Consider the following 259,863-nt stretch of genomic DNA (forward strand, 5'->3'; position numbering starts at 1 on the left):
TACCCAGTGTATTCCTTCCTTGTTTTCTATGTGTCGTTCTGCCTTTGTTCACGATGTATTGTATGAGTCTGCTCAACCCCTCAAAACCCCCCTAGGACCGTTTTGTGATGATCCGATGGAAAATAAGCCCTTTCACGTCTCCTGTGATGAAAAAATAAGAACAGAGTACTGACATAGGTACTTGCGTTCAATAACAAATAAAAAAGGAGGAGATGATGCAGTATAGCATAAATGTTAGAATAGGATTTATAAATCTGGACCTCTAGCATAAAAATACTCTTACCCTGATTCTATAACCCAGGACAGGAAGGGCACTAACCTGCCTAATCTGCATTCCTGGCAATTACAACAGGGAAACAAAAGGGCTCAAATAAACAATAAACAAAGTTTTCACCACTCCGGGACAGGATCAAAGGGGGAATTTACATTGCCTGAAGCATACAACAGGACGACAGGGTGATTAAGGAAGATTAGTGAGATACTGCAGAAGACTTCAGAGAAATTAGGTGTGAGGAACATCTGCTCTAAGGAAGAGTTTTCTAGGAAATTGTTTCTTGATGTCTATGGGAAAAGGAAGAACTCAAAAGATATGTTTGAAGTAATATTATTGGATGTATCATTTGACATGTATATGTAATTATCCCCATTGCCTTACGTTCCCAAATAAAAAGGAGTACATGGCTCTACACCATGTCACTTCACCCAGAGAGAGACAATGTGTCCAAGCTTTCTTTTTAGGATTTCTGTTCGTGAGTGACCCCACACGGCTGGGTTGCTCTTAGCCCCTTTTTGAGGACATGGTCTTCACTAGGGACTTTGACAGCATCCATAGACATTAATCCTACCTACACTGAAATTTGGCAACTTTATTGAACGCTGGGCACGTTCTCTCTTTCCTTTTGAAAGAATAGAAAAGCTTTTTAGTTTTATAAACACAGAGTAATATAGAAGTGCATATAAGAAAAATATCACCACACACAACCATTTCCCACTACCTGAAGGAGCATTTAAAATCTCACTTTTTTCTACTGATACTTACCATTCAAACAGCCTTCATTTATTTCAACCACCTACCCAAATTGTCTCTTAAAGAAGCTCTTTCAGTACTGAGAGAAAAATCTGTATCTGAGAAAAAGGTGAACGGTCATAGGATATACAATAACATGCCCTTGTTTGCAGGTTGGATACTTCTGCTGTGCAGTTCCATGCGTATTCGTCCTGCAAGAATCTGCAGTTGGATCCTGGATCAGAGGAGCAGGAGTTGGAGCTCGGACTGTCCAACAGGGAAGAAATAGTCCTCTATAAATGAGTGGAAAGTCAAGGGGATGAGGATGAGGAAGTTCCAAGGTCGTCTGGCAGTGAGAGTAGGGGGGGGCAACCAGATGGGGATCCTCCTGCAAAAGCAGAGCAGCTGCACAGGACCAACAGAGATGGTAGCCTCTCAGTGGTGGGCTGCTACCTGTATGCCTCAGAGCTCCATTCCGCTAGATTGCGTAATTTGCGTGCAACCACTCTGATGCCATCTTCAATATTCTGGTGACTGGCGCCATCTTTTTTTTTTAAAAAAAAATGTATTTTTTGCTTCCTGCACATTCGCAGAAGCAAAATCCTGCGAGGGGATGCTCAGGTGCGCGAAATGTCATTGATTTTTTGCTTCTCTACATGTGTGGAAACAAAAAATCACCGAAATTGCATGCGAGTGAGTGTCCCCTCAGGAGATTTCAGCAAGTTTTTGTTTCCTGCGCATGCGCAAAAGCAAAATCACATGTGAGAACGCACGCACAGGCGCACATCCATGACCACCCAAATGAGTAGGATGCCCATGCAGCGCACCGGTATGCAGGTAAGTGGAACTCGCCGCTGCTCTAGACTGCCTCTGACAAGGAACGGATGAGGAGAGCAGAGTAGAGAGGGGCACAGAGGAGATCAGTGAGGTTGATTACAAGGAAGCAGCCCCGTCCTTCCTCAGAAGGAAAGCTGGGGAAGGTTGATTGAATCAGATGCTTGAGAAGGTGTGTCTGTCGGGAACACTTTCTTGTTTTGATGTGCTTCTTCCCAGCTTTGCTGGATCCTGTTCCTTGAATTTTGTGCTTGGTCTCAGCTCTCAGACTTTACACTCTTGGACTATTACAGTAATACCTCATGATACGAACTTAATAGGTGCAAGGAGGAGGTTCGTAAGTCGAAAGGTTCGTAAGACGAAACATTGTTTCCCATAGGAAACAATGTAAAGTCAATTAATCCATGCAACCCCCCCCCCCCCGCAAAAAAACGGTGTTCGGCGACTACTGGGAAGCCGCACGGCTGTTTTAAAAGGTGACAGCCGGCCTGGGGGGCTTCCCAGCAACCTCCCGAACCCCGAACCCGGAAGTTCAGCAAAAGTTTGGGGTTCGGGGGGGTGCTGGGAAGCCCCCCAGGCCGGCTGTGACCTTTTAAAACAGCCGCGCAGCTTCCCAGCTATCTCCCAAAGCCGAACGCCAAAGCCGAACTTCCGCGTTCGGCTTCGGGAGACAGCTGGGAAGCCGTGCGGCTGTTTTAAAAGGTCACAGCCGGCCTGGGGGGCTTCCCAGCAACCTCCCGAACCGAACCCGGGGTTCAGAAAAATTTTGCCTCTTCTTACGAACGTTTTTTAAGTTACGAACCGGCGTTCGGGAGGCTTCTGGGAAGCCCCGCCGCCCGGCTGTCACCTTTTTAAATAGCCGCGCGGCTTCCCAGCAGTCTCCGAACGCTGGTTCGTAACTCGAACAAAATTCGTAAGAAGAGGCAAAAATTTTCTGCACCCCGGGTTCGTATCACGAGTTGTTCGTAAGACGAGGGGTTCGTATCTTCAGGTACCACTGTATTTGGTTGCTGGAACTCTGGACTTATCTCCAGTGAAGGGCTACCAAAATTTTACTACCACACTGTGGGCGTGGCTTATGCAGGACGCCCTGCATTTTCTTTCAACATTTTTCTATGCAAATTGGGTGCTTTGGGGCGGAGCTCCACTTTTGCTACCCCACTGCGTCACCCCCACCATCCAGGCAGTAGCTCCACCCCTGCTTATCACCATCTTTCCTCGTGGGACTTTGTTTGTAAACTCAGAGTGACGGAAAAGCATTAGTGGGTTGTGATAATGAGCAATAAGGAAACCTTCCTTAACCACTGCCTTGCCCACCTGACGTGAGTTAAAACATGAACTTTTATGGATAAAATCTGGCACATTGGGACTTCTGACACTCAGGTCATCGACACAAGCACCTTTTTTGTTCAATCCATTAGAACCTCCTGCTATTCAGATGTGTTTTTTTTCAAATCTCAACTGGAAGTACTTACCATAAATGACTGAGGCAGCTATGGTGAGCAACATCAAGCATTTCACACAGTTTTCCACAGGGTTTTGGCTTCTGTGGAGGAAGGTAGGATCATTAAGGAAAAGTCAATAGACGGGAAAATTCTTAGGATAAAAATGCTAAAGATAAGAATGGGAATTTTGATAGTGGCGAAGGCCACTCAAGGGCATTGCTCGTTCTTTTCCCAACCAGAGAGGTTTATTAACAAGTCATTCTGAGGGTTGCTGCTGCTTCATGTTTTTTCTCTCTCCTCTCTTTTCCTTGCTTGATATCTGCCATGAAACAATGCATGGTGTGATGTCATCAAACAGGTTGTTTCCTTAACCCCTAGTGCCAATGGTATCACACTATACATTATGGCTATGCCAGCTGTTGCATGAGAAAGGGAGGAAAAACCTAGGACGGGGTAGACAAAGTTGGCTCTTCAATGACTTGTGAACTTCAGCTCCCAGAATTCCTGAGCAAGTCATGCTAGCTCAGGAATTCTGGGAGTTGAAGTCCACATGTCATAGAAGAGCCAACTTTGCCTAGCGCTGACCTAGGAAGATGCATCTATTGAGTTCAACCAGTTCAGTGCTGTTTAAGGTGTTAGCGACATTGTTAGGTATCAGATAGGGGCCTTTCCCAAACTGGATATGCAGATATGGAATTGGAAATTGCCTGCATGTAAAACATGTCAAGCATTAAATTCTAGGCAATGCTCAGGTTATTACATTGCTTGAGATATGGAAAAGCAGAAGTGAGAGTAAAATAAATAGTAGAGTTGATGAAAACCAGCAAGAGGATCAGCAGAAAGACTACTTGTGAAGTAGAGGAAGACATAACATAAGCTTTTTTCCTGCAAGTAATGGAGGAGAGAGGCTGCTTGAGTCTATGCAAAGGATTCAAGAGGTCCATGGGTGTTTCAGCTGGGTTTATTTCAACATGGCCAACTCTCCATAGGATGATTCACTGCGGGACATGAATTACAGTAATATCAAAGAAATTATGGAATAGAATCACTGAAGAATGGAAAATTTAATATTTTAAAATTTATTTTAAATAATAAAATTGAATTGTTAAATTGTCCCATGGCGAGTTGTCCTGAGGTGCGTTAGCCATGGTGAGTTGGCAGTGGCAGGTTTGGTTGCAGCAACTTGGCTGGGCTGGATTGATTGATTGATTGATTGACTGACTGACTGACTGACTCAATCATTCATTCATTCATTCATTCATTCATTCATTCATTCATTCATTCATTCATTCATTTGTGTTTCTGAATGGTTGTCCCATTTCCATTCCCAACTCAGCCAGTGTGGACAACTTTCACCATCAAAGAAATTGCTGAATACGTTGCCTGGAGAAGATACGTGGTTTGGAGAATCTGAGAGAAGTAGACTTGAATTTAGAGGGAAGGACTTGGGACTAGGAAGAGAGAGAGAGAGAGAGAGAGGAACTGCAAATGGGACCATGCAGAATCTGTCAATGCACAACCCCATTATTATTATTATTATTATTATTATTATTATTATTATTATTATTATTATTATTATTTTATTATTAATTGGATTTTTATGCCAATTAATTATAATATTATTATTAGCATGCACACACACACACCCGCCTCCCCCACACATGCGCACAGGCCTCACTTAAACCTCCAGACTTCTGTTTGGCCCATTGGGCTGGGATTTTTTTGCCGTCCTCAGGCTTCAGGAAAACCTCCTGAAGCCTGGGGATGGTGAAAAATGGCCGAATGGGACAACCGGAAGTTGGTTTCCGAATTTCAGGTTGGTCCATTGGGCTATTTTCCCAGCAAAAGGAAGCTTTCCTAAAGCCAAGGAAGAGCAAAAATGGCTGAAAAGAAGGCCAACAATCAGCTTGCCAGCACACACATGTATGCTGGAGCTACATAGGGCAATGCCTTGCATGCCTTCAGATATGGCTCCGTGTGCCACCTATGGTACACGTGCCATAGGTTTGCCATCATTGAAATATAATATGGTAATGCTCCACATAATAAAATATGTAAATATCCCTAGCAAATAAGATCTTCCTGGGTTTTGATTATTGAGCTTTCTTGACTGGATTGGATTTAGATACTACCCCTATTTCAGATTGAGTCTGAGTCGGTCATGATGTAAAAAGGTAAAAGCATAGTAGAAAATAAGATAAAAAAATAGAGATTGTAGTATAAAGGAGAATCACAGCCATTCGCTGCATGCAGCGAATTTTGACTTATGACCACAACGGAGCCCACAATTGTGGTGGTTAAGTGAGACAGTTGTTAGTGAGCTTTGGCCCATTTTACAACTTTTCTTGCCACAGCTGTTAAGTGAATCACTGCAGATGATGAATTAAAAACAGTTGGTTTAGTGAATCTGGCTACCCCATTGACTTTGCTTGTCAGAAGGTCGTAAAAGGTGATCATAGGATTTTGGGACGCAGCAATGGTCATAAATATGAACTGGTTGCCAAACATCTGAATTTTGATCACATGATCATGAGGATGCTGCAAAGGATGTAATTGTGAAAAATGGTCATAAGTTACTTTATCTAGTACTGTTACAACTTTGAACCATCACTAAATGAACTATTGTAAGTTGAAGACTACTTGTATATAAGGACAAAGGTGATTAATCTTAATCAGGGCCCCAGTATGGCCAAAATAACAACAAAACATCTTTGATATATACGTATGTTTGAAGTAGCTCCATTGAAACCCAGGAATATTTTCTAACAGTTTTTCAGCCTTCTGTTTTTGAAAATCTCTGCAAAACTAAATCACAGCTGGTGCAATTAAAAGACACAGGGTTCTACAAAGGAAGTGAGGCCTGGGCGATGTATTTCTGTAATATATCTGGGATTTGCTGTATTTGGATAACAAAGCAGGCTGTTTTCCTAAAGGAATTTGGCAATATGTGAAAGTTCTTAATTTGGGGGGGTAAAGAAAATTTGTATAAGGTCTCTGAGATAACTACATGCTGCAAGGCACCTTTTATCTTTCAGAATGGAGGGAAGAGCTGAAGATCTTGTCTCATTTTGTGTGAACGTTCCTATCTGTACCCAACAAACTGATTTTTGAAAACTTATTTGGAATGAATTAGCTTTATGGCTAATTCAGCTATGCATAAAAATTATAGTTTAGTGTGGGATAACATGATAAGTATGTACAGATAAATTTCTCTTACCTCATGGCTATTCCAAAAGGCAAAGGAGATTTGTTCCTACAGGATTGCACTGTAGTTTGCTATTACATAAAAATAACATTAAACATCATTTTTGAATTTCAACAAATCCAATGAAATCATATTGATGCAATCAAGCAGGAAAGAACTAATTTTTAAAATTATTTTTAGGTATTCAAGATGTACAATACTGGAAAACTTGCTATAACTATTATTATTATTCCTCTATGGATTTCCTATTATATTGTCAAGTATCATGTCCAGGTATGTATCTATGCGGAGTGTATCCTTTTGCTGATTAATTCCAATAACATATTTTATTTCTGATATTAGAAAGCTAGGCTTAGGATATGTTAAAGCCCCACCACCACCACCATCAGAGTGCTGAAATCAGTGCTGAAATGTGCCTTCTATTTTAGCTTCTGAGACACAACAGATTTATTTCTGATGAAGCAGAAATGATGTTTCCTGATTGGAATAGTGCCTGTCCTTTAAGAAGTATTACTGTGCTATGCACTCATGATTCGGTGTGGAATGGTAGAACAGGAGAAAAGAAGTGTACCATATTTTTGGAGTATAAGACGCACTGGAGTATAAAACGCACCTTAGCTTTTGGGGAGGAAAATAGGAGGGAAAGCCTGCCTGCCAGATATTCATCTGGCTAGTGTCCTTAGTCTGGTCAGCTTCAGCACATTATTTTATCCCCTGGTTTGGACTTTAAAAAAACCTTATTCGGAGCAAATAGCAATGAAAAAAAGCCTGCAAAGACTTAGGGCTGGAAAAACCTTTCTTAAGAGAAAGTAACAATAAAAAGCCTGCAAGCCAGTAAGATCTGGGAAGATTGTTAGCACTTTGTTAGGGCTGGAAAAAAACTTATTTGAGCGAGTAGTAATGGGAAAAAAGCTTGCAAAGACTTAAACAGCTATATGTGACTTAACAATATTCCATATTGACATTTTATTCCAGATGGAATGTTGATAAACATTTTAAAGCACTGTAGAATTGGTAGGTCATTGTCTTCTAGTACCCTCTGGCTAAGTCTGGGGTTTTTTGGGAACTCAGAAATAATTTTTGGTCACTAAATATAGTTCCCCTGATAAACAATAGAGAAAAGGTTTTCAAACTTGTCAACTTGTGGACTTCAACTCCCAGAATTCATAGCTGGCTGGAGAATTCTGGGAGTTGAAGTCCACAAGTCTTAAAATTGCCAACTTTGGGGACCCTGAAATAGAATTTGTGCATTTTGTGGTGAGAGAGAGAGGCAATGCCATAACGAAAGGTTTTCCTTGCCTCCCCATCTGGGATGGCAAAATGCTTATAATACTGTTCCTACATGTGTAACTATGTCAAGGAACAAACCTGGAAGCACAATCCAATTGCTACTCCAACCTCAATATATGAGCACAATTTGCGCCCAACATTGTTGTGCAAAGGGAGAGAGTTCTTAAGTGAGTTTTGCCTCTCAATGCAGGTTCATTGACTGTTCCTATCGAACATTTTAAAATAGCTGGATTCGACCCCAAATAAGTAACCTTTCCATTCAGGAGGACTTTACAGATTGTCCTCGACTTAACAATTCACTTTAGTGACCATTCGAAGCTACACCAACATTGAAAAAAGCGACTTATTAATGTTTTTCACACTTATCCCCATTGCTGCATCCCCGTGTTGATGCGATCAAAATTCAGACACTTAACAACCGACTCATATTTATGAGTGTGTCGAGGTCATGTGATCTCCTTTTGTGACTTTCTGACAAGCAAAGTCAGTGGGGAAGCCGGATTAACTTAACAGCTGCAGTGATTCACTCAACAACTGTGGTGAAAGAGGTCGTAAAATAGGGCAAAATGAGCTGTTCTGAGTCCACGGAGAGGGGCAGCATACAAGTCCAATCAATAGATGGATGGACGGATGGATGGAAGGGTGGGTGGATGGAAGGAAAAAAAGAAAGAAGGAAGGAAGGAAATGAATGAATGAATGAATGAATGAATAAATAAATAAATTTGGGGCTCAGTTCTGTTTATAAGTTGAGGACTACCTATATTCATATTCAAACTGGGTTGCAAAAGCCTGAACAGTCACTAGCTGCCTTCAAAAAGTTAGAGTTTTCTGTTTTGCGTTGCTGCTAACTAATACTTCTCTGGACTTTGAGCCCAGATACAAGAGGCCTATAGTCGTGATGGCAAACCTATGGCACATGTGCCGGAAGCTGTTGCCCATTGTTCTTCTGGGTTCCTGCATGTCAGCCAACAGGTTTTGATGTGCACGGGCACACTGGAAAACAAAAGAGCAGTCGCCCATTGTGCATGTGCGATCCACAAAGATGACCTTGTTTCCAGTGCACGCATGTGCAGCGGCCAGCTGGTCTTCTGGTTTCCAGTGTGCATGCGAAAACAAAGACCAGCAACGGCAAGAGCAACAAGTGCGCGTGCCCAAAGACATGGAGAGGGGATCCTGGTAGTCACTCCTAGGGGAGCAGAACTGTTGGACAGGTTGGGTGGGATGGAGTTTCCCTTTATCTCTGTCTGAGGGGCTTCTTGCCTGGCCCAAGGCGATCCGGAGCACATGGCGAGGGGCGGCATAAAAGTCCAATATATATATATATATATAAATCAAACTCAAACATTTTAGCTTTCTTGAGACAATGACGTGACCCAATGACCTACTGATTCAATACCTCTACTTTAGAAAGACACCAGGTAAATACTAGAGAGGAATCTTTAAGCAAGAAAGTCAATTAGAGCAGTGTTTCCCAACCTTGGCAATTTGAAGATATTTGGACTTCAACTCCCAGAATTCCCCAGCCAGCAAAATAACTATTGCAATAATTCGACATTGCCACCCTGAGTCCTCCGGGATTGGGTGGCATAGAAGTCAAATAAAATAAATAAATAAGTTGTTACACATTTCCCTTTTTTTGTTTACGCATTACACTTATTATCATCATTTCATTTGTCGTTATTGCAAAAGTGAATTTCTACCTTTAATCCCAATAAAATGTAAAGTTGCAATCTTAAATCGATCAAAAACCTTTCTTTGCTTTAGATAGAGGCACCTTCCCTGAAACTGGTGCCCGGGCCAGATGCTGTACTACAACCCCCATCGTCCTCAGCCGCCGTGGCCAGAAAGCACGGGAATCCGACCGGAATCCCCTATCCCCTCACCACCACCACTTGTGCTGGGCTTCACCTGTCTCTTCAAGAACTTCTAGGGCTGGAGGAAGTGCTGCCAGAAACCTTCCTCCCAGCCGACCTTCCGCGGGGGAAGGACCGGTTCCTGGGGGCTCAGCTCCTGGTCTTTCAGCCAGCGGCGGTGCAGTTCTCGCAGTTGCTGCCGCAAGAGCTTCTCATCCGGGATGTACCCGATCACCTCCTCGGGTACTCTTCGGGCCCCGCGCCCCTCTGCACCTGCACGACCTTTCTGCGGCGACAGGACAGTCTTGGGTGGGTGGAAAGGGGAACTTCACTTCCCGTGGTCGGCCATAGAGAGAGGAGTAAAGACAAGCTATATCAGGGGCTATACAGAGGGGCATCTGTTTACGGTTATAATAAATCTATTGCCCATAGATTTTCCCTATTCATTATTTTTCTTATGATTATGGGGAATTAGGCCGGGCGATTCTACAAGCGTCTTGAAATATCTTCGTTTGGTATTTTAAAACGAATGAGAAAGGATTACCTTGAATGCCTTTTCTATATGCAAGAGTTATTAATTAATTTATTTTTTATTTCATCAAGAATGCATTAGATCAGGGGTCTCCAAACTTTGTAACTTTAAGCCTGGCGGACTTCAACTCCCAGAATTTCCCAGCCCAGGTTGCTTTGCTGGCTGGGCAATTCTGGGAGTTGAAGTCTTCCAGGCTTAAAGTTACAAAGTTTGGAGACCCCTGATCTAATGCATTCTTGATGAAATGCCCCTTAATGATTAGTATTCTTAATCTTAATATTAGTGATTCCTAGTAAAGTAATTGTATATATTATATAGGGACAAAACATATAAAAGTATGTGTTGCACTTATTGGGCTGTATTAATTATGATATCAGGATACCTGAGCTGTCCCCATCCGAAGCGTGGTCAGCTCTGAGGGGCCCTTGGATCCTCTGAACTTTCTGCTTTCTTGCAGATGTTTCATTACCCTTTTCTTTGTACCAGTGAGAGTGTGAAAGATTCTTTTAAAGGGCTAAGTAAAGGAGGTTGAGCTAAAATGATTCTCTCAGGCAATTTAGCAGGCCAGAAGTGCAAGCCTGTCAAAATTGGAAACTTAAAATGAAAGGCCTAATGGATGTGGATGATGGGAGAGCTTCTAGCGCTGTAGAATAATTTTGCGGAAGACAGCAAGAAGACAAGAAAAGCACCTGGGAAGATGAGTTAATTCTGGAACTAATCCATTGTTACAATGTCTTCCCTTCTCTCTCCCCCATCCCTCCCCCATTTTAAGTTTTTTTCACTTTGTTCCTTGGGAGCCAATGGCAAATTTTGGGTTGATTTCCAGAGAGTGGGAGAAAATGCAAAGAGCCAATGATAATCAGCATGCGATTGGGGACGTCCCATCATCTGCCAACATATTCTCCATTGTCTTGAGCCCAAATTGAGGAGCCCATATAATTCATTTGCTGATAATTTGCTCATCTTCCCGGGCACTTTTCATGTCTTATTGCTGTCTTCACTCTTCACTAATCCATTCATATAAGAAATATGTATGTATCTATGACTTTTGAAAGATCTCATTTTATCTAGGGAGTTATGCACGGGAAGGTATTATAATACATGCGCAGCCTGGAATTAATAGGAATGAACTGGACAGTTTTAAGTCTTGGACTATTGGCTTCACCTTTATCCTATCACATTATGGAACCCAGCCATCTGGTTGGGCAATGCCCACCACATGAATATGACACATATAGCTACAATGCTAACCTTTTCTGATTTATTTTCCCTAAAGGAAAAAGATATGTGGAATTAAGGTGAAAGCAGACAAATTCTTCTGGTTCTGGTAAGCTAACTTTCTTTAACAACTAATTTGCCTGTTGGAATCATTGGTCTTATATTTATCTTTTCAAATAATTTTCTTCCTAAAAAGGATTTATTGACCCATAGAAGGATTGCATGGCTTGGAACATGTTAAACAAGATAGCCAACACAACACCAGACTCATCAACTGAGTGGAAAGTATATTTTTGTTATTGAAATGTTTTTCGACTTACCTGTAAATTTAAAGCTGAAAGGTTGTTCAGTGTGTACAAATCTATGGAGGGTGAGCCTTAGTTGAAAGCTCCTTAACATTTCATGACACTGCTTTTCTTGATACATATTATTTTTCAGTCAACAGAGTGATTCATTAAGACATAATTTTATAACTACATGGATATCTACCCCATTTCTTGATACAGTGATACTTATTGTATGTATTATTAGTCTTCCACATTAAGGTAATTTTTGTTGGAAATATGACTCATTTATTTGAACTTTTAATATCTCTGTACATTTGCCTCTATGCTATAATCTGAACTGAAATATTTTATTGGGAGATCACCTCCAGTCACCTCATCTTTTTGAGAGATTAGACAGAATCTACTCATGCTACTCACATTAGTTTAACAACTACACATTACTTTAACAACTACATTAGTTTAACAACTACATTAGTTTAACAACAATTCTAACTGAATTTTCTACTGAAATCAACATTAGTTTAACAACTACATTAGTTAAACTAATGTAGTTGTTAAACTATTGTAGTTGTTAAACTAATGTTGATTTCAGTAGAAAATTCAGTTAGAATTGTTAAACTAATGTAGTTGTTAAACTAATGTAGTTGTTAAACTAATGTGTACTTGTTAAACTAATGTGAGTAGCATGAGTAGATTCTGTCCAATCTCTCAAAAAGATGAGGTAACTGGAGGTGATCTCCCAATAAAATATTTCAGTTCAGATTATAGCATAGAGGCAAATGTACAGAGATATTAAAAGTTCAAATAAATGAGTCATATTTCCAACAAAAATTACCTTAATGTGGATTCTAACTGAATTTTCTACTGAAATCAACATTAGTTTAACAACTACAGTAGTTTCACTTCCGGGTGGAGCCCGATCACACCGGAGGAGCGGAGGCTCAGCCCTGGCTCCGCAGTCTTCCTTTCCACCCTGCAGGACGCTGTTTCGCGTTGTGCCGACTCCGAAGGGGTCAGCCCAGGACAGGGGGGCTCCTGGATCCCCCGGGATGGATCGCCGCGGCCCCGGGGATTAGGGATAGCCCCGCAGCTGCAGGAATGGAGAGCTGTGCCCAGGCGGCTGCCTGGACACAGCCATAGCGGTCGCCGATAGTGGAAGTTAAAAATAGAACAGAAGTCTATGAGGAACAGATCGGCAGATAAAGGAGATTAACAGCACCACACGGAACTCTTTTGGTATTCCTACAAGTTTGTTAAAGAAGATTTTAGCCTGAAGGTGAACACAAACAAAAGAAAAAAAAACTGTAAGTGATATCCATACGCGGAAAAAAAGATTAGCCGGAACTACTTGACTTTGTTAAAACTAAGTACAACTTTCTCTTTTTTTTCAATTTTAAGATTATAGTGTGGTGTTTCTACTCTTTCCTGTTTGTTATTCATTTTTTTAAAATATATTTTTCCTTTTTTCAATTAAAAAAATTAAAGACTCATTTGGTAATTAATTGAGTGGATGAAGTAAGATATATTAATGAATTGAATACATGAACTTAAGAGCTGAATTGAAATCACGTTATCTGAATGAAATTACAGTGATCCCTCGATTTTCGCGGGGGTTACATTCCAAGACCTCCCGCGAAAATCGATTTTCCGCGATATAGCGGTGCGGAAGTAAAAACACCATTTTTGGGTGCCCACCACTCGCCCGCCAGCCTGATTTCCCTCTGCCTGGCTGGGGAGGTGGATTAGCCACCCTCGCCAGCCTGATCTCCCTCCGCCCGGCTGGGGAGGTGGATTCGCTGCCCCCACCAGCCCGATCTCCCTCCGGTGGCTGGGGAGGTGGATTCGCCACCCCCACCAGCCTGATCTCCCTCCGGTGGCTGGGGAGGTGGATTTACCGCCCCCACCAGCCCTTCCTGCTCTGGGTCAGAGCCGCGGAAACCTTCGGCTCGCCAAGGCTGCGTCTGACCCCTTCGTTTTTATTGCAGCGAAGGAGGCGAAGCAAGGCTCCAAGCTCGCCTGCTGCTGCCGCCGCCGCTACGCCTCTGCTGCCTCAGCCATCCCCTCTGCTCTGCAGGGACCTCGCATGCCACGATCTCCCTCTCTCGCCCTCCCCGCGCTTCTCCTCGGCGGCGGCCAAGCAGCAGACCCGAACTCTCCCAGGTCCCTCTCTATCCTATCCCCACCACCACACACACACACGCCGCCGCCGCCATCCACCCCGCTGGGTTCCTCACTTGCTCTTCGCCTTCTCCCGCCTCCGAGGCCGACCAGCCCAAGCCGCAACCTTTAGCCGGAGGCGGACCTCGCAACCGATTCCGCACAAGGCACCAGAAACACTTCCACTCGCGACTCCCCACCCCAATAAATTCACCAAAAAAAGAGAGACCCCCTTCAGAGAAACCCGTCCATACACGCACACAAATGCACAATCCGAAGAAAGGGGAGGGGAAAGAGCTAGAAGAGCGAAGAAAGAGAGGAGGGAAAGACACACAGACACACACACACATACACGCACTCCCTCTCTCACGCACACACAGACACACTCAGTCAGAGAGAGACAGAGACACACAGCGAAGGAGAGAGAGGAGGAAAAAAAATTAAAAGGGCACAAGGCTGTTCATCACCAACATGGCTGCCCTAGCTCAGACCTAAAAGAGGCATAACCCGGGTGCTGTCTTTGTCAGTTTCACCTCTGTAACCCTAAACTAATGCACAAAACAATGGAGGAGGCTTGCAGGAAGGACGGAGAACAGGGCAGGGGAGAAGGAAAACGGGGGGCAAAACAGAGAAGGGGGCGATTTTTTTTAAAAAAGAAAAGGAGCACTTACGTAAAGAGAGGCGCTTGGGTTGCTCCTGCTTCCTCCTGGGCATTCCTCCCCCCCCTTTTCACATTCTCCTTGGTTTAATGGGAGACCAAAGGCGAAAAAAGAAAAGAAAAGAAAAATCCCCAAAAGAGAGGGACAAGAGGCAGGCACAAAGCGGGGGCACAAAGGGAGCTGCCCGGCAGAGGTTGCTTTTTTTCTTCTCGTGGGCAAGTGGAGGGGGGGGAGAGAGAAGGAAAGAGAGAGAAGGAAAGAAAGAGATGAGAGAGGGAGGAAGAGAGTGTGAGAGAGGAAGAAAGAGAGAGAGAAATGATAGAAAAAAGGGGAGAAAAAAAGAGAAATGAGAAAATGATTGAAGCAGAGAATGACAGGAAAGAAAGAGAAAGAGACAGAGAAGTGACTCTTGGTGATGATGTATGACGTCATCGGGTGGGAAAAACCGTGGTATAGCAAAAAAACCGTGGAGTATTTTTTAATCAATATTTTTTGAAAAACCGTGGTATAGCGTTTCGTGAAAATCGAGACCGCGAAAATCGAGGGAACACTGTACATGGAAGGTATAATTATCTGGAATAAATTTTGGATTGCTTATTTCAATTTCCTATTTTTAAAATTTAGCCTTTCTTCTTTTTTCAATTTTTCTCATTTTCTCCTTTTTGGATTTGCTGGGACTTTTTTTTTTTTTTGCATGATATTAGAGGCGTGAGGATATTTTTCGTATTTTTCTTTTTCTCTTTCTTTTTACAAAATAAGGAGACCTGGAATTTTTGTTTATAATTATTTGAACTTGGAAATCATATTGGACATTGGATTTGGATTTATATTCTTTGGATATTCTTATTAAAGCATAATTCAAATTTGGTTTACTTGGACTTATTAGAACTTTTTGGATCTTTTTTTTAGATTTTTGATATTTTTTCCTTTTTTTCTCTTCTTTTTAACTCAAAATGTGATTATTATTATTTTTTGACTATTTTCTTTTTTGTTACCTTTTTATATTTTTTGAATATTAGAAACAATTTTTAAATAAATATTTTCCTTTTCTCTTAAACAAATCTGTAATAGGTTTTTCCTTCTTTTTCTCTTCTCTTTTCTTCTTTCTCCTTTACCTATTACTTCTTTTAAAATTTTTATAAATTTCTTTATTAGAATTATATTATATATTATATTCCTATTTTTCTTAATAATTAACTATGTGCTAGAAACTTTGTTTTCTTCCCTTCCCCACCTGATCCCTCTCTCCAGGAGTACAACAAAGGACCATCACTACAATGCTGGCCAAAGAGAAAGAAAAAGAAAAGCCACCTATGGACTCTAATTTCCAGACTATTCAAGAAGCACTAGCAGGCATTCAAGAGGTCGTACAAACAACACAAACTCAGACAAAAACTCAACTTGGCACGAATAAAGAAGAAATGAAAATGTATCTACAAGAAATGAAGCAAGAAATGAGACAAGAAATGACAGAGATGAAAGATGAGATTAAAAAAGAAATTGCTGAACTTAAAACTGAACTAAATGTAGTCAAAGGAAATGTTGCCGAAATGGATGGAAATATAAAAGTCATGCAACAAAACTTACAAGACAGCGAAAAAAGAATACAAATGACAGAGGGAAAAATTCAAATCATGGGACAGAGTGTGGAAGAATATGAAGATCACAACTATGCAACCCGCAGAGATTTTGACATAGCAATAACCAACCTAGAACTCCAATCTGCTTCACATGGTCTGAGGTTCCAAAATATTGATGAAGAAAGAGATTAAGATTTGTCCGCAAAAATGGCAGAAGTCATAGGAGGCATCATGCAGGCGGATCCAGCAGAATTGATAAGAGAAATCGATGAAGTTTACTGAGTCCAGACTGGCTATGCAAGATGCCATAACTTACCTAGAGAAGTTCATATTAAGTTTTCAAGAAGAATTATCAAAGACGAGATACTGAGACTGACAAAAAGTGAGACCGCTCAACGTAATGGGAAAGAAATCACAATCCTCAAACAAGTCCCGAAGAGAGTTCGAGAGAGTAGAAGAGAATACTACTTTTTTACAAGCATCTTGATCAGAAAGAACATTGTTTTCAGATGGCTGGTACCAGAGGGTTTGACTTGGCAATCAACGAGAGTGAAAATAGAAAACGTGGAATAAGCAAGATCTTTCCTAGCACGCAGCGGATTGGATAGAATTGAACAAATTCGGATAGAACCAAAGAGTAGTGATGTTACGATGGGGGCTACATGTGGTGGAGGGGAGGAACCAATGGCAGTGGAGCAAAAACAAACACAGGCTTCACAGAAGCTAATTTTGGAAACCCGACATCGAGAACCAAAAGAAGTTAAAAGGTACTAAAAATAAAGATGATACAAGATCTGAAAATATTTTCAGTCAAGGTAAATAGATTGAACAACCCGAGGAAAAGAAATCAAGTATTAACTAAACTTATGAAACAAAAAGCTCAGATAAATATTTTACAAGAAGTTCATATTAAAAAATCAAAACGAAGTCTCCTTAAAAACTCAAAATTGGGGAAATTATATACTAGCTTGGCAAATCAAAAGAAAAGAGGTGTAGCGATGTATGTTGATGAATTAATTGAATGCAAAGAAATATATAATGACAGTGATGGATGGATGTTAATAGTGCAATTAGATTTAGAAACAAAACCTCTTGTAATTGTCTCAATTTATGCAACAAATGATAATCAAAAACAATTCTATAAAGGTCTGCACGAAAAAATTAATGAATTATCAATTGAAAATATGATAATAATAGGGGACTTCAATGCAATTGCAGATGACCAAATGGATTATACTGGGAAGAGAAAAGAAAAGAAAAAAAAGGTAATTTTACCTGGGACATTCTGGAAAATGAGTACGGAACTATCATTAAAAGATGTAAGGTGAGAACAACACCTAAAAGACAACCAATATACAGTAATACCTCATCTTACGAACTTAATTGGTTCTAGGACGAGGTTCGTAAGGTGAAAAGTTCGTAAGATGAAACAATGTTTCCCATAGGAATCAATGGAAAAGCCAATAATGCGTGCGAGCCGATTAGGAAAATCCAAAACATTAAGGCTTAAAAAAAAAAAGCTGCCGGCAGACGAAGCTGAGGCGAACGGAGTGGGGGGCGGGAAACCCATGGATTTCCAGAGGGGAGAATGGGGCAGGACAGGGTGGGGAAAAACGGGGGAAACCCATGGAGATGCAGAGGAGAGAATGGTGCAAGACAGGGTGGAGAAAAACGGACGAAACCCATGGAGATCCAGAGGAGAGAATGGGGCAGGACAGAGTGGAGAAAAACGGGAGGAACTCATGGAGATCTAGAGGGGAGAATGGGGCAGGACAGGGTGGAGAAAAATGGGGGAAACCCATGGAGATCCAGAGGGGAGAATGGGGCAGGACAGAGTGGAGAAAAATGGGGGAAACCCATGGAGATCCAGAGGGGAGAATGGGGCAGGACAGAGTGGAGAAAAACGGAGGAAACCCATGGAGATCCAGAGGGGAGAATGGGGCAGGACAGGGTGGAGAAAAACGGGGGAAACCCATGGAGATCCAGAGGGGAGAATGGGGCAGGACAGAGTGGAGAAAAACGGGAGGAACCCATGGAGATCCAGAGGGGAGAATGGGGCAGGACAGGGTGGAGAAAAACGGGAGGAAACCCATGGAGATCCAGAGGGGAGAATGGGGCAGGGCAGGGTGGAGAAAAACGGGGGAAACCCATGGAGATCCAGATGGGAGAATGGGGCAGGACAGGGTGGAGAAAAACGGGAGGAACCCATGGAGATCCAGAGGGGAGAATGGGGCAGGACAGAGTGGAGAAAAACGGGAGGAACCCATCGAGATCCAGAGGGGAGAATGAGGCAGGACAGGGTGGAGAAAAACGGAGGAAACCCATCGAGATCCAGAGGGGAGAATGGGGCAGGACAGGGTGGGGAAAAACGGGGGAAACCCATGGAGATCCAGAGGGGAGAATGGGGCAGGACAGGGTGGGAAAAAATGGGACGAACTCAAGTCTGGAGGTGGGGCATCCCAGCGGCTGGCAGCAGGTTCGTAAGGTGAAAAGTGTTCGTAAGAAGAGGCAAAAAAATTCCGAACCCTGGGTTCGTATCTTGAAAAGTTTGTATGACGAGGGGTTCGTATCATGAGGTACCACTGTACTTTTTACTCTAACCCACACAAGACTTGGTCTAGAATTGATATGGCCTGGGCCCCTGCCCATATAACGGAACAAATTAATAAAATAGAAATAGAGACAAATACTTGGGCAGATCACAACCCCTTATCCATATATTGGAAAGGTAAAAGGAAAATAAAAAATTGGACAATGAATAGAACTATAATAAAAGACCCAGAGTACAAAAAATGGATAGAAAATTTTATTAACAATGATACAAAAGAAGAAATAAGTGAGGATTTATTTTCAAATATTTGGAAAAAATAGAGTTACCAGCATTAACTGAAACACAACAGCAAAGACTAAACAAACCTATTACAGACATAGAATTAAAACAATCTATAAAGAAACAAAATAATAATAAAGTGACTGGCCCAGATTCAATACCAGCCGAATTTTATAAATTGGACACAGAAATATTTTTCTCAAATATGCTTGAGACATATAATCAAATATTGATAGAAGGTAAATTACCAAAAACATCGTCAGAAACTTTAATAACTTTAATACATAAAGCTGACACGGAAAAAGCAAAAATTTAAAATTATAGACCTATCTCACTATTAAACGTAGATTATAAAATTTTTATATCAATATTTGCTAATAGACTTAAAAGTATTATAAATAATATGATACATAGTGATCAAAATGGATTTTTACCAGGAAGACAAATCAAAAATAATTTAAGAATAATAGTAAATACATTAGAATATTATGAGCAACATCCAGAAAAGCAAATGGTGCTTATATTTTTGGATGTGAAAAAGGCATTGGATAATGTAGATTGGAACTTTATGAAAGTACAACTAAAGAAGATAGAGGTAGGAACAAAGTTTTTTAATATAATAGACACTATATATACAGAACAAACAGCTAAAATTATAATAAATGGTGAACAGACCAAAAAAGTAGATATACAACGAAGAGTAAGACAAAGTTGTCCAATATCGCCACTATTATTTATTTTAACATTAGAGGCATTGTTGATTAAAATAAGAGCAGATAAGGAAATAAAAGGATTGAAGATTAAAAAAGAAATTTATAAAACACAAGCATTCGCAGATGATGTGGTGTTTGTCTTGGAAGAACCAACAAAATATTTTAAATTTAATAAATTTAATTTAAATTTAATATGGGAAAGTCGCAGGATTTATTTATCTTGTTAGATTTCATCCACTTTCTTGCCCAAATGGTTTATGTTGGCCATCCTTCCATGCACCCTGGTTCGATATATGCACGTGTACTCTGGATTTCCCCAGTTGCTCTCCACTTTGATTTTTACATACTGGAACGCCTTCTCTTGTTCATTCTGAAATGTAGATGAGGGAAAAGAACAATCATAATAAAAAGCAATCGAGATGAAGTCATCCTCTTGAATGGCTCTATCGGTTTAATAGAAGAGTGCAAAGACTATACTGTATATCTATATACAAGAGCCGGGGTGGCGCAGCAGGTAGAATGCTGTACTGCAGGCCACTGAAGCTGACTGTAGATCTGTAGGTCAGTGGTTCAAATTTCATCACCGACTCAAGGTTGACTCAGGCTTCCATCCTTCCAAGGTGGGTAAAAGGAGGACCTGGATTATGGGGGCAATATGCTGGCTCTGTTAAAAAGTGCTATTGCTAACATGTTGTAAGCTGCCCTGAGTCTAAGGAGAAGGACGGCATAAAAATCAAATAAATACCGTATATACTCGAGTATAAGCCGAGTTTTTCAGCCCAAAAAATGGGCTGAAAAACACAACCTCGGCTTATACTCGGGTCATTGACAAAGTCACCACACGAGGGCGCCATTGCTTGAGCCAGAGCGAGGAGGCACCAGCTTTTGTCCCCTCTCACACGCCGTAGTTCCTCTCCCTGCCTCAAGCAAATGAGGCAGCCATTTGCTCCAACCGAGAGGGGGAAAAAGCAATGGTGAGTAAACTATTCCTTGCTCTCTCTGCAATGCCCTTAGTCGGATTAAAAAGGCCCCCTGCTGTCAGATTCTCCTCCCCCTCCTTTGAAAGGATTTAAACTGTTTAAAAAATAGTATTTTGTGGTAGTTGCTGTCCTTGCTTGAATAGGATCTAATAATGTGTTATGAGGCAGAGCTAGACAGGAATTCTTTTTCTATCTGTCTATCTTTCTATCTATCTATTTTTCTATCTATCTATTTTTCTATCTATCTATCTATCTATCTATCTATCCATCTATCTATCTATCTATCTATATCTATCTGTATCTATTTCTATCTATCTATCTATTTTTCTATCTGTCTGTCTGTCTATCTATCTTTCTATTTATATCTATCTATCTATCTATCTATCTATCTATCTATCTATCTATCTATCTATCTGTATCTATTTCTATCTATCTATTTTTCTATCTATCTATTTATCTATCTATCTATCTATCTATCTATCTGTATCTATTTCTATCTATCTATCTATCTATCTATCTATCTATCTATCTATCTATCTATCTATCTATCTATCTATCTATTTTTCTATCTGCCTGTCTGTCTGTCTATCTATCTATCTTTCTATCTATCTCTATCTATCTATCTATCTATCTATCTCTATCTATCTATCTATCTATCTATCTATCTATCTATCTATCTATCTATCTGTATCTATTTCTATCTATCTATTTTTCTATCTATCTATCTATCTATCTATCTATCTATCTTTCTATCTATATCTATCTATCTATCTATCTATCTATCTATCTATCTATCTATCTATCTATCTATCTATCTATCTATCTGGTTTTCTATGCTGAAAACCTCACAGCAGCTAATGCAGAAGCTCTTCTTTGGATACACTTATTTATTTGTTTGTTTATTTATTTAATTGGATTTGTATGCAATCCCTCTCCAAGGACTCAGGGTGGCTCACAGCATATATAAAAACAGAACAATAATGTAAATCCAATTAATGATGAGAAGGAATCCAGTTTTGAAGGATTTTAACTCTTAGGTTTTAGCTTTGTTCCTGATCGAGCTACTTTTTTTACTTTTTAATTTATTGTTAATATTGTTAATTTGTTTACCCTCTTTTAAATTTACAGAGCTAGTTTACTGGTTTTCTTTAAAATAAATATTCTAAAACATGTCTCAATTAATGTAATTTTATTGTTTTCCATTTTTATAAGTTACCAGTAGCCACTGCATTTTCTAACCTCGGCTTATACTCGGGTCAATACGTTTTCCCAGTTTTTGTGGCAAAAATTGGTGCCTCGGCTTATACTCGGGTCGGCTTATACTCGAGTATATACGGTAAATAAAATAAATCTGTAGACCTGTTTCCCAAATGCTGATATAACAGCTTTGGGATTGTTATTCATCAGAAAGAAGATTTGTGGTGGGGGTTTTTTGTTTTTTGTTTTGCTATGTCCCATTAGCTCCCATCAATATATATAGTCCTCAACATATGACCCCAATTGAGCTCAAAATTTATGTTGCTGAGTGAGAACTTTGCTAAGTGAGTTTTGCCCCATTTTACGACTTTTCTTGCCACATTTGTTTAATTAGAAACACATTGTTACTTAACAAATTGTTACGTGAATCTGGTTTCCCCATTGACTTTGATTGTCAGAAGGTTGCAAAAGTTAATCACATGGACCCCGAGACACTGCAGCTGTCCAAATTGTGAGTCAGGTGTCAAGTGTACAAATAGGGGTGCTGCAATGGTTACACGTGTGAAAAAATGGTCATAAATCACTTTCTTCAATGCTACTGAAACTTTGAACAGCCATTAAGTCAACTGTTGTAAGTCGGGGACTATCTGTATAGTGCCACAGATTATAACTATATTTCCTCAGGAGGAGCTCTGGTTTTCCAGCTCTGGCCTAATCCACTCCTTAAAGTACTGAATTAAAAGTTGTCTGATTTTTAGTAGATGGGGCAGAAATTGGAGAGATTCTTTCAAAACAACTCCCTCTGACACAGCCCCTTCGGTTTTACTCTATCCTACTTTAGTTTTACCTCTACCCCACTTCTCCCATTTCTAGTTTACCTTCAGTTGGAATGTCTGAATTAATTCCTTCTCATTATCATACTTGAATGTTCCCAGCAGGATCTCCTCTTTTGTTTGATCATTTAGCCCCTAAAATTAAAAGGAGGGAATCAGTGTAGAAGAGTTGAATGCTGCAGCAGCCCTGAAGGACAACCTGGAAGCAGTTCTTGGCCAAGAAAGTCAGGTCAATGCAGAAAACAAAAAAACAAAACAAAATGGAATTTTGAGTCTTGACAAGCAGGCAATCTTTCAATGGTGAGCGGAATTATTTTATATGAAACGGGCAGAGAGCTATGGAGAGTGGTGTGATTTTTCACCCTGGTTATTGCCAGATTGTTTTTAACATGTTTATTTTATTGATTGATTGATTGATTGATTGATTGATTTTGTCCACTACACAATGAGGGTTTTAGTGGGTATACACATAATAAAATACATGATGTAGGTTATATAGAGGATATACTCATAGTAAAATATATCTAAGAAAGAGTAGAAGAGAAGATATAGGAATGTTAAGATGCCTATGTTAGGGCTTATGTCAGAAAGCTATGCTGCTAATTTTCAGCAACTCTGGTGTACTGATCTGGACTCTGACTTTCCCTGGAAGTAGCAGGCAAAGGTTTTGTCCATTTCATCCTCCTCCTCCCACATATTGTATTCCAAATCACTATCCTGTACAGGGGTTGTAGTGAAGGCAGGAAATGTCCCAGATTATGGGACCTTATGGAAGTATCCTATGGAGTAGGGAAAGGGACAGTCTTTAAACGAATTCATATGGGAAGCAGCAAAGAAATTGTTAGTCATTTTCTGAATTAAAGACACCAGGGAAGGTGAGGCCATGTCGTTGGATAAGAGAAATTAATAGACTACTTAGAGTGGAAGCTGATAGAGTTGGGGAGATATAATTGCTTGTCTTAGAATTCTACAAGGGGAATGGCCATTTAGCTCATTACTCCAAATATTGCTAGTTTATCCAGCCTCTACTGATAGGTTGCCAGTCCAGAGAACCTGGCAGTGTATTATGTACCAATCCCTTCAAAAGGAGCTTTTTGAAGGTAGCAATAGCTTGCATATCACAAATTAAGGTATTAATTAATATTTTTCTTAAATTTGTATCTTACTTTTATTTGTTACAATTTAAGATCTGTACACAATAATGGGCTGTGGCCCCCATAGGAGGGGGACACAGTGGGAGTTGTAAGTTCATGCACTATTTATAGAATACTTAATAATTTTTTTATTGTCCTTCCTTCTCTAGTACCTTAGTATGATCCTTAATTGCTTTTAAAATAGTAAATAATTAAATAGTATGTTTTACCCATAAACACTTTAATCATTTTAATCATTATCTAGATCTTAACTTTTATAGCAATTAAAGAAAATTGAGCTACTTGCTTAATCTGTTATCATACTGAACCTTATGGGTTTAGTACAAAACCTTAAAATGTTACTGTGCTCCTCAACAAATAATGCTGTCTATTATTTGTCCTTTTGGTGGCTATTCAAATAACGTGACTTAATCATAGAAACATAGAAGTCTGACGGCAGAAAAAGACCTCATGGTCCATCTAGTCTGCCCTTATACTATTTTCTGTATTTTATCTTAGGATGGATATATGTTTATCCCAGGCATGTTTAAATTCAGTTACTGTGGATTTATCTACCACGTCTGCTGGAAGTTTGTTCCAAGGATCTACTACTCTTTCAGTAAAATAATATTTTCTCATGTTGCTTTTGATCTTTCCCCCAACTAACTTCAGATTGTGTCCCCTTGTTCTTGTGTTCACTTTCCTATTAAAAACACTTCCCTCCTGAACCTTATTTAACCCTTTAATATATTTAAATGTTTCGATCATGTCCCCCCTTTTCCTTCTGTCCTCCAGACTATACAGATTGAGTTCATTAAGTCTTTCCTGATACGTTTTATGCTTAAGACCTTCCACCATTCTTGTAGCCCGTCTTTGGACCCGTTCAATTTTGTCAATATCTTTTTGTAGGTGAGGTCTCCAGAACTGAACACAGTATTCCAAATGTGGTCTCACCAGCATTCTATATAGCGGGATCATAATCTCCCTCTTCCTTCCCAAATCAACTGAAAAAGAGTTGTCAAGCCACTACCACCCAGTCACATGACCTTTAAGCCACCCCAGTCACATGATTGTCAAACCACTCCCACCTGGTCACATGGCAGGCAAGCCACACCCACAAAATAAACCATGCCCACAATGTGGCAGTAAACATTTTGGCAGCTCATTGCTATATGTTCATAATGCTCCCACCTCCCATTTTTCCCCAAGAACTTTGAGAGATGAATTGGTCTGAGGGAGAATGACTGGCCTGAACTCTGCTGGCTTTTATACTAAAGGGAGAAATAGAACTCGGAGCACTGATTTCTAATCGTTCATCTTAACCTCGATACCAGCATGGCTCCATATCCTATTTCAGCTCAATATCAAGGGCATAGTAGCCTTGGTGCTTCCTAAATTGGAGTTCTTTTAATGAACCTTAGAGGAAAGATATAAGATAAGTTAAAACAGTATTGTACTCACATAAACCAAGAAATCTTTTAAGGCGCTTGTGATTCCTTCCGAAAAAGCTATTGCTTTAGAGATGTGCTGAACTGTAACGGCTGTGAGTCGGACTTTTTCAGGCAGCTTAATTACGACTTGGCCTTCAGATCCTGAGAATGCCCAGCAGTTTCCAGGGTAAACATCCGGCTACAAACAGGAGACCATTCACATAAATAAAATGCTCAAAATTGGAATCACTCTATAATATGTAAATAGATACATTGCTCTGGGGTTAAAATGGTTTATACAAGAAACACACCCAATTTGGTGGTGGGGTATGTATGCTTGTTGGGTGGTGGGCACTTTTCACTATACACTTGTTTTATGTTGTGGGTATCTTAAAATTGTTAAAAATCAATTTAAAAAAATGAATTCAGGTCCTGCAGATTGATTTGATGTGTGAGTACAATAATTACTGGGGTTTCTCCAGGAGTAGGGTGAACTTTATTGTGAATGTGTGACAAAATTGCTTCTGACCTCTAATCTGTGTTTTCTCTGGCTTATTAAGAGGTCAGATACACCAGCAAAGTAAACTATTAGTGCGTAAATAGAGTTTTGTAATTAAACCAGAATAATATCCGAACTAGTGTAAATTTTCCAATCATTTGCAACCAGGAAAATGTCATTCTTCCCTCATTCCTCAGTTGTAAATGAGGCATTCCCTCTTTCTCATTCTCTTTCTGTCTATCTGCCTTTTAATCTCATTGAGGGGAGTAGTGAAGAGGATGGGCAAGAAAGGACCAGGATCTCCAACATTTTTATTTTTATCCCTCTAGAAATGAAGGGAATGGATGACGAACTGGGAAAAAGGATTACATAAAGTGAGGAGAGTACAAGGTGAAAAGAACAGAGAAAGGGGATGGATGAGATTAAAGAAATATTCCCAGAAGGTTGGCAGATTTATTTTATTTTTTAAATTTATGTGTTTGTTTATCAAAACGTGTAAATAATAGCAGGTATTGATATAAACACAAACATAAGTAATGTAGGTACAGGCAAATAGGACAATAAGGCAGGGATGGTAGGCACAATAGTTTGCTTATGCATACTCCTTACTAATAAACTTACTGTGTGTGTGTGTGTGTGTGTGTATTGCTCAAAAAAAATAAAGGGAACCCTCAAATAACACATCCTAGATCTGAATGAATGAAATATTTTCTTCCATTCTGAAACCCAATAATGAAGACTTCTATAGAAATGGGAGAGAATTATCCTTTTGCTTTCCAACGTCCAGAAAGCATAAATAAGGAGAAACAGTCTACACCAGAGGTCTTCAAACTTGGCAACTTTAAGACTGGCGGACTTCAATTTCCAGAATTCTCCAGCCAGCTATGCTGGCTGGAGAATTCTGGGAATTGAAGTCCACCAGTCTTAAAGTTGCCAAGTTTGGGGACCCCGGGTCTACACTATAGCAATAGCAATAGTACTTAGATTTATATACCATTCTTTACAGCACTCTCTGAGATGTTTATAACATTATCAGCCCCCAATTTTACTGACTTCAGAAAGAAGGAAAACTGAATCAACTTTAAACTGGTCAGGATTGAATTTCTGGCAGTGAGCAGTTACCCTGCAATCCTGCATTCTAACTAATGCGTCATCACAGCTTTTGCCATCATTTAAAATCTTCTTAAATACAGCAACTCAGAACTTCACAAACTATTCCAGATATACATTCAGAAACAACATACAAAGGAGAAGATTTTGTTCTTCTCTGGAATATTCTGTTTTTGAGCTGGAGAGTTTTGTGCATCCCTCCCCAGGGTTGGGCTACTGCCCGGATGGGAGGGGACGCAGTGGAGTAGTGAAATTGGAACTCCACCCTAGAGCACCCAATTTGCACTGAAAGATGTTGAAAGAAAATGTAGCAGGTCCTGCATAAACCACGCCCACAGTGTGGTAGTAAAAAATTTGGTAGTCCTTCACCCTCCCTCTCCCTGCTCTAAACCAACCGAAATCATATTATTGTAACTTCTGAACTCTGCCTTAGTTTAATGCAATTAAAAGCAACAGTTAGATTTTCAAGTCAGAACAAAATAGGACCTGAAGAACTGCAGAAAAAGTTTGCAGAGCCATTGACAAATATGTGCATCCTTTAATTTTAAGGAAAGCACTGAGCTTTCCTTAAAATTAAATGAAGTCAGATTTTACCAACATTTCGATCTGGAATACAAGATCTCTAGGAAATCCAAGGGCTATGGTGTAGGCTAGATTGAGAAGTTAAAGAAAACATCCAGAAGAAAATAATGACATGTATATAGTTATGAGATAGAAACTGGACTCGGGGCAGTACTATTTTTCTAGCTGAGAAATTGTACTATTCTTCTGAATTAACTAATAGCAATCATAGAAATACTGCACCTGTAAAATAGTTTCAGGAGGGTTGGCTGAAGCGATAAATGGAAACCAAGAGTTTTCCTGGTGCAAAAAATCGAAAGACTTAGATGTCCTGTCTTTATCAATCGTGGCTCCTAGATAGACAGACAGATGATTATGTAACCTCAAGTTGTTTTCTATTTCTAATGAACATTTAGATGTATTTTCTTGTGACAGATGTTTTTTAAAGTCTAGAATTAGTAGAGTAAAATATAAAGAGATTTCTTATCAGAAATTACATTCATTCACATGTAATTTCCCAATATTAGTTCCCGCGTAGTCTCCATGTAGATAGGTGATACTTTTATAAAGGCTAGAATAAGTACAGAATAAAATATAAAGAAACATTTCATCAGAAATTAAATTCACTCATATATACTGTAATTATTCAATAATAATTCATCTTTTGTAGAGTTTATTGTAGAAAGAGAAAAATCTGTCAGATATGATTTCAAATCACTTTTCAAGTCGCAGTTTATGCAAAGACACTCCTGGCTGTGAGTTGCAAACCCAAAGCCACTCCATCTTTCAGGACATTACCTACTGACTTTTGAGCCCAGTCAGCCTTCTGTATATCGTCTTCAAAAATCTTCTTAAAAGCCAAATTGACCATATCAATAATTTCCTGCCAAGGAGAAGAAAAATGCATCAGAGAAATGGTTTATACAAATATCAGTTACATACGTTAGATATCATAAGTTATGAATAGAACCATAGACTTAATTCCAACTGTTAGCAACAGATACACAAATATGGACAATAAAGCATCATGTCAAAAAAGTCAAAATTTGCCAATTTGGCAAATGGTTTGTTTCTCAAGTTTGCTGAGTAAAGACAGGAAATAAATGTGCCCAAATGAATAGCCCATAAAGGAATATTAACTGGTATCTAATAATATTTTTCTATCAGATTTTAGCTAAGGAGGAATGGTTGCTGGTGCTTAAAACAGTGTGTACCACGATTCTTTTAGATAGCATTAAGATGTTTTCATATGTCATTTAAGTACGTGAAAACATGATGCCTATGAAGCATACACTATAGCCAGCCCTGGGACACAGGCATTTGGGGGCTAATGTCAAAAGACAAAAATGTATATCAGTGCAGAAATCTATATGCAATGCTCATGCTTTTTAGACATAAAGGCTGGAACTTCTGTGGAGAAGAAAAGTATGTAGAAAGGAGAGGTGATTCAATAATTCTTAGAGTCATCAATCAATCCAGACAGACTATCTCATGTAGCAGGTTGGAGATGTACAAATATCCTTTAAACTTTTGGTAAAGGGTAATCCCATAATTTACTATTTTATTTAATTTCTATACCACTCAACTCTCCAAAAGGAGTAATTATTTTGTCTTCACCATAAAGACACCTGAGCTATGGTGGTGAATCTATAGCATCATGCGAGAGGTGGCATGCAGAGCCCTCTCTGTGGGCATGTGTGTCATCGCCCCAGCCTAGCTCCATCGCATTTGTTTGTCGGTTTCATTTTCAGGGAAACAAAAGTTTGTGGGACTAAAAAAAAAATTCACTCAATCAATTCCAACTTTGTGAGATCTTTTCCTTTCATGACAAGTTGGAATTGATTGAGTGAATTTTTTTTTTAGTCCCACAATTTCATTTCCTGAAAATGAAACTGATGAAGAAATGTGATGGAGCTAGGCTGGAGTGATGACGCATGTGCCCACAGAGAGGGCTCTTCATGCCACCTCTCGCATGATGCTATAGATTCACCACCATAGGTCTAGGATTGTCCAAACTATGCCACTGGTTAATTGTTCTCCCTGTTGGGAAATTTCTCCTTGGTTCTTGGTTGCTTTTTCCCTTGATTAGTTTCCATCCATTGTTTCTTGTCTTGCCTTCAGGTGCTTTGGAAAACAGGTTGATGCTCTCTGCTCTCTGCAGTCCTTCAAATATTGGAACACTGCTTTCGTGTCATCCCTAATCCTTCTTTTCATTAGAGTAGATATACCCAATTAGCATCATCCTTGTTTCTCAACATTTTGTTGATATTGTGGCGACCAAAACTGGATGCAACATGGAATACTAGTGCCCAGTATGAAATTATAATTTACCCTTTTGCAGCAGGAAAGAAACCCTCACTGTGGTTCAATGTTTTCCCTACTGTATTTTTTAAGCATATTTGGTACGAGTTAGGCTGGCCATGAGAACAACTAACAGACTTCAGTTTTGTAAAAGGGGGAAAATGACATTCTATGGTAGCTAATAGATGTGCAAAAGAAAATTATAATCTGGAAAGATCGAAACCAGAGAATTTCTGAGATTAGTTGCAGCTTCCTACTTTCTCCTCTCCTGATAAGTCACTTTCCTGAAGGATTTGCTTGGTGGACTGCAGGCGGCCTTTATGGAGGTTGCTGATCTCAGACTGTATTTGATCCATTTCGTTCTTAAGGTCCTGAATTTCATGGAATTGATCTTCCAGCAGACGTTGTGATTTCCTTGTAATAAAGGAGGGGAAATGGGTGTCAGGATTATATGCAAAACTCTGAAAAACTGTTAAATGGGAAAGCAAAAGGATACAAACCCGTTCTATTGTTGCTTCCGTCTAGTGTTGCCTTGATTTTTGCTGTAGACTAGTGTGATGCAGCTGGTCCTTGACTTACAACCATTCATTTAATAAGTCTGAAATTACAGTGGCACTGAAAAAAGTGATTTCCGACCACTTTTCACATTTAGGACTGTTGCTGCCTCCCCATGGTCACATGACAAAGATTCAGATGCTTGGCAACTGATTCATATTTATGATGGTTGCAGAGTCCCAGTGTTATGATCATCTTTTTGCAACCTTTTTACAGACAAAGTCAATTAGGGAATCCAGATTCATTTAATAACCATGCTATTAACTTAACAAAGGCAGAGTTTCACTTAACCAGTGTAGCAAGATAGTGGTAAACAGGTGCAAAATTCAGTTAACAAATGTCTCATTTAGCAACAAAAACATTTGGGCTCAATTGTGGTCGTAAGTTGAGGACTTACGACCACAAAGTTGGCCATAGTGGGCGTGGTCAGCTCAACATCACATGTACCAGTGGCACCTGTGGAGGCCCTGGAGGCTCCATTTTTTTGCTGTGACGGCCTCCTGCAAAACTCGGCCACCGCATGTGGCCCACCCAAGCACTGTTTTGGCCAGCAGAGGCACCAAGAAGCCAATCTTTACTGTTTACAGGGCAGTCCCACAGGTCACATCTAAGCCTCCCTCAGGCCGGATGCGGCCCATGGGCCTTGGGTTTGACAGTCCTGCCCTAAATATACATAGTCAGGAATGAATCTTTTTGCATTCAGGGGAACTTACTTCCACAGAAAGGTGGATAGAATTGCAGCTGAAATATTTTCTCCTTGGGTGTGAAAGAATGTTGCACTGTAGTCTCTAACCAAAAGCAAATGCATACTTATCCAGAGAAGACTTCCAATGTGTTTTCAGTCTTAGGATTGCCTCCAAAGGGATTGGTGTAGGCCAGGAATAGGCAAAGTTGGCTCTTCTATGACATGTGGACTTCAACTCCCAAGAATTCCTGAGCTAGCATGATTGGCTCAGGCATTCTGGGAGTTGAAGTCCACAAGTCATAGAAGAGCCAATTTTGCCTACCCCTGGTGTAGGCCAAGGATGGGATTGGACAACCTATTATTTTAACCCTAATGTACACGAGATAATGAAGCTTGAGGCTTACATTCCTAGACCAAGGCATGCCTGGCTGGGGAATTCTGGAAATTTGCCAAGGTTGGGCAGCCCTGTCTTAGTTCCTGTAGTTCTAAGCTTGGCTGCATTTCAACAAGCCACATTCCCCGAGATTAGTACAGTTCTTTTCCTTTAAACCATAACTTTTCTTCCATATCTTACGTTTGAAGAAGGAGAGGCCTCTTTCCAATGTTTTGGTTTATTGGGTGACGATTTCCAGATTTTTTTTTTTAAAAAAAGCTTGTGTGCATTCTTGTTTTTAACTATTGCATTTTGTAAATTTCCCAGTGTCATGAGATAGATTTAAGCAGTTTATACATTTAATTAATGAGTAAAGTCTTTTTCTTTAAGATATTTTGGAGGGATGTATAATAGCCTTACCAGAGATTGTTCAGCTCAGTTTCATACACTTTTGCTAGTTCCTGTTGGAAGGAAAAAAACATATATGATTCAACTTTTATATGAACAATTTGTACCGTGGACCTCAATCATAGTTAACTGTAGTTAATTTATGACCATTTTAATATATATATATTTTATATATATTTATGCTTCTTGACTTCAATTCCATACCTACCCAGCCAGAATTATGCAGTAAATTATAATCTTATCATTTAGTGATTGCCTCAGATAGTGAGAATTTACCATTACATAGATGATGAAAAACTAACTTTGGAATCAATAACCACATTTATCTTTACAACATCATTTGGTTACCTGTCCACATTGCCTTGTGCTTATCCCATACCCTCTGGTAGAGCCAATACATTTTAATTTATGTTTGCTTGTTTGTATCCTACGTTCCATTATATATATATATATATATTTACAAAATATCCCAACATACCTTCTTCCTCTTATTTTTCCCCAAAATAACAAGTGAGTTAAGGTGAGTGTGTGTGACTTGGCCAAGATCACCCAGCTAACTTTCAAGGTTAAGGCAGGACTAGTACTCAGTGTCTCCTGGTTTCTAAGCCAGCATTTTAATTGCTATATCAAACCCAAGCAAGCTGTCACTTCCTGAGCTGCTTGTTTGTGTAGCAGTGGTTACTCCAAAACTGCTGAGAACAACTTAACAGGCTCAGTTGTGTAACGTTAATTAGTTGATTACAGCCTGGTAGCAGCTGCTGCCTGGAATTGACAAAATCCTAGTCACTTTCACCCCTGAAGGCATTTGCCTCCCAAGAAGCTGCAGCTACACTCCTTTCAATGCATATTCCCCATCATGTACCTGTTCACTCTCTTTCCACTGAATGTAAATGCAAACACCATTCCCATTCTTTCTAATTATCCCAGTGCCAGGGTAAGCATTTCAAACGATGGGGAGTAGGGGAAAAGGGGCATATGATTTGGCCTTTTCTCCAGGTTCTTCATAAATTGAGTTCTCCCTACACCTTCCACACTGGTTGGAGCCCCTCCCTTATGATACCAGGTTGCAACGCCTTGGTCCCTTCAGCCTTGAAAGACGGCGTTTAAGGGGTGACTTGATCGAAGTGTATAAAATCATGCATGGGATAGAAAAGGTGGATAGAGAAAATTCTTTTCTCTATCACACAATACTAGGACGAGGGGGCACTCCTTAAAGCACATAGGTAAGAAAGCGAGGACAGATCAAGGGAAATATTTCTTCATCCAGAGGGTCGTTGGTTTATGGAATTCAGCTGTCAGCCTTGATAGCTTCAAGGCAGGATTAGACAGATTCATGGATGCCAAGTGTATCGGTGGTTATTGAAATGGATGTCCATGTGCCGCCTCTATGTTGGTTGAGGCAGGCAGGATTCCCTTGAGTACCATTTTTTAGGGGTCAAGGGAAAGGGAGGGGTTTGCCTTCTCCTTCTGCTCAAGATCCCCATGTACAATTAGGGGGCCAATGTGTAACACAGAATGCTGGACTCGATGGGCTTTGGCCTGATTCAGCATGGCTCTTCTTATGTTCTTATGCTTGGGCTCATTGTTTGTGGTTATATCCTAATGCTGTAAAGCAGGGATGTCAAACTCATGTTGTCATGTTGTTATTATGTGATGTATTGTGACTTTTTTCCCCCTTCGCTAAACCGGGGTGTGGGGGTGGCCAGTGTGTGATGCAGCTGTGCCATGATTGTGACACCCCTGCTTCAAAGCAAGGGAAAGCTGAAGTAAAATAATAAGCAGAATTGTGGCCATGTGATTTTTTGCTTAGTGACAGCTTTGCTGAGCAACGGACTTGTAGTTTGTCAATTGCAGTCACTAAATAAGGAGTACCTATTTTTGGAGAATGCAAAAGTAGTGGAGCCAAGTTTGCTACTTGAGCCATTCTTTTATATTTAAAAAATAAAATCCAGATTTTAACTGTCACTTCCATGATGACAGATTATACACAAATTCACTTGCTGTTTTCCAGATACAACATTTCTGGTAGCCTCAAAACCCAAGAAAACAAATGTGAACAGCATCTTTGATGGCCTCTTATTATCGAGCAAGGGCTTGTTTCCATTGAGAATTGTTACTGAAGAAAGGATGTTTGTGTGTCGCAGCCTTTTTGTCTTGAGGCCAAATTCTCAAATTCTCTATGAGTTCCCCAATCTGGCCCCAAACTATTTCGATGACTTCCTTTTCTGTCCCTTACATGTAATGGTGTTTACCTTGGATGACAGGCCATCGGATAATTGCAGGTATTCACAAACACTGTAAACGGTGCCTGTAAGAAACAAACAAAACCTGAAGGAGCATTTAAAATCTCACTTTTTTCTACCGATACTTACCATTCAAACAGCCTTCATTTACTTCAACCACCTACCCAAATTGTCTCTTACAGAAGCTCTTTCAGTAGTGAAAGAAAAATCTGTATCTGAGAAAAAGGTGAATAGGATATACAATAACATGCCCTTGTTTGCAGGTTGTATACTTCCGCTGTGCAGTTCCATGCGTATTCGTCCTGCAAGAATCTGCAGTTGGATCCTGGTTCAGAGGAGCAGGAGTTGGAGCTGGGACTGTCCAACAGGGAAGACATAGTCCTCTATAAATGAGTGGAAAGTCAAGGGGATGAGGAACTCCCAAGGCCGTCTGGCACTGAGAGTAGGGGGGGGGGCAACCGGATGGGGATCCTCCTGCAGGAGCAGAGCAGCTGCAGAGGACCAACAGAGATGGTAGCCTCTCAGTGGTGGGCTGCTACCTGTACGCCTCGGAGCTCCATTCCGCTAGATTGCGCAATTTGCGTGCAACCACTCTTATGCCATCTTCAATATTCTGGTGATTGGCGCCATCTTTTTAAAAAAAAAATTGTCTTTTTTGCTTCCTGCACATTCGCAGAAGCAAAATCCTGCGAGGGGATGCTCAGGTGAGTGAAATGTGATTGATTTTTTGCTTCTCCACATGCGTGGAAGCAAAAAATCACCGAAATTGCATGCGAGCGAGCGTCCCCTCAGGAGATTTCAGCAAGTTTTTGTTTCATGCGCAAAAGCAAAATCACATGTGAGAACGGATGCACAGGCGCACATCCATGACCACCCGAATGAGTAGGATGCCCGTGCAGCGCACCGGTATGCAGGTAAGTGGAACCCGCCACTGTTCTAGACTGCCTCTGACAAGGAACGGATGAGGAGAGCAGAGTGGAGAGGGGCACAGAGGAGATCAGCGAGGTTGCTTACAAGGAAGCAGCCCCGTCCTTCCTCAGAAGGAAAGCTGGGGAAGGTTGATTGAATCAGATGCTTGAGAAGGTGTGTCTGTCGGGAACACTTGCTTGTTCTGATGTGCTTCTTCCCAGCTTCGCTGGATCCTGTTCCTTGAATTTTGGGCTTGGTCTCAGCTCTCAGACTTCAGACTCTTGGACTATTATTTGGTTGCTGGAACTCTGGACTTATCTCCAGTGAAGGGCTACCAAACTTTTACTACCACATTGTGGGTGTGGCTTATGCAGGACGCCCTGCATTTTCTTTCAACATCTTTCAATGCAAATTGGGTGCTTTGGGGGTGCATTTTCACTACCCCACTGCATTCCCCCTCCCACATCCAGGCAGTAGCCCTACCCCTGCTTATCTCCTGCTTATCACCCTCGTGGGACTTTGTTTGTAAACTCAGAGTGACGGAAAAACATTAGTGGGTTGTGATAATGAGCAATAAGGAAACCTTCCTTAACCACTGCTTTGCCCACCTGACGTGAGTTAAAACATGAACTTTTCTGGATAAAATCTGGCACATTGGGACTTCTGACACTCAGGTCATCGACACAAGCACCTTTTTTGTTCAATCCATGAGAACCTCCTGCTATTCAGATGTGTTTTTTTTCAAATCTCAAGTGGAAGTACTTACCATAAATGGCTAAGGCAGCTATGATGAGCAACATCAAGCATTTCACACAGTTATCCATTTGGCTTCTGTGGAGGAAGGTAGGATCATTAAGGAAAAGTCAATAGACGGGAAAATTCTTAGGATAAAAATGCTAAGGATAAGAATGGGAATTTTGATAATGGCGAAGGCCACTCAAGGGCATTGCTCGTTCTTTTCCCAACCAGAGAGGTTTATTAACAAGTCATTCTGAGGGTTGCTGCTGCTTCATGTTTTTTCTCTCTCCTCTCTTTTCCTTGCTTGATATCTGCCATAAAACAATGCATGGTGTGATGTCATCAAACAGGGTGTTTCCTTAACCCCTAGTGCCAATGTTATCACACCATACATTATGGCTATGCTAGATGTTGCATGAGAAAGGGAAGAAACACCTAGGACAAGGGTAGACAAATTTGGCTCTTCTATGACTTGTGAACTTCAGCTCCCAGAATTCCTGAGCCAGTCATGCTAGCTCAGGAATTCTGGGAGTTGAAGTACACATGTCATGGAAGAGCCAACTTTGCCTAGGAAGATGCATCTATTGAGTTCAACCAGTTCAGTTTAAGGTGTTAGCAACATTGTTAGGTATCAGATAGGGGCCTTTCCCAAACTGGATATGCAGATATGGAATTGGAAATTGCCTGCATGTAAAACAGGTCAAGCATCAAATTCTAGGCAATGCTCAGGTTATTACATTGCTTGAGATATGGAAAAGCAGAAGTGAGAGTAAAAAACATAGTAGAGTTGATGAAAACCAGCAAGAGGATCAGCAGAAAGACTACTTGTGAAGTAAAGGAAGACAAAACATAAGCTTTCTTCCTGCAAGTAATGGAGGAAAGAGGCAGCTTGAGTCTATGCAAAGGATTCAAGAGGTCCATGGGTGTTTTAACTGGGTTTATTTCAACATGGCCAACTCTTCATAGGATGATTCACTGCGGGACAAGAATTACACTAATATCAAAGAAGTGGTGGAATGGAATGACTGAAGAATGGAAAATTTAATATTTTAAAATTTATTTTACACTTGCGGAAGGCGCTGAAGACCTGGTTCTGCCAACGGGCCTGGGGAACCCAGAATGGGATGGAGCCCATTAAATGGCTCGTGTGATCTGCTACTGCCAGGGTAGGGAATGGGGTAGGGGGTGATTTTATTATATTATACTATATTAATTTATTTGATTCTTTTTATTATCTTTATTGTTTCAAATGTGGTTTTATATTCTGTAAGCTGCCTTGAGTCACTATGGGTGAGTAATATAAAACAATATAAAACAAACAAACAAATAAATTGATCCCAGATTCAGTTCTTGGACCTGCAGTGGAGATAATGATTTACTAAATACATCAAAAAACCTTCCTTTGTTTCTAACTAACCCTCTTCTAAAAAGTTGCTTGTTATAATCATCTTCTTTGGCACAATCCAGAGAACGTATGTGTTGTGAAAAGATCTAACATTTTGCTATATTTTTTTTCCTGTTAACAGATGATTGTACTTTCTGCACCATCTGAAATAGAAGTTGATCCAGAAAATCTGATATCTGAGAATGCCTTTTTCCTTCATTGGGAGGAATTCTCAGTATGAAATATGAGGATTGAAAGCTAAAGGACTTTTTAAATTTTATTCTATTTTTTCCAAATCACACAAATTTACTGCCAGGTGAAGAAGAAGAAAAATAAATGAGTTGAAGTGCTGGATACTTTCACTAGAGGTCAGTCTTACTTTATATAATAAACAGCTGGTGATCCCTTGTGGATGATTCTTCCAGAGATCCCTATTTCCTTAATTAAATGGAGAAACAGAATGAAAAAAACAAAAAGGGATTGGGAACCAAACTTTCTGCTTGGTTCCCCATTGAGGTTGCTTGTGGGAATCTGGGAGGGAGTTCAGAAATGAACCCTCTTCAGCTGACCGAGGAAATTGCCTGCTTGTGGAAGGGAAGAAAGGAAGCTGTAGACCAGTAATGGTGAACCTATGGCATGGGTGCCACAGGTGGCACGCGGAGCCATGTCTGCTGGTATGTGAGCCATTGCCTTAACTCAGCTCCAATGTGCATGTGTGTGCTGGCCAGCTGATTTTTGGCTCACACAGAGGCCCTGGGAGTTTTTGGTTTCTAGAGAGCCTCAGGAGGGGTGAGGGGGGCAAAACATGAGCCTATTGGGCCCACCAGAAGTTGGGGAACAGGCCATTTTTGGCCTCCAGAGGGTCTCCAGGGGACAGGGGAAGCTATTTTAGCTTCCTCAGGCATTGAATTATGGGTGTGGGCACTCACGCATGAACAATAGCGCGCACCCATGCTCTCTTGGCACCAGAGGAAAGAAAGGTTTGCCATCACTGCTGTAGACCATAAGGAAAATTGTACCCCAGCATACCTGTAAGGGTCCCCTTACTTCAAAGAGAAAGGCCTCGCCCAACAATATCTGACACTCCACAATAACCTCTGAGTCTTTCTCTGGCTCTTATTTCACCACCTTCCTTCAGCCGTTATATGTCAATTGTCAGCCTGAGTTCTAAGACAGCCAACTGCCATTTGCCCATCCACCAGCTGATTGGATGCAGAGGGAGAGAGGGAGGTGTGAAAAAAATAAAAGATACAATAGCAATAGCATTTAGACTTATATACCGCTTCACAGTGCTTTACAGCTCTCTCTAAGCAGTTTACAGAGAATAAGCCTATTGCCCCCAACAATCTGGGTCCTCATTTTACTCAACCTTGAGCCTACTGAGATTCGATCTGCGAAACTCCTGGCAGCCAGTGATCAGCAGAAATAGCCTGCAATACTGTACTCTAACCACTGGACCACGGAGGCTCTTCAGTCCTCTCTTGTGTCATACAACATATGATTAGTGTTGGATGTCACCAAAATGACAACTTTCCCAAACTTCCTAAGTGAGTCAACGTGTGCTAGATTTCTGTAAATAAACTCATTCTGGCTTCTTTCATTCAACAGCTCTTGTTTTAAACCTTCCCATTGAAAGTTGTATTTTATCTTAGGATGGATATATGTTTATCCCAGGCATGTTTAAATTCAGTTACTGTGGATTTACCAACCCCGTCTGCTGGGAGTTTGTTCCAAGTATCTACTACTCTTTCAGTAAAAAAATATTTTCTCATGTTGCTTTTGATCTTTCCCCAACTAACTTCAGATTGTGTCCCCTTGTTCTTGTGTTCACTTTCCTATTAAAAACACTTCCCTCCTGAACCTTATTTAACCCTTTGACATATTTAAATGTTCCAATCATGTTCATTAAGTCTTTCCTGATACGTTTTATGCTTATCAGGAAAGACTTAATGAACTCGATCTGTATAGTCTGGAGGACAGAAGGAAAAGGGGGCACATGATTGAAACATTTATCTGTCTGGAATCCATACCACATCTCAGACATCAACACCCTTGAAAACATCCAAAGATATTTCACAAGAAGAGCCCTTCACTCCTCCACTCGAAACAGAATACCCTACGAAAATAGACTAACAATCCTGGGCCTAGAAAGCCTAGAACTACGGCGCCTAAAACACGATTTGAGTATTACCCACAAGATCATATGCTGCAACGTCCTACCGGTCAATGACTATGTCAGCTTCAACCGCAACAACACAAGAGCACACAACAGATTCAAACTTAATACAAACCGCTCCAAACTTGATTGTAAAAAATATGATTTCAACGATCGAGTTATCGAAGCGTGGAACTCATTACCGGACTCAATTGTGTCAACCCCTAACCCCCAACATTTCTCGCTTAGACTCTCCACGATTGACCTCTCCAGGTTCCTAAGAGGCCAGTAAGGGGCGTACATAAGTGCATTGGTGTGCCTTTCGTCCCCGTCCAATTGTCTTTCCTTTCTTTCACCTATCATATATATTCTCTTCCTTTCATATATCCTCTCCTCTTAGTTCACTTTTACCCTTATATATATTACCACATGTCTATTTATCTTCCTATGTATTTGTGTATTGGACAAATGAATAAAATAAAAAAATAAATAAAAAAATATGTCAAAGGGTTAAATAAGATTCAGGAGGGAAGTGTTTTTAATACGAAAGTGAACACAAGAACAAGGGGACACAATCTGAAGTTAGTTTTCTTTCCAGTTAGGTAAACACTCAAACCAAGAATGGTGCCACCCACACAAACACAAACACACCGTATTTAGCTTGCCAAGAGTGTCATATTGGGGATTGTCAAGCATTTGGTCAAGGAGTGTGGAACCAACTCTCACCTCCGTGTCAATGATGGCATGACATCCCTCCATAATGCAAATCAAACTGGGCCACAACTCTCATTGTCGGGCTGGTGAGCACATGGGGGGGACACACACAATGTGTATGTGTGTGTCTCAGAAAGCTTTTCTTGCTGTTGAACATAAACACATGCAGGCCTCCAGGGAAGTAGTCCTCGACTTATGACCGTTCATTTATTGATTGCTCAAAGCACCCAAAAAAAAAAAAAGTCACTTGGGTCCATTTTTTTTACCCTATGGGTTCTTCTACCCTTATTTCATTCATAGTCAGAAGGCTGGGAGGCTAATCTTACGAGTGCCCGTTGAAGACCTTTTGCATTTACTTGTGGAGTTTTAAAAACTTAAAAACTTAAGTTATGAAGGCAAGACAGCAGTGGAAGGGATGTGCTGGTGCCTGGAAGCTGTTGGGGTCTGGATGCGTGTCAACAAGCTCAAACTCAATCCAGACAAGATGGAGTGGCTGTGGGTTTTGCCTCCCAAGGACAATTCCATCTGTCCGTCCATTACCCTGGAGGGGGAATTATTGACCCCCTCAGAGAGGGTTCACAACTGGGGCGTCCTCCTCGATCCACAGCTAACATTGGAACACCATCTTTCGGCTGTGGCGAGGAGGGCGTTTGCCCAGGTCCCCCTAGTGCACCAGTTGCGGCCCTATTTGGACAGGGAGTCATTGCTCACAGTCGCTCATGCCATTATCACCTCGAGGTTCAACTACTGCAACGCTCTCTACATGGGGCTACCTTTGAAAAGTGTTTAGAAACTTCAGATCGTGCAGAATGCGGCTGCGAGAGCTATCATGGGGCTTCCTAGATTCGCCCACGTTTCTACAACACTCTGTGGCCTGCACTGGCTGCTGATCGGTTTCCGGTCACAATTCAAAGTGTTGGTAATGACCTTTAAAGTGTTGGTAATAAACCTGGCATTGGACCAGAATACCTCTGGAACCGCCTTCTACCACACGAATCCCAGTGGCTGATAAGGTCCCACAGAGTTGGCCTTCTCCGGGTCCTGTCGACCAAACAATGTCGTTTGGCCGGCCCCAGGGGAAGAGCCTTCTCTGTGGCGGCCCCGGCCCTCTGGAATCAACTCCTCCCGGAGATTAGAACGGCCCTCACCCTCCTTGTCTTTCGCAAGTTACTCAAGACCCACCTATATCGCCAGGCATGGGGGAATTAAGACATCTCCCCCAGGCTTTCTTATATTTTATGTTTGGTATGTATGTGCTGTATGGTTTTTTAAATTGTTTGGGGTATTTATATAATTTTATTATTAGATTTGTTCCATTGTTATACTGTTTTTTTATTACTGTTGTGAGCCGTCCCGAGTCTTCGGAGAGGGGCGGCATACAAATCTAATAAATTGAATTGAATTGAATTGAATTATCAAAAAGCTAGGATTGACTAGGACAGTGATGGCGAACCTATGGCACACGTGCCACAGGTGGCATGCAGAGCCATATCTGCTGGCACATGAGATGTTGCCCTAGCTCAGCTCCAGCACACATGTGCACGATTTTTAGCTTTTGCACAGGGTCTAGGAGGGTGTTTTTGGCTTTCAGAGGATCTCTAGGAGGTGGGGGAGGGTGGAAAATGGGCCTACCAGACTCACTAGAAGTTGGGAAACTGGGTGCTCATGGCCTCTGGGGGATGGGGGAAGCCATTTTCACCCTCCCCAGGCATTGGATAATGGGTGTGGACACTCGCAAATGCCCAATAGTGCACGCACACTGGTGCTTTTGGCACCCAAGGAAAAAAAGTTTCGCCATCACTGGGCTAGAGTGTTTGACTTGTCTTCTCTCAGGTTCAATCCTAACAATGTTAGTTGATAGCACATGGACTCAGAAAAATTCTTTACTACTTGTCCACTAGTGAGTTATAAGACCTTATGACAGTGATGGCAAAACTTTTTCCCCTCGGGTGCCAAAAGCGTGTGTGCGTGCCAACACCCACAATTCAATGCCCCTCATGCACCATGCACCCCTCTGCACATGCACACATGATGTCCGCATTGCCCCATGCATGCATGCATGCATGTCCCCCTCCCCCGTTTTCCAAATTTTTTGGGGGGGCTTAAGTCTTCTTTTTGCCCTCCCCAGACTCCAGTCTTTCTTGGAGCATGGGGAGGGCGAAAACAGCCTCCTCCACCCCCAAGGCCTTCTAGAGGCTGAAAATGGCCCATGTTCCAACTTCCGGTGGGCCCAGTAGGCCTGTTTTTCACCATCTCCAGGCTCCAGAGGCTTTCTGACACCCTTCAAGTGGGTGCAGAAGTTGGTGACAAATCAGTAGCTTGCCACACTTGCCTGATGTTTATGGGAACTTGGGAGGGGTGATTTTCATGAGGGAACAGATGCAACCACAAAGCATTCTTTCGAGTGGTTCAAGGCCATCCTATACCCACCCACCTGGGCGGAAGCGGAGGAAGGACTTGCCCCGCTGGCACAATCTGAGTGGGCAATGTGACAAGTTTGTGGGTGGGGGGAACAAGGGATGTGAACTTTCAACTGAGTGGGAAACTCAGATTCAGGTTTCCCAGTGTGGGTGCCAGGATGGCTTCGGAAATAAATTGAAACTTTGAGGAGTACTTTGACTCAGATTCTGATTTAGTTCAGATGTTACTTGGAACCTTGACACCTCCCCTGCCCCCACTAGAGGCTGAAAATGCCTTCCCAGAGCCTCCGCATGAACCAAAAATCAGCTGGCTGGCAGCGACACACATGCTGCAGGGAAACAGCTTGCGTGCTGGCAGATATTATTATTATTATTATTATTATTATTATCATCATCATCATCATCATCATCATTATTATTATTATTATGTCGATACAACACAGCAAATGAGATCACTATGCTGGATTTCGTATTTCATCACCAGTCAGGTGCTTCCCAAGCACCTAGGTGATGTAGTGGCAAATTATGTTTGCCGATCCCAGTAAAGCGGCCTTTTGCAATTGACAGATGGAGATTTTGTCAATTCTGATGGTTTTCAAATGTCCACTGAGATCCTTTGGCACTGCGCTCAGTGTGCCAAGTACCACTGGGACCACAGCAAAGGAAAGGCGGCGGCTACAAAGGGAACGAGTGACAGGAGGAGGGAGCCCTTCAGCATGGGAAGGAAGAGGCAGCAGATAGCAGCAGCCAGTGTATGGGAGGCAGTGTATGGGTGGCACCTCACGCCAGGTGTATTAGAGGCGTGTGCTCCTCCTCACCACCTCAGAGTCCTTTTTTATTTTTTAAGCCTTAAAGTTTTGTTTTTTTTTCATTCCCCTCATCTTATCTTCTTCCTTTGGCAGCAACTGTCCTCCTCTCACTCCTCCTCCTCCCACCCAAATTCTGAGCTTTTATTTCTTTCCTAATGGGTTTGCACACAGTATTTGCTTTTACATTGGTTCCTATGGGAAAAATTGCTTCTACTTAAGAATATTTCTACTTAAGAATCTGGTCACAGAATGAATTAAGTTCCTAAGTAGAGGTACCACTGTATAAGGAGAATTTGACTGTTCTAGTGGAGTAGAAGTTCAACATGTCACAGCAGTATAATGCCGCTGCAAAAAAGAAAAAAAAGCAATTGATATCTCAAGGAGCCTCAAGATAAACAGATATCAGATTACACAAAATTGCATTCAGCCTTAGGCCTATCATGTTCAGTCCTCCACCACTCAGTTTAAAAGATATTTTTTAAACTGGAGTGAATCCAGAGAAGGGCTACCAACATGGTGAAGAGATTGGAATCTGGTGAAAGCATTGAAGTCCTACAAGCGAAGGCATGATTAAAAGATCTAGATAAGGTTAGCAGAAGAGAGGTTTGAAAGGAGATGTGATAGCTAGCTGAAATATTTGAAGGGCTTCACACTGTAGAGCAGGGATCTCCAATCTTGGGAAGTTTTAAGACTTGTAGACTTCAACTCCCAGAATTCCTCAGCCAGGAATTCTGGGAGTTGAAGTCCACAAGTTTAAAAGTTGCCAAGGCTGGATGGAAGACCCCTGCTGTAGAGGGTCCTGACTCATTCTCACTTGTTTCAGGTAAGACTAGAATTAATGGGATGAAACTTCAAAGATATAAAGAAAAACATATTGGCAGGAGGAACTCTCAATCTTCCCTTTCTCTGGAAGTTTTCAAAGAAAAGCTAGATAGTTCTATATCGGGATGAAGCAGTGAATGTTACAGTGCTCAGAGAATTCAATCTCTTAGGTCACTTTCAACACCACGATTCAGGCCTGTACTACCAAATGTTTATGGAGATTCTCTGCAACCTGCAGGTTTTTTTCCTCCACATTCCTTCATACTCCTACACAATTTGAAGGGTGCTCATTCCAAAATGCATAGCTAATTGTCTATATCAGTGAACCTTTTTTTTTGCTCAAGTGAGGATGTGCATGTACAATAGCATGTGTGCGCGTGTCCACGCCCATATGCAACGCCCTCCATCTGCGCATACATGCACAACCCTCCTGTACTGCCTTCACTGGGAATGCACGCAGGCTTCACTAAAGCCTCTGGACTTTGGGAAGGCCTGTTGGGCTGTTTTTCGCCCTCCCCAGGCTTTAGCAAAGTCTCCACAGCCTAGGTATAGTAGTTGGTTCAGGGCCAGCTCCTGCAACAGGGATTTTGGACGTTGGTTTAGGGGAACCCTCAGGGTCACAGAGACTTGTATTATTGCCAGCAGCTTCTGATAGTGAGGATTCATTGCCAAGGTCAGATGGTGGGGAAGCAGAATCAGATGGAGAGATGGGTGCAGGCAGCACATTAGTTAATAACCCCATTAGTGAGTCATCAGACTCAGAGGAGGATCGGTGGATAGATGCCCGAATATGCAGGCTCATGGTTAGAAGGAACCAACTGCACAGGTATCATCGGAGATAAGGGGGAACACTTGTTGCTGAAGCAATTAGGTTAATGGGGTTGATGATAAATTACGGGCATTGGGGAGTGCGCATGTGGGCGTTTATTCGTTTGGAGAGAGATCATTGCCAAGGATTGGACTATTCCAGGATTTCTGTTGACTCTTTGAACAATTCACAGTTAACTCGTGTGGACTCAAAGAAGGGGGAGTTGTGAGGAATCACAGTTGACTTCATTGTTCTCTTTTGTTCCTGCTTTTGACCGTATTCCATGACTGTTATCTGGGTGAGAGAAATTTGACTGCTTAAACGTGTGTGCTTTTAACACTGTTTCAGATAAACTACTTTTCTTTCTTCTGTGTATTTGACTTTGCATTCCTCTCTCACTGGGGGCTATTAACGAGAAGCCTGGCATAACACTAGGGAGAGCGAAAAATGGCCCAACTGGCCTACTGCAAGTTCGTTTGGTCCGTTGGGCCCATTTTTTGCCATCCAAAGGCTCTAGAGGTTTTCCTGAAGCGTAGGGAGGGTGAAAACTGCCTTCCCCCCACCCTCTGGAAAGCTGAAAATAAACTGGCCAGCACGCATAGCGCAAAGCCTCATGTACCTTCAGATATGGCTCCATGTGCCACCTGTGGCACACGTGCTATAGGTTCGCCATCGCGAGTCTATATAGTCAGTTACCCAGATCATGGTTGTCCCAAAGATGCAAAAAACATGCCGCTGAAAAAGCTCCTTTTGATGAGAAGCGAAAAACTAGAAATTCCAGTTGCCTCTTGAAAAAGCACCTTTGCGGTGACTGTACTACCAGGTTCTGGAGAATAGAAACATAGGCAGAAAAAGATGGCAGAAAAAGACCTCATGGTCCATCTAGTCTGCCCTTATACCATTTCCTGTATTTTATCTTAGGATGGATATATGTTTATCTCAGGCATGTTTAAATTCAGTTACTGTGGATTTACCAACCATGTCTGCTTAATATTTAAATGTTTCGATCACGTCCCCCCCATTTCCTTCTGTCCTCCAGACTATACAGATTGAGTTCATTAAGTCTTTCCTGATGCGTTTTATGCTTAAGACCTTCCACCATTCTTTTAGCCTGTCTTTGGACCCGTTCAATTTTGTCAATATCTTTTTGTAGGTGAAGTCCCCAGAACTCAACACAATATTCCAAATGTGGTCTCACCAGCGCTCTATATAAGGGGATCACAATCTCCCTCTTCCTGCTTGTTATACCTCTAGCTATACAGCCAAGCATCCTACTTGCTTTTCCTACTGCCCGACCACACTGCTCACCCATTTTGAGACTGTCAAAAATCACCACCCCTAAATCCTTCTCTTCTGAAGTTTTTGCTAACACAGAACTGCCAATGCAATACTCAGATTGAGGATTCCTTTTCCCCAAGTGCATTATTTTACATTTGGAAACATTAAACTGCAGTTTCCATTGCTTTGACCATTTATCTAGTAAAGCTAAATCATTTACCATATTACAGACCCCACCAGGAATATCAACCCTATTGCACACTTTAGAGTCATCGGCAAATAGGCAAACCTTCCCTAACAAACATTCCCCTATGTTACTCACAAACATATTAAAAAGAATAGGACCCAGAACAGAACCTTGTGGCACACCGCTTGTAACCTGTCTCTGCTCAGAATACTCGCCATTAACAATAACTCTCTGATGTCTACGCTTCAGCCAGCTGCAAATCCATTGAACTATCCAGGGATTAAGTCCAATCTTCACTAATTTATTTATCAGCTCTTTATGTGGAAGTGTATCAAAGGCTTTGCTGAAGTCCAGGTAGATGCACACCGCCCATCTATAACTGCATCGGGTTGCATGTACTATGGGATGGTGCACACCGGCCATGCGCATACCACCCATCTGCACACTGCCTGAACACATTCGAAAACTCTGAGACTTGCAGACCAGGATACTGAGGGCTGCATCCACTATAGGATGGTGCACACCGCCCATCTGCAAACTCAGTCACACTCCATCGGGCTGCATCCACCATGGGATGGTGCACACCGCCCATCCGCACACCGCCCATCCACACACCACCCATCTACACACCAACCATCCACACACCAACCATTCACACACACCAACCATCCACACACCGCCCATCCGCACACCGCCCATCCACACACCACCCATCCACACACCAACCATTCACACACACCAACCATCCACACACCGCCCATCCGCACACCGCCCATCCACACACCACCCATCCACACACCACCCATCCACACACCAACCATCCACACACCAACCATCCACACACTGGCCATCCGCACACCAAGAATCCGCACACCACCCATCCACACACCAACCATCCGCACACCACCCATCCGCACACTGCCCAAACACATTCGAAAACTCTGATACTTACAGACCAGCCTACTGAGGGCTGCATCCACTAAGGGATGGTGCACACCGCCCATCTGCAAACTCAGTCACACTCCATCCATTCACAATAATGCACCAGCATCCACTCATGGATTATAAAACTGTGTCCCTCGGTCAGCTTTTCCTAGGTCTGTTTTCCCAACCTCAATCTGCTTTAGGCAATGGAGATAGAGGGCTACATGCTGGAAATGAGCTGTTCCACTCAGCAAGTCCTCTAGAGAACTAGCCTTTTCATCCTGTCTCTCCTGTTCCACCATTGGGTTCCTCTGGATTGACTTTAGTTGCAGAAGAAGTTGTCTTCTGAAGAAAATGGCAAAAAGCACGCTCTGCAAAGAAACACCATTAATGATGAAGACCTTACCCACGCTGGACTGGCTAGTGATATATGTAAAGTGGCCCTTTAGTTCCAAAAGCTATGAATGTCCAAGATTGTTGCCCGAACAAACACAATCAAGTCATGAAGGGGAGAAGATACCGCTGGAGAAGATATACATGGAGTTATAAGTCTAGGAAGCAGGTTCTGTTTATCCTTTGCAAAAATATTCCATTGCCTCCATCAGAGGTGTTGGGGAGAGGTATTGGAAAACGATTCCAAGGGCCTTCAGAATTGATTTTACCCTGCAGCCCTGAGAGGAGGACTGCCCTTAGAATGAGTAATGGGAGGCAAAGAAAAGAGCAAACAATGGCTAAGGGATATACTTGGGCTATAACCCCCTGGAGAGAATTTGCTAGGTTTGCTTTGCAAAAACTTAATCATGGACCTATGGAGCAGATTCAGAGTAGGGCTCACTTCCTCTGGGGAAGTGGCCAAATATCCCCATTTTAGGAGGAATACTGCTTTTCACTTCCCTTTTGAGGAATGCTCCTTTTAGAGGTCCAGTTTGACTTAGAAACTTTCTATGGAACTTGCCTTTCTATTAGCCATCGTAAGCTTGCACATTATTGTCCTCTGTTCATTGATGCTCTATTGTCAGCTTCTGTCCAGGAATAGACAGGAGTACCAAAGGGCATGCTGCAAGGAAAACAAAGTACACTGAGCAGGCCAGCTCGTTTGCAACATGTATCTTCCAAAGAATCCCCCAGCCAAAGCCTAAAACATTGTACCTCACTAACAGTTCCCCAACTCCAGAACATTGTACCTCACTAACAGTTCTCTAATTTCACTGGCTTCCACCGAAGAATATCCACCAGTTTGATTTCATTTTCACACCAAAACAGTATCTTCAGCCTTATCTACCATCTACCAAAAGAGATCTACCAGCCTCAGTCCTGAAAATTATACCTCAGGAATCTGTGCCAAATTCCACTGGCTTCCACTGAAGAATACACACCAGTTTGATTTCATTTTCATACCAAAAAAGAACCTTCAATCTTATCTACCCTCTACCAAAAGAGATCTATAAGCCTTATTCTTAAACATTGTACTCCACTAACAGTTCCCCAATTCCACGGGCTTCCTCTCAGGAATATACTCTGGTTTCCATTCGTTCTGCATCATAAGGACGCTAATCTGCATTCACAGCACCACAAGACCCGACAAAGCTGGGACTAGGGCTTATACTTCCACGCAGCCTACGCATTAGACTAAGCCGACACCATACATCTGTTCCATCACACACACATTCGAAAACTCAGATACTTGCACACCAGCGTCATGCGGGCTGCATCCACTATCGGATGGTGCACACCGCCCAACCGCACACTCAGTCACACTCCATCCATTCACAATCATGCAGCGGCTTTCATTCATGTATTTGAACAAAGTGTCCCTCGTCCATTTTCCTAGGTCTATCTAAATGACATCAGCCGGCATCTCTTCATGGGGTGAGAGGGTTCCAAACCAAAAAAGGACCATCAAACCTATCTAGCATCTACCGAAAGAGATCTACCAGTCGTGAACATTATACCTAAGGACCTGAACACTATACCTCAGGAATATGTGCCAATTGTCACTGGATTCAACCGAATGATAGCCACTGGTTTCATTTCATTTTCATACCAAAAAACTCCCTTCAATCTTACCTATCCTTTACCAAAAGAGATCTACAAGCCTTAGTCCTAAACATTGTACTTCGGTAACAGTTCCCCAATTCCACTGGCTTCATCTGAGGAATATACTCCGCTTTCCACTCGTTCCACATCATAAGGACGTTAATCTGCATTCACAGCACCAGAAGACCCGACAAAGTTGGGACTAGGGATTATACTACCACGCAGCCTCCGCTTTAGACAAAGCTGACACCATACATCTCTTCCATCACAAACACATTCAAAAACTCAGATACTTGCACACCACCGTAATGCGGGCTGCATCCACTATGGGATGGTGCACACCGCCCATCTCCAACCTCAGTCACACTGCGTCGGGTTGCATGCACTATGGGATGGTGCACACTGGCCATCCGCACACCACTCATCCGCACACTGCCCGAACACATTCGAAAACCCTGATATTTGCAGACCAGCATACTGAGGGCTGCATCCACTATGGGATGGTGCACACCTCCCATCTGCAAACTCAGTCACACTCCATCGGGATGCATCCATTATGGGATGGTGCACACCGCTCATCCGCACAACACCCATCCGCACACCACCCATCCACACACCGCCCATCAGCACACCAACCATCCACACACTCTGACACCATACCTCTCTCTTCCATCACAAACACATTCGAAAACTCAGATAATTGCACACCTGCATACTGTGGGCTGCATCCACTATGGGCTGGTGCACACCGCCCATCTGCACACCACCCATCCACACACCGCCCATCCATACACTCCAACACCAGACCTCTCTCTTGCACCACGAACACATTCCAAAACTCAGAGTATTGCACACCCGCATACTGCCGGCTGCATCTACCATGGGATGGTGCACACCCCCCATTTGCAAACTCAGTCACACTCCATCCATTCACAATCATGCACCAGCATCCACTATTGGATTATCAAACAGTGTCCCTTGGTCAGCTTTTTCTAGGTCTGTTTTCCCAACCTCAATCTGCTTTAGGCAATGGAGATAGAGGGCTACATGCTGGAAATGAGCTGTTCCACTCAGCAAGTCCTCTAGAGAACTTGCCTTTTCATCCCATCTCTCCTGTTCCACCATTGGGTTCCTCTGGATTGACTTTAGTTGCCGAAGAAGTTGTCTTCTGAAGAAATCGGCAAAAAGCACGCTCTGCAAAGAGAGAACATTAATGATGAAGACCTTACCCATGCTGGACTGGCTAGTGATATATGTAAAGTGGGCCTTTAGTTCCGTAAGCTATGAATATCCCTGATTGTTGCCCGAACAAACACAATCATGTCATGAAGGGGAGAAGATACCGCTGGAGAAGATATACATGGAGTTATAAGTTTAGGAAGCAGGTTCTGTTTATCCTTTGCAAAAATATTCCATTGCCTCCATCAGAGGTGTTGGGGAGAGGTATTGGAAAACGATTCCAGTGGCCTTCAGGATAGAATTTATCCTGCAGCCCTGAGAGGAGGACTGCCCTTAGAATGGGTAATGGGAGGCAAGGAAAAGAGCAAACAATGGATAAGGGATATACTTGGGCTATACCCCCCTGGAGAGAATTTGCTAGGTTTGCTTTCCAAAAACTTAATCATGGACCTATGGAGCAGATTCAGAGTAGGGCTCGCTTCCTCTGGGGGAGTGGCCAAATATCCCCATTTTAGGAGGAATACTGCTTTTCCCTTCCCTTTTGAGGAAACCTCCTTTTAAAGGTCCAGTTTGACTTAGAAACTTTATATGGAACTTGCCTTTCTATTAGCCATCGTAATCTTGAACATTATTGTCCTCTGTTCATTGATGCTCTATTTTCAGCTTCTGTCCAGGAATAGACAGGAGTACCAAAGGGCATGCTGCAAGGAAAACAAAGTACACTGAGCAGGCCAGCCATTTGCAACATGCATCTTCCAAAGAATCCACCAGCCTCAGCCCAGAACATTGTACCTCATTAATATTCACTGGTTTCCACATCATGAGGACGATTATATGTATTCAAAGCATCACAAGACCCAACAAAGCTGGGATTAGGGTTCATAGTTACATGCTGCCCCCAAATCGGATTAAGCAGACACCAGACTTCTCTCTTCCACCACAAACACATTCGAAAACTCAGATACTTGACACCAGCATACTGCGGTCTGCATCCATTATGGGATGGTGCACACAGCCCATCTGCACACTCAGTCACACTCCATCCATTCACAATCATGCACTGGCTTCCATTCATGAATGTGAACATAGTGTCCCTCGTCCATTTTTGCTAGGTCCATTTAAATGACATCAGCCGGCATCTGTCCTTGGGGTGTGAGATCTCCATAACAAAAAAGGACCTTAAATCTTATCTACCATCTACTGAAAGAGATCTACCAGCTCAGTCCTGGACATTAAAGCTCAGCAACCGCTGCCATATTCCACTGGCCCCCACCGAAGAATATCCACTGGTTTCATTTCATTTTCATACCAAAAAAGGACCTTCAACCTTATCTACCATCTATCAAAATAGATCTACAAGCTTTTGTCCTAAACATTCTACCTCACTAACAGTTGCCCAATTCCACTGGCTTCCTCTGAAGAATATCCACCGGTTTCATTTCATTTTCATACCAAGAACATAGAAACATAGAAACATAGAAGTCTGACGGCAGAAAAAGACCCCATGGTCCATCTAGTCTGCCCTTATACTATTTTCTGTATTTTATCTTAGGATGGATATATGTTTATCCCAGGCATGTTTAAATTCAGTTACTGTGGATTTATCTATCACGTCTGCTGGAAGTTTGTTCCAAGGATCTACTACTCTTTCAGTAAAATAATATTTTCTCATGTTGCTTTTGATCTTTCCCCCAACTAACCTCAGATTGTGTTCAATCTTATCTACCATCTACCGAACGAGATCTACAAGCCTTTGTCCTGAACATTGTACCTCACTAACAGTTCCCCAATTCCACTGGCTTCCTCCGAAGAATATCCACCAGTTTCCATTCTTTCCACTTCATAAGGACGCTTTTCTGCATTCACAGCACCACAAGACCTGACAAAACTGGGACTAGGGCTTACCGTATATACTCGAGTATAAGCCGAGTTTTTCAGCCCCAAAAATGGGCTGAAAAACCCGGCCTCGGCTTATACTCGGGTCACCACAAGAGGGCGCCGGGTGACCACAAGAGGGCGCACCGCGGGAGCCTGGCAGCTGCCCTACCCTTCCCGCGCTCCCGTCTAGTGCACATCACCCCCGGGGAGGGCGGGATTGACTCTCCGGCAAACGGTCCGAGCATCCCCCTCCACACCCGTGCATCTGGAGTAAGGCGGCGTCTTTTAACACCCCCCCCTTCAGCCATGCTCGCAAAGCCACCCATCCTCCTCCTCCTCCATCCCTCGCCGGGGGGAGACTCCCCTCCTCCGCCCCTTCTCTGACCTTGTAATCCTCGTGGCCGAGGTTTTGCAGGCGCTGTTTGCCTGAGGGGGGCGGGATTTCCACACCGCCGGCCGGGGGCTCCTTCGGGGTTGCCTCCGCCGGAGAGTGCTGTTGCTGGGGCTCCTGGTGGTCCCGAGATGGGACCACCTCTCTCCCAAGGGCCAAACCTCACACAACGGTAAAGCTTCTCTCTCTCTCAGTCATCAGTCACTCCGCGCCTGAGCCGAGCCAGCGGCACCCGGGAAGTCTCCCTCCCTCCCGCCCGCCCGCCCTTCTTTCTCTGCCTCGCAGACGGAGTCGCCGGCTTGACTTACCCCAGTGACTCCCGGCCATGTCTTCTCACAGCGGGCGGAGAGGCCGGGAGCGGCCGGATCCTGCGGCGGCGTGGGAGGAAGATCTGCCCGTCTACCTGGCGCGCCCGGGCACCGCCGACCAAGTGCCCCGCCAGAAGTATGGCGGGATGTTCTGCAACGTGGAGGGCGCCTTCGAGAGCAAGACGTTGGACTTCGCGGCGCTCAGCGTGGGGCAGCGCGGAGCCCGCCGCGCCCCATCTCGGGACCACCAGGAGCCCCAGCAACAGCACTCTCCGGCGGAGGCAACCCCGAAGGAGCCCCTGGCCGGCGGCGTGGAAATCCCGCCCCCCTCAGGCAAACAGCGCCTGCAAAACCTCGGCCACGAGGATTACAAGGTCAGAGAAGGGGCGGAGGAGGGGAGTCTCCCCCGGCGAGGGATGGAGGAGGAGGAGGATGGGTGGCTTTGCGAGCATGGCTGAAGGGGGGTGTGTTAAAAGACGCCGCCTTAATCCAGATGCACGGGTGTGGAGGGGGATGCTCGGACCGTTGGCAACTTTGGCAACTTTGGCAACTTTGCTGCGTCACTCGGAGCCCCCTTTTACTTCCCTCTTGGAGCTCCTGTCTTGCAGCTGCCTTCCCTGGGTCCAGCAAAGTTTCCAGCTTGTACAATTACTGCACTAATTCCCTGATTAGATTTTGAGGTAAGTTCTCTCTCTGCTTTTTTTCAAAGTCTCCTTTCTATAGAACTTTGATAAAGTTCCCCCCTCCCTCCCCCCTCTCTCTCAAGAGACACAGAGAGCGAGACAGAGAGAGAGAGAGAGAGAAGGAAGAAGGGTAGAAGAAAAAGAAAAAGGAATTGAGTACTTTTTAAGGGCTTTGTTGGATTCATTCTGTAGATTTGTTATGGTACAAGCAATATACAATCGTACTAATTTTAGCCTGCCAGTAGATTGTAAAAATAAGATACATTATGCTGCTTTCTTCTACTCCAGAGATTCATGAATACTTAAGATGTTTAGCATTTCTGTACTCACTTAGCATTAAGTTTTAGTGTTAAAATAATATTAATATTTACCTCTTGGATTTAAATCTATTGTTATTTCTGTGTGGATTTACCTCAGAATAAGTCTCAGTTTTTTGGGAACTTGCTGATAGATATGCTTAAAACTGCAGTCCATCTGTGCAGTTGCCTGTAAGTAAGTCCTATTGAAATCTGTAAGGCTTAACTCAGAATAAAGAGTTGATTTAATATGCAATCCTGTACATAAATTTACTCAGTAATTAACTTGGCTGCATGGCTTGGGGTAGTTTGGTAGAATGTTATGCAATTTTTATGTCTCTGAAAATCTTTTATTCTTAGATGGGAAAAAGAATTTTGTGAAATTATTGTGCAATTTGAATTTGAAAAAATATTGTTTTGTTCTTCTCTCTACTTTATCATTGGATTATAGAGAGAAAAATTAAGTCTCTAAAATACTGTTTTGAGGGATTTTGACTCATAGGTTTTAGCTTGGTTGCTGATTGAACTACTTTTTTTACTTTTTAATTTATTTAATTTTATTTAATTTATTGTAAATATCAGATTGCTTTTATTTACCCACTTTGAAATAAATATTGTTTACCCTCTTTAAAATAAATATTCTAAAACATTTAATCTACCGATGTCTCATTTAATGTAATTTTATAGGTTTCCATTTTTATAAGTTACCAGTAACCACTGCATTTTCTAACCTCGGCTTATACTCGGGTCAATAAGTTTTCCCAGTTTTTGTGCCAAAAAATGGTGCCTCGGCTTATACTCGGGTCGGCTTATACTCGAGTATATACGGTATATTTCCATGGTGCCCCCGCATCGGACTAAACCGAACACCAGACTTCTCTCTTCCACCACAAACATTTTCGACAACTCTGATACTTGCACACCAGCATACTGCGGGCTACATCCACTTTGGGATGGTGCACACTGCCCATCTAGACTCAAACACACTCCATCCATTCACAATCATCAACCGGCTTCCAATCATGGATTATCAAACAGCGTCCCTTGGTCAGTTTTTCCTAGTTCTGTTTTCTCGACCTCAGTGTGCTTTAGGCAATGGAGATAGAGGGCTACATGCTGGAAATGGGCCGTTCCACTCAGCAAGTCTTCTAGAGAACTTGCCGTTTCAAACTTTCAAGCCAATTTACAAAACAGCTTGTGGAGGTACGTAGTGGAAAGAAACTACATGAGGACAGTATATTAGTTACAATCTTCCCATCCCACTTAGGAACTTTCTATGGAACTTGCCTATTAGCCATCACAAGCTTAACTATTTCCCCCTATTCATTGTTTCTCCATTCACAGCTTCCCTCCTGGAATAGCCTAGTGTGTCAACAGACATGCTGTAAGGAAAGCAAAGATAGACTGAGTAGGTCACTTCATCTGAAATATGTATCTCCCAAAGATCTCCCCCAGCCTAAATTCATTTTCATTTTTATTTCACTATGTTTAGCTGCACTAATGCCACTAATAGACTGGAGTAAGACGTTTCCTTAGTTTATTCTTCCATACAGCGACCATACCAGACTAAGCTGTCATGACACTTTTCTCTTGCACCGCATTTGAGAGCTGACATTTACAAATAAGTACTCTGTGGCCTACCTCCTCTTTGCTCATAGGCATTTTGTTGCATTGGATCCATTCAGAATCCTTCCTGGGTTCAGCTCATGGATTTTTATCCAGGATCCGTCAACCAGCTTCAGGTAGGTTTGTTTTTCAGACATCAGCCAACTTCAGTCCTCGGGCTCTGAGAGTTTCGTACTTGAAATATGCTGACCTCCTCAACAAGTTATCCAGCAAACTTTTCTTTTCTTTCCAGCAGCCCTTCATTATTCCATCTTTGGTTTCTTCTGTATTGACCATTTGATGTCTGGGAGTTCCCCTATGAAGAAAGAGGTAGCATCCAAATTTAGTACCTTGAAAGGAGGCATATTAAATATGGAGGTTCAGCTGGTGGCAGATGTGATGCTGCAGTGGGCTTTTATGAAGTGAGCTGTGAGGTGCCATGTCACAAAGGGGAGCAGATACAATTGTGTACACAGGGGTTGGCTTAATAACCAGATAATTCTGTGTACTGGGCTCTGTTTTCCCTTTTCCAAAGATTTTCCATGGCCTTCCATGGACTTTTTATTTAATTTCAGCAATGAAAATTCTTTGGGACAGAGCAGGAGGGAATCACTTGACTATGGTCTATCAGCTGCAATCTTGCCAATCTTGCATTCTGAATGTTTCTGAAAAAAAAGTCTTTGTTCTAGCAGTCACCTTCTTGGCATTGCCTTTTACTCATTGATGCTCAGTTTCTCTATTCTTTCCTCCTGGAAAAGACTTGATTTTTGTGATGCATACCAAAATAAAAAAGAAGCAAATGCAGAATCCAATATTGTACTATCCCTAAAACCTAAGTCATAGATATGTTGGATTTGAAGTAGGAAAATATTTTTCAACCAATATGAAGATTGTAGTTGTAAAACCTGTTATACTTAGAATTCTAATTTGAATAACTAAATCCGGAAATCTATTCCCTGCAAATCTTTGTATGTCCTTTGTGAGTCCTTCTTTATAGTTCTTCCTTAGATATCCCTTAAAACTTTCAAAAATACATAAGGTAATATAAACATATCTTTCCTATAGATTATCCAGTACAATCTAAGGGAAATATAAATATTAGAAAAAGAGAATGGTAGGTTTTAGTAGTATCATCTGAAAAAATTCAAATTCAGATAGGATGGAATTTGAAATTGAGCAACTTTTTAAGAATGTTTTTACTGATTTTTTTCTCTTTTCTATATATTGATATGTACTTCTCCAATGTTATATACAATATATTAATATCTTGCTCAGATTTTTATAGTCTTTTTTTTTTTTTAAATCACAATTCAAAATGTTGGTTATCACTTATAAAGCCCTTCATGACACTGGACCAGGGTATCTATGAGACCGCCTTCTGCCGCATGAATCCCAGTGACTGGTTAGGTCCCACAGAGTGGGCCTTCTCCGGATCCCATCAACAAAACAATGTCATTTGGCAGGGCCCAGGGGAAAAGCCTTCTCTGTGGCAGCCCCGGCCCTCTGGAACCAACTCCCCCTGAAGATTAGAATTGCCCCCACCCTCCTTGCCTTTCGTAAGCTCCTTAAAACCCACCTCTGCCATCAGGCATGGGGGAACTGAGATATTCTTCCCCCCTAGGGCTTTACAATTTATGCATGCTATGTTTGTTTGTAGGGATGTTTGGTTTTACAATAAGGGTTTTTTAGTTGTTTTAGTATTGGATTTATATGATGATTTTTATTACTGTTGTTAGCCGCCCCGAGTCTACGGAGAGGGGCGGCATACAAATCCAATAAGTAAGTAAGTAAGTAAGTAAGTAAGTAAGTAAGTAAGTAAGTAAGTAAATAAATAATTGTGAGGCAATGCTTATTGGTTTATTTTGTTCATAAAAGTCCGCCAGCCCGCCCCCTTTTTTTGTGAATTTTTTTTCAATTTATAGATAGTTTAGCCTGCAAAATGTGTACAATTTTACTAAATTTGGTGTGGGATTACTAGTTTGAACATTCTCTTATCATAAGAAAAATATAAATGAACTGAAAAAAATGATGCTCATTGATTTTTTAAAATCAGAAATAAGGCCTCCCCCCCCCTCCGGCTGCTTGCAACCATTTTCACTTTAAATTTTTTTAAGGCACCAAATCCGAAATATTTTTAATATCTTAGGCATTCATTTATTCAATTTCACATTGCTGATCATCAAAAAAATATTTTTGGGGTGGAGGGGTGGAGGCTAATTTATCTGGGCAAAAAAACCTCACATTGAGTCTTTCTGGTCGTATAAAGTGACATGCTTGAAAAAACGGGGGGGGGGAGCATGGCCCTTTTATGAGCAAAATACGTAAACAAATAGGCTAAAACAAGCAGGCCAACCAGTGAAAGAACTGGTGTGGGAATTCAGAAGAGTTGCTGGTAAATTAAGAGACTGGCCCGAAAGATTATTACTCCATACTTTCAAAAATGCTCTTGACCCAGAATTAAGAAGGGCATGTGAAATCCGGGGAATCTCTTGGGCCATTCAGAATTGGAACACCACGGCGATTACATTGAATGAGGTGGTTCGCAATGAAAAGAGACCACCTCGGGTCTCTAACAAACCTTCAGGACGCCGCCCTTCCTTTCGCCATCTGGGCCCTTCTCGTTCAGAGTCCATGAGGGGAGTAAACAAGGGCACAGAGTGTCTGAGTGCCTGGCACCAGCCCCCCTCTCTCTCCCAAGGGCCAAACCTCACACAACGGTAAAGAAGAGACCTGGAAGATCCCCTGAACCAGGCCGTTGGGCTTTTCAGACAACAGAGCTGTTCCCTCCTGAGGATACCCCTGGGCCCGAAGAAGCCATCCCTTCAGGATCCAGCTCCAACTGGAATGAGGTAACGGCTGGAGGAGATGACCCAATGGTGAGTGAACCCATTCCCCCTTTCCTCCTCAAGGCAAAGATTAAAGTAATCACCACAGGGGTGGAGGGGGAAGTAAAGGCCCTGCTAGACACAGGATGCTCCAGATGTCTAATCAGCAAAGCAGTAGTGCAAAGATTAAAAATCCAAACCAAACCTTTAGCTAAACCCATCCGGTTCCAACAAGTGGATGGTTCCCTCGTAGGCGGGGTGCCGGCCACGTTCCTGACAGAACTAGTTGAGTTACAAATAGGTCGACACCGTGAGTTCCTGCGGTTCATAGTTGCCCCCCAAATGTCAGAAGCCATCATCCTGGGTTTGGTTTGGTTGGATAAATGGACCCCCACTATAAAGTGGAAGGATGGATATTGCAAGCTTTTCCTCCGCATAAGGCCTACTCCTCCCACAGAAAATGACAGGAAAAGCCCTTTGCCCCAAGAGAGAGCAGATGGGCCCTCAGTAGCTGCAACGATGAAGGAAAGGACACTGCCAGATCACCAAAAGGTACCCCTTGAATACAGAGACCTGGAGAGAGTTTTCAGTGAGGAAGATTGCAATGAATTGCCACCTCACAGACCCACAGACTGTGCAACAGAACTTGAGCCAGGGGCAGCTCTCCCAAGATCTAGAATGTATGCAATGTCACCAAGGAGATGGAAGAGCTGAGAAAGTACATAGACACCAACCTGAGAAGGGGATTCATTCAGCCTGCAAATTCCAAAATAGCAGCCCCAGTGCTCTTTAAGAAAAAAAAAGATGGCGGCATTCATTTAGTAGCAGATTTTTGCAATCTAAATGCAGTGTGCGTGCAGAACACTTATCCCCTCCCCCTTATGAAGGATCTACTCAATCATCTAGCAAAGGGGAACATATTCACCAAGCTGGATTTAAGAGAGGCTTATTATAACATCAGAATAAAGGAAGGGGATAAGTGGAAGACAGCTCTTAACTGCCCATTGGGGAGTTTCCAATTCCGTGTCTTGCCATTTGGCCTCCTAAAAGGAGCCCCCGCGGTATTCATGCAGTACATCAATGAAGTATTACACGCCCACCTTTACGAGGGCGTCAGCGTGTATCTAGATGATATACTTATCTATAGCCAGAACCTGCCTGACCACGTCAAATTGGTGAGGCAAGTCTTGAAAAAACATTTGGCTGCTAAGCTCTATGTGAAACTTTCCAAATGCAAATTTCACAAAACCTCAGTAGACTATGTGGGATATCGCATCTCAACCAAAGGCATAGAGATGGACCCAGCTAAGGTGAAGGCTGTGCTTGACTGGCAAGCTCCCCCCACGCGTAAACAACTGCAGAGTTTCTTAGGATTCACAAACTTCTATCGACAGATCATTCCAGCTTTTGCGGAAGTTGTTTTGCCTTTAACTGAACTCCTAGAAACCGGGTCCACTCTTACTAAGCCCAAACCTTCTCAGCCAATTAGGTGAACAGTGGAATGCCAAAAGGCTTTTGAAGGCCTAAAAAGACTTTTTGCAAAGGAACCAATCCTGCAACATCCGGACCCAAAAAGAAAGTTTGTGATTCAGTCAGATGCCAGTGATGTAGCAGTAGCGGCTGTGTTGCTACAAGAGAATGGTGAAGGACAGCTGTTGCCATGTGCATACCTTTTCAAAAAGCTGAACCCCACCGAAAGGAGATGGGCCATATGGGAGAAGGAAGCTTTTGCTATCCGAGTGGCATTGGAGTCGTGGAGACATTTCTTAGAGGGTGGAACAATTCCTTTCGAGGTGTGAACTGATCATAAAAACCTCGAGGTGTTAACCCCCCCCCCCCGAAAGCTTTCTCCCAGGCAAGTACGATGGGCTCAATACTTCAAATGATTCAACTTCACACTGAAACAAATCCCGGCTGGGAAGAATGTTCTTGCAGATGCCTTGTCGCGCAAATCCCAGTATAACAGCCAAAGAGAAGAAGAAATCCATCCAATCATCCCATGTTCCCCTTCATCTTCAGAACCTAACGAGAAAGTTGCTCCTGTCCACACTCGAGGCCAGATGAGGAGACAATCATCACCCAAAGACAAAGACTGGGAAACCAGATTGAAGTCTACCTTAATGACTGACCAGTGGTTCAACAACCACAAGGAAATCCTGACACCGAGGGAAGGTCTGGCCTGGAAGGGAGCCAAATTATATGTGCCTGTCAGCCTGCAAATAGAAGTTCTCCAACGGAGTCACGACTCCAGACTTGGGGGTCACTTCGGGTTCCTGAAAACATTGCACCTAGTGTGAAGACAATTCTGGTGGCCTAGGATGCGAGCAGAAGTTGAAGATTGTGTGAAAAGTTGTGCCACCTGCACCACCAGGAAACATAGGCCTGGTAAACCCTCAGGGTTGTTACAGCAAGTTGCCAACCCTAACAGGCCTTGGGAGGAGATAGTCATGGATTTTATTGTAGAACTCCCTGAGAGCAAGGGAAACACCGTTATTTGGACTGTTATTGATTTGTTCTCCAGCAAGCTCATTTCATCGCTTGTTCGGGACTGCCCACAGCCAGACATCTGGCTAAGTTATTCTTAAAACACATTTACAGATTGCATGGAGTTCCCCATAGGATTGTATCAGATTGAGGGGTCCAATTCACCGCCAGGTTCTGGAGAGAATTCGTCAGTACCATTGGTTCCACCCAAGGACTCAGTTCAGCATTCCACTCTGCCACAAATGGAGCAGCAGAAAGAGCTAATGCCCTAGTGGAGCAGTAACTTAGATGTTATGTGAGTTACCAACAAACCAATTGGGCTGAACTACTGCCTTTTGCAGAAGTAGCGTACAACAACTCTGTACACAGCAGTACGGGATTAACTCCTTTCCAGGTCGCCAGTGGACAAGATTTCATTCCCATGCTGGAACTACCTATTGAACCTCCTTCATCCATCACGTTGGCGGAGTGGATGGAGAAACTGAAGAGAGGATGGGAGGACACCAAGAAGGCGCTAACAGAGGCCGCAAAAGCTTACAAGAATCAAGCGGACAAACACCAATCTCCTCAACCCTGTTTTGAAGTGGGCGATAAAGTTTTCCTGTCAACAAAATACATCCGGCTAAGGCTGCCTAGCAAAAAACTAGGCCCAAAATTTTTAGGCCCTTTCCCAATTGTGAAAGTAGTCAACCCAGTCACGGTGCAGCTCATATTGCCTAGAATCCTAGGGAAGATTCACCCCATATTCCACTGCAGCCTGCTGAAGCCTGTGATCAGGTCCAACATTAGGCCATGTGCACAGCCGCCTCTTCCCCCGCTAGTGATTCAGGGGGAGACTCACTACGAGGTCAATTTTTTTTTATATTCCTGCATTTTCCGAGGAAAACTGCAGTACCTGATTCATTGGAAAGGGTATCCCCAGTTGGAAGCAACCTTGGTTAAGAGCCGGGATGTCAAAGCCGATAGATTAATTAAACGGTTTCATGAAACTTACCCAACTAAACCGAAAGGTCTTAACTGATACTAATCCCTATGTGTTTTATTCTAATTTTCCAGGACATGGTTCTTTCTGAAGGAGGGCCACCTGTCAGGCCTAAGTCTTCATGTGGAGTTTAGAGAGTTCAGCCTGACACAACACAAGGGGGGATGGGAGGGGTAGTGGGTAATTAGAGGGGAAAGATTCCAAATATTCCTTTCTCTATGCCAAGGCCACCGTTTGTTCTGCCTCAACTGAAGAGAAGAGGAAGTTTATAAGCTCCTGCACACAGACTGGCTCTCGTGATGAACTTGTGGGTGTGGGGGATATAAGATGAACCTTAACCTAGGTGGGATTCTGGGAAGTACTCAGAATCAGAATGACAATGGCGTAGTTAACATGGTTCTGTTAATAAATCAAGCTCTGATTGAGAGAAATGGACTAGGACTTGTTTTATTTCTCAGATGCTATTTAGAACGCTGACAGGAAGTCTCAAACTTTAGGCTCCGAGAAAGAGAGATGCTGCTAACTTCTTATAGCAGATTGCAACACCAGCTCTTAAATCAGTAGTGGGCTAATTCCTTTAACCATACATTGCTGACTTCAGTTATATATTGCAAAATCCAACTAGTTATACACACAGTACTAACACAAGTTTACTGTGGCAAAATAAGCCTTCATGTTTTTCACATTATACAAATATTGTCAGACTTGCCCCAATCTGATCCCTTATGAAAGAAAGAACCTTGACTCCATTTGGCTGAAGCAAAGGGTTATTTTTGTTTATTCTGTTGCTGTGAGCCACCCCAAGTCTTCAAAGAGGGGTGGCATACAAATCTAATAAATTATTATTATTATTATTATTATTATTATTATTATTATTATTGTTATTGTTGTTGTTGTTGTTGTTGTTATTGTTATTATTGTGTCAATAAAACACAGCAAACGAGCTCACTATGCTGGATTTCGTATTCCATCACCAGTCGGGCGCTTCCCAAGCACCTAGGACTGCGTGATGTAGCGGCGAATTATGTTTGCCGATCCCAGTAAAGCGGCTTTTTGCAATTGGCAGATGAAGATTTTGTCAATTCTGATGGTTTTCAAATGTCCACTGAGATCCTTTGGCACTGTGTCCAGCGTGCCAAGTACCACTGGGACCACTTTCACTGGCTTATGCCAGAGTCGTTGCAGCTCGATTTTTAGATCTTTGTATTTCACTAATTTCTCTAGCTGCTTCTCCTCAATTTTGCTGTCTCCCGGGATTGCGATGTCGATGATCCATACTTTCTTTTTCTCCACAATCAGGATGTCTGATGTGTTATGCTTCAAAATTCGGTCAGTCGGAAGTCAGAAGTCCCACAGTAGTTTTGCTTGCTCATTTTCGACCACTTTTTCGGGCTTATGATCCCACCAGTTCTTTGCCACTGGTAAATGGTAGTTCCGGCACAAGTTCCAGTGGATTATTATTGTTATTGTTGTTGTTGTTGTTGTTATTACTATTATTACTATTATTACTATTATTACTATTATTACTATTATTACTATTATTACTATTATTACTATTATTACTATTATTACTATTATTACTATTATTACTATTATTACTATTATTACTATTATTACTATTATTACTATTATTACTATTATTACTATTATTACTATTATTATTATTATTATTTTACTAAAAGATATTGGCTGCAGCAAAATCAGGGTAGATCTAGGTTTCCTATGCTCAAAAGTCCATCTTCAGCCAACTGGAACTCGCAAAGGTGTTTTGAGAATCTGATATATTTTTGGGTAATCCACATTCTTTCTTAGGATGCCTGGCCTTGGATGCTGGTACACACTGGTTCTGAGCAGATTTGTTCTTTATCACCTGTAATTCTTCCTCCCTATTCCCATCACATACACACGCAGCTTTATTGCCTATCTTACCACCATCCCATTTCTAGCCTTTGATGGCAGGATGCCTGTGAGGTGCCAAGCCGAACCTGGCAGATGCTATTAATTCCAATGAAATATCAAAAATGCCCATTGCTGTGATATGTAGAGAAGAAACATTTTAGAGGATTTTGTCTAATTTTGCATACAATTTGAGATTCAGAGACCTGGTAGTGTTCAGATTACCTTCTTAACTGGATCATCAGCAGAATTAGTGTGTTGTACCAATTCTGTAACTGATTCACTGGTGGAGTTAGAAGGATTTGGGTCTACAGTACTTCACCCATTTAGTCATAAATGAGTCATTTATCCTACAAACATAGAATATGGGCTAAGCTTCACCTTCCGCATCACTGGAAACATAATTTGAACTGTTCGAGTGGCCTCAGCAGTGTTGATCTAGTTTGCATTTAATTTAGTTTGCACTCAACACAGTCACAGTCAATCACTATAATCCAGATCAAGTCAAGGCCAACACTCAAATCAGTTAGCAAAAATAAAGTTTGACTATGTATTTATGTAATATCAGCAAATAAACTAAAACAGTTAACTAGTAAAAATGGGAAGAAAAGCTAGCAATAAGGGAGACAAAGAGACATGAATAACAGGGAAGAATTTATATTACCTATTAAATATAGTTATTTATCGCAAGCTTTAAGCATAAAACTTTCCAGGGACTGTTCTATATCAAGTTTTTGTTATTTCAGCTTTACTGCTTTTATGCGCATAACAACAGCAGAAAAGAAAATGGAGTAGGATACCACTAATTCTTTTATACTGCAACATTAAAAAACACCACATTGGTGGACAACAGTGGTTTCCTGGAAAGAGTTTTATATATATATATATATATATATATATATATATATATATATATATATATATATATATGTAGATTGTTCTGAAATTTCTAAAATTTACGAAAACAAATATATATATATATATATATATATATATATATATATATATATATATATATTACATATTCTATATTAATTAGAATTCTTTCTTTCTTTCCTTCTTTCTTTCTCTCTCTCTCTCTCTCTCTCTCTCTCTTTCTTTCTTTCTTCTTTATTGGCTAAGTGTGATTTAATACACAAGGAATTTGTCTTGGTGCATATTCTCTCATTGTACTGGGGCCCCTACAACCACTCACAGGAATAAAAAATTAAACATATATTTATTTTATTGGCCCTTGCAACAAAATCAATATTGGTATGGGGCTCCTATGCTCGTGGGGCCAATAGGCAAGTGCCCATCAGGCCCATATGTCAAGATAGCTCTGCTTAGGAGAGGTGAAGGAATTAATTTTCTTACTCTTCTCCTACCTCATACAGCAGTCTTCCTGAAACTACTGAATCAATGTAATAATTAAGTTTCATCAAATCAGTATCAACTCAGCAACCACATAGACTTTCCCTGGGATTATCTGTCCTTAACCTGGCCTTTCAGGTCTTCACTAATGTATCTATCAGCTCTTTATGTGACGGTTCCACATAAAGAGCTGATAGATAAATTAGTGAAGATTGGACTTAATCCCTGGATAGTTCAATGGATTTGCAGCTGGCTGAAGCATAGACATCAGAGAGTTATTGTTAATGGCGAGTATTCTGAGCAGAGACAGGCGGTGTGGCACAAGGGTCTGTTCTGGGTCCTATTCTTTTTAATATGTTTGTGAGTGACATAGGGGAAGGTTTGGTAGGGAAGGTTTGCCTATTTGCCGATAACTCTAAAGTGTGCAATAGGGCTGATATTCCTGGAGGCATCTGTAATATGGTAAATGATTTAGCTTTACTAGATAAATGGTCAAAGCAATGGAAACTTCAGTTTAGTGTTTCCAAATGTAAAATAATGCACTTGGGGAAAAGGAATCCTCAATCTGAGTATTGTATTGGCAGTTCTGTGTTAGCAAAAACTTCAGAAGAGAAGGATTTAGGGGTAGTGATTTCTGACAGTTTCAAAATGGGTGAACAGTGCAGTCAGTCGGTAGGGAAAGCAAGTAGGATGCTTGGCTGCATAGCTAGAAGTATAACAAGCAGGAAGAGGGAGATTATGATCCCGCTATATAGAGTGCTGGTGAGACCACATTTGGAATACTGTGTTCAGTTCTGGAGACCTCACCTACAAAAAGATATTGACAAAATTAAACGGATCCAAAGATGGGCTACAAGAATGGTGGAAGGTCTTAAGCATAAAACGTATCAGGAAGAACTTAATGATAGCAGTCTACAGGTATACGAGAGGTTGCCACAGAGAGGAGGGGATCACTTTATTCTCCAGGGCACCGGAGGGCCGGACGAGAAACAATAGCTGGAAGCTGACCAAGGAGATATTCAACCTGGAAATAAGGAAGAACTTCCTGACGGTCAGAACGATCAACCAGTGGAACAACCTACCAGCGGACGTTGTGAACTCCAATACTCTGGACATTTTAAGAGGAAATTGGACTGCCATTTGGCTGGGATGCTATAAGGTTCCTGCTTAGGCAGGGGTTTGGACTTGATGACCCGCATGGTCCCTTCCAACTCTAACAATCAATCAATCAATCAATCAATCAATCAATCACTAACTCAATCTGTATAGTCTGGAGGACAGAAGGAAAAGGGGGGACATGATCGAAACATTTAAATATGTTAAAGGGTTAAATAAGGTCCAGGAGGGAAGTGTTTTTAATAGGAAAGTGAACACAAGAACAAGGGGACACAATCGATTTAACGCCCAGCCTAAAGTTGCCAATGGCGAGAACCAACTCGGTACCGCCTATCAGCTGAGGGTGTTCCCCGCGGTAAAGCCCCTGACTACCCAGTGGCTGCTCGGGCATTCTGGGAGGCCAGGGGTGGGGAGTGCGCCCTTTATCAGGGCTGGCTCTCCCTCCCCTCCCCCCTGGCTTCCCTTGCCCCACGAGCTCACCACATAACGGACAGGTGGTTTGGAGGCTGTTGTAACTGGAAGTTCAGAGGAAACTCCCACGAGGTTGCAAGCTTAACCAGTGAGCCTTTCCCACCCACCCACCCCTTTTGGTGGAGGAGGCTGAGGACAGCGCCGATCATCAGGGGCAGCTCAGGTTTTCTGTAGGGTGGGGGGGGCAATGGCAATGGCACCCAGCACCCAGGAACATAATGTGTACTGGGCGCTCACTGTTGCAATTTCAGCTGATAGCATTGGTAGGCTGGCGGCAGTGGGTAATCACTTATTGTGTGTGGTGGGGGGTAGACCAAAAGGCTAGACTAACCGCAACCCCCACCTTTTCCAACATCTTCATTATTACTCTCTCAAGTGATAGAGATGGGATATTTCTTAACTGATGATTACTTTACTCTTGATAGTTGATGTGGTTAAATATGACTGGAAAACCAAATTTAGGAACAAAGGGTATTAGCAAATTTAAGAGTACGCACTCAAAGCAGAAGCTTGAGCAAATTTATGTAAGAATGCTTCCTTATATTTCACATCACATCATAACAACAAGCAAACTCAGATACTTAGAATAGTTTATAGTTGTAATAAGAAATAACGAGCCACAAGTCCAACAGGCACATCTAATGCTCTTTCAAAAGGCTGCTTGGTCCAAAGACAGAAACTGCCCATCTGAAAGATTATTGGCATATTAGGAGCTTACAAGGACATCCTGAAAATGCCTCCTTCCTTTTTATTTATTTATTTATTTATTAGATTTGTATGCCGCCCCTCTCCGTAGACTCGTTTATCCCTCATCCCTTTACTGGGCATATGAACTACCAGTCAAGGTAAAAAGTGCAGCAGAAGGAGAGAGTAATGGATAAATGCTGCAAGAAAATGGCAGTCAGTGGCTAGGATTAACATTGCATGTAGTCCTTGACTTACAGCCATTTGTACAGTGTCTGCTCTAAAATGCAGAAAAAAAGTGATTTGTTATTGTTTTTCACACTGATGACAGCTGCAGTATCTGCATGGTCATCTGATCAAAATTTGGATGTTTAGCAATTGCCATGTATTTATGATGGTTGCGGTGTCCTGGAATCACGTGATCCCCTTTTGTGACCTTCCAACAAACAAGCAAAATTAATGGGGAATCCAAATTCACTTAACAACCATGATTTAACAACTACACTGATTCACTTAAAAGCTATGCCAAAGAAGAGCATAAAATGGGGCAAAACTCACTTAACTTGATTAGCAATGGAAATTTTGGGCTCAATTATGGTTTTAAGTCGAGGACTACCTCTACCAAGAAAGCTGCAGAATTATTATTACTTCTTAGGAACTATTTGCTGATGAAAACTGCTTAAGGTCAAGACACGTTGATCATAACTAAATGACATTTTGTTTATTGATCTTTAAATTGTTATTTTATTATATAGAGGTCTGTTTCTATTTGCTTTTCGTCAACAACAAAAAAGATGCAACATGCAACTAATATTTATCCTAGCACTGAGGAAAAATTATTATTAGATAGAAACCATTATACAATGTTTTCAACTTTAAAGCCATTGCCCATTGGAAATAAAGCCTAGGGCAGGGGTGGGTTCACCTTACCTTAGCCACCAGTTCTCATTGCAATGTTTTCCGCGGGCGCATCCCCTTATGCAAGTTTGCTTCTGTGCATGCTCAGTAGCAGAATTCAGCCCGAAACTGAGGAGTTGATCAGCTGTGGTTCAGGCAAAGAAATAAAGGTAGGTATTAACCTGGGGTAAGATGGGAGGGCTCTTTTTCAAACAGTAGAAGAGGGAAAACTATCCAAACATGGAACAATTCCCCCAAAATTCGCCCCAAAAGATAGCAGCACCTATGGTCCGGCAGCAACTAGCATCATCACATCACCAATGGATCACTACCACTAACTTGGGCATCCTCCTATATCCACAGCTTACATTAGAGAACCATCTTTCAGCTGTGGTGAGGGGGGCGTTTGCCCAGGTTCGCCTGGTGCACCATTGCGGCCCTACCTGGACCGGGAGTCACTGCTTATAGTCATTCATGCACTCATCACCTCAAGATTCGACTACTGTAACGCTTTCTACATGGGCTACCTTTGAAAAGTGTTCGGAAACTTCAGATCGTGCAGAATGCAGCTGCGAGAGCAATCATGGGCTTCCCTAGGTATGCCCATGTTACACCAACACTCTGCAGTCTGCATTGGTTGCTGATCAGTTTCCGGTGACAATTCAAAGTGTTGATTATGACCTGTAGAGACCTTCATGGCATCGGACCAGAATATCTCTGGGACCGCCTTCTGCCGCACGAATCCCAGTGACCAGTTAGGTCCCACAGAGTTGGCTTTCTCCGGGTCCCGTCGACGAAACAATGTCGTCTGGTGGGACCCAGGTGAAGAGCCTTCTCTGTGGTGGCCCCAACCCTCTGGAATCAACTCCCCCAGAGATTAAGACTGCCCCCGTCCTCCTTGCCTTTTGCAAACTCCTCAAAACCCACCTCTGCCGTCAGGCATGGGGAAATTGATTCCCTTGGGCCTTTTCCACTTTATGTATGGTTTGCATGAGATGTATGATTGTTTTTATGTTAAGGGTTTTAAACTGTTTTTTAAATAATGGATTTGTACTGGGTTTTTTTTCTTGTTGTGAGCCGCTCCGAGTCCTCGGAGAGGGGTGGCATACAAATCTAATAAATAATAATAATAATCTAAAGAGTGCCCCATCCCTGATCTGCTGCAGGATTTCAAAGATCTTCTCACCACCAGCCCACCTTGGACAAAAGGGAAAGAAAATAAATTTCTACTGTTCCCTCTACCCACATTATTTTGGCATGTTGTGTGCATCTGTACCAGGATGAAAAAAGAGCAATTGGTATCAAGGGAAATTTCCTGACTGCTACAATGGCATTCCTATGTCACATTTAAAAACTGCTGTAGATTTTGAAGTGGAATGATAACCTGTTTGCATTTTCCAGGCAAGTGCACTTCACAATACTTCTGACTCTGATCATATATTGCCATTGCGCTGGAGCAGGGTGGGAATGAAGAAATAGTCCTTAAGTGATACACATAGGCAAGATCCAGAAACAGGATTCTGAATCTCCTGCATTTGGGGGGGGGGGGGAAGGGAAAGAAATGGTTGTTTTGAAACTGGGTGCCTAAAGATGGGATGAGTTTTGGCCAGTGAGAACTTTGACCACTCATTAGCTCTGCAGAGCCACAGAACATCAAATGGAACCACCAGCTTTCCTGAGAATCCTACCATAACAAAACAAATGAGTATCTTTTTTCTTCAAAACACTTGACTTTCCTGACATCACACACTTAGATATTTCAGAAACAGAATTTGAAGTGATATAAAGCTGTCATAGTGAGTATCACTTACAACTCTTCAAAATCTAACAGACTAGATCAGTGTTTTTCAACCTTGGCTGCTGGAAGATGTGTGGACTTCAACTCCCAGGAGTTGAAGTCCACACATCTTCCAGCGGCCAAGGTTGAGAAACACTGGACTAGATCAATGATGGCAAACCTATAGCATGCATGCCACGGGTGGCACGTGGAGACACATCTGAGGACACACGAGACGTTACCCTATGTCAGCTCCAGGCCACATGCATGCTCTGGCCATCTGGTTTTCAGCCTTCATTTTGGGCATTTTCCCTCTACCCATGGCAAGAACGTCCCAAAGGGGCAACTTTTAGACTGTCTTTTATACTGTTTTTACATATGTTGTACGGCTGCCCAGAGTCCGAAAGGAGTTGGGCGGTGAATGAATGAATGAATGAATGAATGAATGAATGAATGAATGAATGAATGAATTGGAAGTTTTCTTGTATGCTCACCCTCAGCCTCCTTTTCATTGTCAGAGGTCTTCAGGAATGTGGAATACATGGCTTGATAGGATTACTTGTGAAAAAAAGATCTCAGAATAGTAGTTGACTGCAAACTGAATATTAGTCAGCAGTATAATGCAGCTACAAAAGTGGCAAAGGCAATTTTAGAAGTATAATTTCTAAATAATGGCAAGTAATTGTTTTAACTTACTTTGCTTTGGTTAGGCTCTATCCTGAGTATTGTGATCACTTCTGGTGATCTACCTTAAGAAAGAACTAAACAAACTGATACAAGTTTAGAGATGGGAAACAAAGGTGGTCAGAAACCTAAAAACTAAGTTGTATGAAGAAAGACTGGTGGGATTGGAAATGTTTAGCCTTGAGAGAGAAAAGTCTAACAGGCTATCATATAAGAACATCAAGCTCTGTTCTATATCATTCTTATGTTCAGGACACTAAATTGGTCATTGGTCTGGAACCCACACCACATTTTGGACATAAACACTAGAAAATGTCCAGAATACTTTACTAGAAGAGCCCTCCACTCCTCTACTCGCAACAGAATACCCTATGCAACTAGACTTACAATCCTATGTTTAGAAAGCTTGGAACAATGTCGCATTAAACACAACCTAAGCATAGCCCATAAAATTATCTGCTACAATGTCCTCAATGACTACTTCAGCTTCAACCACAACAACACAAGAGTACACAACAGATACAAACTTAAAATAACATGCTCTAAACTCGACTGCAGGAAATATGACTTTAGCAACTGAGTAGTTGATGCATGGAACTCACTACCAGATTCTCTAATATCATCATCTAACCCCCCAAACTTTACCCTTAGACTATCCACTGTTGACCTCTCCCGATTCCTAAGAGGTCAGTAAAGAGCATGCATAAGTGCACCAGGGTGCCTTCTGTCCCCTGTCCTAATGTTTCTCTTTTACTAGTATGTATATAAATATTATTATAAATTATTATATCTTTGTATACCACCAATATCTACTTGACAAAACAAACAAACAAATAAATAAACAAACATTCTGACTGCATATAAGAAAAAAAAATTCCTAAGTGTAGCACCACTACAATGTTGGAACAAATTAATTGGAGAAGTGTTGGGCTTTCATTAATAGTTGTATTGAGCACTCACTAGAAAACCATTTGTAGGAGTAATTCAATAATATTTCCAGCTGTCAGCATGGTGTTTGTCATGGTTATCTAAATGGATTGTCCCAATTCTATAATTCTAGAATCATCTATAAAAAGGCCAGTGAACATCTGTGTCTGAAAGAATTTACTTCTGAGAGATCATAAAAAGGATCATGAGGTGAACTCAGACAGCCACTTCAAAACACGATTCAACTCAATTCAATATTTACCAGAGGTGGAGGCTGATGATGCACAAAGCTACCTCACAGCTAAGCTTTGCCTACCTCAAAGTTTAGCTGTGATTAGTTTCTTCAACATATATGCCACATTATTCTTCTGATCCAAAGCCATAAGCAGAATATAATTTTATACAAAATAGTAGTTTATCATAGTCACTCAGCATTCCTCCAACACTCAATGCATTTTTCCAAAGAGAACAAGACTTACAGTAACACAAGTGTAGGGATTGTGTAAGACAAATATTAGCTATGCTCTAGGATATACACAGAAAGAGTTATCTGAAATAGCATGGTGAAGATTTGCCCAGAGACAGTGAGTCATACAATAGCCATGAACTTTGGACACAGTAAGAAAAAACCCTCAACAGCGCTCCTGGCACGAGATAAGACACTGACAGTGTGATTGGCTGGCAACTCAGCTACCGATAGGTGCATAAAGTGAGAATTTAGTAGCCTATCATAAGCTGTAGATGATACCTTTTATAACCAATTAGAAGCTTAATAGAAATAGCCTATGAACAGTTAGGTATCTAGAAGCCTTATTTTTGCATATAGAAATAGCCTATGATAACTTGCGTATTCAAAAGTTTTATTATTAGCCTATAGATTTGAAAAACCTTATATTTGTAGCCTATAAGAAACGTATATTAGGAAAAATTAGACTTGTATTTAGCCAATAGAAAATTACTAGTTGAAACCCCTTCATTTGCATATGAAGGGTATAAAAGAAGCATACTTGTAACAATAAAGCTTTGTCACTTTACCCAGACCATTGACTCCGTGTTTCATTGGTAAGCACTAGTAATGGTTTCAGGATCGGGCCTCGTAAAGTGAACCATCACAGGGTTGTCGAGACCCCCGTCCAGCGGGGATCGCTTCTCGTCAAGTGGTGACCCCAGACGGTGACTGATTGGCCTTAAGGACATCGCTGAGGGGGCAACGCTTGGATCACGCATCTCAGCGCACTCAACCTCCCATCTCTTACCAAGTGCACAAATACATAAGTATGGGAGTAAGGCTGTCTTTGCAACAGGAACTTCATGTTCGGGAATTAGGACAGATAGTTGAAGCTAATAAAACTTATTTAAAAAAGAAAGGGCAATATCCCACAAAGAAGGGATTGGCTAAATTATTATTATATATCTGGCAAGAATGTCCAAGTTATCCTCATAAAGGAACATTACAAACTGAGGCATGGACAAAAATAGGTGAATATTTACATAAAGAACCAAGGGCTCCTCCACCTATTTTATTAACATGGAAAGTTGTTTTAACAGCCCTAAGGCTTCATTACGATGAGGAGACTATAACAACTGATAGCCATAAAGAAGCCTTTAAGGAACCTAGCGCACCTCCTGAATATGAGGAAGTAGAAGCTAAAAAGATGAATAGATCTAATGAGGTGGTAGAAACCATATACCCTGTAACCACACTTAAAACAGAGAAGGGAGCGTTAATGACGGGAATAGAATTTTCAAACCCAGCAGCAACAAATGGCTATTCCTCGAGCCACCCTAGATTACACTGCCCAAGCCGCCTTGACTGCATTTTCAAAAATAGGCAACTTTGGAGATCAAACCTCCTCCTCATTTTTAAAAATTGTGCAAAATAATGGGGAAAGTTTTGGGGATTTTGTTGAGAGATTGCAACAATCTATCAACAGGGAAATTAATAATGAGGAAGCAAGAAAACAACTCACGCTGAAACTAGCCTTTGAAAATGCCAATGCGGATTGTCAATGTGTATTGGGTCCTCTGCGTACAGACCCCTCTAAAAAATTGATTGATTATGTGAAGGCTGCTGCTACAGTTGGCTCAGTAATATATCAAGCAGAACAAATGGCACAGGCTATAGCAGTAGTACAATCAGGGGATAACCATCAGAATAACCGTGTAAGGGTCCCACGTATGGGCAACTGTTTTAATTGCGGCCGCTATGGTCATTACAAGGGCCAATGTAGGGCCCCGGGGGGAGGGGCAGGTCCCGCAAGAGGTGGGCAGCGTCCTACTAGCCCTTGTCCAGTTTGCAAAAGAAATGGTCACTGGGCTAGAGAATGTAGAAGCCACTATCGGATCAAGGATGCCCGAGACACCCCAGAAGCCAAATGGTCCGATCAGCCTCAGGGAAACTAGATGCGGGGCATGGCTCCAGCCCCGAACAAAAGGAAGCCACAACATTTGTAAAACATTTTTTGGACACTAAGGAGGAAAATGTGGTTAATATTCCCCCATATAAACCCCAAAGATATGAATCTAATATGCTTGTGCCCCCAGAAAAACCCCAACCCATGGCAGTTTTAAATTCTCATGATGAAAAAGAACTTTCTTATGTGCAGTCTATTATTGTGCAGGCTTCAGAGACTATAGACATGTTAACCCCGGGACGTGTATTTCCTCCCTGTAAATATAGAAGAACTTCACCTCCCCCCAGGCCAGCCCCTTATTATGTACCCTAATCGTAATCTTTTATCCAAAGGCATTTTGGCCTCACCCTATATTCTGCAAGAAGAAGACTTAGCTTCCCTAGCTTTAGGTTGCATACCTGATAGCCCCATGACAATTCAAAAGGGGGAGGATGTTGTTATAATAATATCAGTAGACCTGACATCCGATCCCTATGAACGCAATGGTGACCGCCACTGTTGTATTTCCCCCTTTAAGGACTTTATTGAGGAAGATGTAAGTGCCTGGTTTACCACTAACGTATCAAATTCTAAACCCTATTTGACCATAGTTATTAATAATGTACCCCTTTCAGGAATTCTAGACACAGGAGCAGATGTATCTGTAATAAGCCTTCAGCAATGGCCCCGTGACTGGCCGCTTCAATCGTCCCCAGCCATTAAAGGAGTAGGAGGAGTTCAATTGGCTCAGTCCAGTGCCCAGTGGTTGGACGCTTCTATCCCGGGCTCATCACAAATGGCACGTATTCGCCCTGTTGTTTTACCCTTGCATGTAAATTTGTGGGGAAGGGACTTATTATCCCAATTTCGAACCACCCTCATGCTGGACTGAGCGCAATGGACCCCTTAATGAAATTAACTTTAAAACACACCACCCCGGTCTGGATTGACCAATGGCCCCTCCCATACGATAAATATTTGGCACTCCAGGATATAATTTCTAATTTGATAGAAGAAGACAAAATTGAACCCTCTAATAGCCCTTATAACACCCCTGTATTCGTAATAAAAAAGAAATCAGGGAAATGGAGAATGTTACAAGATTTAAGAAAGATTAATAGTGTTTTAGAACCCATGGGTGCATTACAGTGTGGGCTACCGAACCCCAATATGATCCCCCAAAAATATAAATTAGTAGTAATAGACTTAAAAGATGCCTTTTTCTCAATCCCTCTTTATCCACAAGACAGAAAACTTTTTGCATTCACGGTGCCAGTAGAAAACCATGATAAGCCCACTAAACGGTATCAATGGAAAGTTTTACCCCAAGGGATGTTAAATAGTCCAACCATATGTCAATGTTATATTTCAAAAATTTTAGAACCCTTTCGTAACAAATATCCCTTTGTTATTCTCTATCATTATATGGATGATATCCTCTTGGCCGTAGAACAATCTAGATTTTATAAGACTATTTTTTAAGAACTAATACAGTTATTTAATAACCAAGGCTTTACGATAGCCCAAGAAAAAATTCAGCTCTCACCCCCCTATTCGTATCTCGGGAACAAAATGTTTTTTGATAGATCTGTTCCTGTGCTGCCACATATTGACCCTTTTGAGAATTGCACCCTAGTACAGTTACAACAATATTTAGGCATATTAAATTGGGCACGCCCCTATATGGGCTTAACAACAGAACAATTACAACCATTGTTTGCTTTATTGGGAGGCTCCAAAGAACCCTCCACAATTATTCACATGGGCCCTGCTCAGGAACAATGTCTCCGTACTATTCAACAGGCAGTTTCTAATAAATGGGTGGATAGAAAGATAGATAAGGTGCCTATAGCAGCAGCAGTCCTTAATACCTCACGCCTTCCTACTGGTTGTTTATTACAATGTCATGAGAGTAAAGTGTATATTATTGAATGGATCCATTTAGCAAATACCCCAAAGAAAACTATATCTACTCGCCCTTTTTTAGTGTCTCAACTAATCTTTAAATTGCGCTTACGCTGCCGCCAGCTGGCCGCTGCAGATCCCTCCACCCTATATGTTCCATTCCCCTTACCTGTTTGGGAGCAACATTTTAAAGTGTCAGATGATCTTCAATTGGCACTTGCAGATTTTGTTTCCCCTGTAAAATATCATTTGCCTGTTGATCCCCGATTTGCCCTTGTCACTACTTTACCTATAACTATACAGTCACAACGGCAAGCCATGCCCATAAAGGGAGCCTTGACTGTTTTTGCAGATGGATCAAAAACCATGGGAGCATGTGTATATAAGGAGAAAGATGACTGGATTGTACATCACACATACCCTCAGACTTCTGCTCAAAGAGCTGAGCTAGCTGCAGCGTCTCTAGCATTTCAGAAAAAGCCAGAAGAGCCTTTTAACTTAATAGTTGACTCTTTGTATGTCTATCACACCATTCAGAATATTTTTGGGAGTTATATATCTCCCTCGGTGGACAAAAATTTATCGGTTCTGTTTAACACACTACAAAATGAAATAGAAAAAAGAGCTTTCCCCTATTTTGTTGCTCATATAAGGAGCCATCAACCTTTTCCAGGCATGTTAACGGAAGGGAATAATAAAGCAGATGAGGCATCCCGAGCAATTTTTTCTCTTGAAACACCGTGGGAGAGCCATTCCTTTTTTCACCAGAATGCGTCTAGCCTTAGTAAACAGTTTAAGATTACAAAAACAGAGGCTTCCGCTATTATTCAACAATGTCCCACTTGTAGCAAACAAGCACACGCCCTCCCTATGGGGGTTAATCCTCGGGGACTTAGTCCTGCGCAAATTTGGCAGATGGATGTTACCCAATACCCCCCCTTTGCCCCATGGAAATATTTACATGTATCTATAGATACTTTTTCTAGCTTTTTTTTTGTAACCCCCCAGCGGGGAGAAACGGCAAAACATGTTATTAATCACTGTATACGCTCTTTTTCAGTATTACAGAAACCCGCTGAATTAAAAACAGATAACGGTCCAGCATATGTCAGTAAACAATTTTCGGAGTTTTGCAATAAATGGGGAATTGTTCATAAGTTTGGCCTCCCTTTTAATTCGACGGCTCAGGCTATAGTTGAAAGATCTCATTTAACATTAAAAAATATGCTGGATAAACAAAAGGAGCCGATGTTAACATCGCTGCCCGCTGTTCAAAATGCAATTGCAAAAGCTCTGTATACTTTAAATTTTTTAAATCTTACAGGCACCCATAACCCAACAACAGCCGCCCAACGGCTGTTTCAGCCTAGTGTAGTTTCTCCCCGCCGCCCTGTTTATTACAGAGAACTCCCCGACCCGGAGTGGAAAGGACCTGCCCAGCTAATTACGTGGGGACGTGGCTACGCTGCTGTACAACTCCCGGACACTGATCGAGTTCTGTGGGTGCCAGGCCGCTGTGTTCGCCCGTATCAGGTGACCAAGAAGACACCTGCCACACCTCCCGAAGAGGATATTCATTTTTTATTCCAGTAAATGTGTTACTTCTGCTTTTGTCCCTGCGCAGCTTGCTGCTGTTCCCACTGTCCGGCTTGTGTTTTATGTACTAATTGTCTAGTGCCTTGTGACGTCATCGTGATTGACCAATTCTTGGAAGAATATATTTCTCTGACACCACACGAACGCTGTACAACTTTGACTCTCACACCCACGGTATTGTACTCTTTGTTTCACCCCTTTTACAATCCTTACCACACAGAATGAAGACTTTTTCGACTCATACAAACGTTTGCCCTATGGGCTACCACATTTGTGAACCCCGTCTCACTTCTCCTCCTCGGTGTCCAATATTCAGGGGACCTGCACCAGGACATCACCTCACCTTTTGGGATCTTTTGATGCACCCGATGTCCCTTAAACACTTCATATATCACCTTTTGCCTTTCATTATATGTTTGTTGGTTGTAGGAGGGGGAGTGCACCTGGCTATGATATATACCCATGCCAATTCACGACACACTAGATCGGTGTCATTAGATGGGAAATCTGATACGCCCTTTCTTCAATGGATCGGCCCCCCCAAACAATTTAAAGAAGAAGGGCAATATACCACTATTAGATGTGGTCTATGGGAAGCAACTGAAATCCCTTACCAGACTTCGCTCCCCTGTCACGTTAACTGGATGTTTTATCCTATTAACAGCAGTCAACCCGTACAATTTTTAAAAGGTACCCAATTTGGTAAAGACGAAGGATGTCTCAATGTTATACAATTTATAATTAGCAATGAAACCACGGGAACTTATGTTTGTATTCAATCCCAAAAATGGCAAACCTATTATATCCTGGCTCAGGTGCATTCCCAATATAGTTTTAACTTCCCTATTAATGATCCTTGGTTAAAGGCTTTTAGACAACAGCAATTTACTCGCAAGAAAAGAGCCAATGACGCTATAGAACAGACTTGTGCTCAATGCATTGTAAAGACTGTATTGGGAACTTGCATCCAATACACTTTATTACATACCAACATCCCCCCGGTAGGAGGTAAAAAAGACGGTGTGTGTATTCATGAGGGAATTCAATACTATATATATCAAACAAAGGACAAGCTATGGTTCTCTAAACCGTCTGCACCAGTGGCCATTAACATCACTATTTACGCAGGGGATGTAGGTGTACGCAATTCACATTTTACATGGCTGTCGTTTCTAAATTCAACAAGTATCATTTTTATAAAACCCACTACCGTTTCCCTCATCATTGATGCATGTAATGCCATGTCCAGATCTGTATCTCCCGGAACTATTAAATGCGGATCGGACAGCTGGAAATCCTCATATCACTTTGATCATAAATATTTGTGTAAAGCAGATACCGGCCAACAAGCAGCCAACATCATGCGAAAAAAGCGAGAGGTCTCATCAGGAGACTGTTGGGATGATTTTTTCTCCCTCGCACCTAGCCCATGTCATGGACGGCACTGTCAAGGCTGGGGATGTGTATGTTATCATACAGGAGGGGGATACTCTGGTAAGGATTGCCCAGACATTTCAGAATTCACACGGCTTTCTGCTTCCAACCAGATTAACATCCAATGGAAAGTTTCTAGTAAGAACTCACTTACCCGCACCTATGGTTTGGGCATAGATGGAGCAGGCTCAGACCCCCTAACATATATCACCATTAAACAAACGATTTTACGAAATAATCCTGAAATAAAATGGTCAGTATATCAGACACTGGAAAAAGCAGGAAAGCAACAAATAGTTACCGATAAAGCCAGAAATTTGTTTGTAGAATTTGCCAGTGATGTAGCCACCACTCTAGGGATAAAAAATTGTTTTGTGTGTGGGGGAACAAATATGGGTAATCAATGGCCATGGGAAGCTACAGAAGCCCACGGCCATGTGTTTAACAGCATGAAAGAATCGGGAAATATCACTAAAGGTCAATTGTTAACAGATGAACAAATTGTGACATGGGCTCTTACCACTAACATAGTGGGGGTGGAATGTTACAAGAGAAATTTAACCAATGGGAATTATGTGGGAGATTTAATGTGTTTAGGATATTGGGAAAATGATAATTGGACTTCTCCTTCAAACTTGTCAAAACCAGAAAAACACAATTTTAACAACATAGCCAATGTAACATCAGGTAAACCATGGACTACCCCAAAGGGTATGTATTGGGTATGTGGGAACAGAGCTTATTCCCAACTAGATAGCGACTGGTCGGGGTCGTGTATTTTGGCATGGATAAGACCTTCCTTTTTCCTCATTCCTCTAACTAACGCCCAAACTCTGGGAGCCCCAGTTTATGACGCATGGAAACATAATAAAAATAAAAGAGACTTAAACACAGGGATAGGAGGTCTGCATGTAATGGGAAAAACTGATGATATTTGGACACCTGAGAGAATCATTGCTTACTACGATCCTGCTACATGGGCATAGGATGGGTCTTGGGGATATAGAACCCCAATATATATGCTTAACAGAATTATACGTTTACAAGCTATCTTAGAAATAGCAGGAAGGAATATTGACTCTGCGTTAAATAACATCGCAACGGAACAAGACAAACTTAGGACAGCAGTTTACCAGAATAGATTGGCTTTAGATTATCTTTTAGCCGCAGAGGGAGGCGTTTGTGGGAAATTTAACCTAAGCAATTGCTGTCTACAGATAAATCCCGTAGGCAAGGTTGTCGCTGATTTAACGGCAGAAATGCAAAGGATCATCCACGTACCTCCTCAGAAATGGACAGGAATCTTGGATGATGGAGGATTTTTAGGTGGAATATTCCGTAACTGGAAGCAAGCTATATTTTTTGCAGGAATGATTTTACTTGCTATTATTATGTTACCCTGCTTAATACCTATATTGAAAACTATTATGCAGTCGGTGGCTGAGTCTGTTGTTCAAAAACATTCTGTCATGAGTGTTATTAAGTGTCCAGAGGAAGACCTTTTCATCCCAGGATGTCCTATGAAGAACCAACTGCCAAAGTCACTGCCCACATTCCCAGTCCCCTCTATACTTAAAAAGAAAGGGGGAGATGTAGGGATTGTGTAAGACAAATATTAGCTATGCTCTAGGATATACACAGAAAGAGTTATCTGAAATAGCATGGTGAAGATTTGCCCAGAGACAGTGAGTCATACAATAGCCATGAACTTTGGACACAGTAAGAAAAAACCCTCAACAGCGCTCCTGGCACGAGATAAGACACTGACAGTGTGATTGGCTGGCAACTCAGCTACCGATAGGTGCATAAAGTGAGAATTTAGTAGCCTATCATAAGCTGTAGATGATACCTTTTATAACCAATTAGAAGCTTAATAGAAATAGCCTATGAACAGTTAGGTATCTAGAAGCCTTATTTTTGCATATAGAAATAGCCTATGATAACTTGCATATTCAAAAGTTTTATTATTAGCCTATAGATTTGAAAAACCTTATATTTGTAGCCTATAAGAAACGTATATTAGGAAAAATTAGACTTGTATTTAGCCAATAGAAAATTACTAGTTGAAACCCCTTCATTTGCATATGAAGGGTATAAAAGAAGCATACTTGTAACAATAAAGCTTTGTCACTTTACCCAGACCATTGACTCCGTGTTTCATTGGTAAGCACTAGTAATGGTTTCAGGATCGGGCCTCGTAAAGTGAACCATCACAGGGTTGTCGAGACCCCCGTCCAGCGGGGATCGCGTCTCGTCACACAAGGACTAATGCTCTAAGGTGACATAATTGTTATTCCAGCTGAGATGTGACAAAGAATTTTTTTAAAAGCTATGAAGGCCAGTTAGACATGGCTATAAGTCTATTTGTTTGATGGCCATAGTTAAATACAAAAATATTTGTCTCAAACTGTGAATTTTGTCAGAGGAAACATTCTCTGTGAAAAGAACTGTTGATGATTATAGCAATGCTTAGCAGACTAGGGAAGAGAGTTGGAGCTGTTATTTGTCAGCTTGGGAGGACATACATGCTTAGTTATGATAGTTTATATTTCTAGACATCCACAGATTACAAAGATCTAGTGACAATAATTGTTTTAAAAATGTAATAGCTCATCAGACATGTCCTGAGGACCTCATAACAGAAAATGTCCCATAATTCACAGAACAAAATTTTGCATTATTTGCAGAAAAGGATAACTTTGTACATTTACAACCAGGCCTGCCATCCCAAAGTCAAAAGGAAAACAGAAGCAATAGTTAAAACTCTAATATAAATTCCAGCACAAGAAAATGAAACTTCAGCTTTATTAAATTGTAGAGTGACTCGCATTCATCCATGAACTGGCTTGGAAATTCTGGAAGTTGAAATCCTCAAATTTTAAAGTTCTCAAGGTTTATAAACATTGATTTAAAGCAGGCAAAACCCTGACTTCTGTGCAGAATGTGAGACTTAATTAATCAGAGGCACCCAGGGTTTGCAGAATGTAAGAGTCTTAGCCAGAGACACTCAACTAACCATAGTAGGAAAGAGATACTGGATAGAAGGGATTCTTGCTCTGGTTCAGCTCTGCTAGTGCGAATGGTAGACTTTGGAGAAAGATATCTAGATGGTAAAACCAAAATTTTCTGTCCTCTTATTATTGCCCAGAAAGAAAGTAGCCATTTCCTTCTTTTAAGCATCATTAGAATCATAGAAATCAATGGCTCTGATGGTTTTTTTTAGATATTTACAACCTAGAAGTCATTTCTAGGACTAAATCTTATTTAGAGAGCTACTTCAGAAACACTTTAGTTTTCTCCAGCCTATATCCTACAACTGAGTTGAATGGAAGCCGTTATTATCCTCAGCCAGTGTGGCTACCCCTTTCCTGCCTTCCTTCCTGCCTTCTGGCCAAGAAATTGGGTGGGATGGTGAATCCAGGATCAAAGATGCTCAAAATAATTAACTCTGAAGACAGACATCTTCTGTATAGGACTTTGTTGATTTATTTATTTCTTTTTAACCCCATCGATTCAGAATAAATTATGCAAAAATGCACGCGGAATATGTTTTTAATCACAATTTTGCAAACATGTTCTTCTTATATTTCAATTATTTGGTTTGTTTTGATATGCAATAGTTGGTCCTTTTTCTAAAATTCTGTAATTGACATTTAGGGAATGTTTCCTTTATACCATTCTTTCATTGCAGATATGCAGTTGCTCAGGTTCTGATACCCTGTTAGTGCTGCAGCTGATTTTTTAATAACCAGTAACCAAACGGTGTTCCTTTATTTCTCTACTCTAAAGTATATCATCCTGAATTCTAACTAATAGGATATAGAAGACCATAGCAACTCTCAGATAAGCTTTTCCCTGTTGCAATGCCAGAAAATCAAACTTCATGAGTTATGTAAGTAACGTAGAAGTTAACTGAAGATTATGTCTTACATTTTTTAAGTTTATGAATAAATGCTGATCATTATGTAGCAATATAACATAATTTCTTAAAAAGAGGGTAATAATATCAGCAATCTTGGGTGGAATATCACATTTTTAGGAAATAATTATTTAGAAAATAGTGAAAGAATAATTCCTAAGGAAATGCCATTTACACCACCCCATTCCAAACCTATCAACCAATGCAATAAAGATGGAGAAATATTGACATTTCACCTCCATTTCCACTAAAAAATGTCAGATTTGCTTCAATATGCTCTCCATGCATATTTTCTAAAGCAAATTAGACTTTAAAGGTTGGACTACACAAGTTCCCTCTACATATTGCTTAAAAGTGTTGGAGCCCAAAATTTCCTTTTATCCAATCACTCTGCAGATAAAAATACTGTTTTTAGAAGGGCAGGTATAAGGCTCTTTATACTTTGCAGTAGAAAATGATGAAGAATATGTTGTTATTGAATGCATCCCATCTGCGAGTTGTCTCTGTTTTTATTCTCTCTCTGTATTTAGAAAATTTCTAAAAAAAACATCACTCTTTTCTTTGACTTGTAATTGATAGATGAATGTGGTATTTATGCTTTGCTTAATTTTTAGCTCTACGTTTAACTGATTATATTCTATTTTTGTTTAAAAAGCTACTTTGAGTGCTCACTAGGGCAGAAAATGAGAGTATTAATCAAACATAAGGACTGAATGCTAGAATGGGCCTGGTGACTTTTATTAAGCAGTTCAAAAAGGACTCAGTTTGTGCCATCAGCTGAGCAACTCTCCAGACTGTTTATATTCCTGGAATCAAAAATCTGTAGCCAGAAAGTTTGTGATTAAAGAGCCTGAGAGGACGCTTGGGACCATTATAAATCAATAGGAAATTACAAAAACCTAAATATAAGTCTGATATTGTAAAGTTTACCTTTTAGTGCTTTGAACTGAATTAGTGCGGTAGTGCCAGGTACTCAGATGTTCCCCCTGGGTCCTAAATATAGATTGTCCACTGCATAACTTATTTCAAAATGCAACTGTCCAGATTAACCCAACTAAGTTCTGTTTGTACCTACCAATAAAACCACATCATTATGACTTAGAACTTAGAATTTAGAGCTTAGAATATCTTTACTGTCACCTTGGATGTATACTGATAGGCATACATTAAAATGAAATTCCATTGCATACAGCATACATTATTTGAGTAATGGCACTTAATAAATTAGTGTAACTGTAGAAAAGGTACAAATAGCAACACAACTGCACTGTTGTTGGATTCCTTTCCAAGAGAGATACCTGGGAGGAAGATAGAATGAAAATTGCCTATAACTGATAAATATTCAGTCTCTCAAAGGTTGTATCTAGAAAATCAGTGCCTTGGATTCAACAAGCATGATCTGAAGTCATACAGAAATAAAACTTTGAAGATTGTATATCTCTACTGACAGTTTCTAAAACAAAGTGGAAGGAGAGGCATGAAAAATATGGAAAAGGCGGAATGAAGATATTTAAATCTGGACTGCTGGTGGGAGACTGGGCTTCTTACCCATTCCTCCTTTCCCCATACTTCCCAGCAACATAAATACAATCTCTTCTGTATTGTTTTACTTTTGCCATTTTATATTTTGCAGTGAAAGTTGAGTTAAAATGCTGAAGTAGCTGGTAATTAACAATGTGCTTGCACAAGAGGACAAGTTGGAATAAGAGTCAAAAAGAAGTAGGGTAAAAAACAATTTGTTTATTTAACTACTGATAATATTTAAATCCTGCCTTTTATAGAGAAGTTCAATTTTTTCCCATACCTGTTAGTACCGCCATCTCATCCCTAGTCCTTCTTTTCATTAAACTAGACATACCCAATCATCTTTCTAGAGTCTCAACATCTTTTTTACATTGTGGTGACTAGTGTTGGGCGAACCGAGCTTGCATAGTTCGGGTCCATGCTGAACTTGAGGTGAGAAAAGAGGGGGGGGGGATGACGCCTGATGCTCGCCAGCCTTCCTTCCCTGCATGGTCTCTCTCTCACTTTCTCTGTCTCTCTCTCTGTGAAGCACAAACGCTGGTCTTCACAAACACACTCGCTCACACCCAAAAACTGAGCCAGGCTGCAAAACTCTTCGGAGACTAAAAGGCAAACTCCTTCCAGGTGCTGCTGCTGCCGCCAGGCTCGGTTTTTGAGTGTGAGCAAGTGTGTCTGTTTGTGTGTGTGTTTGTGTTTGAGTGTGTGTTTTCACTTCGGGAGAGCCAGGACGACACGGAGGATTTAGGCAGCCAAGCAGGGGGAACCAAAATAGCTTTTCCCTGCCAAGGAACAAAAGCGGAGTCCTGGTGTGTTTGTATGAGATCGCTCTTCCCCCTCTTTGCCTTCCTCTCCCATTGGCATCCTTCCTCCCAGGGATCCTCCTCCAACTTTGTGCCCTGGACCTTCGTGGGGTGTGTGAGTGCACAGGGCATGGAGATACAACTCCCCCCCCTCAGTCTTCTCAGGGCGGCATTTCAAAGAGCCTTCCCTGCCTCCCCCTCCCACCCACCACCTGCTTGAAGCTGCCGTCCGGGATCCTGAATAGCTGGCCGGCAGAACCTGCCTCCCGAGTCCTCTTGCCTGGTGGGAGGCGAAGCGCTGGAGAGGGAGGTCAGGCTCTGGGTCCGGAGTCACCCCTCCTGCCCCCCCAAGCCAATTCGCCCACTTGATGGAGCCTGACACACACCTCCAGCGCTTCGCCTCCCACCGGGCAAGAGGTGTTGGGGTTGGGGTTCGGCGAACTTACCTGAACTCCACCTGCAAGTTTGGCCGAACCCGCCGAACCCGAACTTCAGCTAGTCTTAAGCATAAAACTTATCAGGAAAGACTTAATGAACTCAATCTGTATAGTCTGGAGGACAGAAGGAAAAGGGGGGACATGATCGAAACATTTAAATATGTTAAAGGGTTAAATAATGTTCAGGAGGGAAGTGTTTTTAATAGGAAAGTGAACACAAGAAAAAGGAGACACAATCTGAGGTTAGTTGGGGGAAAGATGAAAAGCAACATAAGAAAATATTATTTTACTGAAAGATTAGTAGATCCTTGGAACAAACGTCCGGCAGACATGGTTGGTAAACCCACAGTAACTGAATTTAAACATGCCTGGGATAAACATATATCCATCCTAAGATAAAATACAGGAAATAGTATAAGGGCAGACTAGATGGACCATGAGGTCTTTTTCTGCCATCAATGTTCTATGTTTCTATAATTCAATGCCTGGGGAGGGTGAAAACAGCTTCCCCCACCCCCCGGAGGCCCTTTGGAGGCCGGAAATGGCCTGTTTTGCAACTTCTGGTAGGCTTAGTAGGCTTGTGTTTTGCCCTCCCCAGGCTCCAAAGGCTTCCCTGGAGCCGGGAGAGGCTAAAAATGCCTTCCCACATCCCTTGGAGGCTCTCTGGAAGCCAAAAACACCCTCCCAGAGCCTTTGTGTGAGCCAAAAATCAGCTGTCTGGCACTCACATGTACGTTGGAGTTGAGCTAGGGCAAGGGCTCGTGTGCCAGCAGAGATGGCTCCGTGTGCCACCTGGGGCACCCGTGTCATAGGTTCACCATCACTGGTCTTAGATGTGATGGAAAGCACATCTGAAAAATAAATGGAAAGGATTTTTGACAAGGAACTTTCCCAGAGAGAGGCCAGATAAGAGACTGGGCAGTTTTGAGCTGCAAGGAGGAAGGGAAGTTCAGGGAAGCCTCACATGTGCCTGTCAGTATGCCCCTGTGTCATCATTGCTATGCAAGCTTCATTGGTTGCAGCTGGCTTCTGAGTGCAACTCAAAGTGCTGGTTTTTACCCTTTGTAGTAGGGCCTGGGAAATTGAGTGACTACTTATCTCCAATAGCTTCTGCCCAACGGGTATTTTCCAGCAGAGTGGTTGTGCTCCAGGTTCCCTCTATTGAACATTGTTATTTTGTGAGGAGGCAGGCCTTCTGTATCATGGCCCACGCCCTCTGGAGAGAGAAAAGCTCTTACAACGTAGTCTTGGGCCCAAATCTGGGTTAATGTATTATTGTGTTTGGAGGTGGTGCTGTTTTGTTTGCTTTGTGTTCCTTTTAAGAATGTTTTCATCTGGGCTGGGCTATCTGTATGGTTCTAGGTTGTATCTTTTTTAATGGGATTTTTCTGGTTTTGCATAGCACCCAGAATCCCTTCGAGTTTAATGACTATAACAAATTTGAATAAACAAATGAATTAACATTATACAATTTAATTTTCCTTCTCCCCTTTATTTTTCTGAGGTCAGCATATTATGCATTATTTATAATGCTAGTCAGAGAGTGTTAAAACTGACAACTTTTTCTTCCCTTCCCTTTCCGTGCTCTTGGCTCCCCCCCCCCCCCAATAGCTATTTGGGTCCTCAACCCTTTTTTAAACATGCAACACTTTCAGAGATTTCTCAGTCAGAACTTTTGCTCTGGAGGAATCTGAAATCAAACAGGACAAGCAGAGCCATGGATTGCACAGGATCTTCAAACCGGTAAGGATGTAGTGGTCAGAGGGAAGATAAGGAAGCAAGAGCCACTACTAAGGCAGATTAGATTTTTTTTTTAAAGGTTTGAGTTCAGGGCAACAATGCAATGTGCATAAATATCTCAGACAAGCCTCCTCCGTTCACACAAAGATAAAATGGGGGGTGGGGTGGGGTGTTAAGCACATTCAGACTTGTAGAAATATTCTGCTACAATAAAATTAGCATTGACCTACATGGCATTGATTTACCAGTTTGGTCTATCTTAAACGGCTGATAAAGACACAGCAATACTTTGTTAGTCCAAAGGCATATGATCCAAAAACATTGCTACTGTGAGATGCTAATCCTCTCTATGGGATGCCAAAGAGCAATATTATGCTACCCACTTCCTTTCTAAAATCCACATGAAGCGACTAGATGAGACTATCCATCAGCACAGGACAAAATATCATCAATATACAGATGATCCTCACTTGTATATCTATGTCCCAAGCTGACCAAACATTGCGAGTTTGATAGTTACTGGATGGGAAAGAACAGGTTGAAGCTTAATCCTGATGTGACTGAATAACTATGGAATTCCCCTCCCCTTGACACAGAGAGTTTCCATATTTATCTCTGAATGGAGTTGATGCTTGAAGAGCATGGAGCAGCTATGGTTGGCAAGCTTTTGTGCAAATCCATCATCTCACCAGTTGTGCCTGTTCTTGAATCAGGAGGCTCATGATCAACTCATGTCTTTTTTTAAAAAAATATATATTTATTAAATTTTTCCATTTTTTTAAAAAAGAGTACATAATCATATTTACAGGTGAATCTACATCATATATACATTCCTATCGACATTGTCTTCTAATTACTTTTAGATTTCTTGATATTTTATTTCAATGCTTCTTTTGAGTTTCTTTTTTTTTGTCCATTGGTACCATTTTGTCCAGGTTTCATAATAGTCCGATTCTTTTCGATTATTAAGTTCCATTGTCAATCTGTCCATCTCTGCACAGTCGTATATTTTCTTGATGATCTCATTGTCTTCAGGTATTTGCGTATTTTTCCAGTTCTGTGTAAATACAATCCTTGCAGCTGTTGTAATATGCAAGCTTAAATATTTTACATTTTTAGAATAGGTACCTCTCATAATACCCAGTAGAAAAAACTCTGGCGTATATTCTATTTTTGTATTTGTTATTTGACACAACCAATTATTTATTTTTTTCCAATATTTTCATGTCTCTGGACATAACCACCATAGATGAAAGAAGGTGCCTTGAGTGTTTTTACATTTCCAACACATTGGATTGTAATTTTTATGCATTTTAGCTAGTCTTTTGGGTGGAAGATGCCAACGGTATAGCATTTTATATTGGTTTTCTTTGTATATTGTGGATTTTGTTAATTTGATATTTCTCTTCCAAATCTGTTCCCATTCCTCTATATATATATTGTGGCCAACGTTTTTCGCCCAGGCAATCATTGTACCTTTAACTATCTCCTCTGGTCTTTCATATTCCATCAGATATTTATATATTTTAGATATTGCTTTTTCTTCCGGGCCTGTCAATAGTTTAGTGGTTGGGTAGTTCTTTCTATACCTATACCTCATGTCTTAATCACCTCCCAGTCATCTACCCGGGGCTGACTTTAAATTTGGAGAATTTGGAAGTTATAGCCAGCCTATTGCCAGCACAGGCAATCTTGAGTACATCATAACATGCCCATATAACCCTAGTGCTCCATGAAAAACAGTGGCTTCCAGTGGTCTTTGATGTGCAATTCAAGATGCTGGTTGTCACCAATATTGTCCATGGCATGGCTATTTGCAGAAGTACCTGCCTCTGACCATTCCTGTTCTTTCCATCAGATCTGGCAAGGTCAGAATGCTCTGAGTCACTTCTTTGAAGCAGTGTCACCTAGGATGCCCCTGGAGGAGTATCTTCTCTGCCACCACGCCTGCCTTGTGGTCTCACACGTGCTGGCAGGTTTTGAAACCTTGCTTATTCCCTCAGGAGTTGGGCCAAGATGTACAGTAGGTGAACCTGGTCAGATGTTTGTAAGGTGCAGGGTTTTTTGAGGATCTTAATGCAGCGCGTTGCATTGTTATAGTTATTTTATTTGGATTTAGGTAGTGCGTTGTTTTAATTACTGCTTAAAGAAGCCCAGGATTGAAGAAGCAATATGGAAATCCATACAATTCATTTAAATGGACAAATTTGGTCGTAATAATACAAATATAACACAATATGGATCAAGACAACACATTCACAGATCCTTGCAAATATAGCTGGTATTAACTAATAAATTGCAACGGAAAAGGCAATGTTTAAAATACTGTAGCCATAGATCCAGTCTCCATGAACTAGTATTAATACTGTGATGCTACAGTACAGAATGGTATCTCTGCTGAAGATGGCAGGAATTTGTATCTATATTTGGATCTCTGCTATTTTTAGAGCTTTAAAAGTAAACGATCCGGAGTTTAAAGCTAAGAAGCTTGTATTTAATTTGGAAATTACTAAAAAACTAGAACAACTGAGATAATTTCTTACCGCTACTTTCTAAGCCAATTAAAGCGTCCAGCTCATCAACCTTCACAACACATTGTAATGATTTAATAGGAAAGTTTCCAATCTGTGAATCACCAAAATTAAATTATTCCTTTCAAGGAAACCAAACCAAACCATAACAGTAGAAGTTTTAAAAAAACACTTACAGCCAGTTCAGGTCAGTTAGGTATAATTTGAATACAGGAATAATTGCCAAGGCACACACACCTGTTCTTTGTAGATGGGTATAAATTCATTCAGAATAGTTTTCTAGAGTCCGTGCTCTTGACAATATTACAGATAATGCAGACTGAATGAAATTTTTCCTTACTTATATCAGAGCAGAACCAGGAAAATCAGGTGGCCAACTAATTTTCAATATATAGAAATGCTGTAAATATATTTCTTATTTTACCCAATGGGTCTATTGCTGTGTAATTTTTTAACTTTAAAAAAGAACTTTAAAAAAGCAGTTAATTTTCTAACTGCTAAGAAAATTAAAATCAATAAGCTACCAAGTGAACCTAGTTAAAGAAGAACATTTTATCAAATGCTTCAGTTGGCTTTGGTGAAAGCAAGCTAGCATGCAAAAATACAGAAAGAAAGATATATTGTTAATCTTAGCCTACTTTGTGCTAGTGTTCTTAAGAAATTCTTAAGAAATAATATTTCAAAATTCATTTTACAAGCAGCAGAAAAGCACATATATTCTACTGTTACAAAAATTAGGTCTTTCATTCTTTGAATTTTGTATTAAAACTGCCAAGCTACTACATATTTTTCTTCAGTTAAGAATGACCTATGCCTTGTCTTGTAGTTTCTTTAAATGTTATCATTAGTTCTAGTGCAAAAACATTAAATGCACAATTAAAATATGAAAATTCACAGTGAGAGGGGTGACACATAAATTTAATGAATGAACAAATAAACACATTAATAAATAAAACACTCTTCTTCAGTCCAAGTCAATCATTTGAATAATGGATGTAAATGCATGCTTTTGGGAGGCTTCTCTACATATTTTTGAAATATTTATAAAGATGAAATATCTTTGCATTAAAGATATTTGTTTAAATGAAGTCCTTTTGACTTTTTTCCCCTTGCTAGTGTACCCAAAATTCATTATGCATAGAATATATAGTATAACAGTTGGAAGGGATCTTTGATGTCTTCTGTTTAAGCTCATGAGAAGGAGACCTTATACCATTCCAGGCAAATGATTGTCCAATCTCAAACACTTCCCGTGAAGGAGCAGCACCCACAACCTCTGGAGGCAAGCCATTCTAGTGATTCATTAAAATTTCTTCTTAGTGGTAGGTTGGACCTCTCTTTAATGATCTTCTACCTGTAATTTCTTGTTCTGCTCTTGGATGATTTGAAGAATAGATTGACCCACTCTTGTCTGTGACAGCCCCACAGAACTACTATTATGTCACCCTTAGTCCTTCACTTCTTTAGATTAGACATGCCCTTGCTCCCTCTGTTATTAATCATACAATTTAGCCTTTGTACCCCTTATCATCTTCATTGCTCCTCTCTCTTTCTAGGACCTCAACATTCTTTTTGTCTCATGATAACCAAGACTGGATGCAGCGTCCCAAGTGTAATGTCAATAGTGCAGTATAAAGCAACACTATAACTTCTGGTGTTCTTGATCTACTCTGTTGATGCAGCCTAGGACTGTGTTGACTTTTTTGGCAGCTGCAGCACACTGTTGGCTGATTTTAAGTGATGGCTCACTAGGACACCTAGATCCCTCTCCCAGTTACACTGTTGAGCTAGGTGCCATTCTGTGCATTTAATTTTTCTTGCCTAAGTGTAAGCCCTTACTTTTCTCACCACTGAATTGGATTGTATTGGATAGGGCTTAGTGTTCAAGTCTTGAATTTATTTTCCAAAGTGTTAGCTATTCTTCCTAGCTTGCTGTCATCGGCAAATTTTATGTGTTTCCCTTCTGTCCACTCATCTAGATCATTTATGAAAACGTTGAAGGGTTTTGGACCTAAGACAGAACCTTGAAGTACCCCACTGCACGTTTTCCTCCATGTAGATGTAGTTCCATTGAGGACTATCCATCAATGGTACTGCCTACCCACATTATAGGAAGTAGGCTGCGATCTAATTTGTCAAAAGCCTTACTGAAGTCTAGATAAACTACCACCCCTGTCCTAATGTTTCCCTCTTATTAGTACCTATATCATGTATATAAACAATTCTATATCTATGTATGCTACCAATACGTACTTGACAAATAAATAAAATAAAAATAAGTAAATAGTTGCTTTGTCAACAAAACCAATAAGGTTTGTCTTTTTTTGACAATTCATGATGTCTTCTAGTAATCGCCTTGCTTGTTTCTAGTTGCTCATAAATCTGCTACCTAAATAACTTTTCCAGGATTTTTCCAGGTGTTGATGTCAAGCTGATTGCTCGCGTTTCTTGGATCCACTTTTTTCCTGTTACTTTTTGAAAGGAAAATTTTATTTCCAATGTTCTATTTTATTTCCAAATCTGATTTCCCCAAAATTGGCAATGGAACTGACAATGGAAGCTGGAAGGGAAGAGACAGAAGTGGAAAAGTTGTATCTCCCAAAGTTCTCCCTGAGGCAGAAACTACCTCAATTTCCTCAGCTGAAAATATGTGGCATCTTATGCTCCATAGGCTCCTGTCTCCCAGACTTCTATCTAGGCAACAACTTTTTAATGTGCGGGCGCATGAAATGTCAGCAATTTTTGGCAATTTTTTGCTTCCGCGCATGCGCAAAAGCAAAAAAATCACCAAAATTTCACACAATAAATTTGCTTCCTACGCATGCACAGAAGCCAAATCTCGCTCTGACACCCATGCTCCAGACACATACAAGTGCACGGCAGTCACCCAGAGATTCACACGCATCTGCACTGGTAGAAGAGGTAAGGTGCAACCCCTGCCTGTTCACATCTGTTTTACACTATTTGAGTTTCACTATGAGATCTGGTGGGTCAAACTGGACCAGAATGCCCATTTTTTGCTCTCTCCACTGCTTCAGAGCCTTTCTAGGAGCCTGGGGAGGGCTAAAACAGCATTCCTACAAACCACCCATTTCTGGCCTCTGGAGGGCCTCCGGAGGGGGGGGAAGGCCATTTTCGCCTTCCCCAGGCTCCTAGAAAGGCTCTCGAGCTTATTTATGTATTTTATTTATTTTTATTTATTTATTTATTTTGTCCAATACAGAATAATATACAATGAAGCTTATAGAGATATAGTAGAGAATATATAGGAGATATAGGAGAGACTATAGAACAGGGGATGGAAAGCACTCTGTACACCCCTTATTGACCTCTTAGGAATCTGGAGAGGTCAACCATGGATAGTCTAAGTGTAAAATGTTGGGGGTTTGGGGATGACACTATGGAGTCCGGTAATGAGTTCCACGCTTCAACAACTCGATTACTAAAGTCATATTTTTTACAGTCAAGTTTGGAGTGGTTAATATTAAGCTTGAATCTGTTGTGTGCTCTTGTGTTGTTGTGGTTGAAGCTGAAGTAGTCTTTGATAGGCAGGACATTGCAGCATATGATCTTGTGGGCAATAGTTAGATCATGTTTAAGGCGTCGTAGTTCTAAGCTTTCAATACCCTGGATTGTAAGTCTAGTTTCGTAGAGAATTCTGTTTTGGGTAGAGGAGTGAAGGGCTCTTCTGGTGAAGTATCTTTGGACATTTTCGAGGGTGTTAATGTCAGAAATGTGGTATGGATTCCAAACAGATGAGCTGTATTCTATGATGGGTCTGGCGAATGTTTTGTAAGCTCTGGTAAATAGTGTGAGATTTCCAGAGCAGAAGCTACGTAGGATTAGATTAACAACTCTTGAGGCCTTCTTAGTGATGTTGTTGCAGTGGACTTTGGCACTTAGATCTTTAGTTATTAGTATCCCGAGGTCCTTGACCGAGTGGGGATTATCTGTGATAATTTGTTTATTCAGTTTGTATTTGAAGTTCTGATTCTTTTTGCCGATGTGTAGGACAGAGCATTTGCTGGTGGAGATTTGGAGCTTGGGGAGAGCAAAAAAACAGGCTTTCTCCACCCCCTCCAGCGGCCAGAAACAGTCTGTTTCCCAACTCTCAGTGGGCCTAGAAGGCCTAGAAATCAGCTAGCCAGTGTGCACATGCATGCCCACTGATATGACTCCATGTGCCACTTGTGGCACATGTGCCATAGATTCCTCATCACTGGATAAGGTCCTTCAGCAAATGTCCTGTGCTACTGAGAGATTTATTTATCTGACCTGCAGATCTGGGCTTTCTCCTGCATGGCTCCCAATCTATGGAATATAGTCCCTGAAAAATTGCTCCCACATTCTCTTATGTTTAGAAAATGTGTAAATATTAAGCTTTTTAATGGTTGATTGATGTCAGTCTTTGTCTTTTTCATTTCAGATGCCTTAGCTATATGGAATGGATGGATAGGTGGGTGGGTGGATGGATGGATGGATGGATGGATGGAGGATGAAATTGTCCAGCATACCTGTCAATTTGGAGAATATGTATGTGCTGATTGATTAGAGAGAGAATCATATGAGATAAAGATAATTACCACCCTTGTTTTCATCTTTTGGAGATGCTATTTTTTTTTAAATGTAATTTTTAGTATTTCTAGAAAAAAACCGATAAAACCTTACTTTTTCTATGCCTTGTTCCCCCACCCCAACCTCTCTCTCTCTCTCTCTCTCTCACACACTCTCTCTCTCTCTCCTAAGTAAGGCATAATTGTTTCATATTAAACAGATGCCAGAATATATTTTTATATGAACTGCCCATGTCAGGCAACCATATCTTTCTATAATTTCACATCCCCACCCCACACCCCACTATGCTTAGCTTTTAAATTAGCAGAGAAGCAATTAAGGCAGAATAAATGAACAAATTCTCCATGTACTTTAAAAGTACAAAGATGGTATATATTCAATCACAGGATGAAGCTGTCAAAAATATAATAATTGGGAAAGCACTATGTAATTATCTTTCCTGGTAGCCGTATTTGCTCATGGGTTCAGAGAACAGAAAATATGATTGATCTAGGAATGGATGGATCTGTTGCTTTCTCTCCCACATTCATTCAAATGTCTTCAGTCTCAAAATATTTTATGAGACATCTTTTTTTTTTTTTTAACAAGTTCCTAAGAAGACGAGCAGAATATAATTGGATATTGCCCCCTGGTCATCACCCAAATTCAGTAAGAACCAGAATTCCCAGCATGGAGAGGACCTCTACTGACTGTCACATAGCCAATAAAGATAAGAAGGCTGTTATGAAAAAAAAGAGCTGGAAACTCTAATTTGGCAGCATCTATATTGTTGAATACATAGAGATCAAACTAACGCTTTGAAGTTCTGAGAATTCAGAGCTCTCTTCTGGAATGAAACACTCCGTTTTATTTTTTTCTATACAGTAGTACATCTAGATACGAGCTGCTCCACATGCGAGTATTCCAAGTTACGAGTAGAGAGGCAAGCAAAATTTCTGTTCTACAAACGAGCTTAAATTCGGGATACGAGCCAAGTGTCCACTAGGTGGCGCAAGAATTCCATTTTTTCCAGTTATCTCCAGGCGAAAAGCCAAATCTAAATGCATTGGTTTGAGATACGAATTGATCGACATACGAGGTCGGCTCTGGCACGAATTAAACTCGTATGTCGAGGTACCACTGTATTTGTTTAGAATCTCAATATATCATCCACCATGTTTACGAAAAATACATGCAGTGTTCATCTACTCTTATTTTAAAAGTCATAACCTTTCTTCAGTCCCTTAAGGTAGAAAACCCACTCTTATGTAGTTGAGACAGACCCGGGGGAAGGGCCCTGTGGTGAGGGATAGTGTTGTGGCCCGCCCATATCCCATGCAGCTGGTCACAGATCACGAGGATCAATTTCATTTCATTTCATTTATTCGATTTGTATGCCGCCCCTCTCCAGAGACTCGGAATGGAGGATCAAGGGACGGTTGTGATGCAGTATCGTAGGCCTGTGTATCTGGCACCCGAGTCCGATAGCGAGGAGGTCGGAGAGGATGGGGTGTCAGAGGCTAAAAGCCAACCAGGGCCGTTTGCACCTCCCAAGGTGCACATGAGTGACTCAGGAGAAGAGGAGGAGCCTCTTCTTGATGCTAGGGCACACAGAGCTTCAATGTTATTGTTTCAATGATGAATTACAAACTGGCAATGTGGACTAATTATATCCAGGCTTCCTGCCAACTCAGAGTAAGTCCATGAATGAGATCTATGTGATCAAAGAAATGATCTGTTTGTTTTGGTTTCTGCTTGGACTCTAGCCCGTTATGGGAACCCTAACTGAAGTTTGCACATGATACAACAGTGATTGGTCTCACTCGAGACAACAATGAAACCACATAGAGATGGTAAGTTAAACAACTAACCTTGTGGTGTGACCGGAACAATCTAGAACTGAACACACTCAAAACCGTAAAAATGGTGGTCCTACCACCTCTCACAATACTAGACAACACAGTATCAATAGTAGAGACCTTCAAATTTCTAGGTTTTATCATATCTCAAGACTTAAAATGGTCACCTAACATCAAAAACATCATCAAAAAAGCACAACAAAGAATGTTCTTTCTGGAATGTTGTTCAGGAAGCTCAAACTTCCAAGGAGCTGCTGATACAGTTCTACAGAAGAATCATTGAGTCTGTCATCTGCACCTCTATAACTGTCTGGTTTGGTTCTGCAACGAGACAGACACAGACATCAGAGGATAATCAGAACTGCAGAAAAATCCAATTAAATAAATACATATATAAATTGCTGCCAACCTGCCTTCCATTGAGGACCTGTATACTGCATGAGTCGAAAATGGGGCTGTGAAAATATTTAATGACCCTTCGCATCCTGGACATAAACTGTTTCAACTCCTATCCTCAAAACGTCACTGCACAACTAGACATAAGAACAGTTTTTCCCCGAACACCATCACTCCGCTAAACAAATAATTCCCTCAACACTGTCAAACTATTTACTAAGTCTGCAGTACTATTACTACTAGTTTTTTCTCATCATTCCTATCACCCATTTCCTCCCACTTATGACTGTATGACTGTAACTTGTTGCTTGTATCCTTAAGATTTTTATTAATATTGTTTCCTCATTTCTTATTTGACCCCCATGACAATCATTAAATGTTGTATCTCATGACTCTTGACAAATGTATCTTTTTCTTTTATGTACACTGAGAGCATCTGCACCAAAGACAAATTACTTGTGTGTCCAATCACACTTGGCCAGTAAAAAATTCTATTCTATTCCATTCCATTCCATTCCATTCTATCAGCAGCTGGCACTTAACAGACTTATTTCCTGATTTTCTGAACTTTTAAAACCAAACCTCAATGTTCATAAAATGTTATAAGTAAAAGCTTAAATCTTGTAAAATCAGTGTGTGGGGGCCTATTTCCGGGGGGGGGGGGGGGTTATTGTTGGGACAGATTTCCACCCTATCCCCACACAAAAACTAGGATCATGGATCAGGTCCGTGATGACAATGTGCAGTTTCAGCAACAGCCATGGCTGCCCAGCTGGCTCAGCTTTAAAGCCAGATGGCCCCACCTGCTCCTGCTCCGATGAGGAATTGTCCTGTCACTGTGCCAGATAAATTTAATGGGGATGAAACTTTGTTTCCGGCTTGATAAGTTAGTAATACGGTTCTTAAGTGAATCTGGCTTCTGCATTGACTTGCTTGACAGAAAGTCACAAAAGGGGATCACATGACCTTGGGACAAAGCAGCAATCATAAGTATGAATCAACTGTCATGCCTCTGAATGTGGATGTTGTAAGTTGAGGTCTACCTGTACTCCCTTCACCAAATCTAAGTGGTAGAAGAATATCATCTTCAAGAGGCCTCCGAATTACGGTACTCCCATTGGCTTGAGCTCACAAATCTCAAGTCCTTTTACAGGAAAGACCTTCTACTAGATTAGCTGTGCCTGGAACAAAGAAAGAGGCCTTGAGATTGTTGTGGTTAGCTCTGGCCCAGCTCCTGCCCCTAGGACTGTGGATGTGGGGGAGACATCCACATGCTGCAGGCCTGTTTTGCTCCCGGTGGAATCTCATGATGAAGGCTCCTCTGACCAAGAAGACATGAGTGACAGGGAGGAGGAGAGAGTGGCAGACAGCTCAGAAGAAGATCAATTATCTAGCTCCTCCTTGGATTCGGAACAAGAGTTAATGATACATCCACGCATGCGGAGAGCGATGCATAGGCAGCAACATCTGAGAGATTATTATCAAAGAAAATGAGGCCAACTGTGGTTGGGTGGGACTGTGGTAATTAGTGAGGCTGCTATAAGTAGCAGCCTATTGGCCATTGTGGAGGATTATCTGATCATTGTATTTTGTGCCTGCTTTGCTGACTTTGACTTTTGTGTGCTGATTTTTCCCCGCTTTGAAACTAAACCAGAGCAAAGTGTGTTTCACTTTGTGAAAGAAGGACTGTGAATTGCCTCACAGCTGCAAGCTAAGTATCACAGAACTGATAAGGGACTTGTACAAATAACCAGTTTGTTTGGAGACGAGTGCTCTTTGCTATACAAAAAGAGTGCTTCGTTTATTTGCATTTTCGGTATAAAGAACATTGTTTTGAATTTTCAAACGTGTGTGTGTCTGAAATTGTATCTGTGCATTTTCGGGAGGATTCTACCAGAGAAATCGACAGAACAGAGATGAAGAGTGAGAATTAAAAGTAGTGCCAAGGTAAAGATTACGTTGAGGATGAATTACTTTGTCTAGAACTGTGTATGCAAGTAACAAGATTCAGACTCAGTCCAGCATATTTTGATGTTTTCCAGACACGGTTGTCTGTGCCAAAAAAAAGTCTTGTATACATTATTGATGGTATCTCCTTTTATTTTGCTTTACTTTCTGTTTGAAGAAACTCTTTGATTACATTACCAAAGAAGATTTTCATATTTTAAAATGTGCAATTAGAAGTAATTTCTGTTTTATCTCAGCATGACTAGTTTATCATAATGCTTGCAATTTGCTAAGCAATGTCTCTTCCGTATACTCCAGGGCTAGTTGAAACTGTTCAAAATATTTTAGAGGTTTTATGAACTGGCACCGCTGTGTTGGCAATAAACAAATCTGCTTACAAGGTGATCCAGCGTAATGGAATGCCTACTGTTGCTTTTTTTTTTTTAAAGAGAGAGTAATTTATGTCCAATGTTTAAAATCCTAAATTACCCTGATAAAAACAATACAGAAAAACAGCTATTTCAATCTTTTGGCAGCTCAAAATCATGAGTCTAGTTCCTCTTTTCAGACTAAAACTATTAAAAGCTGATAAGTGTAAATATGACTTGGTCATAGAGAAGTAGATAATACAGCGAAAAACACAATGACAAAAGAATTTCCCCCCTCTCATAATACTATATATAATAATATTAAAGTCTTGAAACCAAAAGATTGTTCAGCTCCCTCTTTCAATGGAAGCTCAGTGCACTATCCAGAAGTCCATGGAGATTTTAAAGCAATTTTCTAGAAGCCAGAAACTATTTACTGGAAGAAGAAAAAAGCTTTGCATGGAAACCAGTATCTCTTCTCAACAGAGAACATTGTGGATGAAACTACAATAATATAAAAAAGTGTGACAGATATTTCCTAGGTAAACAGTGCCCTCAAAAAGCATTCCTCTTAGCAGAAGTTTCCATCTTTGCATGGTAACTTGACTTCGCCTTGATAATGAGCTTTGCACACTGAATCTCAAGCAACATACAGACCACTTCATCTCTCCATCACAAGTGCTGCACATTAGCACAGACCTCGTCTACCTTTTAGGAAGGCTAGAAGAGGTTGAGGAACCAGAGAAAGTCAAGTAAAGTAACATCTTCACAATGTGGGGATACATTGCATCACGGTTGCCAGCAGTTAGAAAATCCAATATACTTGGGGGAGGGGAAGTTATATTAGTCCATTTTTCAACAAACCTACATAAAATAAAAATGAATAACACACCATACGTAAAGAAAAAAAAGGTGGGGCAATACAATAACTAAATGACCTATAAAGCCCTACATGGCATCAGACCAAAATATATCCGGGACCGTCTTCTGCCGCACAAATCCCAGTGGCCGATAAGATCCCACAGAGTTGGCCTTCTCCGGGTCCCATCGACTAAACAATGTCATCTGGCGGGCCCCAGAGGAAGAGCCTTCTCTGTGGCGGCCCCGACCCTCTGGAATCAACTCCCCCCAGAGATCAGAACTGCCCCCACCCTCCTTGCCTTTGCTAAATTGCTTAAGACTCACCTATATCGCCAGGCATGGGGGAATTGAGACATCTCCCCCAAGCTTATAGACTTTATGTATGGTATGCTTGTGTTGTATGTTTTTTAAATGATGGGTTTTTTAAAATACTTTCTTTTAATATTAGATTTGTTACATTGTATATTTTTATTATTATTGTTGTGAGCTGCCCCAAATCTGCGGAGAGGGGCGGCATACAAATTTAATAAATAATAATAATAATAATAATAATAATAATGATAATAATAATAATAATATAGAAAAAGACAAAAAGCTTGTCCTTATAAATATATTACATGCTCACCTGATTTTATAACTCTTTGAAAGGAGAAACTAAGCTTTCAATATTCACCAAGCCTGTCCAACAATTTTCTTCCAAAGGAAGAAATAATGTGACATTTTTGATTGACAGAGTATATATTTTCTCCAAAAATTTCTGGATCACACAGCTCTAAAAGCCAATCCACAACATACTAGTGGTGACATTCTGGGTTTTGGTCTCTACTTTCCACTCACAGTCAATACTCAAAGATGGTGAAGTCATCATTTAAACCCCATGTAGAAAGGAAATGACTTCATTATTTCAAAATCCATGAAGAAATTGGGGAAATTCCACTCCCCTTATGTGCATTCTGCTCCCTCAAGTATATAAATGTTGATTTGAGACATCATAGAACTGGTTGATGTAATAGGATGCAAACATTTTTCCCCTAAAGTCCCCTGTCACTCTTGATTATACTTCCAAGCATTGTCCTATCAATCCATACTGTTAGGATTTCAGTCATTTTTGCTGCCATTTTGCCCCCTTGGGTGAACCTGTAGTCACAGCATGAACAATTATTTAGCAGCGGGGGACTTGGCACGCTTTTTTTAACGCTTGTTGGCTAAAATTCCACTTAAGAACTAAAATACAGCAATCTTATTGAAGAGGACAGTATTTGCTGCCTTTCATCTTTGGAGAGCAAGGATGGCAAGACTTCAGAGAGGATGGTTAAAGCCTGTGGAACAATTAAGGAACATGTTAAGCCAATTATCTCCTGCTCTTCTGTGTTATTCCGGTGAGTTTTGTAGACTTTTGTTGTCTTCCAGCAATCAAATCTCCTGGAACAGTGAATGCTGCTGCCTAAAGCAGTAAGTTAAATTTAATTCGTGTGTGTGTGTGTGTGAGAGAGAGAGAGAGAGAGAGAGAGAGAGAGAGAGAAGATATGATTGCTTTCCCTAAAGTGCATGTTGGAGCCTATTAGAGAGGATCACCAATCTATACCAAACTCTTAGGTGTGCACACAGAAGTGTTTAGTTACACTACTCCATGAAATAGTCATTTTCTTACTTAGAGCACCTGTGATTGAAGAAAAAAGACATGACTTCCCAATTATATTCCAGCTGTATTTGCCATTCTGCATTGATATTCCAAAGGAATTGTAGGCATACACATCTATGTGTATGTACAAAACTTAAAGAGATACTTGTGGATAGATTTACTTCATTTATAATATATATCATCTCCGTCCAGGCAGAAGAATGGGGCCATTCTTCTCTCAGGACTGTATTTTACAAGTCACAATACAAAAGAAATGAAGACTGAAAAAAAGGTGGAAAGAATCAAACATGCCTCCAATTTCTTAAAATAATGACCACAGTGTAGAGATAGAGATCACATAGACGTTGTGTGCAGCAAACTACCTACCCTAAGCAGGCCTCACATACCTACGTGATCTCATCCAGTTCACATTGCCAGGATGATGTAGGACACTATCCCTGGCTGGTACATGATCTCATCTAGAATAGAATAGAGAATAGAATAGAATTTTTATTGGCCAAGTGTGATTGGACACACAAGGAATTTGTCTTGGTGCATATGCTCTCAGCGTACATAAAATAAAATATACATTTGTCAAGAATCATGTGGTACAACACTTAATGATTGTCATAGGGGTCAAATAAGCAATGAAGAAGCAATATTAATAAAAATCTTAAGATATAAGCAACAAGTTACAGTCATACAGTCAACATGGGAGGAAATGGGTGAAAGGAATTATGAGAAAAACTAGTAGAAGTGCAGATTTAGTAGAAAGTCTGACAGTGTTGAGGGAATTATTTGTTTAGTAGAGTGATGGCGTTCAGAAAAAACTGTTCTTGTGTCTAGTTGTCTTGGTGTGCAGTGCTCTGTAGCGACATTTTGAGGGTAGGAGTTGAAACAATTTGTGTCCAGGATGTGAAGGGTCAGTAAATGTTTTCCCCCGCCCTCTTTTTGACTCGTGCAGTATACAGGTCCTCAATGGAAGGCAGGTTGGCAGCAATTGTTTTTTCTGCAGTTCTGATTATCCTCTGAAGTCTGTGTCGATCCTGTTGGGTTGCAGAACCAAACCAGACAGTTATAGAGCTGCTGATGACAGACTCAAAAAATTATTTGTTTAGCGGAGTGATGGTGTTTGGGGAAAAACTGTTCTTATGTCTAGTTGTGCAGTGACGTTTTGAGGATAGGAGTTGAAACAGTTTATGTCCAGGATGCGAAGAGTCAATAAATATTTTCACAGCTCCCTTTTCGACTCATGCAGTATACAGGTCCTCAATGGAAGGCAGGTTGACAGCAATTTATATATGTATTTATTTAATTGGATTTTTCTGCAGTTCTGATTATCCTCTGATGTCTGTGTCTGTCTCGTTGGGTTGCAGTTATAGAGGTGCAGATGACAGACTCAATGATTCCTCTGTAGAACTGTATCAGCAGCTCCTTGGGCAGTTTGAGCTTCCTGAGCTGGCGCAGAAAGAACATTCTTTGTTGTGCTTTTTTGATGATGTTTTTGATGTTAGGTGACCAGTTTAGGTTGTATCAACAGGATGTTCTTAAGGATTGGCGAGGAAAATTCACCAATAGAAATGCTGTTGCTCTTTGTTACCTTTTGCTACTTGGAAAACGATATAAAAGCAATAAAAAGTGAGCCAGGGTGGCGCAGCAAGTAGAGTGCTGTACTGCAGGCCACTGAAGCTGACTGATAGACCTGTAGGTCAGTGGTTCAAATCTCATCATCGGCTCAAGGTTGACTCAGTCTTCCATCCTTCCGAGGTGGGTAAAATGAGGATCCGGATTGTGGGGGCAATATGCTGACTCTGTTAAAAAGTGCTATTGCTAACATGTTGTAAGCCGCCGTGAGTCTAAGGAGAAGGGCGGCATAAAAATTGAATGAATGAATGAACGAATGAACGAACGAACAAACAAACAAACAAACAAACACAGAGAAGATAGTCAAATGTCATAGCAGCCTGCAATGACTGGTCTCTAACTCCATCACTACAGAAGGTGGAACAAGGAAACTGGAATCTTTTCATTCATTTCTAGGTACAGTGGTACCTCAAGATACGAACCCCTCGTCTTACGAACAACTCGTGAAACGAACCCGGGGTTCAGAAAAAATTTGCCTCTTCGTACGAACTTTTTTCGTGTTACGAACGCCAAACCTGAACTTCCGGGTTCAGCGTTCAGAGGCTGCTGGAAAGCCGCCCGGCTGTTTTAAAAGGTGACAGCCGGCGGCGGGGCTTCTTTCCGGGTTCGGGAGGCCACTTTGGGGTTTTGTCTGGGAGAGAGGGCAGGAGGTCCGGCGCTGGGGGAGGGAGTCAGGAAGGTCCTCCTGCTCTCCCCCCCCCAGCAAAAAACACAAAGACGGTCTGACAGGCAGGGCAGAGCAGCCTGGAGCAAAGGGAGTCTGAAACCGCCGGCGGCTTCAGCTTCCCATTGCTCCGCGGGCGGCGGCTGACTGCCTTTGTATTTTTGGTTGGGGGGAAATCAGGAGGCGCAGGATCGGCGGGCGTGGGGCGAGGCAGCAGGTCTGCATCCTGGGTGGGCGGCGGGCGAGGAGGCGCGGCCGAGCGGGCCAGCGAGGGTGCATCCAACTTGAGGGGCTGGCAGGAGGAAAGCAAATGTCTCTCTTCGTTGCGCTGCCGCCAGCATGGCCTGGTTGGCAGCGGAAGATGTAACCGAGCCCACGGGGCCGGGCTCCGTGGCGGAGACCGCCGGCCGCTCAATCGGGCCGGCAGGGAACAGAATGGAGCCTTCCGCGGTGGGGCTGGTAAGGGGTGGAGCCGAGAGGGGAGCCGAGCCCAGCCCCGTGACATTCGCTTTTCTCCTGCCTGCAGCCGACTGATCGTGGGCTCCTTCGCAACCTCGGAGAGCTTCCTGGGCATGAAAGCTCGCGAATCCAACACGGACGAAAACCAGGAAGCTCTCCGAGGTCGGGAAGGAGCCCACGATCAGTCGGCTGCGGGCGGGAGGAAAGCGAATGCCACGGGGCTGGGCTCGGCTTTTCCCCTTACCAGCCCAGCAGGCAGCCGCCGCAGAAGGCTCCATTCTGTTCCCTGCCGGCCCGATTGAGGGGCCGGTGGGGGGAAAGCAAATGTCTCTCTTCGTTGCGCTGCCGCCAGCATGGCCTGGTTGGCAGCGGAAGATGTAACCGAGCCCACAGGGCCGGGCTCCGTGGCGGAGACCGCCGGCCGCTCAATCGGGCCGGCAGGGAACAGAATGAAACCGGAAGGGGCAAGGTGGGGGGGGGGGAGAACGGGAGGCTCAGCATTCCGTCAGTCGCAGCGCTGGCTGTCAACTTTTCTTTTTAGCACTGGGGAGGCAAGTCAGCTCCTGCCCAGTGCTAAAAAGAAAAGTTGACAGCCAGCGCTGCGGCTGACGGAATGCTGAGCTTCCCGTTCTCTCTCCGCCCCCTCGCCCCTTCGCCCCCCTGTGTTCCTAGGAGAAGTGCTGGTGAGGAGCAGAAGGTCTGTCTTGCCTCAATCCCCAGCACTTCTCCTAGGAACACAGGGAGGCAAAGGGGCGAAGGGGGGGGAGAGAGAACGGGAGGCTCAGGAAGGGAGCTCAGGAAGGAGCCCACGGTCAGTCGGCTGCGGGCGGGAGGAAGGCGATTGTTCCGCTGCCGCCAGCATGGCCTGGTTGGCAGCGGAAGATGTAACCAAGCCCACGGGGCCGGGCTCCATGGCGGAGACCGCCGGCCGCTCAATCGGGCCGGCAGGGAACAGAATGAAACTGGAAGGGGCAAGGTGGGGGTGGGAGAACGGGAGGCTCAGCATTCCGTCAGTCGCAGCGCTGGCTGTCAACTTTTCTTTTTAGCACTGGGGAGGCAAGTCAGCTCCTGCCCAGTGCTAAAAAGAAAAGTTGACAGCCAGCGCTGCGGCTGACGGAATGCTGAGCTTCCCGTTCTCTCTCCGCCCCCTCGCCCCTTCGCCCCCCTGTGTTCCTAGGAGAAGTGCTGGTGAGGAGCAGAAGGTCTGTCTTGCCTCAATCCCCAGCACTTCTCCTAGGAACACAGGGAGGCAAAGGGGCGAAGGGGGGGAGAGAGAACGGGAGGCTCAGGAAGGGAGCTCAGGAAGGAGCCCACGGTCAGTCGGCTGCGGGCGGGAGGAAGGCGATTGTTCCGCTGCCGCCAGCATGGCCTGGCTGGCAGCGGAAGATGTAACAGAGCCCACGGGGGATTCGCCTTCCTCCCACCCGCAGCCGACTGATCGTGGGCTCCTTCCCGACCTCGGAGAGCTTCCTGGTTTTCGTCCGGGTTGGATTCGCGAGCTTTCATGCCCAGGAAGCTCTGCGAGGTTGCGAAGGAGCCCACGATCAGTCGGCTGCGGGCGGGAGGAAAGCGAATGCCACGGGGCTGGGCTCGGCTCCCCCCCTTACCAGCCCCTCCGCGGAAGGCTCCATTCTGTTCCCTGCCGGCCCGATTGAGCGGCCGGCGGTCTCCGCCACGGAGCCTGGCCCCGTGGGCTCAGTTACATCTTTCGCTGCCAACCAGGCCATGTTGGCGGCAGCGCAACGAAGAGAGACATTTGCTTTCCTCCCGCCGGCCCCTCAATCGGGCCGGCAGGGAATAGAATGGAGCCTTCTGCGGCGGCTGCCTGCTGGGCTGGTAAGGAGGGGAGCCGAGCCCAGCCCCGTGGCATTCGCTTTCCTCCCGCCCGCAGCACTTCTCCTAGGAACACAGGGGGGCGAAGGGGCGAGGGGGCGGAGAGAGAACGGGAAGCTCAGCATTCCATCAGCCACAGCGCTGGCTGTCAACTTTTCTTTTTAGCACTGGGCAGGAGCTGACTTGCCTCCCCAGTGCTAAAAAGAAAAGTTGACAGCCAGCGCTGCGACTGACGGAATGCTGAGCCTCCCGTTCTTCCCCCCCCACCTTGCCCCTTCCGGTTTCATTCTGCTCCCTGCCGGCCCGATTGAGCGGCCGGCGGTCTCCGCCACGGAGCCCGGCCCCGTGGGCTCGGTTACATCTTCCGCTGCCAACCAGGCCATGCTGGCGGCAGCGGAACAATCGCCTTCCTCCCGCCCGCAGCCAACTGACCGTGGGCTCCTTCCCGAGCTCCCTTCCTGAGCCTCCCGTTCTCTCTCCCCCCCCCCTCGCCCCTTCGCCTCCCTGTGTTCCTAGGAGAAGTGCTGGGGATTGAGGCAAGACAGACCTTCTGCTCCTCACCAGCACTTCTCCTAGGAACACAGGGGGGCGAAGGGGCGAGGGGGCGGAGAGAGAACGGGAAGCTTAGCATTCCGTCAGCTGCAGCGCTGGCTGTCAACTTTTCTGTTTAGCACTGGGCAGGAGCTGACTTTCCTCCCCAGTGCTAAAAAGAAAAGTTGACAGCCAGCACTGCGACTGACGGAATGCAGAGCCTCCCATTCTCCCCCCCCCCCACTTTGCCCCTTCCGGTTTTGGCGTTCGGGAGACCGCTGGGTTCCCAACTGTCTCCGAACGCCAAACACCAAAGCCGAACTTCTGCGTTCGGCTTCAGGAGACAGCTGGGAAGCGGCGCAGCTCTTTTAAAAGGTGACAGCCGGCCTGGGGTGCTTCCCAGCACCCCCCCTGAATCCTGAACCTGGGTTCAGGGGGGTGCTGGGAAGCCCCCCAGGCCAGCTGTCACCTTTTAAAACAGCCGCGCGGCTTCCCAGCAGTCGCCGAAAGCCGTTTTTTGCGGGGGGGGGTTTGGTTGCACGGATTAATTGACTTTACATTGTTTCCTATGGGAAACAATGTTTCGTCTTACGAACCTTTCGTCTTACGAACCTCCCCCCGGCACCAATTAAGTTCGTATCTTAAGGTACCACTGTATAAGATGAACACACTATTCAGTAAATAGCTTAATATGTTAATGTTGAATCCATTAATTAATCAATTTTGGTTTCACCCCAAAAAATAACACTCTAATTTTCTTTTTCTTTTATCAACCGTCATTTATTCCTCTGCCTTCATGTTCACCAGCACAATCAGAAAAAAGGATGGGTTTAACTATGATTACATATACTGTAATATCCCTTTTGCTATGCTTCACTCCATCTAGTAGAAATGAATTAGGGATTACAAAAGCTTGTTCAATCAGGTGATTTTTCATGGGTCACAAAACTCCTAAATAGGGTCTCTTATATATCTTTAAAAGTAACAGGGCAATTTTAAGTGTGACCAGGGATTTCTTCCTATTTCCAAAGCTAGAAAGATGCACAAATATGTCTACCAGGTTTTCTAGCTAAGTGAGATGTATATCATACAAGACAAACAGGCAGGCAGATAGATAGACATGTATTTGGTATTCCCATGTTGGATTGCCCTTATATTATGAATATTTCTGTTCTGGCCAGTGATATCCAGTTACAACAGGGGAGAGAAAAGAAGCATCAAAGTTATGTCCAAGCCTTTTCAGGAGGCAATGCATGAAATTATCCTAGGTCCCACAAGCAGATAGAGCTTTACCCAAAATATGTTTCAATATTTGTTTTAGATAGAATGCACTTCACCAAGAGTTTTCCTCTAAGCTGGGATTCTCCACAATTTCCGTCAGGTGATGCATTTATTTTCATGGAGGGGGGGGGAGATGACACAGGTTGCAGTGAGAATAATGGGTGATGGAGGGGTGGAGTTCTAAGCACGTTTTTCTTCACTGCACTGAAAGAGGTTGAAACAAAATGCATAAGCCACACCCACAGTGTGGTAGTAAAAAAAATTGGTAGCCCATCATTGGGCATACCACTAGCAGGGGCCACTGGTTATTTGGAGGCACAAGGCTCCGCCCACCCACCCGGATGTTGCCATTTTCTTTTTTTTAACCCTCTGCGCATGTGTTCATGTAGAGAGTGAAAAAGCATGTGCAACAGTGATACGCACACAAAGTGAGCATGCGCAGACAAAACTCCCACTTCCAAACCAATAAGGAAGGTAAGTAGATTTCACCATGGTCAAAATTCAGACCCCTGGCAACTGGTTAATATTTATGAGGGTTTCAGTGTCCTGTGGTCATACTATCACCTTTTGAGATCTTCTGACAAGCAAACTCGATGGGAAGCCAGATTCCTTTAGAATAGAATAGAATTTTATTGGCCAAGTGTGATTTGACACACAAGGAATTTGTCTTGGTGTATATGCTCTCAGCGTACATAAAAGAAAAAGATACATTTGTCAATCATCGCTTAATGATTGTCATAGGGGTCAAATAAGCAATGAAGAAACAATCAATATTAATAAAAATCCTAGGATACAAGCAACAAGTTACAGTCGTACAGTCCTAAGTGGGAGGAAAAGGATGATAGGAATGATGAGAAAACTAGTAGAAATAGAAGTACAGATTCAGTAAAAAGTCTGACAGTGTTGAGGGAATTATTTGTTTAGTAGAGTGATGGCGTTCCGGAAAAACCTGTTCTTGTGTCTAGTTGTCTTGGTGTGCAGTGCTGTGTGCTAACTTAACAACTGTATTGATTCATTTAACCCTGCAATGGCGAACCTACAGCATGTGGGCCACAGGTGGCACATGGAGCCATATGGGAGGGCACGCAAGACTTTTCAATGTTTCAGCTACAGCGCGCATGTGCACGCTGGCCAGCTGATTTTCAACTTTGGGAAAGACTGTTTCGTCCTCCAGATGCTTCAGGGAAGGCTTCCCTGAAGCCCCAGAGGCAAAAAAAAATCCCTCACCAGGCAAACCAGAAGGTCAGAAAAATGTACTTCCGGTTTGCCAGTTTGGGCATTTTTTTTTCACCTACCAGCAGTGGTGAATTCCTACCAGTGTGGTCCAGAGAGCTGTACCAGTAGGAACCCACTGATTTTCAGCTATTTTTTTTTCTGGCATCTCCCTGTGGAAGAAGCCCTCAGCGGTGCTTCTGACGAAGAATAAAGGTCAGCATTTAGACGAGAGCACAACTTATATTCAATCACTTTACTTTCTAACATATACTCTTCTGGAAATGAGTTCCATAAACCAACGACCCTCTGGGTGAAGAAATATTTCCCTTGATTTGTCCGCGCTTTCTTACCTATGATCTTTAGGGAGTGCCCCCTTGTCCTAGTATTGTGAGATAGATTTTCTCTATCCACCTTTTCTATGCCATGCATGATTTTATATACTTCAATCAAGTCACCCCTTTAACGCCGTCTTTCAAGGATGAAGAGACCAAGGCTTTGCAACCTGGTTTCATAAGGCAGGTGCTCCATTTCCTTTATCATTCTTGTTGCCCTTTTTTGCACCTTTTCCAGTTCCATTATATGCCTTTGCTATGCCTTTACTAAGATCCCATAGATTGACATATTGTGTACCAGCCTGTTATTTCTGCTCAATAATATATCCCTGGCTTTATTTCCTGTTGCATTTAAAGTCTTCACAGATTTTACTATTTATTTATTTACATTCTTATGTTTGGGTATTAATTTAATTTACATATGGCTGTCCATCTTACATTTGTGACTCTTAGTGGTGTACGATTAAAACATAAATAATACCAATCAATCAATAGTAAGCAACAGCCATACAAATGTTAAAAGCAATTGAACAATTAGAAGCATTCAGTACAATCAATGGGAGTTTTCTTGCAGATGCATGTTGGAGCTGAGCTAGGGCAACGGCTCACGTGCCAGTAGTTATGGCTCCATGTGCCACCTGTGGCACCCATGCCATAGGTTTGCCATCACTACTGCAGGCTGTTCTGAAGAAAGGAAGCATGCAGAAAGGCAATTTTAAAAGTAATGTTTTTGGTTCAATTGAAAAAAACAGAATATTTTATAAAAAGCTGCCTTTTAATTTGGAGCATTGGACTAAATAGAACAGAACAGAGAAGAACAGAACAGAATTCTTTATTGGCCAAGTGTGATTGCACACACAAGGAATTTCTCTTTGGCGCATATGCTCTCAGTTTTGGGAATGGGGTCAACTTTCTAGGTACACCTGCTGGCACCTGTAGCCAGGTTTGGGCCACGCCAGCTCCAGCTGCGCTCGTTCAGCCCCCAATGATGGCCTTTCTGTCGGGGTCGGGGGTGTCAGGGGCTGGGGTCGCCACGGCATGGGACCCTCTAGCCAGTATTAGGGCGGGGGCTATCCCGTGGGGGCTGCCATCCACGCCCCTAGGGTTTCATTTACATCCCTCAGTCATGGAAACCATTTGGAAGGGGGAATATGTCGATCTTTTTTCCCTCCTTAACAGGGAGGTCCCCAAGAAAGACAAGGAGGGGGAGGCGCAGGTAGAGAAGCCTAGGAAGGCGAAAGTCAGTAGGTGCTTCAGCTCTTGGCTGTATGCTTATCTGACTTACGCCTCCATAGTGATTCAGAGGCAGCCCGCTAGGGCTGCCTCGATGCTCAAATATATTGATTTAATAGCCCGTGCTCATTTTGAGTACAAGGGCTCAATTTGGCGTCACTATGACAAGGCTTTCAGGATGCGGGTGGCATTCGATCCCACTCTCCCCTGGGACATGGTCGTTCCCGACTTGTGGTTTGCAGCAACACACATGTCTGGGAATGAGGGTTGTGATCGCACAGATAGCGGGCACTTTATGGTGGAGGAGCCTTCAGCGTCCACCCCGGCTAAGGCCACCACAGGGGGTGCGGCAAAAGCACCCCCTCCCCATGTCATGAATTCTCTGCGAAGGGGGCTTGTTTTCGTCCCTTCTGCAAGTTCAGGCATGCTTGTGGGAACTGTGGGGGTACCCATGCCGCTTCAGTGTGTCCCAGGCTAAAAAAGGGGAAGGATAAGAAGGGAGGAGGTCAGGCTAAACTGCCCCCACCCGCTGGGGGAAAAGGGGCCGAGCCCAATTAAGCTTCCAGTGCTCAGGGAATGGCTAGCGGATTATCACCCTCGCTGGAGAGCGGCTGCTCTCCTGCAGGGCTTCTCAGAGGGTTTTAGAATCCTGTATGTGGGGATACAGAAGGCTTTCATGTCCGACAACCTCAAGTCGGTTGTAGGACATGAAGACATCGTTAGGGCAAAAATACAGAAGGAGGTGGCTGAGGGCAGGGTTCTAGGGCCTTTCCCAGAGCCGCCCTCCCCAACTCTGCGGGTATCCCCTTTAGGTGTGGTCCCCAAAAAGGCGAGTGGTGAATTTAGGTTAATTCACCATCTGTCTTTTCCAAAAGGGGAATCGGTGAATGATTTCATTCCGGATGAACTTTGTTCGGTCCGCTACGCATCTTTTGATGCGGCAGTGACCATGGTTAGGAAGTGTGGGGTTGGAGCCTTTATGGGGAAATGCGAGATTAAGTCAGCATTCCGTCTCCTCCCCATACACCCAGATGACTTCGAGCTCTTGGGCTTCCACTTTGAGGGTGGTTTTTATGTGGACAGAGCATTGCCAATGGGATGCTCTGTCTCATGCTCTCTTTTTGAGAGCTTTCGCACCTTCTTGGAGTGGGCGCTCAGGAGGCGCAGTGGTCTGGGTTCGGTCGTTCACTGCCTCGATGATTTCTTGTTGGCGGGGCCTGCGCGTTCAGAGCAATGCTTTGCTCTAATGCAGGACTTCGAAGCCCTTTGCGCTCAATTGGGGGTGCCTTTAGCCCCTGAGAAGACCGAGGGCCCTGCTACCAAAATTACCTTTCTTGGTATTGAATTGGACTCAGAGGAGCAATCTTCTAGATTGCCCCTAGACCAATTGGTTAAGATACGGGGTAAGCTCAATTTATTGTTAGGTTGTCGGAAGGTCACCCTTCGACAGCTGCAAGAATTAGCGGGGCTTCTTAATTTTGCCTGCCGGGTCATTGTGCCCGGTCGGGCTTTTTCCCGGAGGTTGTATAACGCGATGAAGGGGCTGCGTTTGCCCCATCATCGTACCCGCCTATGCACCGGGGTCAGGGATGATCTACGTGTATTGCGGGAATTTTTAGATCATTTTAATGGGTTGACATTTAGGAGGCACGAGCTTCTCTTGGAGGCTGAGTTGCAGTTGTGCTCGGATGCTGCGGGGACCCGTGCGTTCGGGGTTATATTAGGAGACCAGTGGTGTCATTCTACTTGGCCTCTGGAATGGAAGGCCTCTCCCCTGGTCAAGGACTTGACCTTCTTAGAGCTCTTTCCCTTGGTAGTGGCCTTAGAGCTTTGGGGGGAGCAGTTTAGAGACAAAACCGTGCACTTTTGGTGTGACAACCTGGCTGTAGTCCATGTTGTGAATGCCCTGTCCTCCAAGAGCGACAGGGTCATGCGGCTTGTCCGCCATTTTGTGCACAGGTCTTTGTCCCTAAACACCTTATTTTTGGCTCGACACGTCCCCGGGTTAGATAACGGGATTGCTGATGCCTTGTCCCGTGGTCAGTTGTCCAGGTTTCGGACCCTGGCTCCGGGGCCCGTGTGTCACCAGAGGCTTTTCCCGGCCAGCTTTGGAGCCTGGGCAGGCTCCCGAGCAGTGGAGAGTAGAAGCCTGCAGGGCCATGGCCCTCTCAGTGGCACCAGGCACCCTGAGGGCTTATCAGCATGCAGGTAAGGAGTTTGGGGATTTCAGGCAGGACAGGGGTTGCACCCATAGTTGGCCTGCCCCAGTGGAACACCTGATAGAATTCTGTGTCCAGCTTAGGCAGCGTGGCCTTTTAGTTAGGACAATTAGGTCCAAGCTAGCAGGTCTCGCCTTTCTGTCCAAGGCGGGGGGGGGGGGGTTTCTGGACCTTTCTGGTGACTTCCGTATTCGGAAGATGCTGGAAGGCTGGGTGAGGGAGCAACAGGGGACCCCTACAGATAGTCGCCAGGCTCTGATGGTGCAACAGCTGTCGCTTATTAACCAAGCCTTGGACAGTCTGTGTGCCTCTGTGTGTAAGGCTCGTCTTTTTCGGGCAGCGACTTGTGTCATGTTTTTGGGGCCCTGCGGGTCAGCGAGGCTATGGCCTCCTCGCAGGCTGACAGGTTGCTCTGTGCCTTCCAGTTTGCTGACTTAGAGTTCAGGGACAGGGGTGTCTCTCTTTTGGTGAGACATTCCAAGACGGGTCAGTTGCATAGAGGGGTTAGGATAGAACTTAGGGTGGCCACCGATCAGTCTGTGTGTCCGGTGGCCGCTCTTTGTCACTTCTGTAGCATGAGAGGATCGGGGCAGGGGTACCTTTTTAGGCATCAGGACAGTACCCCTCTGACCCGCTATCAATTCTGGGTTCTAGTGTCCAGGGCTATGGTCAGGATAGGTATTGATCCCGCCGGCTATGGAACACATTCGTTCTGTATCGGCGCTGCCACTAGTGCAGCAATTATGGGTTTCCCGATACAGAGGATTCGGGAAATCGGCCGCTGGCGGTCAGTGGCCTATTTAGGGTACGTACGGCCGGCTGAGGGTCCAGGGCAAGGTCTTAGGCTAGGTAACCTCTCTTGGCCCTCTTCCAGATAGCCCCGCTAGTACGAGACCGACGGCGTTGCTTTGCGGTCACAGCATGATATTTTGGGCCGGCCGCTCAGCAGCAAGGACCGCCGTGGGGATCCAGCTGTCATTGGGCTGATGGGTCAACGTCGTCTGGATGGGGAGAAGAGGCATGCGGTGGGAAAGGCTTCTACCGCTATTACTGGGAGGGCGGCATCCCATTGCTGCGCCCAGGTGGTGCTGGGAGGGCGGCATCCCATTGCTGCGCCCAGGTGGTACTGGGAGGGCGGCATCCCATTGCTGCGCCCAGACGGTTGGTCTTGCACCTCGGTGGCAATGACCTGTGTGTGCTTGGAGGTCTACCTTTGATCTGCCAGGATCGCGAAGACCTGCGGTGGCTTCGTACTGTGTGGCCCACCACGCAAGTGGTGTGGTCTAAGATCCTCCCGAGGATCACTTGGAGGGATGCCATTTCCCTTAGGGCCATTCACTGGGTTAGGAAGAGAGTGAATAAGGCCCTGGGTAAGGTAGTCAGAGAGTTAGGTGGGGTTGTAGTGGCCCATCCCCTCATCACCATAGATCAGTCCTGGCTTTACTGGGCTGACAGTGTTCACCTGGCAGAACAAGGGAACACCATCTTCTTACAGGACCTGCAGCGGTCACTGCGCGAGTTGGTGCAGTTAGAGGGGAGAGTCGAGGGGCCAAGATAGAGATCTGACCCCCACTCCGTGGCAGGTTAGGGGCGGAAAACTGGGTGGTGGTTTAGCAACTGCGTGTTCTCTGTTGGGCATCTTTGGGGATGATTGACAGGTTCTCTCCAAAGGCTTGTGTGGTATTGGCGACCTGAGCAGTTGGGGGGAACCTGTCTTTGGGTCCCGCCCATTTAATTCCCCTTGTAGGGGTTAGCCGGCGGGACCTCCCACATGCAAGTGCATGGCAAGGTCTCAGGTGAGGGAGTGGTCCCTCACCTGGATTAGCATGGAGCTACGCCCATAAGTTGCCCCGGAAGATTATTATACGTCATTTTTCGCCCCGGAAGCAATTATTTGACCCTGCGGGTCCTTGTTAGGGTTATAGTTAATTATGCTAATTATGCTAATTTATTTAAATAAATTATGCAAATTTATTTTAATAAAAATGACCCAGTTTTAAATCCAGCTCTTGTGTCCGTGTCGTTACTCCGCCTCTCCTGCAATAAGAATCAATTTGGAGAAAATTCCCACTACTTTCTCCTAATAGCGAAAGGGTTGCTGGAGCAAGTGGGCTTTAAATCCTGGAGTAGAAGAAGAGTGTGAGAATAGCTAACCTGAAGGATCCCACAGCTCTTCTTGAAAGAAAGTTGTCAGAAGACATAGGATGCCTGCTCTGTTTTTATGCATTCTTGTGTATGGAAGTTGAAATCTTACCATATAAATATTGTTTATTACAATTGGAAGCCATTTTATTTCTATTGTGTGGTACACCCTTAACTGTTTACAGGTAATCCTTGATTTGCAACCTTTTGCTAATTAACTATAAAGCCCTTCATGGCACCGGACCAGATTACCTCAGGGACCGCCTTCTGCTGCACGAATCCCAGCGACCAGTTAGGTCGCACAGAGTGGGTCTTCTAGAGGTCCCGTCAACCAAACAATGTTGTTTGACGAGACCCAGGGGAAGAGCCTTCTCTGTGATGGCCCCGGCCCTCTGGAACCAACTCCCCCCAGAGATTAGAATTGCCCCCACCCTCCTTGCCTTTCGTAAGCTGCTTAAAACCCACCTCTGCCGCCAGGCATGGGGGAATTGAGATATACTTTCCCCGTAGGCCTTTAAAATTTTATGCATGGTATGTCAGTATGTTTTTATATAATGGGTTTAAACTGTTTTTAGTATTGGATTATACTGTTTTGTTCCTGTTGTTAGCCGCCCCGAGTCTGCGGAGAGGGGCAGCATACAAATCCAATAAATAATAATAATAATAATAATAATAATAATAATAATAATAATAATAATAACAACTCTATTCAAAGCTGCAATAGCACTGAAGAAAGTGACTTATGACCAGTTCTTGCACTTATGACCTATGTAGCATTTGCATGGTCACAGGATCAAATTTTGATTGCTCAGCAACTAGCATTATTTATGATGTTTGCAGGGTCCCCCAGTGCCATTTGTGACCTTCCAAGCTGGCTTCCGATAGACAAGGTCTATTGGGGAAGCCGGATTCTGCATGATCCATGTAACAACCCCAATAATTTCCTTCACAACGGTGGCAAAAAAAATTATAAAATAAGGCATAACTCACCTATCTTACCTTACTTGCTTATCTTGCTTCCTTTGCTTTTTTTTTTTTTTACAACTCACTGCCTTGCTTTGCATCAGAAATTCTGATTCCAATTGTGATTATACTTTATATAGAGGACTACCTGTATTGCTAGAGATGGTTGTGTGTGGTGATATTTTTCTTATATGCACTTCTATATTACTCTGTGTTTATAAAACTGAAAAGCTTTTCTATTCTTTCAAAAGGAAGGAGAGAATGTGCCCAGTGTTCAATAAAGTTGCCAAATTTCAGTGTAGGTAGGATTAATGTCTGTGGATGCTGTTAAAGTCTCTAGTGAAGACAATGTCCTCAAAAAGGGGCTAAGAGCAACCCAGCCGTGTGGGGTCACTCACAAACACAAATCCTAGAAAGAAAGCTTGGACACATTGTCTCTCTCTGGGTGAAGTGACATGGTGTAGAGCCATGTACTCCTTTTTATTTGGGAACGTAAGGAAATGGGGATAATTACATATACATGTCAAATGATACATCCAATAATATTACTTCAAACATATCTTTTGAGTTCTTCCTTTTCCCATAGATATCAAGAAACAATTTCCTAGAAAACTCTTCCTTAGAGCAGATGTTCCTCACACCTAATTTCTCTGAAGTCTTCTGCAGTATCTCACTAATCTTCCTTAATCCCCATCATCCTGTTGTATGCTTCAGGCAATGTAAATTCCCCCTTTGATCCTGTCCCGGAGTGGTGAAAACTTTGTTTATTGTTTATTTGAACACTTTTGTTTCCCTGTTGTAATTGCCAGGAATGCAGATTAGGCAGGTTAGTGCCCTTCTTGTCCTGGGTTATAGAATCAGGGTAAGACTATTTTTATGCTAGAGGTCCAGATTTATAAATCCTATTCTAACATTTATGCTATACTGCAACATCTCCTCCTTTTTTATTTGTTATTGAACGCAAGTACCTATGTCAGTACTCTGTTCTTATTTTTTCATCACAGGAGAAGTGAAAGGGTTTCTTATTTTCCATTGGATCATCACAAAACGGTCCTAGGGGGGTTTTGAGGGGTTGAGCAGACTCATACAATACATCGTGAACAAAGGCAGAACGACACATAGAAAACAAGGAAGGAATACATTGGATAAAACAACATAACAATATAGCGGCTGAAATGATACCTATCACATACATAAAAATTACCCTTAACCAAGAGCCATCTGGAAGCCATGACCATAGAGCATTCCACCAATTGGGTAATATGTCTGTGCCCATGTTGTCCACCAATTTTTTCATCTCCTTAATCTGTTCTTTTATGGTGGCAGAATTATCAGTGAGATTGAAACAACACATGTTCTTAACTGCCTGACAACCTTGATGGTGGAGTAACAGTAAAAAGTCAATGGCAGCCCTGTTATCTAATATCGCATGTCTCAGGTCAGATTGTTCTTCATTTAAAGCAGCCAAGGCGATGGAGGTTCTGTTAATATCTTTTGCCAAGGCACAAGCAAGATTTCCTATCAAATGCTGATTGTACACTGCCAAAGCGGGCACCCCTAGAAGTGAGGCAGTTAAAGAAATATATTCAGCTTTGTTCAATAAGGCAATGCTGTCATCACAGGTGTTATCCAAGGGAATAATAGTTCTGCATTGCCGATAATGGTGAGACAAAAGTACATCTTGCTTGGAGGGGAGAACAGGAATTAGGTGGGTCAGGCTACAAACGGTTTCAGATAATTTTGCTGGGATATAGTTGAAGGTCCTGTCACCACATGTAAAAAACCAGCCTGGGGAAAGCAGAACATGACCATAGGCAAATGATACATTTTGAATGGTTGAGCAATTGCGCTTCCACGTGGCAGGTGACAATTTCAAGCAGCGTGGGTGGGACTGATGGGTGGAACAATTAACAATACGGGCACACGTCACATCTGCTCCTATGGCAATGTGAGGGGTATATAATGACATTGCTCCAGAAGGGAGACGATATGACTTAGGACCCCATTCATAAAACCGGGCATAATGTAGTTCCTGGGCAGTTAAAAACATCGACAAAGAGGAATCATTAAGGAACACAGAAAGGGGGGTGCATACAGGAATCAGACAATGCCCAAGAACCATATGCATATCAACAGTTTGCGACAAACATAATGTAGAGAAGTTGGAAAGATTTGCAAGACGTAGTCAAATATTATACTCCATCCGTTGTTGCAGGTCCATAGAACATCTGGGACGGGTGTAAGTGGGAGCGCGGGAACAGGTAGTAAAAGCAATAATAAAAAATATGCACAAAAACACAATAGAAAAATAAAAACATGTAAGAAAAATGGCATACATGACATTGGTCCATTTAATTCATCCCATAGAGTGAAATGGGAGGCGTGTTTGTGAATGCGCAAAACAGGGCATCCTTGTGGTGGAAAGTGTCCTGGAGGGTCAGGAAAAACTTCATCATAAGGTGGAGGTTGATGCAGTCTGGATTCCTGGACGGGCGTGGGAACAGCCTCTGTAGCTGAGGTGGACATCATTGGTTAAGGATATAGCACTCAGAGAGGTCAGGGAGGGATTGCTTCTTGTCCTTAGTTTTTGGCAAAAAGGGGCGGACGTGTCGGCCAGGAACCCACAACACACAATCTTCTAGTTGCACCGCAGCGTAACCTTGGCCCCAGGTGAGGAGATCTGCGGGGTCTCTCCAGGTCAGATCTGGAAGTAACCTGTAATAAACAGGGGGTCGGGGGGGCAAGGATTCATGTGTGGCAAAATGTCGCTGTGCAGCAGTAGAGAGCGCTGAGGGCCCAGTTAAGTTTAAAAAATTAAGAGTAAAAAGTACTCTATTTAATTGGTTTTGCAAGGACGGGAGGCCCGGAGGGATTTTCTCCGTTTTTAATTTTTCTAGCGCCCGTTTAACGGTCAAGTTAGCCCTTTCTACCAGAGCTTGACCCTGACTATTAAAAATTATGCCAAACTTATACGTGATGCCCCAAGTATTACAAAATTGCGCAAAGGCTGAGCTAGTATAAGCGGGACCATTGTCCGTTTTGAGTTCTTTAGGGCGTCCCATCGTTGCAAAGGTGCGAATACAATGGTTGATAACATGCTTCGTGGCCTCGCCTCTCTGTGGGGAGGCCATGATAAAGCCAGAATAAGTATCGACAGATACATGTAAACATTTCCAGGGCGCAAAAGGTTGGAATTGCATAATATCCATTTGCCAAATTTGTAAAGCCTCAAGACCACGCGAGTTGACCCCCATAGGAATGGAGTTAGCATGCTGACTACATGTGGGGCACTGCTGAACAATGGCCGAGGCTTCAGATTTTGAGATACTAAATTGTTTGGCGAGAGCTTTGGCATTTTGGTGAAAATAGGAGTGGCTTTCCCAAGGGGTTGGGAAAGACAGAAAAAAAACCAGCAGGTGACCGTGCCGCCTTATCGGCAGTGTCATTGCCCTCGGGTTAGCATTCCTGGGAAAGGCTAATGACTGCGTATGTGAGCAACAAAAAAGGGGGCAGTCCTAGCCATAACTAGCTGCTGGAGAGTCAAAAACAGGGCCAATAAGGAGCTGTCAACAGCTGGGGACAAATAAGCATCAAAAATATTAAGAATAATCTGGGAAACATACAAGGAGTCTACAATAAGATTAAAGGGTGTATCAGTCAGTTTCTGAAAGGCCAAAATGGAAGCAGCCAATTCTGCACGTTGAGCAGAGGTTTGGGCTGGGGTGTGGTGTATAACCCATTGGCCATTTCTTTGAAAAACACAGGCTCCCCTGGTTTTTGTCCCGTCAGCGAAAACAGTTAATGCCTGCGGGATAGGTTGGTCTTGCATACAGGTGTTAAAGCGGACAGGGACCAACTGAATTAATTGAATGCAAGTGTCCGCAGGTAGATGATATAAGACCTGACCAGGCCAGTCCACAAGGGCCATCTGGAGATCTTCACTTTGAGAAAATAAGGATTCCCACATAGGGAGGGGAAGGGGGGCATAAAGTGAGACGGCTCAAAACCTATGAGCGTTAGATAGCGGCAGCGGCCGCAAACAATTAGAAGAAAATATAATGAAAAGCGAGAAATAGTTTTTCGGGGTGTGTGCGGAAGATGAATCCATTCAATAATCAAGATTGATGAGGGCAACACTTGTATAATAGAAGCAGTAGGAATAGAAGGAGTGTTAAGCAAAAGAAGAGACAGAGGGGTGTTTTCCTGGCACCTATCCACCCACTTAATGCGCAGCGCATTATTAATTTCAGCCAATGTGTCCAGCGGCTCAGGGGTGAGCTGGAGAAGATCTGAGGAGGAGGAGGCTCCCGCCAAGGCAGAAAAAAGGGGGATCAACTGAGAAGTTGTGAACCCCAAGTAAGGGTGAGCCCAATTTAGTGATCCCAAATACTGCTGGAGCTGAACCAGGGTGGCAGGGGAGGGCAAAGACAAGGAGGGAAGATCAGGGGAGGAACGGAACTGGGAAAGTTTGTGACCCAAATACAGAAAGGGTTCTGTTTGCTGAACCTTTTCAGGAGCTATGGTCATGCCATTAGCGGTTAAATGTTCAATGAGAAGGAGCAGAATCTGTTGAAAGGATGGGTGAGGCATATCGGCCGAGAGCAAGAGATCATCCATGTAGTGGCATAAAAGAATATTTGCATGGGACAGGCGAAAGGGCTCTAATAGTGAATGTACCACTGCTGTTTAACATGCCTTGAGGTAAAACTTTCCACTGATAGCGAGAAGTAGGATAACTATTGTTAAAGACAGGGAGAGTGAAAGCAAACAGCAGGTGGTCTTGAGATTGCAACGGGATGCAAAAGAATGCATCCTTTAAATCTATTACAGCCAGTTTGAAGTTTTGTGGAATGAGATTGGGGTTAGGCAATCCACATTGTAAGGGGCCCATGGGACGGATTACTTTGTTGACAGCCCTAAGATCTTGCAAGAAACGGCAACGGCCACTTTTCTTTTTTATCACGAATACCGGAGTATTGTAAGGACTGTTGGAGGGCTCCAAATGACCAAGACTTATTTGCTCTTCCACTAGTGCTTTAAGTGCTGTCAATTTTTCCAATGAGAGTGGCCATTGATCGATCCATACAGGAGAAGAATTGAGCAGTTGAAGGGAAAGCAAGTGGTCAGACATAGTTAGTCAAGGACAAGGGAAGCGTTAAACTGAGAAAGAAGATCACGTCTCCAGAGGTTGACGTGTAGGGGAAAACAACGGGACGGATACGTGCCTTGGTCTTAGAAGAGGGGATTGTAGCTTCTATCCAAGCAGTACTAATCTGTGCACTCTGAATGCCGCCGCCGCCCCTCATGGCCGGTGAAGACTGCAAAGGCCAGTCAGTGGGCCAAAGAGAGGACTGGATGACCGTGACATCAGCTCCGGTATCTAAAATACCAGAAAAAGGGAATGCCATTTAGAAAAAGGGTCAGCACAGGTTTAGATGAAGAGACAGAAGAGGTGAGAAGAAGTGTACTCCATGGATGCTCCTCATGAGTGGAAAGATCATCATATTTATGAGGATCAATTTCTAAGGGTACAGGCACAACGACAGCAACGTCAGAGCCTTGCTGCACCACAATGGGAGAAACTGGGATACAGACAAGAGCCAAGGTCATGGGCAGAAAGTAAAAAGGGGGAGGCAAGAACCCCTTTGGAAATAAGATCACGATGAGGATACAGCATAAGTGGCAAAGAAGGGGGAAAAGAGAGAGACTGAATGTTTAAGGGAAGAACGTAGACAAGACCAGGGTTCTGCATAGACACAGTTTCTGCAGCTTGAACAATTGGACTAAGGTGGTAAGTTTACCAGAATCTATCACCCCAACGGGTGATGTCAGGATGGTGATAGGTTGGGGTTCCTCATGGCAGTCTATGCCCAAATGAATGGAGTCTTGTTCAGGGGGTAAGGATAAAGTAAAATGAGAAGTGGCCTTGAGAGTGGGGCTAGCCACATGCCTCGACCCTAGTTTCCCGAAATTGGTTGGACATTGCTAGGAGAGGGATTAGGAATAGAGCTGTGGCTGGCACGGCATTCTTGGGTCCAGTGACCAAGCCGGCCGCATCTAGGACACGGAGTTTGTGGTCGCGCGCCCGTGGTTTGAAGGGCGGCACCACCGCCTGGGGTGCGACACTGGCTTCGATAATGCCCATAGCGCTTGCAATTGAAGCAGGCACCTGCCCTGGGGTGGGAAGAAGAGACCTGCAGGGCAGAAATGGCAGAGGCCATGAGTTCAGCCTGGTAAGTCAGAGAGCCTACCCGGGCGGCTTTTTGTAAATAATCAGCCAGGTTTTTAGTGGTGTCTCCACGAAGTGGTTCAAGAACTCGCTGACAATGTACATTGGCATTTTCATAGACTAAACATATCAACACCTCTTGTTGTGCGTCAGAATTGTTAATATCCCGCTTCAAAGCTTTTTGCAAACGTTCAATGAAAGTGTCATAGGCTTCAGAGGGGCCCTGACGGATGGTAGTAAAAGAAGAAGCAGATTTAGAAGCAGGATCATCTATCTTAGAAAGGGCACACTCATTGATAAGAAGAATACAAGCCAAGTTAGTAGTGAGCTGTTGTTGTTGAGTCGAAAAAACTCCTTCCCCTTTAAGCTGATCCAGGGGAAATTGGCCAATTTGGGCATGTTTTTCCTCACATTTTTGGTAGAAGAGAGACTTCCAAATTACAAATTGAGTAGATGTCAGACATGCCTCTGCAAGTGTCTTCCAATCCATAGGAAGAAGGTTATAAATTGCAGTAAGATTTTTTAAAACAGCCTGACAATAAGCAGAGGTAAGGCCATATTCAGTGACAGCTCCTTTCAAATTCCTCAAAACTTGATAGGGAATAGCCCTATAATGCGGGGCATTACCCCCAAAATCAACAGGGAATTGGGAAATAGTTTCAAGATCCTCTGGAGAAATGGATGGGTCAGCCAGTACGGAGGCAAGCCCCTGTGCAACCACACTGCTGGAAGAAGGATCCGAGCAAAGAGGTGAGGGGAAGTAAGGAGATGCGGAAGTAGAAATTTCCTGAGAGGGTGTGAGTACGGGAGCAGGAAAATCCTGAAAGGGCACAGGCACGGGATCTGGGCGGGGCATAGGTTGAGAAAGGCAGGGATCCATGAGGGAGGGGGAATAAGACGAGGGTGGTGCCGAAGGCTCGGCGGGATGAGCGATAGAGAGGTTGGAAGGAGGGGGGGAATCAAAGTTGTGAAAACGAAGGGCAGCAAGGACAGCCTTCCAAGTTAAAAGAATTGTAGCAGGAGCACAAGGTTCCTGGTAAAGATACGTACCTATCTTAATCCAAACGGCAGGCTTTAATGAGCCGTGAGGAGGATAAGAGGGACAATGTTTCCAAACATAAGTTAAGAGTTGGCGTAACTCGCATTTAGTAGGGAAAAGAAAGTTTTTTCTTAATTTAGATTCAAAAGCTCTGAGAATTTGCCCAAGTTCCTTTACATGAAGGTCCTTTTCCCTGGACAACTCCGCGCCCATACTTACGAAAAATAGTGTGCTCCTTCACCGACGAACAATGAGATGCGCAGTTAAGAAATGAGGGTCTCAGGAACGTGACGAACGCATCGGCACGCCGAGGTAACAGGATAAACTTGCCCGTATTTCTCCACCACCTGTGGATGCTGTCAAAGTCCCTAGTGAAGACAATGTCCTCAAAAAGGGGCTAAGAGAAACCCAGCCATGTGGGGTCACTCACGAACGTGATTCCTAGAAAGAAAGCTTGGAAACATTGTCTCTCTCTGGGTGAAGTGACATGGTGTAGAGCCATGTACTCCTTTTTATTTGGGAACATAAGGAAATGGGGATAATTACATATACATGTCAAATGATACATCCAATAATATTATTTCAAACTTATCTTTTGAGTTCTTCCTTTTCCCATAGATATCAAGAAACAATTTCCTAGAAAACTCTTCCTTAGAGCAGATGTTCCTCACACATAATTTCTCTGAAGTCTTCTGCCGAATCTCACTAATCTTCCTTAATCACCACGTCGTCCTGTTGTATGCATTAAGCAATGTAAATACCCCCTTTGATCCTGTCCGGAGTGGTGAAAACTTTGTTTACTGTTTATTGGAGAACTTTTGTTTCCCTGTTGTAATTGCCAGGAATGCAGATTAGGCTGGTTAGTGCCCTTCCTGTCCTGGGTTATAGAATCAGGGTAAGACTATTTTTATGCTAGAGGTCCAGATTTATAAATCTTATTCTAACATTTATGCTATACTGCAACAAATGTCCTTCTTGAAGAGTTTTGAGTAAAGAGGATAATATGCTAGAGGAACATCTTTCCTAATATACTGTGTAATTTTAGCAATTTCTTGGACATGAAGCTTCAAGACAAAAGGCATTTGTAGAATTCATTATAGAAACTTCCCAGGTTTGTTTGTTTCTTACAGGCACCATTTACAGTGTTTGTCAATACCTGCAATTATCAGATGGCCTGTCATCAAAGGTAAACACCATTGCATGTAAGGGACAGACAAGGAAGTCATCGAAATAGTTTGGGGCCAGATTGGGGAACTCATAGAGAATTTACGAATTTGGCCTCAAGACAAAAAGGCTGCCACACACAAAGACCATTTCCTCAGTAACAATTCTCAAAGGAAACAAACCCTTGCTAGATAATAAGAGGCCATCAAAGATGCTGCTCACATTTGTTTTCTTGGGTTTTGAGGCTACCAGAAATGTTGTATCTGGAAAACAGCAAATGAATTTGTGTATAATCTGTCCTCATAGAAGTGACAGTTAAAATCTGGATTTATTTTTTAAATATAAAAGAATGGCTCAAGTAGGAAACTTGGCTCCTCTACTTTTGCATTCTCCAAAAATAGGTACTCCTTGTTTAGTGACTACAATTGACAAACTACAAGTCCGTTGCTCAGCAAAGCTATCACTAAGTAAAAAATCACATGATCACAATTCTGCTTATTATTTTACTTCAGCTTTCCTTTGCTTTGAAGCAGGGGTGTCACAATCATGGCACAGCTGCATCACACACTGGCCACCCCCACACCCCGGTTTAGCGAAGGGGGGGGGGAAGCCACAATACATCACATAATCACAACATGACAACATGAGTTTGACATCCCTGCTTTACAGCATTAGGATATAACCCCAAACAGTTATGTGAACCCAAGCATAAGAACATAAGAAGAGCCATGCTGAATCAGGCCAAACCCCATCGAGTCCAGCATTCTGTGTTACACATTGGCCCCCTAATTGTACATGGGGATCTTGAGCAGAAGGAGAAGGCAAACCCCTCCCTTTCCCTTGACCCAAAAACAAATGGTACTCAAGGGAATCCTGCCTGCCTCAACCAACATAGAGGCGGCACATTGACATTCATTTCAATAACCACCGATACACTTGGCATCCATGAATCTGTCTAATCCTGCCTTGAAGCTATCAAGGCAGACAGCTGAATTCCATAAACCAACGATCCTCTGGGTGAAGAAATATTTCCCTTGATTTGTCCTCGCTTTCTTACCTATGTGCTTTAAGGAGTGCCCCCTCATCCTAGAATTGTGTGATAGAGAAAAGAATTTTCTCTATCCACCTTTTCTATCCCATGCATGATTTTATACACTTCGATCAAGTCACCCCTTAAATGCCGTCTTTCAAGGCTGAAGGGACCAAGGCGTTGCAACCTGGTATCATAAGGGAGGTGGCTCCAAGCAGTGTGGAAGGTGTAGGGAGAACTCAATTTATGAAGAACCTGGAGAATAGGCCAAATCATATACCCCTTTTCCCCTACTCCCCATCGTTTGAAATGCTTACCCTGGCACTGGGATAATTAGAAAGAATGGGAATGGTGTTTGCATTTACATTCACTGGAAAGAGAGTGAACAGGTACATGATGGGGAATATGCATTGAAAGGAGTGTAGCTGCAGCTTCTTAGGAGGCAAATGCCTTCAGGGGTGAAAATGACTAGGATTTTGTCAATTCCAGGCAGCAGCTGCTAACAGACTGTAATCAACTAATTACCGTTACACAACGGAGCCTGTTAAGTTGTTCTCAGCAGTTTTGGAGTAACCACTTCTACACAAACAAGCAGCTCAGGAAGTGACAGCTTGCTTGGGTTTGATATAGAAACTAAAATGCTGGCTTAGAAACCAGGAGACACTGAGTTCTAGTCCTGCCTTAACCTTGAAAGTCAGCTGGGTGATCTTGGCCCAGTCACACACACTCACCTTAACTCACTTCAGATTGTTATTGTGGGAAAAATAAGAGGAAGAAGGTATGTTGGGGTATTTTGTAAATATATATATATAATGGAAAGTAGGATACAAACAAGCAAACATAAATTAAAATGTATTGGCTCTACCAGAGGGTATGGGATAAGCACAAGGCAATGTGGATAGGTAACCAAATGATGTTGTAAAGATAAATGTGGTCATTGATTCCAAAGTTAGTTTTTCATCATCTATGTAATGGTAAATTCTCACTATCTGAGGCAATCACTAAATGATAAGATTATAATTTACTGCATAATTCTGGCTGGATAGGTATGGAATTGAATTTAAGTCAAGAAGCATATACTGTATATATATATATATATTCTAAAATGGTCATAAATTAACTACAGTTAACTATGATTGAGGTCCACGTTACAAATCGTTCATATAAAAGTTGAATTGTATATGTTTTTTTCCTTCCAACAGGAACTAGCAAAAGTGTATGAAAATGAGCTGAACAATCTCTGGTAATGCTATTATACATCCCTCCAAAATGTCATAAAGAAAAAGACTTTACTCATTAATTAAATGTATAAACTGCTTAAATCTATCTCATGATTCTGGGAAATTTACAAAATACAATACAGTGATCCCTCGAGTTTCGCGATCTCGATTATTGCGAAACGCTATATCGCGATTTTTCAACCCGGAAGTAAACAACACCATCTGCGCATGTGCGCCATTTTTTTTTCCTATGGCCACGCATGCGTAGATGGTGGAGTTTGCTTCCCCCTGGCCAGATCAGCTGCTGGGTGGCTTCCCTGGGTCTTCCCCCTCTTGCCGGGGTTTCCCCTTTGCGTGGGCGGCGGGGAAACCCCAGCGTTGCTTCCCAGCTGAGTGGCGCGAGCAACGGCGTGGGCGGGCGAAAGGCGGGCGCGCGGACATTGGCACACGAGCGGTGTGGCGGCCGGACAAACGGCGGCCGCTCCTGGCGGCAGCACGAGCAACACGAACGGCATGGCGGCCGAACAAACGCACGAGCAACGCAAGCGGCGTGGCGGCCGGACGAATGGCGGCCGCGCCTGGCGGCAGCACGATCAACACAAACGACATGGCGGCCGAACAAACGCATGAGCAACGCAAGCGGCGTGGCGGCCGGACAAATGGCGGCCGCGCCTAGCGGCAGCACGAACAACACAAACGGCATGGCGGCCGAACAAACGCACGAGCAACGCAAGCGGCGTGGCGGCCGGACGAATGGCGGCCGCGCCTGGCGGCAGCACGAGCAACACAAACAGCATGGCGGCCGAACAAACGCACGAGCAACGCAAGCGGCGTGGCGGCCAGACAAACGGATTCTCCTCCGACCTGCCCTCACCTTAGCTTCCAGCTGATGCTTCGATCCTTGGAAGAGGCCAGAGCGCCTTTCTGCACCACACTCTGCGCTCGGGTTCCTTTCCAGAAGATGGAAGTTTCTCTCTTTCCATCCTTTCTAGCAATACAATACTCGATGGTTAAAATGGTTTTAACCATCGAGTATTGTATTGCTAGAAAGGATGGAAGGATGGAAGTTTCTCTCTTTCCATCCTTTCTAGCAATAAAATACTCGATGGTTAAAATGGTTTTAACCATCGAGTATTGTATTGCTAGAAAGGATGGAAAGAGAGAAACTTCCATCTTCCGGAAAGAAACCCGAGCGCAGAGTGTGGTGCAGAAAGGCGCTCTGGCCTCTTCCAAGGATCGAAGCATCAGCTGGAAGCTAAGGTGAGGGCAGGTCGGAGGAGAATCCGTTTGTCCGGCCGCCACGCCGCTTGCGTTGCTCGTGAGTTTGTTCGGCCGCCACGCCGTTCGTGTTGCTCGTGCTGCCGGCAGGCGCGGCCGCCATTCGTCCGGCCGCCACGCCGCTTGCGTTGCTCGTGCGTTTGTTCGGCCGCCATGCTGTTCGTGTTGTTCGTGCTGCCGCCAGGCGCGGCCGCCATTTGTCCGGCCGCCACGCCGCTTGCATTGCTCGTGCGTTTGTTCGGCCGCCACGCTGTTTGTGTTGTTCGTGCTGCCGCCAGGCGCGGCCGCCATTTGTCCGGCCGCCACGCCGCTCGTGCGCCCCTTGTCCGCGCGCCCGCCCTTCGCCCACCCATGCCGTTGCTCGCGCCACTCAGCTGGGAAGCGGCGTTGCTCGCGCCAGCAGCGGCGGCACGAGCGGCGCGGCGGCCGGACAAGCGGCGGGCAGGCGGGTCCTCAGCTGTTGGGCGGGGGTCTTCCCAAGTGCGGAAGTAAAAAACACCATCTGCACATGCGCGAGGGCACGCATGCGCAGATGGTGTTTTTACTTCCGCACCACTATATCGCGAAAAATCGAGTATCGCGAGGGGTCTTGGAACGTAACCCTCGCGATACTCGAGGGATCACTGTACTTAAAAACAAGAATGCACACAAGCTTTTTTTAAAAAAATAAAAAGCCTTGAAATCATCACCCAATAAACCAAAACATTGGAAGGAGGCCCCTCTCCCTTCAAACCTAAGATATGGAAGAAAAGTTATGGTTTAAAGGAAAAGAACTGTACAAATCTCGGGGAATGTGGCTTATTGAAATGCAGCCAGGCTTAGAACTACAGGAACTAAGACAGGGCTGCCCAACCTTGGCAAATTTCCAGAATTCCCCAGCCAGGCATGAATTGGTCTAGGAATGTAAGCCCCAAGCTTCATTAACTCATGTACATTAGGGTTAAAATAATAGTTTGTCCAATCCCATCCTTGGCCTACACCGGGAGTAGGCAAAATTGGCTCTTCTATGACTTGTGGACTTCAACTCCCAGAATGCCTGAGCCAATCATGTCATAGAAGAGCCAACTTTGCCTATTCCTGGCCTACACCAATCCCTTTGGAGGCAATCCTAAGACTGAAAACACATTGGAAGTCTTCTCTGGATAAGTATGCATTTGCTTTTGGTTAGAGACTGCAGTGCAACATTCTTTCACACCTAAGGAGAAAATATTTAAGCTGCAATTCTATCCACCTTTCTGTGGAAGTAAGTTCCCCTGAATTCAAAAAGATTAATTCCTGACTATATTTAGGACAGGGCTGTCAAACCCAAGGCCCATTGGCCACATCCGGCCCGAGGGGTGCTTAAATGTGGCCTGCGGGACTGCCCTGGAAACAGTAAAGTTTGGCTTCTTGGTGCCAGGATAAAACAGCACTCGGGGTGGGCCACATGTGGTGGCCGAGGTCCGCAGGAGGCCATCACAGCAAAAAAATGGAGCCTCCAGGGCCTCCACAGGTGCCACTGATACATGTGATGTTGAGCCGACCACGCCCACTATGTCCACGCCTACCTCCCCCCAAGATCAAACACAACCCAGATGCGCCCCTCAATGAAATTGAGTTTGACATCCCTGGTTTACCGTATTGGGGTCAGGCATGCTTAATATCTCCTTCCTTGATTCTAACATCCTTCAGATTCGGGGGATTTGCCTTAATATCCAGTTTTATGTAACCACGATAATTAGCTGGTGCATTGCAGGCCCAGGAATGGTCTGGAAAACAGTTAAGATTACTGTGGTCATCCTCAACGTACGACCACAATTGAGCCCAAATGTTTTTGTTGCTAAATGAGACATTTGTTAAGTGAATTTTGCCCGTTTACCACTATCTTGCTACGCTGGTTAAGAGAAACTCTGCCTTTGTTAAGTTAATAGCATGGTTATTAAATGAATCTGGCTTCCCTAATTGACTTTGTCTGTAAAAAGGTTGCAAAAAGATCATCACAAAACTGGGACTCTGCAACCGTCATAAATATGAATCAGTTGCCAAGCATCTGAATCTTTGTCATGTGACCATGGGGAGGCCGCAACCGTCCTAAATGTGAAAAGTGGTCGGAAATCACTTTTTTCAGTGCCACTGTAATTTCAGACTTATTAAATGAATGGTTGTAAGTCAAGGACCAGCTGTATCACACTAGTCTACAGCAAAAATCCAGGCAACACTAGACGGAAGCAACAATAGAACGGGTTTGTATCTTTTTGCTTTGCCATTTAACAGTTTTTCAGAGTTTTGCATATAATCCTGACACCCATTTCCCCTCCTTTATTACAAGGAAATCTCAACATCTGCTGGAAGATCAATTCCATGAAATTCAGGACCTTAAGAACGAAATGGATCAACTGCATTCTGAGATCAGCAACCTCCATAAAGGCATTCTGCAGTCCACCCACCAAATCCTTCAGGAAAGTGGCTTACCAGGAGAGGAGAAAGTAGGAAGCTGCAACTAATCTCAGAAATTTTCTGGTTTCGATCTTTCCAGATTATCATTTTCTTTTGCACATCTATTAGCTACCATAGAATGTCACCCTTCACCCCTCCAGAGGTCGCGAATTGCAGTTGGATCGGGTCCGGACGGCCCGATTCTAAAACAGGGGGCTTCCCTCTGTCTGAGGAGCTATCGCTGAAACTCCGGAGGCAGCGGTCTGCCCTGCAGCTCTGGAAAAGGGAGAACCTATCCTCAGCACCCAGAGGATACGGCTATTGCGATCCCCATACACCAATGGGAAGCGAGAAAGTGAAAGAAGAAAGTCGAGATTTCCCAAATCCAACAGAGTGAAAAAGAATACCAAAAGAAAAGAAGAATTAAGGTAAAATTTCATTGTTCCATGTTAAATACAGAAGATTGAAGCATAGGGAAAGTTACAAGTGAAAGTTTTCTTAACAAGGCGAAAGAGAAAGTTGACAGAAAAATTCATATTCTGGAGCCAAACAACGGCCGGATCTATTTTCTCTCTTTCGTTTCTCGAGTTGAATCTGAACCTGAACTTTTGAATTTTTAAATTTGGAAGAAACTTGACTATAAAATATAATTTGACATGAAAACCTGCAATTTGTAATCAATTAAACAACTTAATGAATCGACAATTTGTTGACTAATGGACTAAAAAATTAAGAAGATTTATGAAGTTTGAGTGATTGTGTTTGGAATCGTTGTTATTCGATTATTGGCTGTCTCTTTGGACTCGCAGTAAGAAGAGATCATCTGCTTTCCTTGGACTGCTTTCGTAGGATTTATTTTAAAATTTGGAACTGATCTAAACTTAATAAACTTTGATTTGGAAAAATACCAAACTTTGGATTTTGGCATTGTGACTGAATAAAATTCAACAACACTTGGACTTTTTTGGCATTATTTGGCATTTCGAGACTTTGGGAATTATTATAAAAGACTTTGGAAAATTAAATAGAACTTCAATCAACAAGGAAATCTCCGTTTAAAAGAAGATTATAAGTATATTATTGTTGTATTTTTCGATATCTTTTTCTCTATTTTCTTGTTTTTCTTTTTCTTTATATTACTTTTGTTTTCTTTTCCTTGCTTTCCTTGTTTATAGACATTAGTATTAATTTTAGAAAAGAAAAATAGAAATAGTTTGAAATAAATGAATTGCTAAATATTCCTTGGTTCCCTCTCTCTCCCCGTGGTGGTGTTCCTCTTTCTTCCTTCCATTTTATTTTCTTCCCTTCCTCTTTTCTTCTTATTTTCCTATTTTTGCTTCTTTTCCCCCTTTTGCTGCTCTTCTTCTCTTTTACCTTTCCTTTCTTCTCTTTTTTATTTTTAAGATTAGCAGATTTGTTAACTGAAATTGGTTTGTTATAATAATACATTACACATTATTGCTTTTTGAAATGGAATTTTTTTTTCTTAATTGAAAGAAACCTTAAAGGCTAATTTCTTTTTTTTTAATTATCAAAATTTACATTCTTAAACATTGATAAGGTATATAACAAGGATATATATATATATATATATATATATATATATATATATATATATATATATATATATATAGAGAGAGAGAGAGAGAGAGAGAGAGAGAGAGAGAGAGAGAGAGAGATTTTAAAGCATTAAGATTACTGACATTTCTGCTGCATTTGTTGTATTTTTGTATTGTGACATTTAGAAATAACTAGTGAAGTTTAACTTAATAAGCTTGGAGTTTGTTGGAGTTTTCTTCCCCTCCTTTAAATTTTACAAATAAGAAATATTACAGAAAATTGTTGTAAAGCCAAGGATGTCGAGTACGTCTACATATACTAATACTTTTAAAAAACAAACATTAACGTCAGCTTCATCTCCCCAAGTGTCACCACAGCCATCTCCTGTACACCAAAGTACTACTGCAATCATGTTAGCCAAAGAGAAGGAGAAAGAAAAAGCACAATAGCCTACCCTTGTAACGATACAAGAGACATTAAACGCAATGAAAGAATTTATGCTTAAATCACAAGAAGATGCAAATCAACAACGAGAAGCCTTAAAAGCAGAAATGGGCGAATTAAAGGCGGATACAGGAGAGATGAAGGAGCAGATGAAGGAAATTCAACAAACTTTGAAAGAAAATGAAGATAGGGTGAAGGCGGTGGAAGAGAAAACTGAAAAAATGGAAAAGAGAATGGACTATTTTGAAGGCAGATCTGATGTACGTTATCGAAAATATGATGAATCAATCACACATCTTGAAGTGCAACGAGCATCCTATGGACTAAGATTTCAGAACATAATAGAAGAAAAAGATGAAGATTTACAAGCAAGAATGGCAGAAATTATCGGAGGAATTCATCAGATGGATCTCACAGAATTAACAAAATAAATTGATGAAGTTTTCAGAGTACAAACTAGCTACGTACGTTGGCACAACCTACCAAGAGAAGTCCATATCAATTTTGTTAGAAGAACCATAAGAGATGATATTTTGAAATGGACAAGAAATGAAAAATTACAAGACAAAGGAAAAGAAATTACAATACTGAAACAAGTTCCAAGAAGTGTAAGAAAAAGCAGAAGAGACTATCATTTTCTGACTAAAATTTTGATCAAAGAAAATATAACTTTCCGTTGGCTTATTCCAGAAGGACTATCACTTTATTGGCAAACCAAAAGATATAAAATAGAAAACTTGGAAGAAGCAAAAGACTTTTATGAAACTAGTGGAATATGCCAACTGGAGCAACCAATGAAAGAACTGCCAGAAAGAAGGGAGGAGGACACAGGGAGCACCGCACAGGGAGGTGAGAAGGAGCTAGGTGCAAGAAGAAAACAACCTCAGCGCAAAAGAAAAGACACCAAAAAATAACTACAAATGACTATGTTAAAAGATTTTAACATCTTTTCAGTAAATGTGAATGGATTAAATGAACCGAGAAAAAGAAAACAAATATTTACAAAAATTAAAAATCAAAAAGTTCAAATAGTAATATTACAAGAAGTTCATATAAAAAAGACAAATTGAAAATTATTATTAAATCCAAATATTGGAAATATGTATGCTGCATTGGCAGATCAAAGAAAAAGAGGGTTTGCGATGTATGTTGAGAACTCCACAAACTCCAAACAATTATATGCAGACAAAGAAGGTAGAATATTAATTGTGCAGATTAATATAGAGCCTAAACCTCTTGTCATTGTTTCTATTTATGCCCCAAATGAAAATCAAACAACATTTTACAAACAATTGCATCAGAAAATAAATGAACTAAATATTGAAAATATGATTATAATTGGCGACTTCAATGCAATTTCAAATAGATTATTAGATCATTCGGGGGGGGGGGGTGAACAGTAAAAAAAAGAAAAATATACTACCCACTACTTTCCAAAAGATGAAAACAGAATTACTATTAAACGATATCTGGAGGGAAAGACATCCCCAAACAAGACAGTATACTTTTTATTCAAACCCCCATAAAATTTGGACAAGAATAGATATGGTGTGGGCCTCAAAAATAATTGCAGAACAAATAAAAGAGGTTGAAATAGATGTTAATACTTGGGCAGATCATAACCCGGTAGTAGTTTACATGAAAAGTAATAAGAAACACTCAAATTGGCAGATGAATAGAAACATTTTAAAGGGGAAAAAAAATATAAGGAATGGATAGAGAAGGAATTAAAGATTTTTTTTGAAATAAATAAAAATTTAGATACTACCCCACAAAACTTATGGGATACTGCCAAGGCATACATCAGAGGATTAACGATTTCTTATACAGCAAAGGTAAATTTTAAAAAAAGTACAATATGAACAATTAATTAACGAATTAAAACAAGTAGAATCTTTATCACAACAAAATGCTAAGAACAGGGAGCTAAAGGGAAAGATAGAAGTAATTAAACATAGAATTAAACTTATAGAGCAAAATCAAATAGCAGAAAAGATAAAAAGAGCTAAACAAAATTACTTTGAACATGCCAATAAGCCAGGAAGATGGCTTGCGTATAAACTAAGGAAACATAGACAGTCAAAAATAATAAAAAAGTTAGAGGATGAAGATGGAATAATAAAATACAATATAGATGAAACAGCAAAAATAGTACAATTTTTTTTAAAGAGCTATATAAAACAGAAGACATTAGTGAAGATGAAGTTTTTAATTATTTAGAATCTATAAAGATACCCCAATTAACGGAAGAACAACAGGAAAGCTTAGATAGTCCAATAACAATTGAGGAACTTCTTATAACTATTAAAAAGCAAAAAAACAATAAAGCCACTGGACCTGATGCCAATGGTACAAAATAGATAGTGAAATAATAACAAATAATATGTTGGAAATTTTTAATGAAAGTAGACTGGATGGTAAAATCCCAAAATCATGGTCAGAATCCTTAATAACTTTAATTCACAAACCAGGAACAGCAAAAGAAAATATTAAAAATTACAGACCTATATCATTATTAAATGTTGATTATAAAATATTTACCACAATATATGCTGATAGATTAAAAAGGATTTTAAATGAAAAAATTCATCATGACCAAAACGGTTTTTTACCAGGTAGACAGATTAAAAAGAATCTTAGAATGATTAACACATTAGAATACTATGAACAACATTCTGAAAAAACAGTATCATTAATGTTCCTTGATACCAAAAAAGCTTTTGACAATGTTGATTGGACTTTCATAAAAATGCAACTAAACAAAATGAGATTTGGTACTAAATTTGTAAACTTAATAGACGCTATTTATTCAAAACAAACAACAAAAAATATATTAAATAATGAGCAACTGGAAACATTTGAAATAAGTAAAGGAGTTCGACAAGGATGTCCGATATCACCCTTATTATTTATTTTATCTTTAGAAATTTTATTGATAAAGGTAAGAGCAGATCCAAAAATAAAAGGTTTGACTATTGGAAAAGAAATATATAAAGTCCAAGCATTTGCAGATGATTTGACTTTTATAATAGAAGATCCGATAACAACAGCCTTAATACTAATATAGACAATAGAACAATATGGAAAAGTTGCAGGATTAAAAATAAATAAGAGTAAAACACAATTTATAGTGAAAAATATGAATAAAATTCAAGAAAGAAAACTTAAACATATTACAGATATGAAAATAGTTAAGAAAGTTAAATATTTGGGAATATGGATAACATAAAAAACAATATCATTAAAAAATGACAATTATATGAAACTAATTGCAGAAATTAAAAAGGACTTAGAAATATGGAACAACCTAAAAATATCCTTTTGGGGGAGAATTGCCACAATTAAGATGAATATTTTACCTAAGATCTTGTTTCTGTTTCAGGTCATTCCAATAAATCCTGGAGGAATTTTAAAAAAAACCTTAACAACGATAGTTTAAAAATTCTTATGGCAAGGGAAAAAAGCAAGAATAAAGATAAATATTTTGGAAGATATTAAAGAGAGAGGAGGATTAGCTTTACCTAACTGGAAATTATATTATCAGGCAGCCGCCTTAACATGGATTAGAGATTGGATAGTATTAGAAGATAAAAGAACATTAAAACTAGAAGGACATGATCTTATGCTTGGTTGGCATGCCTTCATATGGTATGATGATAAAATTCATACATATTTTAAATGACATACAATAAGAAAGTATTTGTTGGAAGTCTGGAAAGATATAAAAAAGAATCATTTTTTGACTATTCCTGAATGGATCTCCCCCCTAGAAGCAATAACACATCCAAATTCAATAAGGGAAATGAAAATAATAAGATATAAGGAATTACTGGATGATCAAATGAAATTAAAGTCAAGAAATAAATTACAAGAAGAAGGAATCATAATTGACTGGTGGCAATATGCTCAGATTCAATCTAGATTTCAGAGAGATAGTATGACTTACATTTTTAATAAGAATAAAAATTTCTTAGGCAACTTATTAATTACTAACCAGATTAAATTAATAGGGAAAGTGTATAAATACTTGATTGCCCATAAAAATATAAATTTGACCTTAAAGGATAATATGATAAGTTGCTGCAAAAATATTGGCAAAGAAATCGATATAGATACATGGGAAAATGTCTGGATTTCAAATTGGAAAATGATAAAATCAGTTTCTCTAAAAGAAAATCAAATTAAAATGTTCTATAGGTGGCACCTCCCACCAAATAGGATAGAAAAAATGTTCCCAAAGATTCCCCCATTATGTTGGAAGTGTAAGAAGGAAATAGGGTCCTATTACCATCAATGGTGGACGTGTAGTAAAGTTAAGCTTTATTGGAAAATGATAGAAAGAATAATAAAAGAAATAGTAAAACAGGAGATAGAAATAACCCCGGAATTCTATTTACTGGGCATAACCAATCAGAAATATAAGAAAGATCTTGCATAGCGGAAGCATATATTGCACGGTCCCAGCAGATACCCAAAGAGATTACATCGCACTCCACCAGAAGTGCGGCCATATCCGCCGCCTGGAACACACAGGCACCGTTTACAGTGTTTGTCAATACCTGCAATTATCAAATGGCCTGTCATCAAAGGTAAACACCATTGCATGTAAGGGACAGAAAAGGAAGTCATTGAAATAGTTTGGGGCCAGATTGGGGAACTCATAGAGAATTTGAGAATTTGGCCTCAAGACAAAAAGGCTGCCAGACACAAAGATCCTTTCCTCAGTAACAATTCTCAATGGAAACAAGCCCTTTCGATAATAAGAGGCCATCAAAGATGCTGTTCACCTTTGTTTTCTTGGGTTTTGAGGCTACCAGAAATGTTGTATCTGGAAAACAGCAAGTGAATTAGTGTATAATCTGTCCTCATAGAAGTGACAGTTAAAATCTGGATTTTATTTTTTAAATATAAAAGAATGGCTCAAGTAGCAAACTTGGCTCCTCTACTTCTGCATTCTCCAAAAATAGGTACTCCTTGTTTAGTGACTGCAATGGACAAACTACAAGTCCGTTGCTCAGCAAAGCTGTCACTAAGCAAAAAATCACATGACCACAATTCTGCTTATTATTTTACTTCAGCTTTCCTTGGCTTTGAAGCAGGGGTGTCACAATCATGGCACAGTTGCATCACACACTGGCCACCCCCACACCCCGGTTAAGCGAACGGGGAAAAAAGTCACAATACATCACATAATGACATGACAACATGAGTTTGACATCCCTGCTTTACAGCATTAGGATATAACCCCAAACAGTGGTGTGAACCCAAGCATAAGAACATAAGAAGAGCCATGCTGAATCAGGTCAAAGCTCATCGAGTCCAGCATTCTGTGTTACACATTGGCCCCCTAATTGTACATGGGGATCTTGAGCAGAAGAAGGCAAACCCTTCCCTTTCCCTTGACCCCCAACAAATGGTACTCAGGGAATCCTGCCTGCCTCAACCAACATGGAGGCGGCACATGGGCATCCATTTCAATAACCACCGATACACTTGGCATCCATGAATCTGTCTAATCCTGACTTGAAGCTATCAAAGCTGACAGCTGAATTCCATAAACCAATGACCCTCTGGGTGAAGAAATATTTCCCTTGATTTGTCCTCGCTTTCTTACCTATGTGCTTTAAGGAGTGCCCCCTCATCCTAGTATTGTGTGATAGAGAAAAGAATTTTCTCTATCCACCTTTTCTAACCCATGCATGATTTTATACACTTCGATCAAGTCACCCCTTAAACGCCGTCTTTCAAGGCTGAAGGGACCAAGGCGTTGCAACCTGGTATCATAAGGGAGGGGCTCTAAGCAGTGTGGAAGGTGTAGGGAGAACTCAATTTATGAAGAACCTGGAGAATAGGCCAAATCATATACCCCTTTTCCCCTACTCCCCATCGTTTGAAATGCTTACCCTGGCACTGGGATAATTAGAAAGAATGGGAATGGTGTTTGCATTTACATTCACTGGAAAGAGAGTGAACAGGTACATGATGGGGAATATGCATTGAAAGGAGTGTAGCTGCAGCTTCTTAGTAGGCAGATGCCTTCAGGGGTGAAAGTGACTAGGATTTTGTCAATTCCAGGCAGCAGCTGCTACCAGGCTGTAATCAACTCATTAACGTTACACAACTGAGCCTGTTCAGTTGTTCTCAGCAGTTTTGGAGTAACCACTGCTACACAAACTAGCAGCTCAGGAAGTGACAGCTTGCTTAGGTTTGATATAGCAATTAAAATTCTGGCTTAGAAACCAGGAGACACTGAGTTCTAGTCCTGCCTTAACCTTGAAAGTCAGCTGGGTGATCTTGGCCCAGTCACACACACTCACCTTAACTCGCTTCATATTGTTATTGTGGGAAAAATAAGAGGAAGAAGGTATGTTGGGATATTTTGTAAAAATATATATATAATGGAAAGATGGATACAAACAAGCAAACATAAATTAAAATGTTCATATAAAAGTTGAATCGTATACAGTAGTCCCTCGCTATACCGAGCTTCACCTACTGCGGCTTCACTTCATCGCGGGTTTTCAAGAAATATTAATGAGAAAAATCATTCGCGTATCTTCGCTGGTTCGCGGGTTTCTGAGGAAGTCGATCGGCAGATTTAAACAGCCCGCCGAACTCGATCGGCAGGTTTTTAAAAATATATATATCTAAAATTGTAAATACTGTATTTAAATAATGTATCTAAAATAAATACTGTGTGGGAAGGGATTATAAACACTTAAAACCATGAAAACTTACCAAACAATTACAATATAAATACTTAAATAAGTACTATCAGTCGATAAATTCCACATCACGGATTTCACCTATCGCGGCCGGGTCTGGAACGTAACACCAGCGATAGGTGAGGGACTACTGTATGTTTTTTTCCTTCCAACAGGAACTAGCAAAAGTGTATGAAACTGAGCTGAACAATCTCTGGTAAGGCTATTATACATCCCTCCAAAATATCTTAAAGAAAAAGACTTTACTCATTAATTAAATGTATAAACTGCTTAAATCTATCTCATGACTCTGGGAAATTTACAAAATGCAATAGTTAAAAACAAGAATGCACATAAGATTTTTTTTAAAAAAAAAAAACCCTGGAAATCGTCACCCAATAAACCAAAACATTGGAAGGAGGCGCCTCTCCCTTCAAACCTAAGATATGGAAGAAAAGTTATGGTTTAAAGGAAAAGAACTGTACAAATCTCGGGGAATGTGGCTTATTGAAATGCAGCCAGGCTTAGAACTACAGGAACTAAGACAGGGCTGCCCAACCTTGGCAAATTTCCAGAATTCCCCAGCCAGGCATGCCTTGGTCTAGGAATGTAAGCCTCAAGCTTCATTAACTCATGTACATTAGGGTTAAAATAATAGGTTGTCCAATCCCATCCTTGGCGTACACCAGAGGTAGGCAAAATTGGCTCTTCTATGACTTGTGGACTTCAACTCCCAGAATGCCTGAGCCAATCATGCTAGCTCAGTAATTCTTGGGAGTTGAAGTCCACATGTCATAGAAGAGCCAACTTTGCCTATTCCTGACCTACACCAATCCCTTTGGAGACAATCCTAAGACTGCAAACACATTGGAAGTCTTCTCTGGATAAGTATGCATTTGCTTTTGGTTAGAGACTACAGTGCAACATTCTTTCACACCCAAGGAGAAAATATTTAAGCTGCAATTCTATCCACCTTTCTGTGGAAGTAAGTTCCCCTGAATTCAAAAAGATTCATTCCTGACGATATTTAGGGCAGGGCTGTCAAACTCAAGGCCCATGGGCCACATCCGACCCGCGGGACTGCCCTGGAAACAGTAAAGATTGGCTTCTTGGTGCCTCTGCTGGCAAAAACAGCGCTCGGGTGGGCCACATGCAGGAGGCCGTCACAGCAAAAAAATGGAGCCTCCAGGGCCTCCACAGTTGCCACTGATACATATGATGTTGAGCTGACCACGCCCACTATGACCACGCCTACCTCCCCCCAAGATCAAACACAACCCAGATGCGCCCCTCAATTAAATTGAGTTTGACATCCCTGGTTTACCGTATTGGGGTCAGGCATGCTTAATATCTCCCTTCTTGATTCTATCATCCTTCAGATTCGGGTGAAATGCCTTAATATCCAGTCTTATGTAACCACAATAATTAGCTGGTGCATTGCAGACCCAGGAATGGTCTGGAAAACAGTTATAATTACAGTCAGTCCTCAAATTACGACCACAAATGAGCCCAAATGTTTTTGTTGCTAAATGAGACATTTGTTAACTGAATTTTGCCCCTGTTTACCACTATCTTGCTACGCTGGTTAAGTGAAACTCTGCCTTTGTTAAGTTAATAGCATGGTTATTAAATGAATCTGGATTCCCTAATTGACTTTGTCTGTAAAAGGGTTGCAAAAAAGATGATCACAACACTGGGACTCTGCAACCGTCATAAATATGAATCAGTTGCCAAGCATCTGAATCTTTGTCATGTGACCATGGGGAGGCCGCAATAGTCCTAAATGTGAAAAGTGGTCGGAAATCACTTTTTTCAGTGCCTCTGTAATTTCAGACTTATTAAATGAATGGTTGTAAGTCAAGGACCAGCTGTATCACACTAGTCTACAGCAAAAATCCAGGCAACACTAGACAGAAGCAACAATAGAACAGGTTTGTATCCTTTTGCTTTGCCATTTAACAGTTTTTCAGAGTTTTGCATATAATCCTGACACCCATTTCCCCTCCTTTCTTACAAGGAAATCACAACATCTGCTTGAATATCAATTCCATGAAATTCAGGACCTTAAAAAGGAAATGGATCAAATTCATTCTGAGATCAGCAACATCCAGAAAGGCATTCTGCAGTCCACCAAGCAAATCTTTCAGGAAAGACCTTTTCAAAGGAATCCCGGCTTCCGGAATTTTTTTTTCTCCTTCACTACTAGCTGGCGGGAAGTTTAAACAGCTGTCGGGGCTCCCGTTACAGGCTGTTTCAGCAGCAAAACACCGGTGTTTTTTCTGTGTGCCTTGAGAAGCCTGTCTCTCTAGGGTAGGCTGCCACTTGGTGGCTTGTTGTTGGCGGTGCGCGACTGGAAGCTCCAACTGCTTCAATGGCTGAGACTAAAGAACAACAACAAGGGGCAGAAGACATTGCACCACCCCCAGCTGTGGTTAAGCCCAAGGACAAGGCACCTTCCACTAAGCCAAAGTCCAAATCCTCCCAGTCTTCTGCATCTGCTAAAGAGACTGAAAAGAGGATTAAAGCTCTGCAAAAAATGATTGAGCAGGCTCAGAAGCAGACCTGGACTCTGCCTTACAATCAATTTCAACAGCATTGGAGCCTCCCACCCTCCCAAATGGGTATGCCTCCCCAACCCACAGCTAATGCCATAGATATACCAGAACCTGCCCCTGCAAACGCAGACAAAGACTGGTCTCCTGAACGCGGGGAGACACTCCCCATGCTCGGTGCCTCAGCTCGCACAACAACCCCGGGACAGGATGCGGGGTTGCAGTCTCCACCTCTGGCAAATTCAAAGCCGGTGCCATCTGCTGCAGGCCTGTGGTCGGGCCCTGATACTTGGCATCACCTCTCCCCAATGGTGCAGGACATGATTGCCAACGCATATTCACAGGGCATCGCCACAGGCATCCAGCAGCAACCTCCTATGCCTACCAAGAGCCAGCAACCAGAGATATGGCCTATGGCTAATGCCCACTACACCTACCAGGACTCGCTGGGGGCTCAGACCCCATCACATGATGAGGGAAGTGGGGCAGAGGACGAGTTCTCTGAGGATGAAGAGACATTTGCTGAACAACCAGTTTTTACCGGCTTGTTTAAACCCGCACTGTTCAAAACCCTTTTGCACAAAGACCACAGCTAGGCTGGGTTCCACTACCAAGCCTACCGACCCATCAGTAGAGCTGGACCAGACTGCAGGACTTTTTACTGAGCCAGAAAAGGAATCCGACTTCATCCCCTCGTCTTCAATTTTCATTGATAATATAAAACGCCCGTGGGAGAACCCTACAGCGGCCACAGGCCCTTCCTCCATTGAAAAGAAGTTCTATGGGTTTGGCCCGGACATTGAAGGATTGCTACAGTTCCCCCCTGTGGATCAATCTTGTTGCCAATCTTGTTTCCAATGCTGTAGTCTCAGCAGACATGGAAGGTCTGAAGCCGGACGACCGCAAAGCAGAAACCCTCATCCGCAAATGACATCAGTCAGCAGCATGGGCATTGCGGGCTGCCCATGCAGCTTCATTTTTTAAACACACATCCATTGTTTGGATTAAAGAAATGCAATCCAGACTGGACCCAGAGGACGCTAGACCCCGTCAGGACTTAACTAAACTTCTTGCTGCAGCGGAATTTTCCCCGGACGCAACATTGAACTCCGCTAAGTTCGCGGCGCGTTCCATGGCGGCCACTATGTCCTCACACCGCCTTCTTTGGCTCAAAAGCTGGCACGCCGATGCAAGATCTAAATGGCGTCTTGTGGCAGCTCCCTTCAGCGGGGAGAAACTATTTGGCGAGTCATTAGACTCAGTGTTGGTTGAGGACAAAGACAAACGCAAGGTCCTCCCTAAGGCTTATAGGCATGCTGATAGAAGACCAGCACCATATTGCCGCAGACAGACTTTTCGTTACGACACCACTACAGCCTCTCCCTTTGCGCAAGCCCAGAGCACCTATGGCCAAGGCTACTATCGACAGGATAGACTGCCCTTCAGAGACAGGAACGCGGGGGGGTACCATCCATACAATAAAAGATCAAAGTGGAGAGCAACTGGGGAAATCCAGAGTACACTTGCATTTATCGAATCAGGGTGCATGGAAGGATGGCCAATATAAACCATTTGGGCAAGAAAGTGGATGAAATCTCCCAAGATAAATAAAGAAAAACAGGAATATGAACATTTATACTGAGCAAGTGGAAAAAGCACCTAGAACTTGCTCCAGCTTTTCCCACCAGGGGAAAATGGGAAATAAAACATGAGGATATACTAATGATGTTGAGTTATTTGACTAACAGGTTTCAGTTTGATTTCAGTTGAAAATTCAGTTAGAATTGTTGTTACAGTAATGTAGTTGTTAAACTAATGTAGTTGTTAAACTAATGTTGATTTCAGTTGAAAATTTAGTCAGAATTGTTGTTAAAGTAATATAGTTGTTAAAGTAATGTAGTTGTTAAAGTAATGTAGTTGTTAAAGTAATGTGTAGTTGTTAAAGTAATGTGAGTAGCATGAGTAGATTCTGTCCAATCTCTCAAAAAGATGAGGTGACTGGAGGTGATCTCCCATAAATGAGTCATATTTCCAACAAAAATTACCTTACAATCAATTTCAACAGCCTTGGAGCCTCCCACCCTCCCAAATGGGTATGCCTCCCCAACCCACAGCTAATGCCATGGATATACCAGAACCTGCCCCTGCAAACGCAGACAAAGACTGGTCTCCTGAACGCGGGGAGACACTCCCCATGCTCGGTGCCTCAGCTCGCACAACAACCCCGGGACAGGATGCGGGGTTGCAGTCTCCACCTCTGGCAAATTCAAAGCCGGTGCCATCTGCTGCAGGCCTGTGGTCGGGCCCTGATACTTGGCATCACCTCTCCCCAATGGTGCAGGACATGATTGCCAACGCATATTCACAGGGCATCGCCACAGGCATCCAGCAGCAACCTCCTATGCCTACCAAGAGCCAGCAACCAGAGATATGGCCTATGGCTAATGCCCACTACACCTACCAGGACTCGCTGGGGGCTCAGACCCCATCACATGATGAGGGAAGTGGGGCAGAGGACGAGTTCTCTGAGGATGAAGAGACATTTGCTGAACAACCAGTTTTTACCGGCTTGTTTAAACCCGCACTGTTCAAAACCCTTTTGCACAAAGACCACAGCTAGGCTGGGTTCCACTACCAAGCCTACCGACCCATCAGTAGAGCTGGACCAGACTGCAGGACTTTTTACTGAGCCAGAAAAGGAATCCGACTTCATCCCCTCGTCTTCAATTTTCATTGATAATATAAAACGCCCGTGGGAGAACCCTACAGCGGCCACAGGCCCTTCCTCCATTGAAAAGAAGTTCTATGGGTTTGGCCCGGACATTGAAGGATTGCTACAGTTCCCCCCTGTGGATCAATCTTGTTGCCAATCTTGTTTCCAATGCTGTAGTCTCAGCAGACATGGAAGGTCTGAAGCCGGACGACCGCAAAGCAGAAACCCTCATCCGCAAATGACATCAGTCAGCAGCATGGGCATTGCGGGCTGCCCATGCAGCTTCATTTTTTAAACACACATCCATTGTTTGGATTAAAGAAATGCAATCCAGACTGGACCCAGAGGACGCTAGACCCCGTCAGGACTTAACTAAACTTCTTGCTGCAGCGGAATTTTCCCCGGACGCAACATTGAACTCCGCTAAGTTCGCGGCGCGTTCCATGGCGGCCACTATGTCCTCACACCGCCTTCTCTGGCTCAAAAGCTGGCACGCCGATGCAAGATCTAAATGGCGTCTTGTGGCAGCTCCCTTCAGCGGGGAGAAACTATTTGGCGAGTCATTAGACTCAGTGTTGGTTGAGGACAAAGACAAACGCAAGGTCCTCCCTAAGGCTTATAGGCATGCTGATAGAAGACCAGCACCATATTGCCGCAGACAGACTTTTCGTTACGACACCACTACAGCCTCTCCCTTTGCGCAAGCCCAGAGCACCTATGGCCAAGGCTACTATCGACAGGATAGACTGCCCTTCAGAGACAGGAACGCGGGGGGATACCATCCATACAATAAAAGATCAAAGTGGAGAGCAACTGGGGAAATCCAGAGTACACTTGCATTTATCGAATCAGGGTGCATGGAAGGATGGCCAATATAAACCATTTGGGCAAGAAAGTGGATGAAATCTCCCAAGATAAATAAAGAAAAACAGGAATATGAACATTTATACTGAGCAAGTGGAAAAAGCACCTAGAACTTGCTCCAGCTTTTCCCACCAGGGGAAAATGGGAAATAAAACATGAGGATATACTAATGATGTTGAGTTATTTGACTAACAGGTTTCAGTTTGATTTCAGTTGAAAATTCAGTTAGAATTGTTGTTACAGTAATGTAGTTGTTAAACTAATGTAGTTGTTAAACTAATGTTGATTTCAGTTGAAAATTTAGTCAGAATTGTTGTTAAAGTAATATAGTTGTTAAAGTAATGTAGTTGTTAAAGTAATGTAGTTGTTAAAGTAATGTGTAGTTGTTAAAGTAATGTGAGTAGCATGAGTAGATTCTGTCCAATCTCTCAAAAAGATGAGGTGACTGGAGGTGATCTCCCATAAATGAGTCATATTTCCAACAAAAATTACCTTACAATCAATTTCAACAGCCTTGGAGCCTCCCACCCTCCCAAATGGGTATGCCTCCCCAACCCACAGCTAATGCCATGGATATACCAGAACCTGCCCCTGCAAACACAAACAAACACTGGTCTCCTGAACGTGGGGAGACACTCCCCCTGCTCGGTGCCTCAGCTCGCACAACAACCGCGGGGCAGGATGCGGGGTTGCAGTCTCCACCTCTGGCAAATTCAAAGCCGGTGCCATCTGCTGCAGGCCTGTGGTCGGGCCCTGATACTTGGCATCACCTCTCCCCAATGGTGCAGGACATGATTGCCAACGCATATTCACAGGGCATCGCCACAGGCATCCAGCAGCAACCTCCTATGCCTACCAAGAGCCAGCAACCAGAGATATGGCCTATGGCTAATGCCCACTACACCTACCAGGACTCGCTGGGGGCTCAGACCCCATCACATGATGAGGGAAGTGGGGCAGAGGACGAGTTCTCTGAGGATGAAGAGACATTTGCTGAACAACCAGTTTTTACCGGCTTGTTTAAACCCGCACTGTTCAAAACCCTTTTGCACAAAGACCACAGCTAGGCTGGGTTCCACTACCAAGCCTACCGACCCATCAGTAGAGCTGGACCAGACTGCAGGACTTTTTACTGAGCCAGAAAAGGAATCCGACTTCATCCCCTCGTCTTCAATTTTCATTGATAATATAAAACGCCCGTGGGAGAACCCTACAGCGACCACAGGCCCTTCCTCCATTGAAAAGAAGTTCTATGGGTTTGGCCCGGACATTGAAGGATTGCTACAGTTCCCCCCTGTGGATCAATCTTGTTGCCAATCTTGTTTCCAATGCTGTAGTCTCAGCAGACATGGAAGGTCTGAAGCCGGACGACCGCAAAGCAGAAACCCTCATCCGCAAATGACATCAGTCAGCAGCATGGGCATTGCGGGCTGCCCATGCAGCTTCATTTTTTAAACACACATCCATTGTTTGGATTAAAGAAATGCAATCCAGACTGGACCCAGAGGACACTAGACCCCGTCAGGACTTAACTAAACTTCTTGCTGCAGCGGAATTTTCCCCGGACGCAACATTGAACTCCGCTAAGTTCGCGGCGCGTTCCATGGCGGCCACTATGTCCTCACACCGCCTTCTCTGGCTCAAAAGCTGGCACGCCGATGCAAGATCTAAATGGCGTCTTGTGGCAGCTCCCTTCAGCGGGGAGAAACTATTTGGCGAGTCATTAGACTCAGTGTTGGTTGAGGACAAAGACAAACGCAAGGTCCTCCCTAAGGCTTATAGGCATGCTGATAGAAGACCAGCACCATATTGCCGCAGACAGACTTTTCGTTACGACACCACTACAGCCTCTCCCTTTGCGCAAGCCCAGAGCACCTATGGCCAAGGCTACTATCGACAGGATAGACTGCCCTTCAGAGACAGGAACGCGGGGGGGTACCATCCATACAATAAAAGATCAAAGTGGAGAGCAACTGGGGAAATCCAGAGTACACTTGCATTTATCGAATCAGGGTGCATGGAAGGATGGCCAATATAAACCATTTGGGCAAGAAAGTGGATGAAATCTCCCAAGATAAATAAAGAAAAACAGGAATATGAACATTTATACTGAGCAAGTGGAAAAAGCACCTAGAACTTGCTCCAGCTTTTCCCACCAGGGGAAAATGGGAAATAAAACATGAGGATATACTAATGATGTTGAGTTATTTGACTAACAGGTTTCAGTTTGATTTCAGTTGAAAATTCAGTTAGAATTGTTGTTACAGTAATGTAGTTGTTAAACTAATGTAGTTGTTAAACTAATGTTGATTTCAGTTGAAAATTTAGTCAGAATTGTTGTTAAAGTAATATAGTTGTTAAAGTAATGTAGTTGTTAAAGTAATGTAGTTGTTAAAGTAATGTGTAGTTGTTAAAGTAATGTGAGTAGCATGAGTAGATTCTGTCCAATCTCTCAAAAAGATGAGGTGACTGGAGGTGATCTCCCATAAATGAGTCATATTTCCAACAAAAATTACCTTACAATCAATTTCAACAGCCTTGGAGCCTCCCACCCTCCCAAATGGGTATGCCTCCCCAACCCACAGCTAATGCCATGGATATACCAGAACCTGCCCCTGCAAACACAAACAAACACTGGTCTCCTGAACGTGGGGAGACACTCCCCCTGCTCGGTGCCTCAGCTCGCACAACAACCGCGGGGCAGGATGCGGGGTTGCAGTCTCCACCTCTGGCAAATTCAAAGCCGGTGCCATCTGCTGCAGGCCTGTGGTCGGGCCCTGATACTTGGCATCACCTCTCCCCAATGGTGCAGGACATGATTGCCAACGCATATTCACAGGGCATCGCCACAGGCATCCAGCAGCAACCTCCTATGCCTACCAAGAGCCAGCAACCAGAGATATGGCCTATGGCTAATGCCCACTACACCTACCAGGACTCGCTGGGGGCTCAGACCCCATCACATGATGAGGGAAGTGGGGCAGAGGACGAGTTCTCTGAGGATGAAGAGACATTTGCTGAACAACCAGTTTTTACCGGCTTGTTTAAACCCGCACTGTTCAAAACCCTTTTGCACAAAGACCACAGCTAGGCTGGGTTCCACTACCAAGCCTACCGACCCATCAGTAGAGCTGGACCAGACTGCAGGACTTTTTACTGAGCCAGAAAAGGAATCCGACTTCATCCCCTCGTCTTCAATTTTCATTGATAATATAAAACGCCCGTGGGAGAACCCTACAGCGGCCACAGGCCCTTCCTCCATTGAAAAGAAGTTCTATGGGTTTGGCCCGGACATTGAAGGATTGCTACAGTTCCCCCCTGTGGATCAATCTTGTTGCCAATCTTGTTTCCAATGCTGTAGTCTCAGCAGACATGGAAGGTCTGAAGCCGGACGACCGCAAAGCAGAAACCCTCATCCGCAAATGACATCAGTCAGCAGCATGGGCATTGCGGGCTGCCCATGCAGCTTCATTTCTTAAACACACATCCATTGTTTGGATTAAAGAAATGCAATCCAGACTGGACCCAGAGGACGCTAGACCCCGTCAGGACTTAACTAAACTTCTTGCTGCAGCGGAATTTTCCCCGGACGCAACATTGAACTCCGCTAAGTTCGCGGCGCGTTCCATGGCGGCCACTATGTCCTCACACCGCCTTCTCTGGCTCAAAAGCTGGCACGCCGATGCAAGATCTAAATGGCGTCTTGTGGCAGCTCCCTTCAGCGGGGAGAAACTATTTGGCGAGTCATTAGACTCAGTGTTGGTTGAGGACAAAGACAAACGCAAGGTCCTCCCTAAGGCTTATAGGCATGCTGATAGAAGACCAGCACCATATTGCCGCAGACAGACTTTTCGTTACGACACCACTACAGCCTCTCCCTTTGCGCAAGCCCAGAGCACCTATGGCCAAGGCTACTATCGACAGGATAGACTGCCCTTCAGAGACAGGAACGCGGGGGGGTACCATCCATACAATAAAAGATCAAAGTGGAGAGCAACTGGGGAAATCCAGAGTACACTTGCATTTATCGAATCAGGGTGCATGGAAGGATGGCCAATATAAACCATTTGGGCAAGAAAGTGGATGAAATCTCCCAAGATAAATAAAGAAAAACAGGAATATGAACATTTATACTGAGCAAGTGGAAAAAGCACCTAGAACTTGCTCCAGCTTTTCCCACCAGGGGAAAATGGGAAATAAAACATGAGGATATACTAATGATGTTGAGTTATTTGACTAACAGGTTTCAGTTTGATTTCAGTTGAAAATTCAGTTAGAATTGTTGTTACAGTAATGTAGTTGTTAAACTAATGTAGTTGTTAAACTAATGTTGATTTCAGTTGAAAATTTAGTCAGAATTGTTGTTAAAGTAATATAGTTGTTAAAGTAATGTAGTTGTTAAAGTAATGTAGTTGTTAAAGTAATGTGTAGTTGTTAAAGTAATGTGAGTAGCATGAGTAGATTCTGTCCAATCTCTCAAAAAGATGAGGTGACTGGAGGTGATCTCCCATAAATGAGTCATATTTCCAACAAAAATTACCTTACAATCAATTTCAACAGCCTTGGAGCCTCCCACCCTCCCAAATGGGTATGCCACCCCAACCCACAGCTAATGCCATGGATATACCAGAACCTGCCCCTGCAAACACAAACAAACACTGGTCTCCTGAATGTGGGGAGACACTCCCCCTGCTCGGTGCCTCAGCTCGCACAACAACCGCGGGGCAGGATGTGGGGTTGCAGTCTCCACCTCTGGCAAATTCAAAGCTGGTGCCATCTGCCTCCTTCACCCCCATGGCTGCAGGCCTGCGGTTGGGCCCTGACGCTTGGCATCACCTCTCCCCAACGGTGCAGGACATGATTGCCAACGCATACTCGCAGGGCATTGCCCCGGGTATCCAGCAGCAACCACCTATGCCTAACAAGAGCCAGCAACCAGAGATATGGCCTATGGCTAATGCCCACTACATCTACCAGGACTCACTGGGGGCTCAGCCCCCATCACATGATGAGGGAAGTGGGGCAGAGGACGAGTTCTCTGAGGATGAAGAGACATTTGCTGAACAACCAGTTTTTACCGGCTTGTTTAAACCCGCACTGTTCAAAACCTATTTGCACAAAGCAAAGACCACAGCAAGGCTGGGTTCCACTACCAAGCCTACCGACCCATCAGTAGAGCTGGACCCTACTGCAGGACTTTTTACTGAACCAGAAAAGGAATCCGACTTCATCCCCTCGTCTTCAATTTTCATCGATAATATAAAACACCCGTGGGAGAACTCTACAGCGGCCCCAGGCCCTTCCTCCATCGAAAAGAAGTTCTATGGGTTTGGCCCGGACATTGAAGGATTGCTACAGTTCCCCCCTGTGGATCAACCGGTTGCCAATCTTGTTTCCAATGCTGTAGTCCCAGCAGACATGGAAGGCCTGAAGCCGGACGACCGCAAAGCGGAAACCCTCATCCGCAAGTCACATCAGTCAGCAGCATGGGAATTGCGGGCTGCCCATGCAGCTTCATTTTTTAACCGCACATCGTTTAATCCTCAATCTAAAGCAACTGAACATTTATGTAAAGTATCGCAGGTTCAAGATGCAGTCACTCAAATCCATCCTAGCCTGCATCTGTCAGCACAACCTCCTGACCTCCATAGATTTACATGAGGCTTATTTACATGTACCAATCCACCGGAGATACTTACGGTTTTACCTGGGAGGTGCCCACTTCCAATACCGGGCCATGCCCTTCGTGCTATCCTCAGCACCCAGGACATTTACCAAGTTGCTAGATGTCGTAATGGCAGACTTACGCCTCCAGTCCATAAGACTCCAAGCCTACTTAGACAACATCATTATTCTATCCAGGTCGCCCAAACAAGCACAGGTCGATCTATCCCACACCATCCGGTCCCTACAGGCCCATGGATTCTCAATAAATCTCGCAAAGAGTCACCTGACACCTACAACATCTCTTCGTCATCTCGGCACGATCAAGTCTTCCTGTCACCAGACCGTCAAGTATCCCTACTAGAGGCAGTACAATCAGTACGTCACGACCACAAAGTACCACTCGCCTTACTATCCAGGCTACTGGGCATGTTTGTATCATGTATCGATGTAGTCCCCTGGGCAAGACTACACACACGACAACTACAATGGTTCCTCCTGCCATTTCAGAAGAACAAAACCAGTCACACCAGCAAGCTGATTCGATTACCACCCAGGGTCCGCCACTCCCTTTAATGGTGGACATCGGACTTCCGGTCTGGCTCGGGACCGCAGCGGAGTCTCCCAGCCAGGGCTCTGCCCCGAGACTCCTTCTACCCCTCCAGAGGTCGCAGATTGCAATCGGATGGGGTCCGGATGGCCCGATCCTAGAACGGGGGGCTCCCCCTTGTCCGAGGAGCTGCCGCCAAAGCTCCGGAGACAGCGGTCTGCCCTACAGCTCTGGACAAGGGAAAACCGATCCTCTTCCATAAGAGGATACGGCCATCGCGATCCTCCCAAACCCAGCGGGAAGCGAGAAAAAAGCTTAAAGAAAGTAAGATTTTTGCAGCTTTTTAGACTGAAAAAGAATACAAAAGACAAGAAGAAATTAAGGTAAAAAATGTTATTGTTTCATGTTTGAAAATAGATTTCCTTAACAAGGCGAAGGTGAAAGTTACTAGAAAATTCGTATCCAACCGCGTAACAACAGCCGGATCTACTTTTTTCTTTTCACTTTCATTTTTTGCTTCGAACTTGAACTTTTGAACATTTAAAAATCTTGAATATATTAACTACATAATACAAATTTGATATGACATTATGAAAGACTTAATTTGCAAAGTTGAATAAAATTGAATAAAATCTGGAATTCTCAAATCTTCAATAAACATTGTATCCCGGGCTCTAACTTTGACAGCGGAGGGATTAAGAACGTCTTTGCTTCAATTCCTTTCTTTTTCTTCTAATGACAAAATGAAATAAACCAACAACTTGAATATAAATGGAAAACAAAACAAACTGATACATTAAAGCTAAGAAGACTTATTTTCTGGACTGCTTGTTCCTGGATTATTCCCTTTGGATTATTTGCTGTTTTCTTGGATTTGTAGTGGAGAGACTGGCTGCTTTGTCTTGGGCTACGAAATATAAACTGACTCCATTTTAAAAAAAAAATTCAAATTTGATTTGATTCTAACTGGAAAATTGTGACTGTATAATATTGAAATTTCTTTTTTGACATCATTGGATTAACGAGACTTGCATCAATAAGGATTATTTGATTTATAAGAAGAATATAAGTATATAATATTTGTATCTGCTCTTTAAATTTTACAGCGTTAATTCCTAACTTTTTTTCCTTTTCTTTTTTTCTTTTGTTCTTTTTAAAAGAAAATTAACTTAAAACATATGCACTGCTAACTACCCTTGGTCTCCTGCTCTACTTTAGTGAAATTAAAACCTCCTTCTCTTCCAAAGACTGCTTCCTCTTTATTATCCCCTTTTCTTTCTTCTTCATAGTTATACAGCTAATTTTCTATTTTTCCTCTCTCCTTATTATTATTTCTTCTTCTTGTGTTGAATCTCTCCTTCTTCCTTTTCTTTCAAATCGTTTTATTTGTCTTCTCTCCTTCTGGTTTTGTTAATTTAAGGTAATAAGATAATTTACTGTGATATTTGCTAACAATTTTACTGATATTTTGGCTATATTAATAGTTAAATTTTATTGTGATATCTCAAGGGAAATTTGTTGAAAAATCAATTGAACAGGTTTGGAATTTATAGTGATTCTTTTCTTTTCACAAAATATAAAACAATAAGAATTGTAAATTTGAAAATGAGTACGTCAACCCATACTAAAACAGTTAAAAAGCAAACAGCAACTGTAGCTTCATCACCCCAAGGATCACCTCACCCCTCTCCGGCACACCAGACTTTATCTGTAACCATGTTTACTAAGGAGAAGGAGAAAGAGAAACCACAACAGCCCACTCTTACAACAATACAAGAGACTTTGAATGCAATGAAGGACTTTATGCTTAAATCACAAGATGACGCAACCCAACAAAGAGAAGCTATAAAAACAGAGATGGCTGAATTCAAAACAGAGATGGCTGAACTAAAAGCAGACACGGGAGAAATGAAGGCGCAGATGAAGGAGATTCAACAAACTCTGAAAGAGAGTGAGGATCGAGTAAAAACAGTTGAAGAAAAGACTGATAAAATGGAGAAAAGAATGGACTATCTTGAGGACAGAGCTGATTCGAGATATAGAAGATATGATGAATCAATCACTCATTTGGAAATGCAACGTGCTTCGTATGGGCTACGATTTCAAAACATAATAGAAGAAAAAGATGAAGATTTAAAGATGACTATGGCTGAAACCATTGGAGGAAACCTCCAGGCGGATCCCACAGAAATAATGAAAGAAATCGATGAAGTTTTCAGAATTTCAAATAGCTACATACGTCGCCACAACCTTCCGAGAGAGATTCACATCAAGTTTGTAAGAAGAACTTTGAGAGATGATATACTCCACTGGGCAAGAACTGGAAAATTGCAACATAAAGGAATAGAAATAAAAATATTAAAACAAGTCCCAAGAAGTGTCAGAGAAAGCAGAAGAGATTATCATTTCCTAACCAGAATTCTGATTAAAGAAAATATAACTTTTCGTTGGCTCATTCCACAAGGACTATCACTAACTTGGCACTCTACAAGATATAAATTGGAAAATCTGGATCAAGCAAGAGATTTCTTTGAAAATAGTGGAATAAGCCAACTGGAGCAATCAGTAAAGGAATGGACAGTACAACAGCAACCAGTAAAGGAGCCGACAGTACAACAGGAGGAAGTTATGGGGGCAGCTGTACAAGAAGAAGAGCAGGACCAAGGCGCTAGAAGAAAACAACCTCAGCGCGAAACCAAAAAATATAACAAATGACAACATCGAAAGATTTAAAAATTTTCTCAGTAAACGTAAATGGACTGAACGAACCAAAGAAAAGAAAACAAATGTTTTCCAAAATTAAAAATCAAAAGGCTCAAATTGTAATACTACAAGAAGTACACATCAAAAAAAGCAATCAGAAATTATTATTAAATTCTAAAATTGGAAATATGTATGCTGCATTAGCAGATCAAAAAAAAAAGAGGAGTAGTGATATATGTTGAGAATTCTATAAATTCCAAACAATTATTTACAGACGATGAAGCTAGAATTTTGATTGTCCAAGTTAATATTGAATCTAGACCTCTTGCTATTGTTTCTATTTATGCCCCCAATGAGGTTCAAATGACATTTTATAAAAAATGACATCAAAAAATAACAGAGTTAAACATTGAAAATATGCTAATAATTGGAGATTTCAACGCTATTACAAATAGACAATTGGATCACTCGGGGGGGGGGATAGTAAAAAGAAAAAAAAGAATCTATTACCCACCACTTTCCAAAAAACGAAAACAGAATTATTATTAAATGATATTTGGAGGGAAAGACATCCCCATAAGAGACAATATACTTTTTATTCCAACCCCCATAAAATTTGGACAAGAATAGACATGGTATGGGCTCCAAAAATAACCGCAGAACAAATAAAACAGGTGGAAATAGATGTTAATACATGGGCGGATCACAATCCTGTAGTAGTTTATATGAGAATTAATAAAAAACATTTTAATTGGCGGATGAATAGAAATATATTGAAAGAAAAAAAAATATAAGGATTGGATTGAGAAAGAATTAAAAATATTTTTTGAAATTAATAAAAACTCAGATACTACTCCACAAAATTTATGGGATACAATCAAAGCATACATAAGAGGACTAACAATATCTTATACAGCAAAATATAACAAGGAAAATAAAATAAAATATGAACAATTAATAAACGAATTAAAACAATTAGAATCTTTATCACAACAAAATATAAAGAATAAAGAACTGAAAGAAAAAATGGATGTAATTAAACATAAAATCAGATTGATAGAGCAGAATCAAATAGCGGAAAAAATAAAAAGAGCTAAACAATATTATTTTGAACATGCTAATAAACCAGGTAGATAGCTCGCATATAAACTTAGGAAACAGAGGCAATCGAAAATAATTAAAAAACTAGAAGATAAGGATGGATTAATAAAATACGACACAGAAGGGAAAGCAGATATTGTACATAACTTTTTTAAAGAATTATATAAAAAAGAAAATATTAGTGAAGATGAAGTTTTCAATTATTTAGAACATTCTGAGTTACCACAACTGACGGAAGAGCAACAGGCAAACATGGAAGGACCAATAACAATGGAAGAAGTCCTTACAATAATTAAAAAACAGAAAAATATTAAAGCTACTGGACCAGATGCCATACCGGCAGAGTGGTACAAAATAGAAAATGAAACAATAAGAAATAATATGTTAGAAATTTTTAATGAATGTAGACTTGATGGTAAAATCCCTAAATCTTGGTCTGAATCTTTAATAATTTTAATCCATAAATCGGGTACAGCAACAGAAAAAATTAAAAATTATAGACCTATATCATTACTAAATGTGGATTATAAGATATTTACTGCAATATGTGCAAACAGATTTAAAAGGGTTATAAATCGGATAATTCATCAAGACCAGAACGGTTTTTTACCAGGTAGACAAATTAGAAATAATCTTAGAATGGTTATTAATACATTAGAATACTATGAGCAACATCCTGGAAAAACATTAGCATTAATGTTTTTAGATGCCCAAAAAGCTTTTGACAATCTCAATTGGACATTTATAAAACTGAATTGAACAAAACTGCAATTGAACAAAATGAGATTTGGTCCAAAATTCGTAAATGTGATAGATGCTATCTATTCAAAACAAACAACAAAAATTATATTAAATAATGAACAATTGGAAACATTTGAAATAAATAAAGGAGTTCGCCAAGGCTGTCCTATATCACCTCTATTATTCATTATGTCCTTAGAAACTCTATTAAAATAAGAGCAAATTCAAAAATAAAAGGTCTGACCGTTGGAAAGGAGACATATAAAGTCCAAGCCTTTATTTATTTATTTATTTATTTATTTATTTATTTATTTATTTATTTATTTGTTTATTTATTACTTAGATTTGTATGCCGCCCCTCTCCGAAGACTCGGGGCGGCTCACAACACGTGGAAACAAATCATAAATAATCTAACAAATTTAAAATATTTAAAGATTTAAAAAAGACCCCATATACTAACAGACATACACACAAGCATACCATATATAAATTAAACATGCCCAGGGGGAGATGTTTCAGTTCCCCCATGCCTGACGGCAAAGGTGGGTTTTAAGGAGTTTACGGAAGGCAGGAAGAGTAGGGGCAGTTCTAATCTCCGGGGGGAGTTGGTTCCAGAGGGCCGGTGCCACCACAGAGAAGGCTCTTCCCCTGGGGCCCGCCAACCGACATTGTTTAGTTGACGGGACCCGGAGAAGGCCCACTCTGTGGGACCTAATTGGTCGCTGGGATTCGTGCGGCAGGAGGCGGTCTCGGAGATATTCTTTGCAGATGATCTGACTTTTATAATTGAAGATCCGATAACGACAGTCCCAGTATTAATCCAGACAATAGAACAATACAGAAAGGTAGCAGGTCTAAAAATAAATAAAAGCAAAACACAATTTATGACAAAAAATATGAGTAAAATACAAGAAAGCAAATTAGAATGCATTTCTGGAATAAAAGTAGCTAAAAAGGTTAAGTATTTGGGAATATGGTTAACAGCTAAAACAATAACATTAAAAATGATAATTACATAAAATTAATGACGGAAATTAAGAAAGATTTAGAAATTTGGAATAATTTAAAAATATCCCTTTTGGGAAGAGTGGCCACAATTAAGATGAATATTTTGCCTAAAATCTTATTTTTGTTTCAGGTGATCCCAATAAACCCAGGGGGAAACTTCTTAAAAAATCTAACAAACATTGTTAAAAAAATTTATGGCAAGGGAAAAAAGCAAGAATAAAGATAAATATGTTAGAAGATATTAAAGAAAGGGGAGGATTTGCACTTCCTAATTGGAAATTATATTATCAGGCAGCCGCCCTAACGTGGATTAGAGATTGGATAACTTTAGAAGATAAAATAATATTAAACTTAGAAGGACACAATCTTATGCTTGGTTGGCATGCCTTTATATGGTATGATAAGGATAAAAACCACTCATACTTTAAAAGACACACCTTAAGAAAATACCTATTAGAAGTTTGGAAAGATATAAAGAAAAATCATTTTCTAACTACCCCTGAATGGGTTGCCCCCCTCGAAGCAATAATCCACCCAAAGTCTACAAAGGACATGAAAATAATAAGATATAAAGACTTATTAAACGATCAAATGAAATTAAAATCTAGGATTAAACTACAAGAAGAAGGGATAATAATTGATTGGTGGCATTATGCACAGATTCGATCTAGATACCAGAAAGATACAACGCTTTATATTTTTAACAAGAATAAGAACTTACTAAGTAACTTAATTACTTTTAATCAAACTAAAACAATAGGAAAAATCTATAAATATTTGATTGCACACAAAAACATAGATTTGACCCTAAAAGATAACATGATAAGTTGGTGCAAAAATATCGGAAAAGAAATAGATATAGATACATGGGAGAAAGTCTGGACCAACAATTGGAAAATGACAAAATCAGGGTCCCTAAAAGAAAACCAAATTAAAATGTTTTACAGATGGCACCTCCCACCAAATAGGATAGCAAAAATGTTTCCCAAAACTTCCCCGCTGTGTTGGAAATGCAAGAAAGAAATAGGAACTTATTATCATCAATGGTGGACATGTGGTAAAGCTAGAATGTATTGGAAGACGATAGGGAGAATAATAAAAGAAATAGTAAAGCAAGATATAGAAATTACCCTGGAATTCTATTTATTAGGAATTACCAATCAGATCTATAAGAAAGAAATTTTATATTTAATTATACATATCTTAACCGCTGCTAGGATTATATACGCACACAATTGGAAAGGGGAGGATATCCCCAAGGAAGAAGAAGTTATTTCAAAAATATTAGATTGCGCTGAAATGGATATGATGACAAGACGCTTAAATGATCAAGAAGATATGAAATTTTATGAAACATGGAACAAAGTTTATATATGGATAGATAAGAAAAAATTATAGAAAATTAAGATATGTAAATAAATAAATGTGTGTAATTTTTCCCCCCGGTAAAACTAAGTTTTATTTTAGGTTACAATAGTATTAGATAAATTAAGTTTGTTTAAGAATTATATTAGAATTAGTTTATATATAAAGAAGTATTATGGGAAGAATTTTGTTTTATTTTAGTATTAGACTAAATACGAAACATTTTAATGAAATTTTTTTAAAAAATTAATTACTTTTTAATATTCAAATATGTATTCAACTATGTATTCTTTTTCTGTATTTGAATTTATACTTTTGAGATAAGCGGGGAAAATGCATCCTCACCTTTTATGTTTAATGTATGTACGTCTGTTTGTCTATTTTACGAAAATTAATAAAAAAATTGAAAAATAAATAAATAATGGTGGACAACATCAGCTATCCACCAAGGCACCTGCTTCAAGGAACAGATGTGCATCACTGTGACAACCGAAGCGAGCCTCTTAGGCTGGGGGGCACACACGGCACACCAAATAGCCCAGGGCAGCTGGACTCCAGAAGAGCTTGTCAACAACAGCATCAACTTCTTGGAGTTAAGGGCGGTATCGCTAGCCCTACGCCAGTTCCTTCCCTGGGTGGCAGGCCGCCCAGATCTCATCCTCACAGACAATGTGGCCACCCGGGCATATATAAACCTAGCCCTCACAACATCTGCTTGAAGATCAATTCCATGAAATTCAGGACCTTAAAAACGAAATGGATCAAATGCATTTTGAGATCAGCAACATCCAGAAAGGCATTCCGCAGTCCACCAAGCAAATCCTTCAGGAAAGTAACATACCAGGAGAGGAGAAAGTAGGAAGCTGCAACTAATCTCAGAAATTCTCTGGTTTCAATCTTTCCAGATTATCATTTTCTTTTGCACATCTCTTAGCTACCATAGAATGTCATTTTTCCCCCATTTACAAAACTGAAGTCAGTTAGTTGTTCTCATGCCCAGCCTCACTCGTACCAAATATGCTTAAAAAATACAATAGGGAAAACATTGAACCACAGTGAGGGTTTCTTTCCTGCTGCAAAAGGGTAAATTATAATTTCATACTGGGCACTAGTATTCCATGTTGCATCCAGTTTTGGTCGCCACAATATCAACAAAATGTTGAGAAACAAGGATGGTGCTAATTGGATATATCTACTCTAATGAAAAGAAGGATTAGGGATGACACGAAAGCAGTGTTCCAATATTTGAAGGACTGCAGAGAGCAGAGAGCATTAACCTGTTTTCCAAAGCACCTGAAGGCAAGACAAGAAACAATGGATGGAAACTAATCAAGGGAAAAAGCAACCAAGAACCAAGGAGAAATTTCCCAAGAGGGAGAACATTCAACCAGTGGAATAGTTTGGACAATCCTAGACCCATGGTGGTGAATCTATAGCATCATGCGAGAGGTGGCATGCAGAGCCCTCTGTGTGGGCACGTGCGTCATCACCCAAGCCTAGCTCCATCGCATTTCTTCATCAGTTTCATTTTCAGGGAAACAAAAGTTTGTGGGACTAAAAAAAAAATTCACTCAATCAATTCCAACTTCTCATGAAAGGAGAAGATCTCACAAAGTTGGAATTGCCAATGCATACTCGCAGAGCATCGCCACGGGCATCCAGCAGCAACCGCCTATGCCTACCAAGAGCCAGCAACCAGAGATATGGCCTATGGCTAATGCCCACTACACCTACCAGGACTTGCTGGGGTCTCAGCCCCTGTCACATGATGAGGGAAGTGAGGCAGAGGATGAGTTCTCTGAGGATTAAGAGACATTTGCTGAACAACCAGTTTTTACCGGCTTGTTTAAACCCGCACTGTTCAAAACCCTTTTGCACAAAGCAAAGACCACAGCTAGGCTGGGTTCCACTATCAAGCCTACCGACCCATCAGTAGAGCTGGACCCTACTGCAGGACTTTTTACTGAACCAGAAAAGCAATCCGACTTCATCACTTCGTCTTCAATTTTCATGGATAATATAAAACACCTGTGGGAGAACCCTACAGCGGCCCCAGGCCCTTCCTCCATCGAAAAGAAGTTCTATGGGTTTGGCCCAGACATTGAAGGATTGCTACAGTTCCCCCCTGTGGATCAACTGGTTGCCAATCTTGTTTCCAATTCTGTAGTCCCAGCAGACATGGAAGGTCTGAATCCCGATGACCGCAAAACGGAAACCCTCATCCGCAAGTCACATCAGTCAGCAGCATGGGCATTGCGGGCTGCCAATGCAGCTTCATTTTTTAAACGCACATCCATTGTTTGGATTAAAGAAATGCAATCCAGACTGGACCCAGAGGACGCTAGACTCCGTCAGAACTTAACTAAGCTTCTCACTACAGCAGAGTTTTCCGTGGACGCAACATTGAACTCCGCTAAGTTCGCGGCACGTTCCATGGTGACCACTATGTCCTCACGCCGCCTTCTCTGGCTCAAAAGCTGGCACGCCAATGCAAGATCTAAATGGTGTCTTGCGGCAGCTCCCTTCAGCGGGGAGAAACTATTTGGCGAGTCATTAGACTCAGTATTGGTTGAGGACAAAGACAAATGCAAGGTGCTCCCTAAGGCTTATAGGCGTGCTGATAGAAGACCAGCACCATATTCCCGCAGACAGACTTTTCGTTACAACACCACTACAGCCTCTCCCTTTGCGCAAGCCCAGAGAACCTATGGCCAAGGCTACTATCGAAAGGATAGACTGCCCTTCACAGACAGGAACGCGGGGGGGGGGGGGGTACCGTCCATACACTCAACCTAAACGCCCGTTTAGGGGTCCACCCTCCAGAAACTTTCGGAAATCCAAATGACTCATCCACAGATGCTCCCATTGGAGGAAAACTTCAAGGGTTCCTCACACAATGGGAAGAGACATCCTCAGATTGCTGGGCCATAAACACCATCCAATCAGGACTGCGTCTAGAATTCCTTGCCCTCCCGCCCAACCTGTTCTTCAGATGCCCCATCCCCGCCAACAGAGCGGAAAGGGACCTCCTCCAACAAGAAGTCCAACACCTGCTGGACATCGCGGCCATCTAATCGGTACCTCCGGACCAGGAGGGAAAGGGATTTTATTCACACATCTTCCTAGTGCCCAAATATTCATGGGGACTTCGTTTAATCCTCAATCTAAAGCAACTGAACATTTATGTAAAGTATCGCAGGTTCAAGATGCAGTCACTCAAATCCATCCTAGCCTGCATCTGTCAGCACAACCTCCTGACCTCCATAGACTTACAGGAGGCCTATTTACATGTACCAATCCACCCGGACCACAGGAGATACTTACGGTTTTACCTGGGAGGTGCCCACTTCCAATACCGGACCATGCCCTTCGGGCTATCCTCAGCACCCAGGACATTTACCAAGTTGCTAGATGTCGTAATGGCAGACTTACGCCTCCAGTCTATAAGACTCCAAGCCTACTTAGACAACATCATTATTCTATCCAGGTCACCCAAACAAGCACAGGTCGATCTATCCCACACTATCCGGTCCCTACAGGCCCATGGATTCTCAATAAATCTCGCGAAGAGTCACTTGACACCTACAACATCTCTTTGTCATCTCGGCACGATCATGTCTTCCTGTCACCAGACCGTCAAGCATCCCTACTAGAGGCAGTACAATCAGTACGTCACGACCACAAAGTACCACTCGCCTTACTATCCAGGCTACTGGGCATGTTTGTATCATGTATCGACGTGGTTCCCTGGGCAAGACTACACACACGACAACTACAATGGTTCCTCCTGCTATTTCAGAAGAACAAAACCAGTCACACCAGCAAGCTGATTCGATTACCACCCAGGGTCCGCCACTCCCTTTAATGGTGGACAACATCAGCTATCCACCAGGGCACCTGCTTCAAGGAACAGATGTGCATCACTGTGACAACCGAAGCGAGCCTCTCAGGCTGGGGGGCACACACGGCACACGAAATAGCCCAGGGCAGCTGGACTCTGGAAGAGCTTGTCAACAACAGCATCAACTTCTTGGAGTTAAGGGCGTTATCGCTAGCCCTACGCCAGTTCCTTCCCCAGGTGGCAGGCCGCCCAGTCCTCATCCTCACAGGCAATGTGGCCACCCGGGCATATATAAACCATCAAGGAGGCACAAAATCACAATGCCTCATGAAGGAAACAGAGACACTGGTTTCCTGGGCGGAACAACACCTGCAGTCCTTGAGGGCGGAGGACATAGCAGGGACTTTAAACACACGCGGATTGGTTGAGTCGGGCAACATTAGATCCGGTGGAATGGTGGCTGGTCCCGAACATATTCCAGGACATCTGACTACGGGTCGGCATGCCACAGGTGGATCTGTTTGCCACCCAGGACAATGCACAGCTCCCCCGCTTCTTCCCATGCTTCCCGTCCACAGGAGTGGAAACCGTCAATGACCTACGCTCCCCCTGGCCGGAAGGGCTTCTTTATGCCTTTCCCCCGACGGCACTCATCCCAAGGGTAGTGAACAAACTGTTGGCGGAAAGGGCGGAGATTCGGCTGGTAGCGCCACACTGGGCACGCCGCCCGTGTTTCTCAGACTTACAAGATCTATCGGTCTCCAGACTATGGCGGATTCCGGACAGTCAGGTATCCCTCACCCAGGGGTCAGTTCACTACCCAGACCCTCAATGGTGGCACCTCACCGTCTAGCACTTGAGGGGTGCCGATTGAGATCACTCTCCCTACCTGATAATGTAATAGGAACTATCCAGGCGGCCCGGCGGTCTTCAACGACCAGGATTTACGACTCTACTTGGTCAGCATATTACCTTCTGTACTTTAAAGAATCTGGACCCATTGCAAGAGTCCTTAGAACAGATCTTGTCCTTCCTCCAGGCAGGGTTCGAAAAAGGACTAGCACCGAACACCCTCCGCCGGCAAGTAGCAGCATTGTCCACAGTACTTCGCCTAGAGAATTTGAGGTCACTATATCACCACCCCTACATTCGAGACTTCCTCCACGGTGCTACTAACATCAAACTACAGGTGGTGCACAGGTATCCCACCTGGGACCTCCCACTGGTCCTTCGGGCATTAACTGGCCCGCCCTTTGAACCAATGCGCTCAGTTCCACTTCGCATACTCTCATTTAAGACCGCTCTTCTGGTAGCAATTACTTCATCAGAAGGGTGTCGGAATTATCAGCCTTCTCGGTACTGCAGGATTTATGCATTTTCCATCAAGATAGAGTGGTCCTGCGACTGGACCAGGCGTTTCTACCGAAGGTCAACACACCATTTCACGGGATTTCTGCGCCCAAGCCGCTCATCCTCAGGAACACTGCTGGCATAAACTAGATGTCCGGCGAGCCCTCAAACTGTACATTCGTAGGACACAACCGATTAGAAAATCTGAAGACTTGTTCGTCTCCTTCCTCCTGGCCACTCAGGGACTCAAGGTCTCCTCCCAAACAATTGGACGATGGATAAGATCTTGCATAGCGGAAGCATATATTGCACGGTCCCAGCAGGTACCACAAGGGATTACAGCGCACTCCACCAGAAGTGCGGCCACATCCGCCGCCTGGAACACACAGGCATCAGTGGAGGATATTTGTCGCGCAGCCACGTGGTCGTCCCCAACAACGTTCATTAGACATTACCGCCTCAATGTCTTTGCCTCTGCGGAAGCAGCTTTTGGCAGGAGAATTCTTCAATGAGTGTGTGCCGCTTCTGCTCCCCTGACCAGGCCTAATCCCTCCCTGTCTCCTTAGCTTGGGTATATCCCACGTTGGACTCTCCTAAGCAGCGCATTGGAGAAGAGCCGTTGTACTTACCTGAACGGTCTTCTCAATGCGCTGTGTGGAGAGTCCAAAACCCACCCGGCCTTGTTCTTGCCCAGGGTCGCAGTTCCTTTTTATAGTTCTGGTTTTTTCCTGTAACAAATAAAGTTTTTTTATATAAAGAATATATGTCTATGACTTCGTTTTAAAACTGAACCCTCTGGGGCAAGCAGGGGGCGGGACAGAATTAATTATTTAAATTCAAACTCAGTCCCTACCAATAAAACTAGAGTATAACCCACGTTGGACTTTCCACGAAGCGCATTGAGAAGACCATTCAGATAAGTACAACAGCTCTTTTCCTGTAGAGCTGCCTGCGTTGGGGTGCCATGCCTCCCTGCCAGCCAGCTGAACTTCGGTGCACTGCTCCTAGGCTCATCAGCCTCCAGATTCCCACCACCCAGCACCAGTTTTGGAGGGGTGGGGTGGAGAAACAGATGAAGGCAATGAGAGAGAGAGGGAGGGAAGGAGAGAGAGAAACAGAGGGATGGAAACAGGGTGAGAAAGAGAGAAGCAAAGGCAGAGAGAGAGAGAGGGAGGGAAAGAGGAAGAGAAAGAAAAAGGCAGAGAGGAAGGGAAAGGGGAAGAGAGGCAAGGAAAGAGAGAGAGAAACAGAAAGGGAAGGAGAAAAAGAGAAATGATATTACAAAAGTTTTTATTGTTATTGAGCATAATATTTCAAAAGCAGAAAAAATGAAGGGGCATAAAAGTGCATTTATCACATTTTTCATAGAACAATTAGCTAAACTCTGCCTTTATCATTATTTTAGGTAGTAAAACCTCAGTATTCAGGTTAAATTGCCTTGTTGGCACTTTGCGACACGTAAGTGGGTTTTGGCTTGCAGTCTCTAAAAGGTTCGCCACCACTGCCCTAGTCATAGGTTTCCCACTGCTCATGATAGAGATGCTTATAATAAAAGGTGTTCTAGTATGTTTTAAGTCTTTATGGTGAAGACAAAACAATTACTCCTTTTGGAGAGTTGAGTGGTATAGAAATTAAATAAAATAGTAAATTATGGGATTACCCTTTACCAAAAGTTTAAAGGAAATTTGTACATCTCCAACCTGCTACATGAGATAGTCTGTCTGGATTGTTTGATGAGTCTAAGAATTATTAAATCACCTCTCCTTTCTACATACTTTTCTTCTCCACAGAAGTTCCAGCCTTTATGTCTAAAAAGCATGAGTATTGCATAGAGATTTCTGCACTGATATAAATGTTCGTCTTTTGACATTAGCCCCCAAATGCCTGTGTCCCAGGGCTGGCTATAGTGTATGCTTCATAGGCATCATCTTTTCACATACCTAAATGACATATGAAAACATCTTAATGCTATCTAAAAGAATCGTGGCACACACTGTTTTAAGCACCAGCAACTATTCCTCCTTAGCTAAAATCTGATAGAAAAATATTATTAGATACCAGTTAATATTCCTTTATGGGCTATTCATTTGGGCACATTTATTTCCTGTCTTTACTCAGCAAACTTGAGAAACAAACCATTTGCCGAATTGGCAAATTTTGGCTTTTTTGACATGATGCTTTATTGTCCATATTTGTGTATCTGTTGCTAACAGTTGGAATTAAGTCTATGGTTATATTTATAATTTACGATGTCTAACGTATGTAACTGATATTTGTATTAAACATTTCCCTGGTGCATTTTTCTTATCCTTTGCAGGAAATGATTGATATGCTCAATTTGGCTTTTAAGAAGATTTTTGAAGACGATATACAGAAGGCTGACTGGGCTCAAAAGTCAATGTCCTGAAAGATGGAGTGGCTTTGGGTTTGCAACTCACAGCCAGGAGTGCCTTTGCATAAACTGCGAGTTGTGCAGTAGTTATACCCAGTTCTGGATCTTGAGAACCTGGTTGCCCTTGAGAAGTATCTGAAAGCTTCGGTTGATTTAAATGTTTAATGCGCATCACATTTAAATCCCTGAACTGAAGCTTGGGGGGGGGGGGGGATAAGAAAGTGATTTGAAATCATATCTGACAGATTTTTCTCTTTCTACACTAAACTCTACAAAAGATGAATTACTATTGGATAATTACAGTATATATGAGTGAATTTAATTTCTGATGAAAAGTTTCTTTATATTTTATTCTGTACTTATTCTAGCCTTTATAAAAGTATCATCTATCTACATGGAGACTACGCAGGAACTAATATTGGGGCTACCTTTGAAAAGTGTTCAGAAACTTCAGATCGTGCAGAATGCAGCTGCGAGAGCAGTCATGGGCTTACCTAGGTATGCCCATGTTTCACCATCACTCCGCAGTCTGCATTGGCTGCCGATCAGTTTCCGGTCACAATTCAAAGTGTTGGTTATGACCTATAAAGCCCTTCATGGCACTGGACCAGAATATCTCCGAGACCGCCTCCTGCCGCACGAATCCCAGCGACCGATTAGGTCCCACAGAGTGGGCCTTCTCCGGGTCCCGTCAACTAAACAATGTCGGTTGGCGGGCCCCAGGGGAAGAGCCTTCTCTGTGGCGGCACCGGCCCTCTGGAACCAACTCCCCCCGGAGATTAGAACTGCCCCTACTCTTCCTGCCTTCCGTAAACTCCTTAAAACCCACCTTTGCCATCAGGCATGGGGGAACTGAAACATCTCCACCTGGGCATGTTTAATTTATACATGGTATGCTTGTGTGTGTGTCTGGTAGTATATGGGGTTTTTAAAATTTTCAAATATTTTAAATTTAGTTGGATTATTTATGATTTGTTCCACGTGTTGTGAGCTGCCCCAAGTCTTCGGAGAGGGGCGGCATACAAATCCAAATAATAAATAAATAAATAAATAAATAAATAAATAAATAAATAAATAAATAAATAAATAAATAAATAAATAAATAAATATTGGGAAATTACATGTGAATGAATGTAATTTCTGATAAGAAATCTCTTTATATTTTACTCTACTCATTCTAGACTTTAAAAAACATCTGTCATAAGAAAATACATCTAAATGTTCACTAGAAATAGAAAACAACTTGAGGTTACATAATCATCTGTCTGTCTATCTAGGAGCCACGATTGATAAAGACAGGACATCTAAGTCTTTCGATTTTTTGCACCAGGAAAACTGTTGGTTTCCATTTATCTCTTCAGCCAACCCCCCTGAAACTATTTTACAGGTGCAGTATATCTATGATTGCTATTAGTTAATTCAGAAGAATAGTATAATTTCTCAGCTAAAAAAATAGTACTGCCCCAAGTCCAGTTTCTATCACATAACTATATACATGTCATTATTTTCTTCTGGATGTTTTCTTTAACTTCTCAATCTAGCCTACACTATAGCCCTTGGATTTCCTAGAGATCTTGTATTCCAGATCGAAATGTTGATAAAATCTGACTTCATTTAATTTTAAGGAAAGCTCAGTGCTTTCCTTAAAATTAAAGGAGGCACATATTTGTGAATGGCTCTGCAAACTTTTTCTGCAGTTCTTCACGGCCTATTTTGTTCTGACTTGAAAATCTAACTGTTGAGTATGTATAAAGCTATGTAAATAGTTGAATTTTGTTAGACGCCTCTGATTGGCTAAGACGCTGACAGTTGGGTTTCGGCGGGAAGTCTAAAAGTATAAAAGGAGCGTCTGGTGCTGTGTAAAGCCAGACGCGTTCCTTGCTGAAGTCACTTTCCGAATAGAGCTGAATAAAGGAACCGTTTAAACTCGAGCTGCCTCAGACTTTTCACTGGCGACGTCGGACGATCGAACCTGAGATCTCCACCATGGACAACCTACCTGTCGGAAGAGCTCCTGACTTCTTCGACCCAGAAAAATCTACTTGGGATAACTACATCTCAAAATTCGACATATTCCTAAAAGCTGCGGGCATGAAGGACACCGACAGCGACATGAAGAGAGCAATATTCCTGAATTATTGCGGCTCAGAGATATACGATCTTGCCCAGACTCTGACAGACCCGTTGCCGGCGAACTCCGTGACTTGGGACGCCTTGAAAACCAAGCTCGCTGCCCACTTCCAACCTACAAAGCTGGCCATCGTTTTCTGGCATGAATTCTCCAGAATGAGCCAGCTCAACACCGAATCTATCAACCAATACGCCACCCGTCTTCGCACCGTCTTGTCAAAGTGCAAATTTGACAACCCAGAAGCCCAGCTCTTTGACGCCTTGATCTTCGGCATGAGAAATGCAGCCGTAAGAAATAAGCTCCTAACAGAAGATGAGCCTTCCCTGCAAACCGTAATCAAGATGGCTCAAACAGCTGAAATCTCTGAAGCTGCCGCCAAAGAACTCAAGCAAAATGACAAGAAGGAAGTCATCGCGAAGATCGACACTCAACCTTTCCAATCCGAGTCATCAGACGAGCAAAGTCTACCAGCCAACAGTGAAGACAACTGTTTCCTGCTCAAACATGACACTGCGAGGCCACCGAGACAACCTCGTCCCATCTTTCCCTGCTCTGGCTGCCGAGGAACCATCCGTGCCTGAAATGCCCTTTCCGGGATTCCATTTGCCGCCGATGCGACCGACGAGGGCACATCGCAGAAGCCTGAAGAGCCCCCATGCCAGAAGACTCCTTCTCTGCCCAGCGTCCTCCTCGTCCTCAGGGTCAGCCTGACCAGCCGCGCAACAACAGCAATCATCGTTTTCCAGGACGCAGAAACAACGCAAACACCAACCGAGACTACGCACGAGGTAACTCTGATCATTCAATTAATAGCACGGTAACTAAAGGCTCGAACAAAATTGTGATTTCACTGCTCCTTAACAAGAAGCCATGCCAGATGGAACTAGACACGGGGTCTAGATTTACCATCATGCCTTGGGAAAAACTAAAGTTATATATGCCTCATCTTACCCAGGCTGCTTTAAAGCCAACTGCTCTAGTAATTAAGGATTTTCAAGGGGGAATTATTCCTGTTATGGGAAAAATTGATGTACCTATACTGTTTAAAACTGTTAACTGTATGCTACCATTGATTGTGGTGTCGGGAGCCAGGCACTCCCTTTTGGGGTTACAGTGGATGGCTCCCCTTGGGATTGTAATTACTGGTATTCATAATGTGAGTGACCAAGGGATTCCTAACTTCCTACAAGAATTTCCTGATGTATTCAGCTCCACCTTGGGCTCTTACAATGGCCCACCTATATCTTTTTCCTTAGACCCCAAAGTTCCCCCTGTACGGCTTAAACCTCGTAGAGTTCCCCTACCACTACTTCCAAAACTAGACCAACAACTGGATAAACTAATAGGACAGGGCATCTTGGTCCCTGTTGACCAGGCTCCATGGGAAACCCCCATAGTTACCCCTTTAAAACCTGATGGCTCATTAAGAGTTTGTGCTGACTATAAGTCCACTCTTAATAAAGCCCTACAACACCACCCTTACCCTATTCCAGTGGTCCAACAATTGCTTCATTCCCTGGGGGAAGGGAAAGTATTTGCTAAAATCGATTTGGCGCAGGCTTTCAGCAATTGCCAGTCGATGAACCAACCGCCCTCGCACAAACAATAGTCACACACAGGGGTGCATTTAAATGCACAAGGTTGCAGTTCGGAGTGAGCGTAGCCCCGGGAATCTTCCAGAGTTTAATGGAGAGGCTACTAGCAGGAATAAAAGGCGCAATACCATATTTTGACGACATCTTAATTTCAGGGGAATGTCAACTACAAATAAACCAGAGAATTAGGGAGGTTTTAAAACGACTACAGCAAAAGGGTCTTAGAATCAGGGCAGATAAATGTGTATGGGGTACCCACAGTGTGGAGTTTTTAGGTTATAGAATTGATGGAGAAGGCATCCATCCAACACCTGAGAAGATAAAGGCCATTAGAGAAGCCCCAGAGCCACAGAACAAAACTGAATTACAGGCATTTTTGGGCCTTCTAAATTTCTATTCTGTTTTCTTAAAACAGAAAGCAACAGCAGCCGAGCCTCTCCACAAATTGCTACAGAAGGGAACACCTTGGACCTGGGGGAAAACTGAGAGCGAAGCTTTTGCACAAATAAAAAACCTTTTAACATCAAACAGTGTAGTGGTCCAATATAGCACCTTGCTACCAGTAAGATTAACGTGCGATGCCTCACCGTATGGTGTGGGTGCTGTTTTGGCACATGTTTTGCCAAATGACACGGAAGCCCCGATAGCTTATTTCTCTAGAACATTGTCTAGCGCAGAGCGCAACTATAGCCAATTAGACAAGGAAGCTTTAGCCCTAGTAGCTAGGGTTAAGAAATTCCACAATTATATTTTTGGCTGCAAATTTGAGTTAATAACAGACCATAAACCTTTATTAGGACTTTTAGCACCAAATAAACCCACACCTCCATTTATGTCACCACGCCTAATAAGATGGGCTATATTTTTAGCAGGTTATAATTATGAACTTAAACATAAGGGAGGAAAAGAAATTAATCACGCAGATGGGCTGAGTAGATGCCCCATGACCATAGCAGTAGAGGACCCAGCCCCAGCTGGAGATGTATTAATCTTAGATTTAGTAGAGAACCCAATAACAACCGCTAGAGAGGTAGCTGATCACACAAGACAAGACCCAGAGTTACAGAAAGTAGTCAACTGTGTATTAAAGGGATGGCCTAACGAAAACCAGGGGGATTGTTTAAAAGAGTTCAGAAACAAAAGGCTAGAACTGTCTTATCTTAAAGGGTGCCTTTTGTGGGGAGACAGGATCATAATTCCCTCCAGCTTAAGGAACAAAGTCTTAAAATTATTGCATATGGGGCACCCTGGTATTGTGCGAATGAAAAGCTTGGCCAGAGGACATTTATGGTGGCCAGGGATTGATGCAGAGATTGAAAAATAGGTAGCCACTTGTGATTCATGTCAAGAGTCTAGGCCAACCCCCCCCTAGAACCACACCAATGGAATGGGAACAACCAAAGGGACCATGGTCAAGGATTCATATTGATTTTGCAGGCCCAATTGGGCCACAGTACTTTTTAGTAATTGTGGATGCTTATTCTAAATGGGTAGAAATTATTGCCATGAGCAACATCACCACTAGTGCCACCATTAAAGCCCTGCGCCGTCTTTTTGCCACACATGGCTGCCCTGACATATTGGTGTCAGATAATGGTACCCAGTTAACTGCCAGACAAATAGAATTATTTTTAGATCAATTAGGCATCAGACACGCCCTCATCTCACCTTACTCCCCTTGGGCTAATGGGTTGGCAGAGAGGTTCGTGCGTGTGGCCAAAGAAGCCTTACGCAGGTCAGGACCAGGTGAGGTGCAAGAACACCTTGACCAATTCTTATTAACCCAGCACATCACCCAAAATGCTACCACTCAAAAAAGCCCTGCTGAACTTTTGATGAGAAGAAAACTGAGGACCCCAATAGATAGACTCCATCCTATGTATTGTGAAAGCAAAAATGATGTTGTAAATCCAGAAAGAAATTTGTATTTAGGTCAAAATGTGTTTGCAAAGAACTTTGATGGTGGACTTAATTGGTTAAAAGGGACAATATTACAACAAACCGCGCCAAAGACATACTATGTGCGTTTAGACGATGGCCGAGTGTGGAAAAGGCACATCGACCACCTACGAAGGCGCCAAGAGTCCACACCTGTACCAAACGCCACCACAGCCCGAAACACTAACTTGGATATTCACCCTCGCTTTCTACAGAGGACTTCAACGGACGGACTATACAACAAAATTTAATGGACACGCAAATCTACTCACCAATTCCACGATCTTCCTCCAGGGATGTCGAGCCAGCATCCTCGGGGGGCGGCGTTGTGCCCGCGGACACTACACTGGGGGCCTTTCCGCAACCAAGGCCCTGGACTTCCAGTGGAGACGCTAGCGAGCCGACCTCCTCTTCGGCCAATTGCCAAGGCTCAAATGATCTGCGCAGGTCCGAAAGGATTGCACACAGACTGAGCCGATTGGATGATTTTATCACCTGGCTTTCTTTGTAAAACTGTTTTTTTCTAAACTAAGGAGGGAGGGGTGTTGAGTATGTATAAAGCAATGTAAATAGTTGAATTTTGTTAGACGCCTCTGATTGGCTAAGACTCTGACAGTTAGGTTTCGGCGGGAAGTCTAAAAGTATAAAAGGAGCGTCTGGTGCTGTGTAAAGCCAGACGCGTTCCTTGCTGAAGTCACTTTCCGAATAGAGCTGAATAAAGGAACCGTTTAAACTCAAGCTCCTCAGACTTTTCACTAACTGTTGCGTTTAATTGCATTAAACTAAGGCAGAGTTCAGAAGTTACAATAATATGATTTCGGTTGGTTTAGAGCAGGGAGAGGGAGGGTGAAGGACTACCACATTTTTTACTACCACACTGTGGGCATGGTTTATGCAGGACGCGCTACATTTTCTTTCAACATCTTTCAGTGCAAATTGGGTGCTCTAGGGTGGAGTTCCAATTTCACTACTCCACTGCATTCTCTCCCATCCGGGCAGTAGCCAACCCTGGAGAGGGATGCACAAAACACTCCAGCTCAAAAACAGAATATTCCAGAGAAGAACAAAATCTTCTCCTTTGTATGTTGTTTCTGAATGTATATCTGGAATAGTTTGTGAAGTTCTGAGTTGCTGTATTTAAGAAGATTTTAAATGATGACAAAAGCTGTGATGACGCAGTAGTTAGAATGCAGGATTGCAGGGTAACTGCTCACTGCAAGAAATTCAATCCTGACCACTTTAAAGTTGAGTCAGTTTTCCTTCTTTCTGAAGTCGGTAAAATTGGGGGCTGCTAATGTTGTAAACATCTCAGAGAGTGCTGTAAAGCACGGTGGAATGGTATATAAATCTAAGTACTATTACTATTGCTATAGTGTAGACTGTTTCTCCTTATTTATGCTTTCTGGACGTTGGAAAGCAAAAGAAGAATTCTCTCCCATTTCTATAGAAGTCTTCATTATTGGGCTTCAGAATGGAAGAAAATGGCCCCTTGTATATTGCTGAAGCATTGGCTGCTGGTGATAAATGCTTGGTGATAAATACACACACACACACAGTACAAAAAGATAAAGGGAACACAATATAACTCCAAGTAAATCAAACGTCTGTGTAATCAAACTCTCCACTTGGGAAGCAACACTGATTGACAATCAATTTCACATGCTGCTGCGCACATTCAACTTTGTACAGAACAAACTATTCAATGAGAATATTTAATTCATTCAGATCTAGGATGTGTTATTTGAGTGTTCCCTTTATTTTTTTTTTGAGCAATACGCACACACACACACACACACAATAAGTTTATTAGTGAGGAGTATGCATAAGCACACTATTGTGCCTACCATCCCAGCCTTATTGTCCTATTTGCCTGTACCTACTTTACTTATGTTTGTGTTTATATCAATACCTGCTATTATTTACACGTTTTGATAAACAAACACATAAATTTAAAAAATAAAATAAATCTGCCAACCTTCTGGGAATATTTCTTTAATCTCATCCATCCCCTTTCTCTGTTCTTTTCACCTTGTACTCTCCTCACTTTATGTAATCCTTTTTCCCAGTTCGTCATCCATTCCCTTCATTTCTAGAGGGATAAAAATAAAAATGTTGGAGATCCTGGTCCTTTCTTGCCCATCCTCTTCACTACTCCCCTCAATGAGATTAAAAGGCAGATAGACAGAAAGAGAATGAGAAAGAGGGAATGCCTCATTTACAACGGAGGAATGAGGGAAGAATGACATTTTCCTGGTTTCAAATGATTGGAAAATTTACACTAGTTGGAATATTATTCTGGTTTAATTACAAAACTCTATTTACCCACTAATAGTTTACTTTGCTGGTGTATCTGACCTCTTAATAAGCCAGAGAAAACACAGATTAGAGGTCAGAAGTACCGTATTTTTTGCTCCATAAGACACAGTTTTTTTCCTCCCAAAGTAGGATGAAAAATCAGCCCCGTCTTATGGAGCGAAGATGCAGGCAGGGAGGGGGGGGAAGCGCTGGAGCAGAGGGGGGGCGGCGATATACTCACCAAAAGTGTCCCGGACAGCCTCTGTCTCGCTTCGCCGTCCAGGGGAGGTCTTCATCTGGAGACCGCCGCCTCTGTCGCCGCCTCTCCTCTTCTCTGGTCCGTTGCGGCGGCGGAGGGCGGACTGGATGGAGAGGACGGGGGGATGTGACGCAAGCGCCATGTCACGTATGGCGCCGGCGCATGCGCAGTACGGCGCTTCTAGTCCAACTACACTTCCCATCATGCCTGACCAGCTTTTTTCTGTGCAGGCATGACGGGAATTGTAGTTTTGCACCTTGTATACCGGTACATGTGGATGAAGAGAGAAGAGAGTGAACAGTAAAGTGTAAAAAAAAAAAAAAAAAGGTAAAACACAACATGAATTGTCTGAACTGTCACTACACAGAATCACTCAGTGACAGTTTAACACATTCATGTACATGTATGTGGGGCTGTGCAACTTTAGGGCAACCCCACATACATGTACATGTAGTGTCCCGTACAGCAACCAGCCCCCCCATATTCGAACCCATACAGTAGCCAGCCCCCCACAATAGTGTCCTATACAGTACCCAACCCCCATATTAGTGTCTCATACAGTAGCCAGCCCCTCACAAGTGTCTCATACAGTAGCCAGCCCCCCACAAGTGTCTCATATAGTAACCAGCCCCCATATTAGTGTCCCATACAGTAGCCAGCCCCCCACAAGTGTCTCATACAGTAGCCAGCCCCCCACAAGTGTCTCATATAGTAACCAGCCCCCATATTAGTGTCCCATACAGTACCCAGCCCGCCACAAGTGTCTCATACAGTAGCCAGCCCCCCACAAGTGTCTCATATAGTAACCAGCCCCCATATTAGTGTCCCATACAGTAGCCAGCCCCCCACAAGTGTCTCATATAGTAACCAGCCCCCATATTAGTGTCCCATACAGTAGCCAGCCCCCCACAAGTGTCTCATACAGTAGCCAGCCCCCCACAAGTGTCTCATATAGTAACCAGCCCCCATATTAGTGTCCCATACAGTACCCAGCCCCCCACAAGTGTCTCATACAGTAGCCAGCCCCCCAGAAGTGTCTCATATAGTAACCAGCCTCCATATTAGTGTCCCATACAGTACCCAGCCCCCACAATAGTGCCTTGGGCAGATGGCAGCTCTTGATGACAGTTCTTTCATTACATTTTTGTTGTAGAACACTACCATAGTCTCCTGCTGCATCCAATTTTACAAAGATGTCAAAGCAGAAAAGGCTAAGCTATAAAATCCCATTTAAACTGGAGGTAGTAAAATACACCAAAGAACATGGAAACAGGGCAGCTGAAAGACAGTTTGGGCCACCTCCAACTGAAAAAATGATACGGGAATGGAGGAAACAGGAGGAAGCACTGCAAAAAGCAGATAAAAGCAAACACACTTTTCGTGGGCATACTGCAAAATGGCCACAGATAGATGTGGAAATGAAAGAGTGGATCATACATCACAGGAACAATGGATTATCAGTCTCCACGAAAATGATAAGATATGAAGCCAAGCGTCTTGCTGCAGAGAAAGGCATTGACGACTTTACTGGATCAGCATCATGGTGCTACAGGTTCATGAGAAGATCTGGCCTTGCTATGCGCACCAAAACTAGAATTGCGCAAAAAATGCCTAAAGAATATGAATCCAAGATTCTGTCTTTCCATAAATTTGTTATTGATGCAAGAAAGAAAAATGGCTTTGAAATAGGGCAGATTGGAAATATGGATGAAATCCCATTAACCTTTGATGTTCCATCAAACAGGACTGTTGATGTGAAAGGTGCAAAAACCGTAACTGTGAAGACCTCAGGACATGAGAAAACTCATTATACTGTTGTGTTGTCCTGCTGCGCGGATGGCACCAAGTTGCCTCCAATGATAATTTTCAAAAGAAAAACCATGCCGAAAGAGGTGATCCCACGTGGAGTTATTGTCCATGTTCATGAGAAAGGATGGATGGATGAAGGTGGAATGAAAATATGGATAGAAAAAGTGTGGTCCAAACGCCCTGGAGGGCTTCTGAAGAAACCTGCCCTACTAGTACTTGACCAGTTTAGGGCACATATCAGTGACAACACAAAAAAAATCTTTAAATTAGCAAAGACCCATCTAGCTGTCATTCCTGGGGGGCTTACTAGCCAGTTGCAACCTCTGGATGTTTCACTTAACAAGCCATTTAAAGTGTTCATGCGAGAGGAGTGGAACAAGTGGATGGCTGCTGGGAATCATGACCTGACACCCACTGGAAGAATGAAAAGGCCCACCATCACTCAAGTTTGTGAGTGGGTGAAAACGTCATGGCAAGCCGTGAAGGATGAAACGGTTGTAAGTTCCTTCAAGAAATGTGGCATCAGTAATGCCTTGGATGGTTCAGAGGATGATGTCCTTTATGAAGACCCTGACACCAGTGATAGTGAGCCACTGAGCATGACAAGTTCGGACAGTTGTGAGGAATTTTTGGGATTTCCCAATGACTAGAGACCTTATCTTTTACAGTAATGATGGTTCTTAATGCTGCTGTTGGCTATTGTTCATGTTAAGTTATTCTGTTATTGTAATAAATATTTTAGCCCACTTTTTGGCTCAAAATATTTTTTTTCTATTTTCCTCCTCTAAAATCTAGGTGCGTCTTATCAGCAGGTGCGTCTTATAGAGCGAAAAATACGGTAATTTTGTCACACATTAACAATAAAGTTCACCCTACTCCTGGAGAAACCCCAGTAATTATTGTACTCACACATCAAATCAATTTGCAAGACCTGAATTCATTTTTTTAATTGATTTTTAACAATTTTAAGATACCCACAACATAAAACAAGTGTATAGTGAAAAGTGCCCACCACCCGACAAGCATACATACCCCACCACCAAATTGGGGGTGTCTCTTGTATAAACCATTTTAACCCCAGAGCAATGCATCTATTTACATATTATAGAGTGATTCCAATTTTGAGCATTTTATTTATGTGAATGGTCTCCTGTTTGTAGCCGGATGTTTACCCTGGAAACTGCTGGGCATTCTTAGGATCTGAAGGCCAAGTAGTAATTAAGCTGCCTGAAAAAGTCCGACTCACAGCCGTTACAGTTCAGCACATCTCTAAAGCAATAGCTTTTTCGGAAGGAATCACAAGCGCCTTAAAAGATTTCTTGGTTTATGTGAGTACAATACTGTTTTAACTTATCGTATATCTTACCTCTAAGGTTCATTAAAAGAACTGCAATTTAGGAAGCACCAAGGCTACTATGCCCTTGATATTGAGCTGAAATAGGATATGGAGCCATTCTGTTATCGAGGTTAAGATGAAGGATTAGAAATCAGTGCTCCGAGTTCTATTTCTCCCTTTAGTATAAAAGCCAGCAGAATTTAGGCCAGTCATTCTCCCTCAGACCAATTCATCTCTCAAAATTCTTGGGGAAAAATGGGAGGTGGGAGCATTATGAACATATAGCAATGAGCTGCCAAAATGTTTACTGCCACACTGTGGGCATGGTTTATTTTGTGGGTGTGGCTTGCCTGCCATGTGACCAGGTGGGAGTAGCTTGACAATCATGTGACCACTCTCCGTAGCTCTATGCCCGTTTCATATAAAATAATTCCGCTCACCATTAAAAGGTTGCCTGCTTGTCAAGACTCAAAATTCTTTTTTGGGGGGTTTCTGCATTGACCTGACTTTGTTGGCCAAGAACTGCTTCCAGGTTGTCCTTCTGGGCTGCTGCAGCATTCAACTCTTCTACACTGATTCCCTCCTTTTAATTTTAGGGGCTAAATGATGAAACAAAAGAGGAGATCCTGCTGGGAACATTCATGTATGATACCGAGAAGGAATTAATTCAGACATTCCAGCTGAAGGTAAACTAGAAATGGGAGAAGTGGGGTAAAGGTAAAACTAAAGTAGGATAGAGTAAAACGGAAGGGGCTGTGTCAGAGGGAGTTGTTTTGAAAGAATCTCTCCAATTTCTGCCCCATCTACTAAAAATCAGACAACTTTTAATTCAGTACTTTAAGGAGTGGATTAGGCCAGAGCTGGAAAACCAGAGCTCCTCCTGAGGAAATATAGTTTGTGTTGTGTCTGTTTAGTAACAGCCGGCCGCTAGGAGTCTTGTGAGCCGGGGCTATCCAGGGTGCTGATTGGCGCGCGTCCCCTGGATACATAGTAAGCGGGAAGTTTCTCTAAGGTTAATTGGTTGCTGCCTCAAGCAGCTTGGTGTATAAAAGCCTCTGTAATGTTTTTGTCCTTAAGCCTGTACCTGCCAGCCTGGCATGAGTTCTGATTAAAGCATTCTGACTTACCCGAGGACTCACTTATTACACTGGCGACGAGAGGCGAACGTCCCATGCGGATTCTTACTAAGTATTATAACAGTAAGTGAGGATGTCGGTACAGCTGACCTTTCCCCCCTTCGACCCTCAAGGGGAGACGTGGGACTCATACGTGGCCCGCTTCGATTGTTTTTTAATTTCTAATGGCTATACCGAAATATCAGGGGATCGGAAGAGATCTTATTTCCTCGGGTTTTGTGGCCCAGAGATGTTTGAGACGGCGAGGGCTTTGTTCGCCCCGGTCTCAATACATGAGGTTCCGTGGCAGCAATTTCTGTCTACGCTGCAGGACCATTATGCCCCTGCCCCGTCCCGCTGTGCCCGGAGATACAAATTTTACCAGAGGAACCAGGGGGAAGGGGAATCAATCAATGATTTTGTCGCCGCTCTCCGCAGGGTGGCTTTATACTGTGAATTTACAGACCTAAACGACTACTTATTGGACAGATTGGTTTTTGGGGTGAGGGATGGACGCCTCAAGCGGCGTCTCCTGGCCACCCGAGACGTAATTTTCAAATGGCTCTGGCGGAAGCCCGCGCGTTCGAGCTGTCAACCTTGTCTCTCGCAGCCATGGACAGCTCCGTAAATGTCACCAGTAAAGGGCCGCCACTTCCAGATAAGCCCCCGGCTCTGGTAGAGAAGGAGGATTCCAATGCCGGGGAGGAGGAAGAGGTTTGCCGGCTGGCAGCTAACCGCAGCTGGGATCCGCCTGCTGCCCGTCCCCGTCCTCCGTTGTCTCCGTGTTGGGGCTGCGGGGGAAGCCATTTTAGATCAAATTGCCCATTTAGGGACACGGCTTGCAGGCGATGTGGTTCCCGGGGGCACATTGCGAGGGTCTGCCGTTCCCGCAGATCCCCACCAACCCCAAGGAGGGAGCAGAGGGAGTCCCAGAACTACAACTCTCGTTGGCAAAAGAAATATTCATCGAACCGCCGAGATGAATGTAATACCGTCTACAGTTTCCCGCGTCTAGCTACATCGTATGTCCGGAAGACGTCAAGCGGCACAGAAAAAATTTCTGTTGAAGTTCGCCTGGGGAACGCTTGGTGTTCGATGCAAGTAGACACTGGATCGGCACATTCTTTGGCTTCTTGGTCTACCTTGAAGCGCTGTTTTCCTAGGTTAAGCAAGAATCACCTACGGCCCTGCAGCTCAGTTCTCAAAGACTACCAAGGCTCCTTAATTCCAATTCTGGGGGAGGGTTGTTTTGCGGTCAAATTCAAGTCGTTTGTGGGCAAGTTGCCTTTAATAGTGGTGGATGGACCCTTCTCAAATCTTTTAGGGTTAAACTGGTTTGAATCGTTGGGGTTATCTGTCTCGGGGGTTAATGTGGTTTCAGCCTTTGATAAACTAGCTAAGGAGTTTCCCTCAGTTTTCAACGAAGGTTTGGGTTGTTACACGGGAAGCCCTATTTCGTTCAGTCTGGACCCCCTGGTACCGGCAGTGCGGTTGAAAGCCTGCAGGGTTCCAATTCCTCTCCGGCCAAAGGTGGACGCTGAACTGGACCGTCTGATCTCTCAAGGTGTGGTGGAACCGGTGGACCAAGCGGCGTGGGAGACCACATTGGTCATTGCCTTCAAAGGGGATGGGGGTATTAGATTATGCGGGGACTATAAATGTTCTGTAAACCGGGCTTTAGCCCACCACTCTTATCCTTTGCCCATGGTGCAGCAGCTGCTCCACACGCTGGGAAATGGCAAGGTCTTTGCGAGGCTTGACCTTTCCCAAGCATATCAGCAGCTCCCCGTGGACCCCCAGACCGCAGAAGCCCAGGCTATCATTACCCATAGGGGGGTTTTTAGATGTAATCGTCTACAGTTTGGGGTCTCCATTTTCCAAGGGTTAATGGAACGGTTATTGTATGGGCTCGAGGTGTGTTTGGCTTCGGGAGGCTGCTGGAAAGCCACCCGGCTGTTTTAAAAGGTGACCGCCGGACTGGGGGGCTTCCCAGCAACCTCCCGAACCCCGAACCCGGGTTCGGGGGGATGCTGGCATGCCCCCCAGGCCGGCTACGACCTTTTAAAACAACCGCGCCGCTTCCCATCTGTCTCCTGAAGCCGAACGCGGAAGTTCGGCTTTGCCGTTCGGCTTCAGGAGACAGATGGGAAGCGGCGTGGTTGTTTTAAAAGGTCGCAGCCGGCCTGGGGGGCTTCCCAGCACCCCCGCAAACCCGGGTTCGAGGTTCGGGGGGGTGCTGGGAAGCCCCCCAGGCCGGCTGCGACCTTTTAAAACAGCCGCGCCGCTTCCCATCTGTCTCCTGAAGCCAAACGCGGAAGTTCGGCTTTGCCGTTCGGCTTCAGGAGACAGATGGGAAGCGGCGCGGCTGTTTTAAAAGGTCGCAGCCGGCCTGGGGGGCTTCCCAGCACCCCCCGAACCCGGGTTCGGGGTTCGGGGGGGTGCTGGTTCGTAACTCGAAAAAAGTTCGTAAGAAGAGGCAAAAATTTTCTGAACCCCGGGTTCGTATCACGAGTTGTTCGTAAGACGAGGGGTTCGTATCTTGAGGTATCACTGTAGTTGTTAAAGTAATGTGTAGTTGTGAAACTAATGTGAGTAGCATGAGTAGATTCTGTGCAATCTCTCAAAAAGATGAGGTGACTGAAGGTGATCTCCCAATAAAATATTTCAGTTCAGATTACAGCATAGAGGCAAATGTACAGAGATATTAAAAGTTCAAATAAATTAGTCATATTTCCAACAAAAATTACCTTAATGTGGAAGACTAATAATACACACAATAAGTATCACTGTATCAAGAAATGGGGTAAATATCCATGTAGTTATAAAATTATGTCTTAATGAATCACTCTGTTGACTGAAAAATAATATGTATAAAGAAAAGCAGTGTCATGAAATGTTAAGGAGCTTTCAACTAAGGCTCACCCTCCATAGATTTGTACACACTGAACAACCTTTCAGCTTTAAATTTACAGGTAACTCGAAAAACATTTCAATAACAAAAATATACTTTCCACTCAGTTGATGAGCCTGGTGTAGTGTTGGCTATCTTGTTTAACATGTTCCAAGCCATGCAATCCTTCTATGGGTCAATAAATCCTTTTTAGGAAGAAAATTATTTGAAAAGATAAATATAAGGCCAATGATTCCAACAGGCAAATTAGTTGTTAAAGAAAGTTAGCTTACCAGAACCAGAAGAATTTGTCTGCTTTCACCTTAATTCCACATATCTTTTTCCTTTAGGGAAAATAAATCAGAAAAGGTTAGCATTGTAGCTATATGTGTCATACTCATGTGATGGGCATTGCCCAACCAGATGGCTGGGTTCCATAATGTGATAGGATAAAGGTGAAGCCAATAATCCAAGACTTAAAACTGTCCAGTTCATTCCTATTTATTCCAGGCTGTACATGTATTATAATGCTTTCACTTCTGGCCTGCTAAATTGCCTGAGACAATCATTTTAGCTCGACCTCCTTTACTTAGCCCTTTAAAAGAATCTTTCACACTCTCACTGGTACAAAGAAAAGGGTAATGAAACATCTGCAAGAAAGCAGAAAGTTCAGAGAATCCAAGGGCCCCTCAGAGCTGACTTCACGTTTCGGATAGGGACAGCTCAGGTATCCTGATATCATAATTAATACAGCCCAATAAGTGCAACACATAATTTTATATGTTTTGTGCCTATATTATATACAATTACTTTATTAGGAATCACTAATATTAAGATTAGGAATACTAATTATTAAGGGGCATGCATAAGCGCACCAGTGTGCCTACTGTCTCTGTCCCTAATGGTCCCTTTTATTCATATCCATTTCATGTATTCATAATTATGTTTTTATATCTGTTATCTAATACAGAGGTCTCCAACCTTGGCAACTTTAAGCCTGGAAGACTTCAACTCCCAGAATTGCCCAGCCAGCAAAGCAAAGAAAAATTGCCCAGCCAGCAAAGCAACCTGGGCTGGGGAATTCTAGGAATTGAAGTCCGCCAGGCTTAAGGTTACGAAGGTTGGAGACCCCTGATCTAATGCATTCTTGATGAAATAAAAATAAATTAATTAATAACTCTTGCATATAGAAAAGGCATTCAAGGTAATCCTTTCTCCCAATCCTTTTGTAAGGCCCGGATATTTATATAATTATTACTATCCAAATAATTATCTTCAAAAGCAATAAGCGTTCAGAGCTAATTCTTCCTTTTTATATCAGAAACTTACTTTGTATTCACTGAGGATTCCTTTTCAACTGTCTCTTTAACTCTGTTTTCCTTTAATTGAGAACTTTGCATTTTTATTTTCAGTTCAACCACTTCAGTACTTATTCTCTAGATAGTTATTGGCTACCTATTTCTTCCTACCTTCTGCGCCCACTATTCCTACCCACTGAATTCTTTGCTCCATGACATTTACAGATGGGTATGCTGTAAAGACATGCACAAAGACCGCCAAACATAGGTTTCAGATTCCAACATTGATTTGCTCCTTTATTGATTATAATTCCCACGTTCCCATTGTTACAAGGAACCCCATATGAGTGTTACAGTTTTATTCATAATTCAAATGGTTGGGGTTTTTTGCCAGTTTCTGTCATTTTTTGGTTGGTGTCAGTAAAAAAAAAAAAGTCCAATCAAATGAATGGATTTGTTTAATGACCATCATTTTCAGAAATTACAAATTGAATTTACAAATACATGCACAAACAATCCTTCTCTTTAAAATCTGGCCTGGTTTAGACAACAAGGATAGGAAGAGAAGAAAAAAGAAAAACACAAAACTGGAAATGTCAGGTTGCTCAGCACTTATCCAGTGAGGATGGTTTATTTATGCAGATGAAATTCATAATCAATGGAAAAACACAAAAGAGATTTTTGAAAAGCTTCCATCCTTCACCCATTTAATTACCGTATATACTCGAGTATGAGTCGATATTTTCAGCACAAAAATGTGCTGAAAAATCCAACCTCGACTTATACTGGAGTCACTGACTTTCACTGACCTGAAAACTGTCCCAAAGTTCCACAGTTCGGATGTGAAAGGCAGGGAGGAAAGAAACCTCATGGCTGGCAACAGGAGGGTTTTTTTCTTTCTTCTCTTGCTACTGCTGAGCTGCCTAATTGGTAGCAGGCTGAACCAATCACAGCTCCTTCTCTACACAGAAAGGGGGCACTGAGAGAGCTATCTGATTGGCAGCAAGCTGTACCAATCACAGCTCCTCCTCTACAGGAAGCACTGGGGGAAGGGGCGGGAGAGTTGAAGAGACTTTCAGAAGGAAGGAACCATGGATTTCTCTTCTCATCAACCAAGCAATGATATTTTACAAATAAATAAAATGTACAAGTAAAAAGTAAGTTACCCATTTAAATTTGATTAACAGGATAGGTTATTTTGTAAGAAATTGTTGCTTAAAGTGGGGATAACTCTGTGTAATTAAACTTTTTCTTCCAACTATACTTATCCTACCCAAGCAGATTGTTAATGCTGATAATACGAAGGTTAGGATAATATAATAGTATGAATTTTATCATTAATCATTTGTACTACATAATCAATATGAATAGATTTAACTTTTTAAAGAGTATGGTTTCTCCTTATGCAAGATAAATATCATGTAGAAGAAAGATTTTACAGTTAATGATTGAGTAACCCCCAATTGTTATTTACTGATCTATTGATGTAGTAATAATGATTTTAACTTATGAAATAGGTTTTAAATGGAAAATCTGAATATTTATCACATGGAAGTTTGATTTAAGCAATTGTTTTGAAAGAGTATATGAAATCCCAATTATTAAGAAAATTATAATGATATTGTAATGAAGATTAAGATAACAGATTTTAAGATTAAGATAACATTCCTAAAGATATTTTAAGAGGTTTTTGGAATTTAAAAAAAAGAAAGATTTTGGAAGGGGAGGAAGAAAGATGCAATAAATAAAAAGCATTTTGGAAGGAAAAAAGTTATATAATATAATAATAACAACAGGGTTGGAAAGGACCTTGGAGGTCTTCTGTTCTAACCCCTTGCCTAGGCAGGAAACCCTACACTACTTCAGACAAATGGGTATCCAACATCTTCTTAAAAACTTCCAGTGTTGGAGCATTCACAACTTTTGGTGGCAGGCTGTTCCACAGATTCATTGTTCCAACTGTCAGGAATTTTCTCCTTAGTTCTAAGTTGCTTCTCTCCTTGTTTAGTTTCCACCCATTGCTTCTTGTTCTGCCCTCTGGTGCTTTGGAGAATAGGTTGACTCTTTCTTCTTTGTGGCAAACTCTGAGATATTGGAAGAATGCTATCATGTCTCCCATGGTCCCTTTTTTCATTAAATTAGATATACCCAGTTCTTGCAACCGTTCTTCATATGTTTTTTTATTCTCCTACAAAAACAATTTTAAGAAGTTACAATAGAAGAATATTCCATTTTTATAAGTTACCAGTAGCCATTGTATTTTCCACCCTGGACTTATATTCGAGTCAATAAGTTTTCCCAGGTTTTTTGGCGAAAGTAGGTGCCTCGGCTTATAATCAGGTCGACTTATACTCGAGTATATACGGGTAGTTTCATGTTGTAAAAAAAATAAAAGGGTAGCCATCAAAGCATCTTTCTAGAGAACAAAGAAAGAAAGGAATAAGGAATAATTGGGTGTGAATGATTACTAAACATGAACTTACAGCCTTCATTATTACTTTCTAAAGACAGACCATATACTGGCCACAATTTCTTTAGCGGTTTTATCTTAAAATTTATATGTTGTTTGGAACATATAATTATTGCACCTATCCAAAGTATATATTTAACTAATAGTTAATTTTACATGTTTTAAGTTGATATTCATTTTTCACAAAAACGGGGTAATTTTACCTTCTAATTACCCCATTTGCAGCAACATGACTGGAGGGGGAATTCTGGGAGTTGAAGTCCACAAGTCTTAAAGCTGTCAAGTTTGAAGTTTGTAAAAGGGGTACATGTTTGTAAAAAGTATTCTACTACATTCTGCTGGTATTTTATTAAATAATATATTACTACACCATTTGATTCAGAATACTTTTTTTCTTGTTTTCCACCTCTAAAATCTAGGTGCGTCTTATACCCTGGTGTGTCTTATACTCCGAAAAATACAGTAATATTAAACAACACCTATATTCAAGAGTTGTTCCAAAGCATTTATTTACTACCCCATGCATTCAAGTGTTATATTTAATAATATCACCCAATTTCTTTCAAATTTCATGAGCAAATGTCACCTCTGAATTTTGTCACACATTGCCCTTCTCTATGTTAAATGAACTAATGTGTTTTCCGAAATGAAATCTGCAATATTTACTAATTTAAAATATCTGGCCCTTCGTTAATTCACCCAAGGCTAAGGAAGAACATATACTATACTCCATAGAAATCGTGCTACAGCATTTTATAACATTTGCTTATTATATATGAGTGCAATCTTAATTCTAGTAAAATATTTAAGGACAAGCATTTCATTATCTCTGTTCTCATTATACTTTCTAATGCCTCTTTATTAAGATACAGATTTCATTGCATTTAAAGTGCAATACCTACATTGCTTATTAGAACAATTTTTTTTCAAAGCCCATCATCCAAAGGCTGGGGCATCCCTGATTGCATTTTACTTTAAGCCCAATATTTGCCTTCAACACCAAGACCGAGATGCATCAAAAACAATATTCCACTTCTTCACCAATTCTATATTCAGCAGCTTATTTTTCAGGAAAAAAATGTACTTATGTTGCTATTGTTCAACATCTAGGACCATAGTACCAATATTACCAATTTACTACAGATTGCTAAAAGGTTTTTCATTGAGTCCTGCTTAGCATGACATTTAACCCTCAAAGTGAAGAATAGGTATTGCCCCACAAAGACTGTTCTAGCACTATACAATGTCACTGAACTACTAATATGGCAATATGAAACTGGCCTTTATTAGGGATATATTGCCTCAGCAATGGCTGGATGTTGTCCTAAGGCTGTGATGGTGAAGCATGCGGGGGATTTCTAGATTTTTAATTAGTTAATTGGATTAAGATATTGTGTATTGTATATTTTATATGTTGTGAGCCACCCAGAGTCCTCGAAGAGGGGCGGCACAGAAATCCTATTATTATTATTATTATTATTATTATTATTATTATTATTATTATTATTAATAATAATAATCTATGCTTGTAGTCAGTCTGTGCAATCTTTTTGTAGCATACTCAGCTGCTGCAAAAAGATCACACAGACTGACTACAAGCATAGACATGATGCTGTGGCACAGATGATCCACTGGAACCTGTGCCGGAACTACCATTTACCAGTGGCAAAGAACTAGTGGGATCATAAGCCCAAAAAAGTGGTCAAAAATGAGCAAGCAAAACTACTGTGGGACTTCCGACTTCAGACTGACCGAATTCTGAAGCATAACACACAAGACATCTTGATTGTAGAGAAAAAGAAAGTATGGATCATCGACATCGCAATCCCAGGGGACAGAAAATTGAGGAAAAGCAGCTAGAGAAATTAGTGAAATACGAAGATCTAAAAATCGAGCTGGCATAAGCCAGTGAAAGTGGTCCCAGTGGTACTTGGCACGCTGAGCGCAGTGCCAAAGGATCTCAGTGGACATTTGAAAACAATCGGAATTGACAAAATCTCCATCTGTCAATTGCAAAAGGCCACTTTACTGGGATCGGCAAACATAATTTGCTACTACATCACGCAGTCCGAGGTGCTTGGGAAGCGCCCGACTGGTGATGAAATACGAAATCCAGCATAGTGATCTCATTTGCTGTGTTGTATCGACATAATGATGATGATGATGATGATGATGATGATAATAATAATAATAATAATAATATCTGCCAGCACGCAAGCTGTTTCCCTACATCATGCATGTCCCTGCCAGCCACCTGATTTTTGGTTCATGCGGAGGCTCTGGGAAGGCATTTTCAGCCTCTAGTGGGGGTAGGGGAGGTGTCAAGGTTCCAAGTAACATCTGAACTAAATCAGAATCTGAGTCAAAGTACTCCTCAAAGTTCCAATTTATTTCCGAAGCCATCCTGGCACCCACACTGGGAAACCTGAATCTGAGTTTCCCACTCAGTTGAAAGTTCACATCCCTTGTTTCCCCCACCCACAAATTTGTCACATTGCCCACTCAGATTGTACCAGCGGGGCAAGTCCTTCCTCCGCTTCCGCCCAGGTGGGTGGGTATAGGATGGCCTTGAACCACTCGAAAGAATGCTTTGTGGTTGCATCTCTTCCCTCATGAAAATCACCCCTCCCAAGTTCCCATAAACATCAGGCAAGTGTGACAAGCTACTGATTTGTCACCAAATTCTGCACCCGCTTGACGGGTGTCAGAAAGCCTCTGGAGCCTGGAGATGGTGAAAAACAGGCCTACTGGGCCCACCAGAAGTTGGAAAATGGGACATTTTCAGCCTCTAGAAGGCCTTGAGGGCGGAGGAGGCTGTTTTCGCCCTCCCCATGCTCCAAGAAAGACTCTGGAGTCTGAGGAGGGCAAAAAGCAGAATTAAGCCCCCCCCCCCAAAAAAAGTTGGAAAACGGGGGAGGGGGACATGCATGCATGCATGGGGCAATGCGGACATCATGTGTGCATGTGCAGAGGGGTGCATGGTGCATGAGGGGCATTGAATTGTGGGTGTTGGCACACACACACTCTTTTGGCACCCAATGGGAAAAAGTTTTGCCATCACTGTCATAAGGTCTTATAACTCACTAGTGGACAAGTAGTCCAGTGATGGCGAAACTTTTTTTCCTTGGGTGCCAAAAGCACCAGTGTGCGTGCACTATTGGGCATTTGCGAGTGGCCACACCCATTATCCAATGCCTGGGGAGGGAGAAAATGGCTTCCCCCATCCCCCAGAGGCCATGAGCACCCAGTTTCCCAACTTCTGGTGAGTCTGGTAGGCCCATTTTCCACCCTCCCGTACCTCTTAGAGGTCCTCTGAAAGCCAAAAACACCCTCCTAGACCTCTGCAAAAGCTGAAAATCGTGCACATGTGTGCTGGAGCTGAGCTAGGGCAACATCTCATGTGCCAGCAGATATGGCTCTGCATGCCACCTGTGGCACGGGTGCCAGAGGTTCACCATCACTGTCCTAGTCAATCCTGACTTTCTGATAATTCAATTCAATTCAATTTATTAGATTTGTATGCCGCCCCTCTCCGAAGACTCGGGGCGGCTCACAACAGTAATAAAAAAACAGTATAACAATGGAACAAATCTAATAATAAAATTATATAAAACCCCAACAATTTAAAAAAACCATACAGCACATACATACCAAACATAAAATATAAGAAAGCCTGGGGGAGATGTCTTCATTCCCCCGTGCCTGGCAATATAGGTGGGTCTTGAGTAACTTGCGAAAGACAAGGAGGGTGGGGGCCATTTTAATCTTCGGGGGGAGTTGATTCCAGAGGGCCGGGGCCGCCACAGAGAAGGCTCTTCCCCTGGGGCCGGCCAAACGACATTGTTTGGTCGACAGGACCCGGAGAAGGCCAACTCTGTGGGACCTTATCAGCCACTGGGATTCGTGTGGTAGAAGGCGGTTCCAGAGGTATTTTGGTCCAATGCCAGGTTTATTACCAACACTTTAAAGGTCATTACCAACACTTTGAATTGTGACCGGAAACCGATCAGCAGCCACTGCAGGCCACAGAGTGTTGTAGAAACGTGGGCGAATCTAGGAAGCCCCATGATAGCTCTCGCAGTCGCATTCTGCACGATCTGAAGTTTCTAAACACTTTTCAAAGGTAGCCCCATGTAGAGAGCGTTGCAGTAGTTGAACCTCGAGGTGATAATGGCATGAGCGACTGTGAGCAATGACTCTCTGTCCAAATAGGGCCGCAACTGGTGCACTAGGGGGACCTGGGCAAACGCCCTCCTCGCCACAGCCGAAAGATGGTGTTCCAATGTTAGCTGTGGATCGAGGAGGACGCCCCAGTTGTGAACCCTCTCTGAGGGGGTCAATAATTCCCCCTCCAGGGTAATGGACGGACAGATGGAATTGTCCTTGGGAGGCAAAACCCACAGCCACTCCATCTTGTCTGGATTGAGTTTGAGCTTGTTGACACGCATCCAGACCCCAACAGCTTCGAGGCACCAGCACATCCCTTCCACTGCTGTCTTGCCTTCATAACTTAAGTTTTTAAGTTTTTAAAACTCCACAAGTAAATGCAAAACGTCTTCAACGGGCACTCGTAAGATTAGCCTCTCAGCCTTCTGACTATGAATGAAATAAGGGTAGAAGAACCCATAGGGTAAAAAAAATGGACCCAAGTGACTTTTTTTTTTTTTTTGGTGCTTTGAGCAATCAATAAATGAACGGTCATAAGTCGAGGACTACTTCCCTGGAGGCCTGCATGTGTTTATGTTCAACAGCAAGAAAAGCTTTCTGAGACACACACATACACATTGTGTGTGTCCCCCCCATGTGCTCACCAGCCCGACAATGAGAGTTGTGGCCCAGTTTGAGTTGCATTATGGAGGGATGTCATGCCATCATTGACACGGAGGTGAGAGTTGGTTCCACACTCCTTGACCAAATGCTTGACAATCCCCAATATGACACTCTTGGCAAGCTAAATACGGTGTGTGTGTGTTTGTGTGGGTGGCACCATTCTTGGTTTGAGTGTTTACCTAACTGGAAAGAAAACTAACTTCAGATTGTGTCCCCTTGTTCTTGTGTTCACTTTCCTATTAAAAACAGTTCCCTCCTGAACCTTATTTAACCCTTTGACATATTTATTTATTTTTTATTTTATTCATTTGTCCAATACACTACATAGGAAGAAAAATAGACATGTGGTAAGGGTAAGTGAACTAAGAGGAGAGGATATATGAAAGGAAGAGAATATATATGATAGGTGAAAGAAAGGAAAGACAATTGGACAGGGGACGAAAAGCACACCAGTGCACTTATGTACGCCCCTTACTGGCCTCTTAGGAACCTGGAGAGGTCAATCGTGGAGAGTCTAAGGGAGAAATGTTGGGGGTTAGGGGTTGACACAATTGAGTCTGGTAATGAGTTCCACGCTTCGATAACTCGATTGTTGAAATCATATTTTTTACAGTCAAGTTTGGAGCGGTTTGTATTAAGTTTGAATCTGTTGTGTGCTCTTGTGTTGTTGCGGTTGAAGCTGACATAGTCATTGACCGGTAGGACGTTGCAGCATATGATCTTGTGGGCAATACTCAAATCGTGTTTTAGGCGCCGTAGTTCTAGGCTTTCTAGGCCCAGGATTGTTAGTCTATTTTCGTAGGGTATTCTGTTTCGAGTGGAGGAGTGAAGGGCTCTTCTGGTGAAATATCTTTGGACGTTTTCAAGGGTGTTGATGTCCAAGACGTGGTATGGGTTCCAGACAGATAAATGTTTCAATCATGTCCCCCCTTTTCCTTCTGTCCTCCAGACTATACAGAACGAGTTCATTAAGTCTTTCCTGATAAGCATAAAACGTATCAGGAAAGACTTAATGAACATGATTGGAACATTTAAATATGTCAAAGGGTTAAATAAGGTTCAGGAGGGAAGTGTTTTTAATAGGAAAGTGAACACAAGAACAAGGGGACACAATCTGAAGTTAGTTGGGGAAAGATCAAAAGCAACATGAGAAAATATTTTTTTACTGAAAGAGTAGTAGATACTTGGAACAAACTCCCAGCAGACGGGGTTGGTAAATCCACAGTAACTGAATTTAAACATGCCTGGGATAAACATATATCCATCCTAAGATAAAATACAACTTTCAATGGGAAGGTTTAAAACAAGAGCTGTTGAATGAAAGAAGCCAGAATGAGTTTATTTACAGAAATCTAGCACACGTTGACTCACTTAGGAAGTTTGGGAAAGTTGTCATTTTGGTGACATCCAACCACGCCTTCACATTAATCATATGTTGTATGACACAAGAGAGGACTGAAGAGCCTCCGTGGTCCAATGGTTAGAGTGCAGTATTGCAGGCTATTTCTGCTGATCACTGGCTGCCAGGAGTTTCGCAGATCGAATCTCAGTAGGCTCAAGGTTGAGTAAAATGAGGACCCAGATTGTTGGGGGCCATAGGCTTATTCTCTGTAAACCGCTTAGAGAGAGCTGTAAAGCACTGTGAAGCGGTATATAAGTCTAAATGCTATTGCTATTGTATCTTTTATTTTTTTCATACCTCCCTCTCTCCCTCTGCATCCAATCAGCTGGTGGATGGGCAAATGGCAGTTGGCTGTCTTAGAACTCAGGCTGACAATTGACATATAACGGCTGAAGGAAGGTGGTGAAATAAGAGCCAGAGAAAGACTCAGAGGTTATTGTGGAGTGCCAGATATTGTTGGGCGAGGCCTTTCTCTTTGAAGTAAGGGGACCCTTACAGGTATGCTGGGGTACAATTTTCCTTATAGTCTACAGCAGTGATGGCAAACCTTTCTTTCCTCTGGTGCCAAGAGAGCATGGGTGCGCGCTATTGCTCATGCGTGAGTGCCCACACCCATAATTCAATGCCTGAGGAAGCTAAAATAGCTTCCCCTGTCCCCTGGAGACCCTCTGGAGGCCAAAAATGGCCTGTTCCCCAACTTCTGGTGGGCCCAATAGGCTCATGTTTTGCCCTCCCTCATCCCTCCTGAGGCTCTCTGGAAACCAAAAACTCCCAGGGCCTCTGTGTGAGGCAAAAATCAGCTGGCCAGCACACACATGCACATTGGAGCTGAGTTAAGGCAATGGCTCACATACCAGCAGACATGGCTCCGCGTGCCACCTGTGGCACCCATGCCATAGGTTCACCATTACTGGTCTACAGCTTCCTTTCTTCCCTTCCACAAGCAGGCAATTTCCTCGGTCAGCTGAAGAGGGTTCATTTCTGAACTCCCTCCCAGATTCCCACAAGCAACCTCAATGGGGAACCAAGCAGAAAGTTTGGTTCCCAATCCCTTTTTGTTTTTTTCATTCTGTTTCTCCATTTAATTAAGGAAATAGGGATCTCTGGAAGAATCATCCACAAGGGATCACCAGCTGTTTATTATATAAAGTAAGACTGACCTCTAGTGAAAGTATCCAGCACTTCAACTCATTTATTTTTCTTCTTCTTCACCTGGCAGTAAATTTGTGTGATTTGGAAAAAATAGAATAAAATTTAAAAAGTCCTTTAGCTTTCAATCCTCATATTTCATACTGAGAATTCCTCCCAATGAAGGAAAAAGGCATTCTCAGAGATCAGATTTTTTGGATCAACTTCTATTTCAGATGGTGCAGAAAGTACAATCATCTGTTAACAGGAAAAAAAATATAGCAAAATGTTAGATCTTTTCACAACACATACGTTCTCTGGATTATGCCAAAGAAGATGATTATAACAAGCAACTTTTTAGAAGAGGGTTAGTTAGAAACAAAGGAAGGTTTTTTGATGCATTTAGTAAATCATTATCTCCACTGCAGGTCCAAGAACTGAATCTGGGATCAATTTATTTGTTTGTTTGTTTTATATTGTTTTATATTACTCACCCATAGTGACTCAAGGCAGCTTACAGAATATAAAACCACATTTGAAACAATAAAGATAATAAAAAGAATCAAATAAATTAATATAGAATAATATAATAAAATCACCCCCTACCCCATTCCCTACCCTGGCAGTAGCAGATCACACGAGCCATTTAATGGGCTCCATCCCATTCTGGGTTCCCCAGGCCCGTTGGCAGAACCAGGTCTTCAGCGCCTTCCGCAAGTGTAAAATAAATTTTAAAATATTAAATTTTCCATTCTTCCATTCCACCACTTCTTTGATATTAGTGTAATTCTTGTCCCGCAGTGAATCATCCTATGAAGAGGTGGCCATGTTGAAATAAACCCAGTTAAAACACCCATGGACCTCTTGAATCCTTTGCATAGACTCAAGCTGCCTCTTTCCTCCATTACTTGCAGGAAGAAAGCTTATGTTTTGTCTTCCTCTACTTCACAAGTAGTCTTTCTGCTGATCCTCTTGCTGGTTTTCATCAACTCTACTATGTTTTTTACTCTCACTTCTGCTTTTCCATATCTCAAGCAATGTAATAACCTGAGCATTGCCTAGAATTTGATGCTTGACCTGTTTTACATGCAGGCAATTTCCAATTCCATATCTGCATATCCAGTTTGGGAAAGGCCCCTATCTGATACCTAATAATGTTGCTAACACCTTAAACTGAACTGGTTGAACTCAATAGATGCATCTTCCTAGGCAAAGTTGGCTCTTCCATGACATGTGTACTTCAACTCCCAGAATTCCTGAGCTAGCATGACTGGCTCAGGAATTCTGGGAGCTGAAGTTCACAAGTCATAGAAGAGCCAAATTTGTCTACCCTTGTCCTAGGTGTTTCTTCCCTTTCTCATGCAACATCTAGCATAGCCATAATGTATGGTGTGATAACATTGGCACTAGGGGTTAGGGAACACCCTGTTTGATGACATCACACCATGCATTGTTTTATGGCAGATATCAAGCAAGGAAAAGAGAGGAGAGAGAAAAAACATGAAGCAGCAGCAACCCTCAGAATGACTTGTTAATAAACCTCTCTGGTTGGGAAAAGAACGAGCAATGCCCTTGAGTGGCCTTCGCCATTATCAAAATTCCCATTCTTATCCTTAGCATTTTTATCCTAAGAATTTTCCCGTCTATTGACTTTTCCTTAATGATCCTACCTTCCTCCACAGAAGCCAAATGGATAACTGTGTGAAATGCTTGATGTTGCTCATCATAGCTGCCTTAGCCATTTATGGTAAGTACTTCCACTTGAGATTTGAAAAAAAACACATCTGAATAGCAGGAGGTTCTCATGGATTGAACAAAAAAGTGCTTGTGTCGATGACCTGAGTGTCAGAAGTCCCAATGTGCCAGATGTTATCCAGAAAAGTTCATGTTTTAACTCACGTCAGGTGGGCAAGGCAGTGGTTAAGGAAGGTTTCCTTATTGCTCATTATCACAACCCACTAATGCTTTTCTGTCACTCTGAGTTTACAAACAAAGTCCCATGAGGGTGATAAGCAGGAGATAAGCAGGGGTGGGGCTACTGCCTGGATGTGGGGGGGGGGGGAATGCAGTGGGGTAGCGAAAATGCACCCCCAAAGCACCCAGTTTGCATTGAAAGATGTTGAAAGAAAATGCAGGGCGTCCTGCATAAGCCACGCCCACAATGTGGTAGTAAAAGTTTGGTAGCCCTTCACTGGAGATAAGTCCAGAGTTCCAGCAACCAAATAATAGTCCAAGAGTCTGAAGTCTGAGAGCTGAGACCAAGCCCAAAATTCAAGGAACAGGATCCAGCGAAGCTGGGAAGAAGCACATCAAAACAAGCAAGTGTTCCCGACAGACACACCTTCTCAAGCATCTGATTCAATCAACCTTCCCCAGCTTTCCTTCTGAGGAAGGACGGGGCTGCTTCCTTGTAAGCAACCTCGCTGATCTCCTCTGTGCCCCTCTCCACTCTGCTCTCCTCATCCGTTCCTTGTCAGAGGCAGTCTAGAGCAGTGGCGGGTTCCACTTACCTGCATACCGGTGCGCTGCACGGGCATCCTACTCATTCGGGTGGTCATGGATGTGCGCCTGTCCATCCGTTCTCACATGTGATTTTGCTTTTGCGCATGAAACAAAAACTTGCTGAAATCTCCTGAGGGGACGCTCGCTCGCATGCAATTTCGGTGATTTTTTGCTTCCACGCATGTGGAGAAGCAAAAAATCAATCACATTTCACTCACCTGAGCATCCCCTCGCAGGATTTTGCTTCTGCGAATGTGCAGGAAGCAAAAAAGACAATTTTTTAAAAAAAAGATGGCGCCAATCACCAGAATATTGAAGATGGCATAAGAGTGGTTGCACGCAAATTGCGCAATCTAGCGGAATGGAGCTCCGAGGCGTACAGGTAGCAGCCCACCACTGAGAGGCTACCATCTCTGTTGGTCCTCTGCAGCTGCTCTGCTCCTGCAGGAGGATCCCCATCCGGTTGCCCCCCCCACCCCTACTCTTAGTGCCAGACGGCCTTGGGAGTTCCTCATCCTCATCCCCTTGACTTTCCACTCATTTATAGAGGACTATGTCTTCCCTGTTGGACAGTCCCAGCTCCAACTCCTGCTCCTCTGAACCAGGATCCAACTGCAGATTCTTGCATGACGAATGTGTATGGAACTGCACAGCGGAAGTATACAACCTGCAAACAAGGGCATGTTATTGTATATCCTATGACCGTTCAACTTTTTCTCAGATACAGATTTTTCTTTCACTACTGAAAGAGCTTCTGTAAGAGACAATTTGGGTAGGTGGTTGAAGTAAATGAAGGCTGTTTGAATGGTAGGTATCGGTAGAAAAAAGTGAGATTTTAAATGCTCCTTCAGGTTTTGTTTGTTTCTTACAGGCACCGTTTACAGTGTTTGTGAATACCTGAAATTATCCGATGGGCTGTCATCCAAGGTAAACACCATTACATGTAAGGGACAGAAAAGGAAGTCATCGAAATAGTTTGGGGCCAGATTGGGGAACTCACAGAGAATTTGGTCTCAAGACAAAAAGGCTGCCACACACAAAGATCCTTTCTTCAGTAACAATTCTCAATGGAAACAAGCCCTTGCTCGATAATAAGAGGCCATCAAAGATGCTGTTCACATTTGTTTTCTTGGGTTTTGAGGCTACCAGAAATGTTGTATCTGGAAAACAGCAAGTGAATTTGTGTATAATCTGTCATCATGGAAGTGACAGTTAAAATCTGGATTTTATTTTTTAAATATAAAAGAATGGCTCAAGTAGCAAACTTGGCTCCTCTACTTTTGCATTCTCCAAAAATAGGTACTCCTTGTTTAGTGACTGCAATTGACAAACTACAAGTCCGTTGTTCAGCAAAGCTGTCACTAAGCAAAAAATCACATGGCCACAATTCTGCTTATTATTTTACTTCAGCTTTCCCTTGCTTTGAAGCAGGGGTGTCACAATCATGGCACAGTTGCATCACACACTGGCCACCCCCACACCCCGGTTTAGCGAAGGGGGGGAAAAGTCACAATGCATCACATAATAACAACATGACAACATGAGTTTGACATCCCTGCTTTACAGCATTAGGATATAACCACAAACAATGAGCCCAAGCATAAGAACATAAGAAGAGCCATGCTGAATCAGGCCAAAGCCCATCGAGTCCAGCATTCTGTGTTACACATTGGCCCCCTAATTGTACATGGGGATCTTGAGCAGAAGGAGAAGGCAAACCCCTCCCTTTCCCTTGACCCCCAAAAAATGGTACCCAAGGGAATCCTGCCTGCCTCAACCAACATAGAGGCGGCACATGGACATCCATTTCAATAACCACCGATACACTTGGCATCCATGAATCTGTCTAATCCTGCCTTGAAGCTATCAAGGCTGACAGCTGAATTCCATAAACCAACGACCCTCTGGGTGAAGAAATATTTCCCTTAATTTGTCCTCACTTTCTTACCTATGTGCTTTAAGGAGTGCCCCCTTGCCCTAGTATTGTGTGATAGAGAAAAAAAAATTCTCTATCCATCTTTTCTATCCCATGCAAGATTTTATACACTTCGATCAAGTCACCCCTTAAACGCCGTCTTTCAAGGCTGAAGGGACCAAGGCGTTGCAACCTGGTATCATAAGGGAGGGGCTCCAAGCAGTGTGGAAGGTTTAGGGAGAACTCAGTTTATGAAGAACCTGGAGAATAGGCCAAATCATATGCCCCTTTTCCCCTACTCCCCATCGTTTGAAATGCTTACCCTGGCACTGGGATAATTAGAAAGAATGGGAATGGTGTTTGCATTTACATTCACTGGAAAGAGAGTGAACAGGTACATGATGGGGAATATGCACTGAAAGGAGTGTAGCTGCAGCTTCTTAGGAGGCAAATGCCTTCAGGGGTGAAAGTGACTAGGATTTTGTCAATTCCAGGCAGCAGCTGCTACCAGGCTGTAATCAACTAATTAACGTTACACAACTGAGCCTGTTAAGTTGTTCTCAGCAGTTTTGGAATAACCACTGCTACACAAACAAGCAGCTCAGGAAGTGACAGCTTGCTTGGGTTTGATATAGCAATTAAAATGCTGGCTTAGAAACCAGGAGACACTGAGTTCTAGTCCTGCCTTAACCTTGAAAGTTAGCTGTGTGATCTTGGCCAAGTCACACACACTCACCTTAACTCACTTGTTATTTTTGGGAAAAATAAGAGGAAGAAGTTATGTTGGGATATTTTGTAAATAAATAAATAAATGAATGAATGAATGAACGAACGAACGAACGAACGAACATACATACATACATACATACATACATACATACATACATACATACATATATATATATATATATATATATAATGGAAAGTAGGATACAAACAAGCAAACATAAATTAAAATGTATTGGCTCTACCAGAGGGTATGGGATAAGCACAAGGCAATGTGGATAGGTAACCAAATGATGTTGTAAAGATAAATGTGGTTATTGATTCCAAAGTTAGTTTTTCATCATCTATGTAATGGTAAATTCTCACTATCTGAGGCAATCACTAAATGATAAGATTATAATTTACTGCATAATTCTGGCTGGGTAGGTATGGAATTGAATTTAAGTCAAGAAGCATAAATATATATAAAATATATATTTTTTAAAATGGTCATAAATTAACTACAGTTAACTATGATTGAGGTCCACGGTACAAATTGTTCATATAAAAGTTGAATCATATATGTTTTTTTCCTTCCCACAGGAACTAGCAAAAGTGTATGAAACTGAGCTGAACAATCTCTGGTAAGGCTATTATACACCCCTCCAAAATATCTTAAAGAAAAAGACTTTACTCATTAATTAAATGTATAAACTGCTTAAATCTATCTCATGACACTGGGAAATTTACAAAATGCAATAGTTAAAAACAAGAATGCACACAAGCTTTTTTTTAAAAAAAAAAATCTGGAAATCGTCACCCAATAAACCAAAACATTGGAAAGAGGCCTCTCCTTCTTCAAAAGTAAGATAGGTTGTCCAATCCCATCCTTGGCCTACATCAGGGGTAGGCAAAATTGGCTCTTCTATGACTTGTGGACTTCAACTCCCAGAATGCCTGAGCCAATCATGCTAGCTCAGGAATTCTTGGGAGTTGAAGTCCACATGTCATAGAAGAGCCAACTTTGCCTATTCCTGGCCTACACCAATCCCTTTGGAGGCAATCCTAAGACTGAAAACACATTGGAAGTCTTCTCTGGATAAGTATGCATTTGCTTTTGGTTAGAGACTACAGTGCAACATTCTTTCACACCCAAGGAGAAAATATTTCAGCTGCAATTCTATCCACCTTTCTGTGGAAGTAAGTTCCCCTGAATGCAAAAAGATTCATTCCTGACTATGTATATTTACGGCAGGACTGTCAAACCCAAGGCCCATGGGCCGCATCCGGCCTGAGGGAGGCTTAGATGTAACCTGTGGGACTGCCCTGTAAACAGTAAAGATTGGCTTCTTGGTGCCTCTGCTGGCCAAAACAGTGCTTGGGTGGGCCACATGCGGTGGCCGAGTTTTGCAGGAGGCCGTCACAGCAAAAAAATGGAGCCTCCAGGGCCTCCACAGGTGCCACTGGTACATGTGATGTTGAGCTGACCACGCCCACTATGGCCAACTTTGTGGTCGTAAGTCCTCAACTTACGACCACAATTGAGCCCAAATGTTTTTGTTGCTAAATGAGACATTTGTTAACTGAATTTTGCACCTGTTTACCACTATCTTGCTACACTGGTTAAGTGAAACTCTGCCTTTGTTAACTTAATAGCATGGTTATTAAATGAATCTGGATTCCCTAATTGACTTTGTCTGTAAAAAGGTTGCAAAAAGATGATCACAACACTGGGACTCTGCAACAGTCATAAATATGAATCAGTTGCCAAGCATCTGAATCTTTGTCATGTGACCATGGGGAGGCAGCAACAGTCCTAAATGTGAAAAGTGGTCGGAAATCACTTTTTTCAGTGCCACTGTAATTTCAGACTTATTAAATGAATGGTTGTAAGTCAAGGACCAGCTGCATCACACTAGTCTACAGCAAAAATCCAGGCAACACTAGACGGAAGCAACAATAGAACGGGTTTGTATCCTTTTGTTTTGCCATTTAACAGTTTTTCAGAGTTTTGCATATAATCCTGACACCCATTTCCCCTCCTTTATTACAAGGAAATCACAACGTCTGCTGGAAGATCAATTCCATGAAATTCAGGACCTTAAGAATGAAATGGATCAAATACAGTCTGAGATCAGCAACCTCCATAAAGGCCGCCTGCAGTCCACCAAGCAAATCCTTCAGGAAAGTGACTTACCAGGAGAGGAGAAAGTAGGAAGCTGCAACTAATCTCAGAAATTCTCTGGTTTCGATCTTTCCAGATTATCATTTTCTTTTGCACATCTATTAGCTACCATAGAATGTCATTTTTTTCCCCTTTTACAAAACTGAAGTCTCTTAGTTGTTCTCATGCCCAGCCTCTCTCGTACCAAATATACTTAAAAAATACAGTAGGGAAAACATTGAACCACAGTGAGGGTTTCTTTCCTGCTGCAAAAGGGTAAATTATAATTTCATACTGGGCACTAGTATTCCATGTTGCATCCAGTTTTGGTCGCCACAATATCAACAAAATGTTGAGAAACAAGGATGATGCTAATTGGGTATATCTACTCTAATGAAAAGAAGGATTAGGGATGACACGAAAGCAGTGTTCCAATATTTGAAGGACTGCAGAGAGCAGAGAGCATCAACCTGTTTTCCAAAGCACCTGAAGGCAAGACAAGAAACAATGGATGGAAACTAATCAAGGGAAAAAGCAACCAAGAACCAAGGAGAAATTTCCCAACAGGGAGAACAATCAACCAGTGGCATAGTTTGGACAATCCTAGACCTATGGTGGTGAATCTACAGCATCATGCGAGAGGTGGCATGAAGAGCCCTCTCTGTGGGCACATGCGTCATCACTCCAGCCTAGCTCCATCACATTTCTTCATCAGTTTCATTTTCAGGGAATGAAATTGTGGGACTAAAAAAAAAATTCACTCAATCAATTCCAACTTCTCATGAAAGGAAAAGATCTCACAAAGTTGGAATTGATTGAGTGAATTTTTTTTTTAGTCCCACAAACTTTTGTTTCCCTGAAAATGAAACCGACAAACAAATGCGATGGAGCTAGGCTGGGGCGATGACACACATGCCCACAGAGAGGGCTCTGCATGCCACCTCTCGCATGATGCTATAGATTCACCACCATAGCTCAGGTGTCTTTATGGTGAAGACAAAACAATTACTCCTTTTGGAGAGTTGAGTGGTATAGAAATTAAATAAAATAGTAAATTATGGGATTACCCTTTACCAAAAGTTTAAAGGATATTTGTACATCTCCAACCTGCTACATGAGATAGTCTGTCTGGATTGATTGATGACTCTAAGAATTATTGAATCACCTCTCCTTTCTACATACTTTTCTTCTCCACAGAAGTTCCAGCCTTTATGTCTAAAAAGCATGAGCATTGCATATAGATTTCTGCACTGATATACATTTTTGTCTTTTGACATTAGCCCCCAAATGCCTGTGTCCCAGGGCTGGCTATAGTGTATGCTTCATAGGCATCATGTTTTCACGTACTTAAATGACATATGAAAACATCTTAATGCTATCTAAAAGAATCGTGGTACACACTGTTTTAAGCACCAGCAACCATTCCTCCTTAGCTAAAATCTGATAGAAAAATATTATTAGATACCAGTTAATATTCCTTTATGGGCTATTCATTTGGGCACATTTATTTCCTGTCTTTACTCAGCAAACTTGAGAAACAAACCATTTGCCAAATTGGCAAATTTTGACTTTTTTGACATGATGCTTTATTGTCCATATTTGTGTATCTGTTGCTAACAGTTGGAATTAAGTCTATGGTTCTATTCATAACTTATGATGTCTAACGTATGTAACTGATATTTGTATAAACCATTTCTCTGATGCATTTTTCTTCTCCTTGGCAGGAAATTATTGATATGGTCAATTTGGCTTTTAAGAAGATTTTTGAAGACGATATACAGAAGGCTGACTGGGCTCAAAAGTCAGTAGGTAATGTCCTGAAAGATGGAGTGGCTTTGGGTTTGCAACTCACAGCCAGGAGTGTCTTTGCATAAACTGCGACTTGAAAAGTGATTTGAAATCATATCTGACAGATTTTTCTCTTTCTTCAATAAACTCTACAAAAGATGAATTATTAATGAATAATTACAGTATATATGAGTGAATTTAATTTCTGATGAAATGTTTCTTTATATTTTATTCTGTACTTATTCTAGCCTTTATAAAAGTATCATCTATCTACATGGAGACTACGCAGGAACTAATATTGGGAAATTACATGTGAATGAATGTAATTTCTGATAAGAAATCTCTTTATATTTTACTCTACTAATTCTAGACTTTAAAAAACATCTGTCACAAGAAAATACATCAAAATGTTCATTAGAAATAGAAAACAACTTGAGGTTACATAATCATCTGTCTGTCTATCTAGGAGCCACGATTGATAAAGACAGGACATCTAAGTCTTTCGATTTTTTGCACCAGGAAAACTCTTGGTTTCCATTTATCGCTTCAGCCAACCCTCCTGAAACTATTTTACAGGTGCAGTATTTCTATGATTGCTATTAGTTAATTCAGAAGAATAGTACAATTTCTCAGCTAGAAAAATAGTACTGCCCCGAGTCCAGTTTCTATCTCATAACTATATACATGTCATTATTTTCTTCTGGATGTTTTCTTTAACTTCTCAATCTAGCCTACACCATAGCCCTTGGATTTCCTAGAGATCTTGTATTCCAGATCGAAATGTTGGTAAAATCTGACTTCATTTAATTTTAAGGAAAGCTCAGTGCTTTCCTTAAAATTAAAGGATGCACATATTTGTGAATGGCTCTGCAAACTTTTTCTGCAGTTCTTCAGGTCCTATTTTGTTCTGACTTGAAAATCTAACTGTTGCTTTTAATTGCATTAAACTAAGGCAGAGTTCAGAAGTTACAATAATATGATTTCGGTTGGTTTAGAGCAGGGAGAGGGAGGGTGAAGGACTACCAAATTTTTTACTACCACACTGTGGGCGTGGTTTATGCAGGACCTGCTACATTTTCTTTCAACATCTTTCAGTGAAAATTGGGCGCTCTAGGGTGGAGTTCCAATTTCGCTACTCCACTGCGTCCCCTCCCATCCGGGCAGTAGCCCAACCCTGGGGAGGGATGCACAAAACTCTCCAGCTCAAAAACAGAATATTCCAGAGAAGAACAAAATCTTCTCCTTTGTATGTTGTTTCTGAATGTATATCTGGAATAGTTTGTGAAGTTCTGAGTTGCTGTATTTAAGAAGATTTTAAATGATGGCAAAAGCTGTGATGACGCAGTAGTTAGAATGCAGGATTGCAGGGTAACTGCTCACTGCCAGAAATTCAATCCTGACCAGTTTAAAGTTGATTCAGTTTTCCTTCTTTCTGAAGTCAGTAAAATTGGGGGCTGCTAATGTTATAAACATCTCAGAGAGTGCTGTAAAGAATGGTATATAAATCTAAGTACTATTGCTATTGCTATAGTGTAGACTGTTTCTCCTTATTTATGCTTTCTGGACGTTGGAAAGCAAAAGGAGAATTCTCTCCCATTTCTATAGAAGTCTTCATTATTGGGCTTCAGAATGGAAGAAAATATTTCATTCATTCAGATCTAGGATGTGTTATTTGAGTGTTCCCTTTATTTTTTTTGAGCAATACACACACACACACACAGTAAGTTTATTAGTAAGGAGTATGCATAAGCAAACTATTGTGCCTACCATCCCTGCCTTATTGTCCTATTTGCCTGTACCTACATTACTTATGTTTGTGTTTATATCAATACCTGCTATTATTTACACGTTTTGATAAACAAACACATACATTTAAAAAATAAAATAAATCTGCCAACCTTCTGGGAATATTTCTTTAATCTCATCCATCCCCTTTCTCTGTTCTTTTCACCTTGTACTCTCCTCACTTTATGTAATCCTTTTTCCCAGTTCGTCATCCATTCCCTTCATTTCTAGAGGGATAAAAATTAAAATGTTGGAGATCCTGGTCCTTTCTTGCCCATCCTCTTCACTACTCCCCTGAATGAGATTAAAATGGCAGATAGACAGAAAGAGAATGAGAAAGAGGGAATGCCTCATTTACAACTGAGGAATGAGGGAAGAATGACATTTTCCTGGTTGCAAATGATTGGAAAATTTACACTAGTTGGGATATTATTCTGGTTTAATAACAAAACTCTATTTACCCACTAATAGTTTACTTTGCTGGTGTATCTGACCTCTTAATAAGCCAGAGAAAACACAGATTAGAGGTCAGAAGCAATTTTGTCACACATTCACAATAAAGTTCACCCTACTCCTGGAGAAACCCCAGTAATTATTGTACTCACACATCAAATCAATCTGCAGGACCTGAATTAATTTTTTTTAATTGATTTTTAACAATTTTAAGATACCCACAACATAAAACAAGTGTATAGTGAAAAGTGCCCACCACCCGACAAGCATACATACCCCACCACCAAATTGGGTGTGTTTCTTGTATAAACCATTTTAACCCCAAAGCAATGTATCTATTTACATATTATAGAGTGATTCCAATTTTGAGCATTTTATTTATGTGAATGGTCTCCTGTTTGTAGCCGGATGTTTACCCTGGAAACTGCTGGGCATTCTCAGGATCTGAAGGCCAAGTCGTAATTAAGCTGCCTGAAAAAGTCCGACTGACAGCCGTTACAGTTCAGCACATCTCTAAAGCAATAGCTTTTTCGGAAGGAATCACAAGTGCCTTAAAAGATTTTTTGGTTTATGTAAGTACAATACTGTTTTAACTTATCTTATATCTTTCCTCTAAGGTTCATTAAAAGAACTGCAATTTAGGAAGCACCAAGGCTACTATGCCCTTGATATTGAGCTGAAATAGGATATGGAGCCATTCTGGTATCGAGGTTAAGATGAAGGATTAGAAATCAGTGCTCCGAGTTCTATTTCTCCCTTTAGTATAAAAGCCAGCAGAGTTTAGGCCAGTCATTCTCCCTCAGACCAATTCATCTCTCAAAGTTCTTGGGGAAAAATGGGAGGTGGGAGCATTATGAACATATAGCAATGAGCTGCCAAAATGTTTACTGCCACACTGTGGGCATGGTTTATTTTGTGGGTGTGGCTTGCCTGCCATGTGACCAGGTGGGAGTGGTTTGACAATCATGTGACTGGGGTGGCTTAAAGGTCACTGGGGTGGCTTAAAGGTCACTGGGGTGGCTTAAAGGTCATGTGACTGGGTGGTAGTGGCTTGACAACTCTTTTTCAGTTGATTTGGGAAGGAAGAGGGAGATTATGATCCCGCTATATAGAATGCTGGTGAGACCACATTTGGAATACTGTGTTCAGTTCTGGAGACCTCACCTACAAAAAGATATTGACAAAATTGAACGGGTCCAAAGACGGGCTACAAGAATGGTGGAAGGTCTTAAGCATAAAACGTATCAGGAAAGACTTAATGAACTCAATCTGTATAGTCTGGAGGACAGAAGGAAAAGGGGGGACATGATCGAAACATTTAAATATATTAAAGGGTTAAATAAGGTTCAGGAGGGAAGTGTTTTTAATAGGAATGTGAAAACAAGCACAAGGGGACACAATCTGAAGTTAGTTGGGGGAAAGATCAAAAGCAACATGAGAAAATATTATTTTACTGAAAGAGTAGTAGATCCTTGGAACAAACTTCCAGCAGACGTGGTAGATAAATCCACAGTAACTGAATTTAAACATGCCTGGGATAAACATATATCCATCCTAAGATAAAATACAGAAAATAGTATAAGGGCAGATTAGATGGACCATGAGGTCTTTTTCTGCCGTCAGACTTCTATGTTTCTATGTTTCTATGATTAAGTCACGTTATTTGAATAGCCACCAAAAGGACAAATGATAGACAGCATTATTTGTTGAGGAGCACAGTAACATTTTAAGGTTTTGTACTAAACCCATAAGGTTCAGTATGATAACAGATTAAGCAAGTAGCTCAATTTTCTTTAATTGCTATAAAAGTTAAGATCTAGATAATGATTAAAATGATTAAAGTGTTTATGGGTGAAACATACTATTTAATTATTTACTATTTTAAAAGCAATTAAGGATCATAGTAAGGTACTAGAGAAGGAAGGACAATAAAAAAATTATTAAGTATTCTATAAATAGTGCATGAACTTACAACTCCCACTGTGTCCCCCTCCTATGGGGGCCACAGCCCATTATTGTGTACAGATCTTAAATTGTAACAAATAAAAGTAAGATACAAATTTAAGAAAAATATTAATTAATACCTTAATTTGTGATATGCAAGCTATTGCTACCTTCAAAAAGCTCCTTTTGAAGGGATTGGTACATAATACACTGCCAGGTTCTCTGGACTGGCAACCTATCAGTAGAGGCTGGATAAACTAGCAATATTTGGAGTAATGAGCTAAATGGCCATTCCCCCTGTAGAATTCTAAGACAAGCAATTATATCTGCCCAACTCTATCAGCTTCCACTCTAAGTAGTCTATTAATTTCTCTTATCCAACGACATGGCCTCACCTTCCCTGGTGTCTTTAATTCAGAAAATGACTAACAATTTCTTTGCTGCTTCCCATATGAATTCATTTAAAGACTGTCCCTTTCCCTACTCCATAGGATACTTCCATAAGGTCCCATAATCTGGGACATTTCCTGCCTTCACTACAACCCCTGTACAGGATAGTGATTTGGAATACAATATATGGGAGGAGGAGGATGCAATGGACAAAACCTTTGCCTGCTACTTCCAGGGAAAGTCAGAGTCCAGATCAGTACACCAGAGTTGCTGAAAATTAGCAGCATAGCTTTCTGACATAAGCCCTAACATAGGCATCTTAACATTCCTATATCTTCTCTTCTACTCTTTCTTAGATATATTTTACTATGAGTATATCCTCTATATAACCTACATCATGTATTTTACTATGTGTATACCCACTAAAACCCTCATTGTGTAGTGGACAAAATCAATCAATCAATCAATCAATAAAATAAACATGTTAAAAACAATCTGGCAATAACCAGGGTGAAAAATCACACCACTCTCCATAGCTCTCTGCCTGTTTCATATAAAATAATTCCGCTCACCATTGAAAGATTGCCTGCTTGTCAAGACTCAAAATTCCATTTTGTTTTGTTTTTTTGGTTTCTGCATTGACCTGACTTTCTTGGCCAAGAACTGCTTCCAGGTTGTCTTTCAGGGCTGCTGCAGCATTCAACTCTTCTACACTGATTCCCTCCTTTTAATTTTAGGGGCTAAATGATGAAACAAAAGAGGAGATCCTGCTGGGAACATTCAAGTATGATAATGAGAAGGAATTAATTCAGACATTCCAACTGAAGGTAAACTAGAAATGGGAGAAGTGGGGTAGAGATAAAACTAAAGTAGGATAGAGTAAAACCGAAGGGGCTGTGTCAGAGGGAGTTGTTTTGAAAGAATCTCTCCAATTTCTGCCCCATCTACTAAAAATCAGACAACTTTTAATTCAGTACTTTAAGGAGTGGATTAGGCCAGAGCTGGAAAACCAGAGCTCCTCCTGAGGAAATATAGTTATAATCTGTGGCACTATACAGATAGTCCCCGACTTACAACAGTTGACTTAATGGCTGTTCAAAGTTTCAGTAGCATTGAAGAAAGTGATTTATGACCATTTTTTCACACGTGTAACCATTGCAGCACCCCTATTTGTACACTTGACACCTGACTCACATTTTGGACAGCTGCAGTGTCTCGGGGTCCATGTGATTAACTTTTGCAACCTTCTGACAAGCAAAGTCAATGGGGAAACCAGATTCACGTAACAATTTGTTAAGTAACAATGTGTTTCTAATTAAACAAATGTGGCAAGAAAAGTCGTAAAATGGGGCAAAACTCACTTAGCAAAGTTCTCACTCAGCAACATAAATTTTGAGCTCAATTGGGGTCATATGTTGAGGACTATATATATTGATGGGAGCCAATGGGACATAGCAAAACAAAAAACCCCCACCACAAATCTTCTTTCTGATGAATAACAATCCCAAAGCTGTTATATCAGCATTTGGGAAACAGGTCTACAGATTTATTTTATTTATTTATTTGATTTTTATGCCGCCCTTCTCCTTAGACTCAGGGCAGCTTACAACATGTTAGCAATAGCACTTTTTAACAGAGCCAGCATATTGCCCCCATAATCCAGGTCCTCCTTTTACCCACCTTGGAAGGATGGAAGCCTGAGTCAACCTTGAGTCGGTGATGAGATTTGAACCGCTGACCTACAGATCTACAGTCAGCTTCAGTGGCCTGCAGTACGGCATTCTACCTGCTGCACCACCCCGGCTCTTGTATATAGATATACAGTATAGGCTTTGCACTCTTCTATTAAACCGATAGAGCCATTCAAGAGGATGATTTCATCTCGGTTGCTTTTTATTATGATTGTTCTTTTCCCTCATCTACATTTCAGAATGAACAAGAGAAGGCGTTCCAGTATGTAAAAATCAAGGTGGAGAGCAACTGGGGAAATCCAGAGTACACGTGCATTTATCGAACCAGGGTGCATGGAAGGATGGCTAATATAAACCATTTGGGCAAGAAAGTGGATGAAATCTACCAAGATAAATAAATCCTGCGACTTTCCCATATTAAATTTAAATTAAATTTATTAAATTTAAAATATTTCCTTATCTGCTCTTATTTTAATCAACAATGCCTCTAATGTTAAAATAAATAATAGTGGCGATATTGGAGAACTTTGTCTTACTCTTCGTTGTATATCTACTTTTTTGGTCTGTTCACCATTTATTATAATTTTAGCTGTTTGTTCTGTATATATAGTGTCTATTATATTAAAAAACTTTGTTCCTACCTCTATCTTCTTTAGTTGTACTTTCATAAAGTTCCAATCTACATTATCCAATGCCTTTTTCACATCCAAAAATATAAGCACCATTTGCTTTTCTGGATGTTGCTCATAATATTCTAATGTATTTACTATTATTCTTAAATTATTTTTGATTTGTCTTCCTGGTAAAAATCCATTTTGATCACTATGTATCATATTATTTATAATACTTTTAAGTCTATTAGCAAATATTGATATAAAAATTTTATAATCTACGTTTAATAGTGAGATAGGTCTATAATTTTAAATTTTTGCTTTTTCCGTGTCAGCTTTATGTATTAAAGTTATTAAAGTTTCTGACGATGTTTTTGGTAATTTACCTTCTATCAATATTTGATTATATGTCTCAAGCATATTTGAGAAAAGTATTTCTGTGTCCAATTTATAAAATTCGGCTGGTATTGAATCTGGGCCAGTCGCTTTATTATTATTTTGTTTCTTTATAGATTGTTTTAATTCTATGTCTGTAATAGGTTTGTTTAGTCTTTGCTGTTGTGTTTCAGTTAATGCTGGTAACTCTATTTTTTCCAAATATTTGAAAATTAAATCCTCACTTATTTCTTCTTTCGTATAATTGTTAATAAAATTTTCTATCCATTTTTTGTACTCTGGGTCTTTTATTATAGTTCTATTCATTGTCCAATTTTTTATTTTCCTTTTACCTTTCCAATATATGGATAAGGGGTTGTGATCTGCCCAAGTATTTGTCTCTATTTCTATTTTACTAATTTGTTCCGTTATATGGGCAGGGGCCCAGGCCATATCAATTCTAGACCAAGTCTTGTGTGGGTTAGAGTAAAAAGTACAGTGGTACCACATGATACGAACCCCTCGTCATACGAACTTTTCAAGATACGAACCCAGGGTTCGGAATTTTTTTGCCTCTTCTTACAAACACTTTTCACCTTACGAACCTGCCGCTAGCCGCTGGGATGCCCCACCTCCAGACTTGAGTTCCTCCCGTTTTTCCCACCCTGTCCTGCCCCATTCTCCCCTCTGGATCTCCATGGGTTTCCCCCGTTTTTCCCCACCCTGTCCTGCCCCATTCTCCCCTCTGGATCTCCATGGGTTTCCTCCATTTTTCTCCACCCTGTCCTGCCCCATTCTCCCCTCTGGATCTCCATGGGTTTCCTCCGTTTTTCTCCACTCTGTCCTTCCCCATTCTCCCCTCTGGATCTCCATGGGTTTCCCCCATTTTTCTCCACTCTGTCCTGCCCCATTCTCCCCTCTGGATCTCCATGGGTTTCCCCCATTTTACTCCACCCTGTCCTGCCCCATTCTCCCCTCTGGATCTCCATGAGTTCCTCCCGTTTTTCTCCACTCTGTCCTGCCCCATTCTCCCCTCTGGATCTCCATGGGTTTCCTCCATTTTTCTCCACCCTGTCTTGCACCATTCTCTCCTCTGCATCTCCATGGGTTTCCCCCGTTTTTCCCCACCCTGTCCTGCCCCATTCTCCCCTCTGGAAATCCATGGGTTTCCCTCCCCCCACTCCGTTCGCCTCAGCTTCGTCTGCCGGCAGCTTTTTTTTTTTAAGCCTTAAAGTTTTGGATTTTCCTAATCGGCTTGCACGCATTATTGGCTTTTCCATTGATTCCTATGGGAAACATTGTTTCATCTTACGAACTTTTCACCTTACGAACCTCGTCCTGGAACCAATTAAGTTCGTAAGATGAGGTATTACTGTATATTGGTTGTCTTTTAGGTGTTGTTCTCACCTTACATCTTTTAATGATAGTTCCGTACTCATTTTCCAGAACGTCCCAGGTAAAATTACCTTTTTTTTCTTTTCTTTTCTCTTCCCAGTATAATCCATTTGGTCATCTGCAATTGCATTGAAGTCCCCTATTATTATCATATTTTCAATTGATAATTCATTAATTTTTTCATTTATTATTTATTTATTATTATTTATTACTTGGATTTGTATGCCGCCCCTCTCCGAAGACTCGGGGCGGCTCACAACATGTAAAAACAAATCATAAGTAATCAAACAATTTAAAATTTTAAAGATTTAAAAACCCCATATACTAACAGACACACACACAAGCATACCATATAAAAATTAAACGTGCCCAAGGGGAGATGTTTCAATTCCCCCATGCCTGACGGCAAAGGTGGGTTTTAAGAAGTTTACGGAAGGCAGGAAGAGTAGGGGCAGTTCTAATCTCTGGGGGGAGTTGGTTCCAGAGGGCCGGTGCCGCCACAGAGAAGGCTCTTCCCCTGGGGCCCGCCAACCGACATTGCTTAGTTGACGGGACCCGGAGAAGGCCCACTCTGTGGGACCTAATTGGTCGCTGGGATTCGTGCGGCAGGAGGCGGTCTCGGAGATATTCTGGTCCAGTGCCATGAAGGGCTTTAAAGGTCATAACCAACACTTTGAATTGTGACCGGAAACTGATCGGCAACCAATGCAGACTGCGGAGTGATGGAGAAACATGGGCATACCTAGGTAAGCCCATGACTGCTCTCGCAGCTGCATTTTGCACGATCTGAAGTTTCCGAACACTTTTCAAAGGTAGCCCCATGTAGAGAGCATTACAGTAGTCGAACCTCGAGGTGATGAGGGCATGAGTGACTGTGAGCAATGAGTCCCGGTCCAGATAGGGCCGCAACTGGTGCACCAGGCGAACCTGGGCAAACGCCCCCCTCGCCACAGCTGAGAGATGTTGTTCTAATGTGAGCTGTGGATCGAGGAGGACGCCCAAGTTGCGGACCCTCTCTGAGGGGGTCAATAATTCCCCCCCCAGGGTAATGGACGGACAGATGGAGTTGTCCTTGGGAGGCAGAACCCACAGCCACTCCGTCTTATCCGGGTTGAGCTTGAGTCTGTTGACACCCATCCAGGCCCCAACAGCCTCCAGGCACCGGCACATCACTTCCACCGCTTCGTTGACTGGGCATGGGGTGGAGATGTAAAGCTGGGTATCATCCGCATATTGATGATACCTCACCCCATGTCCTTGGATGATCTCGCCCAGCGGTTTCATGTAGATGTTAAATAGCAGGGGGGAGAGGACCGACCCCTGAGGCACCCCACAAGGGAGAGACCTAGGAGCCGACCTCTGTCCCCCCACTAACACCGACTGCGACCGGCCAGAGAGGTAGGAGGAGAACCACTGAAGAACAGTGCCTCCCACTCCCAACCCCTCCAGCCGGTGCAGAAGGATACCATGGTCGATGGTATCGAAAGCCGCTGAGAGGTCAAGGAGCACCAGGACAGAGGACAAACCCCTGTCCCGGGCCCGCCAGAGATCATCCATCAACGCGACCAAAGCGGTTTCCGTGCTGTAACCGGGCCTGAAACCCGACTGCCGGGGACCTAGATAATCGGCTTCTTCCAAGGACCGCTGGAGCTGGAGTGCCACCACCTTCTCAACAACCTTCCCCATAAAGGGAAGGTTGGAGACTGGACGGTAGTTATTAAGCACAGCTGGGTCCAGGGAGGGCTTCTTGAGGAGGGGGCGCACAAGCGCTTCTTTATAGAGTGATGGAAAAACTCCCCTCCCCAAGGAAGCGTTGGTAATCTCCTGGGCCCAGCTCCGTGTCACCTCCCTGCTGGCCGAAACCAACCAGGAGGGACACGGATCCAGTAAACAGGTGGCGGAACTCACAGCTCCAATGGCCTTGTCCACTTCATCAGGTGTCACCAGATCAAACTCTTCCCTTTATAGAATTTTTTAGACCTTTATAGAATTGTTTTTGATTATCATTTGTTGCATAAATTGAGACAATTACAAGAGGTTTTGTTTCTAAATCTAATTGCACTATTAACATCCATCCATCACTGTCATTATATATTTCTTTGCATTCAATTAATTCATCAACATACATTGCTACACCTCTTTTCTTTTGATTTGCCAAGCTACTATATAATTTCCCCAATTTTGAGTTTTTAAGGAGACTTCGTTTTGATTTTTTAATATGAACTTCTTGTAAAATATTTATCTGAGCTTTTTGTTTCATAAGTTTAGTTAATACTTGATTTCTTTTCCTCGGGTTGTTCAATCCATTTACCTTGACTGAAAATATTTTCAGATCTTGTATCATCTTTATTTTTAGTACCTTTTAACTTCTTTTGGTTCTCGAAGTCGGGTTTCCAAAATTAGTTTCTGTGAAGCCTGTGTTTGTTTTTGCTCCACTGCCATTGGTTCCTCCCCTCCGCCACATGTAGCCCCCATCGTAACATCACTACTCTTTGGTTCTATCCGAATTTGTTCAATTCTATCCAATCCGCTGCGTGCTAGGAAAGATCTTGCTTATTCCACGTTTTCTATTTTCACTCTCGTTGATTGCCAAGTCAAACCCTCTGGTACCAGCCATCTGAAAACAATGTTCTTTCTGATCAAGATGCTTGTAAGAAAGTAGTATTCTCTTCTACTCTCTCGAACTCTCTTCGGGACTTGTTTGAGGATTGTGATTTCTTTCCCATTACGTTGAGCGGTCTCATTTTTTGTCAGTCTCAGTATCTCGTCTTTGATAATTCTTCTTGAAAACTTAATATGAACTTCTCTAGGTAAGTTATGGCATCTTGCCTAGCCAGTCTGGACTCAGTAAACTTCATCGATTTCTCTTATCAATTCTGCTGGATCCGCCTGCATGATGCCTCCTATGACTTCTGCCATTTTTGCGGACAAATCTTAATCTCTTTCTTCATCAATATTTTGGAACCTCAGACCATGTGAAGCGGATTGGAGTTCTAGGTTGGTTATTGCTATGTCAAAATCTCTGCGGGCTGCATAGTTGCGATCTTCATATTCTTCCACACTCTGTCCCATGATTTGAATTTTTCCCTCTGTCATTTGTATTCTTTTTTCGCTGTCTTGTAAGTTTTGTTGCATGACTTTTATATTTCCATCCATTTCGGCAACATTTCCTTTGACTACATTTAGTTCAGTTTTAAGTTCAGCAATTTCTTTTTTAATCTCATCTTTCATCTCCGTCATTTCTTGTCTCATTTCTTGCTTCATTTCTTGTAGATACATTTTCATTTCTTCTTTATTCGTGCCAAGTTGAGTTTTTGTCTGAGTTTGTGTTGTTTGTACGACCTCTTGAATGCCTGCTAGTGCTTCTTGAATAGTCTGGAAATTAGAGTCCATAGGTGGCTTTTCTTTTTCTTTCTCTTTGGCCAGCATTGTAGTGATGGTCCTTTGTTGTACTCCTGGAGAGAGGGATCAGGTGGGGAAGGGAAGAAAACAAAGTTTCTAGCACATAGTTAATTATTAAGAAAAATAGGAATATAATATATAATATAATTCTAATAAAGAAATTTATAAAAATTTTAAAAGAAGTAATAGGTAAAGGAGAAAGAAGAAAAGAGAAGAGAAAAAGAAGGAAAAACCTATTACAGATTTGTTTAAGAGAAAAGGAAAATATTTATTTAAAAAATTGTTTCTAATATTCAAAAAATATAAAAAGATAACAAAAAAGAAAATAGTCAAAAAATAATAATAATCACACTTTGAGTTAAAAAGAAGAGAAAAAAAGGAAAAAATATCAAAAATCTAAAAAAAAGTCCAAAAAGTTCTAATAAGTCCAAGTAAACCAAATTTGAATTATGCTTTAATAAGAATATTCAAATAATATAAATCCAAAACCAACGTCCAATATGATTTCCAAGTTCAAATAATTATAAAAATAAAATCCAGGTCTCCTTATTTTGTAAAAAGAAAGAGAAAAAGAAAAATACGAAAAATATCCTCACGCCTCTAATATCATGCAAAAAAAAAAAGTCCCAGCAAATCCAAAAAGGAGAAAATGAGAAAAATTGAAAAAAGAAGAAAGGCTAAATTTTAAAAATAGGAAATTGAAATAAGCAATCCAAAATTTATTCCAGATTATACCTTCAATGTACAGTGTTCCCTCGATTTTCGCGGTCTCGATTTTCACGAAACGCTATACCACGGTTTTTCAAAAAATATTGATTAAAAAATACTCCACGGTTTTTTTGCTATACCACGGTTTTTCCCACCCGATGACGTCATACATCATCACCAAGAGTCACTTCTCTGTCTCTTTCTCTTTCTTTCCTGTCATTCTCTGCTTCAATCATTTTCTCATTTCTCTTTTTTCTCCCCTTTTTTCTATCATTTCTCTCTCTCTTTCTTCCTCTCTCACACTCTTCCTCCCTCTCTCATCTCTTTCTTTCCTTCTCTCTCTTTCCTTCTCTCTCCCCCCCTCTACTTGCCCACGAGAAGAAAAAAAGCAACCTCTGCCGGGCAGCTCCCTTTGTGCCCCCGCTTTGTGCCTGCCTCTTGTCCCTCTCTTTTGGGGATTTTTTTTTCTTTTCTTTTTTCGCCTTTGGTCTCCCATTAAACCAAGGAGAATGTGAAAAGGGGGGGGGGAATGCCCAGGAGGAAGCAGGAGCAACCCAAGCGCCTCTCTTTACGTAAGTGCTCCTTTTCTTTTTTTAAAAAAATCGCCCCCTTCTCTGTTTTGCCCCCCCATTTTCCTTCTCCCCTGTCCTGTTCTCCGTCCTTCCTGCAAGCCTCCTCCGTTGTTTTGTGCATTAGTTTAGGGTTACAGAGGTGAATCTGACAAAGACAGCACCCGGGTTATGCCTCTTTTAGGTCTGAGCTAAGGCAGCCATGTTGGTGATGAACAGCCTTGTGCCCTTTTAATTTTTTTCCCTCCTCTCTCTCTCTCCTTCGCTGTGTGTCTCTGTCTCTCTCTGTCTGAGTGCGTCTGTGTGAGCGTGAGAGAGGGAGTGCGTGTATGTGTGTGTGTGTCTGTGTGTCTTTCCCTCCTCTCTTTCTTCGCTCTTCTAGCTCTTTCCCCTCCCCTTTCTTCGTATTGTGCATTTGTGTCCATGTATGGACGGGTTTCTCTGAAGGGGGTCTCTCTTTTTTTTGGTGAATTTATTGGGGTGGGGAGTCGCGAGTGGAAGTGTTTCTGGTGCCTTGTGCAGAATCGGTTGCGAGGTCCGCCTCTGGCTAAAGGTTGCGGCTTGCGCTGGTCGGCCTCGGAGGCGGGAGAAGGCGAAGAGCAAGTGGGGAACCCAGCGGGGTGGATGGTGGCGGCGCCGTGTGTGTGTGTGGTGGTGGGGATAGGATAGAGAGGGACCTGGGAGAGTTCGGGTCTGCCGCTTGGTCGCCGCCGAGGAGAAGCACGGGGAGGGTGAGAGAGGGAGATCGTGGCATGCGAGGTCCCTGCAGAGCAGAGGGGGTGGCTGAGGCGGCGGAGGCGTAGTGGCGGCGGCAGCAGCAGGCGAGCTTGGAGCCTTGCTTCGCCTCCTTCGCTGCAATAAAAACGAAGGGGTCAGACGCAGCCTCGGCGAGCCGAAGGTTTCCGCGGCTCTGACCCAGAGCAGGAAGGGCTGGTGGGGGCGGCGAATCCACCTCCCCAGCCACCGGAGGGAGATCGGGCTGGTGGGGGCGGCGAATCCACCTCCCCAGCCACCGGAGGGAGATCGGGCTGGTAGGGGCGGCGAATCCACCTCCCTAGCCACCGGAGGGAGATCGGGCTGGTGGGGGCGGCGAATCCACTTCCCCAGCCGGGCGGAGGGAGATCGGGCTGGCGAGGGTGGCGAATCCACCTCCCCAGCCAGGCAGAGGGAAATCGGGCGGGCGGGCGGGCGGTGGGCAGCCAAAAATGGTGTTTTTACTTCCGCACCGCTATATCGCGGAAAATCGATTTTCACGGGAGGTCTTGGAATGTAACCCCCGCGAAAATCGAGGGATCACTGTAATTTCATTCAGATAATGTGATTTCAATTCAGCTCATAAGTTCATGTATTCAATTCATTAATATATCTTACTTCATTCACTCAATTAATTACCAAATGAGTCTTTAATATTTTAATTGAAAAAAGGAAAAATCTATTTTAAAAAAATGAATAACAAACAGGAAAGAGTAGAAACACCACACTATAATCTTAAAATTGAAAAAAAAGAGAAAGTTGTACGTAGTTTTAACAAAGTCAAGTAGTTCCGGCTAATCTTCTTTTCCGCGTATGGATATCACTTACAGTTTTTTTTCTTTTGTTTGTGTTCGCCTTCAGGCTAAAATCTTCTTTAACAAACTTGTAGGAATACCAAAAGAGTTCCGTGTGGTGCTGTTAATCTCCTTTATCTGCCGATCTATTCCTCATAGACTTCTGTTCTATTTTTAACTTCCACTATCAGCGACCGCTATGGCTGTGTCCAGGCAGCCGCCTGGGCCCAGCTCTCCATTCCTGCAGCTGCGGGGCTATCCCTAATCCCCGGGGCCGCGGCGATCCCTCCCGGGGGATCCAGGAACCCCCTGTCCTGGGCTGACCCCTCCGGTGTCAGCACAACGCGAAACGGCGTCCTGCAGGGTGGAAAGGAAGACTGCGGAGCCAGGGCTGAGCCTCCGCTCCTCTGGCGTGATCGGGCTCCACCCGGAAGTGAAACTACTGTAGTTGTTAAACTAATGTTGATTTCAGTAGAAAATTCAGTTAGAATTGTTGTTAAAGTAATGTAGTTGTTAAACTAATGTGTAGTTGTTAAACCATTGTGAGTAGCATGAGTAGATTCTGTCCAATCTCTCAAAAAGATGAGGTGACTGGAGGTGATCTCCCAATAAAATATATCAGTTCAGATTATAGCATAGAGGCAAATGTACAGAGATATTAAAAGTTCAAATAAATGAGTCATATTTCCAACAAAAAATACCTTAATGTGGAAGACTAATAATACAATAAGTATCACTGTATCAAGAAATGGGGTAAATATCCATGTAGTTATAAAATTATGTCTTAATGAATCACTCTGTTGACTGAAAAATAATATGTATCAAGAAAAGCAGTGTCACGAAATGTTAAGGAGCTTTCAACTAAGGCTCACCCTCCATAGATTTGTACACACTGAACAACTTTTCAACTTTAAATTTACAGGTAATTTGAAAAGCATTTTAATAACAAAAATATACCTTCCACTCAGTTGATGAGCCTGGTGTAGTGTTGGCTATCTTATTTAACATGTTCCAAGCCATACAATCCTTCTATGGGTCAATAAATCCTTTTTAGGAAGAAAATTATTTGAAAAGATAAATATAAGACCAATGATTCCAACAGGCAAATTAGTTGTTAAAGAAAGTTAGCTGACCAGAACCAGAAGAATTTGTCTGCTATCACCTTAATTCCACATATCTTTTTTCTTTGGGGAAAATAAATCAGAAAAGGTTAGCATTGTGGCTATATGTGTCATACTCATGTGGTGGGCATTGCCCAACCAGATGGCTGGGTTCCATAATGTGATAGGATAAAGGTGAAGCCAATAGTCCAAGACTTAAAACTGTCCAGTTCATTCCTATTAATTCCAGGCTGCACATGTATTATAATACCTTCCCGTGCATAACTCCCTAGATAAAATGAGATCTTTCAAAAGTCATAGATACATACATATTTCTTGTACGAATGGATTAGTGAAGACAGCAAGAAGACATTAAAAGTGCCTGGGAAGATGAGCAAATTATCAGCAAATGAATTATATGGGCTCCTCAATTTGGGCTCAAGACAATGGAGAATATGTTGGCAGATGATGGGATGCCCCCAATCGCATGCTGATTATCATTGGCTCTTTGCATTTTCTCCCACTCTCTGGAAATCAACCCAAAATTTGTCATTGGCTCCCAAGGAACAAAGTGAAAAAAATTAAAATGGGGGGGGGGAGACGGGGAGACGGGAAGACACTCTAACAATGGATTAGTTCCAGAATTAACTCATCTTCCCATGTGCTTTTCTTGTCTTCTTGCTGTCTTCCACAAAATTATTCTACAGCGCTAGAAGCTCTCCCATCATCCACATCCATTAGGCCTTTCATTTTAAGTTTCCAATTTTGACAGGCTTGCACTTCGGGCCTGCTAAATTGCCTGAGAGAATCATTTTAGCTCAACCTCCTTTATTTAGCCCTTTTAAAGAATCTTTCACACTCTCACTGGAACAAAGAAAAGGGTAATGAAACATCTGCAAGAAAGCAGAAAGTTCAGAGAATCCAAGGGCCCCTCAGAGCTGATTTCATACTTCGGATGGGGACAGCTCAGGTATCCTGATATCATAATTAATACAGCCCAATAAGTGCAACACATACTTTTATATGTTTTGTGTCTATATTACATACAATTACTTTATTAGGAATCACTAATATTAAGATTAGGAATAATAATCATTAAGGGGCATGCATAAGCACACCAGTGTGCCTACCGTCCCTGTCCCTAATGGTCCCTTTTATTCATATCCATTTCATGTATTCATAATTATGTTTTTATATCTGTTATCTAATAAAGAGGTCTCCAACCTTGGCAACTTTAAGCCTGGAAGACTTCAATTCCCAGAATTGCCCAGCCAGCAAAGCAACCTGGGCTGGGGAATTCTGGGAGTTGAAGTCCGCCAGGCTTAAAGTTACGAAGGTTGGAGACTTCTGATCTAATGCATTCTTGACGAAATAAAAAATTAATTAATTAATTAATAACTCTTGCATATAGAAAAGGCATTCAAGGTAATCCTTTCTCGTTCGTTTTAAAATACCAAACGAAGATATTTCAAGACGCTTGTAGAGTCGCCTGGCCTAATTCCCCATAATCATGAGAAAAATAATGAATAGGGAAAATCTATGGGCAATAGATTTATTATAACAGGAAACAGATGCCCCTCTGTACAGCCCCTGATATAGCTTGTCTTTGCTCCTCTCTCTATGGCCGACCACGGGAAGTGACGTTCTCCTTTCCACCCACCCAAGACTGTCCTCTTGCCGCAGGAAGGTCGCGCAGGCGCAGCGGGGCCCGAAGCAAGTGTCTGAGATCAGGCTCAGCTAAGAAGATGTCCCGGGGTCCGGGTTCGGGGATGCAACCCAGAGACATCCCCGAGGAGGTGATCGGCTACACCCCAGATGAGAAGTTCCGGCAGCAGCAGCTGCGAGAGCTCCGCCGCCGCTGGCTCAAAGACCAGGAGCTGAGCCCCCGGGAACCAGTCCTTCCCCAGCGGAAGGTCGGCTGGGTGGAAGGTTTCTGGCAGCGCTTCCTCCAGCCCGAGACGTTCTGGAAGAGACAGGTGAAGCACAGCACAAGTGGTGGGGGGGGATAGGGGATTCCCATCAGATTCCCGTGCTTTCTGGCCACGGTGGCTGAGGACGATGGGGGTTGTAGTACAGCATCTGGCCCGGGCACCAGTTCCAGGGAAGGTGCCTCTACCTGAAGCAAAGGAAGGTTTTTGATCGATTTAAGATTGCAACCCTACGTTTTATTGGGATTTAAGGTAGAAACTCCCTTTTGCAATAACGACAAATGAAATGATGATAATAAGTGTAATGCGTAAACAAAAAAGGGAAATGTGTAACAATTTATTTATTTTATTTCACTTCTATGCCACCCATTTCGGAGGACTCAGGGTGGCAATGTCGAATTATTGCAATAGTTATTTTAAATAAAAGATTTGAAAATAAATAACATTTAAGAAAAAAGAAACTCCCTGGTCCACTGGATGTGAGATCTGACAAGCGCTTAGCAGACGTGTGTTATGATTTGTGTGGTTTAATGCCGACATACATACCTCTAATTCAGTGTTTCCCAACCTTGGCAACTTGAAGATATTTGGACTTCAACTCCCAGAATTCCCCAGCCAGCATTTGCCCAGCCAGTATTTGGATAACAAAGCAGGCTGTTTTCATAAAGGAATTTGGCAATATGTGAAAGTTCTTAATTTGGAGGGATATAGAAAATTTTTATAAGGTCTCTGAGATAACTACATGCTGCAAGGCACCTTTTATCTTTCAGCATGGAGGGAAGAGCTGAAAATCTTGTCTCATTTTGTGTGAATGTTCCTATCTGTACCCAACAAACTGATTTTTGAAAACTTACTTGGAATGAATTAGCTTTATGGCTAATTCAGCTATGCATTAAAATTATAGTTTAGTGTGGGATAACATGATAAATATGTACAGTTAAATTTCTCTTACCTCATGGCTATTCCAGAAGGCAAAGGAGATTTGTTCCTACAGGATTGCACTGTAGTTTGCTATTACATAAAAATAACATTAAACATCATTTTTGAATTTCAACAAATCCAATGAAATCATATTGATGCAATCAAGCAGGAAAGAACTAATTTTTAAAATTATTTTTAGGTATTCAAGATGTACAATACTGGAAAACTTGCTATAACTATTATTATTATTCCTCTATGGATTTCCTATTATATTGTCAAGTATCATGTCCAGGTATGTATGTATGTGGAGTGTATCCTTTTGCTGATTAATTCCAATAACATATTTTATTTCTGATATTAGAAAGCTAGGCTTAGGATATGTTAAAAGCCCCACCACCACCACCATCAGAGTGCTGAAATCAGTGCTGAAATGTGCCTTCTATTTTAGCTTCTGAGACACAACAGATTTTTTTTCTGATGATGCAGAAATGATGTTTCCTGATTGGAATAGTGCCTGTCCTTTAAGAAGTATTACTGTGCTATGCACTCATGATTCGGTGTGGAATGGTAGAACAGGAGAAAAGAAGTGTACTATATTTTTTGGAGTATAAGACGCACCGGAGTATAAAACACACCTTAGCTTTTGGGGAGGAAAATAGGAGGGAAAGCCTGCCTGCCAGATATTCATCTGGCTAGTGTCCTTAGTCTGGTCAGCTTCAGCACATTATTTTATCCCCTGGTTTGGACTTTAAAAAAACCTTATTCGGAGCAAATAGCAATGAAAAAAAGCCTGCAAAGACTTAGGGCTGGAAAAACCTTTCTTAAGAGAGAGTAACAATAAAAAGTCTGCAAGCCAGTAGGACCTGGGAAGATCTGGGAAGATCGTTAGTACTTTGTTAGGGCTGGAAAAAAACTTATTTGGAGCGAGTAGTAATGGGAAAAAAGCTTGCAAAGACTTAAGGCTGGGGAAAAAAATCTTCTGACCGATTAGCAATGAAAAAAGCCTGCAAGCCAGTAAAGTCAGGAAGATCATTAGTGCCACATTAAGGCTGGAAAAAAAAGCTTCAAAAAAAGCTACATTCAGAGTATAAGACACACCCAACTTTTCAGCCACTTTTAGGGAGGAAAAAGGTACACCTTACACTCCAAAAATACAGTTCTTGAGTTTTGTTTTATTGTTTTGGGGATTTTTTTTTTACTATTCAGTCAATCTGAGATCCAGTGGTGGTACTAAAAGTGATCTTTTTCGTTCCAATCTGATATGGCCCCACCAAGAAAATGCAACATGCAAAAATCTTTAATACCATGCTATTGCAAAATAATAATTGTGAATGCCTAGAGTGTGATCAGAATTTGGTCTAAAATCGTTTTAAGGGGTGAGAGATTCTGTTTAAAGCATATAAACAACGGTGCGTTGTGTCAATATCTTTCCTGAAAACATTGAGTTAATAATTGTTTTTTGTGGAAAATGGTACACGAACAGTTAGATTTCATAACTGTTAACTACTCTTTTAAGTACAATGGCTTTTAATATTTTTCTTTTCCTATAGCTATTCAGCATATTGCCTTGGAAGTATTTTCAGTAATACAGTGGTACCTCATGATACGAACTTAATTGGTTCCAGGAGGAGGTTTGTAAGGTGAAAAGTTCGTAAGACGAAACAATGTTTCCTATAGGAATCAATGTAAAAGCAAATAATGCGTGCAAATCCTTCAGGAAAATCCCAAACTTTAGAAGGGAGGCGAACAGAGGGCAGGGAGGAGCAGCTAAAGGGGGCGGGTGGAAGAAGCAAGGCTAGGCTAAAGGGTGAGTGGGAAGGAAGAAAGGCAAGGGGGGCGCCCCTCCCTTTTCTTTCTTCAAAAGACACTCTTTCAGTGCCTACAAGCACGCTGTTCTCCTACTTTTGTTAATGCAGTCTTTCCCCCTCCAAGCCGTCCCTCCCTTTTCTTTCTTCAAAAGACACTCTTTCAGTGTCTGCAAGCACGCTGTTCTCCTACTTTTGTTAATGCAAAGTCTTTCCCCCTCCAAGCTGCCCCTCCCCAAAAAAATCTTAAACACCGGGTTTGTATCTTGAAAAGTTCGTTAGAAGAGGCATTCGTAAGATGAGGCACCACTCTACTTCTAGTCTTGCATGAACAACTTGCTTTACAGCAATTTAATTGAGTAAGGTCTGGGGTTTGACTTGACCATCTTGGAATGAGAAAATTCCTCTGCTATAGTTATTCTCTCATGTGTTTAGGATCATTGTGCTGCACAGCTCACATTTGTGTAATACTATACGCAATACTACTTTGATATTATTGGACCCAAATCAGCATGGCTTTACTGAAGGCAAATCATGTCAGACTAATCTCATTGATTTCTTTGACTATGTCACAAAGGTGTTGGATCAAGGTGGTGCCGTGGATATTGCCTATCTAGACTTCAGCAAAGCCTTTGATACGGTTCCACATAAAGAGCTGATAGATAAATTAGTGAAGATTGGACTTAATCCCTGGATAGTTCAGTGGATTTCAAGCTGACTGAAGCATAGACATCAGAGAGTTATTGTTAATGGCGAGTATTCTGAGCAGAGACAGGTTACAAGCAGTGTGCCACAAGGGTCTGTTCTGGGTCCTATTCTTTTTAATATGTTTGTGAGTGACATAGGGGAAGGTTTGGTAGGGAAGGTTTGCCTTTTTGCCGATGACTCTAAAGTGTGCAATAGGGTTGATATTCCTGGAGGGGTCTGTAATATGGTAAATGATTTAGCTTTACTAGATAAATGGTCAAAGCAATGGAAACTGCAGTTTAATGTTTCCAAATGTAAAATAAAGCACTTGGGGAAAAGGAATCCTCAATCTGAGTATTGCATTGGCAGTTCTGTGTTAGCAAAAACTTCAGAAGAGAAGGATTTAGGGGTAGTGATTTTTGACAGTCTCAAAATGGGTGAGCAGTGTGGTCGGGCAGTAGGGAAAGCAAGTAGGATGCTTGGCTGCATAGCTAGAGGTATAGCAAGCAGGAAGAGGGAGATTATGATCCCGCTATATAGAATGCTGGTGAGACCACATTTGGAATACTGTGTTCAGTTCTGGAGACCTCACCTACAAAAAGATATTGACAAAATTGAACGGGTCCAAAGACGGGCTACAAGAATGGTGGAAGGTCTTAAGCATAAAACGTATCAGGAAAGACTTAATGAACTCAATCTGTATAGTCTGGAGGACAGAAGGAAAAGGGGGGACATGATTGAAACATTTAAATATATTAAAGCAGAGGTCTTCAAACTTGGCAACTTTAAGACTTGTGAACTTCAACTCCCAGAATTCTCCAGCCAGCATAGCTATGGCAGAATACTGGGACTTGAAGTCCATAAGTCTTAAAGTTGCCAAGTTTGGGGACCTCTGTATTAAAGGGTTAAATAAGGTCCAGGAGGGAAGTGTTTTTAATAGGAAAGTGAACACAAGAACAAGGGGACACAATCTGAAGTTAGTTGGGGGAAAGATCAAAAGCAACATGAGAAAATATTATTTTACTGAAAGAGTAGTAGATCCTTGGAACAAACTTCCAGCAGACGTGGTAGATAAATCCACGGTAACTGAATTTAAACATGCCTGGGATAAACATATATCCATCCTAAGATAAAATACAGAAAATAGTATAAGGGCAGACTAGATGGACCATGAGGTCTTTTTCTGCCGTCATACTTCTATGTTTCTATGTTTCTAACACCTTTTATTATAAGCATCTCTATCATGAGCAGTGGGAAACCTATGACTAGGGCAGTGGTGGCGAACCTTTTAGACACTGCAAAACTCACTTACTTGTCGCAAAGTGCCAACAAGGCAATTTAACCTGAATACTGAGGTTTTACTACCTAAAATAATGATAAAGGCAGAGTTCAGCTAATTGTTCTATGAAAAATGTGATAAATGCACTTTTATGCCCCTTCATTTTTTCTGCTTTTGAAATATTATGCTCAATAATAATAAAAACTTTTGTAATATCATTTCTCTTTTTCTCCTTCCCTTTCTGTTTTTCTCTCTCTTTCCTTGCCTCTCTTCTCCTTTCCCTTCCTCTCTGCCTTTCTCTTTCTCTTTCTCTTCCTCTTTCCCTCCCTCTCTCTCTCTGCCTCTGCTTCTCTCTTTCTCACCCTGTTTCCATCCCTCTGTTTCTCTCTTTCCTTCCCTCCCTCTCTCTCTCATTGCCTTCATCTGTTTCTCCACCCCACCCCTCCAAAACTGGTGCTGGGTAGTGGGAATCTGGAGGCTGATGAGCCTAGGAGCAGTGCACCAAAGTTCAGCTGACTGGCAGGGAGGCATGGCACCCCAACGCAGGCAGTTCTGCAGGAAAAGAGCCGTTGTACTTACCTGAACAGTGTTCTCAATGCGCTGCGTGGAGAGTCCAACGTGGGTTATACTCTAGTTTTATTGGTAGGGACTGAGTTTGAATTTAAATAATTAATTCTGTCCTGCCCCCTGCTTGCCCCAGAGGGCTCAGATTTAAAACAAAGGCATAGACATATATTCTTTATATAAAAAAACTTTATTTGTTACAGGAAAAAACCAGAACTATAAAAAGGAACTGCGACCCTGGGCAAGAACAAGGCCGGGTGGGTTTTGGACTCTCCACGCAGCGCATTGAGAAGACCGTTCGGGTAAGTACAATGGCTCTTCTCCAATGCGCTGCTTAGGAGAGTCCAACGTGGGATATATCCAAGCTATGGAGACAGGGAGGGATCAGGCCTGATTAGGGGAGCAGAAGCGGCACAGACTCTTTGAAGAATTCTCCTGCCAAAAGCTGCTTCCGCAGAGGCAAAGACATCGAGGCGGTAATGTCTAATGAACGTTGTTGGGGACTACCACGTGGCTGCGCGACAAATATCCTCCACTGACGCCTGTGTGTTCCAGGCGGCGGATGTGACCGCACTTCTGGTGGAGTGCGCTGTAATCCCTTGTGGTACCTGCTGGGACCGTGCAATATATGCTTCCACTATGCAAGATCTTATCCATTGTCCAATTGTTTGGGAGGAGATCTTGAGTCCCTGAGTGGCTGGGAGGAAGGAGACGAACAAGGCTTCAGATTTTCTAATTGGTTGTGTCCTACGAATGTACAGTTTGAGGGTTCACCGGACATCTAGTTTATGCCAGCGGTATTCCAGAGAATGAGCGGCTTGGGTGCAGAAATCCGGAAGTACGACCTCTTGGGAACGGTGAAATGGTGTGTTGACCTTCGGTAGAAACGCCGGGTCCAGTTGCAGGACCACTCTATCTTGATAGAAAATGCATAAATCCTGCCGTACCGAGAAGGCTGATAATTCCGACACCCTTCTGGCTGAAGTAATTGCTACCAGAAGAGCGGTCTTAAATGAGAGTATGCGAAGTGGAACTGAGTGCATTGTTTCAAAAGGTGGGCCAGTTAATGCCCGAAGGACCAGTGGGAGGTCCCAGGTGGGATACATGTGCACCACCTGTGGTCTGATGTTAGTAGCACCGCGGAGGAAGTCTCGAATGTAGGGCTGGTGATATAGTGACCACAAATTGTCCAGGCGGAGTACTGTGTACAATGCTGCTACCTGCCGGCGGAGGGTGTTCGGTGCTAGTCCGCTTGTGTGTTTAGAGTCCCTGCTATGTGCTCCGCCTTCAAGGACTGCAGGTGTTGTTCCGCCCAGGAAACCAGTGTCTCTGCTTCCTTCATGAGGCATTGTGATTTTGTGCCTCCTTGATGGTTTATATATGCCCGGGTGGCCACATTGTCTGTGAGGATGAGGACTGGGCGGCCTGCCACCTGGGGAAGGAACTGGCGTAGGCTAGCGATACCGTCCTTAACTCAAAGAAGTTGATGCTGTTGTTGGCAAGCTCTTTCAGAGTCCAGTTGCCCTGGGCTATTTGGTGTGCCGTGTGTGCCCACCAGCCTGAGAGGCTCGTGTCGGTTGTCACAGTGATGCACATCTGTTCCTTGAAGCAGGTGCCCTGGTGGATAGCTGATGTTGTCCACCATTGAAGGGAGTGGCAGACCCTGGGTGGTAATCGAACTAGCTTGCTGGTGTGACTGTTTTTGTTCTTCTGAAATGGCAGGAGGAACCATTGTAGTTGTCGTGTGTGTAGTCTTACCCAGGGGGCCACGTCGATGTATGATACAAACATGCCCAGTAGCCTGGATATTAAGGCCAGTGGTACTTTGTGGTTGTGACGTACTGATTGTACTGTCTCTAGTAGGGATGCTTGACGGTCTGGTGACAGGAAGATGTGGCAACTGACCGTATCTATGATTGTGCCGAGATGACGAAGCGATGTTGTAGGTGTCAGGTGACTCTTCGCGAGATTTATTGACAATCCATATGCCTGTAGGGACCAGATGGTGTGGGATAGATCGACCTGTGCTTGTTTGGGCGACCTGGATAGAATAATGATGTTGTCTAAGTAGGCTTGGAGTCTTATGGACTGCCATTACAACATCTAGCAACTTGGTAAATGTCCTGGGTGCTGAGGATAGCCCGAAGGGCATGGCCCGGGATTGGAAGTGGGCACCTCCCAGGTAAAACCGTAGGTATCTCCTGTGGTCCAGGTGGATTGGTACATGTAAATATGCCCCTGTAAGTCTATGGAGGTCAGGAGGTCGTGCTGACAGATGCAGGCTAGGATGGATTTGAGTGACTGCATCTTGAACCTGCTGTACTTTACATTAATGTTCAGTTGCTTTAGATTGAGGATTAAACGATGTCCCCCTGAATTTTTGGGCACTAGGAAGATGTGTGAATAAAATCCCTTTCCCTCCTGGTCATGAGGTACCGGTTCGTTGGCCACGATGTCCAGCAGGTGTTGGACTTTTTGTTGGAGTAGGTCCCTTTCCGCTCTGTTGGCGGGGATGGGGCATCTGAAGTACCGGTTGGGCGGGAGGGCAAGGAATTCTAGACGCAGTCCTGATTGGATGGTGTTTATGGCCCAGCAATCTGAGGATGTCTCTTCCCATTGCGTGGGGAACCCTTGAAGATTTCCTCCAATGGGAGCATCTGTGGATGAGTCATTTGGATTTCCGAAAGTTTCTGGAGGGTTGACCCCTAAACGGGTGTTTAGGTTTTGTGTATGGATGGTACCCCCCCGCGTTCCTGTCTCTGAAGGGCAGTCTATCCTGTCGATAGTATCCTTGGCCATAGGTTCTCTGGGCTTGCGCAAAGGGAGAGGCTGTAGTGGTGTCGTAACGAAAAGTCTGTCTGCGGCAATATGGTGCTGGTCTTCTATCAGCACGCCTATAAGCCTTAGGGAGGACCTTGCGTTTGTCTTTGTCCTCAACCAACACTGAGTCTAATGACTCGCCAAATAGTTTCTCCCTGCTGAAGGGAGCTGCCACAAGACGCCATTTAGATCTTGCATCGGCGTGCCAGCTTTTGAGCCAGAGAAGGCGGTGTGAGGACATAGTGGCCGCCATGGAACGCGCCGTGAACTTAGCGGAGTTCAATGTTGCGTCCGCGGAAAACTCCGCTGCAGCAAGAAGTTTAGTTAAGTCCTGACGGGGTCTAGCGTCCTCTGGGTCCAGTCTGGATTGCATTTCTTTAATCCAAACAATGTATGTGTGTTTAAAAAATGAAGCTGCATGGGCAACCCGCAATGCCCATGCTGCTGACTGATGTGATTTGCGGATGAGGGTTTCTGCTTTGCGGTCGTCCGGCTTCAGACCTTCCATGTCTGCTGAGACTACAAGATTGGCAACAAGATTGATCCACAGGGGGGAACTGTAGCAATCCTTCAATGTCCGGGCCAAACCCATAGAACTTCTTTTCGATGGAGGAAGGGCCTGTGGCCGCTGTAGGGTTCTCCCACGGGCGTTTTATATTATCAATGAAAATTGAAGACGAGGGGATGAAGTCGGATTCCTTTTCTGGCTCAGTAAAAAGTCCTGCAGTCTGGTCCAGCTCTACTGATGGGTCGGTAGGCTTGGTAGTGGAACCCAGCCTAGCTGTGGTCTTTGTGCAAAAGGGTTTTGAACAGTGCGGGTTTAAACAAGCCGGTAAAAACTGGTTGTTCAGCAAATGTCTCTTCATCCTCAGAGAACTCGTCCTCTGCCCCACTTCCCTCATCATGTGATGGGGTCTGAGCCCCCAGCGAGTCCTGGTAGGTGTAGTGGGCATTAGCCATAGGCCATATCTCTGGTTGCTGGCTCTTGGTAGGCATAGGAGGTTGCTGCTGGATGCCTGTGGCGATGCCCTGCGAATATGCGTTGGCAATCATGTCCTGCACCATTGGGGAGAGGTGATGCCAAGCATCAGGGCCCGACCACAGGCCTGCAGTAGATGGCACCAGCTTTGAATTTGCCAGAGGTGGAGACTGCAACCCCACATCCTGTCCCGGGGTTGTTGTGCGAGCTGAGGCACCGAGCATGGGGAGTGTCTCCCCGCGTTCAGGAGACCAGTCTTTGTCTGCGTTTGCAAAGGCAGGTTCTGGTATATCTATGGCATTAGCTGTGGGTTGGGGAGGCATACCCATTTGGGAGGGTGGGAGGCTCCAATGCTGTTGAAATTGATTGTAAGGCAGAGTCCAGGTCTCCTCCTGAGCCTGCTCCATCATTTTTTGCAGAGCTTTAATCCTCTTTTCAGTCTCTTTAGCAGATGCAGAAGACTGGGAGGATTTGGACTTTGGCTTAGTGGAAGGTGCCTTGTCCTTGGGCTTAACCACAGCTGGGGGTGGTGCAATCTCTTCTGCCCCTTGTTTTTGTTCTTTAGTCTCAGCCATTGAAGCTGTTGGCGCTTCCAGTCTCGCACCGCCAACAACAAGCCACCAGGTGGCAACCTACCCTAGAGAGACAGGCTTCTCAAGGCACACAGAAAAAACGCTGGCTTTTTGCTGCTGAAATAGCCTGTAACGCGAGCCCCGACAGCTGTTTAAACTTTGCGCCAGCTAGTAGTGAAGGAGAAAAAAAATTCCGGAAGCCGGGATTCCCTTTAAAAGGTCTTCGGCGGCTCGCACATGCGCCCACCAGTAACCTGGTTACTATGGGGCTTTTAAAATGGCGGCCCCCAGGCTGACGACGGGGACGCCATTAGCGAGGTCAAGAAAAGGGCGTGGCAGCGCCGAACATCTGATTAGCGCGGCGAGCTGCGGCACAAAATACAAACTCTGAAGAGTCAACCTGAAGAAAGGACTTTGGAGGAGCTGGTTTCAGGTGCAGCGGAGAGACGGACCCTCGCTGCTGCCTCGGTAAGTCAGGGGCTCAAACGGGCATTTTGGGGGTTGGCAATGTCCACTGAGGACAGGGGCCAGCCCGAAGCGACCAGCAATTTAACCTATGTGAGCCTGGCCCCGGAGGGCGAGGCTCCTTGCCCATTAAAATTCATTTAAGCTCCTGGGTTGTATCTGCTGAGGAAAGGGACCCATATGAGCAATCCAGGCGGTTCTTGCCGGCGGACCGGTTAACCAGTCAAAGGTATACAATTATATAATTAAAAATTAACTTACCTTATCTTGTTTAGGAGAGTCCAACATGGTGGAAGTCAATCGGAGAGGATAAAAATAACGTCCCTACTCTACGACTGAGTTTTAAAACTGAGCCCTCTGGGGCAAGTAGGGGGCGGGACAGAATTAATTATTTAAATTCAAACTCAGTCCCTACCAATAAGACTAGAGTATAACCCATGTTGGACTCTCCTAAGCAGCGCATTGGAGAAGCAACTGACATCCGGGAGGCCAGAAGGAGCCTAGACCAGGGGTAGGCAAAGTGGTCTCTTCTATGACTTTTTTTACTTCAACTCCCAGAATTCCTGAGCCAATCATGCTAGCTCAGGAATTCTGGGAGTTGAAGTCCACATGTCATACAAGAGACAACTTTGCCTACCCCTGGCCTAGGCGATCCAGGGTTGCATTGCGGCTCTGTTTCGTAATGAATTTCAGGAGGAGGGGGACCCCATCTCCTCCATTGGGAAACACCTGAGCTATGGTGGTGAATCTATAGCATCATGTGAGAGGTGGCATGCAGAGCCATCTCTGTGGGCATGTGCGTCATCGCCCCAGCCTAGCTCCATCGCATTTCTTTGTCAATTTCATTTTCAGGGAAACAAAAGCTTGTGGGACTAAAAAAAATTTTTACTCAATCAATTCCAACTTTGTGAGATCTTCTCCTTTCATGAGAAGTTGGAATTGATTGAGCAAATTTTTTTTTCATTCATTCAATCATTCATTCATTCATTCATTCATTCATTCATTCATTCATTCATTCAGTTGTGTTTCTGAATGGTTGTCCCTTTTCCATTCCCAACTCAGCCAGTGTGGACAACTTTCACCATAGGGTTTTGGCCTCTGTGGAGGAAGGTAGGATCATTAAGGAAAAGTCACTAGACGGGAAAATTCTTAGGATAAAAATGCTAAGGATAAGAATGGGAATTTTGATAATGGCGAAGGCCACTCAAGGGCATTGCTCGTTCTTTTCCCAACCAGAGGTTTATTAACAAGTCATTCTGAGGGTTGCTACTGCTTCATGTTTTTTTTCTCTCCTCTCTTTTCCTTGCTTGATATCTGCCATAAAACAATGCGTGGTGTAATGTCATCAAAGAGGGTGTTTCCTTAACCCCTAGTGCCAATGGTATCACACTATACATTATGGCTATGCTAGCTGTTGCATGAGAAAGGGAGGAAAAACCTAGGACAGGGGTAGACAAAGTTGGCTCTTCTATGACTTGTGAACTTCAGCTCCCAGAATTCCTGAGCAAGTCATGCTAGCTCAGGAATTCTGGGAGTTGAAGTCCACATGTCATAGAAGAGCCAACTTTGCCTAGGAAGATGCATCTATTGAGTTCAACCAGTTCAGTTTAAGGTGTTAGCAACATTGTTAGGTATCAGATAGGGGCCTTTCCCAAACTGGATATGCAGATATGGAATTGGAAATTGCCTGCATGTAAAACAGGTCAAGCATCAAATTCTAGGCAATGCTCAGGTTATTACATTGCTTGAGATATGGAAGAGTAAAATAAATAGTAGAGTTGATGAAAACCAGCAAGAGGATCAGCAGAAAGACTACTTGTGAAGTAGAGGAAGACATAACATAAGCTTTCTTCCTGCAAGTAATGGAGGAGAGAGGCAGCTTGAGTCTATGCAAAGGATTCAAGAGGTCCATGGGTGTTTCAGCTGGGTTTATTTCAACATGGCCAACTCTCCATAGGAAGATTCACTGCGAGACAAGAATTACACTAATATCAAAGAAATGGTGGAATAGAATCACTGAAGAATGGAAAATTTAATATTTTAAAATGTATTTTAAATAATAAAATTGAATTGTTAAATTGTCCCATGGCGAGTTGTCCTGAGGTGAGTTGGCCATGGTGAGTTGGCAGTGGCAGGTTTGGTTGCAGCGACTTGGCTGGGCTGGATTGATTGATTGGTTGATTGATTGACTGACTTACTGACACAATCATTCATTCATTCATTCATTCATTCATTCATTCATTCATTCATTCATTTGTGTTTCTGAATGGTTGTCCCATTTCTATTCCCAACTCAGCCAGTGTGGACAACTTTCACCACCAAAGAAATTGCTGAATACGTTGGCTGGAGAAGATATGTGGTTTGGAGAATCTGAGAGAAGTAGACTTGAATTTAGAGGGAAGGACTTGGGACTAGGAAGAGAGAGAGAGAGAGAGGAACTGCAAATGGGACCATGCAGAATCTGTTACTTTTAAAGTCAAGGAAGGAAGAAATTAAGGATAATTACTTTGTGCATAAAAGGCACCATTAAAACACAATAATTGAATATTTTATAGTTATAATACATTATTTTAATATAAAACATGGATTTATAATCAAAATAATTTTTAAATATTTAAATTCATGGGGATGTACATGAATGCGCAAGGTCGGACACATATGGGGGGGTCAAAAATGCATGCAGTCAGTGGAGGGGCAGGGGGTCACTTGCATATGCATGGAGTGGGGGAGCATAGGGGGAGTGCGCACATATGCAGCGTGCATGCAGGGGAGTTGTGTGGGCAATTGCGAGGCTGGGTGTGTGTCACACAAGCATTGCATTATGGGTGTGCAAGTATGCTTTCGGCAAGTGACAATAAAAATGTTAATCACCAATGTGTTAGGGTAACACCTCTTTAGCCTATTTAAAGTCTTGCATGTCATCTAATATATTATTATTATTATTATTATTATTATTATTATTATTATTATTATTTATTAGATTTGTATGCCGCTCCTCTCCGTGGACTCAGGGCGGCTCACAACACAATAAAACAATTCATAACAAATGTAATAATATACAATTTAAAATTTAAAATAGTTAAAAAACCCCATTTTTAAGCAGACATACCTACAAACATACCATACATAAATTATATAGGCCCGGGAAAATATCTCAATTCCCCCATGCCTGACGACAAAGGTGGGTTTTGAGAAGTTTACAAAAGGCAAGGAGGGTAGGGGCAGTTCTAATCTCTGGGGGGAGCTGGTTCCAGAGTCGGGGCCGCCACAGAGAAGGCTCTTCCCCTGGGGCCCACCAACCGACATTGTTTAGTTGACGGGACCCGGAGAAGACCGACTCTGTGAGACCTATTCGGTCGCTGGGATTCGTGCAGCAGAAGGCGGTCTCGGAGATATTCTGGTCCGATGCCATTAAGGGCTTTATAGGTCATAACCAACACTTTGAATTATGGCCAGAAATTGATCGGCAACCAATGCAGACTGCGGAGTGTTGGTGTGACATAGGCATATTTTGGAAAGCCCATGATTGCTCTCGCAGCTGCATTCTGCACGATCTGAAGTTTCCGAACACTTTTGAAAGGTAGCCCCATGTAGAGAGCATTACAGTAGTTGAGCCCCGAGGTGATGAGGGCATGAGTGACTGTGAGCAGTGAGTCCCGGTCCAAATAGGGCCGCAATAGGTCCAAATAAGGCCTATTTAAAGTCCAAATAGTCCCGGTCCAAATAGTCCCGGTCCAAATAGGGCCGCAAGTCCAAATAGTCCCGGTCCAACCTGGGCAAATGCCCCCCTCGCCACAGCTGAAAGATGGTTCTCTAATGTGAGCTGTGGATCGAGGAGGACACCCAAGTTGTGGACCCTCTCTGAGGGGGTCAATAATTACCCCCCCACAGTGATGGACGGATAGATGGAATTGTCCTTGGGAGGCAAAACCCACAGCCACTCAGTCTTATCCGGGTTGAGTTTGAGTCTGTCGACACCCATCCAGGCCTCAACAGCCTCCAGGCAACGGCACATCACTTACACTGCTTCGTTGATTGGACATGGGGTGGAGATGTGAAGCTTGGTATCATCAGCGTACTGATGATACCTCACCCCATGCCCTTGGATAATTTCACCCAGCGGTTTCATGTAGATATTGAATAGCAGGGGGGAGAGGACCGACCCCTGAGGCACCCCACAAGGCAGAGACCTTGGAGTCGACCTCTGACCCCCCACTAACACCGACTGCAACCGACCGGAGAGGTAGGAGGAGAACCACTGAAGAACAGTGCCTCCCACTCCTAACCCCTCCAGCCGGCACAGAAGGTATCATGGTCGATGGTATCGAAAGCCGCAGAGAGGTCAAGAAGCACCAGGACAGAGGATAAACCCCTGTCCCGGGCCCGCCAGAGATCATCCATCAACGCGACCAAAGCAGTTTTACAATTAGAGTCGAGCTCCACCCGGATCTGAGCGATTTTATCAGCGAAAAACGTGTTAAAATACTCGGCACTACTCTGCAAAGGCTCCCCAACTCCCCCCTGATTAAGAAGGGAGCGGGTCACACTAAACAGAGCGGCCGGGCGGGATTCCGCTGATGCAATCAAGGCGGCATGATACGCGCATCTTGCCGCCTTGAGCACCACTTTGTAAGTCTTAATAAAAGCTCTTACAAATGTTCGATCGGATTCAGACTCACTCTTCCTCCATCGCTTCTCTAGACGTCTCTTCTGGCGTTTCAACTCCCGGAGCTCCTCGTTGAACCATGGAGCTCTACGGGGTCTAGCGCCACGGAGAGGTCGCAAAGGCGCAATCTGATCAAGAGCCTCCACTGCAGCCTTCTTCCTGGCCTCCGCAAGAGACTCTGCCGAACTGTGGACAAGTGCATCTGGAATAACCCCAAGCGCCGTCTGAAAGCCCTCTGGGTCCATCAGGCGTCTGGGGCGGAAAATCTTAATCGGTTCCGCCTCTCTGCAGGGAAGGATTGGAGCCAGGAAGTCAAGCCATAGTAGAAAATGGTCCAACCATCACAAAGGCAATGCTTCTAAGCCCCTTAGTCTCAGACCATTACTCAATTCCTCAGAGAGGAATACCATGTCGGGTGCGTGCCCTCCCTTGTGAGTTGGAGCCTGTACTACTTGAGTCAGGTCCCTGGCTGTCATGGTGGCCATGAACTCCTGTGCCAGTCCAGAGGCTTCACCGAGTGACGGCAGGTTGAAGTCCCCCAAGACAATAAGTCTGGGGAACTCCACCGCCAACCCGGCTACCTCCTCGAGCAGCACAGGCAGGGCTTTTGACACGCAGCTGGGAGGCAGGTATGTGAGAAACAAGCCCACGTGAACCCCTAAGTCCAACTTCATCAAGAGAGACTCGCAACCCGCAATCTCTGGAGCAATGAGTCTACGTAGGCAAAGGCTCTCCCTGGCTGTAATAGCCACTCTCCCCCTTCCCTGGGGTTGAGGTTGATGCCATATCTGAAACCCGGCTGGGCAAATTTCAGAGAGAGGAACTCCTCCCTCTGGGCCCAGCCAGGTTTCAGTAATAAATGCCAGGTCGGCCTCCTCATCCAGGATCAAATCCAGGATGAGGAGAGCTTTATTTACCCCCGACCTGGCATTGAGCAGCAGCAACCTGAGTCCAGGGCCAGAATTACACTCATCACCAGTGCCCAAGATTGAGCTCATGGAGCCAGAACAAGGGATCGTTATTAAGCAACGATCCCTCGTTCCCCTGGAATGGCTAACTCTATGGCCCCCGCCATACCTGCCTCTCCCCAGCAACACCGGAATATTCCGACCCTCTGTCCTCCCAGAGATTGGTGCCCTCTCCCTTCCTGCCTCTCCAGCGTCAGGTGGGCCAAATCTATCATTCATACTATTTCCATTCATCTCATCCATACCATAGCCCCACCCACCCCAACCATCCCACTCATACCAATCATTCATCCCATATACATTATTACATCCACCCCAGTTATCCATTAATTAAAACCCCCAATAATATTAAAAATAGATTAAATTAGTAATAATTAAAACACTAATAAAATATATCTAGAAATATAAATAGAAAATAGAAAAAGTTCATACTAAAGTGCTAGAATATAGGAAATAAATAGATCAATTGACATCAAGTCAGCAGTACAACACCTGTTCTAATAGGTGTATTCTGGAAAGGAGGTTCGATGTTCAGAAAGAAGTCCTGGCATATTGTTCTTTGGTGCCAGTCACTGCCACTGGCTGGCACTCTCAGGTCTTTTCTTTGAGTCCACAGTCGCTTTGTTCTTCTAACGTTGCAATATTTCCAAGTTTCCAATTCAGTTAACATTTCCAGTCATCCGTGGTCCCAGTGGTATCCAGAGCCTCCACGCAACCACAGTTAGTATTTTTTGGTATCTTTAGTTTTGCGCGGAGGTTGTTTTCTTCTTGCACCTAGGTCCTCCTCTCCTCCCTATGCGATGCCCCCCGTGTCCTCCTCCTTTCTTTCTGGCAGTTCTTTCATTGGTTGCTCCAGTTGGCGTATTCCACTGGTTTCATAAAAGTCTCTTGCTTCTTCCAACTTTTCTATTTTATATCTTTTTGTTTGCCAATAAAGTGATAGTCCTTCTGGAATAAGCCAACGGAAAGTTATGTTTTCTTTGATCGGAATTTTGGTCAGGAAGTGGTAGTCTCTTCTACTTTCTCTTACACTTCTTGGAACTTGTTTCAGTATTGTGATTTCTTTTCCCTTATCTTGTAATTTTTCATTTCTTGTCCATTTCAAAAAATCATCTCTTATGGTTCTTCTTACAAATTTGATGCGAACTTCTCTTGGAAGGTTGTGCTGATGTATGTAGCTAGTTTGTACTCTGAAAACTATCAATTTCTTTTGGGGATCGCAATGGCCGTATCCTCTAAGCACAGAGGATCGGTTCTCCCTTTTCCAGAGATGCAGGGCAGACCGCTGTCTCTAGAGCTTCGGCAATGACTCCTCGGACAGAGGGAAGCCCCCTGTTCTAGGATCAGGCCGTCCGGACCCGATCCAACCGCAAACCGCAACCTCTGGAGGGGTGAAAGGAGTTTCAGGGACAGAGCCCTGCCCCGGAGCCTCTGCAGCGGTCCGGGTCCAGACCGGAAGCCCTCATTTCACACAGTTTTCCATAGGGTTTTGGCTTAGGCTTTTGGCTTCTAATACAGCAGCAGAATTGTAAAGGTTTTCGAAGAAAGCAGATCATAGAATACACAATAAGGCTAGGAATGCAGCATATGGTTTTCAGCATACTCCTTTCAGATGAAGCTGTGGAATCAGATGACAAGTGGCTACAGCATCTTCATCCTCTAACTTTTTGATTATTTTTGACTGTCTATGTTTCCTTAATTTATGTTAAGGACAGAGCCCTGCCCCGGAGCCTCTGCAGCGGTCCCGGTCCAGACCGGAAGCCCTCATTTCACACAGTTTTCCATAGGGTTTTGGCTTAGGCTTTTGGCTTCTAATACAGCAGCAGAATTGTAAAGGTTTTCGAAGAAAGCAGATCATAGAATACACAATAAGGCTAGGAATACAGCATATGGTTTTCAGCATACTCCTTTCAGATGAAGCTGTGGAATCAGATGACAAGTGGCTACAGCAACTCTCACCAGCAATGACTTCTCTGGTAAAACCTCGCCCCTTGTCTTCTCCGTTAATTGCGGTCACTTTGTATATTCTAGATAATTAAAAAGTTCATCTTCACTGATATCTTCTTTTTTATATAACTCTTTAAAAAAGTTTTGTACTATTTTTGCTTTTCCATCTATATTATATTTTATTATTCCATCTTCATCCTCTAACTTTTTGATTATTTTTGACTGTCTATGTTTCCTTAATTTATACGCAAGCCATCTTCCTGGCTTATTGGCATGTTCGAAGTATTGTTGTTTAGCTCTTTTTATCTTTTCTGCTATTTGATTTAGCTCTATGAGTTTAATTTTATGTTTGATTACATCTATCTTTCCCTTTAGCTCCCTGTTCTTAGCATTTTGTTGTGATAAAGATTCTACTTGTTTTAATTCATTTATTAATTGTTCATATTGTATTTTTTTTTCTTTATTTACCTTTGCAGTATAGGAAATCGTTAATCCTCTTATGTATGCCTTGGCAGTATCCCATAGGTTTTGTGGGGTAGTATCTAAAATTTTATTTATTTCAAAAAAAATATTTAATTCTTTCTCTATCCATTCCTTATATTTTTTTTCTTTTAAAATATTTTGGCTTCTAATACAGCAGCAGAATTGTAAAAGTTTTCAAAGAAAGCAGATCATAGAATACACAATAAGGCTAGGAATGCAGAATATGGTTTTCAGCATGCTCCTTTCAGATGAAGCTGTGGAATCAGATGACAAGTGGCTACAGCAACTCTCACCAGCAATGACTTCTCTGGTAAAACCTCGCCCCTTGTCTTCTCCGTTAATTGCGGTCACTTTGTATATTGTAGATAATTAAAAACTTCATCTTCACTGATATCTTCTTTTTTATATAACTCTTGTTGGAAAAATTGACAGCTCTTAAAGTGCTAGTGGAAGAGCAAATAAGTCTTGGTCATTTGGAGCAATCCAACAGCCCTTAAAATACTCCAGTATTTGTGATAAAAAAGAAAAGTGGCCGTTGGCGTTTCTTGCTAGATCTTAGTGATGTCAACAAAGTAATCCGCCCCATGGGCCCCTTACAATGTGGATTGCCTAACCGCAATCTCATTCCACAAAACTTCAAACTGGCTGTAATAGATTTAAAGGATGCATTCTTTTCCATCCCGTTGCAATCTCAAGACCGCCTGCTGTTTGCTTTCACTCTCCCTGTCTTTAACAATAGTTATCCTACTTCTCGCTATCAGTGGAAAGTTTTACCTCAAGGCATGTTAAACAGCCCTACCATGTGTCAGTATGTGGTACATTCACTATTAGAGCCCTTTTGCCTCTCCCATGCAAACATTCTTTTATACCACTACATGGATGATCTCTTGCTCTCGGCCGATATGCCTCACCCATCCTTTCAACAGATTCTGCTCCTTCTCATTGAACATTTAACCGCTAATGGCATGACCATAGCTCCTGAAAAGGTTCAGCAAACAGAACCCTTTCTGTATCTGGGTCACAAACTTTCCCAGTTCCGTTCCTCCCCTGTTCTTCCCTCCTTGTCTTTGCCCTCCCCTGCCACCCTGGTTCAGCTACAGCAGTATTTGGGATCGCTAAATTGGGCTCGCCCTTCCTTGGGGTTCATGACTTCTAAGTTGACCCCCTTCTTTTCTGCCCTGGCGGGAGCCTCCTCCCCCTCATATCTTATCCACCTCACCCCTGAGCAGCTGGACACATTGGCTGGAATTAATAATGCGCTGCGCGGATAGGTGCGAGGAAAACACCCCTCTGTCTCTTCTTTTGCTTAACACTCCTTCTATTCCTACTGCTTGTATTATACAAGTGTTGCCCTCATCAATCTTGATCATTGAATGGATTCATCTTCCGCACCACCACCCCCGAAAAACTATTTCTTCTCGCTTTTCATTATATACTCTTCTAATTGTTCGCGGCCACCGCCGCTGTCTAACGCTCATAGGTTTTGAGCCGGTCTCACTTTATGTCCCCCTTCCCCTCCCCATGTGGGAATCCTTATTTTCTCAAAGTGAAGACCTCCAGATGGCCCTTGTGGACTGGCCTGGTCAGGTCTTATATCATCTACCTGCAGACACTCACATTTAATTAATTCAGTTGGTCCCTGTCCGCTTTAACACCTGTATGCAAGACCAACCTATCCCGCAGGCATTAACTGTTTTAGCTGACGAGACAAAAACCAGGGGAGCCTGTGTTTTTCAAAGAAATGGCCAATGGGTTATACACCACACCCCAGCCCAAACCTCTGCTCAACGTGCAGAATTGGCTGCTTCCATTTTGGCCTTTCAGAAACTGACTGATACACCCTTTAATCTTATTGTAGACTCCTTGTATGTTTCCCAGATTATTCTTAATATTTTTGATGCTTATTTGTCCCCAGCTGTTCACAGCTCCTTATTGGCCCTGTTTTTGACTCTCCTGCAGCTAGTTATGGCTAGGACTGCCCCCTTTTTTGTTGCTCTCATACGCAGTTATCAGCCTTTCCCAGGAGTGCTAACCTGAGGGCAATGACACTGCCGATAAGGCGGCACGGTCACCTGCTGTTTTTTCTCTGTCTTTCCCAACCCCTTGGGAAAGCCACTCCTATTTTCACCAAAATGCCAAAGCTCTCACCAAACAATTTAGTATCTCAAAATCTGAAGCCTCAGCCATTGATCAGCAGTGCCCCACATGTAGTCAGCATGCTAACTCCATTCCTATGGGGGTCAACCCGCGTGGTCTTGAGGCTTTACAAATTTGGCAAATGGATATTACGCAATTCCAACCTTTTGCGCCCTGGAAATATTTACATGTTTCCGTTGATACTTATTCTGGCTTTATTATGGCCTCCCCACAGAGAGGTGAGGCCATGAAGCATGTTATCAACCATTGTATTGGCACCTTTGCAACGATGGGACGCCCTAAAGAACTCAAAACGGACAATGGTCCCATTTATACTAGCTCAGCCTTTGTGCAATTTTGTAATACTTGGGGCATCACGCATAAGTTTGGCATATTTTTTAACAGTCAGGGTCAAGCTCTGGTAGAAAGGGCTAACTTGACCGTTAAACGGGTGCTAGAAAAATTAAAAACGGAGAAAATCCCTCCGGGCCTCCCGTCCTTGCAAAACCAATTAAACAGAGTACTTTTTACTCTTAATTTTTAAAACTTAACTGGGCCCTCCGCGCTCTCTACTGCTGCACAGCGACATTTTGTCACACATGAATCTTTGCCCCCCCGACCCCCCGTTTATTACAGGTTACTTCCAGATCTGACCTGGAGAGGCCCCGCAGATCTCATCACCTGGGGCCGAGGTTACACTGCAGTGCAACTAGTTCCTGACCGACACGTCCGCCTTTTTTTGCCAAAAACTAAGGAAAATAAGTAATCCCTCCCTGACCTCTCTGAGTGCTGTATCCTTAATCAATGATGTCCACCTCACCTACAGAGGCTGTTCCCACGCCCGTCCAGGAATCTGGACTGCATCAACCTCCACCTTATGGTGAAGTTTTTCCTGACCCTCCAGGACACTTTCCACCACGAGGATGCTCTGTTTTGCGCATTCACAAACACGCCTCCCATTTCACTCTATGGGATAAATTAAATGGACCAATGTCATGTACGCCATTTTTCTTACATGTTTTTATTTTTCTATTGTGTTTTTTGTGCATATTTTTTATTATTGCTTTGACTACTTGTTCCCGCGCTCCCACTTACACCCGCCCTAGATGTTCTATGGACCTGCAACAATGGATGGAGTATAATATTTGGCTATGTCTCACAAATCTTTCCAACTTGTCTACATTCTGTTTGTCGCAAGCTGTTGATATGCATATGGTTTGAGGGTATTGTCTGATTCCTGTATGCACCCCCCTTTCTGTGTTCCTTAATGATTCCTCTTTGTCTATGTTTTTAACTGCCCAGGAACTACATTATGCCCGGTTTTATGAATGGGGTCCCAAGTCATATCGTCTCCCTTCTGGAGCAATGTCATTATATACCCCTCACGTTGCCATAGGAGCAGATGTGATGTGTGCCCGTATTGTTAATTGTTCCACCCATCAGTCCCACCCATGCTGCTTGAAATTGTCACCTGCCACGTGGAAGCGCAATTGCTCAACCATTCAAAATGTATCATTTGCCTATGGTCATGTTCTGCTTCCCCCAGGCTGGTTTTTTACATGTGGTGACAGGACCTTCAACTATATCCCAGCAAACTTATCTGAAACCGTTTGTAGCCTGACCCGCCTAATTCCTGTTCTCCCCTCCAAGCAAGATGTATTTTTGTCTCACCATTATCGGCAATGCAGAACTATTATTCCCTTGGATAACACCTCTGATGATAGCATTGCCTTATTGAACAACGCTGAATATATTTCTTTAACTGCCTCACTTCTAGGGGTGCTCGCTTTGGCAGTGTACAATCAGCATTTGATAGGAAATCTTGCTTGTGCCTTGGCAAAAGATATTAACAGAACCTCCATTGCCTTGGCTGCTTTAAATGAAGAGCAATCTGACCTGAGACATGCGATATTAGATAACAGGGCTGCCATTGACTTTTTACTGTTACTCCACCATCAAGGTTGTCAGGCAGTTAAGAACATGTGTTGTTTCAATCTCACTGATAACTCTGCCACCATAGAAGAACACATTAAGGAGATGAAACAATTGGTGTACAACATAGACACAGACATATTACCTAATTGGTGGAATGCTGTATGGTCATGGTTTCCGGATGGCTCTTGGTTAAGGGTAATTTTTATGTATGTGATAGGTATCATTTCAGCCGCTATATTGTTATGTTGTTTTACCCAGTGTATTCCTTCCTTGTTTTCTATGTGTCGTTCTGCCTTTGTTCACGATGTATTGTATGAGTCTGCTCAACCCCTCAAAACCCCCCTAGGACCGTTTTGTGATGATCCGATGGAAAATAAGCCCTTTCACGTCTCCTGTGATGAAAAAATAAGAACAGAGTACTGACATAGGTACTTGCGTTCAATAACAAATAAAAAAGGAGGAGATGATGCAGTATAGCATAAATGTTAGAATAGGATTTATAAATCTGGACCTCTAGCATAAAAATACTCTTACCCTGATTCTATAACCCAGGACAGGAAGGGCACTAACCTGCCTAATCTGCATTCCTGGCAATTACAACAGGGAAACAAAAGGGCTCAAATAAACAATAAACAAAGTTTTCACCACTCCGGGACAGGATCAAAGGGGGAATTTACATTGCCTGAAGCATACAACAGGACGACAGGGTGATTAAGGAAGATTAGTGAGATACTGCAGAAGACTTCAGAGAAATTAGGTGTGAGGAACATCTGCTCTAAGGAAGAGTTTTCTAGGAAATTGTTTCTTGATGTCTATGGGAAAAGGAAGAACTCAAAAGATATGTTTGAAGTAATATTATTGGATGTATCATTTGACATGTATATGTAATTATCCCCATTGCCTTACGTTCCCAAATAAAAAGGAGTACATGGCTCTACACCATGTCACTTCACCCAGAGAGAGACAATGTGTCCAAGCTTTCTTTTTAGGATTTCTGTTCGTGAGTGACCCCACACGGCTGGGTTGCTCTTAGCCCCTTTTTGAGGACATGGTCTTCACTAGGGACTTTGACAGCATCCATAGACATTAATCCTACCTACACTGAAATTTGGCAACTTTATTGAACGCTGGGCACGTTCTCTCTTTCCTTTTGAAAGAATAGAAAAGCTTTTTAGTTTTATAAACACAGAGTAATATAGAAGTGCATATAAGAAAAATATCACCACACACAACCATTTCCCACTACCTGAAGGAGCATTTAAAATCTCACTTTTTTCTACTGATACTTACCATTCAAACAGCCTTCATTTATTTCAACCACCTACCCAAATTGTCTCTTAAAGAAGCTCTTTCAGTACTGAGAGAAAAATCTGTATCTGAGAAAAAGGTGAACGGTCATAGGATATACAATAACATGCCCTTGTTTGCAGGTTGGATACTTCTGCTGTGCAGTTCCATGCGTATTCGTCCTGCAAGAATCTGCAGTTGGATCCTGGATCAGAGGAGCAGGAGTTGGAGCTCGGACTGTCCAACAGGGAAGAAATAGTCCTCTATAAATGAGTGGAAAGTCAAGGGGATGAGGATGAGGAAGTTCCAAGGTCGTCTGGCAGTGAGAGTAGGGGGGGGCAACCAGATGGGGATCCTCCTGCAAAAGCAGAGCAGCTGCACAGGACCAACAGAGATGGTAGCCTCTCAGTGGTGGGCTGCTACCTGTATGCCTCAGAGCTCCATTCCGCTAGATTGCGTAATTTGCGTGCAACCACTCTGATGCCATCTTCAATATTCTGGTGACTGGCGCCATCTTTTTTTTTTTAAAAAAAATGTATTTTTTGCTTCCTGCACATTCGCAGAAGCAAAATCCTGCGAGGGGATGCTCAGGTGCGCGAAATGTCATTGATTTTTTGCTTCTCTACATGTGTGGAAACAAAAAATCACCGAAATTGCATGCGAGTGAGTGTCCCCTCAGGAGATTTCAGCAAGTTTTTGTTTCCTGCGCATGCGCAAAAGCAAAATCACATGTGAGAACGCACGCACAGGCGCACATCCATGACCACCCAAATGAGTAGGATGCCCATGCAGCGCACCGGTATGCAGGTAAGTGGAACTCGCCGCTGCTCTAGACTGCCTCTGACAAGGAACGGATGAGGAGAGCAGAGTAGAGAGGGGCACAGAGGAGATCAGTGAGGTTGATTACAAGGAAGCAGCCCCGTCCTTCCTCAGAAGGAAAGCTGGGGAAGGTTGATTGAATCAGATGCTTGAGAAGGTGTGTCTGTCGGGAACACTTTCTTGTTTTGATGTGCTTCTTCCCAGCTTTGCTGGATCCTGTTCCTTGAATTTTGTGCTTGGTCTCAGCTCTCAGACTTTACACTCTTGGACTATTACAGTAATACCTCATGATACGAACTTAATAGGTGCAAGGAGGAGGTTCGTAAGTCGAAAGGTTCGTAAGACGAAACATTGTTTCCCATAGGAAACAATGTAAAGTCAATTAATCCATGCAACCCCCCCCCCCCCCGCAAAAAAACGGTGTTCGGCGACTACTGGGAAGCCGCACGGCTGTTTTAAAAGGTGACAGCCGGCCTGGGGGGCTTCCCAGCAACCTCCCGAACCCCGAACCCGGAAGTTCAGCAAAAGTTTGGGGTTCGGGGGGGTGCTGGGAAGCCCCCCAGGCCGGCTGTGACCTTTTAAAACAGCCGCGCAGCTTCCCAGCTATCTCCCAAAGCCGAACGCCAAAGCCGAACTTCCGCGTTCGGCTTCGGGAGACAGCTGGGAAGCCGTGCGGCTGTTTTAAAAGGTCACAGCCGGCCTGGGGGGCTTCCCAGCAACCTCCCGAACCGAACCCGGGGTTCAGAAAAATTTTGCCTCTTCTTACGAACGTTTTTTAAGTTACGAACCGGCGTTCGGGAGGCTTCTGGGAAGCCCCGCCGCCCGGCTGTCACCTTTTTAAATAGCCGCGCGGCTTCCCAGCAGTCTCCGAACGCTGGTTCGTAACTCGAACAAAATTCGTAAGAAGAGGCAAAAATTTTCTGCACCCCGGGTTCGTATCACGAGTTGTTCGTAAGACGAGGGGTTCGTATCTTCAGGTACCACTGTATTTGGTTGCTGGAACTCTGGACTTATCTCCAGTGAAGGGCTACCAAAATTTTACTACCACACTGTGGGCGTGGCTTATGCAGGACGCCCTGCATTTTCTTTCAACATTTTTCTATGCAAATTGGGTGCTTTGGGGCGGAGCTCCACTTTTGCTACCCCACTGCGTCACCCCCACCATCCAGGCAGTAGCTCCACCCCTGCTTATCACCATCTTTCCTCGTGGGACTTTGTTTGTAAACTCAGAGTGACGGAAAAGCATTAGTGGGTTGTGATAATGAGCAATAAGGAAACCTTCCTTAACCACTGCCTTGCCCACCTGACGTGAGTTAAAACATGAACTTTTATGGATAAAATCTGGCACATTGGGACTTCTGACACTCAGGTCATCGACACAAGCACCTTTTTTGTTCAATCCATTAGAACCTCCTGCTATTCAGATGTGTTTTTTTTCAAATCTCAACTGGAAGTACTTACCATAAATGACTGAGGCAGCTATGGTGAGCAACATCAAGCATTTCACACAGTTTTCCACAGGGTTTTGGCTTCTGTGGAGGAAGGTAGGATCATTAAGGAAAAGTCAATAGACGGGAAAATTCTTAGGATAAAAATGCTAAAGATAAGAATGGGAATTTTGATAGTGGCGAAGGCCACTCAAGGGCATTGCTCGTTCTTTTCCCAACCAGAGAGGTTTATTAACAAGTCATTCTGAGGGTTGCTGCTGCTTCATGTTTTTTCTCTCTCCTCTCTTTTCCTTGCTTGATATCTGCCATGAAACAATGCATGGTGTGATGTCATCAAACAGGTTGTTTCCTTAACCCCTAGTGCCAATGGTATCACACTATACATTATGGCTATGCCAGCTGTTGCATGAGAAAGGGAGGAAAAACCTAGGACGGGGTAGACAAAGTTGGCTCTTCAATGACTTGTGAACTTCAGCTCCCAGAATTCCTGAGCAAGTCATGCTAGCTCAGGAATTCTGGGAGTTGAAGTCCACATGTCATAGAAGAGCCAACTTTGCCTAGCGCTGACCTAGGAAGATGCATCTATTGAGTTCAACCAGTTCAGTGCTGTTTAAGGTGTTAGCGACATTGTTAGGTATCAGATAGGGGCCTTTCCCAAACTGGATATGCAGATATGGAATTGGAAATTGCCTGCATGTAAAACATGTCAAGCATTAAATTCTAGGCAATGCTCAGGTTATTACATTGCTTGAGATATGGAAAAGCAGAAGTGAGAGTAAAATAAATAGTAGAGTTGATGAAAACCAGCAAGAGGATCAGCAGAAAGACTACTTGTGAAGTAGAGGAAGACATAACATAAGCTTTTTTCCTGCAAGTAATGGAGGAGAGAGGCTGCTTGAGTCTATGCAAAGGATTCAAGAGGTCCATGGGTGTTTCAGCTGGGTTTATTTCAACATGGCCAACTCTCCATAGGATGATTCACTGCGGGACATGAATTACAGTAATATCAAAGAAATTATGGAATAGAATCACTGAAGAATGGAAAATTTAATATTTTAAAATTTATTTTAAATAATAAAATTGAATTGTTAAATTGTCCCATGGCGAGTTGTCCTGAGGTGCGTTAGCCATGGTGAGTTGGCAGTGGCAGGTTTGGTTGCAGCAACTTGGCTGGGCTGGATTGATTGATTGATTGATTGACTGACTGACTGACTGACTCAATCATTCATTCATTCATTCATTCATTCATTCATTCATTCATTCATTCATTCATTTGTGTTTCTGAATGGTTGTCCCATTTCCATTCCCAACTCAGCCAGTGTGGACAACTTTCACCATCAAAGAAATTGCTGAATACGTTGCCTGGAGAAGATACGTGGTTTGGAGAATCTGAGAGAAGTAGACTTGAATTTAGAGGGAAGGACTTGGGACTAGGAAGAGAGAGAGAGAGAGAGAGAGGAACTGCAAATGGGACCATGCAGAATCTGTCAATGCACAACCCCATTATTATTATTATTATTATTATTATTATTATTATTATTATTATTATTATTATTATTTTATTATTAATTGGATTTTTATGCCAATTAATTATAATATTATTATTAGCATGCACACACACACACCCGCCTCCCCCACACATGCGCACAGGCCTCACTTAAACCTCCAGACTTCTGTTTGGCCCATTGGGCTGGGATTTTTTTGCCGTCCTCAGGCTTCAGGAAAACCTCCTGAAGCCTGGGGATGGCGAAAAATGGCCGAATGGGACAACCGGAAGTTGGTTTCCGAATTTCCGGTTGGTCCATTGGGCTATTTTCCCAGCAAAAGGAAGCTTTCCTAAAGCCAAGGAAGAGCAAAAATGGCTGAAAAGAAGGCCAACAATCAGCTTGCCAGCACACACATGTATGCTGGAGCTACATAGGGCAATGCCTTGCATGCCTTCAGATATGGCTCCGTGTGCCACCTATGGTACACGTGCCATAGGTTTGCCATCATTGAAATATAATATGGTAATGCTCCACATAATAAAATATGTAAATATCCCTAGCAAATAAGATCTTCCTGGGTTTTGATTATTGAGCTTTCTTGACTGGATTGGATTTAGATACTACCCCTATTTCAGATTGAGTCTGAGTCGGTCATGATGTAAAAAGGTAAAAGCATAGTAGAAAATAAGATAAAAAAATAGAGATTGTAGTATAAAGGAGAATCACAGCCATTCGCTGCATGCAGCGAATTTTGACTTATGACCACAACGGAGCCCACAATTGTGGTGGTTAAGTGAGACAGTTGTTAGTGAGCTTTGGCCCATTTTACAACTTTTCTTGCCACAGCTGTTAAGTGAATCACTGCAGATGATGAATTAAAAACAGTTGGTTTAGTGAATCTGGCTACCCCATTGACTTTGCTTGTCAGAAGGTCGTAAAAGGTGATCATAGGATTTTGGGACGCAGCAATGGTCATAAATATGAACTGGTTGCCAAACATCTGAATTTTGATCACATGATCATGAGGATGCTGCAAAGGATGTAATTGTGAAAAATGGTCATAAGTTACTTTATCTAGTACTGTTACAACTTTGAACCATCACTAAATGAACTATTGTAAGTTGAAGACTACTTGTATATAAGGACAAAGGTGATTAATCTTAATCAGGGCCCCAGTATGGCCAAAATAACAACAAAACATCTTTGATATATACGTATGTTTGAAGTAGCTCCATTGAAACCCAGGAATATTTTCTAACAGTTTTTCAGCCTTCTGTTTTTGAAAATCTCTGCAAAACTAAATCACAGCTGGTGCAATTAAAAGACACAGGGTTCTACAAAGGAAGTGAGGCCTGGGCGATGTATTTTTGTAATATATCTGGGATTTGCTGTATTTGGATAACAAAGCAGGCTGTTTTCCTAAAGGAATTTGGCAATATGTGAAAGTTCTTAATTTGGGGGGGTAAAGAAAATTTGTATAAGGTCTCTGAGATAACTACATGCTGCAAGGCACCTTTTATCTTTCAGAATGGAGGGAAGAGCTGAAGATCTTGTCTCATTTTGTGTGAACGTTCCTATCTGTACCCAACAAACTGATTTTTGAAAACTTATTTGGAATGAATTAGCTTTATGGCTAATTCAGCTATGCATAAAAATTATAGTTTAGTGTGGGATAACATGATAAGTATGTACAGATAAATTTCTCTTACCTCATGGCTATTCCAAAAGGCAAAGGAGATTTGTTCCTACAGGATTGCACTGTAGTTTGCTATTACATAAAAATAACATTAAACATCATTTTTGAATTTCAACAAATCCAATGAAATCATATTGATGCAATCAAGCAGGAAAGAACTAATTTTTAAAATTATTTTTAGGTATTCAAGATGTACAATACTGGAAAACTTGCTATAACTATTATTATTATTCCTCTATGGATTTCCTATTATATTGTCAAGTATCATGTCCAGGTATGTATCTATGCGGAGTGTATCCTTTTGCTGATTAATTCCAATAACATATTTTATTTCTGATATTAGAAAGCTAGGCTTAGGATATGTTAAAGCCCCACCACCACCACCATCAGAGTGCTGAAATCAGTGCTGAAATGTGCCTTCTATTTTAGCTTCTGAGACACAACAGATTTATTTCTGATGAAGCAGAAATGATGTTTCCTGATTGGAATAGTGCCTGTCCTTTAAGAAGTATTACTGTGCTATGCACTCATGATTCGGTGTGGAATGGTAGAACAGGAGAAAAGAAGTGTACCATATTTTTGGAGTATAAGACGCACTGGAGTATAAAACGCACCTTAGCTTTTGGGGAGGAAAATAGGAGGGAAAGCCTGCCTGCCAGATATTCATCTGGCTAGTGTCCTTAGTCTGGTCAGCTTCAGCACATTATTTTATCCCCTGGTTTGGACTTTAAAAAAACCTTATTCGGAGCAAATAGCAATGAAAAAAAGCCTGCAAAGACTTAGGGCTGGAAAAACCTTTCTTAAGAGAAAGTAACAATAAAAAGCCTGCAAGCCAGTAAGATCTGGGAAGATTGTTAGCACTTTGTTAGGGCTGGAAAAAAACTTATTTGAGCGAGTAGTAATGGGAAAAAAGCTTGCAAAGACTTAAACAGCTATATGTGACTTAACAATATTCCATATTGACATTTTATTCCAGATGGAATGTTGATAAACATTTTAAAGCACTGTAGAATTGGTAGGTCATTGTCTTCTAGTACCCTCTGGCTAAGTCTGGGGTTTTTTGGGAACTCAGAAATAATTTTTGGTCACTAAATATAGTTCCCCTGATAAACAATAGAGAAAAGGTTTTCAAACTTGTCAACTTGTGGACTTCAACTCCCAGAATTCATAGCTGGCTGGAGAATTCTGGGAGTTGAAGTCCACAAGTCTTAAAATTGCCAACTTTGGGGACCCTGAAATAGAATTTGTGCATTTTGTGGTGAGAGAGAGAGGCAATGCCATAACGAAAGGTTTTCCTTGCCTCCCCATCTGGGATGGCAAAATGCTTATAATACTGTTCCTACATGTGTAACTATGTCAAGGAACAAACCTGGAAGCACAATCCAATTGCTACTCCAACCTCAATATATGAGCACAATTTGCGCCCAACATTGTTGTGCAAAGGGAGAGAGTTCTTAAGTGAGTTTTGCCTCTCAATGCAGGTTCATTGACTGTTCCTATCGAACATTTTAAAATAGCTGGATTCGACCCCAAATAAGTAACCTTTCCATTCAGGAGGACTTTACAGATTGTCCTCGACTTAACAATTCACTTTAGTGACCATTCGAAGCTACACCAACATTGAAAAAAGCGACTTATTAATGTTTTTCACACTTATCCCCATTGCTGCATCCCCGTGTTGATGCGATCAAAATTCAGACACTTAACAACCGACTCATATTTATGAGTGTGTCGAGGTCATGTGATCTCCTTTTGTGACTTTCTGACAAGCAAAGTCAGTGGGGAAGCCGGATTAACTTAACAGCTGCAGTGATTCACTCAACAACTGTGGTGAAAGAGGTCGTAAAATAGGGCAAAATGAGCTGTTCTGAGTCCACGGAGAGGGGCAGCATACAAGTCCAATCAATAGATGGATGGACGGATGGATGGAAGGGTGGGTGGATGGAAGGAAAAAAAGAAAGAAGGAAGGAAGGAAATGAATGAATGAATGAATGAATGAATAAATAAATAAATTTGGGGCTCAGTTCTGTTTATAAGTTGAGGACTACCTATATTCATATTCAAACTGGGTTGCAAAAGCCTGAACAGTCACTAGCTGCCTTCAAAAAGTTAGAGTTTTCTGTTTTGCGTTGCTGCTAACTAATACTTCTCTGGACTTTGAGCCCAGATACAAGAGGCCTATAGTCGTGATGGCAAACCTATGGCACATGTGCCGGAAGCTGTTGCCCATTGTTCTTCTGGGTTCCTGCATGTCAGCCAACAGGTTTTGATGTGCACGGGCACACTGGAAAACAAAAGAGCAGTCGCCCATTGTGCATGTGCGATCCACAAAGATGACCTTGTTTCCAGTGCACGCATGTGCAGCGGCCAGCTGGTCTTCTGGTTTCCAGTGTGCATGCGAAAACAAAGACCAGCAACGGCAAGAGCAACAAGTGCGCGTGCCCAAAGACATGGAGAGGGGATCCTGGTAGTCACTCCTAGGGGAGCAGAACTGTTGGACAGGTTGGGTGGGATGGAGTTTCCCTTTATCTCTGTCTGAGGGGCTTCTTGCCTGGCCCAAGGCGATCCGGAGCACATGGCGAGGGGCGGCATAAAAGTCCAATATATATATATATATATAAATCAAACTCAAACATTTTAGCTTTCTTGAGACAATGACGTGACCCAATGACCTACTGATTCAATACCTCTACTTTAGAAAGACACCAGGTAAATACTAGAGAGGAATCTTTAAGCAAGAAAGTCAATTAGAGCAGTGTTTCCCAACCTTGGCAATTTGAAGATATTTGGACTTCAACTCCCAGAATTCCCCAGCCAGCAAAATAACTATTGCAATAATTCGACATTGCCACCCTGAGTCCTCCGGGATTGGGTGGCATAGAAGTCAAATAAAATAAATAAATAAGTTGTTACACATTTCCCTTTTTTTGTTTACGCATTACACTTATTATCATCATTTCATTTGTCGTTATTGCAAAAGTGAATTTCTACCTTTAATCCCAATAAAATGTAAAGTTGCAATCTTAAATCGATCAAAAACCTTTCTTTGCTTTAGATAGAGGCACCTTCCCTGAAACTGGTGCCCGGGCCAGATGCTGTACTACAACCCCCATCGTCCTCAGCCGCCGTGGCCAGAAAGCACGGGAATCCGACCGGAATCCCCTATCCCCTCACCACCACCACTTGTGCTGGGCTTCACCTGTCTCTTCAAGAACTTCTAGGGCTGGAGGAAGTGCTGCCAGAAACCTTCCTCCCAGCCGACCTTCCGCGGGGGAAGGACCGGTTCCTGGGGGCTCAGCTCCTGGTCTTTCAGCCAGCGGCGGTGCAGTTCTCGCAGTTGCTGCCGCCGGAGCTTCTCATCCGGGATGTACCCGATCACCTCCTCGGGTACTCTTCGGGCCCCGCGCCCCTCTGCACCTGCACGACCTTTCTGCGGCGACAGGACAGTCTTGGGTGGGTGGAAAGGGGAACTTCACTTCCCGTGGTCGGCCATAGAGAGAGGAGTAAAGACAAGCTATATCAGGGGCTATACAGAGGGGCATCTGTTTACGGTTATAATAAATCTATTGCCCATAGATTTTCCCTATTCATTATTTTTCTTATGATTATGGGGAATTAGGCCGGGCGATTCTACAAGCGTCTTGAAATATCTTCGTTTGGTATTTTAAAACGAATGAGAAAGGATTACCTTGAATGCCTTTTCTATATGCAAGAGTTATTAATTAATTTATTTTTTATTTCATCAAGAATGCATTAGATCAGGGGTCTCCAAACTTTGTAACTTTAAGCCTGGCGGACTTCAACTCCCAGAATTTCCCAGCCCAGGTTGCTTTGCTGGCTGGGCAATTCTGGGAGTTGAAGTCTTCCAGGCTTAAAGTTACAAAGTTTGGAGACCCCTGATCTAATGCATTCTTGATGAAATGCCCCTTAATGATTAGTATTCTTAATCTTAATATTAGTGATTCCTAGTAAAGTAATTGTATATATTATATAGGGACAAAACATATAAAAGTATGTGTTGCACTTATTGGGCTGTATTAATTATGATATCAGGATACCTGAGCTGTCCCCATCCGAAGCGTGGTCAGCTCTGAGGGGCCCTTGGATCCTCTGAACTTTCTGCTTTCTTGCAGATGTTTCATTACCCTTTTCTTTGTACCAGTGAGAGTGTGAAAGATTCTTTTAAAGGGCTAAGTAAAGGAGGTTGAGCTAAAATGATTCTCTCAGGCAATTTAGCAGGCCAGAAGTGCAAGCCTGTCAAAATTGGAAACTTAAAATGAAAGGCCTAATGGATGTGGATGATGGGAGAGCTTCTAGCGCTGTAGAATAATTTTGCGGAAGACAGCAAGAAGACAAGAAAAGCACCTGGGAAGATGAGTTAATTCTGGAACTAATCCATTGTTACAATGTCTTCCCTTCTCTCTCCCCCATCCCTCCCCCGTTTTAAGTTTTTTTCACTTTGTTCCTTGGGAGCCAATGGCAAATTTTGGGTTGATTTCCAGAGAGTGGGAGAAAATGCAAAGAGCCAATGATAATCAGCATGCGATTGGGGACGTCCCATCATCTGCCAACATATTCTCCATTGTCTTGAGCCCAAATTGAGGAGCCCATATAATTCATTTGCTGATAATTTGCTCATCTTCCCGGGCACTTTTCATGTCTTATTGCTGTCTTCACTCTTCACTAATCCATTCATATAAGAAATATGTATGTATCTATGACTTTTGAAAGATCTCATTTTATCTAGGGAGTTATGCACGGGAAGGTATTATAATACATGCGCAGCCTGGAATTAATAGGAATGAACTGGACAGTTTTAAGTCTTGGACTATTGGCTTCACCTTTATCCTATCACATTATGGAACCCAGCCATCTGGTTGGGCAATGCCCACCACATGAATATGACACATATAGCTACAATGCTAACCTTTTCTGATTTATTTTCCCTAAAGGAAAAAGATATGTGGAATTAAGGTGAAAGCAGACAAATTCTTCTGGTTCTGGTAAGCTAACTTTCTTTAACAACTAATTTGCCTGTTGGAATCATTGGTCTTATATTTATCTTTTCAAATAATTTTCTTCCTAAAAAGGATTTATTGACCCATAGAAGGATTGCATGGCTTGGAACATGTTAAACAAGATAGCCAACACAACACCAGACTCATCAACTGAGTGGAAAGTATATTTTTGTTATTGAAATGTTATTCGACTTACCTGTAAATTTAAAGCTGAAAGGTTGTTCAGTGTGTACAAATCTATGGAGGGTGAGCCTTAGTTGAAAGCTCCTTAACATTTCATGACACTGCTTTTCTTGATACATATTATTTTTCAGTCAACAGAGTGATTCATTAAGACATAATTTTATAACTACATGGATATCTACCCCATTTCTTGATACAGTGATACTTATTGTATGTATTATTAGTCTTCCACATTAAGGTAATTTTTGTTGGAAATATGACTCATTTATTTGAACTTTTAATATCTCTGTACATTTGCCTCTATGCTATAATCTGAACTGAAATATTTTATTGGGAGATCACCTCCAGTCACCTCATCTTTTTGAGAGATTAGACAGAATCTACTCATGCTACTCACATTAGTTTAACAACTACACATTACTTTAACAACTACATTAGTTTAACAACTACATTAGTTTAACAACAATTCTAACTGAATTTTCTACTGAAATCAACATTAGTTTAACAACTACATTAGTTAAACTAATGTAGTTGTTAAACTATTGTAGTTGTTAAACTAATGTTGATTTCAGTAGAAAATTCAGTTAGAATTGTTAAACTAATGTAGTTGTTAAACTAATGTAGTTGTTAAACTAATGTGTACTTGTTAAACTAATGTGAGTAGCATGAGTAGATTCTGTCCAATCTCTCAAAAAGATGAGGTAACTGGAGGTGATCTCCCAATAAAATATTTCAGTTCAGATTATAGCATAGAGGCAAATGTACAGAGATATTAAAAGTTCAAATAAATGAGTCATATTTCCAACAAAAATTACCTTAATGTGGATTCTAACTGAATTTTCTACTGAAATCAACATTAGTTTAACAACTACAGTAGTTTCACTTCCGGGTGGAGCCCGATCACACCGGAGGAGCGGAGGCTCAGCCCTGGCTCCGCAGTCTTCCTTTCCACCCTGCAGGACGCTGTTTCGCGTTGTGCCGACTCCGAAGGGGTCAGCCCAGGACAGGGGGGCTCCTGGATCCCCCGGGATGGATCGCCGCGGCCCCGGGGATTAGGGATAGCCCCGCAGCTGCAGGAATGGAGAGCTGTGCCCAGGCGGCTGCCTGGACACAGCCATAGCGGTCGCCGATAGTGGAAGTTAAAAATAGAACAGAAGTCTATGAGGAACAGATCGGCAGATAAAGGAGATTAACAGCACCACACGGAACTCTTTTGGTATTCCTACAAGTTTGTTAAAGAAGATTTTAGCCTGAAGGTGAACACAAACAAAAGAAAAAAAAACTGTAAGTGATATCCATACGCGGAAAAAAAGATTAGCCGGAACTACTTGACTTTGTTAAAACTAAGTACAACTTTCTCTTTTTTTTCAATTTTAAGATTATAGTGTGGTGTTTCTACTCTTTCCTGTTTGTTATTCATTTTTTTAAAATATATTTTTCCTTTTTTCAATTAAAAAAATTAAAGACTCATTTGGTAATTAATTGAGTGGATGAAGTAAGATATATTAATGAATTGAATACATGAACTTAAGAGCTGAATTGAAATCACGTTATCTGAATGAAATTACAGTGATCCCTCGATTTTCGCGGGGGTTACATTCCAAGACCTCCCGCGAAAATCGATTTTCCGCGATATAGCGGTGCGGAAGTAAAAACACCATTTTTGGGTGCCCACCACTCGCCCGCCCGCCTGATTTCCCTCTGCCTGGCTGGGGAGGTGGATTAGCCACCCTCGCCAGCCTGATCTCCCTCCGCCCGGCTGGGGAGGTGGATTCGCTGCCCCCACCAGCCCGATCTCCCTCCGGTGGCTGGGGAGGTGGATTCGCCACCCCCACCAGCCCGATCTCCCTCCGGTGGCTGGGGAGGTGGATTTACCGCCCCCACCAGCCTTTCCTGCTCTGGGTCAGAGCCGCGGAAACCTTCGGCTCGCCAAGGCTGCGTCTGACCCCTTCGTTTTTATTGCAGCGAAGGAGGCGAAGCAAGGCTCCAAGCTCGCCTGCTGCTGCCGCCGCCGCTACGCCTCTGCTGCCTCAGCCATCCCCTCTGCTCTGCAGGGACCTCGCATGCCACGATCTCCCTCTCTCGCCCTCCCCGCGCTTCTCCTCGGCGGCGGCCAAGCAGCAGACCCGAACTCTCCCAGGTCCCTCTCTATCCTATCCCCACCACCACACACACACACGCCGCCGCCGCCATCCACCCCGCTGGGTTCCTCACTTGCTCTTCGCCTTCTCCCGCCTCCGAGGCCGACCAGCCCAAGCCGCAACCTTTAGCCGGAGGCGGACCTCGCAACCGATTCCGCACAAGGCACCAGAAACCCTTCCACTCGCGACTCCCCACCCCAATAAATTCACCAAAAAAAGAGAGACCCCCTTCAGAGAAACCCGTCCATACACGCACACAAATGCACAATCCGAAGAAAGGGGAGGGGAAAGAGCTAGAAGAGCGAAGAAAGAGAGGAGGGAAAGACACACAGACACACACACACATACATGCACTCCCTCTCTCACGCACACACAGACACACTCAGTCAGAGAGAGACAGAGACACACAGCGAAGGAGAGAGAGGAGGAAAAAAAATTAAAAGGGCACAAGGCTGTTCATCACCAACATGGCTGCCCTAGCTCAGACCTAAAAGAGGCATAACCCGGGTGCTGTCTTTGTCAGTTTCACCTCTGTAACCCTAAACTAATGCACAAAACAATGGAGGAGGCTTGCAGGAAGGACGGAGAACAGGGCAGGGGAGAAGGAAAACGGGGGGCAAAACAGAGAAGGGGGCGATTTTTTTTAAAAAAAGAAAAGGAGCACTTACGTAAAGAGAGGCGCTTGGGTTGCTCCTGCTTCCTCCTGGGCATTCCTCCCCCCCCCTTTTCACATTCTCCTTGGTTTAATGGGAGACCAAAGGCGAAAAAAGAAAAGAAAAGAAAAATCCCCAAAAGAGAGGGACAAGAGGCAGGCACAAAGCGGGGGCACAAAGGGAGCTGCCCGGCAGAGGTTGCTTTTTTTCTTCTCGTGGGCAAGTGGAGGGGGGGGAGAGAGAAGGAAAGAGAGAGAAGGAAAGAAAGAGATGAGAGAGGGAGGAAGAGAGTGTGAGAGAGGAAGAAAGAGAGAGAGAAATGATAGAAAAAAGGGGAGAAAAAAAGAGAAATGAGAAAATGATTGAAGCAGAGAATGACAGGAAAGAAAGAGAAAGAGACAGAGAAGTGACTCTTGGTGATGATGTATGACGTCATCGGGTGGGAAAAACCGTGGTATAGCAAAAAAACCGTGGAGTATTTTTTAATCAATATTTTTTGAAAAACCGTGGTATAGCGTTTCGTGAAAATCGAGACCGCGAAAATCGAGGGAACACTGTACATGGAAGGTATAATTATCTGGAATAAATTTTGGATTGCTTATTTCAATTTCCTATTTTTAAAATTTAGCCTTTCTTCTTTTTTCAATTTTTCTCATTTTCTCCTTTTTGGATTTGCTGGGACTTTTTTTTTTTTTTTGCATGATATTAGAGGCGTGAGGATATTTTTCGTATTTTTCTTTTTCTCTTTCTTTTTACAAAATAAGGAGACCTGGAATTTTTGTTTATAATTATTTGAACTTGGAAATCATATTGGACATTGGATTTGGATTTATATTCTTTGGATATTCTTATTAAAGCATAATTCAAATTTGGTTTACTTGGACTTATTAGAACTTTTTGGATCTTTTTTTTAGATTTTTGATATTTTTTCCTTTTTTTCTCTTCTTTTTAACTCAAAATGTGATTATTATTATTTTTTGACTATTTTCTTTTTTGTTACCTTTTTATATTTTTTGAATATTAGAAACAATTTTTAAATAAATATTTTCCTTTTCTCTTAAACAAATCTGTAATAGGTTTTTCCTTCTTTTTCTCTTCTCTTTTCTTCTTTCTCCTTTACCTATTACTTCTTTTAAAATTTTTATAAATTTCTTTATTAGAATTATATTATATATTATATTCCTATTTTTCTTAATAATTAACTATGTGCTAGAAACTTTGTTTTCTTCCCTTCCCCACCTGATCCCTCTCTCCAGGAGTACAACAAAGGACCATCACTACAATGCTGGCCAAAGAGAAAGAAAAAGAAAAGCCACCTATGGACTCTAATTTCCAGACTATTCAAGAAGCACTAGCAGGCATTCAAGAGGTCGTACAAACAACACAAACTCAGACAAAAACTCAACTTGGCACGAATAAAGAAGAAATGAAAATGTATCTACAAGAAATGAAGCAAGAAATGAGACAAGAAATGACAGAGATGAAAGATGAGATTAAAAAAGAAATTGCTGAACTTAAAACTGAACTAAATGTAGTCAAAGGAAATGTTGCCGAAATGGATGGAAATATAAAAGTCATGCAACAAAACTTACAAGACAGCGAAAAAAGAATACAAATGACAGAGGGAAAAATTCAAATCATGGGACAGAGTGTGGAAGAATATGAAGATCACAACTATGCAACCCGCAGAGATTTTGACATAGCAATAACCAACCTAGAACTCCAATCTGCTTCACATGGTCTGAGGTTCCAAAATATTGATGAAGAAAGAGATTAAGATTTGTCCGCAAAAATGGCAGAAGTCATAGGAGGCATCATGCAGGCGGATCCAGCAGAATTGATAAGAGAAATCGATGAAGTTTACTGAGTCCAGACTGGCTATGCAAGATGCCATAACTTACCTAGAGAAGTTCATATTAAGTTTTCAAGAAGAATTATCAAAGACGAGATACTGAGACTGACAAAAAATGAGACCGCTCAACGTAATGGGAAAGAAATCACAATCCTCAAACAAGTCCCGAAGAGAGTTCGAGAGAATAGAAGAGAATACTACTTTCTTACAAGCATCTTGATCAGAAAGAACATTGTTTTCAGATGGCTGGTACCAGAGGGTTTGACTTGGCAATCAACGAGAGTGAAAATAGAAAACGTGGAATAAGCAAGATCTTTCCTAGCACGCAGCGGATTGGATAGAATTGAACAAATTCGGATAGAACCGAAGAGTAGTGATGTTACGATGGGGGCTACATGTGGTGGAGGGGAGGAACCAATGGCAGTGGAGCAAAAACAAACACAGGCTTCACAGAAGCTAATTTTGGAAACCCGACATCGAGAACCAAAAGAAGTTAAAAGGTACTAAAAATAAAGATGATACAAGATCTGAAAATATTTTCAGTCAAGGTAAATGGATTGAACAACCCGAGGAAAAGAAATCAAGTATTAACTAAACTTATGAAACAAAAAGCTCAGATAAATATTTTACAAGAAGTTCATATTAAAAAATCAAAACGAAGTCTCCTTAAAAACTCAAAATTGGGGAAATTATATACTAGCTTGGCAAATCAAAAGAAAAGAGGTGTAGCGATGTATGTTGATGAATTAATTGAATGCAAAGAAATATATAATGACAGTGATGGATGGATGTTAATAGTGCAATTAGATTTAGAAACAAAACCTCTTGTAATTGTCTCAATTTATGCAACAAATGATAATCAAAAACAATTCTATAAAGGTCTGCACGAAAAAATTAATGAATTATCAATTGAAAATATGATAATAATAGGGGACTTCAATGCAATTGCAGATGACCAAATGGATTATACTGGGAAGAGAAAAGAAAAGAAAAAAAAGGTAATTTTACCTGGGACGTTCTGGAAAATGAGTACGGAACTATCATTAAAAGATGTAAGGTGAGAACAACACCTAAAAGACAACCAATATACAGTAATACCTCATCTTACGAACTTAATTGGTTCTAGGACGAGGTTCGTAAGGTGAAAAGTTCGTAAGATGAAACAATGTTTCCCATAGGAATCAATGGAAAAGCCAATAATGCGTGCGAGCCGATTAGGAAAATCCAAAACATTAAGGCTTAAAAAAAAAAAGCTGCCGGCAGACGAAGCTGAGGCGAACGGAGTGGGGGGCGGGAAACCCATGGATTTCCAGAGGGGAGAATGGGGCAGGACAGGGTGGGGAAAAACGGGGGAAACCCATGGAGATGCAGAGGAGAGAATGGTGCAAGACAGGGTGGAGAAAAACGGACGAAACCCATGGAGATCCAGAGGAGAGAATGGGGCAGGACAGAGTGGAGAAAAACGGGAGGAACTCATGGAGATCTAGAGGGGAGAATGGGGCAGGACAGGGTGGAGAAAAATGGGGGAAACCCATGGAGATCCAGAGGGGAGAATGGGGCAGGACAGAGTGGAGAAAAATGGGGGAAACCCATGGAGATCCAGAGGGGAGAATGGGGCAGGACAGAGTGGAGAAAAACGGAGGAAACCCATGGAGATCCAGAGGGGAGAATGGGGCAGGACAGGGTGGAGAAAAACGGGGGAAACCCATGGAGATCC

General features: G+C 42.4%; 2 protein-coding genes across 2 annotated transcripts; one reads left to right on the plus strand and one right to left on the minus strand.

Annotated features, from left to right (window-relative positions):
• Window positions 1-19,335: 19,335 nt before the first annotated feature.
• LOC139159569 (SUN domain-containing protein 3-like) lies at window positions 19,336-237,283 on the minus strand. Its single transcript, XM_070736877.1, has 11 exons — window positions 237,256-237,283; window positions 236,864-237,077; window positions 35,593-35,654; window positions 33,927-33,982; window positions 31,687-31,727; window positions 29,911-30,067; window positions 28,151-28,235; window positions 27,596-27,705; window positions 25,214-25,381; window positions 22,665-22,754; window positions 19,336-19,979 (listed from the first exon to the last, which is right to left on the minus strand). Exons 1-11 carry the CDS (start codon window positions 237,281-237,283, stop codon window positions 19,833-19,835), a joined length of 1,158 nt encoding a protein of 385 aa, XP_070592978.1. The 3' UTR covers window positions 19,336-19,832.
• LOC139163257 (SUN domain-containing protein 5-like) lies at window positions 194,053-208,497 on the plus strand. Its single transcript, XM_070744210.1, has 9 exons — window positions 194,053-194,110; window positions 195,737-195,792; window positions 198,089-198,129; window positions 199,540-199,696; window positions 201,374-201,458; window positions 201,904-202,013; window positions 204,080-204,247; window positions 206,747-206,836; window positions 207,940-208,497. Exons 1-9 carry the CDS (start codon window positions 194,053-194,055, stop codon window positions 208,096-208,098), a joined length of 924 nt encoding a protein of 307 aa, XP_070600311.1. The 3' UTR covers window positions 208,099-208,497.
• Window positions 237,284-259,863: the final 22,580 nt, after the last annotated feature.

The sequence above is a fragment of the Erythrolamprus reginae genome, chromosome 2, assembly GCF_031021105.1.
Source record: "Erythrolamprus reginae isolate rEryReg1 chromosome 2, rEryReg1.hap1, whole genome shotgun sequence".
Classification (NCBI taxonomy): domain Eukaryota; kingdom Metazoa; phylum Chordata; class Lepidosauria; order Squamata; family Dipsadidae; genus Erythrolamprus; species Erythrolamprus reginae.

What these genes read in the sequence shown, in the direction of transcription:
- LOC139163257 (XM_070744210.1), top strand. Translation starts at nt 194,053, where the DNA reads ATGGATAACTGTGTGAAATGCTTGATGTTGCTCATCATAGCTGCCTTA. An exon ending in CCGATGGGCTGTCATCCAAG is followed by an intron (nt 195,793 to 198,088) that starts GTAAACACCATT and finishes TCCTTCCCACAG; the next exon opens with GAACTAGCAAAAGTGTATGA. An exon ending in CTGGGCTCAAAAGTCAGTAG is followed by an intron (nt 201,459 to 201,903) that starts GTAATGTCCTGA and finishes CTGTCTATCTAG; the next exon opens with GAGCCACGATTGATAAAGAC.
- LOC139159569 (XM_070736877.1), bottom strand. Translation starts at nt 237,283, where the DNA reads ATGCCAATAAGCCAGGAAGATGGCTTGC. An exon ending in AAGCCAGGAAGATGGCTTGC is followed by an intron (nt 237,078 to 237,255) that starts GTATAAATTAAG and finishes GAATATACAAAG; the next exon opens with TGACCGCAATTAACGGAGAA. An exon ending in TAAAAGATTTCTTGGTTTAT is followed by an intron (nt 22,755 to 25,213) that starts GTGAGTACAATA and finishes TTTTAATTTTAG; the next exon opens with GGGCTAAATGATCAAACAAA.